We start from the raw sequence: 263,977 nt of genomic DNA, 5'->3' as shown, positions 1-263,977 counted from the left end.
AGTGCTTGAAATTTCTATCATAATGGAAAAAGGATTATACAAATATTTTAATTTCATTTTTCTTAGGGTATCCCATACCCATATTGTATACCACCCATAGCTGCAACGAGATAGTGTAGCTTAGTGTCTATGTAGAGCATAAAATTTTAATTAATATACCCTGTGCCTTGCATTAAGATGAAGTGATTTAAGCAACTTGTCATCCTTTACAACTCATCTCTTGATGGGGTAGGTAAAGCAGTTGAACTGTTTCAAACCACTTCCAACTCATTTGAAACATTTAAGAAACAAAAACTGGGCATTTCTGTTAAAGTCTGAGTCTGGATGTGGATAGGACACAATTTACAGTAAGAATCTTGATGTATAATGCAAGAAATGTTAACAGAAAAAGTATCAAAATAAATTTGCTCTAATTCAGATTCAAAGTAATGGTGTGATCTCTAGCAGGAATCTGGTAGGACTTTTGTTTCTCACGGAGGTGGATATGGCAGTCTGCTGAGAGTCAGGAGTCCTTGGATTTTCTATCAGCTTCATCATATAGAATGCAAAATTTCTCTGTGTTATTTCCATCTCTATCCCTGGCTAAATATTTTTATTATAAATGTCTCAAGAAGAAACTAACAAATTCTACATTTCTATCCTAATCTGACAGAAAATCAATGCTGGTTGCTCCTTGAGTAAAAAACCTAATTATTGAAAATGGATAATTTTAAATGCAAACCCTTTCCCCCATATTCTGGTGTGCTGAGGGTAGGAATGGGCTCTTCTGCCTGCAGTGACTTCGTTATACCTTGACACTAGGAGCAAATTAAAGTAGCTTTGATGTTGTCCTAATCTGAGCAAGGTAACTAATGCTCTCTTGCTCACTCATAGAAGAGAAGTGTTTCACCTCTTGGGACTCTTGTATGTAACAGAACATAATGCTGGATTAAAATAAACCCACCTTAATTGCAAGGGGTAAGGTGGTCTCAGCCACAGACCTTGCTGTACACACACCTGGACAATCCAGTGGGTTTTTGCATTTAGTGCTACTTATTTCCTAACAAAATCCTGTACATATTAAGATCAAAGACAAGTAAGACTTTGGGAAAGAATTTCCAGTTTGACCAGTCATGAAAGAACTGAATGAGCTCATTCTGTACATAAGAGACATTAGCTGTACCCAAAAAGACATCTGGCTCTAGAATTATTTACTAGGGTATTTGTGGATCAAATCCACATGAAAGTTCTGAATGGAGCAAAACCTTTGGCATGTTATATTTTGAAACCAAGGAGAATTGAATAGAATGTCAAGAAACTCTCATGGTTGTTCTTTTGGGTGTACCTGCTAATTAGTCACTATTATAGCTAATATTTGCTCATAAAGTGAAAGGAACATTACTATATTTATGCATGTGAATTAGTCAGTTCTACATCAAAATTTATTTTAAAAATAATTTTCCTCAGACTATTTTTTATTCAAAGGCCCTTGAAAGTTAATGTGGGAAAGTTATTCCCATGGGCTTACAGGCAGGAAGATTATCTGAATTGATTTAATGAAGAATGCCTTGGGAGAAGAAGTGTCTTTGGGTATTTTTTTCTGCAGTCCAGAAATCCAGACAATGAAAGCCATTACAAAGTTCTATGCAAATTTATATTTTTCTTAAATTATGCTAATTTGCTAAAACATAAAAATTTGCAGTTATATTTTAGTGATTAACCTCCTAGCTCTCTTCTATCCTCTATTTTTCAGACCTGGATAAGAATTTAATTTTCATAGAACATTATTCACCTCCCACTGAAATCAATGATGAGACTTCTATGGGAGCTCATATAAATTTTATTAATCCTTTAATAATGCATACTTTGATAATGATTGTATCCTTTCCCATGCTGCCTTACTAAGTGAGCAAAGTGCTTCCTATCCCAAGGCAGTGCACAATGCAGTGTATAATCACTGACTGCATATCTACTGCTATGAGCTAATATCTTGAACAAGCAGTTATACATTGGCTTGAACACAACTGACTCAATTTTTTAATTGCTCCTGAGTGTTTCTTATATCTTTACTTCATAGCACTGCCAGATGAGATTACACATTTTCCATGCAAAGACCCTCTTTCCAAATGGTATGACTTTTTCAAAATTTTAATTCCTTGAAATTTCTTTTCTAAAAATGTAATTTCTTACGTTGACCCTTTATAGACTTTTGATCCACTTCTGTCAAGGCTTTTATGAAGAAGGAGGTGGAAATACTTCAGTGAGAATGTAGAAAGAGTATAAATTGCTGGATATATCATTTAACAAATCAATATTTAAAAAATCAACAAAACATCACCATGGAATTTGGTGGGGACCTGCTTATGTGTGAAAATCATGCCTTGTCAACTGCACTTGAAAAGCCAAACATTTTTCCACTAGAACTGACCAGATATCAAGTTGTTAACATTACTGCTGATGCCATCCTAGGGTGTTACACTTAGCTCAGAGAGATCCTGGTATTTCTATTGTGCAGTAAAGCATTTAATGGATGCCAAATCAAACTCTTGACCTTTCTGTAATTCAGCAGGAAAGTAAACTAGACACTGGGAAACAGAATCAAACCTTTCTGATAAACATGTTTGCTTTGCTAATAAGTTTGAAGGTTTTTTTTTTTTTACCCCAACACTAGTGTAACACAAGAACAGCAAGTAAGTTGATGTTGGTTTTAGCCAGATGAGACTCCTTCTACCCTGACTATTTACCATAAGCATGTCCACAAGTACATGAGAGAAAATGTCCATCCAAACCAATACCCCATCTGTGGCTATGGCCACAGAATATGAAGGAAAGAGCTGAGCAGGCGCAAAGTAATAATTATGATGAACACCCTTGAATACTGCACAAACCTGTGCTCAGGGGAGCTTGATGTGATTCCTTTGAGACCACTGTCTCCATGGATTGATTTCTTGTTGTTGGTTTTATTGTTGTTGTTGTTATTGTTTTGTTTGTTAAGAGGGGCATATGGATCATGGCTGCAGTCAGTAGAGAAAAAGCAAACAGAATGGAACTTGGAAGACCTTCAACTTGCTTTAAAAGCTCCTTCAGACTGGCCAATTTCATGCTCCTTGTGACTTCCTCTTGCAGCTCAGCTGTTGCTAGCACATGAGTTTTCACTGCACCTTTTTGTTTTGGCCCTTGCTGTTGCTGTTACGGAATTATGAGTGTGTCAGCTTCTTCTCAGAGAAGCAAAGGAGAGGTGAAAAGTGCAGCACTGCCTGGGAGAGAGGGGAGAAGAAGAATGTAGGCCTTGTGGATCATACAGGGAGAATAGCTGGAATGAATGAGGAGGCAGAAGGTAGAAAGGTGTCAGAGGGAAGTGTGCACATGTGGATGAGTAAGGAAGCTGAGATAGCAAATGAAAGGTAGCAAATGAAAAGGTAGCAAATGAAAAAATGAATGGGATATGTCACTATTTGGACCTCCAGATCCTGGAGACAATGTAAATCAAACACAATTAAAGATACTGACTGGCCTATGCGACTAAAAGTGTTAAACAACTTGGTATAAAGAATTCCTTTCTGTGCTGTTCTGGGCGAGCCACGAAAAGGACGTCATGCTTCTGAATTTTATTTGTCTTGGAGGTGGTGCACGGACATCCTTGTCTCAGAGTCTCCTTTACATGACATTGCTTGCTGGAGGTTAAGAAAAATTTCTGTCACTAGTCAACTTTGATCCCTCCCTCTGTTTGGTGACTACTGTTCATTCCATGAAAACTGTGACTACTGAAAACTGAAAACTAGCAGAGCAGCGAACACACTACAGAAATAACTAGCAAAATCCTGATTTCAAGAAGTTGTCTGTTTCCTTTAAGCTTCATAAACAGCACAGGTAACATTAGATGCTTATTACTGTTCCCTCTCCTCTCTTCCGTGTCTTTATGTTACCTTTTATCTCTAAGAATTCTCACGTTTCTTGTTTGTACAGTACAGCAGAGAGTAATTCTATGCTCTTCTTCTGCAAGCACCACCATGGCTTAATAAATATCTGAATAAATAAAAAATAGGACAATGCAGAGAGACGTAAACAAAATTAAACTCTAGTTTGGCAAAGCATGCAGGTGCATATTTCAAAGAATTGATTCAGAGCATAGGACATTACAGTGCCTAGCACAGGAAAATCCTGGTCCATGTGAGCGGAGGTCTTAGCTGTCAGGGTAAAGCTAATGCCAAAGCATGCAGTTAGTTTGTTCTGAAAAGCCTATGCCCTTAAATTACCTTTCTGAAAAAGTATGTGGAATGGAATTGGGTTTTAAATAGAATCTGACTTTACAGACATCAGTAATCCCAGTTGTTTCAACACAGATATTCATGAGTTTAGAATTTTATAAATTCTCAAGAATGTTGCTGAGTCGACACCTAAGAACCAGTACCCAACAGCCATGAAATGGAAGTGTTCTTAATGAAATGCAATCAGAAAACTACAAAAAAATACACCAGATAAGGGAGGGAGAAAAAAAGAAAAACAAAGAGGCAGAGAGAGTAAACAGACTAGGATTGCCATTTCCTTTTTACTCATTCCTTCCTCTAAAGAAACGTTACTTATGCTGCTGCATTATTTTTGCAGAAATACTTCAGCTAAAACTCCCAAGCCTTGTTCTGTTTCTACAGCTTTCACATGGCTCCCAAACAGATTACTTGATTACTTCTATTGATCTTTTCATCAGAGAGTACATTTTTGACGAGGATTTACTTTATCTACCAACAATTATTTTACAAGGCTCTGATCTGTCAGCATGTGCATTGTGTTGGGGCAGAGTCAAGACCATGCTTCAAGGACATTTTTAGGCACCAGGCTGAAGGTAATACAACTTATCCACAATGGCAGTCTCTGTCTGACTGTTTGCTCTGTATAGATTCAGTTTGTGTGACGCTGTTAAACACCCAAGTCTTTGTCAAAATGAATAGGAGATTTATTATCTGAGATAAAATGACAACTACTCTCAACCTTTGCAGAACTCATGGGCAAAGCAGTTTTTCCAGTTAGAAGAACTTTGTCCACCATCAGCAGCTAATGACATTACATGCTTGGATAGAAGTGGAGGACCCTGAAAACTCCTGCCAACAAGCAACCATCACAGCCCCAAACACACCCATGTAAACAGCAGAGGGACCAATCTTTTCTGCTGGGAACAATCCCTGGAGACCCAGGCCCCTTGCTGCTTACAGGTGCTTGTTTAGAGTTTAACATGGTTGTTGGCATATCAGCCACACATGCAGTGTAGTGAAAAGTACATGCAAAACTACAGGAAGCAAAAAAATAGCAACATATATGTCTCAAAGTAGTAATACTGATTGTCTAGAGTGTTTATGGTGGAACAGAAGTCCTGGGAGAAAGCCAGACTTCAAACATATTGCTAAAATAATGCAGGATTTTTCTTCAAGTATCAATGATGCTAATGGGTTTTGTTTTTGGAGCTGATTGTGATCCAAATTTTGTCCTGGCTGTGCAAATCTAGTCTTCTGGCTTCAGCTGAAGGGTCTGGGAGAGTAGGATTTGGCTGGATTGCACCACTTCCTGAGGTAAGAAATAACTCTCTAAGCTGACTGGAGGTCTGCTGTGCCAAAAAGCTCGCCTAATTTTTCTAATTATGCCAGCTGAGCCAATAAAACATTTCCACTGCCTATAAACCTTGTATTACATCTGACTTTGATTTGAAGAGAGAGGGCTGGACAGACTTCAGAGCAGTAAGGGTACAAGTAGCTCCACTGATAATAAGAGGAAAAAACCTCTTTGAAATAAAAACAACAGTAGACAACAAATCTGCCCTTTCCCTGTAGATCCTTTCCCTTTGGGGACCCTTGGCCACAAACTGCAGAAAGTACTCTGTGTGAGAGCTTATATACATACCAATGCAGATTGCCTAACACAGCTGAAGTATCTGAGTCACATCCTAGATGACACAGAACCTTTTGGGAAAAAGGAACAAAATAACTTCTTGCCTTAAGCAAAACACTGTGTTTGCTATTGTGTTTTATAGAAGCTTATGGTTGACAAGATAGACTGATGATCTTCTATGCTACTGCTCAATGAATCAAATGTACAGCTATGAAATTTCCTATGTAATTCTGAAAGCAGCTCTTTGTATTTCCTGTAGACTAATAACAAAATTTCTTGAGAAAAGTGAAAGCTTATGAATTTAATTTAAAACAAAAACATACACTGATTTAAAAAAAAGTTTAAAATATGTATTTCACAACTTTAAAAAGGTGTATGTCAATAATCAGAATTAAAGTCAGTAGCCTGTATCATTTAACAGAAGCAAGGCAATATAATCACAAGTACAAATATGCATTAAGATACATGATACAATGGATATTAAGAATGAAACAAAGAATAAATAACAAGACAGACGTAGCCTCAAGGAATGCAAGCAGGGATAGAATTGTTCTTTCAGTAAGGTGGAAAACAGGCTGTCCTTGTATGTTTTGTTGTTTCCTTGTAAGTGACATGTTTGATCTTGACAGTCATTACTTTTGCAGTCAGGATGCCTGAGTTCAGTGGTATGACACATCAGATTCTCAGCAGTGCCAGAACAGTTTGGCACCATGGGGAGGAATACGTACAGCTTTGAGCCTTCCCTGTATGGTCCTGACTCAGCCCATCATCTAAACTAACAGAATCCTCAGGTTTGCCTGAAGATCCTGTGAGCAGAGCAGGGATGTGCTCCCAGCAGAGACCAAGAGAGCATCTGCCAGGACACAAGGGGCTGTAAAATGCAGTACCCATGCAGCCAGGCAACCAGGGTATATCAGCAAAACCTGCTGATAAAAATAAAAGGGCTGGAAAAAGGACACACTTTCAAAAATGAGCCAGATACATTTTTCTCTTTCTTCTCTTTTAACCTTGTAAGATAAATCCATACCAAATCCCAGTGACGTTAGAGACTTGACTGTATGGAGAACAGTGGAGCAGCTTGCTTTGTTCACTGTGTATAAATACTGTGTGTATCCCAGCTGTATAAATACTGTGTGGAGTGTGCTTTGCCACAGGGGGAATGGGATGGAGCAAGGGCATTGCTGTGCCCTGTCTGCAGAGGCTGACCCCAGGGCTGCAGCAGGGCCAGGGCACCCCTCCTGGGGCCTCAGGGGTGTTGGGGACCAGTTTGCCCAGCAGCACTTTTCAACCCTTTACATATAATCTTGGGCAAGAGTCAACAGGTTACCTCAGTGAGGCGGATTCACCTGTGCTCCACTAAATTATTTTGAGGTGGAAAACTTGTGATTTCACTTGCAGTGCCTGTTTGCAGTAGGGGATGGGCTTGTTGTAATCCAAATTCCCGTCTGGAAAAAAGAAGGAAGGGTCTATTAAAAGAAAGGTAAAACCAAAGTCCCAGCCCTTTCAGACACAATCTTGGTTGCTGTCCCAGTAGCAGAAATGCAGCAGAGCTGCCAAGTCCTCTCAGAAGGGGTTTCCCAAAGAGGCAGGAGCACCATGCTACAGGTCTAGCTACAAGGATGTAGCTGTCCTTGCTGTCCTTCCCCTGGAGGAGTGGGGATGCTGGTGAGTTGCCATCCAATGGAATTGCATCCATTGGTGCCCTGTGTGTGTGGCACAGGGTGGTGACAGTCCCCCTCTGCATGAGGGTGCACTGACAGAAATCACACTTGGCAACTCCTTTCTCTGGGAGTCAGACAACACCTCCTATTGGGGTGGACACCATCCTTAGGGGCTTTGCCAGGAGCAAGGCTTCTCCTGCTATTGGTGCCCACATCCAGCAGGGCCCTGAAGGGTTAATAGGCTGCACCTCAAAGTCCCGTGGTGAAAGGGGTCCTCCTCCTTATGTATAGTTATTATTATTATAATTATTATCATTATAATTTTCATTATCATTATTATTATTTTGTATTCCCATGGTGAAAGGGGTCTCCTCCTTATGTCCTCCTCAGCATTTCTCAGGAGGACACTCCTGGAGCTTGGGGAGTTTTGGGTCAGGCCCTGGGAAGGACATGACCTCCTTCTTCCTGGCCTCTCACAGCTCTTGTACTGCCAATGTTTTGCAGCATCTACAACAGTTTGTCATAGCCATGGAAAAGCTCTCAGAAGAGTGGTTGTTCTCTTTCTTCCCTCCCAAAAACTCTTACACCATGGATGAACTGGTTGTGGCACATTCAGATAAATTTGTTTTATCCCATATTGATTACACTGAGTCCTTGTAAAAGGAGCTTTCAAAGACCTGCAAGGGGCACAATGTAGTTAGATTATTTATTATTTAATGGTATTTGTGACTGAATTGTGTATGAGAGATAATTAGTAAAGTATTACATTAATTATATCTTTGATATAAGGTTTTAAAACCCATAGTTGCCAGAATTTAAGCAATTTACCGGTGGATGACTTATTATGGGCATATTATTTCTGAATCCTTAGCTTGGCCACATCAACAGGTCAGATTATTCTCACTTAGCCTAAAATGAATTGACAACTAAGAGAAATAAATAAACCTGCCTTTAGAAAAATGGCTGCCTCTTTATCTTCACTATCACAAATGCAAAAGGATTGTGATTCTCATGCTTTGTGTGTCATTTCCAGCAGATGAAGCCCTGGTGATCTCATCACATGTACTGGAGAAATCATGTAATAACACCAGCATGATCATACCAGAATGAATGAACCAAGCTAGGATAGATTCTCTGTGTCTCTGGTAATTTTTAACCATTGTATTTTCCTCAGGTGTGCTTCCTGAGGAAGAGAAAGTGAGCTGTCCTTATTGAGGGATCTGGGATGCACAGGGATCTTTTCAGTTGGGTGGATGAAGTGTAAAATAGGGTGTCTAAGCCATTTTTGTGGTTTCCTGAAAGTCTCAGAGATTAGTCACTGTGCATATTTATATTCTCCTGTGAGGTAAATTGAGATCCTGCTAGAATCATGTCCAGTGTAGTTACCTCAGTGTAATGCTGACAAGTTTTTCCGTGTGTCTTGGAGTGCAGACTGCCTTTGATGGGCTTGTGGCTGTTCCATGTGAAATTCTGCTTCAAGAGTGCTTCTTTGGTTCTGGAAAGTGCTTCTTTGGTACTGAGGCCAAAGAGCTCATGAGCTTTGTGAAGTTTGCAGGAGCTGAGTGGACTCAAAGTGTTCTTTGCCCTTTCTCTGCAGTTTACTCTGAGCCTGGAGAGATAAGAAGTGGCAGAGAAGAGAAGATCACACAATCTTTTAATCAGCTGAAGCCGTCCTTGTGCCAAATAAGCAACTGATGATTAAAATCTATTTTATAGTGCAGTTGTGTCACAGGAGAACACAGCCCATACTGGTTACTATGAAAAAAATCAATTCTACTCCAGCCAAAACCAGCACACAGTGACTAACAAACTTTATTTCATTTTGTAAAAACCCAAATAATATTGGAAATCTAAAATAATTTAGGTTAAAAATTTACTTACAATGGAATCTCAGCTGGGATTGAAATACTGTTTATTGGAATACTGTTCAGTAAAATCCTGTACAGTACTACTGAGGGATGGAAAACATTGTTCCCATAGCTTCCTTGCTAAATGTAAAAATTAGATCAAGTGTACTGTGACAACTTCTTTATTATGAATGCTGTAAAACTACTCTCCATGAAGTATGTGAGGTAATATTTTGCATTATCTTCAGCTGACCAAATTTAGTGCAATTGCAATACTAATTTCCTGTAAAATAGCAGGTATCTGAATAATGGACCTTAATTACCATTAGAATGAGGTCATAAAGCACAAAATCATTGATAGAGCAAATGATAAAACTACATCTGGTATAATAATCTCATTCTCCAGAATACAGAGCAACCAGCAATTAATGTGAATAAGAAATTCAGTTCTGTTGTGGCAGGAGGTCATTTCATGAAGGTGTTTATCATGACTTTTCTGCAGATTTTCCTGTTATGGCTGTGTTGCAGTTGGCAGCCATGTGCTTCAGTAGCTGTGGCATTGACTGATACAGAAAGCTCAGTTTTGGCCTCCCACCTCTCCAGAGGTCAGTTAAAGTGGAATGAGAGTTTTTGACTGACTTCTCACTGAGTGAGGGAACAGCTGCAGAGTTCACATCTGACATTGTCTGAAACAAAAGCCAGTTTCAAATTTGCCTTGGAATCATGCTCCTCTCAAGTATTTCTGGCTCTTAGTTTTTCTGCTTTTTTTTTTTCAGTGAATCCCAGTGAATCCTTGTAGCTAGACTGGAATACAGAAACAATGGTTTAGTTTCAGGACTGACTACTAAGACTTTACACATTTTCATTTTGTGAGACTAAGTGTATGACATATCCACAATTACTCTATTTAAGAGTTCCATTTTTGACTGCCTGGACAGCCTTTGCTTTCTTAAATCAGAAGGAGGCAAAAGTGGGATTTTATTTTTCTATGCATGGTCATAACAGGAGGAGGGCAGTTAGAGGCAGGCAGAATAAGTTTCTGTCTATTTAAGAAAACCCAAACCCAATTGTTTTAATAGTGGAAACATTTGCTGGTTACTCATAATCAAATTTTAGTTATAAATAGGAGTTATAATGAATGCTAAAAGAAATCAGAGGATCAAGAAGGAAGATAATTTTTTAAGCTGTAAGGAGCAAAGGAAAATTGGACAGTCATGACACTGCATCCTCTGCAAAAATGTACTTCCTGTGCATTTATAATTGTTTTATTATTACATTAGTAATGTTTGAATAGAACTAGTCTCCTTTTCTATTATAAAACTCTGTCTTAATCTGGCTAGTTGCCAGAGAGTGGCTTGCTTTTTGTGTGGCTTCCATTCTTCAGTTCTCTGTTATCAACCCAGCTCCTGAGCTATGCCACAAACAACCTGAAGTCTTTCAATGATGTTTTCAGAAAATGATGTGGTTTAAACACTGTCTTGCTTTAAGAGGCAAATGAATTACTGGAAGTGGATTCAAAGCTGGAATCTGAATAGACATATAATTTCAGGTTATAGTTTATATGTTGCTGATAATTACAATGTATAATTGAAAAGTGATTACTAGTAATTTATTATTTACACTCCAGAGTTTTAATAGTGGGAAGAAGGAATAACAGTAAGCTGGTCATGAAAAACTTGAGCCACATAACAAGAGACCTGAGTTGAGAGTGAAGGTATGAATGCCCATTAATTCAATATTGAGTTTAGACACTAAAACTTTGAATACTGGTGGGGTTTCTCAGCTGGAATAACCTCTAAGTGAATGATTTGTCTGCTGCAACTTATTTGTGTTCCATCGATGACCAGATAAGAAAAAAAAATTAAGTGATGTATGAACAAATCTTGTTACATTATGTGGAATGGATGCTTGTAGGTTCAGGAGTATGTTAAGGGCAAAGCTCATCCTCAGGATCTGAAAGCAAGGAATAGTTATGTGGCTCACTTTGAAGTGCCTGGAAAGAAACTCTTCTGACAGCAAACCTGCTCATCCACGTCTGTAAGCTGTGAGCCCAGAGCCCTCTGGTGTTGCCAGAGGTGTAACAAACATCAACCATCGACACCAGCACGGCTCAGGGTGACCTGCAGGTATTCTGACCTGTCAGAAAAGACCTGCCAAGCCAATCACTTTCTCCCACCCAATCATTTATTGACTCTATTATTTATCTATGGTTTTAAAAAGTGGTATTTTTTTTTTTTTTGACAAAGATAAGTGGCATAGTTTATCTTAGCTTTTAGGAAGGTTTACTTTGAAGCTATTACCCAATCTGTGCCAGTGACAACTCAGAGCAAAGATAGGTCCTGTGTAAAGGAAATTTAGGAAGAATGTAAGTCTGCTCTACTACATCCATTGCAGTGCTGTGGTTTATATGTACTGCATGTCTTCTTTCAAGATCTTTCATTTTGTCTTTAATGCCCAAAACATGTTGTTCCCTGTCCTCCTTTTGAACTGAGGGTTCCCATTTGCTCTTTCCCAGCACTGGGACTGCATCTGTGATAGAAATCCTTCCTTCTCCAAGGCAGGGTCTCCAGTACTTCCTCAGCCACAGCCTTGGTGTGCCTCCGTGATTTATCTTGGCTTATGTTCCCTTGCTTCCTGTCTCCCCATGCCAGGACTGGTCTGTCAGTGCTCTTGCTTCTGTTTTTTCTTTCCTTCTTATGCCACCAAACTCTGCTGTCCCTGCCATTATCACCTGTCTTTCCATGTGCCACATGTCTCCCCTTCTCTTCTTCCTCATTGTATTATTTTTTTCTCTTTCAGTGTGTGAAATGGCTGGTGGTACAGACTTATTACACACAGGGATCTCCATGAAACAGGATACCTTCTGGGATGCTGAAATACAGGCTTTGTATGGGAAAACAACTAAGGATCTTGAAGCAACACGCAGGAAATTCTGCCATTTCAGTAGCTCAGTGGTGAGCAAGGAGCTGTTGTAGACCAACAAAGTGCATAATAATTGATTTTCTATAATAGACTTTATTTCCCTTCTGTACAACGAACAGGAGAAGAATCATTTCCTAGCCTGTAAGTCCAGAAACTCTGTGACACACGGAACTAGTCGTGAATTCGGCAGCAGTGCTGCATTGGGAAGCCTGGCGGGCTAGCTGGGAAGGGAGGAGCAGAGCAGTGTGCCACCTGGGGGCCTGGCTGGGCAGCAAAAAGAGCCCAAGGCATGGAAAAACTGTCAACAGGAAGCTGGGACGGAGCTCGGGATTTCTGCCAGCAGGAAGACTGGTGGTGTTAGTGTTTCTCACGGAAAACTCAGTGCCCGCCTCTGAAGGGGGAACTACAGGGGTGCTTACTGTCCCGTAAAAGAAAAACAGGTGTGAGAGCAGCCGAACTGCTGCAGGGCACCCTGTTGCACCCTCTGCTGAGCCATCCAAACTGTAGGGTAGGAGAAAAGTTTAGTAAAACAACTTCAGCTTTTTACTGTTCCCCTTACAAATCCTAGAGCAGTTATTCCTAGGATGTTGCTTGGCACTATACAATGTACAGTCAGAGTTGTGGTGGCTGGTTCAAAGTACCCTGTTACTAAAGCTAAGTAGTGTAAGAAAAATTCCACAAATTCCAGAAGTTTATGCCCAAAAAGGAGACCAAGGAGTCCTGCAATTTCATTTGAATAAAGGGAGAGAGTCTACCACAACACACACCTGTGGCGTTTTCTCCCTGGAGGATTCAGAGGGGTCACCCTCCTTTATCCTCAGCTCCCAGCTGCATGTTCCCCTCTCCCTTTCCCCACTGGCTGAGGCACGAGGAAGGTTCAGCCTTCCAGAACCACTACCACATATCCCACCTTGAACCTCCCATTTTACCCTAGAATTCAGGAACTCGGGCTGTGCAGACCCTTGTCTGTTCCAGGAGCAGAACTGCCTGGGCTCTGCCACAAACCCACTGCCCAAAGGCAGGAGAGACACTGGGACCCATTTCAAAGACCTGAACACCCAACCTTCACCCAGCAAATTGTTTGTAAATACGAGAGCTTTCCTCTCACAACAGCCACATAGATTTACAACAGTGCAATGTCAGACACTTACTTATGTTGCAGTGGTCTCTGAACCATGAGACAGACTGGTTTGAAACACTCTGGCTAGTTTATGGCAGCCAGGTGAAGAACTTTCAGGGCTACAAAACATGCGCAGACTCAGAGAGGTGCTTGATTTCTGAGAGTTCACTAAGTGATAGCAGCTGAGGTGATGTGTTTGGAACACTTCCAAATGTTTGGGTTTGAGTGTTTTTCATTGAAAGCAGTGTCAAAGCTCTATAGGGTGTTAGGTACCACATTGACTTTTGACCTGGAACTATGTTTTATGGACCCAGCAACTCTCCTGCAAGGGATTCACTGAAAAGTCAAAGCAGACATGCTGTAAAATGCTCAAAATTTATTAATCATAATTGCTTTTTTCGTGTCTTAAGGAACAAAAATAAAATAATATTCAAAAACAAAAGAAAATATACCATACCCAGACAACATGACTGAGAATAAGAAACGGGATAACATTAATTCTGAAAGAAAATTACCTAATAAATCAGTTTTCAAAAAAAAAAAAAAGTAATAAATAGTAGTGTTCCAACTTTTTAAAGCTTCCTAGGAAAGAATTTACAATTATTATTATTATTATTATTATACTTTTGTTTAAAAAAATTCCTTCATATGCCTCTGTTGGCAAATATATATATATTTCTTCTGTAAACAGTTAACCACAAAACAAAATTAAAAATCCATATTTTCATACAGCTACTATGCTGATGGTGTTATGTAAACAAAAAGTAGTGTGCAGCAGCTTCTTGCAATAGGATTTTTCCTTTTCCTTACAAAAACCTGTAGGGAAATATGTCCGTTATAAATTGTTCAAAATATTGAAGTTTATAATTTTGAAAATATATGGCTTTCTGCCCTCTAAGTTTTCCTCAACAAAAAACAAGAAACATGTAGAAGCAGAGGGGTACAGTTTTCCTTGGGTTTGATTTGTTTTCTGGATTTGCCTTCAGATTTTTCCCAGTGAACTGGAATGAAAATGTTATTAAAAGTCCAGCATGTCACAGAAGACAAATGAACAGAAAATGTCAAGATGAATTTACACCTCTCAAGGTGTAAAAGAAAAGATGTAAGAACCAATGGGAGATACATTGATAACAAAAGCTGAAATTCTGTAGACAGACAGACTGAGGGTTTATGCAGAAAACATCATCTGTTCATCCAAAATTTTAGCTGCTCTTGACACTTTTGTATTTTTTGAAGTTTCTTTATTTAGTCTTATGCTCAGCCCTTGTTTGAGGACTTCTCTCTAGTTCTAATTTTTGACATTTGCTTGCTCCTGAGAGGTTTTTGTCTGCTGTGTCTCCTGTTGGGTGTTGCCTTGGGTAATGCACTCAGCACCCACACAGCTGCATTTCTCCACGTAGGTGTAGGAGTGATCAAGGGAGGTTCCATCACTGCACATCAGTGTCACCTTCCTCTTGCTGGTCTGGATTTCCTGACAACATGAGCATTTGTGCACCATTGTGTTTGTCGTTTGAGAATATCTGATGGAAAAACCAATGAGAAAGATTCAGAATTTATGCGAGAAATAACGCTGCCCCTCCCACGCATTACAAAACCAGAAATCATGCACTTGCACGTGGGACTATTGCTCAATATTAGCATTCTTACAGTATTGTGGTGAAAAACAGATAAATTGCTCCTCATTGTAAAATTTTATGACTAAGTCTTCATTAAGGCACAGAAAAAGTAAACATTTATTCCAGATCACACAGCAAGCCAGTCCAGTGAGATAATAATGAGAAACAAATAACCTCAGTTTTAAATGGGCAAAATTAAAATTTGGGTCTATTCACTATGATGCTGAACAGGCTGTTGAACACTGAATCTCAAGGAAATCAAGCTCACACAATGTCATGTTAATTAGCACAATGGAAACAGTTGATGATGGAGTGGATGTTGGACACATCAGAAAAACACTTGTGATTTGCTTGATTTAACTGGTGTAAAGAGTAGAAGACAAGAGGCCACAATTATCTTTTATGCCACTTACCGTGAGTAAGCATCACAGCTGCCTTCACAGTATGTGATCTCAACAGGTGCAGGAGATACACAGCCATTGTAGTTGATGACAGTAGTCATATTGTACTTCATGCAAACTGAGGTCATCACAAAGCAAAGGAAAAGAGGTTAAAATACATGTGCATGTGAATGATGGCTGTATATGATAAACAGTTTGTAACTGAAAACTAAGGTGGACGGGGCTGAAATAGAAAACTAAGGCACAATGCATTTTTCTTTTAATTGCTGAGGGCCAAATGAAGACTTGCTGTTTGTGTATCATTTCCCTTTTTCTTAGGCAACTTAATTCAGAATGCAGAAATTAAGAGCAATACTGTGGCAACTGCTCAATGTGCACCCATCTCTCAGAATTGGTTTCAACTTCTTCCTTAAAGAGAATGTATCTATGGAAATTGGAGAGTAGTCATAGTCCTCATCGTCCCACAAAAAAAGCCAGCATTTAACAGAAGGGGATGGGAAAGTTCACCATCTGTTTCACTAGGACCTAAAATGCATAGTGGAAATGTCCTGTTCCTTTCTTTTCCACCTGTTTCCTTTCTCACCCCAGTGAAGCAGTGAACCCAAACATGGTAAGTTCACCTCTTCTGTCTATGCACCCATTGTGCAAAATGGGCTAATATACCTAGCCAGGCACATATAATCAATACTTTTAACAAAATTGTTATTACTTACGTTTTGGTACTCTTCGGCACACTAAACAGCAGCCATCGTCAGATAACCTGATATCATCCTGAAGTTGGAAAACACAAAAAGATAACTCAGGTTTCATATCTGCATGCTAAAGCAGACTTTCCCTGCTTCCTGATTTTCTCTGGCACCAGAGACTGTGTATATTTTTGTATTGCCACGGAATCTAATTTCAAGCAAGGCTAAATATTAAGGGCACATAACTCTTATTAATATTAAAATAGTGATTTGAAAGTTGAAATGGAGGAAAACCCTCAGTTTAGTAGTATAATTTCAGCAAGCAATAAAGCTCCTAGCACACGTAAGTCAAAATATTGTGACCAAAGTCAGTAAAGGTAAGGGATTATAACAGACAGGGTAACACAATGAATGAAATAAGTGACTTGCCAGAGGCTGATTTTTGCTTCTAGGTCACTTGACACTTTAATGAATCCAAAATATCATGCTGTATCCTTTTCGCTAATGTCTGATACTCAGTCAGGATTTTTGTAATACTCATTTTTATTTTGAGTTGCTTTTCTGAGATAAAATTTGACTGGGACCAGGTTCAGTGAGGATAAAAGGAGAGCTACTTCCTGCATGGTGCTTCTGCTAGTTATTTTCATTGGACACTATGATCCTTCTATCACTGGTGTTAGGCACTGCAACCTTTCCAAAAATGAGAATGGGTAGAACAGTACTTACTGGATCACACTCATCATAGTTAAAGGCAGGACAGCTTGCCTCTTTGATGACTTGAATGAACTGGTCAGCATGTTTTTCACATGTGTAAACAGTGCAGTTATCGTCAGGTGGATTCCAGTGTTCTCCTTCCTGAAAGTAGTCAAAGTGAATTCAAATTAAAATCTTCCTATATCAAAATGAAACAAAAGCCCCCCAATGTCTTATTTTTGCTGTGTATAGTAGTTTGATTATTCTGAACAACTTCCTTGAATTCCAGCTGATAATTATTTGCCATATTATCATACCGCTATTAAGTGTTTTTCATTAACCAGTTGAAGAGACTATTTTTATATGGATGTAGAGGTGCTTTTTGTGTGAATAGGGTAAGTACATGCACTCATTTGGAAAGAAGGATTTGCATTTCAATAGTTTTGTCATTAGAATTTATGGATGTCAAAATGCCTCCACAGATAAAATTATCCTTTGAGCAAAATGGGTGCTACAATTTCAGAACTGGAGGCAAACAAAAGCCCTTTGCTTTCACCTATGTATATTCCTATGTTGATTTCTGAAAGCTGTTGTTCAGTATCATAGCACAGTTGCTTCCAGAAGCCTTAGAGCTGGTGTTTTATGGTGTAAGGTATTGTTTAGGCTGAGTGGAGATTGTCCAGCCCCTGCCTGAGTAAGCATTTGTGTAATATGAGAAAAGATGGAGGAAATAACTGTGGCAAATACAAGGAGAGGAAAGAATGGAAAGACTAGCAGAGTTTCCCAAAAGTGAGGTAAACCAGAGGTAATTACATGGAGCACATGTGTAATGTTGTCTCCCACAGTCACTACACAAGCTGCTGCCTTGCACGTGCCACAGCACTGTCCGGGTTCCACGGTGTATTTGTAGCCCTGTTTTGAAAGAAATAGAGAGACAATGGCGTTAAGTCGGGTCACTGACCTGAACTGGTGGTTATTTGAGCTGAGGGGGGTAGGAGTTTCTAGCAGCACTCACCAGTGGGCAGTATGTGTCACAGATAACAGGCTGGCATGTGACCCTAAGGTGGTCAGGCCTTGAGGGAGAGGATGCAGAACAGGTACATTCTTCACAGGGGCCTGATGGAATGGCAGCTCCAGGCTAGAGCAAGTTGGAAAAACCCATTATTAGTCAGTTAAAACAAGTTGTTCTGTGCATACACATATACACGAACTATGTATAGGCTAAGCTATCCATAAATACAATTTTGGTTGTTTTATTTAAGCAGAGTTTCTGGTTTGGTAATATCAATTTTGGAATCAAATTCTGCTAATGTAGAAAGGAGAGCAGAACATGATTTTGTTTGTACAGAGGGTGTTAACCTCAGTGGAATAACTAATAATGTTTTATCTCAGGCCTTCCTACAAAATATGGACTATGATGTGTGTCTCAAAAACACTGCACTGCGAACTATGTGAGGGTATGTTTTTATAGTGAGTAACTCTGTGTACTTACTGCATAATAGGTTTCGTTGACTACACAGCCCTGTCCTGTAAAGAAGGAAGAAGGAGGTGTAAGTTTTAGGAGCCAGAAATGCATGAAAAAACTTCTGTTTCATAGCTTTGTAGGCCCATTTCTTAAGCCTGTGGCAGTGGCCTTAAAATACTCATTCATGACAAGGCCCAATATGATACCACAGATAACTTACATCTCTCTTATAAGGTTTTTGTTATTCAGAAAAAATAGCACATGAGGAGGGTGCACAATACTTACTGCATTCAAAGATAGGACAGCAGTTTCCAGGTGGCATTATAGTGATTATTTCCTGTCCCTCTAAGCACTGGGGTGTGATGTCAGTGCAGAGGCTTGTGTTGCAGTCTGTTTCATGTAAGAGAATATAGAAAATAATTTGCTCAAAATTTCTGAATTAAAGCAATTTTGTTTTACATGAACTTCTGAAGTCTTCCCATGGGGTAGATATGGTGTTTACACAAGATAGTTTAATGAATAATCCATTCTATGTGCCAAGGTATTTTCAATGTGATCAGGCTTTCCTGTAATCTTTGTGAAACAAAACATTGAGAACAACAGAGTAGTAATTGCTGGAAAGAGATAATTTCAAAGAGAAATTTGTATCAGTGGGGAAATCTGATGACTCTCTGGTCTGATAACTGGTTCTGGAACTTTCCTGAACAATTTTTAAATAGCCAGGACTATTTTTTAAAGTTAATTTTCCTAATACTTGTCTTTGAAATTGAAATTTTTTAAAATAGTTTTTGAATATTGTTTCAGATAGTGGCAGTATTAAATACTTTCAATGTTAAATTATAGAAGATTTTCAGTTACTTTTCTATGCCTAACTATATAAAATCCTTTAATCTTTACATTTGTTATCTTCAGGCATTTACTGTATGCTCTGCAAGAAGGCTCTAAAAAGCAGGGTGAGGCATCAATGCAAAGTATTTATTATGGCATCAATGCAAAATATTAAAAAATGTGAAATGATTGCTGTAGTTTCCTAAAATTAATATAGCATATTGCCCATGATAAAGAACAAAGACAGTACTCACAGCACTCAGTCCTAGTACAGCATGGATCTTCTGGTATTGGTATCTGAACAGGCATGTAACCTGGTTCTTCACAAAATACTTGCTGTGTCAGAGAACATTCGTGCTTTGTACACTTCACCTTAAGAGTATTTTTGTCACAGACACATTCCCGGCAGTCTTTTGTCCATTTTTCTCCTGGCTAAATAAAAAAGAAAAACACAAAGGAAAGGAAAAAATTATTTTTGTTTAATTTTATATTTAATTTTATTTGCTTCTAGCTGACATATTCGTGTATACAGTGATAACTGATTATATAATTTTTTCATATTTTAGATTTTATAGGAGACCCTCAAACTGCTTATTTGGGGAAGACATTGTAGGCCACTAAAGGTTCTGAGTTTACAAAGCTATTACTTTCTATTTGTTAATAGTGTTAGTATGAGGGTTACAGGAGTTCTAAAGGAGAAGTGATTGAGCCTCACATCCATTTTTGAATAAGAAATGATCATATGACATGTTCATTTTCTCATTAGGTTGCTGATTTCTGTGCAGCTGAGGAACTAAGAATGCAAGATGTGAACATGATAAGCAACAGGTAAACTCTCCCTTAATTTTTAGTAATTTTAGCAAGCCAAATTTGTGGAAATAAGATAAGCATAATGCCTAACTTCCACTACTACCATCTCTCTTTCTCACTCTTTTTTTTAAGTTTTTTTTTGCCCTATATGTGAGGTTATTGAAAGAATATTTTATCACTTATTGTTAAATTACTTAGGGGTGCTCTAGTACTCATTATTTTTAAGACTGAACGTGAACAAGCATTTGTGACAAAGGTTTGGTTTAGTGGAACACTAAATATTATCTTGTTTCACTTGTCTGTGCTCATTAAGCCACACTCATTGCAATACTCACCCATCTGGACATTCCATTTGGTTCTCTACAGACTAGAAAGAAAAAGAAAAAAAGAGACAAACGAATGGGTATTTACACCACTGAAAACTGACAAAGGAGTACATACATGCAGTTTCAAATAAATTATTGTGAAGATAAAGCTAACAAGAAAATGAACATGCAGACTAATTTTGCTGAACTGTAGAATTCTATCATCTAGTGGGTCTCACATAAGGAATGATGATGGGGAAAAAGGGAAATATTGACTGTTACTCAATTTGTAACTGGGGACACTCAGGGAAGCTGATGTGCAATGATCTGGCCACGTAGAAGATGACCATAGAACTCAGGCCTCCTGACTAACAATCCCTATCTCTATTTATTCCCCAAATTAGCTACAGATGACTTACAGCATTCAGAGACACAGATGTTGCTCTCTGCATGCAGGAGTGTCATTCCTTCAGGACAGAAACAGCCTTCAGTTACTCCATAGCCAGGACGATCATAGCTGGAATGGGAAGAGTATATGTGCTTGAACACAAAACTTCTGTGGTGAGGCAGAGGGCAGAGCAGTGTGTCGTGTCAGATACAAGAGAGACAAAAAATGTACACTTTCTGAAGGGCAACAGGAAGCACCTGTTCCTAGAGCTGATTGGTATTTATAAATAATATTTATTTATATTATCAATATCTTAAATAAGTTAGTGAAACTCACAACATATTTCATTGTGAAATAAATTTCTGAGGAAAGTAGATAGATAAGAAAAATATAAGCAGGTGCTTCGGGGTGTGCTGTTTTTGTTTTTCCATACCTTTGGTCACAGGTAACTGGATTAATGGGCCCACATGGCTTGTACACCATGCTTGATGGACAGCTGAATGCTGTATGAAAAAAGACCAAAAAAAAAAAGATTAAAAATTGATAGCAGATGCATTTTTTTTCAGAAAAAAATTACTACAGCTTTGCCTTCTTAATCTGCAGCTTCTGTGAGAAAGAACCCCACTGGGTTTTTGTAGACAGTAACCAAGTTTCAGATATAAGACGAGTTTAGTGAATAAAACACTAATTTCTACCACTTATCACACACATTTTGAGTCCTGCAATACTTACAACATGTATTATTGGTCATTCCTCTCCAGTCAATGCAGACACCTCTAGCAGCACACTCTGTAGCATATATCTCCAAACTGGAACACTGCATGAATTCATCATCTATGCGACATCCATCAAAAACACAGCCTTTGAAAAATGGTTCTGGTGGTATCACAGTATGACATTCTGCAAAAACCCTGCAGACAGTAAAGAAAGCAACCCCTTCTATATTAATGAGCCATTATGCAAAGTCTGTTCCTGTCAGACAACACTTTCCAGTTAATAGCATGTGACTCTGCTTCAGAAAGGAAGGTATTATGAGAAACAAGACCCTAGGAATGGCCAGTAAGATGGGAGATAGATTCAGGAAAGATTAAGAAATCTGGAGTGCCTTTTTTTTCTCAAGATGCTAATGGTCATACTATTTCTGTATGTGTACACAACTTTATAGTGGCTTGACTCCAGAAATATAGTGTAAAAGGCAACTGCACTAGATTGAGAAAAAAGGAATGAAAAAATTAGCAATAGAAAATTGACAGATAAAATAGCTCCAAACTTACTAGATGCTACAGAAAGCATGTATAAGAGGGCTTTTATAAGTAATCTTGTCAGCCTACAGAGGTATAGGACATAGTTCAGGAAACAAGCCTTTGTGCTTTTGGAACGGCATATTTTAGGTAAAATGTACAAAGACAGAAGGACATTTCTCAGCTGTTTGCATCTTCTCCCTTCACCTGTTTGGTAACTGGCTTCTCTATGATTTGTACAGAAGACCCACTTCAAATTTAGAGTTCAGTCTTTGCTTAATACTTAATGAACAAACTCTGGAAGTATTGCATCCATGGAGTGTTAATTTTAATGCTTGCTGCATCCCTGATTTTCTGACTTTACCTCTCCTTGCTGTTATCTTTGGCATGCCAATCATTAAGGCAGACCTGTTTCTTTTGCAAAGGCCTTTTACTATATATATATTCTGTCATTAAGCTGACATTTTCAGTTATTATCACATGCTGAAGCTATAGCTGTTATTCTTCTTGTAAGATACTGAGACAGTTGTGTCTAGAAAAAAATGAATTTGTTTTCTTACTCGCTCAAGATAAGTTTGCAGAGCGGAGGTGTTTGACATTGCGGCTTTGGTGGAGGTGTGGTTATAGCTGGTGGTATTGGTACTCCATGGCATGACTTGTTGTTGTCAACAATCCAGTGATGAGCCATTTGGGGACAGGAGGAAATGATCTTACCACTTGGTAAGCGGCATTCATCTGCTTTATTGTTTGTACATGTTCCTGTAAGAGACAAGCTGGGTAAGTCTCCTGAGCCACATCAGAGATGCACAATACATTCCTGGGCTGATATGTTTAGGTCTGATGTGTTCATGAAATGCATATTTTGCCTTTCTTCATAGGGAGCACTTTCTCTAGTTATATGAACTTCAGGTTATGGGAAAACAAACAGATGTAAAACCCCAGCCCCAAAGAAATATTGAGCTTTTGACATCCTACAGAAGTTGAAGAGCAAAACTGTACTCATTTCCATTTACTGCTGTTTAAAAATCTCTGTCAATTGTAAGACTGCATAGCCGGAGTGGGTGAGCATAACCAAGGTAGGGGTGGGGAAAGAGGACCCCCTCCAATCTGTGTAGCCTTCTTACCACATTGTCCTTCAGTGTTGTTGCCAAATTTGCTGTATGGGAGCTTGACAGAGAAAATCAGACCACTAAAGGTGATGACAGCACCAATTTCTTCTATTTCAACAATCATATTGATGCCAAGAGTGGAGAAAGAAATGCCATCTTTTTTGAAGCCTGGTTCAACAATCTTTTTGTTGAAGTACATCTGAATGGGTTAAAAAAAACCAAAACAAAACAAAACACCACATCAGAATAAGCAGTGCTTCTGCCTGATTGTTTTAAATAATATATTTTCTAATCTTCATAATTATGGATAACTCCATATTGTTGTTCATCACATCCAGTGCCCATTGGCATCCTAATGACAGCATATATTTGCATTGATATCTTGGCTTGTATTTCTACGTTGCTAAAATGTGATAATAATCTAAGTGGCCTCTACATACTGTGTTTGTGATGATTGTATGATAACACACAGTATTCTATGATATAAATCCAAGTATTTCATTGTATCCCTCATGATTATGTGCCTAAGAAATATTTTTCATAAGAAAATGTGTGGTACTTTTCTTTAGCTACAGAAACATCCTTGCCATTTTTATGTAATAACTTTGCCAGATAATCACACCATCTCTATATTTCATATTAATTGACATTGGAAGAGTTGTCTGAATTCAAAATGAAGTCAGATGCCCTGAGTGCCAGTTTTATGTAGTAGTGATCATATTTATTTGTTAAACTTTTCAATTTGTAGCCCAGTATTTTATATGAGTTAATAAAGGTAAACTTTTTTGCCTAATAGTTTTTTGTCAGAAGTTATTCTGCAACTCTCTTCTCACTGAATCAGGCTAAAGCATGAGTTAAAATTGTCAGTTACTGTCTTCTTTCACAGGAAACCAACGTGTGTTACTGACTGAGAATTTGCCATGGCACTGTAAGGCGAGAGTGCCTATTCAGACAAAATTTTCTCTCTTTCTTTAGATTCTCTGATCAACTAATAGATTCTCCAGTGTAAGAGTGGGACTATCTTTTCATTTTCATTGGTTTACCAACACTGCTTTGGATCATGAAGGTGAGGTGACAGTCTAAGTTACACCCCTTTTCTTCAGCTTTACCTCTCTTCACTGTAGGAAATCGAAGGGGGAATTGTGTCAGGGCTGTTTGGTGCTGAAGTTCCATATGGAGAGAAAGCAGACATCTAGAGGATACAGGATACATTTCCATTTTCCCCCCAGGAGAAGACACCTGCTTGCAATTTGCACTTGTGTTTCTTCAAAGTGTGCTTGTTTACATAACTGTATGGCACAATGTACCAGTTTTCATGAAATATGAATTTTGTTCTTAGCATCCAGTGCAATCCTTTTTTTTCCCCCCTAGTGATACCCTCTGCCCTGATCACCTCCATGATGTGATATTCTAATAGACTGTATCTCCAAATAGCATCCATAAGGCTCATGGACACTATTTCTTTCTTGCAAAAATAGAAAAAAAATATTTACCACATTGGTCATCACACCATTCATGAGTTGACGAGTCAGCACCACTTCTGCAGATTTGTAGAAAATAATAATGGATTTAGGGCAGGAGAGTCCATCTTTTGCATCACAGTAATAATTGTCGATGTAAACACGGAAGTTGTCATATCTGGGGACAATCTGCTTCACCAGGACATAAGTGCAGTTTTCAAGGAAGGTATAATAGGTTCCATCAAAAGTAATGTAATGAGGATCACCCCATCCACTACACACACCTGTACAGAGAAAATATTTGGAAGATGAGAATTTAGGTAGAAGAAAATTTAAAAAACTGAAGATCCTGCAACCCTAAGAGCAACCCTAAGAAAGGAAAATGCCCATACAATCTGTGTAAAACTTAGCTTTTTTTTTTTTTAATGTTATTCCTGAATGTGTTGATGCTTACATTGACACTCATATCGGTAACAGCATCCATTTTCATCAGGTACCAGCATTGGTGGATATTTGTTTGCACAGGTAATTTCCTTTACTGGTGGGCAGTACGTTGGTACTACATCTATACTGTTGTCTCCATTGCAGACGACTTCTGTACAGTTGGATAATTTGAATCTTTCTCCAGGCTGCAAAATGAAGAAAAAGCTTTTTTCACGAAACTCTGTAAACAGATATAAATTTTGCTCCTCTTTTTAGATTTATGCTATGACGTTTCTAGTAATGGTAGTGTTGGAAAAGAAAGTATGTGTAACTTCTCTTCATCTTGTGGTATTTATGATTTTTAATGGCAACTAGAGGTATTAAAAATTCTGACCATGTTATGGGGAATACACCACGCTTACTTTTCTGAAACTAAAACAAAGATTAAAATGAAAATTTTCACTGAGAGAAAAAAAGTTATCGATATTGTACAGGATTAGCATTTTTAATGCTAAAAGGAGATGGAAAGCTTAACTACACTTGTTTCCTCTGCACGAGGAACTCTTCTGGATCTTGGGACATGTATTGGGTTACAGGAACTGCTTTCCTCTATTCTGTGTATAGATTTCTTCAAGGTCACCAGAGAACATAAGAATAAAAAAAGATGAAAGGAATATACAAAGAAGGGGAGCAGAATAGAAACAGGTAGAAGCCTTTACTGGATCTTAAATATTTCCCTTTAGTGAAAAAATAAGATACCTGAGAAAACACCTTCTATTATGTCAGTGAGAAGATACCTTACATATGCAATGCACCAAAGAGTTTTACTAAAAATAAAGTAAGAAGAAAATAATTTTGTCACTTTCTTTAGCAGTATAAAAAACCAGAAATTCAGAAAAAGGAAAAATCAAATATTTACATTGCCCATCATCAGCAAAATAATTAAGACAATCAGCATATATAAGGTTTAAAGACTCCAAACTTTGCCAATCAGGAACCACCCAATAAACTATATTATTTTAACAGTCAAAAAATAACACCGAAATTACATACTTGTAAAGGAGGGTAAATAGTGGAAACACAACCATGAAAAGGAGGACGTGTAGAGGTGGAAGGCAGAGGAACTGGTGTTGTTACTGTAGACCACTCGGAGGATGTGGTAGCTGGCAAAGTAGTGACAGGACAATGCACACTGTGTCGTTCAATATTACATGTCGGGCTACAGATGGCATAAAAACGACATCCTTCACTATCAACTCTGTTGTAAATCAAGTCACCTGCAAAACAAAGAAACGCAAACAATGAAAAGAAAGGATAATAAAAAAAAAGAAATGAGCAAAAAATCCCATAGAAGAAAAAAAGGAAAACAAATAAAAAAGGCCCAAAATACGGCACACTAACCAGGTGAAAAAATAGAATCACCAATCTTGCAGAAACATGGCGTAGTTGAAGTAACAGGAGCAGTTGTAGTACTGGTGGAAGTGCTGGTGGTAGTTGAGAGAGTGGAGACGGGGCAGTTGAGGTTGGGAGTGCAGCAGAGCACGCGGATCTTGTAGTTGAGGCACATCTTGAATTTGCCCGTCTGGTCCTCGTTCTTGCACACCAGTCCAAAGTGGACGTCGCACTGCACGACCTGTCCCACGTGTTGGATGGCCACGTCGGGGTAGTCCTCTGCCTGGCACTCGATCTGCTTTGGCTGCCGGCAGATTCGCTTGCCGGCGGCGCGGATGTGCTGGTAGGTTTCAAAGTCTCCCTGGTTGGGCCCCGAGGAGGGGAAGTCGACGTCGAACCATTCGCTCCAGGTGCAGACTTCGGGTTCACAGGGGGTGGTGGAGGACGTTGTTGTAGACGTCGTCGGCGTGGGGATGGTGGTGCTGGTGGAAGTGCTGATTTCTGTGGAGGTGGGACTGGTGGTGGTGGAGGTGTAGGGCGTGGAGGTAGAGGTGGTGACTGTGGTCGTGGTGGTGGAGGACGGGATCGATGTGGTCGGGGTGCTGGTGGTGGGGCTGGTTGTTATCACGGGGATTGAGCAGTTGAGGTTGGGGGTGCAGCAGAGCACGCGGATCTTGTAGTTGAGGCACATCTTGAATTTGCCCGTCTGGTCCTCGTTCTTGCACACCAGTCCAAAGTGGACGTCGCACTGCACGACCTGTCCCACGTGTTGGATGGCCACGTCGGGGTAGTCCTCTGCCTGGCACTCGATCTGCTTTGGCTGCCGGCAGATTCGCTTGCCGGCGGCGCGGATGTGCTGGTAGGTTTCAAAGTCTCCCTGGTTGGGCCCCGAGGAGGGGAAGTCGACGTCGAACCATTCGCTCCAGGTGCAGACTTCGGGTTCACAGGGGGTGGTGGAGGACGTTGTTGTAGACGTCGTCGGCGTGGGGATGGTGGTGCTGGTGGAAGTGCTGATTTCTGTGGAGGTGGGACTGGTGGTGGTGGAGGTGTAGGGCGTGGAGGTAGAGGTGGTGACTGTGGTGGTGGAGGACGGGATCGATGTGGTCGGGGTGCTGGTGGTGGAGCTGGTTGTTATCACGGGGATTGAGCAGTTGAGGTTGGGAGTGCAGCAGAGCACGCGGATCTTGTAGTTGAGGCACATCTTGAATTTGCCCGTCTGGTCCTCGTTCTTGCACACCAGTCCAAAGTGGACGTCGCACTGCACGACCTGTCCCACGTGTTGGATTGCCACGTCGGGGTAGTCCTCTGCCTGGCACTCGATCTGCTTTGGCTGCCGGCAGATTCGCTTGCCGGCGGCGCGGATGTGCTGGTAGGTTTCAAAGTCTCCCTGGTTGGGCCCCGAGGAGGGGAAGTCGACGTCGAACCATTCGCTCCAGGTGCAGACTTCGGGTTCACAGGGGGTGGTGGAGGACGTTGTTGTAGACGTCGTCGGCGTGGGGATGGTGGTGCTGGTGGAAGTGCTGATTTCTGTGGAGGTGGGACTGGTGGTGGTGGAGGTGTAGGGCGTGGAGGTAGAGGTGGTGACTGTGGTGGTGGTGGGGGACGGGATCAATGTGGTCGGGGTGCTGGTGGTGGGGCTGGTTGTTATCACGGGGATTGAGCAGTTGAGGTTGGGGGTGCAGCAGAGCACGCGGATCTTGTAGTTGAGGCACATCTTGAATTTGCCCGTCTGGTCCTCGTTCTTGCACACCAGTCCAAAGTGGACGTCGCACTGCACGACCTGTCCCACGTGTTGGATGGCCACGTCGGGGTAGTCCTCTGCCTGGCACTCGATCTGCTTTGGCTGCCGGCAGATTCGCTTGCCGGCGGCGCGGATGTGCTGGTAGGTTTCAAAGTCTCCCTGGTTGGGCCCCGAGGAGGGGAAGTCGACGTCGAACCATTCGCTCCAGGTGCAGACTTCGGGTTCACAGGGGGTGGTGGAGGACGTTGTTGTAGACGTCGTCGGCGTGGGGATGGTGGTGCTGGTGGAAGTGCTGATTTCTGTGGAGGTGGGACTGGTGGTGGTGGAGGTGTAGGGCGTGGAGGTAGAGGTGGTGACTGTGGTGGTGGTGGTGGAGGACGGGATCGATGTGGTCGGGGTGCTGGTGGTGGGGCTGGTTGTTATCACGGGGATTGAGCAGTTGAGGTTGGGGGTGCAGCAGAGCACGCGGATCTTGTAGTTGAGGCACATCTTGAATTTGCCCGTCTGGTCCTCGTTCTTGCACACCAGTCCAAAGTGGACGTCGCACTGCACGACCTGTCCCACGTGTTGGATGGCTACGTCGGGGTAGTCCTCTGCCTGGCACTCGATCTGCTTTGGCTGCCGGCAGATTCGCTTGCCGGCGGCGCGGATGTGCTGGTAGGTTTCAAAGTCTCCCTGGTTGGGCCCCGAGGAGGGGAAGTCGACGTCGAACCATTCGCTCCAGGTGCAGACTTCGGGTTCACAGGGGGTGGTGGAGGACGTTGTTGTAGACGTCGTCGGCGTGGGGATGGTGGTGCTGGTGGAAGTGCTGATTTCTGTGGAGGTGGGACTGGTGGTAGTGGAGGTGTAGGGCGTGGAGGTAGAGGTGGTGACTGTGGTGGTGGTGGGGGACGGGATCAATGTGGTCGGGGTGCTGGTGGTGGGGCTGGTTGTTATCACGGGGATTGAGCAGTTGAGGTTGGGGGTGCAGCAGAGCACGCGGATCTTGTAGTTGAGGCACATCTTGAATTTGCCCGTCTGGTCCTCGTTCTTGCACACCAGTCCAAAGTGGACGTCGCACTGCACGACCTGTCCCACGTGTTGGATGGCCACGTCGGGGTAGTCCTCTGCCTGGCACTCGATCTGCTTTGGCTGCCGGCAGATTCGCTTGCCGGCGGCGCGGATGTGCTGGTAGGTTTCAAAGTCTCCCTGGTTGGGCCCCGAGGAGGGGAAGTCGACGTCGAACCATTCGCTCCAGGTGCAGACTTCGGGTTCACAGGGGGTGGTGGAGGACGTTGTTGTAGACGTCGTCGGCGTGGGGATGGTGGTGCTGGTGGAAGTGCTGATTTCTGTGGAGGTGGGACTGGTGGTGGTGGAGGTGTAGGGCGTGGAGGTAGAGGTGGTGACTGTGGTGGTGGAGGACGGGATCGATGTGGTCGGGGTGCTGGTGGTGGGGCTGGTTGTTATCACGGGGATTGAGCAGTTGAGGTTGGGAGTGCAGCAGAGCACGCGGATCTTGTAGTTGAGGCACATCTTGAATTTGCCCGTCTGGTCCTCGTTCTTGCACACCAGTCCAAAGTGGACGTCGCACTGCACGACCTGTCCCACGTGTTGGATTGCCACGTCGGGGTAGTCCTCTGCCTGGCACTCGATCTGCTTTGGCTGCCGGCAGATTCGCTTGCCGGCGGCGCGGATGTGCTGGTAGGTTTCAAAGTCTCCCTGGTTGGGCCCCGAGGAGGGGAAGTCGACGTCGAACCATTCGCTCCAGGTGCAGACTTCGGGTTCACAGGGGGTGGTGGAGGACGTTGTTGTAGACGTCGTCGGCATGGGGATGGTGGTGCTGGTGGAAGTGCTGATTTCTGTGGAGGTGGGACTGGTGGTGGTGGAGGTGTAGGGCGTGGAGGTAGAGGTGGTGACTGTGGTGGTGGTGGGGGACGGGATCAATGTGGTCGGGGTGCTGGTGGTGGGGCTGGTTGTTATCACGGGGATTGAGCAGTTGAGGTTGGGGGTGCAGCAGAGCACGCGGATCTTGTAGTTGAGGCACATCTTGAATTTGCCCGTCTGGTCCTCGTTCTTGCACACCAGTCCAAAGTGGACGTCGCACTGCACGACCTGTCCCACGTGTTGGATGGCCACGTCGGGGTAGTCCTCTGCCTGGCACTCGATCTGCTTTGGCTGCCGGCAGATTCGCTTGCCGGCAGCGCGGATGTGCTGGTAGGTTTCAAAGTCTCCCTGGTTGGGCCCCGAGGAGGGGAAGTCGACGTCGAACCATTCACTCCAGGTGCAGACTTCGGGTTCACAGGGGGTGGTGGAGGACGTTGTTGTAGACGTCGTCGGCGTGGGGATGGTGGTGCTGGTGGAAGTGCTGATTTCTGTGGAGGTGGGACTGGTGGTGGTGGAGGTGTAGGGCGTGGAGGTAGAGGTGGTGACTGTGGTGGTGGTGGTGGAGGACGGGATCGATGTGGTCGGGGTGCTGGTGGTGGGGCTGGTTGTTATCACGGGGATTGAGCAGTTGAGGTTGGGAGTGCAGCAGAGCACGCGGATCTTGTAGTTGAGGCACATCTTGAATTTGCCCGTCTGGTCCTCGTTCTTGCACACCAGTCCAAAGTGGACGTCGCACTGCACGACCTGTCCCACGTGTTGGATGGCCACGTCGGGGTAGTCCTCTGCCTGGCACTCGATCTGCTTTGGCTGCCGGCAGATTCGCTTGCCGGCGGCGCGGATGTGCTGGTAGGTTTCAAAGTCTCCCTGGTTGGGCCCCGAGGAGGGGAAGTCGACGTCAAACCATTCGCTCCAGGTGCAGACTTCGGGTTCACAGGGGGTGGTGGAGGACGTTGTTGTAGACGTCGTCGGCGTGGGGATGGTGGTGCTGGTGGAAGTGCTGATTTCTGTGGAGGTGGGACTGGTGGTAGTGGAGGTGTAGGGCGTGGAGGTAGAGGTGGTGACTGTGGTGGTGGTGGGGGACGGGATCAATGTGGTCGGGGTGCTGGTGGTGGGGCTGGTTGTTATCACGGGGATTGAGCAGTTGAGGTTGGGGGTGCAGCAGAGCACGCGGATCTTGTAGTTGAGGCACATCTTGAATTTGCCCGTCTGGTCCTCGTTCTTGCACACCAGTCCAAAGTGGACGTCGCACTGCACGACCTGTCCCACGTGTTGGATGGCCACGTCGGGGTAGTCCTCTGCCTGGCACTCGATCTGCTTTGGCTGCCGGCAGATTCGCTTGCCGGCGGCGCGGATGTGCTGGTAGGTTTCAAAGTCTCCCTGGTTGGGCCCCGAGGAGGGGAAGTCGACGTCGAACCATTCGCTCCAGGTGCAGACTTCGGGTTCACAGGGGGTGGTGGAGGACGTTGTTGTAGACGTCGTCGGCGTGGGGATGGTGGTGCTGGTGGAAGTGCTGATTTCTGTGGAGGTGGGACTGGTGGTGGTGGAGGTGTAGGGCGTGGAGGTAGAGGTGGTGACTGTGGTGGTGGTGGGGGACGGGATCAATGTGGTCGGGGTGCTGGTGGTGGGGCTGGTTGTTATCACGGGGATTGAGCAGTTGAGGTTGGGGGTGCAGCAGAGCACGCGGATCTTGTAGTTGAGGCACATCTTGAATTTGCCCGTCTGGTCCTCGTTCTTGCACACCAGTCCAAAGTGGACGTCGCACTGCACGACCTGTCCCACGTGTTGGATGGCCACGTCGGGGTAGTCCTCTGCCTGGCACTCGATCTGCTTTGGCTGCCGGCAGATTCGCTTGCCGGCGGCGCGGATGTGCTGGTAGGTTTCAAAGTCTCCCTGGTTGGGCCCCGAGGAGGGGAAGTCGACGTCGAACCATTCGCTCCAGGTGCAGACTTCGGGTTCACAGGGGGTGGTGGAGGACGTTGTTGTAGACGTCGTCGGCGTGGGGATGGTGGTGCTGGTGGAAGTGCTGATTTCTGTGGAGGTGGGACTGGTGGTGGTGGAGGTGTAGGGCGTGGAGGTAGAGGTGGTGACTGTGGTGGTGGTGGTGGAGGACGGGATCGATGTGGTCGGGGTGCTGGTGGTGGGGCTGGTTGTTATCACGGGGATTGAGCAGTTGAGGTTGGGAGTGCAGCAGAGCACGCGGATCTTGTAGTTGAGGCACATCTTGAATTTGCCCGTCTGGTCCTCGTTCTTGCACACCAGTCCAAAGTGGACGTCGCACTGCACGACCTGTCCCACGTGTTGGATGGCCACGTCGGGGTAGTCCTCTGCCTGGCACTCGATCTGCTTTGGCTGCCGGCAGATTCGCTTGCCGGCGGCGCGGATGTGCTGGTAGGTTTCAAAGTCTCCCTGGTTGGGCCCCGAGGAGGGGAAGTCGACGTCGAACCATTCGCTCCAGGTGCAGACTTCGGGTTCACAGGGGGTGGTGGAGGACGTTGTTGTAGACGTCGTCGGCGTGGGGATGGTGGTGCTGGTGGAAGTGCTGATTTCTGTGGAGGTGGGACTGGTGGTGGTGGAGGTGTAGGGCGTGGAGGTAGAGGTGGTGACTGTGGTGGTGGTGGGGGACGGGATCAATGTGGTCGGGGTGCTGGTGGTGGGGCTGGTTGTTATCACGGGGATTGAGCAGTTGAGGTTGGGGGTGCAGCAGAGCACGCGGATCTTGTAGTTGAGGCACATCTTGAATTTGCCCGTCTGGTCCTCGTTCTTGCACACCAGTCCAAAGTGGACGTCGCACTGCACGACCTGTCCCACGTGTTGGATGGCCACGTCGGGGTAGTCCTCTGCCTGGCACTCGATCTGCTTTGGCTGCCGGCAGATTCGCTTGCCGGCGGCGCGGATGTGCTGGTAGGTTTCAAAGTCTCCCTGGTTGGGCCCCGAGGAGGGGAAGTCGACGTCGAACCATTCGCTCCAGGTGCAGACTTCGGGTTCACAGGGGGTGGTGGAGGACGTTGTTGTAGACGTCGTCGGCGTGGGGATGGTGGTGCTGGTGGAAGTGCTGATTTCTGTGGAGGTGGGACTGGTGGTAGTGGAGGTGTAGGGCGTGGAGGTAGAGGTGGTGACTGTGGTGGTGGTGGGGGACGGGATCAATGTGGTCGGGGTGCTGGTGGTGGGGCTGGTTGTTATCACGGGGATTGAGCAGTTGAGGTTGGGGGTGCAGCAGAGCACGCGGATCTTGTAGTTGAGGCACATCTTGAATTTGCCCGTCTGGTCCTCGTTCTTGCACACCAGTCCAAAGTGGACGTCGCACTGCACGACCTGTCCCACGTGTTGGATGGCCACGTCGGGGTAGTCCTCTGCCTGGCACTCGATCTGCTTTGGCTGCCGGCAGATTCGCTTGCCGGCGGCGCGGATGTGCTGGTAGGTTTCAAAGTCTCCCTGGTTGGGCCCCGAGGAGGGGAAGTCGACGTCGAACCATTCGCTCCAGGTGCAGACTTCGGGTTCACAGGGGGTGGTGGAGGACGTTGTTGTAGACGTCGTCGGCGTGGGGATGGTGGTGCTGGTGGAAGTGCTGATTTCTGTGGAGGTGGGACTGGTGGTGGTGGAGGTGTAGGGCGTGGAGGTAGAGGTGGTGACTGTGGTGGTGGTGGTGGAGGACGGGATCGATGTGGTCGGGGTGCTGGTGGTGGGGCTGGTTGTTATCACGGGGATTGAGCAGTTGAGGTTGGGGGTGCAGCAGAGCACGCGGATCTTGTAGTTGAGGCACATCTTGAATTTGCCCGTCTGGTCCTCGTTCTTGCACACCAGTCCAAAGTGGACGTCGCACTGCACGACCTGTCCCACGTGTTGGATGGCCACGTCGGGGTAGTCCTCTGCCTGGCACTCGATCTGCTTTGGCTGCCGGCAGATTCGCTTGCCGGCGGCGCGGATGTGCTGGTAGGTTTCAAAGTCTCCCTGGTTGGGCCCCGAGGAGGGGAAGTCGACATCGAACCATTCGCTCCAGGTGCAGACTTCGGGTTCACAGGGGGTGGTGGAGGACGTTGTTGTAGACGTCGTCGGCGTGGGGATGGTGGTGCTGGTGGAAGTGCTGATTTCTGTGGAGGTGGGACTGGTGGTGGTGGAGGTGTAGGGCGTGGAGGTAGAGGTGGTGACTGTGGTGGTGGTGGGGGACGGGATCAATGTGGTCGGGGTGCTGGTGGTGGGGCTGGTTGTTATCACGGGGATTGAGCAGTTGAGGTTGGGGGTGCAGCAGAGCACGCGGATCTTGTAGTTGAGGCACATCTTGAATTTGCCCGTCTGGTCCTCGTTCTTGCACACCAGTCCAAAGTGGACGTCGCACTGCACGACCTGTCCCACGTGTTGGATGGCCACGTCGGGGTAGTCCTCTGCCTGGCACTCGATCTGCTTTGGCTGCCGGCAGATTCGCTTGCCGGCGGCGCGGATGTGCTGGTAGGTTTCAAAGTCTCCCTGGTTGGGCCCCGAGGAGGGGAAGTCGACGTCGAACCATTCGCTCCAGGTGCAGACTTCGGGTTCACAGGGGGTGGTGGAGGACGTTGTTGTAGACGTCGTCGGCGTGGGGATGGTGGTGCTGGTGGAAGTGCTGATTTCTGTGGAGGTGGGACTGGTGGTGGTGGAGGTGTAGGGCGTGGAGGTAGAGGTGGTGACTGTGGTGGTGGTGGGGGACGGGATCAATGTGGTCGGGGTGCTGGTGGTGGGGCTGGTTGTTATCACGGGGATTGAGCAGTTGAGGTTGGGGGTGCAGCAGAGCACGCGGATCTTGTAGTTGAGGCACATCTTGAATTTGCCCGTCTGGTCCTCGTTCTTGCACACCAGTCCAAAGTGGACGTCGCACTGCACGACCTGTCCCACGTGTTGGATGGCCACGTCGGGGTAGTCCTCTGCCTGGCACTCGATCTGCTTTGGCTGCCGGCAGATTCGCTTGCCGGCGGCGCGGATGTGCTGGTAGGTTTCAAAGTCTCCCTGGTTGGGCCCCGAGGAGGGGAAGTCGACGTCGAACCATTCGCTCCAGGTGCAGACTTCGGGTTCACAGGGGGTGGTGGAGGACGTTGTTGTAGACGTCGTCGGCGTGGGGATGGTGGTGCTGGTGGAAGTGCTGATTTCTGTGGAGGTGGGACTGGTGGTGGTGGAGGTGTAGGGCGTGGAGGTAGAGGTGGTGACTGTGGTGGTGGTGGTGGAGGACGGGATCGATGTGGTCGGGGTGCTGGTGGTGGGGCTGGTTGTTATCACGGGGATTGAGCAGTTGAGGTTGGGGGTGCAGCAGAGCACGCGGATCTTGTAGTTGAGGCACATCTTGAATTTGCCCGTCTGGTCCTCGTTCTTGCACACCAGTCCAAAGTGGACGTCGCACTGCACGACCTGTCCCACGTGTTGGATGGCCACGTCGGGGTAGTCCTCTGCCTGGCACTCGATCTGCTTTGGCTGCCGGCAGATTCGCTTGCCGGCGGCGCGGATGTGCTGGTAGGTTTCAAAGTCTCCCTGGTTGGGCCCCGAGGAGGGGAAGTCGACATCGAACCATTCGCTCCAGGTGCAGACTTCGGGTTCACAGGGGGTGGTGGAGGACGTTGTTGTAGACGTCGTCGGCGTGGGGATGGTGGTGCTGGTGGAAGTGCTGATTTCTGTGGAGGTGGGACTGGTGGTGGTGGAGGTGTAGGGCGTGGAGGTAGAGGTGGTGACTGTGGTGGTGGTGGGGGACGGGATCAATGTGGTCGGGGTGCTGGTGGTGGGGCTGGTTGTTATCACGGGGATTGAGCAGTTGAGGTTGGGGGTGCAGCAGAGCACGCGGATCTTGTAGTTGAGGCACATCTTGAATTTGCCCGTCTGGTCCTCGTTCTTGCACACCAGTCCAAAGTGGACGTCGCACTGCACGACCTGTCCCACGTGTTGGATGGCCACGTCGGGGTAGTCCTCTGCTTGGCACTCGATCTGCTTTGGCTGCCAGCAGATTCGCTTGCCGGCGGCGCGGATGTGCTGGTAGGTTTCAAAGTCTCCCTGGTTGGGCCCCGAGGAGGGGAAGTCGACGTCGAACCATTCGCTCCAGGTGCAGACTTCGGGTTCACAGGGGGTGGTGGAGGACGTTGTTGTAGACGTCGTCGGCGTGGGGATGGTGGTGCTGGTGGAAGTGCTGATTTCTGTGGAGGTGGGACTGGTGGTGGTGGAGGTGTAGGGCGTGGAGGTAGAGGTGGTGACTGTGGTGGTGGTGGGGGACGGGATCAATGTGGTCGGGGTGCTGGTGGTGGGGCTGGTTGTTATCACGGGGATTGAGCAGTTGAGGTTGGGGGTGCAGCAGAGCACGCGGATCTTGTAGTTGAGGCACATCTTGAATTTGCCCGTCTGGTCCTCGTTCTTGCACACCAGTCCAAAGTGGACGTCGCACTGCACGACCTGTCCCACGTGTTGGATGGCCACGTCGGGGTAGTCCTCTGCCTGGCACTCGATCTGCTTTGGCTGCCGGCAGATTCGCTTGCCGGTGGCGCGGATGTGCTGGTAGGTTTCAAAGTCTCCCTGGTTGGGCCCCGAGGAGGGGAAGTCGACGTCGAACCATTCGCTCCAGGTGCAGACTTCGGGTTCACAGGGGGTGGTGGAGGACGTTGTTGTAGACGTCGTCGGCGTGGGGATGGTGGTGCTGGTGGAAGTGCTGATTTCTGTGGAGGTGGGACTGGTGGTGGTGGAGGTGTAGGGCGTGGAGGTAGAGGTGGTGACTGTGGTGGTGGTGGGGGACGGGATCAATGTGGTCGGGGTGCTGGTGTTGGGGCTGGTTGTTATCACGGGGATTGAGCAGTTGAGGTTGGGGGTGCAGCAGAGCACGCGGATCTTGTAGTTGAGGCACATCTTGAATTTGCCCGTCTGGTCCTCGTTCTTGCACACCAGTCCAAAGTGGACGTCGCACTGCACGACCTGTCCCACGTGTTGGATGGCCACGTCGGGGTAGTCCTCTGCCTGGCACTCGATCTGCTTTGGCTGCCGGCAGATTCGCTTGCCGGCGGCGCGGATGTGCTGGTAGGTTTCAAAGTCTCCCTGGTTGGGCCCCGAGGAGGGGAAGTCGACGTCGAACCATTCGCTCCAGGTGCAGACTTCGGGTTCACAGGGGGTGGTGGAGGACGTTGTTGTAGACGTCGTCGGCGTGGGGATGGTGGTGCTGGTGGAAGTGCTGATTTCTGTGGAGGTGGGACTGGTGGTGGTGGAGGTGTAGGGCGTGGAGGTAGAGGTGGTGACTGTGGTGGTGGTGGTGGAGGACGGGATCGATGTGGTCGGGGTGCTGGTGGTGGGGCTGGTTGTTATCACGGGGATTGAGCAGTTGAGGTTGGGGGTGCAGCAGAGCACGCGGATCTTGTAGTTGAGGCACATCTTGAATTTGCCCGTCTGGTCCTCGTTCTTGCACACCAGTCCAAAGTGGACGTCGCACTGCACGACCTGTCCCACGTGTTGGATGGCCACGTCGGGGTAGTCCTCTGCCTGGCACTCGATCTGCTTTGGCTGCCGGCAGATTCGCTTGCCGGCGGCGCGGATGTGCTGGTAGGTTTCAAAGTCTCCCTGGTTGGGCCCCGAGGAGGGGAAGTCGACATCGAACCATTCGCTCCAGGTGCAGACTTCGGGTTCACAGGGGGTGGTGGAGGACGTTGTTGTAGACGTCGTCGGCGTGGGGATGGTGGTGCTGGTGGAAGTGCTGATTTCTGTGGAGGTGGGACTGGTGGTGGTGGAGGTGTAGGGCGTGGAGGTAGAGGTGGTGACTGTGGTGGTGGTGGGGGACGGGATCAATGTGGTCGGGGTGCTGGTGGTGGGGCTGGTTGTTATCACGGGGATTGAGCAGTTGAGGTTGGGGGTGCAGCAGAGCACGCGGATCTTGTAGTTGAGGCACATCTTGAATTTGCCCGTCTGGTCCTCGTTCTTGCACACCAGTCCAAAGTGGACGTCGCACTGCACGACCTGTCCCACGTGTTGGATGGCCACGTCGGGGTAGTCCTCTGCCTGGCACTCGATCTGCTTTGGCTGCCGGCAGATTCGCTTGCCGGCGGCGCGGATGTGCTGGTAGGTTTCAAAGTCTCCCTGGTTGGGCCCCGAGGAGGGGAAGTCGACGTCGAACCATTCGCTCCAGGTGCAGACTTCGGGTTCACAGGGGGTGGTGGAGGACGTTGTTGTAGACGTCGTCGGCGTGGGGATGGTGGTGCTGGTGGAAGTGCTGATTTCTGTGGAGGTGGGACTGGTGGTGGTGGAGGTGTAGGGCGTGGAGGTAGAGGTGGTGACTGTGGTGGTGGTGGGGGACGGGATCAATGTGGTCGGGGTGCTGGTGGTGGGGCTGGTTGTTATCACGGGGATTGAGCAGTTGAGGTTGGGGGTGCAGCAGAGCACGCGGATCTTGTAGTTGAGGCACATCTTGAATTTGCCCGTCTGGTCCTCGTTCTTGCACACCAGTCCAAAGTGGACGTCGCACTGCACGACCTGTCCCACGTGTTGGATGGCCACGTCGGGGTAGTCCTCTGCCTGGCACTCGATCTGCTTTGGCTGCCGGCAGATTCGCTTGCCGGCGGCGCGGATGTGCTGGTAGGTTTCAAAGTCTCCCTGGTTGGGCCCCGAGGAGGGGAAGTCGACATCGAACCATTCGCTCCAGGTGCAGACTTCAGGTTCACAGGGGGTGGTGGAGGACGTTGTTGTAGATTTTGCTGTTGTGCTTGTTTTCACTTCGGTAGTAGTAGTAGTTTCTTTTTGGGTTTGTGTCGTTGGTTTTGATGTTATTCTGGTGTGTATGTAATCTGTTTTCGGTTCAACTGTGTATTCAGTTGTCGTCTTGTGTTTTGTTTGCAAACTTAATGTCGTTGGTTCTTGTGTGGACGTTGTAATTGATGGAATTATAATTGGTTGTGTTGTTGTGGTCTGAATTTCAGGTGTTGTTTCACATGGCACTGTTATATTCATACAGCATTTAAATCTTAACTCATAATTATAGCAGATAGGTGGCAGTTGATCTTTATTGTAGCATTTTAACCCTTCTTCTGTGTTGCATGTTATGTGTTGCTCTAGTAGAGGATATGGTGTATTAGGGAACCGAACTGCTCTACATTCCACTTCCTTTCTATAGTTGCAGACTTTGTATCCATTATTTTCAATGTTTTCTATCGTATCAAAATCTCCATCATTATAACCTGACCCTGGATAACTGACATCATACCATCTTGACCAGTAACATTTTTCTTTGAAACAAAGATGAATTGTTGAAGGAGGTGTGCTGACAGGTGTTGTTGTTCTAGTTGTTTCTTCAGTAGGTGAAGGTATCAATGTTGTACTTTCAGTAGTAACTGAATATGTTGTTTCTGTAGATGTTTCTGTCAGAGTTGGAGTTGTGACTGGGGTTGATGTGCTGAAAGGCGATGTGGTAGAGCATGGGACAAAAACACAGCAGAGGATTCTGATTTCATAGTTGTTGCACATTGTTGAAATTTGATCCTTGTTGTAACATAGAAGCCCTTTTGTTGTACTGCATTCTACTTTTTGGCCAAGGTCTTTCAGTGGTATATCAGGGAATTTTTCTGCTCTGCATTCAACAGCCTTTGGAGCTTGACAAACTTCATAACCTTTTGCTCGTAAATCATCAAAAGTTTCAAAATCTCCCCCATCATAGCCAGGGGTTTGTAGACTCCCATCATACCATTCAGACCACTTACAGATTTCATGAACACATACTGATGTAGTTGGTGATACTGTGAAGGAGAAAAGGGAAAGGAAGAGATCATGAAATTAAGAATGAATTCCTGCAGATACTATTTTTTTTGTTAAATATAAAATTTTGTAAAGTTTTTTTTTTTTGTTTTAAATGGGCTAACAATTTTCCTAATGTCATTTGTCTTGCATTATGCTCCTGCAGTGCATCACTTTATTTTAGTATATTGTAGAACAGAAAATCAATCACACAGCAATTTAATGGAGTGACATGCTTGGAACTGTCACTTCCCAAGAGAATACAAATTATGTGTTACAAGGTGCTGAAATAAGGCTCAGGTCTAATTTATATACTCTGGAAAAACCCCAAGTCTCACTTGCTTTGCATTTGGTTCAGTGTATTTGCCTTGGTTCTATCTTGTTTTCAGGATATACTAGTCTCTCTGGAATGTATTGAAATCAGTGGAAAGAGTAACTTTCATAGTATGCATCAAGATTCATTTCTACTTTTTTCTTCCAAATCTTGGCTCCTCACTCAGTGCAGAGCAGTCCTTATTCCTCTATTTCAAACATTCCTACACTTAGTATCTTAACTCTGACCTGAAGAAACCATTTATTGGTTTGAGAGTTTTTGCTGGTCAACTCTCATTATGAAATAGATGGAAAATAGTACTGAATTCTAGCAATGGTGATATTTTCTGTAATTTCAGAACTTAGGTATTTTATACTGAATACTGATTTCATATAGCAATGTATGCCCAGAGTAACTTGAGATGCCCAACCTGAAAAATACAAGAATTATTAAAATTTTGGTTTTTAGATCTCAATGCCAATATCTGAGCAATCCACTTAGTACTGTAAAATATATTTTTCTCACTAAACAAGAGAATATAATCTTAGTGGCTACAAAGGAAGTACCTGTGGAAGTAGTGGTAGGTGGTGTAGAGCTGAAATGAAATGTCGTTGCTGTTGTGGGTGATGTTGAGGTTAGACATTCATGCATAAACCTTTCAAGTGTTCCATTGGGACCGCAGGTTGCAACAATACACCATCCTGTGCCATCTGTAGTGTTGTAGACCACATCCTTGTAGTTGTACTTCTGCCCCTCATAAATGCAGACACATTCTGTAGATTAAAACAGGATGTTATTCCTTACTACCTGATACAAAGAGTACCCTAAATGCATCTTATTCACATCAAAATTACTTCATCAACATACCATGTTCATCATATCTGCATTTTTTGCCATGAATTGTACATTCGCTGAAAAAGAGAAAAACAGATTAATGTGGACACACTGGTTCATGACATTTTTTTTGTTATAATTTTTCTTCCATCAATTCTTTGCTATTCATTGTGTGTTTAAATGTAAAATGACCCTATCTTTTGTGAGTTAGATAGTCAGTTCTGCTATACAAATTCAGGCTAGGTATTTATATTGAGCCTACAAGTTCTCTGGCAAGAAAGGTAGCTCTTCTTTGTGCCAACATATAGAACATGCAGCATTCTCTACCAGTGCTTTTGGGAACAGAACAAAAGACATGAGATGGATGATTTGAAACATTCTTATCTCCCCAATAAGTCTATTTTTTTGGAGGGGAAAACCACAGTAAATGTATAATTTGCATTTAAAAGGATATATACAAAGGATTACTACCATGGATGTTGAGGCAATCTACACAGTGCATTTCCACAAGGCTTCCAAAATATGCAAGAAGAATTCTGGTTTTAAGGGCAATTTATCTGTGAAGAACTGAATCTTGATGTATTTATGTACAGGGCCTAAGAACATCAATACACTGAATAAACTGAAATTTAGATATGTATTTAATGGATTAGGTTTAGTGCTGTTAATGACCTAGATGATATAGTCCAAGGCATCTATGAAGTGCAAAACCTGCCAGGGATGTTGCTTGAGCTCCAGTGGGCTTTGGTTAGGATTTTTGCTATTCAGATTGCACTGCTTACCACATTTGAATGTAGCTACTTGAAAGGTATCTTAAGACAACTGCTTCACAATTGGATTTGCTAACTCTGTATTTAAGCCTTACAGAAGGCTTAGCAGCACTTGTCACCAGTAATGCGAGAGAATACGCGCTGACTGTTACCACTATGCAAGTACCAGTGCAGTAACAGAAACAAGCTCAAAAAATGTAGATGAGTTGGCTGCTCACTTCTAACAAATATCACATGATGAGTTTAGGCATATCTTTTTAAAAATTCTCAGACTATTCCCTAACTACAATTATTTTAGCTTGTTTTCACTTCATTTAATAGTGATAATAACTTTGAAGAACTTTAATAGATATATAAAATAAGTAGTAAATTCATCTCTTGATGACAAAATGTTTCACTATGGTATCATTTAATTTCCTGGGAAGGGAAGAAAATTAGACATTGTTCATCAGCCTCTGACTGGCCTAGTTGCTGTTGGTAATTAACAAATTTAATGTGTGATGAATTTTGTTCCACAATTTTAAACTCTATTTTAAAAATTCTTTTCTAATCCTACCATGATTCACAGTTCTGCTTTGAAGGCATCTCCATTCCTGGTTTGTAATTTTTTCCATCTTCATAACAACCACAATAAGAAACACAGGTCATGGTTTCCTCATCAAAATAGGGCTTATTCTTTGGACATTGTGGATAGCAACCTGCAATAAAAAGAGAGTCAAGTTGACAGTAGGCCTTTCACAAGTCTAAATAAGTCTACACTCATATCTGCTTTTCCCAAAATGTCCCACATGGTAAGTGGAATGTCAGATCCTCTTACTGCTATTCTTTTGATTGCATATTATGCTTTGAAGTATTTTGTCCTCGTCTTCATTCCAAACAAGTAGATAATCCATTAAGGAATACAATACTAATTAGAAAATCTCTTCTTATAATTTCTAGGGCAAACACATCATCCACTGAGTAATACAAATTTTGTTCACCATACTGCATTTTAACCTTTCAAGTAGAATGAGATACGCATAATTATGTTTACCTTCCAAACCCCTCATCTCATGAAGGCATTTCCCACTTGGATTATTGCAGGTCTTCATACAAGGTGCTCCACATGGTTTGTAGTGCCATTCACATTCCCCTTGTGGGTTATAGTAATCACAGAAGAGAGCTAGAAGAAGAAATGCCAGAAAAAATATCTGTGATGTTTTAGCTCTATACTGTTGCCATTTTTCTAGGTAAAAATCCAATGGGATCAGCATAATCTCATAGGTGGTGAACAACATGTCATCTTATTGCTAATGCAACACAATTGTTATATTTCTAAAATCTTTTAACACCATTAAATATATTCATCATAGAACAGTTACACATTAAATATGAAAAATCAGTTGACTGAATCACTGAACTTAGCTAGCATGCACTAATTTTTATTGACAAGGAAGTGTAATAAAATATCATATTTCACCAGTAGTATATCATGATTGTCAAGTTAATTAGACACTAATCACACTGCTTGTAAAATTATTACCTGTGGTTTCATTTTACTAAGATAGATTGTCTTCTAGTGATCCACCTAACTGCTTCATTGGGGTTTTTTAGTTTTTTGGGGATTTTTTTTTGTTTTGTTGTTTTTTTAAGCATACAGCTGCACCTCTTAGAAATACAATTTTATCCTTCCTTTCTTGTTCTACTTTGTTTCCTTTTTTTCCCCCCCCCTTCTGTTTTCTTTCCCTCTGAACCCCTTAACAAAGTAGTGGGTTGAAACTCACGACAAATGGATGGGGTTCTCCATGATATGCAGATGTCTAGCTCATTACATGCTTGAGCGTAGGCAGCTACTGCTGTGCAGAAACATTCACAGTCTCCTCCAGTGTCACAGGCACAAGCATCATCCACACATGCTTGGTAATATTCATTTGGTTCAACCTGATTAAAAAAAAAAAAAAAAAAATCAAGTTTTCATGCCCTTGTTCTCTTTGCAATGTCGTAAAACAGCTGAATAAAATATCTGAAACTCATAGGTCTGTATGAGAGAAAGCTAAGAAAGGAAGAAATAATGAGAATGCTTTGAAAAATCAAGAGGAAAATGTAGAATAAAGCTATTGCTAGTAAGCTGCAATATTAAGAACTGTTTGGTGTCGAAGACATTTGCAAAATACTGATAATTACTATAAGCTGGTAGAGAGTCATACATATCAGGTGGCTGATATTTATATTAGTAGAAAATTATGCCCTTAGCAAATAAACAAATCTTGAGATTTATCTACTGTTGCTCCTTCAGTTAAAACAAACAAGATAACCAACCAAAACAATAAATTTCTTTAGTGTACTTGCTGAAGAGAAAAGCTGAGAAAATGAAAGTATTTCTGTGCTGTCTTTCTATACAGGAACTTGGTCTAACTTCACTTTGTCAAGCATGACAAAATGTATTTTAGAGTATTTTTTAATCTATTCCACATAAAAATGGATGCAATAATTTTGTCAAGAATTTAATTTTTGTCATACCTGTGAGTGACACTTTGCAAACACTTCACTGGTGATGATGCTGCATTGCTTCTGTGCCCAGGCTTTCCTGTATGGGTTTGCAGTGCATGGATCCTGCGTACGATTGGCATTTGGGCAACTAGAAGATACTTTCCAGCTATTGGCAAACTCCAGCACATTTCCTACCACAGACTGACTGCGAGTCGTGAAGTCATTATTTCCATTGCCATCATAGTTTCCACAAAGTCCGCAGATATGGCCCTGCATCAGGGTAAACAAACAAAATGACAGATCAATAAGGAACAATTTCTTAGTATCTGTGAGTAACAGACCTCAGGATGACTCTCATATAACCATCTTATATAAGATTATTAATGCCTATTTAGTAACCGTGTTGGACATTTTCATAAAATACTTTTCAGGAAGAGATGTCTCTAGCTAGTTGTTAGAAAGAAGTAGACTGATGGGTTTTGTTCTAAGTACTGAGCTATTTAGTTTTACCTGATGCTAAATATGCCTCTTCAGTGAGGGTTTTTCATGAAGAAAGCTACTGATAAAGTTACTGTTATGCCATTGCTGAATAATGTAATTTAAGGATAATGAATAGTACACAATTTAAATCAACACAACAAGGATAATATGTGATTTCTGCTCTTCTGGTTTACAGCCTAAATTTCCACCCTCTTTCTTTGAGAGATAATATGACTATGTTATAGAATTCATTTTATTCATGTTTTCACTTTTAAAGTATACCTGAAAGCTGGGACTAAGTTTGATGAATATACTGGTTTTCTTATCCCACATGAGTATCAGACCAACAGTAGTATCAACCACTAGGTAGATGCCCATGGAACGGATTTGGAATGGCATTTTCCCTCCAGGTGTCCTCTGGATGACATCAGAGTGTCCATCACTGAGTACCAGCTCATAGTTCTAAGAAAGGAGAAGAAAAAGTTAGAGGCCAATTTAAAAAGTCACTATTTTGTAGTTGTATATTGACAGTAACTTCTTGAAATAATAATATTATCATCAAGAGGATCCTATTCAACAACCTCAGCTTAAGAAGTTTCTTTGTAGATTTCCCTCCTTTGCTTTCTAGAGCAGAGAGCAAAAAAAGAGTCCAGTGCCATTTTCATTATGTTGGATGACACTTCTTATATGCAGTCTATCTGGGACAGCTTGTTCCATCCTTTTGGCACAACTTAAAGAAAATACTTACACCCAGGAAAACTTTAATGGACTTAGAGCAGGTAGTTCCTGTAGTGCCACATGGAATGTTCTCAGTGATGACTCTGAAGGTTCCCTGGTTCATAGCTTGTTGACCACAGTAGTTCTGAAACAGGAGAATGATATTCACTGTTTACTATATATTACATATTCATCATTAAAATGCAAGAGAGCATTTTAGAGCATTTAGAGAAAAAATCTAGGCAGGACTCTGTTACCTGGACCAGAACATATTCACAGTCTCCTTCAAAATCAAAGCGTTTGCCATCAAAGGTGGTATAATGCCCATCTCCATAAACAGAACATGTTTCCAGGCAGGGATCCTCAGAGCATTGCCATTTTCTATTTCTACATGTGCTAAACAAGACAAAAAGCACTCCAAATGTAAAAACTAGACAAATACACAATATAAATATAGGTACATTTCTGTATTTTAATGTGTGTTAAGAGTCTAATGAAAAAATAAGGCTTGCTTATTCTGAAAAAATGCAATATAGCTCGAGAACTATTGGAATTTATTCAAAGACTGTGTTACTTAGTGTAATGAATCAACTGCATCAGAAGACATTCACATTTCCAGATCCTCTTGGATCTATTAAAGTGGAAGGATTTCCTTGGAAGAAAGATTTTTTGACTTGAATGAACATGACAACATCAAAACCACGGTGTTTTTCTGACAACTTGCAGTTTCTGGGCTGTGCCATTGAGAAAAATAGACAGAGCTTGCTTTTTTGGTACTAAGTGGATTGTTTTATGCAGGATTCCTTCCTAGAAATTTTGATACTGCTAGAGTGAAATGATGTTATTTGCTTAGATCTTAAGCTGTTCTATTTTTTTATTTCCAAACTATTATTTTTCAATATGCTCTTACCAGTTGTTACAGCCAACTCTGATTGATTCTCCTGGACTGTAGGAATTCCCATTGTGGATACATGGACAGTCTTCTGGAGCAATACAGCCACCTTTGCCATCCAACACTTGATCATGAGGACATACGCAGCCAGAGACACAGTGAGTTTTGTACTGTAAGGACCATAAAGAAAACATGTCTTGAAACATTCCCCTGGTGGAAGAGTCCAGCTGCAGCTGGTGATTGTAAGAGATAGCTTGATTAATATGCTTTCAGCTCGGTATAAAGAGTCTGTACTTACACATTCCATATCTAGAGTCTGACAGCTCTTCTGGCATCCTGCTCCTACCACATTTGCAGTGACATTGCTACAGTCAACATAAACCATGGGAGGAACACAGACTGAAAGAGAGTAAAAGCCATGAGAAACATGAGACCAACCATGCATTTATATCTTTGTGTTTCCAAGAAAAAAATGAAATACTCCTTTTGAATTGTGTGTACCTTAATGCGATGCATGTAGCAAGAGAGAGAAACCAAATATTGTTTTGACATAGTGTTTTTTTGTTATTATGCTTGGACTACTCTATAAAATTAATTTTTATTTAGCTTCATGAAGCACTTCCTTTCAGAAAAGCAGAACAAAGCAGGATAACAAATATCCTTGTATACTTGCTCGGGCTTTTTTTTTTTTTTTGGTTGCTTCGGGGGTTTTTTGCTTTTATATTTTAATAAAATGTGAATAGTTTTCCTCTCACATTGAGTGAGGTGACCAAGTATCCTTTTACCCTGGGTAACCCAGGGGGTTCTAAATTGTTTCAGCCACCTGAAAGGTAAGACAGTGTTTCTTTATATTTTGAGAATGTCCTCTATGTTACAGAAGACCTCAATTCATTTTCTTGGTTGATTTCAGACTTGTACAATTTGCATCATTATGACAACAGAAGAAAGAAATAAAGAGTGAAGATGGAAAGGAAGAATTAAAGAAAACCTTAAGTGATATGTTACCTGGTTCAGGCTTCTCTCCAATGCAGCTCAGCTTTCCATAGGCACAAGTGCTATAAAAAGAAGGGAATGGATATTTTTAAACATCTTGTTAAGTTTCATCCTATTTACCAATGAACTTGAAATAATGAAAAATTACTGTGTGATAAAATAAAATGCATCCTTCATCAAATAGTGTGCACATTTCAAAAATATTAATATTCTATATTAGAGTAGAACAAAACACAAGTTGATTCTATATAATGTTTTCTCTGTCTATATGCCCGGTTTAAAGCTGTCCTTCAGAATAATTCAGATTCTCATCATAATGGGAATAATCTTTAACAGGATTATCAGGCATCTTTCACCATGGAACAAGCCTTTTACAGTCATGGATTAGAAAAATATGTGTGGAGGCAAGGGAGGAAGGGAGGCAGAGAGTAAAGGACAGGGTGGGAGTTTGGCTGTTAGCAAAGACTGACCCACAACAGGACTGTTTGTTGAATTTCTGTAGTAGTTTATGTACAATCTTCCAAACGTGGGTAGCCCTAAGAATTTAAGAGGCTGTGATTTTTTAATTGAAATTTTCTGCTATAGAAATTAGTTTGGTTATAGGCAGTTATGAAACTATATAAATGTTAGGAAATCAAATCAATCTCTTTCCTTTTTTTTTTTTACCAATCTCTTACCAGACAACACCATTATCATGAACAACTTCTCCAGAAGACAGAGGTGTTCCTTTGTAGTAACAAGGACAGCTAGAAGCAGGCACACATTTGCCACTGTCATCCATGTAGGTTCCATTTATGCAGGTACAGCCATCAACTGGGACAAACTTGATGCTGCATGTGACATCAGGCTCACTCAGAGAGCGGCAGGTGGGTTGGCAGGAATCAACATTGTAGGTGTACTTCAAGGACTTCGGACACAAGGTGGTGTATTTCGCTTGAGAGTAAGAAGGTCAGTTACATTTGTTGTTCATTCAAGAATCAATATAGGTATAAAGTATTTGAGATAAAGTATGTATGACAAACGTGGCATTGTATGTACATATGCTTTATGCCCATTAGTGTAATTTTTTGTAGTAACAGAGCAAAATTTTCTCTTATAAATGTGTCAAATGTTTTTAAAAAAAGAACAAAGTTCAATTATATTAGGACACAGTAGGTTTCTTCCTCTATGCTGTTTTTATACTTATTGTCAAAGTTGAGAAACACCCTACTTATTTTATTCCTGTTTTAAGGGTATTACTCTTCAGGTTTTTTTCTGATGGTTCTGAGCAAGTAATCTAACAAGGCCTATTTTTAATATTTCTCCTTGTTTGCTGTTTGTCTTTTATGGCATTCCTTTCCTACTCAGCTTCTTGAAAGTCAATGCTATACTTAAACACAGTTTGACACAATTTACTGTGGAATCCCTGAGAGTTGCTGTGTGGGGCCTTCTGGCTGATCATTTTCAAAAGGCAAAGGGATGTAAAACTTACTGCAGGCTTTGCTCCTCCATCCAGTGAGAACAACTCCTTTAGCAGCACAGGCTCTGACATAGCTGGAAAGGGCAGCACACATGCAATCCTCACTCTTCTCACAGTTACACGTGTCAAACATACAGGTCTAGGAACAGAAGATGTGATCACCAGAATGTCATGTCAAAACCACGGAACTCTGCAGTTGTTTAAGTGTGTTATGTTCATTAGAAGTTAAAGTGAGTGTAATCCACATGTATAAGTGGACTATACATGAATAAGTGTATATGCCTGATTTTCACTGAGCTCTTTCAAAGAGATTATTTATGGAAAAAAAAGAGTAATTAAAGGTTCACTATTTTTTCTTTTTATTTTTTCACATTGGCAGTTTTATAACTACTCCAAATTTGTTGCCACTGTGCCATATATATTTAGAATAAATGGAGATTATTTGATGACACCCAGCTTTTGGAGCTTTTTCTTAAGAGCCTGGGCTCTCTGCAGCAGAGGAACAAAGAATACAAGTTATTTGATGTGTTGCTATGCTGGGCAGGGATCATACAGTATTGTTAATTCCAGATGATATTTATTGAGCATAATCTTACAAATTTCCAATAACAGGAAGGTTAATTAAATTACCCAGGGACTCTGGTACAGGGTTTCATCACCTAAAATTCCTGGAACATTTTCGTTCACATCTTGTCTAATTCTCAATGTTGGTTTTTTATGCACATTGCTTGCCTTATCCTTGCTTGTATGCAAAAGCCTTCTGAGAGCAGTTCAGAGGAGTTAAAGTGTCAGCTAAGATTCTGGCTAAAGCTTTCATTAGATCTCTCAGAAGGGACAATTTTTATCCTTTGACAGCAAATCCAAACTCCTAACTTAGTCTTTAAGTTTGTGCCTAAAAATAGATGCAGGAGGAAAACACATGTTTATCCTCCAGGGAATAGAAAGAAAGATAGTTTCACAAAGGAGCAAATTTCATATTGTGTAGATAAGAATGAACCCTTGGCTTGTAAAGAACTATCATGAATGCATCTTCTCACAACTGGCAAGTTATTCTCTCAGGTTAGTATCAGAAATCTGAAGATTTTTTTCCTATATTGGATGGATAGAGTTAGAGCCAAATACCTTTTGGTAAATTTCTGGATTCACTGTTGAGTGACATTCAGCAAAAGGTCCTGTGGTATCAGAGAGCTGTCCACACCAGTGCTGAGCATACTGGTCTGTGAATTGAAAACATGGTAAGGATTTCTATGGCAGTGCATTTGCAAAACTCTTGTCTCAACATAACTATACCACCTCCAGGGAAATTACAGAAGCTTAACATTACAATATAATTAAGCTCTGCATTTGCTGAGGTACACAGGCTTTCACTTCCTCTAGGCAGAAGTACGAACTCTTCATAAATTGAATGTTCTCTAATTCATGATAATTGTCATGGAATAGACTAAAGATACCCCTAGCTGAATTTTAAAAAGAAAGGTTCACACTGTAAATTAAAACTATGCTAGTTCATCTCAGAAAATAGAAGAGTAGCTTGTGAATACTCAAGAATGATATATTTTGTTGGCGGAAATGCAGCTTGAATTATTTCAGTCTCTGAACTGTAAGTTTGGTTCTCAGCTTGAGAGTGGAAGGGCTACAACCTTCAGAGGGGCTAGGCATAGCTGAGACAATCAGTCCTTTCCAGGAATGAATCCCTAATATGCTGTATGGTTCCAGTTTCCCTTAATTAAGTTGACTTGTTGTCTTCATCCAAAGGAATATATCTGAAGATAATAAATAATAACTAGTAAAATATTTTGTAGTTGAAGATTTATAGTGTCAACCAAGGAAAGTTGTCTGCATGTGCAAATAGTTCTGTTATTTTGGCTAAATGCTTGGTGGTTGATCAGCTTATTCCGTCTTTGCATCTTAAAGGAGAATAGAAAAGATTGCTGAGCTTACCATTTTGTATGCTGACAGTACAGGGGTCCTCAAAGGTATTTTTGGCATCAGGACAATCAGCCCGAGTTTTCCAAGTATTGCCAAAGGCAGCTGAAGTGCCCTCTATCACGCCACTGGTGGTTTTGAAATCATCTGTCTGTACATCATTGAAGTTTCCACAGAGACCTAGAAGGAAGCAGATGGTCTGTGCAAGTCTCCTAGAGGATGACAGGTGCTGGTGAAGGCAGTTGTTAGGACAAGGTCACTCACCACAGGTCTGCCCTTTATGTGATGGGTCCAAGTCTATAAAAACTTGCATTAAAGGCACAAGTTGAACCTGTAGCTGCAGACCAAAAGTTGTTTGCAGAATTATGAAGAAAGATGAAGGCCTGAAGATGGTGACATTTGCTAGGGATATAAGAACAAAATAGTTATAATTTCATTCGAGATGAGTAGTTGAAAATAATTGTTCGTTATAGGAACGATATTGTAGAGGAATTCTACAGCTGTGTTTGATATGATCCTAGCTTCTGAAGAACTGGGGGGAAAATGATCCTTACAGGATTTCCAATCCTGCACCAAAACAGTCCAACCTAAACATCTAAGCAACAAATATATACAAAACCTCCACTTTCTGTCAGGTGTTTTAAAATGAGGGAAGAACACATGCTTTTGGTAGTCCAGATGCATGTCAGAATTTTTCTTTCCTCTCTATGACAATGTTTGGATCTGAAAGTGTTCAATAACACAATTTGCTTGAACTAATTACATATTGCTAAATATAAACCATGATCTTGCTGAAGTTATTAATGTTGAATAGGCAAATCCTATTACATAAAAATGGGAGCACTATGGCAGTGCTCTGGGTTTTCTGCAGTGTAACCAGAGGTAGAATTTATCTTTAGTTTAACTCGTGTAATAACATTTTAAGATAAAAATGAGAAATACAAGTTTTTCAAAGGAACTTACCTGCTGAGAATGGTAACTGTGTGTAGATCATATTCACAAATACACTCCCAGAAGGCTGGATCACAATGTTCTGTCCACAAGAAAAGATAATTATTATCAAGCAGATAAATTAAATACTTTCCAAATGTTTCCTGTCCAATACTACTCAAGATAAAGGGAAAAATAATGGAGGGAGACTATGATGAGGTTGTGATGCCTGTACTATTTCCTTAATCTTTATTACTGTGTTCCACTGACTGTCAAAGAAAGCAAAAACCAGAAGTTATCTAAGTAACAGAAAGCTACTAAGATCTTCTCTTCTAATGTACTTTATTCTTAATTTTTCTTTTAATAATGTTCAAATTTGATAAAACAAAAAGGCAGTGCAAATTTCTTGTTTGTGCTGTTAGGTGTCATTTGCCTTGTCTGTTAACCTTAGAGAACATCCCTGCAGGATGTCAGTGTGTGCATTTGCTGCTCACCGTTTGTCCCCTGTTTAGGCTGATGGCAACACCCTTGAGGCATGTCTCAGTGTCAGTCAGGCCACACTTGTGGATATCCCCCAACACTGTGAATTCATTGCTGTCACAGAGCTTGAAGAAGAAAACCAAAGGTATTGTTAAAAGGATTTGCTATATTGAAATAGTTACCTCCAAAAAATTCAAATGGAACTCTTAGTAAATTTAGTCTTTTAAAAATATTGTTTATTTCATTTTTTCTTCCTCTTATGGTCTAACATGTATGTCTGGAATCACTAAGTAAGTCGGCATTCATGCAGTCGGCACACCGCATTGCTGCTGGCTTTCAGGGGTGAGTTAGACATATTAATCTGAAAATTAAAACTTCCTCATGCATTAGTAAGACAAGTTCCTAACGTGTAGGTAATATCTGTTTAGTATGCTAAAGCAGAAGGAGGTGTGCCTTTCTTGCCCACTGGTTATGAAGTTTACCAGGGAGAGAAAAGATTGCTTCCAATGTCATCTGCACTGAATAGATTATTCAAGACTCTGATGATTTGGACATTCTTTTAAAAGGTAGCAAATATGGATTTAAATATTCTCTCATGGAAAATGAAATTATTATTCAGGAAGTTACTACATAAAGGTTCAGATTTTGACTCAGTTCTGATTTTCATAGAACTGTGTTCTGTGAGCAATCTTCAAAGTGTTCCTAATGGCCAAAACACAACAGAGAAAGACTCAGAAGGCTTTAATTCTGAATGTGCCGTATCACTTTTTTGGCATATTAAAGACTAAATTGAGGACAGCTGAGATGCAGAATTATAGCCATCTAGAAATTCAGTAGTAAATTCTGGGGCTTTTTGAACTTTTGTGTACAAATTTAGGGGTTTTCCTCCACCTCCAGAGACCCTGAGAATCTAATTTTATGTGTTGGTGCCAAAAGGAGGAGTTTAATGTGTAAGTCTGACCTATCCTGCCATTGTGTATTAAGGCAGTGCTTGTGAATCTTATCCAAAAGTTTCAGTGATTTAAGTTAATCTATTTCTAAATCATCTCATTCTAGCTAATTTAAGATTTTATGATTCTTTTTCTTAGTAACATTCAGATTGATCATGTCAAGAAGATTTTATTTAATATGAAGTCCTTATGAAAATAGTTTACCTTAGTCATTCAATAAAAATAAACAATGAATACACCTAGGCTTATGAAATCTAACATAAAACTCAGTGCAAATCCTAAAACATTACCAAAGAACACAAAAACACTACAATATTATTTAGTATAACGTTAACAGAAAAGCCCCTGAAATCCATTTAGGAGTGTTAACCCTATAACCACATTAACCCTCAATGACTCAGAAAACTGATGTGATTGCCAGAAGTTTTCATCAAAAAACGTTATATACAATAAAACCATTTTCCCTTAGCAAGGATTGTGACTCATTTTTACCTTGGTTAGGACATAACTACAGTCTCCAAAGAAGGAGTAGTATTTCTCATCAAATGTTGAAATGTGGGAACCTCCTTCAATACTGCAAGTCCCAGGGCACGACTGAGTGATACAAGACCATTCACCTCCAACACAGGTACTGAAATGAAGGAGGCATTCAGTGACATTGGGTAATGCAAGTGTAAACAAAATAAAAAGGCAGTAAGGGCAGATGATGCCCTAATTTTCCTCTTGAAACACTGATCATAGTGCCAAAGAAACCGGTATTGTTTTGAAGTCTCAGACAAATATGGGGCAGGCACATTTATATTAAAGTGATAATTTTCTATATATATTGTTGTTGATTTCCAATCTTTGGACAGAATTCAGTCCAGGTGAACTTGTAATCCATGTCAACTATTTTAAGTATTTCTTGGAAAAGAAATAAATAGGTAGGTACAGTTGTATACACGTATGAAGAAATACTTCAGTAATTATAGGGATAATAAAAAAATATATACTTGTTAAACATGCCTCTCAAATGTGATCTCCCACTCTAAATGTAACATGCCCCCAAATGTCATGGTCTCCATAATCTTTATATGAGCACCTTAGCATTACACTGTATGCTGCAAAGGTATAACACTAATTCACATTTTTAAACACCTCTGGTATTTGATTATCTTCTTTCATTGGTATTTCTTGAAATTGAAGCAACTGTTCAAAAACTCAAATTTTTGTTCCAAGTTTGAAGGGAAAACAGACATGAAAGCAACCTTTAAAGCAATGTAATTATGGAACTTCAATTGGTAAGTAGTTGCTAATTTGTTTTTTAAGGGGACATCAGTAAATATTCAGCTCACGCACAAAAAAGCCCAACCCAAAACCCAAACAACCAAAAAGTGAGAAAATATGTTACCATGATCTGCATTTAGATGAGAAGGAGGCACCAGGGGCATAAGTTTCACCTTCGTAGGTACAGTGGCATTCTCTGCGGGGAATGCAGCCAGCACCATTAACATCATCAAATACCATTCCTAGGAAAAGAAAGGGTGTGTTATTTATCCTGTGCACTGCAGAACCTGCCTTTGAACACATATCTAGCAGATGCCTGAGACTACGTCCCATTTCTGCTGTACTTTAAAATAATAGGATGCAAGCTATGTAGACATTGAAGGGCTATATTCCACTGAAGTCTATTTAAAAGCTTAGCATGATCAAAAGGGACCTCTAGGAAAGTACCCTTCTGTTATGGATTTCATTAGAATGGAATTAGGATAAAAACTATTAGGTAATGAGCTGAAATATATGAACCATTTGTAAGACTGCCCAGTGACATATCTGTAGAGTAAATATTTCTATGCCCAGAGACAGAGGATTGCCTTAGATAAGTCAGTGCTATGACACAAGTGATGGTTAATTCTGTGAGACATCATGGGAATGGGCAGAACAGCTGCAAGGGGTGAAGCTCCTGTGATATACAGTCACAACAGCAACAAAAATTTAGACCCAGAAGTATGCACAAAGAACACATCTGTCTTGTACTGATACACAGTTCTTGTGTGTAATTCTCTGAAGCATCAGATCTAACACACTGCCTAGCACTCTGTCAGCTCCTTGTTGTTTAGACACCTAACACTTGACAAGAAGGATTTGGTCATTTGTGGAACCAGATGCAGCTTTGCTAACAGCAAAGGAGTTATGATTGCATGCAAAATCTGCTTAAACATTTTATACTTTCTGTGAACTGAATTTGAATGCTGAGAATAGAAGACTCTGCTGTTGTTAGGAGCAAATTATCTTATTCTTAGTTCAGTCATTTTATATACATACATTTAAAAATAAATATATAAAGCACATTTGTTGTTTAAAAGGCCATATTTAGTAATTTGAATAGAAATAGTGCATCCAGGGGAGAAATGTAGCTATTACTTCCACGATAATAACACTGATGATGTGATAGGAATGATCCAGAGTACAAAAGTTGTTAAATGTGTACAGGTGAGTATTCCAGAGGGGTTGGTGTGAGAAAAGGGCAGGAAATGAACTTGCCTGGAGGACAGACGCAGCCATCTGTACAGTGATCTTCACAAAGTGCAGACCGTTCTGGGTTGCTGCACGTGTCAGAGCAGGGAGAGCCACACTCATGGTATTGCATGTTGAATGGACATGATTTGGCTAAAAGTAGAAAGAGTATTGTAAAGCTGACTTTTCATTTAAAGGTTTGAGAAAGCTTTTTTTTTCAATTTAGGTTGTCTTCTGTCAAGATATGATAGGGTATCCTGATCCAAGCAGAGGCTGAAACATTTTAGATTTTCTGATTCATATTGAAAACTCCCTAGGCAAAATCCCCATACGTCCATATTCCCAAAGTCTAGTGTATGACCAGGTAAAAACTGGTTTCATTATAATTGCATGCACTTTTAAACTATCTTCTTCAGGAAAAAACCTCACACATGTGAAGTTTACTAGATGTGTAAGCACAGGTGGAGGTCCCTTCCCGAGATACTCACGGCACAGGTCTGAGGTTCTCCAGTTCTGGGGCTGTCCACCTGCATGAGCACACTGCCGGGAGTACTCAGCAAAGGTGTTGCACATGCAGAAGTCAGCCATAGAGCTGTCACAGTGGCACAGATCTTGTATGCAAGTTTCAATGTAGTCCTGGACATTCACAAGCACGTTACAACTTGTAAATGCTTTGCTGGTTAATACTGTCTCACAGATGGAGGCCTAGGAAGGAAAAGAGAGAAGATAAAGTGTTGAGAACATATGAAAATAATTAAGGCATGAACAAGAACAAATCAAAGATTGATCTGGTCCAGAAACCCTTCCAACAGTATCCATAAGTTGATATTTAAGGACAAATAAATCATTAGGCCAAAACCACATAGAATAACTCTTGTAGCTTTCATAGCCTTAGTTACTGTCACCTCAGGTCACTTCCCAAGAATTATATAATTTCTTTATATTAAGACCTCCTCAGTAATTTTCTCTTTATGGAGAATATGCAGTCTTCTTGTAATAGGGGAATGAAAATTTTTGGCATTCATTCTAGCATGGAGTACAACATGAAATTAAGAATATTTTTCTTTTGAGACCTATAGCTGAGTCATATTCATGCTCCATTTTTTCCCCCTTCTAAAAAGTTTTTTTCCAAAGACAGAGAATGTATTCATAGTGAGGAAACAAATTTTGAGAGAGAGGTTCTTACAAATTCTCTTGAGCAGTTCATCGGAGAAGTAGGAGGAATAGGATCATCACACTGCTCTGTGGGTCCATCCATCTTCTGCCTATTACCAAACTGTATGGGGGACAGTCTTGTCTCTGTAAAAAAACAGTTCAAATATTAGAATAATGCTTACTAAATTTTGCATGGAGTTATTTTCTTTTGTGACACTACCTGCTATGACATGAACAGTGATTACCAAATAATATCACTATAATATGAAAGGGAAAATATGAACAGTATATATAAAAACTGGATCCTAACTATTGAAAACAACCAGAAATTTTAATGTGGCAGGTCTTAAAATATCTAACAGTGATATAGAAGCAGTCTAATTACATCTCAAAATCCTGGCATTGCAAAACTGACATCACAGGTATACATGAAGTATCCCCAGTTTTCCACCCGCAACCTATATTAAAGTATATTCTAAGAATTTTAAAAAAAAAGCACCAGTACTTAATAATGCTTTTTATTACTTACTCCCTGAAATAAATTCATTGCTGACTGGAATTCCATTGAAGTCCCCACAAAGTCCACAAGTTTGATTTGCATATTTCTTATCTAGTTCCACCTAAAAAAAAAAAAAAGGAGGAAGAAGCTTTATAGAAAAGGCAGTCTTGATGGTTATGCCAATACTTCTTGTGTACTCAAAATTTGAGATATGTTTGTCTTAGAGACTATGCTGTGTGATAACAACGTAGGCACCATTGGAATGATCAGTGATGACCAAGAAAAGCTCGCTATTATCCTAGCCCTGGGTTGTGAACATCAATACTTTGCCAGGTCTGGAATCTCAGGAATATTTTATGGTGAGGCAGGAACATTATAATTTGGCATCTATTGATTCTGAGCTGAGCTTGATGGGGAAAAAAACCCAGGAAATTGAGAAAAGACTAAAAATGGACACAAATCCAGCAGTAACTAATGTTTGTCTGGCTATAATACTGCAAAGGTGTAAGCAGACTATTTTCAAAATACAGACTTTCTGCTGTGTTTTGGAGGTTTTCTTACCAGGAGGGCATCTTGTCCATTCCAAAGGAAGGTCAGTCCCAATTTGGCAGAAACTTTCAAATAGTTGTTACTTCTCTCTATAAAGACTCCCATATGGCTGTAGGGCATCTGGACCCTGGGGAAAGATCATCATAAATCAGCAGAGGTAGGGACAGAATATCCATTGAATGTCCACAATGATATCCTTTCTCATTCTCTTTGAGAATTTTCAGCATGTTATTGGTGAAGAAATTAGAGAAAGAACTACTACAGACAACACAGGTTTTTAATATTTTGTCTATTTCCTATGCAATTGCCTCTCATCATGCAAAAGGATCAGCCTTCTGGTGTTCCTTTTGGCTTTCTCCATTAAGAGTATTTTGCTGGGTAAAGTGTTAGCTTATGTCTGTGGTTGTATTGTTCAAAAAAGTGCTGGGAGGCTCTGTTTTGCAGTCAGTATCCTTCAGGATATTGCTATTTACTCCTTGAAGCATTTGCTAATAAAGGGAGAGACTCCAGGCTTTCTGTGACATGAGTGCCATTCAGGAAGCTGTACCTGAGATAACCTTTAGACTAGCTCACTGTACATAGCTGCCATAGCAGACAGCTCACTGTGGAATAGCTGCCCAAATATTTACCTGAACTTTTGGGTAGGTTTCACACCCTATGCAAAAGTCAGTGCTACAATTGCCACATAGATAGCAAACAGATAATTTTAAATTAATTCAGGTACAAGCTGAAGAGCAGTCACTGCTTTACTGCACACTGCTCAGTGCAAGAAAAAAAGCTGTCAAATATTCCTCACAGAGATTCTGCCATGCTAAGATTAATAGAAACTACTAACTTCAAGGGTGTAAAGAATACAGCTTATAGACTTAATTGCTTACATACATAGACTATGGTAGCAGTGGAACAGCATATTGGATACAGCTCATCTGAACAAAATAGCCACAGGGATAATCTGCACAAGTGACACTTAGCTTGCTGTCAAGCCCTCCTTCGTTTCTGTTACTACTTCAGGAAGGACCTGAGCCCTCCCACTGCTTGGGAGCAATGAGCAATGAGGGAAAGGGATATTTGCTCAAAGAGCCCAGAACAAGGTAGGAACATACAGTTTGTTGTCGAGCAGGACAGAGCTGGGGGTCAGTTCGATCACAACTCCTTCCAGCTTCATGATGACATGAGTGATCACAGTAGCATTTTCCACCATTGCACGCCTAATCTGGATGTTGAAGTCCTCATAGGAAGACTTGCAGTTGGATGCAAAGATGTAATTGCAGACCCCAGGGAAGTAAAAGATGTCCCCATCAAAGGTCTTGAAGTGGAAGTTACCCCATGTGCTGCACACACGGCCATTGTGAGAGGGGTTGCCAGCTGTGGATTCAAAACAAGCAATAAGAATTTTCTGTAGTTTTTTGTAATACGCTCCCTGCAGATGTTTTATCCCTCCTGCTTCTTTCACCATCCTCTTTCCAAACAGCTCATCTTTTTTCTGTTTTGTCAAGCTATTTATTTGTCATTATTTATTTATTTCTGTTGCTTTTTGTGCTTAATCAGTTTTACATAGGGATATAGGGCTTAGGATCAAAAGAGACCTCTGGGGTCACTAGATCCAATGCTCCAGTTCTGATGACTTCCCTATCCCATGAATCCTTTCCTAAATGTATGTATGTAAAATTTCACCATAAAACCATTTTAAAGCTAGTTTAAAACTAGCTGATACTCCTAGTTGGGAATGCCACTCATACCCACAGCCACTAAATGGCTGGAGGACTTTGGTGAACATCTTCCAAAATATATTCCTGTCCCATGTATGCCTGGGTGTTCTTGTGCCAAAATTACACTTCACCTTGAAGGGGTTCCACCTCCCTACTCCTCCCCCAGCCCATTATAGAAATCTCTTCTTTCTTTTCAGTCTTCCTTTTCTTGCAAGCATACTCTCCAAAATGCCTGATTATCCTCCCAATCCCTTTCCACATTTACACTCAGCCTGCTTGAATTGTACCCTATTCCCTGGATAAGGTGCCTCAACAGTTTTCAGCACACTAGTATTTTCCTCTCTTCACTGGAAATATATATAATACCATGGAAAAACATGTACAATATGTACTCATGTTTAAATATATATATTAAAAATTTTCTTACAGCTCCATCATAGAACAATGAGTCAGAAGATGTAGATTCACATTTAGATTATCTGTATTACCTGATAAATTAATCCTCTGTTAATTTTTTGGTTTATGATGCTAAAGGTTCTTACACAATTTATTGATTTTTTTTTCAGTCACTCCATGCTCTTTGTCATTAACAAGGGCACAGATATCTGAGCCATGACATTTGTTTAACTTACCCTTTACTTTCAGTGCGTTTTGAAAAGGTGGAATGATTGTCACTCCTTGGGATTTGAAAGCTGGTAGAAAATAGAAAGAAGAAAAAATGGCCAGGTTTAATCTTTTCTGAAGTCCTAAAACATGGGTAGAGATTGCCTAATCTTTTTAGTGAATAATATTTCCTACTACGAGTTACACTCTAGTGGAAACTTTCCACAAGGTCTTATTAGTGGTTTTTACATAATGATTTGTATTCTTTCTATAAATTTCACTAACAGCTAAATTGCACAGACTGTAGTACTTTCTTCCATCAGTTGTTCAAGACTCCCATCTGATGCTGACCCTGATACTCTGAACGCAAAAGCAGCAATATGATGCTCAGAGCACTGTATTGTAATATGGATTACAACAGGTATTTTTAAATAACCTTGGACACATTTTGCAGGGTAGACTTAATGATCAATTATTTCAGTGACTGTCATCACTAATACACCAGTCAGCTTTGGATCCTTCCATCCTTATTTTGCACTGTTCAGTTACGTGTCATGCACGATCTTGTAGTACATAATTATTCTAATGTTTAAGGTAGTTACAGCTTTCTTATTCTCTTGGGAGTGATGCAGTCATCTTGACACAGTGTAAAAAAAAATGTGCCTTTTATTACCTACTATCAAGTACCTTGGTGATATGTATGTAAACACACACCTCTTCTGAAAATACACTTTTAGATATAAGTTATGTACCTTTCGTGAAGTCAAAGATTAGATAACTGTATCGTATCAGTAGAGCAGATCCAATGGGCCAGATCTCAGAGGAAATTCCCAAGCTTAGAGCAGTCAGAGATTGTCTGAGAACTGGATATATCGTACAGAGGGCTTCTCTTTTATTGTATGTGTGTAGCTAGGAATCCAAATATTCTCATAATCTTACTATTTAGCATCTTTATTTGGAACAAAACCTTAGAAACAGATCAGCATAAAAGTACCTACATTTTTGTCGCTGCAGGAGAGATGGAGAAACATACTCTGACTTTGTTGGTTGTTCACCACCCTGGGCTTGAACTGCATCAAGAAGAATAGTAAAGGAAATGTGAATGTCTAATTTTCTTGAATCCCCTCATAATGTCTCAATTATATCTGTTTAAATGTGCAAGACTCAGTATATGAAAAATCAAAGATATGTTTTTGTACAGGAGGCCAGAAATGCATCAGGACCCATGCTACATGCAATGATGGCCAAACATCACTCCTTCAGCCTTTGCCTTTTTTAACTTTTTGGGTAATAAATTACTGCAGGGAAGCCATCAAAAACATACCTGTGGTGATTTGAGCAGGTCCTTATTCTGTCACAGTACACTCCTGGATTCTCTTAGAAGCTTTTCAGATAAAGGACCTACATGTCTTAGTTTTTATGATCACTCTGTGCTTTAAGCATCACTAAAACCTTTCTTTCTAGCTAGATGGCTTTCAAATAAGTCCCTTTTGTACACAAAGAATTCACTTTAGAGTTAGAGGACTGATCTTTGCTTGAAACTAGAAAATACAGAGTAACTTTGGCTTTGAGATTCTTTGTAATAAGCCACAGAAGGAAAATAAATGCAAAAGCCACATTGCACAGAAGGCAAGGTCTTTTCAATAGATACATTTATGCCTGTTGATTTCACCCCAAAGCAAAGAAACCATTTTTTATTCCATTCCAGTGCAGCATCAGAACTAGAATACATGCATTATCCAGCAGGGCTTTTAATGTACTGTTTAGTGAGAGCTCATCAGAGGGCAGGTTGAGGTGAAGTCTATTCTGGCCAGAGAAAAGTGCAAGGGGAGGTTCACCCCCTGCTGCCCCTCACAAGGGCAGTCTGTGGTTAGGACCACTAGAGGGGCTAAGGCTCAAAGCAGAGCTGAGGGGAGCTCTGCAAGTGCCCTCCTGGGCAAAGAGCTGGGGTTAGAGGATGTGTCCCTTTCTCAGGTAGGAACCATTCAGTGCTTCTGGGCTCCTTCAGTGCCCAGCCTCAGAGAGTTTTTTGCCTCTCTCTCCATGTACTGTGTGGCTCTGCTCTGTCCCATGCCACATGCACTGCAGATCCCTGCTGCCATTGCATGTTTTGCTAATGCTACAGCTAGTCCTGTCATAGGCTATTCTTTGACACTACAACTACTTCACATAAGTTACTTACGGAGCTACCTAGGAGCGGGAAAAATATTAAATCGTACAATAGAATCTGCACTAGAGATCAAAACATTTAAAACTAACATTGTTGTTACCTTAAACTTAAAGGGAAATTATCAGGTGAAAAAAGAAAAAAAATTAAAGGGGTTTCCATCCATCTGTGACTATTAAGTGCCCTCAGAATATTTATAGCAGTTCCATTTATTTTCAGCCCATTGTAAACCAACCCTGTGTGCTAAGCTTTTATGGAACTTCATAAGCAAAAGCAAATAATTTTGAAAACCTATTGCATGATGATTTTCAAGCAAAATTCTCCCTTTCTTCAATACTCTCATATCAGCTGATAAACAGAGTCTTTAATAATTCATGCAGACATACTCCTTAGCTGATTTATTCCTTTCCAGAGGTACCTTTGCACCTTTTGGTTTGTACATTTAGAAATGCTATACCACCTTAAAGTGGATATTAAAAGCTAAATGCAAATCTTGAGGTATTTTTGTAGATATATAAGTTCAGAGAAAGTTCCACTCAATGCAGTGCAGCTGTTCCAGATTTCAACTGGAGAAAAATAGGATGACAGTTTCAAAAGAGTTAATTTTCTCTTCTTAGGAAAGAAAGTATTTTTAAGCAGAAAATAAAATCTTGCATGAAGGTAATAGGTTCATTAACTTCACAAAGCCAAGGGAAAAAAAAATGCTTCAAACTCCAAAGCAAGTTATAAATTCTTTAAAACAGTAAAAATGCCAAGCAAGTGAATCTTCCTACCTTTGATCTGTATGAAGACCAGGGCTAGTATTGATATCCACAGTGGTATTCGTGTCCCACCACCTTTACCCATCTTCTGAAGGTCCGGTAGAACCTACCGAACAACCTGCCTCTGAGGAAATACCTGTCTGTTCCCAACTCTTATATAGTGAGAGAGCAGAATTTGGCTCAGTTCCCAGATTGTTTCACAAGGCTCTTAAAAGGTGGGGCTTCAGACATTTTCGTTTTCTTTTACAGGTGCAGAGGTAAATAGAGGATGCTCTGACTTTCCCTCAGCTATTTACACTCTAGGAGGAGTCTTCTCTCCATATTCTTGATGAAATGTCATGAAGTGAGCAAGAAGAATTTTTGCTTAGGCTAGTCTTCCCAAATTTTTGTTTCTTGTGGGATAAACACAATTTAAGAGATTTCTGGGTGACTTTTGAGCAGGAAGTTTGGGTGAATTACTTAACTTTTTTCTTTTTTTTTTTTCTTTTTTTTTTTTTTTTTCTTCGTAGTGCAAGTGATGATAATTAGCTTCTCAAAAGCTCCCATAAAGTTCCACCTGATACAAGTTTTTTTAAATGAGTTCACACCTGCCTATGTAGCTACTTTGCTTGTGAAAATGACAACATCAAATGCCACTTAAGGTCAGCTGTTATCCCACTGACCAAGTACAACACAGGTGTACACAATGAGAATCCTTCTGTGTTGGCAAGTCAGTAATATGGCCCTTTCCTTGAGGGACTCCCCTTCTCATATGGGCAATTTTAGGGTTATTCAGCTGTTTTCCTTCTAACATGATTTCACCATCAAAAATTAGTTGGATTCCACCTATGATTTAAAAAAATCCATGTGATATCTACAGATATTAAAGGACAGGTATGCAATAATATTTTCTGGAATATTCCTTATCTTAGGAGCAATGAGGCAGTGAAGAATGCTTTTTGGGTATGTTAAAATAGTTGTTTACATCTTTATCACTTTGGGATATTAACCTTTTATAGTGTTTTACCCTGAGGTGTAGAGAAACATAGTCTTTCACTAAGAGAGCAGATCCCATAATCCCACATGGGTTCAAACAGTTCCTGCAAAGAAGGTGCTGGTGTAGTCTCCGTATTCTTTGGAGTCATAACAATGTTCAAAATGGAATAATTTTAGCTATTATGGAGGGATGTTAGAGGTGCATTGAAAAGGTGGTGAAATACTTATTTAGGTTGCCTAGTAATACTGTCCAATTTCCATCACTAGGTTAGCAAAATACCTACATGAGAATGGTCTAAGTGCTGTTGATAGTGCTCTGGGGCAAGGGAATAGACTAAATGTCCATTTGAAATTCTCTCAAATATGATTTTCTATTATGTTTTATGAAAAATTATCATGGAACATAGAATCATAGAATGGTTTGTGTTGGAAGGGACCTTCAGATCACCCAGTTCCAACCCCCTGCCATGGACAGGGACACTAGACCTTCTTGCTCAGAGCCCCGTCAAACCTGGACACTTTCAGGGATTGGAGCATCCACAACTTCTCTGGGCAACTGTTCCAGCATCTCACTCACCTCACAGAAAGGAATTTCTTCCTAATATCTAATAAAAATCTACTCTCTGTTAGATTTGAAGAAGTAACTTCAACACTAAGAAGGAAATAAAAGGCACAATTTTTACGTAAGCAGTGAACAAAAGCAAGAAATATGCTTGTTGTCCTGAACATTGTAAGAGTACAACTACTTAAATAAAGGTGACATAAGAAAATTGAGTTGGAAGTTTTGAGGAAAAGAATTGTTCCATTTCAGCCATGAGTTATATCTTTGGAACCTCATTGATGTGTAAGTCTGTAAAATTTACTTAGCATTATTTAACATTAAACAGAAGATGCCTACAAGATACTTGTACATACAGAAATACATGCAGTGAAAATTTAAGGAAGTATCATTGTCTCTAATGGTTATTATCAAAGTTCCAGGATGAAGATCTAAAAAAAAATTTAAAAAATAATGGATTTAAACGGTATGTAATTATAGTAATGATAAAATAGTATGGTAAACTCATATGGGTAACGCACATAAGCTTATTAAGAGATTATATTAGTAAGAAGAAATATATACTTTATGAATCATTGTATTACTTACCACTAAAAATCAATTCATATCAACAGTTGCTATGCTGTGGTTTCATATACATTTCCTGCATGTTCAGGGAAGCACTGTGATCTCTGAGACATCCCAGTCTGGTCATCACAATTAGGCTGAAACTGGTTTACAGTTCAGTTTAACCCCTTTAATTGAGCTTGAAGGCACCATCAGAAGTGATTTCCGATATCTTTATTTTTGACTGAAATTTTCAAATCTCATATATGCAATGAATCAACTCTCCTGACACTACTAAGTGGTTAATTCATTGACAATGACATACGACTCTTGACATATTAAACTGCTTATCTTGTGCTATTTTTTTCTCAGAAATTGTTATAAAATGTTTTAAAATGTATGAGACTTGCAAAAATAATCTCAAATATTTATGATACATTGATTTAGTAGTATTATTCAAAGAAATAATTCCTCTTTAAATTGTATTTCCCTTTCATTCACTCAATAGACATACACAGGTGATACATGAGAGTATATTTTAAAAATTAGTTGGGAGTAACATGTCTGATTTTTGTATCTACTTATGATCAAATCCATACAATTGACTGCATAAATGGAAATATTAATACATTAGAAGAATTTATTGATGTACCTACTTTTATTTTTTTTAACTGAAAAGATAGAAGATTTTCCATTGCATTTGATCTGAAAACCCTGAAATTTATTTCTTTAGTTTCTCTTCCTTTTTCACGGGATTGTATTCCTACTCTCAGCATCTGCAATATTATATTGAGTGAACAGTAAAAGAGTTGCTAGCATTTTCAGATCTATTCTTTTTAACCCTACATGATCAAATGCTACATGGTGGTGATGTTATTTACACATCTTACTCATGATTTCTGAGTCTCCTTCTTCATAACATAAAATGAGACCGTCATATCTTATCTTCATAGATACCCACTGTAGAATGCAAATTAGATGTGATAGCAAAGTTGGTTAACTTTTGGGTGCAGTAATGACTGAAATCAGTGTCTCCATTTATAGTTAAAAAAGACAGAATGATGAACTCATAGGGGAATGCAAAACGTTGTCTAATCCACCTGGTGCCGTACTGGAGTAGGGAGCATTCATTTCAAGGGAAGGAGGAAACCATGTGTAATAGACAAGAATTACAGCACTTCCTCTGTGTGAGGGCTAAAATGCAAGTTAACAAGGCACTGCCTGCTTGGCTTTTCTCTGGCTTGTCATTTGGTCAATTCTGAAGCTATGTTTAAGCTCCAGAGTGATGCTGGGACTTGGCATGGAATTGAGCTGAAGTACCATTCTCATTGTCCCTGAATTTTGACCTGTTCAAATTCAAATGCATTATTTTTATCTTAAAGTTGCTATGGAAAAGTGAGGTAACTGATCAATTTCAGCTTAAAAGTTGTTCATTGACACTATAGGTGTTCTCTTACTTATGTGAAGATGAACTACATTTCAATCAGCTGCAGTAAGTATTTCATAGTATGACACAATATAGTCTATCTAAAGCAAAGCTGTTGCTAAAGAATAAAACAGGGATCCAACTCCTTGTGTGTTCTTTTGTAGTCAAACACAGAGCCATTGATTAATTCCTTTACTTCCAAATGCTTAGATAAAACTCATTAATTGAAAATCAAATCCCATTATAACTGAGCTTTTAAGCCATTTCATTAACATGAGTAGTTCTAATTCTGTCTTTTATTGTGTGCATTGTAGAGGAGCAATACATAATGCTCTAACCTCCATTGCAATCTCCATGTTTTACTTCGAAACAAGTCATACATAATTTGATTAAGGTCTGTTACTGATCTGTTAATTTCAAAGTTTGAAGTGCCATTTAGAAGAACCCAAGCAAAGCATAACATTTTAAATCAGGCACTGGAGACTGACTAGCTGCCACATAAGAGGCTGGTTAATACTGATATGATTAGGAAGTAAAAGATACTGAGTATAATATCTTTCATTTTATTTAGCTGTTATCCTCTGGGAAGCAAATCTGTCAGAGAACAACTTAGAGTACTGTATTAAGATATTCCCCCTATAGAAAGCTAGTAAAGATCCTGGCAGAGTTAGTAAAGGAAAAGCAATGTGCACCCTGTTCCATGAGAAGTACGAACATGGGGGCCAGAGCAGGGTTTCCATGTTGTCTGAACATGTCCAGGATATCTCTGTGTATAAAGGGGATAAACACTTAAGCCTCTTTACAGTTTGTAAACACAGACACCACAACCATGCATGCCAATATTTGCAATTGGTATTATAAACTAAAAACTGATGTACACACACATACTGGAGGGCATATTGACATTGTGCAGTGGTGCGTGTTGCAGAGATCCCTCTGCTAGCAGCTGCCAAGATAAATTCATAATAGGAAATAGTGTCACTGCATCAATATGAAGTTGCACCTAAGAGAATTTGCATTTCTCTGAGGCACTGACACCACAGCATTGTGTTTGGGATCAGAGCTCTACCTAGACCTATGCAATGCCATAGGGCCATTGCAGCACTGTGTAAAGCCAGCTGAAATCTGGGGTCTGTTATGCAGTGCCTTAGTGACCCAAATCAAAAATCAATCTTTAAAAGCAATTGGTGTTTGCAGGTTCAGAAAAATAAATGGTACAACTACTCAAAAAGTGGGTGAAATGGAGGGCTATGCTGAGCAGCATCTATAAACTCAAAAAAAACCTGTTGGTGATGCACAAGCTCGAAAAATCTGCATTAATATACTCTGGTGGACACAATTCTGCTGAATGACTATTTTTTTTGTTTGTAATAATGTAAACTACAGACCATGTATAATTGGAGATATAGATATAGATATATACTATTACCACTAGCAAGTTTTGTCAGAAGTTCTATTATAAGACTCTTGAGTATATTCCCTTATCTTAAATCAGTAGCAGAAATTCTTATTTAAAAAAAAAAAAAAAGAAGCATGGAGGATATAATTAAATGCATACAAGCAAGGACAAATATGGAAAAAAAAACAAAATCCTTTCGTCCATGTATTATTCAAGACTCAGAGAATTAACTAAATTTATAGAAGTGATATAAAAGTTAGCAGAGACCTCTTTAGTGTTTCAGTTCAAATATTGCCATTCACATTAATAATTTAAGCTTCTGTTATGTCATCCTTCTTGAAGGGAGAGCACATTGCATGGGGATATCTGTGTATGTGTGTTCAATCTCTATTGTGAAGTAACTTTTAAAAGTTACTTTTAAAAGTCCTTTTCTGTATTCAGCATTTCAGTTCACTTGGATAATGGTACAGCATAAAGACTCAAACTAATGGAAAATGCTGAACAAAATGCAGGGAGGTACAAATTTGCCATAAATTAATTTCATTTGGAAATTTGGCTAAGGTTTATAAACATTAAAGGACTGCTATAATTTCTTTAAGATTTTTTTTTGCAGTAGCTGGGATAAGGATCATAATCACTTTGGAGACAAACCTGATGCTCACTTATGCAGTTATTAATATGAGGGTTGATTGGATTCATAGTTTTTTATCTATTTTTTTTTTATTTTAGTAAATTATAAGGAGAATTTACTTTATTTTTATAAAGTATTATTAAGTTTGCAATGTCAAAACACTAGGAGGTATTGATGTTAAGACCATCAGTGCAGTTCCATGAAATAGTTTTAAATTACATGGGTGAAATGTTATGTTTCTTAGAGGGTTCCTGCTTTTTTTAGACAGAGCTTAGATAATGAATGTTTTTCCTCTTCAATTATTTTTACCTCTGTGTCCTAACATTTTTTTACTGTGTGTTATTCAATCCTCACTGGATACAGTCAGCAATTTCCTCAGTTACTTCTCTGTGGTGCCCATCACTGGAGTCCCTGAGAAGTTCATCAGTAGTAGTATGTTGCTTTTGAAAATACATTTTTAAGTACTTGGGATGTATTATCTTTATTTTACATACTGCTAAATAAGGCATAGTAATTTGGGGCGCAAATGGTCTAACCCCCCTAGGATTAATTTTCAAAATACTGAACCGTATTTTGATAGTCGCATATCTCCAGATAGAACTGTGCAGGTCCTACAGTTCTGCAGCTGAGATGTTGAAGTGTCCAGCACTAGAAGAAAAAAATCATCAAGTGTGAAAATTCCAGTTTTAATAAATATGCCCAGCATCAAAACTATTCAAAATAAGGGAAAATTTAAATCCATTTCAACACGGTGACATCTGTGTGCCATTTTCACTCTGCAGTGGCCAAATTCCCCAGGCAGTGAGAGAGGACAGAGGACAACCATCACGCTCAGAGTGTGCTCTCATTGAACCTCGAATCCGGGTTCAGCTCCCTGCAGCAGGTGCCTGATGTGCACACAGTCCAGTGGAGAGCAGCAGGATCCAATCAGAGCCTCAGGGTTGTGCAATCCTGCGTACGCACAAAGATGGCACGCTGTGACTTCTGATAGCCTGCACTCCCTGCTCACGTAAGTAACCCTTCCTTGGTGAGTCTGAGCAGGGACAGAACTACTCATGAGAAATTCTCATGGGTTCTGTGTTGTAAGTTATCACAGACCGTGGGTTTTAGATATATTCTCTAAATATGCATCATGGAGGTGACTAATTGGTCTTGCAGGGTTTGCTAAACTGAGCTGTCAGACTCCTTATCATTTTGCAGTGCTGAAGTATGATATAAAACAAGAATGCTGTCAGACTTGAGCAGCTGGACTTGTACTGTATTGAACATTCAACACGTCAGTGGATGAATTGCCTGTTGACCTTTTTATAGTCAGTTTTCGGCTTTATTGATCTGAAATTTCTGAAAATCCTTATCTGCTTTGGTTGGTTGCTGAAAATGGCTGAAAACTGGTGTTGTGTGTGCATGTTTTCAAAATAAGAATTGTATGAACTGAACTTTCTTACCATGACCTGAAATGACTTGCAGAGCTAGAGATGAAGAGAAAATTATTCTTCTCTTTTCTGTTGCCATAATCAAACAAATACTATCCATGTCAGTTCGACTGCCAGTCTTCAGTAGGAGATTGATGTTGTAAGCTGGTAGTGATTGTTGCAGATGGTGTCTAATTTTTAGAGTACATCTTCTAACTCTTCACCTCATTTGAGTGCTAACAATATTTCTGATTAAATGAAGGTAGAGTCTGAACTATTAACAATAAATTGAACAGAGAGAATCACATGTAAATTTCAGATCTGAAACTGATTTTTGTAAACTGCTGATTAGAAAAGTAAGAAGTGACTGTCTAGAGTCATGCTAGATGTGACATTCTGTGTGTGGTTAGTTCTAATACATGCTTATGGGCTGATGGCTTTATACAAATGTGGAGTAGAAGAGCTATGATTCCTTTTATACAACACAATAAAGCACAGGTGTCTCTTCTTTATATTGCTCTTAATAAATTAGGAATCTTGTTAAAGTTTCTGGAAGGAATTTTGGACACTATAGATAGAATACTGCACTAGATTAATTAAAATAGGCAGTAATGAATACATCAAATGCAGATCTGAACTGAGAAGCTTACAATCTCTATGCAGTGTATACTGGAAAGATTTGAAGAAAGCTTGTTCATTGTTAACTAATTACATGATCATGGAAATGAATACAAAAATTATTTCTGTAAAAAGCTGACTCTTTTGGAAATTGAAGGTGAAGTAGGGTTTCTTATTGAAATTTATCTCAGATTAATATTGACACAAAGGGCTGTTGTCCATTTTGTTGTCCATAGCCTTATCAATGCAATAACATTTTTGATAGAGAAAATATTGTCACGAAATGAGGAGACTTTTTTCATGTCTTCACAAGAATAAACAAATAAATTACTCTCCACAATCTAAAGTTTGACATATGTTTCATAGCAGGTAGTGGGCTCTCAAGCCTTCTGAAACAAACACGATCCAGAAGGCTGTTCATCTCCATGTTGTGTTTCTGTCCAACAAGAACAGAAACAGGAAAAGTAAGTTTGCTTTTATGGTGTGGATCCTGCAGTTTTGGAACTCCTTTGTATGCTCATTTGTTCTCTCTGAATCATTCTTGCAAACAGGTGGGGAGCGCTTTCTTTTCTTGCAGTTTTGGATTGAATTCAAGGCTCCAGGAAACCCAAGTCTCTTACGCTGGTGAATTTCAAAGCGGTTCAGCATAACTCAGCTGGGCTGCAGAAGGAAACCTGCAAGTCCCATGCTTTGTCAATGGTATTCTAAACACTACATTTCTTGACTCAAAGACTTAAAACTATCAGGTAATCACTTTTGTTGAATCAGATTCCTCTACATCCCAGACCATGCTCTCATACATATTTTATTCTGTACTTTTTTCATGTAACTTACCAATTTAAATTTGGGGCAAATCATTTAGGCAAACATCCCTTCTTGGCTCAGAGATTCCCGATGACAGAGAATTGCCTGCATCCGTTGAAAATCTGTTTTCCTTGTTATATACTCAACAAAGCTGTTTTCCTTGTTATATACTCAACATTGACAGAGTCTTCCTTTTCTAAGGGAAGAATCAAGGGGAAAAACCTACACAAGGGGAAAAACCTACACATCAGCAGCTGAAGCATTTCCCAGCTGAACACTAAGTCAGTTCGCTGAAAGATTTATGTCAAAATTTGGTTAAAATCAGTTTGGCAGCCTTGTTTTTCATACAGAGCTTCAGTTCCCAGGAAATCAGTCCAGTTTTGTCCCACACAAGGGAAGGTGGATCAGATCAAGAAAGGATATTGTCTGCAGATTAAAAAAGCGAGAGAAGCCTTTCACTGTGTTAGGAATGGTTTGGGTTGCGTGTAGCCGGAGCTATACAAGAGTCACTTCAGCCTGTTCTCTAGGCTCTGTGGTGTACTTCAACTTTGCTGTAACTGCTGCAGATTGAAAGGTTTAAATGATTTTTTCTTTTATGATTTGTATAACACTTAGTAAGTACTGAGCGGTTTGTGCACGTTGTGGCTTGAAGCTCCATCAAGCTAGACCCTTGTTTGAACAAGCTTACCGTGGGTCACATGAATTCATTACATTTACACTGATTAGGGTGGCTGAGGAAATAAAACATGCAATGTTGTAATCAATAAGGTGAAATCACTTTGCCTTCTAGCAGTTCCAAGCTGAATTGATAAGTATCACTAAGAGTTCTTCATAAAATTTTGTACATTTTCTCTTATGTAGCATTATAATAAGCTAGATTCTTAAGTAGTAAAAAGAGGTTCCAGTGTATCTGACCTATAAAATCTTGACATTCAATTAAACTTCTTCCACTGAAGGATTCCTTTGCAGATAATGTCAAAACTTACTATGCTGTTCTCAAAGCAAAGGCTTTTCTCTCAACTCTTATGAAGTAATGATTATCTCTGTGTTGTGCAATCCACTAAATTCAGTTGTCCTGGGAGATGATCCTCCTTGATAAGCAATGTACTTTGACAATGTATTTTACAGAAGCTAGGGGACAATTCCTTGGGTTTAGAATTTGCATTGTTTTAACTTCTAAACTGAGATAAGCAGGCTTGGGGTTTAGTTTCTTTCCCCCCCTCCTCACTTTGTTTTTTTTGTATGTGTGTGTTTTATGTAAAAATAGGTATCGTAGCTTAGAAGTTTAAAAATCGGTGAAATTGAAGGGATGATGGTTTGTGCTGGTTCCCACATTGGTAAATAAAGGGATGGGATAGAAATGCCTGAAAAAGCAGGTCAGAGCCACTATACATGAATAAGTAAATAAATGGATCTAAGAACACTCTCCCTGTATAAAGAGCAATGAGTTTTACACTATGGAGTTACAACATGTAAGATTAGCCAGGACAAATCCTATTAAAATCTTAAATACACAACAAGCCTAACCACTGTCTAGGGCAGTGTATAACAAAGCTCGGTATTTAATAACAATGTCAGGTTAAATGCTAAGAAAGGGTGGAGGCCAAAGCTATGGCACTGATGAGGATTTTAAGTGCCTACAGTCGGTGCACAAGTTCAATCACTCCTGCCCTTGCCATTCCCTGAATACAAGGTATTTAAAACTCAGAGCCACATTTCATAGTGTCAAAACAGTATTTGTTGAAACACTGAAAGTCAGAAACAATGCTTTTGTTGGCAGCCTTCTTGACATGTGCTTGTTCAAAGCAGGGAAGAAACGGTGTGACACAGTGTATTGGAGAAACAGCTCCAGACAGATCTCCCTTGCATTACTACTTCTCTTCATTCCAATAACTACAAAAAATAAAACTACTCATTATGGAAGTGCCACCACACAAGAGAATCTTCTTGTCCCCTTCTCCTGGGAATATTGGGAGATTAAGGAGGAAAAGTAGAAGGAATGGTAATTGTAGGTAGCATGCTGTACAATGGTAATGCTGCATCTTAAACTGGCCACAATCCCAAACCAGATTTGCTTACAGATCACTGCTTCTTGAAGACTTTGCAGCTCTGGTTAAGGTGAGCTGAAAGAGCTGGAAATGGCATTGAGGGGGGCTGGGCTGAGCAGGAGGTGTTATGGGCAGACTGCTTCCTTCATGTGTCACTACTATCATCTGCAGGATCACTGAGCCTAAAGAGAAGGTTTACCCTCTACAGTGAAAAATGTATTTAGAAAATTTTGCAGCTATCCTGGATATTGGCAATTGGTTTTTACATCCTCAGCACTTGGAGTCTGACTAGCATATCCTTGACTGCATTATTTGAGGATAGCTATAGGTCTTTTCCTATTGCTAGCAGGAAATGTAATCATCATAAGAACCACTGGTAGTTACAAACTGAAGTCTGACTTGAAAAATCTCTCTAATCAGGATGAAACTGCAGTAAAAATTCCTGGCAGCAGACATGACATGCATAAGGATGTGCAGCAATGCTCTGGAAGCATAAGACTTGTAAGCCTACCTCATGTGAAACAGGAAGTGAAAGGATGCTATTTTACAGACCTGCTAACTGGGTATTATAACAAACTGTATGCACCTGCCTGGCTGGCTTCTGGCATCTATTTCCCTCTGCAATTTCTGAGTACTTGTTGCCCATCCAAGGTTGATATTGTCAAGGAACGGTGTTACCAAGTCATTGAATGGCTTTATGTCCAGAACAGATACTTATTTATATGTTCGTACAAAGAACTAGAATGATTTGTGATATCAGTATAATATATAATAATAACTTACTATATTAATTTAATAAACTCTTAATGTATAGAATTCCCATTTTAGCATTTTCCCATTCTCTCAGCAAAATCTGTGCTGTTTGAATATGTATTTTCTATTAGAGTGAAGAGCAGATTTTATCATGACAGTATTTTTAAACAAAGTATTGAGCAAGTACACAGTCACAGAGATTGCCAAAAGGTTGTTCTGTTTAGTGCCAAAACACTAAATATACAACTTCAAGTCAAGCATCATCAAAAACAAAGACTAGCTTGTTCAACCATTATCTAAGCGAACAAGAACTACAGCAAAGAATACAATTTTGTAGTTGGTTTCCACCCGAAGGTGCATGTTTAATACTAAGCTGTGCTCTGCAGATAGGTGTCTGAAAGAAAATTTCTTATATTAAGAAGAAGAAAGTAGAGACCTCTCACTTTATTTTATCTGAGATTAATTCAAAGCTTTCTTTTAATAGTAACCATACCACCTGTAACCACACAGGTCCCAAATTTGGGATTCTTGTTCAGCCAAAATATCTCCTATGAAGACCTAGAGGTTAAACACATTTGTTTCTGCAATGACTGCAAAAAACAAAATTGCACTTTCACCTGGAGAGTTCTCCTGGTTCATCTAATGTGGATAGAAGAGTAATTTATTCTTGGTGGGTGTTGCTGTGTACTAAGGAGTTTAAATATACTGAGCTGAGTACCAGCCTGCACGTATGAGGAGCATGCCAGTTTACACAGGGCTTCCACAGGTGTCAGACAGCACATTTTCCATGATGGAAGAGACAAATATTACTGTATCTGTCACAGGTTCTTGGAAACAATCCTGAATCCCAAGAGCTTCCCTCTTGGCTGACTAAACAGAGAGCAATACACCTGAAAGGGCATGCTCTTATTGAGAGTTATGGTGCAGCAACAGCAGGAAATAAGCAGAGTCCTCAGAAATCCGTGTTGCCAATGTGCATGTCACGGGTTTTTTCCATAATTATATTCTTTAAGATAACATATTTCAGCCAGAAAATGTAACTCTATTTTGAACAAAAACACTCTGGTCAGGTTAAAACCCAGATTCTGAAGTATATTCTGTCTTTATCTGTAGTAGAACCTTCAGTTGAACTAATAATATATATTGACCCTATAGTCTCTGTAATTAATTCTGTCAAACTTCTGTGCAATTATCCTGTGGCTTGTGATTGTTTGCTTGGCTGTTTGAGACCACGGATACCTGCAAGCGCAACAACCTGTTGACCAGATCACACATTTTCACATCTCAGAAATATAGTACTTTAAATTCTGAAAATTCTCAGATGCTGTCCCAGTGAAATTCAGTACCAATCAAGGCTTGGTTCCAAGTCCAATTTCCCACTTGTTAGGCAGGGATTTGGCTGATGACTCCTGACTATTCCTCCTAGCAGGGCTACAGAGGGGCAACAAGACTCTGCAGCTGAGGAAAGGCAGAGTCTCCCTTTAGCTCTTTTTCTATGCTGGCAAGTAGTGAAGTAGGGATTCAAGGAGCAAAGCTAATGTGAGAATGGACTGAGGATGCTGAGGCAGTTTGGATGAAAGGCTCCTTTGGTGCACAGAGGGGGAAAGGGCCATTTTTCAAGTTAAGTTGAGTCAGAAAATAAGGAAGGAAGATTTTGACCCTTCTCATTATTAATAATAATTAATTATTGTTATATAAGTTAATACATGCAAATACAAGTTAAAGTTGAATTCTGCATTTGCATGAACTTAATGACTGATGGTTGTGGTTAGAGGTACTTATTCTGACGATTATTTGTTTCAACAAACAGCTTCTAGATCACTTGTCTGCCATTTTTGGGAGTTATAGAATGTTTGTCTACTTTTATTTCACAGAATCACAGAATCAATTAGGTTGGAAAATACCTCTGAGATCATCGAATCCAACCTACTTGTTTGTTTTTCCATATTTGTTCAAGGAGCCAGCTGGGAAGTTGCTTCTGCTAAGTTTAGAAAGTAACACCTACCCTGCTGTAGGAAAAAAAATATGTTGCATTTCCATCATGATTGTTACACTGGGGAAATATCTGAACATGATGGTTTTCACACTGTGATGCCATTTTGGGATTATGTAGGATAGTCAGGTTTTGCATTTAAGAGGAAAACAGGATTAGCCAATTCAAGATAAAAGAAAGAGGAGGAGCAGAGCAGAGATTTCCAAGTCAAAAGGCAAATTTCCTGAAAGTACTACACATCTCCACTCAATTAAGGACAGGGATGCTGAAGTGCTTAGTATTTCACCTGTGTCTCTTGCTTGTGTAGCAACAAATAGTGCAAAGGATTGGAGACATAGCTCTAATCACCTAAAGAAAGGTGATTAGAGCCTCAAGGTACATCATCCCTGCAGATCTGTTGCTGAAAAAGAAAAAAAAAACAACATCTGGGTCTCAATACAAAGTGAATATGTAAACATTAGACACATTATGTTTTCATATGAAAACATAGAAAAGTATTGCATAGAAATGCAATTTTTTATATGAATGGTGGGATGAAAGTAGTTTTCAGAACTCTTAATATTTCTGATTTCTTCTGCTGTTTGATTATCTAGATGAACTAAAGAAGGCAGTGTCCTGGACCAGCTAATACTGGCTTTTTCTGCCAGGTCAGACGCTCTGGCTGCCCTGTGAAATTGTTTCCTGAGACATTTGCTGATCTCATTTAATATATCTTTTGATAACCAGACTTCCAGAGGTATCTGACCACTGCAGCAGTTCTTCAGCCACCCAGGCAACAGACAGTAACCTTTGCAAAGCTGCTGCTGCCTCTGAAGCCATTACTGAATTTTTACAGAGAGCAACTTAGATGAAATTCTGTTGCCAGTATTTAATTTGTTTTTAAATTATGCAATAATTTAAGACTTAAAAATAAGATAAAGATATTTATAATGTGCATGAGCCCTTTGGAAAGACTTGAAAAGTCTTAGATCTGAGGTAAAGTTCAGTTAAACTTGTGAGGTATATTTGGTGGTGTAATTATTAGCCAGCTCAATTTTTAATAAATGACCATAAACCCACTGTCTTTGATATATGAGCACTTAGCATTAGATTTGCATTCAGCTTGTTCTGCAGGGAGGAATGCTCCTTATATCAGTGTATAGACCATTTTTAAACCAGATATAATGCTTTAGGTGGGATAGGAATCCTTTATCCCAAAATCAGTGCACGTGAACATCTAGCTATAAAAGATTGTAATCATTACTTGTAAATTATGTCCCCAAGTGGGACCACATTGATCCTTTAAATGAGGTTTCAGAACAGAGCTTGTGCTGCACTTCAGTCTTACATTTAAACTCTCTAAATAATTAAGTTAAAGCAAGAATTCTAGCTGGGTATTTATTCTTTGTTATCTATCCATGATAATTTAATTTAAGTGAATGAGAAAAAGCATCTGTTATTTGAACACCCTCAACAGTCTATTCCAGAACTATTACTGTTCTGGAACAAATTCTCCCTAAACCTCTGGAACCCCTGAAAATTTGACATAAATTTAGATACATATCTGCATCAAATGTCTCATAGAAAGCCACTGTTTGGATACACCTAACTGGAAAATTTCTATTCTGTTACCAAAAATTAGTAGAGGTAAATACTTGGGTACTGTGAGTCAGCCCTCTTCTACTGACTTCAGTGTAACTCTCTTGTTTAATGATGAGTTGGGTTCATGATGCCCTGTAAGAGAGGAGCACACAGCCACTGGTGTTCCCGGGAAAAGAGATGTTAAACTAGGATTCTCTGCCCTCCACTGAGGCCACTCAGATGTATACTGAACATTAACATCAAAACCATAACTTAATCTTCCAAAAGCCTGAAAAAGTTTGGATCTGGATCACACTCTTTTCTCTTACCTCTGATTACATACTGGGCTTTGCCTGTTCCACATTTGTAGCAGGCAAAATCTGTTATTTTACAATACATGGGTCAGACCTCATGCCTAGTAAAAATGAAATGTTGGGAATTCAGGGCATATGGGGCAGTATAGAGCCTAATGACCTAAGAAAAATAAATATGTTGGATTACCTGAAGCCAGTCTTGAGAAGGTGACTGTGGAAGGTGGTATGAAGTCATGAACATATAAAGAGAAGCTGAACTGCTGTCCTTATATGTATTTATAAGTGCAAATATCTTCATCTCAGACCAAACCTCTGCTCTACTAGGTGTGTAATTATGGGGCAAAATATTTCCAGAGTGGACTGCAACAAAAGAACAAAAAGACAGACAGCAAAACAGGCACAGGTAATAATGTATAGGAAAAAAGTAGAAAGCATGGAAGCAGGATATAGTACAACATACACAGAGTGCAACTCTTTGGGTAAATATTAGCAAAGAATTACTGCAGATATTCATCCAGGTTCAGGAAAGTGGATACGTGTGTGAAATCAGCTGATCTGCTCAGCCACTACTCACCTGTCGTCTTGGAGGCATTCCATGGACTGGAAGGACCAAGTGCAAGACTGAAATGCCAAAACACCCTGCCACAGCCCGTTCTGCTGGGCTCACAGCATTGCACAAGGTGATCATAAAAGGAGAACTTCATGAAACCGTGTGCAAGATGGAAATACCCTGCAGGAAAAATGTCTTCCTGCTCTAACATTTACCTTCAAGATGTTACAGTTAAGGGCTGGGACTAGGTCAAGGAGGGAAATGAGCTGCATTTTAAACCTCTGTACCCTATAGTTATTTGTGTCCAGTCAGTCACCCATAGCTAATGTTTCTCCTTATTTTATCTTTGTTATGACAGACCCCAGCTACCCAAGACGTGCCATTTGTAGAAATAGCTCTTTAGGGCATGAGGGGGTCCATGAGAACCTCCTTCAAGATGCATCCACTGTGTGGTGCACATGGCAGAGGCTTTCAGCCACTGCTTACCCTGACAGGAAACACACTATGAAAACACTAAAACACAGTATATATTGCTACTTCAGCAGTCATGGCAACAGAAAGCAGTGTTCAGAGCAAAGAATGGTCTTGGCAATGACCCTTTTACATTTTTTTCAACAATGCTCTTTAGAGCAGTGCCACACAGATTACCAGGAAGGAAGAAGTGACTTGGTTGGAAGGAGCAAGAATAAAGAGAAGAACGTAGTAGCATTGAAAAAGGCTGGAAACTAGCTGGTTTTATATTGGGGTGGGAAAGGAGATGTACACCAGTGACCAGCCAGCTCTGATAATACCTTTTGATGGTAAAGACTAATGATGAGAGTGGCTCATGAAGAAATTACTCATCTCCCCCTGTATACAGATATACAGTCCAAGGTCTTTTAGTGTATGGAAACCTTGTTCTTCTCAGTGGCTTTCTGAAATATTGTATCAGTTCTAGGATTAAATAAGGATCCCTGTTGCATGTCAGCATGGATCTTTATTTTGCTGTTAGTCCTGTGACTATTCAGATGGGTGATGGGTTGTATGTAGATCTCTGGGAAGAAGTTCAGATGGTTTGTTCCTTTGGAATGTGGCGCAATCCCCAAGTAATGCTCCCAGGAACAAAAAGGTGCTAGACATTGACAGATGTAACTCTCCAGTTTAATTATGTCCAAAATCGCTCTGATTTCATAGTTGCACTTCTTAGAGTTAGAGTCGCATAGCCAGCAGCTCCTCCTAAAATCCAGATGCAAAGCCCAAAGCTATTGGATAAAGCAGTTTTACCTTCCCAAGGATGCTGGACTATGTTGTATTTCTGTGTTTGATGTGCAGAGGAGCAGAAGAAACATGTCAGCCTGAACCTGACACAGCATCCAGTGACAGGTTCCTGCTGTCCTGGAGGTTGTGGAGCTCACCCATAACAGCTCCCATCTGGGCAAACTTTGGATTTTATGTATGCACCCAGTGAAGAGGGAAAGCTGCATCACTAGTAATGGAAAGGAAGAAAACAGAAAAAAAATCTTGAAGCATGTAAGCCCTTTACTGAGTAATTTGTTTTGTTAATGTGTTAAAATGTCTCTAAAAAGATAGTAGTTTTGCTGCCACAGACATTGTTGGTTCAACTGATTTTGGGGGATAAATTGATTGTTTGGCCATTTACATGTTAGAATTGCAGCCAAAACCAGAAGAGATATGAAACCAGAGCAGCATGGACACCTCATAGATAATTATAATGGGATGAGGTATAGAGAAAAAAGTGTCAACTGATTCTCAGAAACTGGTAAACCATTTTTTAACATCTAATAAAACAAAAGCAAACTCATTACTCTTCCCTCTGACATAGTAATGTGTGAGCTTATATTCTCTATCTGGCCAATAAAAATATTGCCAGTGTGTGGAAAATTAAAGAGTAGTACTTCCCTTGAAAGAAAACATAGGAACAATATTAAAAAAGCAGAATACACATATATGAAACCCATAAATGTTACAATAAAGGTCTTGAGATAGGTGTATGTATATCAGAAGAAATCAAACAAGAAGCTCTTAAAAAAGGGGACTTACAAGAAGGAGGAGGAAGAAATTGTCTGGCATTAGCTGAGAAAATATCAAGCAGAAAATTTCTGGGTTAAAATAAATTAGAAAGATAAATTCATATTTTTTTTAAAGAAAATGCACACTGAGGAAGAAAAAATGGTAAAAAGAGCAGTAATATAATTTGACTGGAAATAAATACCTTTGGGAACAAGCCTAATGGAGGTAGCTTGTGAAAGACATTATTTTCATGCAAACAGGAAGTGAAGAAATACTAAAAGCAAATATATAAAATAATGTTCAGGGGTAAAGATTATAGTTACAGTTATGATTCTTTTTCCTTTACAGACTTTCAAAATCCCTCATTCTTCCAACCCTTTGACCTGGTTAATTTTGAAGTACATAGCTGTTTGAGGTTTGGTTGGGTTTTTTAATATTCAATGCTATTATAATTTAGTGCAAGTACTGCTGGTAGCTCTGACTGTAGTACTGTGTAACATTAAAAATGGACTTTATTGGCCATTTGGAACTCAAATTCTCAACCTGCTGCTCATTTCATGTGCCTTGTAAGAGCCAGATTCCTTGGCTTTACTTTTAAATACGAACACATGTTGCTCAAGGAAGCTTTTAGTTCGAGAGCATCTCTGAAAGTCCATTTTATAGGTTCAAAAGAATGAGTATTTTTAGCCAAGTCCAAGAAGAGTTTCCCTCCCTATCAGTGGAACATACTATTCCTGCACTAGTATATGAATATAAATAATTACTTCCTTTCAGTCAGGAAACTTCACAATTCTCTGTCTGAACCCTGAACCACAAACCTCAAAGAAAGCTGAACTCTCCCAGTGACTGGAACATCCTGATGTAATGATTCAACACAGTCTTGGCTTCCATGACAGCTTAATAAGGTAGGTGCTATAGGTAATTTTTCAGGTATGATAGAAAATTCTACACTCTTTTGTTCACCTCTGTGGCACCTTCCTCTTTATCCACTTTAAAGTAGGAACCACTGCAACAAGAAAATTCACACAGTGAGTGAAAAAACACTTTTCCACCAGATATGTAGCAAAGACATGTAAGGGGTGTCAAATTAATTTTCAGTACATTCTCCTCCCTGACCTTTTAGACATTTATGAAAATGAGAATGGAAAAAAAAAAGAAAAAAATAATTACTCTTGGGTTTTTTTCTTTCCATTTCCTTTGGAGTTGTGTTTTTTGAAAGTGTGTTCACATTGGCTCACAAAGCCATTTCTATCTTTAAAACTGTTTCAGATGAGAATTATTTTAATTGTGGAATTTCATACTAAACATAAAAAAGTAAGAGAAGCAAAATTTTTGCTTGCTCTGCATTTATTTTATGTATTTTGATCTTGTCTCTATTACTCTGAAACCTGTGGTAAAATGCCAGGGTGAGAAAGAAGCTTAGCTCTTTGAAATGATTGTGGTCAAATTTGTGTTACACCCTCTGCGATCTGATAACGACAAATCTAACATGTAAATCTTTGCAGAGACATATACATTCAGGTAATCCATTTATTTGCAGACTTGAGCAAATATTGACAGAAGCAACTTCATACCTGTGGGTAATGACCCACCACAGTGATGACAGATCACAGCCCTAACTAGGGCCTGTGCATGGAAACACTGCATGTACAGAGTTTGGCTGCATTTCTCATGCAGTATAATGTGTTTCCTTCTTTTGCATTAAAATTGATCAAGACAAAGGAATGACACTGATCTTCTTGGGTCGGGTGTCAGAAGCTACTTCTGAAAGCTGCTTTTTAATGGTGTTTGCTACAGAATGGTGTAACCTCAGGTGGAGCTATGCTACATGTTCCAGTCAGGTTCTAGGTGGGCTGAATGATGCTCTGGGGGTGGTTCTCTCCACTCTCAATGGAGGAGGACCATGAAACTTACTGCTGGATTTAAGACACCCAGTGAGTGCATTTCACTCTATGAGTTTTTCACCTCCTTGGATTCCATTTTAGCTAGGATGATACAGGCTAGGTGTGAGAGGTTTTGCTACATCCGTAAACCAGCATGCATGTGAATACCCACCTGAAAACTGCTTTTTGGAGAATAGTCCATCCAGTTTTGTAGATGTAGATATGATGTGATGCAATAATATTTTTGTAATAGCAATGGTCTGAATATATTAGTAATGTAAATCTTTTGGGTAATGACTTTAAGAACAGACCTAAGTAAAAAAACTCTTAGGTTTAATAGGTTACTCTTCTGCTGGTGGCAGTTTGGATAATTGTAGGTTCCTAAATTGCTTATAATATCATCCTACTTTCAATGTGACTTTTTATTCTAGAGTTCTATCCCCAAAAAAGGTGTTGAGTCTGAGATAGACCATATCATTATAGTTCAACAGAAGAAAAGAAAGGGAAACGGTTTTGTTATTTTTAGAAGAGAAACTGCCCTCCTACAAGTTCACCAAGTACTCCTCCCTCAGTATATCTTGCGTGCCTGCTTGATGAGGAACCGCAGGCTTCAGTGTATCTGACTCTCCAAAGAGTGTATTTTGTAGGTGTGATGCCAACGTGCAGCTGTGCACACCTCAAAACAAGGCCCTTCTTGATTTACTCCAGTCTATACAAGGGTTGCTACTGGAAGAACTAGTCAGGAATATTATGCCAGGGTGAATTTGCTAAAATTATCTTTCTAGTGACCAGTCAGCTTCCAAAAAAGAAGCATCTCTCCATCTCTATCTCTTCACCCCAAGAAGAAGCTTTCCGTCTACCCGCTTGGATGGCTCACTGTTGGCCTACAAAGGACCTTAATGTCAAAACCAGGAAGCAAAGACACTGCAGGTTGATTTTCTCCCCCCACCCCCTTTCCCCCACCCCCCCCTTTTTTTTTTTAATCCAGATTTTGGGTGAACTTTTCTTCCAGGTGCATAATTCCTTTTCCTTTTCCTTTTAAAATAGGGAAGGTATGTGTGGTTTTAGTACATCTCTAATTATATTCCATAGCTTGCTGAAGCAAAGTTGAAATTATAACTTTCATGATGACAGTGAATCAATTTTTCTACCCTGTGTAGGGTGGATATGAAGGCTAATGTCCTCCCAATGCCATTAACTCAGGGTTGCTAAAGGAAGTCTTGTGAAGGAAAGTCTTCTCTTATCACTTGGCATTTCTGACTTGCTAATCTGATTTCAAAGAAAAATTGTTTATAGGAGTTCCTGGTTCAAATCCTCCTCCTTGCTAAAGTTGATGTCAAAGCATGTGCAACAGTAACTGGATGAGCAAGTCAAGCTTGTTGAGTTCAGATACAGAAATGCTAACAATTTACTGATTTAGCAGCTCTCAGAAGCCAGTTAATAACCAGAGAAATGGGAACCCATTCAAACTTATTGGGTCAGATAATCAGACTTTTCCTGTACTGGTGCTGAAATCCAACTCCGGGTGATGTCCCAAATCCACAAATCTCTGGGTCAGTTAATGTATTTGTTTGATGTCCCTGGCTACATGAACAAATAAACAAACAGCCTGCATTTTCTACCCCTTCAAACCCTCCCTTTACTTCCCATTGCTACTTACATGATTTTACTACCCACCCTGTGTCTCTTGTAGCATAGTCTGACCAAGCAGGTGCTATGGTGAACAAAGAATGCAGCTCAGGCTACTTTTTGTGTGGCCATTCAGCTCCTTCCTGAAAGCAAATAGGGGAGTATCAGCAGTGATAGTCTGCACTCAAACACATCATACTTGCTTGGGGAAATCATGGCAGTGGGTACAAGCTACCTGGTACCCTTCACATGATCACATGAGAGAGAAGGTGATGAATCCACCACACGCTGAACAGAATTGTTAGCATTTTCCAGATATTTTCCTGGTGCCCCAAATCAAGCTTCCAGTTCAGGTTTTAAAAGTCTGTATTTCAGACAGCATATAAAATGTATTACATTATATAAAATGTGTTACAGGTCACAGAAGACAAAAGTTTTCTTGAGTTTTCCATTTTATATATGTATTCTTTAATGAGCTGTATTAAGTCAATACAGCTTATTAAAAAATAAGCTATGAAGTATTGACTCATCTTGTTCAAGTATTAACTAAGTCAGTAGTAAGGGTTGATTCTTATTTAGTCCTAAGTAGCAAAGGCTTCTCTCTCATTTTACCTTTAGGGACTCTATTGCTGATCCATCTGGGCATGCCCACTAACAGAAGGCTCCCATCACTCCAGGTTCACAGGAAGGTCCACAGGAAAGACATGTTTTGGGAGATCACAAGATTCAATTCTGCATGGCTGGTGTCAGCACTCAGAGCCCATGGGGCCAGTTGGTCAGCTTGTCTGCACACATGGCCAGTGGAAGACCAACATTCCTCAACGGAAACATGGACTGTACATCAGCTCTCTGGAAACAGAAGAAAAAAAGATGTCCATGGAGGTGGGCCACTTGCATCCTGTTGGCACAGTCCACATTCAAGGTTGTTCCTATTTGGCTCCATTCCCTTGAAGACACAAGGAGCAGCTGTGCAGGAAGTAAGTGATAGCCACACCACCTAATGCTTTATGTACAAACAGGGGGTGAGCTGCATAGCCTTGATAAAGGCAGGTGTGATAGTGGTGGAGTCGAATCACATCAACTGCATGACCCCACAACCCAAATAAGGGCTGCCATAACTGGTGGGCAAGCTGGAGATGTCCCATAGCTGGAATCTGATCTGCACAGCAGCCAATATTACAGTTTTGTGAACGAAAACTCAAAACATTTTTCTCTTAGGCAGCAGCCCTGCAGATTAAAAAAATAAAAGGGGGCTGTTGTTGTTTGAAGACAGAGGTAACCCAGTTTTTTACCAAATATGAAAATATTTCAGTTACCTTAATTTCATTATAAAAAGATTTTAAGCCCTTTTCCACTGATTATTCTATAACAATTACATATGGGGTTAATTGTTCATTGTTCATTGATTTTTCCATTTGCCACTTATCAAAGACTGTAACACTGACTTTTATTGTTTTATTGGTATAAGAGAAGAGAAGGTATTGCTTGTTAGCTTGCTTTTTGGGAATACTTATAATTTCATTTTACAAGCTTTATTGATGTAGATGCAATTTATTTATATTTTCATGAGATAAATATAAAAGACCATAGATAGTATTGCAGTTCTGTCAGGGGCTACAGAAAGACTTTTCCAGACTGTACAAGAAGTGGGCTTGTACTTGTGATAAGAATTAAAGCTCAGCAAGTGTGAACCACTGATGTGCCTGCCCATGTCAAAGGGGATTTCAAAGCCCATAGGAATCCACAGTTTCATGAACAGAGCATGAATGTTTCATGAACAGAGCATGAATGTTTCATGAACATAAGACATGAATGACTCCCTGTCATGAACTCACAGTCTCACTGAACTGATGTTCCTTAGCATTTTATTATCTTCTTGCCTCTGGAAGCAACAGGGTCTCCCAGGCACAGCCTTACTTTGGACATCATTCTTTAGACCCCAGATGCAGGATTTAGTTGCCTAGACACAGTGCAAATGAAAAAGACTTGTGCCCCTTTAAGTATCCTAGGATTCCTGAGCGTCATGAACAGAGAATTTGTGTCCCTCTACCTCTGCCTCTATAGAAAATGCCAGATGCTTGCAAAGGACACCATGTGCTTGTGTTCTTATAGCTATATCCCTAGGGGAGAATAGCAGGATGTCAAGTTTGATGCTGTAAATATTCCCCAGGAGGAGCTTGATTCCTTGCTTGATTCCCCTTAACTTCAGAGGGAATATGGTCCCCAGCCCAGGTGTCTGCTCTGAACTCTGAACCAGAATTTTGTGACTATTCACTGCTGCAGAAGACGCCAGCTGGGAGAAGGCAGCAAGCCTAGAACATGGTTGTGGCTACATCTGTGCAACTGAGCCAGCCACAAAACTGCTGAGGCCTTCAACAATGGCTTTACCACTGCAAGCGTTATTAAAACAGCCTTCTGGTCAGGCAATGAGCTTGGAATTTACCTACAATTCTCCAAAAACACACCCATTACTTTCCTACTGGCATAAAAATGCTACATAAAAATCTGTGGATTGAGTACATCTCCAATGTGATCTTCTGCATACAGCTTGGAGAACTTAGCTGCATTCACCTCCATGGAAATCTGAAAATTAGGCTGTTCTACGTGTCTATAAACAGCTGCCTTTCTGGAAGACAATATTGTGGTTTGATGGCAGTTGTCTAATAGGAAGCCACCGAACTTCAGCACAGGTTGAACAGTGCTCTATAGCAGTTAGGTGATGGTGAGTTGCAGGCAGTGGAGTTAAGGCTCTAAGTTGCCTCAGTGTTGGTAGAAATAAGACTTTACATTCACATATTAATTGTCTAAGCTATTCACTATCTGTCCTTCATTACCAGGATAAACCCATGTAATCAGAGATTATCCAGTTGTCATTTGGAAAACACGCTCCGTATTTATTATCTCATATACGCCAACTAAGTAAACTAATCTTCTTTAAAATTTATTACTACACTGGTATTAGTATGACACAGTTACTCTGGTACACTGAATTCCTGTGCATATGGATATGTCATGAAACAGAATCAATTTCCAGTTTTGCTGAAATGCCTTTGTAAGGACATTAGTGGAGCTTTCAAATCTAAGAAGCAACATTCAAATTAAACTTTCAGCCTCTTAGCTGAATAAGCTTTTTTTTATTGCACACAATCTTTATAATCAACAATGTCAATGCTCATTTTAGCAGTGCTCTACTACCTGATCTCTTGAGGGCAGTCTGGACAGAATGGCTCTAACAGCAGTAAGGTGATAGTTGGGATTTTCTTCTGTCTAGGAGGCTAGAAATATGTTCAGTATTAACTTAAGGGGCTCAAACCCAATGGCAGGAAGATCTTTGCCTAGAGTTTCTCATTCCCCTTAGAGTATTTAGATTCTCTGATAATACAGTTATGGATCTGTGGCTCCTATATAAAGTGTGAATACTTTCTTTGCAGCCTGTTGGATTTAGCAGGATATGGGATGGTCTTTAGCAGTTTTTCACCTTATTTGAAGCTAAAACTTCACACCATTTTGTAGGATATACTGGAAGGATTTTTTTCCTAGCAAAATTTTAATAGACATAATTTGTTTAATCTTTAAGACTTATTAATTTCCTGTGTGGGATGTTGCTTCCTGTTCTTCTGGTCATTCTTTTTGCAATACTGCTTGGAAGCATTTTCCATCTACAGTTGCTCTTTTGTTGCTCTCAGAATGAAGTAATTTTTCCATCTGACATAATGTTTAATACCATTTCTGGAATAGGAAAAAACATTTCACTTGATGCAGTTGACCAGAGTATTGTGTTAAGTACCTAAGAGAGAAGAAAGGGGGGAGAAGCCACAGTCTCAGTGTGCCTGGTAAACCAACTACTGATGGTTTGTAATGGGACAGTGAAGCTGAGTCTGTGTGCCAGGGCTGCTGTACAGTGAAACCCAGCACACCTTAACAACAAATTGGGCACTTCTGCCCTGCAGGCCGAAATTCTGAAGGATTCTGAAGCCTTAAAGGAGGAGTGTCTAACTACCATCACCAGTGCATTAAGTCCAACTGATAAGTTGGACTTGGTGATCCCTATGGGTCTCTTCCATCTTTAGATCTTCTATAAAAAAAAAAGGTCTTTCTTTCTGCCGTCTACATTTGAGTAATTCTATGTTTGAAAGCATTATTAGTGACTTGAAAATGAAACAAAATATTTCTAATATGTGCACAAGATGCTTTGATCAGCTTAAAAGTTTTTTGTTTGGTTTAAAAATTAATTTCAGAAACAAAATCTTTTCCATGCTGATCTCATGATCAGCTCTTTTAACACAGAACATTGTTTTCTGGAGCTTAAAGCATTAGCAACAGGATGATGGTAGTAGTATGGAAGGGTTTTTTAGGAATGGACTTTGCTGGGAGTCTCCTAAATGGTAGCCAAATTCCTTGGGTTTGTTTATGGAGTAATTTTCTCTTAATGTATAGGAAAAGAAGAGGAAAAAAAAAGAAAGCTGAGAAGGCACTGGTTCTCAGGCAAGAGTACAACACTGAAGAGTTACGTACCTAAGAGCAGAAGAAAATCAAAGCCAAAGGCTTGCCAAAAGTCACACAAGAATTCATGTGTGAATCATGTAATTATCACAGAGATCTCCAAGATGAGAAATCCAGTTCTGACTGGCAGCTGTTCTTAAGGTAAATATTTGGTAAAAGTGCAAAATAATTAAAAGTGTTCATTTTTGTTTTCTTAATATGAGTACATTGCCAGTTGAACTACACAGAGCTCAGTGCTCAAATAATGCATTCCACTTAGCTTAATTAAAATCTCGGCTGGGGTGATTGAAAATGAGAAATTAGGCCCTGGGTTCAGAATGTCCCACAGCATTGCCAAGGCAACAATATCAAAACATGATAAGCAGAGTTATTCTGAACAGTAGGCACAGCTTCAAATGAGTTTACAACAGCTTTTTCTGAAGGTTGAAGGGAGACACAACACTTAGTAGTTGCCTGTAAGTAAACGGCACCTACAGTACCTGCAGTAGCTTTAGCCTCTATAATGCATACCATCGCCTTTGTGCTGGATACCCTATTGACTCTGTGTGACTCACTTTTTATGACCTCACCAATGAGATAACACCCTCATTCGATAAAAGACTTTATCAATTAAGAAAAGCCCTACTGCCTGATAACCTGATTAAGAGCTGAGTACTCAGGGTGGTGGTGTGAGACCTTTCATTTCTAATCACTTATGGCTTCTTGTTCAGCAGCTTTATGGAATTATCCAGCCTTTGGCAAACTTTTGTATGATGCTTACTGCACCTAAAGATAAATTACTCTTTATTTGTTCAATTTGCTGCAAGGTGGGGCCCATCTGCTCATACGGATCCTTTCTCTTAAGACTTGGTGTCAGAGAGTTCATTTTTTCATTTGAGTGTCCTTAGAGCTTTCATATATTTACTGTTTTTTAGAAGCCAAAAAAAAAAAAGAAAAAAGGAAAAAAATAGTAATGTAGAAACTTCAGTTTCAAGATCACAGATGTGTGTGCTGGTTTGTAAGTTCTCTGACCAGCAACATCAGTTGTATCAAATTTGAGAAAAATCCCCAAATCCAGAGCTGTAGGTGAAGCTTTCCTTGTCTACATAATCCTATAATTGTAGATTACAAAATACATACATTCAATATTACCACAACATAGTAAAACCCTTCCTTCCCTCTGTAACTGTTGTCACACATCACTATCACCAAAGTAATGGAAAATTTGATACATATTGTGGGACATACTGTTAGGGCTAATGTTCCCTTTTCCAAGGGTGGAAACACCTATGGGAGAATGCCATGTAGTTTACTTCATGGTTTGGTTCTCCTTTTGTTGCTCCCCTTTGGGTTCTAATCTTTCACTAACAGGGCTGTTAACAAAGTGCTGGGTAAGAAGGAGATGTGTCCCTTTCTTCTCTTTCAATTTGAACAGCAAAAACGTCTGATAGTATTGGTGTAGATAGCAGTGAGGTCCTGCTCCTTGGTAACCAGCAGTGTTTTGTGGTGGCAGCAGGAGCTCCAGGCAGTGCTGGGAGCCCTTGGTGGAGCACTGGGGCTCAGGATAAGTCTGCCTCCACCCTGTCTAGCATGCAGACAAACCAGAAAGCACAGTGCTATTCTTTTTTCATTTGTTTGTTTTGGCAGTTTGGGGTTTTCTTACAGATTTAAGCCCATCAGTTTAAAACCTGTTCCTCAGGTGTTACTGAGCTGACTTTTGCCATTAGGATGACTACAAGAGCTGAGATCCAGTTTCCTCTGGTAGCAACTCCTTTAGGTCTAGGTGATTCTCCCCCTCTATTCTGCCCTCATGAGACCTCACATGGAGTGCTGTGTCCAGGATTGAGACCCTCAGCTCAAGAAAGACGTGGACCTGTTGGAATGGGTCCAGAGCAGAACCACTGATAACAGGACTGGAACACCTCTCCTAGGAAGACAGGCTGAGAGAGATGGGGCTCTTCAGCCTGGAGAAGAGAAGGCTTTGGGAAGAGCTTAGAGCACCTTCCAGCACTTAAATGGGGCCTACAAGAAAGCTGGAGAGGGACTTCTTATACAAGCAGATAGTGTCAAGACAAGGGACAATGGTTTTAAACTAAAAGAAGGCAGGTTTAGGTTAGGTATTAGGGGGAAATTCTTTACTCAGTGGGTGGTAAAGCACAGGAAAAATTTGACCAGAGAGGATGGGTTGCCCACCCCTGGAAATGTTCAAGAAGACCAGCTTGGATGGAACTTTGAGCAACCTGATGTAGTGAGTGATATCTCTGCCCATGGCTGTGACTAGATGGTCTTTAGGGTCCCTTCCAATCAAACCCATTCTATGATTCTATAATATTTTATTCCTCTGGGATAGCTCAGTTATGCCTGACAGTTAGCGGTTTAGGAACTTTCTGGAACATGAAAGACAGTGAGAAAACAAATCATTAGTTATTTATGCACCAGTCTATGCATAGGACCTAGGGGACAAATACCATAATGATGTGCCCTGCCCAGAATTGTACCAGGATGCAAGGACATATGGCAAGGAGACATTCTCATGCAATTAGGACCAGGCACCTAGGAGATTATACTAATCTCGCATCATACCAGATCATATGTAATAGACACATGTAATTTTATTTATATATATGTACACGGAAAGGCATGGAGGAATGTACTGGCAAGTATTGTAAAGAGGAAGACTTCCCCAATTTAACATGGTTACACTGATAAACTTGTAGTCTGGTAGTGGTGGGAAATCCTTCAGGTGTATAATGGTTCTGCATGAATCACAAGCTGCTTAATAGTGCATTGAAATGCAGTCTTGAGCCATGACTGGTAGAAGATGTACGGTCTGATTTATCCTGGGCAAAATGTCCAGAGGGGGTGGTAAGCACATTAAGTTAGATGAGCCATCCAGGGCATACCTTTCACATGTTATCAGCTGTGCATGATAAACTGACCCCAGAGACATTCCAGTGTAAACTGAGCTAGAGTTATTTCAGACATAAAGACTTTCTATTTGCAAGAAGTAAATATCAGAGAAGAGTTGGCATAGGACCTTGTTAGCAAGCAATGAGGGTCAATGTACATTTATAGGGAAAGCAGCAAATTATAAAGAACTGAGATCATTTTATTGGCTCTGGAATTAAGCAGTAGGGAAATGCTAATCAAAATTAGAGGGCTGGAGTCCAGAAGCTGTGGAGATCACTACAAAATCATACACACTCTGTTCTTATCCTGCAGTTTTTTTCTCCTACAAATGCTTTCACTTTGTTTTCTTTTTTCTTTTTTTTTCTTCTCCCATAATAATATGCCAGCTGTGCAAATGTTTGACCCTGTGAACATTCAAAAATTGATTATGCTTTCTGGCCTTGCTGAACACAAGCCAACCCCTGTCTGCAGAAACAGTATTTCCAGAAGCAGCAGTGAGTATACACATACATGCTCTTTGCTAAGAGCACTTGCCAAAGCCTTGTGAACGTGTCCAGGAAAGAAATATTCCTGGTCAGTCAAAACATTCAAACCTTTACTATAGGGAGTTAGTAGGAAAGATCCATTCTTCAAATTATTACCACAACACTTATTTATACTCAATATATATATGTGTTGTACAATAATAATGTGTTCCCTAGAGTAAACGTCTGTCCCCCAGAATATTTTCTGGATCTTTGGCCAAATTCAATCAAATCTGGCAGATGAATAGATGTCTCAAGTTTATGTAAGTTTCTGTAAAGCTGAATTAGTTCTGTAAAGAGAAATTAGTTAGCCAGGTAAAAGAAAGCAACTTTATTAGGACATCTCTGTTAAAGTTCTTCCACTTTGGGAAAAGATTCATCAATTTACCCCTTAATGCACAGGGAATCAGCATGAGAGCTGAACATCAAAATGTTTATATGCTGGAAACAAGGCTTCACTGCCCCACACAATCTAAAACATCTGACCTGACGGGTGGATTCTGTGATGTCCAATAAGATCAATATACTGACTGAAAGCTGGCACATTAATAATCTCTTAGCTTGAAGGAATAACGTTAGCATAGTTCCATTAAAATTCCATTTAGCGTAATTCAGTTAAAGTTTTGGTGACACAAGACACAGAGCCCTCTGGGAAATGAGTTAGGTTCAATGGTTGTGGAACTACTGTTCAAAAATTTTTTTGCCCTGGAACTGAATGTCTCCATTCATAGCTCATGGTCATCCCTCATAGCACATTACTGATCTGAGAGGGATGAATGACTCCCCTTTTAGCTCTAAAATTACAGGTACTTTCTTTAGAGCAACATAGACCTATTAAGGTTGGAAAAAAATCTCTAACATCATCAAGTCAACTGTCAATCCACCACCACCACCATGTGCACCACTAAATTATGTCCTCAAGTGACATATTCACAAGTTTTGAACACCTTCCAGAGATGGTGACTCCACCACTTCCCTGGGCAGCCTGTTCCTATGCTTGACAACCCTTGCTGTGAAGAAACTTCTCCTAATATTTAATCTAAACATCCCCTGGCGCAACTTGAGGCCATTTTCTCCCCTCCTCTTATGTAATCATGTACTTTCCAATCACTGTGAGTCATGAAGGCATTTTCAGCTCTACTGCCCTTTCTTCCCCATTCTTTGTTACCTCTGAGCCTGAGAGCATCCTGGTTGTCTGAAGTGGTTCTTTTTCTGTTTTGGCAGCTGCGCACACCAGAAAATGTTTTTTCTTGTCTGACCTAGAGAGCTTTGCTCACCTTCCTACTTTCTTTGTTCCTGGTACTTTGTTGAACTATTATTCCTTCTTTCAATCTGAGCTTCATGTTTTTCTCTTTCTTTGGATAACTGTTGTTAATTTTTAATTTCAAAGTTATTTCTTCAGTGTTCAGTAAGTTCTTCAGTTTTCTTTTTGGGTCATGAGGCTGGGACCTTTGCACAGATGATTGGTCTTTCTTTGGTGAAGTCTTGACACTCATGGTAGAGGGGGAACAGCATAGAGGTTCTTGCAGCCTCTGCTAATCTGCCAGGCAGCTTTTCTCAGGTAAATCCATGAACACAACTACCATGACATTCATCCAAGCAAAAACCTGCACAACACAGTGCATCAGCCCTCCTTGCTGGAGCTGTCCACAGCTGTCCAGACAGCATTTCGTCTTTGTCACACACTCACAGCCCAATCAGGTCTGGTGATCTCCAGTCAGTCTTTAGCCTTGTACAAGAAACATTCCCCTTTAACATCTTACTTACTAACTGAAAGTTAAGTCACGTTGACCAACACTTTCAGGAAAATGGGACTTCTCTGTCTTCTTCATGGTGCACAGGAAATGATATTACTCTCTGTCTGGAGTTTAGGCTTGAATGCCTGTAGGCAAAGAGGATCTATTTCCTCAGTCATATTTTTGACAGAGTGTGGGCAGGATGCAAGCATTTCTGTCTGCACATGCCACACAGAAAAGGCATCAAAGACACACCACTTCAAATGCACATATTTCCCTGGAGAAATTGGGAAAGTGGGACGGGGAATTTTAGATTTTCATGAGACACTCTTTTCATTTCTGTTGTTCCTGATATGACATCTACATTTTCCCCTTCACTCCCCTCTCCTTAATCCACATGCAAAGGTGAAAGAAAATCTGTTAATGAGTGATTTATCAAAGTGCTATGCAAGACTCAGTTCTTCTGGTGGATTTGTCAAGTAATGTGACACGTTGTATTACACCACATGAGCTATTGGTCTTTGTCCAGTGCTCCTGAGGGTGGTAGGGAGGTGGGTTTGGGTTGGTCTACCAGCAATGTAAGTTTTAGTGTACACTGACATGCGGATTCAAGAGTCTCTTCCTGGTTCTGCAAAGCTGCACATTTGTAAAGGACACCTTCACTTTCAGAAACCAAGAAGAATGCCTCTAGTTGTGTTTCATTCACACCAAAGGGGGAAATAATACAGTTTATTTGTTTTCATTTACCTCAGGGACTATTTCAACTCTACTTCAACATGGGTGATGTTCATCTCTATCTCCTTCAGTTCTCTTCTCAGTCTCCAGTAAACTTATTAGTGTTCCAGGAAATAATTTCAGATCCGGTGTCCTGACTTTCTTGTAAAAGCAGAGCTCCCTTGTCATTAGCACAGTAGTGAAGCACACAGTCTGACAGCCTGTAGTGTTCAGAGGTGAGAAATGGTAAATGGTAGGAATGGCCAATGGTCATTGGTCTTCCTGCTTTAGGAGAATAGGCAAGGAGCAAAGCATGAGGGGAGCAGCTAACTGAGGGCAAATGTGCAAATTGAGAGGCAGCTCAAAAAATTAAGAAAGCTGTTTCAAAACTGATTTGAATAGAATGAAAAAACCAAAACCTGTAGTACACAGATTGTATATTTCTCTTCCCAGAGCAGCTTCAAAATTCTGAAGTTTACAGTTTCAAAGAATGAGTCACACACACTTGGCTTCTTAAAACTCATCATATTTCCTTCCATTTTCCCTATTTTGGATTTTTCAAAAGCTATGGCCTTTGTGAGAAATGTTTATTTTCTAAAAAAAAGGATTGAGGAAGGTAAGCAAAAGAGTTAGTCTAGTTTTCCAAAAAAAAAAGACTGTCTACTTATCAAAAAATTAGGTAAGCTAATAGTGAAATGAGTTTTACTTTAAGTAAATGAGTTTCTGGTAAGAGGTGACTAATGCCATTTATCTTCTTAATGTAGTGAAGCCCAAGATTGTATTTGCCTTACTGACTTATACATAGCTGATGCCTCCCTCCTTCTGTATTTCAGGTAACTGTGACTCACTTATTAAATAGTAATAACCTTATTTATATTATTCTTTTCAACCTTTTATTTATCCGGAAGTTCATTTGAGTGAGCAACACACGCAAGTTACTAAGCAGAAAATAAGTTCGACAATTGCAAACTGCAAAAATTACATGACAGAAGTAAAAAGAAAGAAAGATATATAAAACAGGAGTTACTATCCAGCATGCCTACATGGATGCAATTCTATAGCCTTTACCCAGTTGTCCTCTGACTTTATTTTTTTAATCATAGTGAAATAGCTATTTGTTACACAGGAATCCTTGAGGTCTTTACAAGCCTACATGGCCTCACTACCTTATTCCTGTCTAAAAGGTAGACAAAATGGGCGTGTATTGAAGGAGGCACCTGAACAGGATACGTCTGCAATCTTTATCAGCCACCCTCATTTTCACTAGGCTTACCATGATTTTTAGCTAATGGGGGGGAACTGGTCCATTAACTCCCTAACTCTAAATGTTTGATGGAGATACACTCCACGTCAAAGTTTAACTCCCCACTAAGAGGTTTTGTGAGGGTTTGCGCTGATGGAGAAACTATGTAACAGGAAAGTACAACCTCTTTCCTGGTTTTAATTTTGTGCTTGTGTGACTATTAAGGTAAGTTTTAACCATGGCTATAAGAGGAAGAGATGTACAGGATATCGCAAATATATCTTTCATGGAAAAAGATAAAGTCTGTAACACTGAGACAAGTAGAGAATAACTGCCATCTACCTCTGCCATCAAATGTGCTCACAAGGCTGTGCAGATAAACTAGAAAAAGTTAAAGTACTACTGGACTATGTCTGGATGTGCAAAAGAAACCAGCTATTTATGTTGGAACTTGGAAGTATAAGCATCACTGAAGAAACTGTAGGAAGGTGGAATTCTAGGTGAATATAGGGTGAAAAGGAGAAATACAAATAAGATTTCCTACTCAAATCCAAAAAGATATGAAGATTTCAATGGACTGGAATTTTTTGTTAGATTAATTTTTCAAGATGGATTTTAATTTTCTCATTATTTTTTTCTTTTTAATCTCAGTGTCTTGACAGACTTGTGTTTGTAATAAACTCTATGCATAAAAATCCCATGTGTCAGTTTGCATACTACATTAATTTCAGTCTCTATGACTTTGATCTGCTTATTTGTAAGGCAATAGATATAAAAGGGAATAATTTCTATCCTTTAGCTTTCTAAATTAGACATTCTTCAGAATTAAAGGAAACTGCTACTGTCTCAAGGAGAAAGGAACCCTAAACTGAATCTAAAGTCAACTTCAGAACTCATAAGAGCTCTGAACTTCAGAGAGACATGCGCTTCTTCAAAGGCTTCTGCAGACTGGAATGGCCTGTGTCTCCTTCCTAGGACTTTGACCTCCCAGGATCTTCTTCCCTCTATGCACAGTTCATTTCTCTAGGGAATGAAATAATCTTTCCTCTTGGAATAAGAGGAATTGGTGTTGGCAGACTCATTGTACAGTTTTCTCAAGTGCTGGAGTCCAGGAAACCCTTTTGTGCCTTTTTGGGAATTGCTGTGAAGCAGTTATGGTAGGAGAACATTAAGAACATAATTACAAAGAGGTGCGTCATACTAATTCCAGCAGCCAAGCCTGCAAATCCAGTAAGTTGTCATTGGCACCAACAGGACAAGCAGTGCCTTCCAAGGAAAGTGCAAGAAATCTCACAAGAAACAGCAAAAAGGAGTATCTCACCATACTGTGGATACAGCTGGCACACAGCTGACCTATGTCATGGAGATTCAGTGGTTTTTCAAATAGAGGAAAATACATGGATTTTAAGAAAATCCAAAAGAGCAGTAGAGACTTAGGGGTGAGAGCTTGCAGCAGGGGTTGGTAATTCTGGAGAAGGTCAGGATGAGGACTGAGGAGGGTTGGTGGTGCAGCATGTTCTGTATAAAGCTCTGTTTGTACCTCTAATGAACCAAGGGGATCCCTGGTATTTCACCCAGGGGTTAGACTGAGCTAGCTTTGTCAATCTCAGAAATAATTTTGTACTGTAGTGAACTAATGCTCTATACTGGGACTAATACCTCATCTGTAAGTAAACATGTTGGGTCAAAAGCATAGATGTGCTACTGTTCATGTAAGTGACGTTTTATCAGTTTGCTAAAGTGCTGACTCTTAGCTTATAAAACACTTGAATTTACTGTATAATACAGTCAACTTTGAGAAACAGCTTGTAAATAAATGTTTCTGATGAAGACTGATAAGTCACTGAGCCACAAAACCATTTCTGTTTGCCAGTTAAGATTCAGTGGCCTGAAGAAAAAGTAGATAAGGAAAGATATTTGTTCTCTACAAATAACTTCTTTTTACTTTTGGTAGTTCACACATGTTTGAGATAAATGCCAGATAAACAAGCATAGTTTCTAATTCTTTCTACATAGTGCCCAAGGAAGGGAAACAATGACTTTGAGATTTTATGCTGCCTTTTTAACTGTATCACTTATACAAGAAAATATTACTGATGTGCAGAAACCAAAGGCTTTTTTTTTAATGCAAGATCTGAGAATTTCAGAAAGAGCCTTGAAGATGATGATTTTCATTACGTACTGCCTAGTTTGTTCATGGTTTTATTTTCAGTTGTTCTTATTACTTAGAGCATTATAAATGAGAAAATAAGTAGTATATTGAAGAAGAACTCAACAGTGCACACCCAGTGGTACCCAGCCTACAATCAGCACATTCATTGTCGAGACATTAGGGCTCTCAATGCCTTGCATGAATCACGCGATGAAGTGACATCCATTTCCCTAAAGGCATTTCTACCCTGCTGTCACTCCTGCAGCAGCAAAGGGGAGACATACCACAAAACCTGCGTCAAATGCATCTCAAAGAGCCCATGCTGCTGCAGCTGGTATATGAAAGTATCTCTTTCATTTTTTACATAAGATAAAATCTCTAAGGATACGTGCTGCCATGTTTACGAAAACTCACTTAAGCTGAGCTTTCTGAAGACAGCTCTCTGGCCTTATGGTTTCATGTAGATCTCCATTAGTTCAGAGAGGAAGATGGGCAGCTCTAGAAAATGATATGCCTCCCTCGGCATGGGTTGGACAGAGTAAGTGAGGCATTTGTGAAGTCTTATGTGCTCAAATTTCAGATCCCCAAAGTTAGGTAAAAAGAGCCTTCACAGTGTGGCTGCTCTGCATTTCTATCCATTTACTGTGCATTCACACATTCTTCCAAATCGGGGCTAAATCAGTTTTTCATATGACATGAGCTCAATAAGGCCCCCTTTGGTGTCCTCACTGAAGATCCTAGCACAGTTCTGAGAAGAATAAATTGAGATGCAATGTTGAAGACATACACATCCAAAATAAGAATTGTATCAGGCTCTAATACATCAGTACTAGAATGTGGAAGGCAGTCAGCAGGTCATGGCAAGGTATTTATTCACTGTATTAAACTTCTAACTCTAATGACCATAGAGCTGTACAAACAGAAACCAGTAAGTATTTGAGAGGCCTTGCTAAAAGCTGTACAATTGCTTGAACAGACAAAAGAAGGTGTGAGCCTTGAACGTGAGAATAAAATAAGTATATTGTGATTTACCTTAACATCAGAACAGTCACATGGCTGCCTTTCAAGGAATAATACAATAAATTAATCTTGCAGTACATTCATGTGGTAAGATTGAAATCTTTAGAAATTGCACAGCAAAGATATTTTAGGATCAAATATCCTTTTAAGTCCAGCAGTATTTTTCAAGACACTCACAAAGTTAATATTTAACATTATGTTTCTAGTGATATTGGTACTATAAGTGGTGTAATTATAATGTTAACCAATAAAAGACAGAACCAACACAAACCCCTGCAAAACAACTAATCAAATAAGTCTTCCTTTCCAATACCTGCTATTCTTGCTTCTCTTGAGAAAAAACTTTGAATATGAGGAGGCGTTTTGATATGATGTTACTACTGAGATTCTAGAGTATTAGAAATGCTTTCAATAGTTCCTATTATACTATAATAAATATTGTGAATGTATTGAAACGTGATACTGATATTAAAAATTGCTCTTTAACTCACCTTTTATTAACATTCCATGCATCACATGGGAATAGGCTGCTATTTTAAAAACATCATGAGCTAGCTTGAGAACTAAAGTTTTCTCTGCGTTTCCATTTTTTTAAAAAATCAGTTGGGTCATAAACTTTCCTTTTGTTGTTCATCAGCATTAACAGTTAACCTGCAATCACTGGACCAACAGAATTACATATTTTCAGTATCTGGAGGTCTTATATCTGTAATTAGGTATATACAGTATATACCAAATTGAAATATTTGGGTTATGGTGACAGCTGTAGGCAAATATTCCTAGTTTAGTTATATTTGTTGATAATCAAACAGAAAGCAGCAAAGCTGTTAGTAATATTATTTAAAGTTATTTCACAGTCTCCCTACCTGAAAGAAAATACAGACCTGCTACTGTTACCTTCAGTCTATATGCTGATCCTTTCCCTGCAGTCCTCCTTTCTGATATAATTTTTGGACTTGGATGACCTAAGAAATAGCCATGCTGTCCATGTGGTCATTTTCTTCCTTTTGTTAGACACTGGATAGAAGTCCAAGGAAAACTTCTATTGCTGTGTTAGCAGTGACCACCTGTTCCCAGTGATATGCATTCCTAATGTTAGCAAGTGACCACTTGTAATGATCAAAATGTTCACACAGACATAGGGAAAAAAGCCACTTGGCAATCACAAAAGATCTCTTTTTATCTTACTAGAAAGGCTGTTATGTATTGACCTGAAAAACTCATTCCTCCCTTTCTATTAATTGTAATCTAACACCCCAGCAATACATGACCTTAGGCAATAGGTTCAGCACCTCTGCACAGCTTCATCCGTGAGACCTGCTACAATTCTTCTAAGTCAAAATCCCCAATCAAGGGAATGATAACAGACTTTTAAAATAATGTTAAGAATCATTGGCAGGGTAAAGTTGCAACTTTTATTTAAACAACCTAAATACTTCCAATTTGTTTTCAGTTGAAACAGTCCCACATGGCAGAACGTGAAGTAACATCAGCCTGCAATTTCCACATGGAAGGTGCTTTGTCTTCTACATGTCTGAAACAAATGAGGAATGGAAGGTATTTGTTGAAAAAGGGATCAAAAGAGTGTGTTTCATTGGTGGGATGTGTTTGGTCCTGTGTCACATGAGGCTGAAGTGGATGCTGGGAGGGAGATGTCATATTACAGACAAGATACAGCAGTTAATCATTGTCACTGTGAGTCAAGATACTGTCTGGAAACAAAGAAGGTTTGGAACAGATGCATCCACCAGGTATACAAAGTACATGGCACAGAGCTGACTGCAGGCATCTTTTGGTGGGGAGTTTCATTCCTTTTTTCTTCAGGAAGGGTTTTTGCACCATTCTCTTTGTACTACAAGGCAATTGATCCTACAGGGATGAGGAAGCTCACTGGGTGCTTTTCCAGGTAAAAGGACTCTTTGTATAGGTCAATGAAATTCACTGCCCAGAAGTGTACAAAGAGCTGGTGTGGGAGGAAAACTTGCATCTTTCACAGGCAAAGCAAAAACCTTTCACTGCTGTCTTGCTTCCCTGCTGCTTTGTATGAGAGCCTTACGGTTGCTGGGAAAACTGGGCATCAACACTGCAACTCACTGCTCTGCAGCTGCCACCCCTGCCTCACTGCAGAACCTCCTGAAAATGGAGATAGCTGAAAGCCACAGGGCTTTTCTGGAGATTCAGCTGCACTATGGGCATTTTATCTTCTCTACCTCCAAGGTCTTTTCCTACCAGAGGTTGTGGTGCTCCATTTCACTTAGGTACCGTACTTGGGAACAGAAAGAAGAACAGAAAAGCAGAATACTGGACAAACGTAGATTTAACTGAGTATAAAACTCCACTGCTTCCAACAGTCTATTGTATTGAATAAACTCTTTTTTTCTTTTTTCTTATTGCTTCAGGTTTTTACATTGCAGTTAAGGTCATGCAGTGATGTACTATGGATCTGTCTGCCTATTCATCTGCTGTTCCCAGACAACACATGCAGCTGGTGGATGATTTCTGTGGAATCTGGCAGGTATGTGATCTCAGAGGCCCTGGATTCTTGCAAACCCCATGAAGTAAAAGAAAAACTGTTGCTGTTAAAAGAAAGGCTAATATTTTTCTATAAGCTCAACCCATGCTATTCAGCATAGAAGCCAGGTCTGCTTATTCCACAGCTTGTGCAAAATGTTGTTTGTTTTTTTCCTCATAACAATGCATATTTTACTGAATTTTACATATATGTATTTTACATGTTTGATTGGTTTATTTTGCTTCATGTTTGCTTTGTCTGTACATAGAAGTCATATGCTTTTACCTGAACTGAAAATGTAGCATGGCTACAATGTGAGTGTTATACATGTGGTGTGTTCATGGTGTTTATAAAGGTGTTTATAAGGGGGCCACTCACAACAGAATGTAGTACCTCTATCCTGCTGTAATCACGATCACACTGAGGACTGTACTAGTGCAGGAAGGACCAACCATGCCACAGGAGAATATGGCTCACTAGTTTTCTTAACTGAAGTGATGGGTATTTCTCCACATGAAAAGGCCCACAAGCCAGATAAATGGATTATTTATAAAAAGGGAAAATTATTTTACATACTTATGAATAATCAATTTCCACTTATATAGGTATTGCAGTAAAGTTCACTTGGGTAGTCACCATCTGTGTATCTTTACTCCTTACTGTACAACCCCTGAGCTGGGCACTGGATTTTTATCTGTATTTTATCTTTACTATTTACTTTACATGGGGTGAACAAATTTTGCATAATCCAAGAAAATCCTGAACCTACCACCATCAATGAATTCATCCTGAATCCCTGTGCCATCAGTGTATTCTGCGTTTCAGATTCCGTGTGATGAAGCCATATATGCATTATAGACTTCTGGATATTTGTCAAAAATTCTTTGTACTACAGTATTTAATATGGAGCTTTACAAATTACTCTGTGCTGTTGGAACCCAGATAAGCCATATTCAGACCCGGTGGTCATTGAGGTCCAAGTGCAGATGGGAAACACAGTTTCTTCCTTGCTCCTCTGGCCATGCATGACATTTAAAGATTGTCATGCATAGTGATTATTTTCCCTTTGGCACAGTGTTTACCCCCTCAGCTCCCTAGTACCAAGAGACACTGTACCCATGCATGGAGGAACAAAACAATGAGGCCAAAGGTGCCTTAAAAAAGGCAGGGGGTGAATGTGTAGATCTTTATCTTTAGTAACCATAACAAAGCTCACTACATTGTGTTGCGTATTTTTACGTTAACAATATTGAATGAAAAGGGTATGACGTAAAGGAGCGCCTCCCAAAAGATCTGCAACAATGCTCACAGTTTATGAATATGGCTAATATTTCTAGAATGTAATTAATTAGACAAAGGGAAAGAGCTCGACTTTGTTTTATGCCCTGTTTGATATCTGCAGGGTTTGTATCAGATGCCTGTGCTTCCTTTCGAAATGCCTGGTCAGAAACAGGCTTTCTCAGAGTATTATTCACACAAATGATTCATAGCACTGTACTGCAGGAAAGTTAGATGAACTTTATATAAGTTGTGGTCTCAGTCCTCACAGAAAAGAGGTTCTGTACAGAGTGTAGTACTGCCAGATCCTCTCAAAGATTTTACAAAGATCATACTATACATTAGATTTTTGTCCTGTTTCTATATAATCCAAGAAATTGGAATGAGCTGAAACAGAGATAATTTATATGGAATTACCTACTTTTTCTGATTATTTCTATTTCTTTTTTGATGATTAACCATATACAGTAAAATATTAATTTCACAGTAGGTATCAAGCTTCCTCAGTGTTTGTGGACATAGTCTCTTAATATTTTGACTAACTGAATAAAATCTTTATCATACTTTTGAGATTATCTCCAAAGGGGCTTAAACTGCTGCTTCATCAAGCAGCAATTTCTCCAGGGCAGCCCCTTCTCTGAACATGGTTCAAACTCCTGGATTTCATTTAGGATTTGAGAAACATTGATTAAAATTTACTGACAGAAAAGAGAAACTCCTCTAACACAGATAATACTGCAGCGTTCATGAACTTTTAAAAAACCCTTGTGTTTGAATCTCTTTCCATCTTCCTGATGCACAGCTAGCAGGTCAATCTGTGTGTAAATGTAGACAGAGCAGCTCTTGGCTCCTTCTGGTTTGGTAAACATATTAAAGGTACTGATCAATAAGTAGCTGTGTGGCCAACAAATGAGCCAGGTACAAACTGCTCACTGAAATCAATGCACAGTAACTGGTTTTGAAGAAGGTGCCATTCAAGGAACTAAAGGTGTGACAAACTGGAATATACAAATGTATCAGCCTTGGGCCAAACACAAGCAGCCACCTGAAAATTCATTATGGAAACAGATCAACACAGTTTCTGACAAGGTTGCATCCAGCTACTTTTATCTGAGAAATAAAAACAAACAAACAAAAACCCCCAAACAATAAAGGGTTTTCCAAGTTGAGCAGATACAGAGATAGATAGATAGATAGATAGATAGATAGATAGATAGATAGATAGATAGACAGACACAGAGGTAGATAGATACAGAGATAGATAGAATCATTATAAGAGCAATTTACTGAGGTGAAGTAGGAACTGGTTGTTGTAAGAAGTTCTCAAACCAATAAAGATTGCCCTTGTGGATGTAAATCTAATGGGATGTACCCATAAAGCACTCAGAAGTGTACCACACACGTATCAAAACCTGTTGAGCCACCCCAGTACAGTCACGTAAAGCTCGTTTACAGTATCTCATCTGTGATTAGATTATGATTTGTCAATGTTTCCATGAATCTTGTTGTCTAGGTAAAAATAGTGAACCAGCAGCAAGGCCTCAGTAAATATTCACAGAGATTATATGGCAGTGTGTGTTGGTCAAAATGAATGCCAGTAACAGAGATTAGGAAAAGGTCTTTAGAAGGTAGTTTTGACTATATAGCTCTTTTTTTTTCCAGGGTCTCTAAGGTTTAATTACTTAATATAGTGGGGTAATACCTCTTATCTTCAAGATTATCTCTACATTCCTAGGTATACTTTTACTATGTCAGTGGTACTTAAAAAATTTGGAACATTACTGCAAACTCTTAGAGAAATTTGCCATGTAGCTGGTTGGTTTTTTCTAGTAAAGCAGGAGCTAAAAATACAAGAGTTTTGACTTTTCAACTATCAAAAATCAGACAAGTAAGACAGAAATGATCACTGACTCACATCCACTGGAAAGTCAGCAATATGTGTACAAAATCACATACTTTCTCATTTGTTCCAATGGAAAATATAGCAAAATCTTAGTTGTGGTGGTCATCTCAATAAAAATGTCAATAAAATCAGTGGAAACACTGCACCTCACTGCATTTTAAACCTAAGCCACTATGATAACTTTAAACCCACAAGGTTTTTGAAGGGATTCTGCTGGTACAGGGACTTGAGAGCAAGACTTCAATTTAGCAAAGATTTCTGATGTTTTTCTTCTTTAGTTTCCAATGCCAGTGAGTATAGCACCTGTGCTTCCTGTACTTCCTTTTGCTGGATACAGACTTGTAGCACAACCTTGGCCATTTTGCATTTGAATGGCACCTTTCAGAGACCCTTAATGTCTGATATAAACAATTCAGTAAGTGATTCATTCACCTTTTTCCCAGCATCAGGCCATTGTTTCCCATCCGTCATACATAAAACTAGATGATGGCCTTTTTCTGAAAGAACAATTGTATGGATAAAAATTGACCATCAGAGGTAAATTCAGTAAAGGAGAAGATCCACTAATCCTATGATGGTCTCATTACAGCTTGGAGAAATTTTCATGGCTAGAAATCTTGCTTTAAATTTTCAGCTAAATAGAGTGCAACAGTTATCCTCTCTTTTGCAGTGTTTCGCAGTGCTCTGCCTTGTCTATAAATGGAAATCAGCTCTCCATGCTGGATTCCTAAAACAGCTTGTGAAGTCACTGCACATGAAAGCCTTGAATGAATGTGAGATAGTGTTATTACTGAGGAGCTCTGTGCTGGAAATGCAGAGAATCATGCAGGTTAGATAGCAGATACTTTTATTTCTGTACTTTTCATTCTCTTTCTGGTTCATTTTTACCCCAGCTGTCTAACATCACAAATTAGCAAGATTAAGGGAAGTGAAAAAACAGCATTTTTTTCCTGTCTGTGACAACAGTATGGTAATTACCTGAGAAACTTTTCTGGAGGAAGACAACACCTTCCTGCTTTGCCTAAAGATAAATCACTGCAAATAGGGGGGTGACTCACTGAAAGCATTCAGTGAAGAATCTGTGTACGTGTGCCCTTACAGTTTTGAATAGTTCTGCTATGTCAGTAAAGCTGCAGATGTAGTCAAAGTTACACTGTCCTTAATGTTGGCCTTGGGCCTCTATCTGTCTTTCATCTCAACCCTGAGGTTTCTCACTTGACCCCATGCAGCAGTGCAGCCTGACCATGGTGGGAGATCTGGTCACCTCTGGGTCCCAGACTGACCCATCTGCTGCTGACCTTCCAGCCAGCGTCTGTGTCATTGGACTCAGCACACGTGCACGACTTAACACAGAAAGCTGGTGGACAGGATTTGCACAATTCCTTGTTCCTGGCTCCTGACCTTTCAGCAGACCATATCTCTCATTCTGCATGGAGTAGAGAGATGTCTGGAGGAGAACCAAGTGTTTGCCAAGATGTTCCTCACAGGATTCCTTTCTCAGGAATCTTTTGTGCTGACTTAAAAATTGCAGGGATGTATCCTGCATTTCAGTGCAGGATACAGTATAGATGCAGGATACAGGACCATATGTAAAGGTGAGAGGGTGGCTGGTGAAAAGCAAAACAAACCAGCTCTGAACATCAGCAGAGACAACTTCTAAGATATCTTCATTCTTTGACAATTGCAAAAAGGCTAGACATTGAAGTCAGGTTCTAATGTACTTCTAAAGTGGACTGAACAGTTCTAGCACCCACATTGTTTGGAGTCCTGTGTTCATAAATCCATGTATGCATCCTTAAAGAATACAATAAAAAGACCCAGCTCTAGATCAAATCAGGTCTTTTCAAACATGTGGCAGAGGAAGCAGTATTCTGTTGTCAGTGATGCAAAATGAGTGAGTATTGAGCAGCAGCTCCTGGAGTTGATGGAAATGTGGCCTGCTGGAAGCCATGTTGCCAAGAAAGCTGTGGAGGTGTATAGAGAATTTTTTAAAAAAAAAAAAATTTAAAACCATAAATAAAACTGATGAAGGTAGTGGAAAGACTCCTTGGGAATGTGATAGGCTTTGAAAGAAGACAACAAACAGTTTCTATTATGATGACCCCTCTCTTTTTTTTTTTTTCCAAAACAGATAAGTGAGCAGGCAGGGACACTTACAGACCTTGCCTGTCTTTTGAAGTATTCCTTGCTCTTAACTACTGGCCTCCCTGAATTTTGATTGGTCTGGTCTCAAACCAGGCCTGCACAGTGTTACCTTATGACCTGTATTTCAAAGAGAATTAGCCAGCCTATTCAACATTTACTCATGTAATTTCTAATCCAAAGTTACAAGTGATACTGCTAAAAGTTAAAATTTACATTTGGGTAATGCCTTTCATCGAAAAGGATTCCTAAGAGAATTTGCCAGTACATGTGTGCCAGTAACATTATCATTCCAACAGCAAAATGAGGCCAGAGCAGTACATTAGATAATTTCTCATTCCTTTGGCAGAAATATGCAGAGATCCAAACTGCATGCCTCAAAAACCTCTCAGGAATTTCTATCTATCTAAAATTTCATAGCAGGGGAGACATCACAGCCAAAATGATATTTAGAGGGAAGTAAAAGCTTAAAGGATGTATTGATGGCTGATGTCCTCATCAAGATTAACCATCTGTATTTAGTCAGTGTAACTGCTGCAAATAAGTTTTGTGCTTTATCAGCTTGACCGCAAAGGTTAATTAACCTTCTTTCTGGATTTGATACCTTTCCAAGAACCTGTAGGAAATGATTTGTAGAGGCTAGCCAGTTTGCTACAGGTAAAGCTACTATGCATTAAAAAATAAAAGACAAACAAATCAGAGCACAGTGAACCTATCTGATATCTGTCTAGAAAACAGGGAAATAGGTTCCACTTGCATAAAATTTCCTCATGTTAGAGACTAGATGCTTAAAGTCAGGCTTGGCATCACTATTTCATGACAAGCCTCAGAGTTGTCTGGTGCCAGTCTTAAAGCAAACATAGCTGATATTGAAAGATCACACAAAAATCCGAATTTTCCATTCATTGCAGTGGTAGGAGGATAAAGCTCAAAAGTCAGTCTGGAGTTGTCAATAAAATAAAGTGTGCAATGTAGGCAGAAGACCTCGTGGAAATGTTGGAGCAGATGTCTGCTTGTCACTACTGCTGCATAAGGGAGATGGCATAAATTCCAAAAGTCACTGTGCCCTACTGTATTTTATTTCCTGAAAACATTTACCTTGCCTCTTCAATGGATGTCCCATTAAAGGCACAAATGTGAAATGCTGCTTTCCTAGAGAAAACTCACCTGGAGATTATAAATCAAGAAGACATAAAAAACTCAGCCTAGACAGAGTCTATTTGTTTAACTATGTCTTGTAATGAGGAACAGAGCAAAGGGTACAGAAAAGAATGGGATGTAGGCTTTTCTGCATATGTCAGTTTTGCTGAATCACACTCATATCACCCCAATTCCAATTCAAATCTTTTCTTTGTATACAAAGACATGTTGTATCACCCTCTGAATCTTTGGCTATATAAGCTATCCTCTTTTAACTTATTCTAATTAACTACTTCATAGTCCCTTGCTCCTTTTGAGTAACAGAGACTCAAGAAAAAAAAAGTCATAAGCTAAAATACATGTATTTTATAGGAAAATAAGGATGACTGAGCAGAGCAGACAAGTCAAAGACCAGTGAAAAAAACATTAAGCCATCTGTATTTATATTCACTTGTATGTGTACAAGTGCATTTATGAAAAAATTTGGTTTTCTCTTCATACAGATATTTTGCACAAGGCACTGTCTCAATCTCTTACTATACAGAAAAACTATGAACATGATGTTTTAGTACGAGAAGGGATTATGTACATTTATGGTGTTCGAAGTTACTCAAAATCACTGTCTAAATTATCGCTTCCCTTCAGTAATTTTTGTCCATAGAGGAGCAGCAAGACAAGGCATTTGTGATTTCATGTACAGTGAGAAAACATCTACATGAGGTAAACCAATCTTTTCTTCTTTCTGGACAATGACTGAAAATCAGGAATTTTGCTGGGTGTCTTCCAGCAAATGAATAGCATTGAGAGCACTTGAGAGCACTTGGGGATTTGTTTCAGGTGTTTTTTTTGTTGCTGTTTGTTTGTTTGTTTCTGTCTTAACCTACACCACAGCCTTGAGTATTTATTCCTGACTTTTGACTCTGGGTAGTTTTTGTCTGTTTATTTTGTTCATGGACCTGTCAGTGCAATAAGCCAAATGAAACGAAAAGCTTCCAATTCCAAAGTGATTGAAACGCAGATCTGATTTATTTTATGGCTTGAGCTCTTCCTTGTCTTGTTGCAGCCAGCAGCTGGAGAGTTAGCTCTGATGAGACACTGCAGGAAAACATCCAGTGTTTTTTATATATCCTCTCTGACTTATCCTCTGGTTTCCATGGAAATCCATATGATCCCCATAGCTACCAAGTCTAGTTCTCTTCAGTGTGAGTAGGATAGACCTACAGGTTAACCCACACAAGCTCTATACATTCAATTGTATGCATGCTAGGAAGATTTAAACAAATCAAGGCTCAACACAAATATTAAATTAAAGCATTTGTACTTTTTGGATGATATGTTCAAAGATGATGTCCGCACGTTTTGTGGGACATACCACTCTAAGCTGGTATTTTTACCTTACTGAAGCATTTTTGTTATAATTAATGTAAACAATATAATGCAATTATAACTAATGCAAGTTAGAGCCTCTTTGAGTAGCTCTAACACATATTAATTTTTGGCTATGTTTTATGTTATGTGGAAATATTTCTATAAAATACAAGAACTATATTTAATACTAAAAGTGAGATACATGTATGTTTGTATGCTTGCATTTCAGGGCCTTTAAATAAATTGAAAATAAAATACTATTATAGTATGACACACAAATTGAAAACTAAGAAAACAAATTACTTTTTGCCCTTTTACCACATCAAAGAACTAATTTTAAATCTACATGGATGTTGGATATCTGGTTTAGTTTTTCTGTTGAAGTCCCAGCAGCAAACTTGTCAGCTGTGTGGCTTATAAAGTTTCATCGTTCAGAAGGTGTTGACAAAAGCCAAATTGCTGAAGAGGGACTCTCTCCATTTGTCAAGGAAAACTGAAGGATGAAGATACAAGTCTTCTTTATCTGAAACCATGTGGATAATATTCTGCATGGACAGCTGTGTTAGTGATTTGATTTTATGGCAAGCAAACAGTGCTTACTTTAATGGGATTTATTAAGATTTATTTAACACAGCTTACCTTCTGCTTCCCTGCAAATGTCAATATTGCTAAAGCCTAATATTGTAGATACTTTATTGCTCTCTTAACTGGCACTTGTGTGATCTTTGGTATTCATATAACCTGATAAGGCACTATTGAGGCACATAACTTGTCGTAAATGCTTTATCTTTTTTCTCTTGTAGTCTTGCTATGTTTGAGGTAGATTCTGAAAGTTTTTTTATTAGTTTCATATAAATTTGCTATTTGCTGTTTGCTGTAATAAAAAACATCTGTGTTTTAATGTTGGAAACTCAAGGGAAAACCTTCTTGTGCGGTTACCATGTTTCTGACAGCCCAAATGGGAATGTACAGGAATTTGGTAATTTCCTAAATGTGCTATTTTTCGTACATGATCAAGGTCATCATATTTTTTGCCAGATCTTTAAAATCAATGTATTGCTTAGATTTTGTTTGTCCATTTTCCATCAGTGCAAAGAACACACACACATACACAGAGGCAGAGTGGCCTTACCTTTCAGACAAACTACATTGCCCTTGAGCCAAATCAACATCCCCTCCATGTCTTTGAATTAAATCTGCAAATTACAATATCATCCTGAAATTTAACTTTTTCAGACTTTGTTCAATTCTGTGCACTCCCTAACATCTCTAAGATTCATTTCAATGCATTTATTAATCCATTCACACATTTATTTCACCCATTCTTTCAGCCCATTCATAACCCATTCACTTCACATAGCCTTAGGATAACACCTGTTACAGCAAATCTTAGGGTACCTTTCTTTAGTACTGCTACCTTCCATGAACTTCAATAGAAAATAGGATCGTGCTTGTTAGATAAAGAGAGATACTTTGGGTACAGTTTTCAGCTGCTCTCTAATCAGGATTTTTCTGGTTTACCTTCCCTTTGTGGACTTGCTAGTTCTACTCCATAGTGGTGCTGTGACAGCTCCATCACAAATTGAGACTGATTTGAAGTAAGAGGCACCTTAGCCTTTAGGTTAATGGTTTTATACAAATATTTGGGAAAATAATTTGAAATTAAATGGGCATTATTACCATGAGGAATGAGTATCTCAGTTTTCCTTAGCTAGCTCATCTGTCCCTGTTAAGCCATTGATTTAAGTGGCTTTCAAAGTTTGAAATTGCTTTCATGACAACTCTTATTTGGCTGTAAACTGGATTGTTTTGAATCTGGGGAAGAGAACCTGTAAACATAAAATCAATGACTCCTGGCCATTCCAGTGGTGTCACGTTTTTGTCAGGAGCCTGTTTATATCAGATTTTTAAGCATCCTGACAAAATAAAAATATGATTTATGGTGCTTTAACCCTAAGACCTGTCACGTAAGTAGCCACTGTGAAGCAAACAAAATGTTGTGCATTTTAACTGCTTAGGCTTTGGAGAAGAGTTCCCTCAGGGAAAATGCAGGATCCTCAAGCTACAATAGATCACGTTTCCTTCACTCCTGTTTTTCTGGAACACGTGTCTGATGGATTTTGATACAACAGTTGACCATTGTCCCTATTCTTACTCTAATCTCTCAGAATCTGCTTCATCCAGTCAAAGCAGACAGTTTAGCACAGACTTGAGCAAATTTGTCTTACATAGGTGGCAGTGTCTCAGCAAGGGAAATTTTCTTGTCTGAGTACAACTGTGCAAACATAGATCCATTGTTCATTACTGTGGAAATATTATCTCACTATTCCCTTTTATTTATTTACCAGTGTGCATTTAATTTTGCATATCAAACTATAGAAGCACTTCCTTAATTTCTACTTAATCAGGATGTTTTTAAGCTAAGAAGCAAAGTCAAGGAAAGAAGTCCTCTTCTGAAACACTGGCTGAAAAAAATCAACAAAATCCTAACATGTAAAGATGGTGGGTTATAATACATTTTTAGAAGTCCAACAACTTAGTAGTACCCTATACTATTATTTCCCAAGGCAGGAAAATCTGATCCATAAAGAATGGTCTCATTTTCCTGGATCTCATAATATTTAAAGAGGATATTTAGAGGATAAAAAAAAAGTAGGATAAAAATCCAGTAGCTGAATTTAGAGGGTGGATCATATTTTAAAATAGGAGTAGCCTTCATTAAGGGACACTTCATAGAGTAGCAAGAAATAAAATATGAACATACTTAATATCCTGACAACACCAAGAAAGTGACCTAGGAAGTATAAGCTTAAAGTGATGGAGAGGATGGAAAGAGAGTTGGAAATGAAATTCACAATTCAAAGTTCTTCATGGGATAAAGAACAAGGAGGCTGGATGAACTGATGATAACCCCTGACATTTTGTAGAAATAAATATTCTTTATAAGTAATTTTAGTCATGCTACAGGAAGCTTCTACGTGTTTACAAGCACTTCCACTGTTCCCCAGTTATGGATATTAAGTGTAGACATGGAGGAATTTGGCCTTTATCATACTGAGTAATGTGTGGCTCTCTGTTGCTGAGTTATTCTTACAGTTCTGCTGAAGAAGGTCCTTTGATTTCCTATAGCCCTTGAACAGGGCTTATGTCCTTGCACCCTGCATCACATGTAACTACAACATTATTCTGCAGTCAGCTGATACACAAAATCACTAGAGGCAGTGAAGATGACAGATGTGATCTTAGTCCAGCTGCAGTCACTGACAATCTTCCCCTTGATTTCTCTGCCCTTGATATTTGAAGCTTTGTATTGAATGAGCTGCTTCCCTCAGGATGCTGAAAACCACCCCCATATACTGAAATATGGGTCCTCCTGAAAGCTCACGTGTGCTGGTTCAAGCCATCTTCCATGAAATGCCACTGATCACAAGAGCACACATGACAAGGGTGATGCTAGGACTAGACAGCTTTGCAGGGCTAGGAGTTGGAACCAATCACTGCCTTTAGAAATCAAAGTAATATTTAACATGACATTTGATAGTAGCGCAACTGAACTGTACTTCCCCAAATTTATGGGAAGTTTCCTTGATCATGAAGTTACTACCAGTTTTATTTTGTTGTTCCAATCATCCCTGAGAATCTGTAATTTTCAAGCAGACCAGTCACAGGATGTGTTGTGTACGATGGAATGAAATTGCAGGTTAGACTGTGATGGTTTACAAAGCATTCAGGTCCTCCAAGGAGCACATTGAAGGACTTGCAGAGTATCTGGACAATAAATTGCAGGATAAAGACTGGGGCATATTCCTGATATGAGGCATATTCCTCTCTCCATATCAGACCACCAACAGATATTTGATGGGTAACAGGTAGGGAGGCAGAGAAACAATTTGTGCTCAAAGGCTGAAGTCCTGATAAGTATCTTTAAATGAGTATTCACAACAAATTCTAATTTTAATGGATGTCAGGAGATTACCTGCCAATAAAATATGAAGACCCTAAATACCTTGAATTTGATGTGGTTACCTAAGTGAAATACTTAATTCAGGACCTGAGTCAGTGGAGAATGATGCAAGGAGATTTGTGTCTCTAGTTGGTTGAACTGTCTTGGTGGGGTATTGACTTGCTGGGCAACTAACGACTTTAACTCACTAATGCACTAAAATAGATAGTATAAACCCAAAGTGACATTTGGGGCATTCAGGGTGTGACTTCACCTGTATAGAATAAAACTTAAAGAGGATCCTGGGAACCAAAATCTAATTTGATAACCCCTTGCCTCTCCATCACACAGTATGTGACACACCAAGCAGACCTCTGCCCTAGCTCTTCCTCTTAGGCACCCGCCTCATGTAAAATCAGGAGCAAATGGAACAAGAATCTATCTGGTTTTGTACATCTGGCTCCACAAAACTTGTGGCCAACGTTGGTATTATGCCAACCTATGATAACACGAGGTAGGCCAAGCAGCAGGTTGTATTTGCTCAATAAATGAAGTTAAAACAGTGTTTTTATGGAACTGAACTACCAAGTACCTTCATGAAGAATGCAAGCACTTAGAAATAATCTTAGGTACATTTGGGAAGAAGCAGCCATCCAGGGAAAGACAAGGCAGGGTGCGGTAGAAAAAAGAGACTGAGATCTACTGATCCACAGGTATATGAAGACAATGTCATTTATTGTTTCCTACTGGGAAATCTGCATAACACTTTTACTGGTGATACTCTGTCTGGACCCATCTCTTCTTCTAGAGGTTGAGTTCTTCTCCCAGACAGCATAGCAGCTAACATGGTACTGACCAGCTGGATAACTTTGTCAGAAGAAGGATAATACAGTGAATAACCACTCTTAGTGACTCACTGTTAAGATTGCTTTTTCTAAGTGTAACTCTAGGTGCCCTTCCTAACACACATCCCATTCAGCTTTGGTCAGTCACAGCCTACTGTCCTCCAGAGTCTGCAGAGCAGGAGGATTCAGGCTTACAGGTATTCATCCATCCATCCAGCACACTTCTCTCTTCCCATTGCTACAACTCCAGTATCAGTGTTAAACACTACAGCTCCAATCACAAGTATTAAGTCTTTCCTGAATGGTACATCAGGAGGAATACTAAGTAACCTGGAAAGTTTCAGTTTACTTGGAATTGTTTGGAGTAAATTGTTAAGAATTTTTTTTGTTAAAGGTGTGACCAGGTTCTACCAATCCCAACAGCCTATAGCAGGAAAGGTTTTGACTTTCTTTTCTGTGTACGAACCATTAATCCAGAAAACAATGCCTCAATTCTTAATATCTCTCCCTCCTCTCAAGTTGCCTGTTGCCATTTACTCTTCATTAACTCTTCCTGCTCTACAAATCTGTAATCTTGGGGCTATAACATTTCTGCATGGGCTCTGAGCCCACGTGTTGTTCCTGCAGTTGCATCACAAGCACATGATATAGGAAAGAATGAGTAGAGGAATGAAGATAAGTAGTGGGAGAGGCAATTCAAAAGGCGTTTAGGTTCTGCAATGCAAAGCCACATCCTCCTGTTTTCTCTTTTAGAGAAGTTGTGAAATAGGGAAATGTCCCATATGGAAAATCAGAATGCAGAATTTGAATATCTTAAAGCTTGGTTAGGTTTAGTTCCAGCATCTGGCTTGAAAAACACCTGAAGTCCTTCTGGTTTGCTTGAGAGAACAGTTTCTGGCCTTAGGCATAAGGAACACTTTGTGTGCACATAGGGCCTCTGTTTGTTTAGTAACTGATGAAGGTGTGCAGTGAAAGCTATTCTAATTATTCTCCTTTGAACTTCATGAGTTCTCCTTCACTTTCCTAGAGATAAATCCCAGATAGTATGAAAAAACAGTATCCATCTCATTCCAGCATCCTTATTTTTTTGCAAAGATGGAAGTAACCCAAATAGGAATAGCCATTAGAGAACCATAATCTGGGGGGGTGGGGGGGGGGGTGGATGTGTCTTACATCATGTGAGGGTAACAAACATGCATGAAGTTTGTAAGAAAGGCACTGGACCCTGATGAGCCTTTCACTTACAGTGTAGTTCTGAACTACACTGTATGGCTGTATGGCTTTTATTACACCAAAGATGAGCAGATCCCAACCAGGGCAGGGTCTTAATTCAAGAAGCAAATTTTAGCATCTGTTTCAATTTAGGCCTAAATTCCACTAATATCACATAAAGTCTCATTCAACAGAGAACTACAAAAGCGATGTTTTAAGCTTTTTGTTTTCTTCATTTATATTTCAGTGACTGCTGGTTTTGCTCTTGGTTTTCCTTTGAAAGGAATGTTACAGAAAATGGCAGTTCTGTTTATCAGCAGTGCTGATGCTGTTCTTGGCAATGAACGCAGGGAGACTGGAAAATGATTTTGTTGATGGAATTTCCTCAATACCTTTGGCATTAGACACAATGGAGTGAACATGACTTTGACGTAAAAAAATTCATTGGGATATTTGTTTAAGACCAACCCTCCATGACTCGAACAAACCTCAATCAAGAGGGGATGGGCTAGGAGCTCAGTAGTTATCTTTTTAAAGGAAAAATGTTGGGTTTTTTTCCTGAAATTTACTTGGCTTTAGGATCTATAAAGGCAATACATTGACAAAGGATTTTTTAATTATTAGGTCAGCCACAGTCCATCAAGCACTTAATATTTTTGATATGGTAATAGCAAAAATGTAATCAACTTCTTGGTACTCTGTGTTTTGAAGTCACAGAACTGTGTGCTGTGAGCCTTTAAGAAATAGAGAAATTCCTCTGTAAATGCATCATGAGGTTTTTCTTTTTTTTTTTTAATTTTAAATCTCTCTCTACCTTCTCTTACCTCCTGCTGCTTGCACTAAGCAGGAAAGGAGTGGCAGCTACAGCTCTCATTTCAAAAGGGACCAGCATAAAAACTATCAGTTACCAGCTGGTCTAAGATCTGACTAAACAATGACTAAAATTTAATTATAACCAATTTTCACTTACTTTCCTTTTAATGGACATAGCTGGAGTTTGTAACAGTGGAATTTTCTAAAAGCAGAACAAAAATCCCCAGATATGTGTGAGAGGTCTTATAATACTGCATGTCTGAGGATAGCAAGAGGAGTGAGAGCAAGTAAATTCTGTCCATTCAGAAGCCTCAACCAAGGTCAAATAAAATTTATTTGCAGGGCAGTGTGTCAATGATTAAAAGATCAGCTGCAGTGAAGATCCTGTACTTGCTGCAGTGAAGAGGCACAGCCTTTAGTTCCCCAGGAATCTGAGCTTTGATGAAATGCCAGGATTGGCCAGATCACACAAGGCCCAAGGCATCCCACCACTGACTCTCCATTCTTCCTACTCTGGCCTCCTCACATTTCCTGGTCCATATCTCTCTAAGGAAGAAGACACCTGTTTAGACAGGAGAAATTCCTCAAGTTTCTGGTGGCCACAAGTACCACAAGATGCAAGCCAGTGTACAGCCAGCAGGTCCCTGCCTTAGCTGCAGCTGTCCCACAGCAATTTTTACCCACTGGCACCTGGGCTGGAGAACATACAAAGTACCAAGTACAAAAAAGTTGTGGGATGAGTCTCTATGCATGCTGTGAAGTTGGTAGCCAGATGTAATTTGGTGAGGGAAGAGATGGCCTACAGGACTCCCAGAAGGTCAGCACCCCGGGTAGTGCTTGTATTGCTTTCACCTGGAGATGCCAGAAATTAATCCATAGCCTGCAAGAAGGTCCTTAGAAAATATTCAAGAGTTTGTAGCTGCCCCTTCCTTCCTTTCCTCTCCACTAAACACTCCAGTCTCATGCAAACAAGGCTGCTGGGATGCAGGAATCATTCTCAGAGTGCTCCCAACTGGTCAGGGAAAGGAGATCAGGCTTTTGCAAAATCATTCAGGGTGCACTCTCCTCCCCTTCTTCCCACCATGTAGATTTTTGTGCTATTTAAAGATTAAATGTGTTGACAAGTCTAAGCAAAAACTGACTGGGATAGCTGTAAATCCAGAGCACCCATTGGGCTGGAGACCATGTAGAGCAGATGGTGATGCTGGGGGTGTTGATGAAAAAGCAGTTGTGGAGTTCTTTCACTCCTTCTGGAAGAGAGGACATGCCAAGAACATGTAATTGAGGGACAAAGAATAAAGCTAGCAATAATGTCTCCATCTACCTGGGAAGTTTTGAAGTAAATGGGCTCAGTGTATGGCCCAAATGGATCAGGCTGGGCACTACCTAGTTCTCTGCTAGGCGCACTCATTGCAAACACTGGACTGCCTTTTTTTTTTTTTTTTTCCTTACTTGCAGCAAGTTAAAAAAAATTAACCACATGCAGTAGAAGGGAAAAAATGCCAACACTTGCTTTAAAAGGCTGTAGGACATGGAATAAAGGGGGTTTCCTCTTGGCACACATGTGTTAGGAGCATTATGTAACCTTGTTTTGTAAGAAGCACACTGATCTCCTGGCACTGAAAAAGACCCGCATATGTTGACTGCAAAAATGAGAGAGTCGGGAAAGTATTATACAGGAATGAGTCTTGCCAAAGTAAGCAAAGTGCAAACATCCCACACTTCCCAAATTATCTTTCTTTCCTGCTTAATGCACTGTAAATGAAATTCAGTTGGACTTTGACATTATGGACTGGATTCAATCCCATTTATATTGTGCATAGATAGGAACTGATGATAAAATTATATTGTTTGAATAAATAGCTTACTTCCTTTGCAATAATTCTTACAATTGTTAACATATTAATAATTATAATAATGTGTTGCATTTATAATAGAGCCTTTCTTCACCAAGAATCCTAATGCTCTTATGAAATAAAAGGATTGTACTGTGTGTACACTATCTTAACTGAAAATATATCCGACATCACAGCTCGGCCTGTAAATCATGCTTTAAAACATAAGGAGATTAACTTTCCTACCAATCTATTGCATTTTCAGTGCCTTTTTATTGTTAAATATGGCTCTGCTTATTCGTCCAGATGCTTTCTACCAAAATGAATATGTGAGAAATCTGCTGTATTAGGCAACCTTCCTAGGGGAACCCTACATTTGTTTTCACTGCTACAGGCAGTCAGGGTAATTTTGATTTCCCTTGACTTTCAAGATAATTTAAAAAACAGTGGTGAAAAAGAGACTCCTCACTAAACAAAACTAGTATTCCAGTAGTTCTATTCAGCTATTACTGCTGACAATCTGGGTATGCAGAAAATATGAAGTAAGGCCTCATTGCCCAGTCTTGAGTGAAGCAGAAAGGTGCATGCTCTTTTTCAGCATGTCAAGAAACATACGTGAGGTCAACTCTGAGAAAAACACTCTTAAAAGCACATGCTGCTGCCAAATATTATTAGACTATACATCCTGGATATCTCAATTTTAAAAAAAAGAAAAAAAATAAACAAAAATTCCCTACATCCTCATGTAGATGAACTAATGAAAGTCCTTTTAATTCTTGATTCAATAAACAAGACAGCCTTGCAAGGCTCATATCAATACAAACTTAATGTGAATGACTCCTCTCTTCTGAAGCATCAAACACAGGTGCTGTGGAGCAATTTGTTGGATACTGGGCAGTGAAATGCTTTCCACCATGTATGTCCTAAAGTCATTGTAAATAGAATGTGTCCCTTCACTGCCTCAGCTTTTCTGAGTGATGGGAATAAGAACACATGATCAGTATTACCCTGAGAATGCCGAGAAATTATTAATCTTTTTCTCTCTTAGGATATTTCAGTTTATTACTATCATCATCATCATCATCATCATCATCATCATCATCATCATCATCATCATTATTATTATTATTATTATTATCGTTATTATTATTGTATTTAGCCAATGTAGATAATAGAAGTAGTCAATATTGGCACTGCTCACAGGGCCAGTGTCAAGATTTAATCAATTTCTACTCTTATTGGTATAGATTTTTTTTCTGATCTAAGAGTTAATTTGTTAGTTGTACCTATTGGCCCTTTTAATCATATGCAAAAAAAAACAGAAAATGGGAAAAAGAGGAAGAATGTCAACCACTCATGCTGACAAAAAGTCAGAGGAAGAAGTCAAACTGCATTTCTAAAAAAACCCCGAAGTCTGGAAACTGTTTTTCCAGTAAAAATAAAACAAACAAAACCAAACCCAAACTTCATGTTGACCAAGAATGGAAAATGACCATTCCTTAGGTAAATGTTTGAGCAGTTAAAAGAATGAGGGAAAGATGGTGACAGCTAAAATGTTTTGTGCATGTGTGATATAACAAGCTTTCTTTACAAGACAGGTGTAATAACAGTGCAAGCTGCAGGAATGCCCTGCCCTGTGAGTCAACAGGCTGACAACATGGCATTTATTTTCCAGTTTAGAACAAGAAGCAGCAAATGGTTTGGCTACAGGACATGGAACTACAGGGCTAGCAAGGGTAAACAAACTGGAAGTATGTGTGCTGGAATAGATCCAGGATGCCAGGGTGTTAGCACTTTGAGCTCTCTGAAAAACACCATAAATACAGTATTGGCCACAAATGAGGCAGAATTTTAAATGTTGTCCAAGATTGCAAATTACTCACAGGCCTATAGAGACCCAACAGCAGCAAACACTTTCAAATATTATCAGCTCCTGTGGGTTATCAGAAAGGATGTGGGTTTGTGATTGATGCTCTGTAGGGCCAATAGCACAGCCCTAGTCTTCCAACCCTTCCTGCCTCTTTTGAACATCTTATTCCAAGACTCACACCCTGTCTGACCCAGTACTTTGCAGATGAAGGCAAATGTGAAAATAATGTTTTCTGAAGCTGTAAAAGTGTCTTATTCTGAACTGGTTTTGTATACAGACCTCTCACTTCCCAGATAAGAACAATATCCTAAGCCAATCAACGAGAAGCAGCACAGTTTAAATTCATACACACACCCTTAATACAAATTCACTTCCATGAGGAGATAAGCTTTCTCTAAGTTCACTAATCAACCAGTATAAGTGGAGGAAGCAGAATGGGAGGTGTGGTTTCACAACCCAATTTTCCAGGATTTACGTTTAATTTAAGTCAAAAGTAGAATTAAATAATTGCTCCCATGCTAATTTACATTTTTTAATAGGCCAATATTTGCTCATAAGCTCAGTAAAAAAATAAATTCAGAAGCAAGGCATAAAATAGTTGCAAAACTATCATACACTTGAACCTCTCAGGACACTGGGTGATTTATTTACTATGCTCAGAGCTAAACACTGCAGTGACTGCTGTAACTCTTGCTCTGCAGAAACTCACTCTTGGTGAGTTATCAAAAAGCTAAACTCTATAAAGATTCTACAGAATCTTTAGTAACATCAGGAGGAAAAAACATGACTGCAGCTATTTTTAGCCTATTCCTTAGAAATTGTGTTGCACAGGAGCATTTCTGGTTTGTGAACCGGAGTTACAATTTAAGAAGGAGGAGATGGGTCCATTGTCTTTGCAACTAAGTTGCTTATTTAATTCTGGATCATTTTTGCAGGAAAACAGTCCTTGTCTAGTAGAGCTGGGTTTGTCTCATTACTGCTTTGTTATCACCTCCAGCGAACACACTGAAAGCCTTTGGCATCCCTACCTTTTTGCAGTGCTGGCCCCTGTGATCTCCCACTGTGCATGTTCTGAGCAACAGGCTGCAGGACTTCTCCAGACCCCTTGTAGATTTGCTGCTCCCCTGGTAGCTCCTGTCACTTACACTGACATTGCAAATTTACCAAACCCATACATTTGTTCACCTTTGTTGTGGAATTCAGTGGTATGTGACGAAAAAGACTCAGGGCTGGACATGTATAGGAAGGATGAAGATTCCAGTCATTTAAAGCTGCTCAAAAGCACTTGCTCAGTCACAAAACATCTAAGTTTTGTCCGGTAGTGTTTTGTCCTGCTTTCAGAAGTGTAGGGACTTTAAATTGTAGCTGCTTCCTTGTAATTAACTAGGCACAAAAGCTGAACCCATGGAAATTGTACAGTAAACACTACTGCTTACTGGCATATGGGAAAGAACAATGAAGGCTCAGACTCCCATGCTACAACCTAAGAGCAGCACAATATGCTGTATTGGGGTGATTGTATTGTACTGGCATGTGATTTAGGGAGAAATAGTTGCTTTTGCCAACACAGAAACAAATTTTCTCCTACCATTATGTTAGGGCCCCTTTTCACCTCTCCTGTGCAGTGTTTGCTGAAGTCTGTCTGGCCAGTTAAGCAGGAGGTTGGCTGTGCTGCAGTAGACTTGTGGAAAGCAATTAAATGATTTATTACTTCTATTGAAAATGGGTTTTGGAAAGTAAACATTGTTCAGTGCAATATCACCACTAGTGACACACAGCAGCTTGCTTCTCTAATGTTTTCCTTTAGGACCTCACGAAACATAGCAGAATACCACTGGAGTAACACTTGGTCCCACAGGGTATGTAGTCCTGAGAAGAAAATGTAACTGAGCTAGGATAAAGGAGGTGCAGTCAACTTTTCTGCAGTATGAACACCAAAGAGAGCCTGAATTTGTGACAGTGAATTTCAAACGTGATTCATAAAATAGAGACAGTCTTAAAAGCCTCCACAAATCCCTGCCAGGCACAGCAAAAACATCCAGGTACTCGATTTAACTTCAGGCTTTGAGATTGTCACCTTCATGGTGAAGAAAGAGTCACAGATTCAATAAGGGGACATTCAGCAACATTACTGTAATTATTATAGAGATTATAAAGCTAATGCTAAAAATCCAGTGTGGGAGCTGAGTAAGGAACACCAGTTCAGGACATGAGCTATGTTAAGTGCTCAGTCTGGCAAAGGTCCTGGACATGTCACTACCATCATGATTTATGTCAAATCATGTACTGAAAGCAAGAGGACGAAGTTTAATTTGGCTCTTTGGACAGAAATACACCAACGGTCAGGAACATGTTGTTCAAACAGGCAATATGAACTTCAGTGTGCACTGAAAGTATCAAGGTGGCCTCTTGACTCATGCCACTAAAACTCATGCATCTGTTTATGCATGAAATTTAGTATGACTCCCCAAGTGGAAGAGAGTTCTGAGATCACCAGATTCCCTTCTGGTATCTAGAAAGAATCATATCAGGTAATCCCTCATTAATTTATTGATCTCTACCTTAAACCAAATAGGTTTTTTGCCTTTGCCATTTCCTAAAAAAAAAAAATTGTTGCAGGGTCTTACACAATTGATGGCTTTAAAATATGTCTTATTTCAGATTAAGGAATATAAAGCAAATAGCTCTGTAAAACCTGTTGATTGTTCCACCCTTCTTGTATTGACTTTCTGGATACAGATGATAGGTGCATAAAAATATGCAAATGGACTCTTTACCTTGCATCTGAGAAAGCTGTCAGCATCAGATCTATTTGGTTCTCTACAAACATTCATTTCTACAAGCACATAATAGAAGGACTATTGTTGTAAGTAGGAATTAGGAGCACTGTAATGCAAAACACATAAAATAACAGGATTGGTATACAATCAAACGGATGTTGTACTTACAAATCTAACACTTTACTATAAACAAAAGAATAACTCACTTCCCACCATTTCTTTATTGTCTCACTAGAGTTCTGCTGACTTCAGTAAATTTTGATCTGCCTTATACTGGCCTAAGTAAAAGCAGTACCACCTACAACAACAACACAGGATTGTTTCAAATAGACTGAAAGGGTAACACAATCAGCAGTGCTTGATGGGTGATACTTTCTCACTATATGTATATGTTATGCTAAAACTGAAGTTATTATGCTCAATAACTGATAATGTAAATGTATTGACAGAATATCATAGCAACGGGAGGGCAATAGACTGATGCAAGCAAAAAAGGGGAAAATGGTTATTAAAATACATTTAGGAAATCATAAATTCTATCTACAGAAACAAAAGACAATTAAGAAGAGTAAGCATACCCATAACTATTATAAACAAAATTCTCATAATGCTAAATATTCTGATACTTAATGAAATTTAAGAGCATCATGTTATCTTCAGAACTAGCTTAAAAATAATTTTTTCCTAAATCCAAAAAAATTTCCAGTAAATCAAGAAAATATTAACCTAGGATTGACATGAGGTCAAACTCTGGTGCTTTTTTTTTTTTTGGAATGCATTTTTTGTGGATGCAGTTTAGTCTAATACTCTATCAAAATATGAGAAAGCATTTCAGTGCTTTTACGTGCAACATAGACTTTTGACTTTTAATTTGTTCTGTTAATAGCTTCATTGTTTTAATTCTGATATTTAGATATTGTAAAGGAAAGATTAAGACCTACCAGAGCAAATGAACTGGCACTGTATAAATTTTCATTTCTGGAATGCCTACTACTGTATTCTTCAAAAGCCAGAGCCCAAAAAATATTTTGAATACAGGAGCATAGCAATCTAAGTTAAAGAGCTTTTAAAAAAATCACTTTATGAGTTTTTACACCTTGCCGATTTGTCATATTTAAAAATACTGCAAAAATTTCAGACCAAGGTTATTTTCTGACATAAACCTATGCTCAAAGAAAACCAGGATGTATGGGGGTTTTTTTTATGTAAAAAAAGATGCCATGTTCAGTGTTTGTGCAAGCCCTGTAGGAACAACATCACTGAAGGGGAAACACAGACTCGCAAAAGGGTTTCTGTTCCAGTGATGTAATTATGCACAAAAATTTATAACAGCAGAAATTACTATAACTTGCAGTTATTTTGTTAATATTTTGTGGCACAAAAGCCAGGGGTATGGCAAAAAGGTTGAGACCAGCTGCAAGTTAAACTAGAAAGTGAGTCAGTGTGCCCTGGCAGGTTAGAACCACAAACCCAGAGAAAAGCAGGAGGGTTTTTTGGCAGTGGCAGAAGGTACTGGAGTAGCTTTCTCTGCCAAAAAGGAGTGCAGAACACTGCCATATTTTTCACTGGTCTTTGCATTCATTAAAAAAACCCAAAAAACCAAAAACAAAACCAAAACCAACCAACCAACCAAACAAAACCCAAAAACAAAGCAAAACAAAACAAAACAAAAAAAAAACCAAAACCCAAATAAACAAAAAAAGCCCAACCAAACAAAAAAAAAAAAAAAGGCAAACCACAAAAAACCCAAAGAAACTACTACAGATTTTCAGTTTGGTGCAAGTAACTGCTGTTGCATGTTCTGATAAAGAGTGTGTCTCTGGAGAGGAGAGCCATATAGAATCACACATGCTGGAAGGGGCCTTCAAAGATCATCTAGTCCAATACCTCTGTAAGGGCATCTTTCACTACACCAGGTTCCTCAAAGTGCTGTCTCACCTGACTTTGAACACTGCCAGTGATGGGGCATCCACAACTTCCTCAGGTAACTTGTTTCAATGTCTCACCACCGCTATTAAAACAAAAAAATCTTCTTTATCTACAGTTTAAACCTAACCTCTTTCAATTTATAACTGTTGTCCCTTGTCATGTCACTATAGTCCCTGGTAAAAAGTCTTCCTATACCTTTCATATCAGCCTCCTTTATATATAGAAAGGTTGCTGTAAGGTCTCCATGGTGCCTTCTCCAGGCTGAACAAACTCACCTTCAGCCTCTTTTCACAGGAGAGGTACTCCAGCCCTATGGAACTAACACGTCTGTGTCTTTCTTGTGCTGGGGACTCCAGAGCAGGACACAGCACTCCAGGTGGGCTCTCACCAGAGGGGATGGAGTAGTGGAGAGAATCACCACCCTCAGCCTGCAGGTCACAGCTCTTGTGATGCAGCCCAGGATGCAGTTGGCTGTCTGGGCTGCAAGGGCTCATTGCCAGCTCATTTCCAAGTTTACATCCCCCAGTATCCTTCAGTCCATCTCTGCAGGGATAACTCACCATTAATTAACCACACAGATTGCACAGAGACCAGGAACTGCCCAGTACTGGTTGCAGCCTGAAGTAATCCCTCTTCAGGGAGTTGGCTCCTTTCCTGAGAGTAACTGTACAGGTTTATCTGGGGGGAGGTTTGGGAGGGCAAATGAATACAGAGAGGGTATGAAATACAGGAGCTGAGCCTGCAGCAGGAGTGTAGACTGGGAGAGGAGGCGCAGGGGCTCCCTGCAGCTGAGGACAGACCCAAAGCCAAATTTGAGAGGTGAAGGACAGAAGAGGGTTTCCCAGGGACCCTGAAGACAGCTGGCAAATCAGAGGTGCTGGCAGGGGCTGGACTGGGGGAAAGCTCCTACTCTTCATAAACAGAGCTAACAGGAGAGCTTTTAATGATATATTTTCAAACATATTCATTTCAGAGCTCTGCACTCCCTCTCAGGGTCATTCCAAATGCAGATTATTATTCTGCACTCTAGTAAATCCAGTTGCAAAATTTCGGGGGGGGGGGGGGAATTTTTTTGCCTTTTTTTTTTTTTTTTTTTTTGATAAGGGAGAGCCCTTTTTACTTCAAAAGCATTCCACTTCAGTGAACTGGCTGCCTAGGGATCCTGTCAGACGTTTCTGTCACATTCTAATACCACTTTCCATGTCTTCTTGTATCAAATGACAGGTTGAGATTTTCAGAGAAAGCAAAGGCTTTTCTTACTTTTAGATTCTGCTGGTGTAAGCATATATTCCACTCTAAAGGACAGTGCTGACCCATCTCAGGGCATGAGCTGTACTGCAGACTGGATACATAACTAATTTCGTTTTCTTTCAAAGAAAGCTGCGTAGATGAAGCAGGATCTGCTAGTTCACACAGCATTCATTAGCAACAGATAACATGTTTCAATGTTTGCTCCCTTGTTTTGACTGCAGGAACAAGGAGAAACAGTTCTTAATTACTAATAATCCCTTGCATGCATTATTAACAGACTGTTTTGTTCAAATAGCTGAGCCTGCAGCATTTTACAAGCTCCATGTACAGAGTAATTCATCTTTGCTGATGATAATGAAAAACTTTGTTATTATTTTGTTAGAAGACTTTCTCAGGCAAGGCAGCCCACCTTATGAGGAAAATAAAAGCAAAGAATGTAGCTCAGTTTTAAAGCTGCAATAAAAAACTGTGCTTAGAAAAATAAATCCTGAATTATCACATATTAATAAAATAGAAAGTAGAAGAGAATCAGGCCCAAAGCTATTATAAAATAAGGAATTCAAAGTGATACAGAAGCATTGAAATGGAACTGCATTATGGAATACCACAGTATCTACAAGCAACGATATTACACAATGTTGTAGAACTGTTCATCAGATAAAATAACAACTCATTTTTATAGAACAGACAATTTTGTTATCAGAAGTGCTAAGCCATCCCACAATATGCCCAGGGTGCAAAGAAGCTCCTTTCACTGAGTCATATTCTGCAGTGAAAAATCAACATCAAAAGCAAGTAGCTTAATTAATTAGCTATTAATAAAAACATGTCAGGAAAGTCAAGCACATTTGAGAGCATTGCACTGAAAGCAAAATATGAGACTGCTGGGAAACATTTGTTTGCTTTTTTCAACTTGATTGGGGTTTATTTTTCAGATGTTTTTCAAGTCATTGAGCTTGAGGGAAAGGTGAATTAATAGACATAGCTTCTCCATCTGGCAGAAACCTTTGCATTGAATAATTATTCCATTAAGAAAGTGTAGATGTAGGATGACAATGTCTTTGAAACCGCTTTTCCTTTTATAATGGCTGTAAGGGTCATTATTATGATTAACTGTGAACAGCAAAACATAGACACAAAAATGTCACCCAATCAACTACTTGCTCCTGGAAAGGCACAGGCATCTCTTGGAGGATGTCCAGTCCAATTTATTTGGTGATGGAGAAGATCAAAAATCCACAGGAGCTATGGGAGCTATTCTGGTTCTCAGTAAACAGACACCTACAAGAACTTCCCCATACAGATCAGCATTGCAGGCTGTAAAAATTCAAAGGATTTTCCAAACTACTTATTTAGGAACAGTGTGATGAATTATAGCACTTCCTAAAAATTTTCCTGGAGCAACAGTGAAGAAAGATGGATTTATAGCATATATCTCATACCCAGGAAATTTATTCAATGCCTAACCTGAAGTCTGAAAAAACAGAAAACATCATAAAGAGCAAACGGAAAGTTCAAGTAGCCATGCTAGAACTAAATTGAGGTACTTGGGGATGTTAAATTTTGTGCATTGGTCCTTAAGAGAAATAGCCCTTGGTGAAAGGGTAATTCCAGGCCATAAAGTAGCAGCTGGTATGGCTACAGTGCACTTTAGTAACATTTTGTTTATAGAACAATGTGCACTGCAGGTCAGATTAAACTCTGGTTTTAAGCCAGGTTTTTATGGCATTACAGGAAATACATCAGTCAATATAGAATAATGTTGAGATACGTAAAGAACTGAAGTCAAGATGCTGTAAAGGAGTGGCAATGGACTTGCCTCAAGATTCTCTTTGAGCAGCAGCTTAGGGAGAGATGGTGACATGAAAAACCATTTCAGAGCTGGAACATGAAAGAGTTTATGCACTTCTTCAGAGACCTTCATACATTGAAGCTGAATACAACTTATAAATAAAACACATAGGCATGGCACTACCTTCACTGCTAATGTAGCCCAATTTTAAGCTTCCTTTGATTTGCTGGAGTCATGCTAAGGGACATTAATGTAGGTCAAAATATGACTTATTCAGTGTCAGGGTTGAGAATGAGATCTGTTTCTAAGGACTACATTTAAAACTCAAAAAAAAAACAGTGAAGGGAAAACTCAGAAGATGACTATAAATGTTAAAAGCAAGTGAGATTAAGCCCTTTACAAAGAAGCTATTACAAGCTATGAAACTGTTCTCAGCATTAGTCTTAGTAAAAATCAGGGTGAAAGTGTTTTTCACTGAAAGTGCTGCTGGCTCAGATGTTCAAAGCAGGATATAGGGTTGGCAGAATTTGTGGCGAATATCTGGTGCTTCCTGTCACAAATATATAATATTAGCATTTGGATCAAATCCTTACATTGCTTAAAGGATTTATATGAGGTAGGGCTGTACTTACCTCATACTAGGAAGTCAAATGAAGGAGAGGTAGGAACATTTCCAGAGAAGGGCTGGGCTGAGGTAAGATGCATAGCAATTTTCAGTAACTAAACCAAAAGAGTACAGTGCTTCAAGTCCTGATTCATACAGACTTTCTTTAGCTAAATGGGATGAACCACTGCCTACCTATTAGTCTTTCTTGGTTTCTGGACTGGATGCTCTGGAGAATCTGTAGTTAAATAATTTTATTTCCAACAAGAAGAAAGATGGTTTAAAAATAGGCCTTTGGAGAAATCAAGCTCGAGTGAGATAGGGATATGTGTGACCCAAAGTGTCAATCCACAGTCACAGGAAGCCACGGGATAGATTGTATATGAATAAAAAAAAATAAAGCAAGGGAGCACCAATTAACTGCTTTACAGACTACTGATGGAAATTGAGCTTTTACCTTTTTTAGAGAAAAGTAAAGGGCTTTAAGAACTTACAACGTGTCTGTGGCTTCATGATCAAACTGTGGCCTACTCCTGACAGAAGGCCGATTAGCCAGGCAGGCCTCCAATGAGGCTGCTTTCCTGAGAGAGGCATTTCGATTGTCAGGGGTTTAAATGGCTGTGAGAATGGCCTTCTACAAGGTAAACTGAGCCTCTATTGTTGCCCTAAAGATACTGAATAACCAGATCCTTTGAAGTGTAAAAACAAGAAAGATTTTCACAACTGATACCTTTGTCTTGGTGTCTCTGGAAAATTGTCACAGTTTTTCTCCTAAAGGATGTTTTGGATGCCAGGTAAGTAGCAAATACCATGTTGTAGATCACTGCATGAAGGCTTTATGAACTTAAATGTTACAATCATAGAAAAGAAACAATCCCATAAAAGAAACAAAGGCCTACCTTTGTCCTTATCTTAGATCAGGAGGGAAATATAAACATGGCCAAGAACCTGCCTTTGAACACACGAATCTATAGAAGCATCAGGCACAGCTCTCAGACCACTCAATCTTTATTCTCCCCCTTACCTAAACGATGATCCATCGAATTTGCCAGATTTTTTTTTTCTGGTTAATTTCTAATCAGATAACTTTCCTTAGTGATATTTAGACAAATTTTTTCATGTTTACCTTGTAACTTTCCAATTGTTAAGCTGGTACACTGAAACAAAGTAAGTGCAGCATTCTTTTAAACAATCCCTTCTGTATCAGAGGGCATTTACAGTTCACAGTCTTTGTTCCTGGCTCGAGATTCTAGATATCAGAATAGATTGATATCGATAAAGCACATCACAGGTAACACTACAGGTCGGATTCCACAGCCAGGGGACCACTCATTAGAGAACTAGGTCAAAGAATAGCGGCTCTCCCCAAATAAAAATTCAGAGTACAACCCGAATTTTCTCCTCCTCCTTGCAAATGCCAATAACTGGTAACAAAAGAAAAGAAAAACACCTAAACTACATGAAAGTAGTGTTGTGAACTGACCTTTCCAAGCCTCAAACCAATAGGCAAGTCAGAGTTCATCTTATAAGAGCAATCCAGACTCAGAGCACACTAGTAAAATGATAAAGTGTCTTAGGAATTGTTCACCTGACATGAGGCAGTATCTCTGACAAATATTTATTTTAGCAATATGTGACAGTACTTCCTGGTGTGTTGGCTCAGAACTGTTCAGTGAGTTGGGAGTACCATCCTCGCATGATAAGGAAAGAATGGCTACAGGCTGAAACCAGCTGAGCCCTGGTCCAGCTGGCTCAGCTGAGCTCTGGTTCTCCTGGGGTTACCCTATTGAAGTTTTGCTGGTGTAAAGAATTCACGCAAAAGGAAGAAACAGTACTTGGAGTCATGCCACTGATTTTTCTTGAGTTACACCAGGGAAATGTTTGACTTGCAGAGACCAGTCAGTAACCGGAAGAGATGGCCTTGGGCTACAGATGAAGGCTTGACCCTGCACACCTGAGAAGCAGCCACACAGCAACAGCAGCAGGATCATGGTCAAATGAAGCTCTTTCAGGCAAAGTCACCTGTGTTTAACTGTGCCTGTTCTGGTGGGGAGCTTGTGGCAACAGCCTAAAGAAAGACTTTTGCTGCAGTCCAGCAGCAGTGCTGCTGCTGCTGCATGCAGAGGCACAGGCTCTAACCAAGAAGGGCCACCATGTCAGCATCTTGATCAGTCTCCAGGCCAATTTTTGGTTTTGTGGTGGGTAGGGAGATGTTTGACCCATTGACTTGAGTATTGTGTGTAGTTTCAGTCACCACAATATATGATATTAAACTATTAGAGAGGGTCCAAAGGAGAGCAACAAAGATGGTAAAAGGCCTTGAGGGGAAGCTGTATGAGAAGGGGCTGAGGTCACTTGGTCTGTTTAGCCTGGAAAAGAGGAGACTGGGTGGAGACCTCATTGCATTAACAACCTCCTCGTGAGGGGAAGAGGAAGGGTAGGCACTGAATTTTTCTCTGACCAGTGACAGAACCCAAGGGAATGGCCTGAAGTTGTGTCAGGGAGGTTTAGGTTGGATATTAGCAAAAGGTTCTTCACCCAGAGGGTGGCTGAGCAATGGAACAGGATCCCCAAAGAAGTGGCTACAGCACAAGCCTGACAGAGCTCAAGAAACACTTCGACAATGCTCTCAGGCTCATGGTGTGACTCCATGGAATGTCCTGGACAGGGCCAGGAGCTGGATTCAATGATCCTTGTGGGTCTCTTCCAACTCAGCATATTCTGTGATTCTGTAATATTTACTGACTGTCTTTATTTACTGTCTTTTAGCTGAAGAAGATGAAATTCTCATTAAGAAGGCTTTACCTTGCTGCCAGCTAAGTAAGAGCCTGCACCGTCAAACAGAGAACCAGAGGGCTCTCTTTAAAACCTGGCCATCAGGCCTCTAAGTAGCATCACATAATCCAGTTAGATCCTGGACTGAGTGAGTAAATGGAGTGCCAGGTGCAACTGGGAATGAAGAAGGAGCATGTGAGATTTAGCATGATCAAAAGCATCCTGGAGATGGAAATATGCCTTTGGTTTGAGCGTTTCACTTGCCTGAAAAGCAAAATGCATGCCAAAAATGAGTAAGAAAGCATGCCTTTAAATCAATGCCATTCTCAGATTCTGTGTAAAATCTCATCATCACTGAAACAGACAAGAGAATAGAAATCTAAAGACAGCTGGTATGATTAGATTGTGGCTTATTCCCTTCTCCCACCTGAAGATAATGCAGAAATGTGAAAGGTTTCTGATCCTGATCCTGCTAAGTCATCTTGCTGACAATTATTGATTTGCAGGGTTGGTTGGCTGGTTGATTTGCATGAGTGTGTATATGGCTACTTACAGAGTCTACTTAATATTCTGATGACAAAAGCACTCAAGAATGACCTCCTCCCCCTCGGGAAAGGCAAGGAGGAAAGAAAGGGATGTCTTTTTTTTTTTTTTTTTTTTTTTTGGTGCTGTTCTTCACATTGCAAAAGCATTTGTGCGCTTGATTTGTATCACTAAAAACAGTTTTCTAGGCTAATGTGAAATTTGTACATAAGCCTCAGTCAAGCAATTGTGCCTTCCAAGGGAGGTGCATTGCACAGAGAGTTAAGTGAATTATTTGGATGTTCCTATAACTTATAATCAAGCAATGTCAAGGATCCCCATAATTATAAGATCAGTAACATGATGATGAAACGGTACACATCAAAGAAACCTGGCATCTGCTGAAAGGAATTATTATGAAAAATAAGAAAATTAAAGATTCCTTGGGGCATCAAGAGCTGCAACACTTTAAAAATGGAAAGCTAAAGTATAATGAATATCATATCTACTTGGTCAGTTCAAAAGCATTCCCTGCAAAACAATTCTCAAAAAGCCTCCACAGCAGGCTGCAGGACACTAAGAAAGCCACAGTCTTCAGTTCTCTTTTGGGTCACAAAAGACAAATTGCTCAAATAACAGAATCATCTGCCTTCCTTGTGCACTCTCAAGGTATTGTTGGACCATCTTGATCCTTGTCCACATGAAATACTGTCACCAGTACCACTGGGCATGCTAGCTGGGAATCAATTATTTGTAATACAAATCATAGTCATGTAACCAGCAGTGAGACCGCACCAACAAACAGATCAGAGCTTGATGCTGACAAACAATAAAAACCTCCAGTGAGATAAGGACTCCCAATAAGGGTGGAAATATATTCGTTTTGCAGTGTATATGTAAGATCCATGTTTTTACACTCCTGATATAGGAGGAAGGCTCACTGTGAGGAAGGAAAAAAAAACCACCTTGACTTCCTCCAGTGACCCAGAGTCACAGCCAAAGTAGATTTGGGACCACTGGAGAGAAGAACAGAAATGTGGCCCTGAGCCAAGTCCTGCCTCTGCCTGAACTGCAGCTGTGGAAGTGATTGTTGTTTCACTTCTAAGGGAAATTAAATGCATGTGGTTGTGTTTAAAAATGAGCACTTTCTTCAGGCAGGACTTTTGAAAGGCATCAGTTGTCTCTAGAGTGTCTTGTAATAACCTTGGTTTATACATCAGGGTGAGATTAAAGACATCAGCCACTTTTCCCCATTAGCAGCATCACTGAAACAGGAGAACAAGTCCTCTTTGAAATGCAGTTTATTCTACAAACATTTAGAGTAAAATCTTAGCTAATTTCCATAACTGCATATAATATCAGAAAGAAGAAGCACTACTATGGTCATTTGAAGGTTACTCACAGCTGTTTTCTAAACTACTCACTTGCTAGGGAAGGATTAAATGGGATATGAAATGTTTCCTTTAGTTCATACTCATGTTATCCTCTTTGGGCATTTTGTTTCCACACATCCACATTCATCTATGTACACATATGTGAACCGGACTGTTTTATGGTCCGAGCAAACCAGTTCCACCTTCACTTTGTGGCTTCTTTTTTCATGGCAGCAAGTGCATTTGTGTTCCATTTCACTGGCTTCCAAAGAATACCTATAGAAATGAGATTTTTCATATCAGTCTGCTGCCTGTTATCTTCCTAAACTCATCTGTATTTGCTACTCCAAATATGCGTACTACTAAGGAGCAAAATTTCCTATCTATTTTTCTGCTTATTCATAACAGCCTTTCCTCAGGATGCTATTGGCCATGCAGGGCCAGATCTTTTGACACCAGTGGGGAAAATCCCAGTAACTACAGTGGATTTTGGATTAGACCCATTCTAGCAAGACAGAAAGGAGCAATTCATGCAGAGAACAAAAGGCAGGAAAGTCTCCTAGAGCTGTTCAAAAACCATACAAGGACATGTTTAAGAGCATGTTTAATAAATGTAGCTGATGTCTTTCCCAGGGGATCTATTTTCCTGACTAAGATAAGGCACTCTATCACACTGAAGCCATTGCTAATGACTTCTCTTCTGCACAACCAGTTTCCCAACTGGGTCCTTTCAAACAGCAGGAAGGGGACAAACAGCAGCAGCCCAAGAACCCAGGATGACAAGCCACAGAGGAGGACAGAGAAAGATTCCCACTTACACAGAGTAGGTACTGCACATCCCTTCACAAAAGGGCACTGGGACAGGAGCAGCTGACTTGCAGTTGCCATGGACAATGTACTGCTCCTTCACATTACGTTTGCATTTGTGTGGTAGGTCAATACCTGGGCAGAAGAATACTTCTGTTAAGCTTCTTCAAACTGGGGAACAAATGTTTTGAAAGGTATCTGCTAGTAAACCAAGGACAATTCATCCTAGTAAAATTTCTCACAGTTCAAATGCACAACCAAAACCACAAATGAGAGTGCAAAGAGGCATAAATTCAGCAAAATGACTCCACATGGGTCAATGTCCTTTTCCATTTGTGGACTAGCTTTAGCATGTAAAGATACTGTTGAATCAAGACCTAAAAGAGACATGAAGGGTTTTGGTTTTTCTAATATGGCTATAAATTACACTTGTGGCTCTATAACAACATAGGATTTCTGAGTGGATGCTACAGAAAAAAACCCCAAAACTTTGTGTCTATGCAATTTGCAGATGCAAGAACACAGAGAATTTTTTCTGCAGGTTTTCCTATCAGGAGTATAGTTCAAGCTAACAGTATTTCAGTTACTTAAAAACACAAAAAAGGAGATAAAAAAATTTAGTGTTCCCATTGGCAGAATAAGGCAGATTTTTAGTCTTGTTTGTGAAGTATAAGACAGTTCTGCTGCTAGAAAACTGTCTTTCAGTTTGTGTAATGTGCAGGCTCTCAGTCCATGCAGAAACAGGGCGACAAGCAGGGAAGGACCAAACAGTATTGGAATAGAGAAGCAGTGATTTAATGCACTCACATGTCTTACAACAGCCATCTGAAGACACCTCAACTGTTCCCTGTATTGAAAGTAACCAGAACAGTCAGTTCAGATGCATGCAGTGCTAAGCAGACAGTAGCAATTACAAGAGTTCAGTTACAGTCCCTCATCTCTAATCCATACAAATTCCTCATCAGAACTATTTGTGTACTAATTATATATAAAGCTGCTTAAAAAACCCAAACCAAAACAAATTATCCAGCAAGGAAGTGAGATAATTTTCTTAGAACTTATATATCCCTCTCACAAGCCAGGTAAGATGCCCTGTAATACATGCTGATCTTATTTAGGTCCTATTGAAACCAGCATAAAAACCCCAGCCAGAGACAGAGATTGACAGCTTCCCTGGAATTGAACAGCCTGGCCTGGGCAGAGCCTACCACAGAGTTAATTCAAGTACTTGGCTGTCCTAGTCCCTGCTTTGATCTGCTGTGAAGTCCCAAAATGCTACTGAAAGTTACTGGAAATCACCAATAGCTGAAAGCCTGGGTATGAATATTATTCCTTGCTCATTCATGTTCCATTTCCTCACATAACGGGACACCACATATCAGAAGACCCTTTGTTCATCAGTCCCCCAAGGATCCATGGTGAGTTACCACCTGTTCAATTGCGTTTTATAACACTGATATTTCTCAAGTGATGAAAAATCCTTCCTTGCTACTGCTCCAATACCATTTTCTTTCAAGTTCTAATGCTTATCCCACAACAATGTAAATGGTGTGGGCTTGTTTGCAAATATTTTTGGCTTATTTCCATGGGACTCGGGACTGGAAATGGACATTTCCTTCAAACAAGGAAAGATCAGGAAATACTCATTCAAAACAGCAAATATAACTCCCAGGCCAGGATCAGGGATCATTACAAAAGTCTTTTTCTGGCTACAAAATACTTACTGGCACACAGTTTGCTTCTTCAAATGGTAGGCAGACCTTTATTGTACTAGTCAAGGAAAACTGGCCTGCTGATTCAGTGCAAGTGTACTGAGTACAGTTGTCATATGGATCTTTATAACTCTTTCCAACCTGATAAAAACAGAAAAAAAAAATTAAATATAACAATATTATAAAATGTAAATTAAATAGAAATAGAAAATATTTAAAAATTAAATATAAAAAACAAGCAAGCAAACAAAACCAAACAAACAAAAAACCAAGCCAATGGAGTATAGCAATAAATTAGAAAACTGAAACAGTATAAAGTCAACGAACTGGTAGAGACTGGGTTGCTCATTTTACTTTGAAAGGGCTGACATGTCTGCAACTCACATCTACAAATTATGTACCAAGCTCGCCCAATACCAGTCTATGCAAAATCACTTCTGTGGCCTCCCAGGGGGAAAGAATGAAAAAATGCCAGAGCATAAAGGTATTAACAGAAATGCCAGAAGGTAGGTGTGCTAATGTTTGTGGGCTAAAATATACATAAAAGAAAAATAACTCTTTCAAATTATTTCAACAGTTTTCTTTTTTAATAGATGGAAGAAAATGAAAATAAGTGAAACAGAAAAAAATGTCCTTGCAATAGAGATTAATGGATAACTGCAAAGCCTCCTCATGCAGAGATAAAAACTATATATTGGAACAGAAAAAACTAGCTTGTAAGATAAATTATCAAGGAATAAAAGGATTAAATAGAAAATATGCAGAACACAAGAGCTGTCAGAGAAGCAACTCCATGTAAGACAAGCCACTGGCTGAAACAGCATCATTAACCATACACAGGAGCAGCAGGCTGTAATAAAACCAACAAAAGCTAGAATCATGGAATCACAGCATCATTAAGGGTGGAAAAGACCAAGCCATAGGGTGGGATCATCAAGCCCATCCTTTAAAAGCACAGCTCCTGCCTTCACAACTCATTCACAATACATGATGTATTAGCGGGGAGTGTTACCAAGTCACACAACACTACAGCAGCTGTGTCACTTGATTTCTGCCTCACCAAATTCAGAACCAGTGGCAGCACAGCTATATCAGCTTGCTCACACTGCATCCCTGTATCTTCAGGGCAAGGAAATGAAACTGCTTCAGATGGGAGCAGTGTGATGTGAAGCCAGCACATGTATCTCTGCAAGAGCAGTATTACACCATGTCACCATCCCTTCTAAATTCTTTCTTGCTATTTCATGTCAAGAGAACTGGAGGTAACATGATTTCCATTCCTGCCAGAGAATATAATTGTCAACATGGCAGTGCCTATGAGATGCGCACAGCAGGGAACAGCTGTATAAACATCTACATTCACTTTGTAAACACAGACATTTGTACATCTCCTTGAGGTCCTCCCAGACTTGAAATGCATGACACTGGTTGCAAAAATGCTGAGGTCTTTTTGATAGTTCAGCCTTGTGTGCAGAGCAAGGGAGTGCTCACCTCAATGGTCACATTGCCAAATGGAAAATTTGCCACACATGCCACTTGCTGGCACTGGCTGCAGCACTGACCCTTCTCTTCCACATAGCGAAAACCCTGTGGGAATAAAGTTTCCATTTATCCATGTTAACCTGTGTCTTGTTGCTGAAGCATCTTTGGATCAAAGCTACACTGAAGATGGCAGAGGAAATGAGCCAGCCTTCTGGTTTCAATTTTGTTGTCTTTTGAAATCTGCTGGAACCACATTAAGCCTGACAATCAAAGCTGGTAATTTTTCTGCCTTACTGAATAATGGCTTCTGGGTACTTCAGTTGCCATGAGGACTCTGTCATTGACTATTCTTCTTTTCAGACTAACACACAAAATAGATCAAATAAATTAATTTAGCACATGATTACTTGCACAATCTGCCACCACTGCTTGGTCTGGTATCATTATGTACAAGAACTATTGCTGTCAGACATGTGAAGATTTTCTCCTCTTGTTTTAGGTAGGCATTGGTCTTCTGGTGGTTGTGGGTGTGGCTGGCTTCAGGAAAAAGCATTATGAAAGGTTTCATCCATTTTTAACATTGGTGGTGTATCTGTCCTTATCTGGGCATGAATGCAAAAGCAACCACCTTACTTATATTCAGTAACAGACTGAACAACTTGAGTGCTAATTCTCACAAGTACTGAGAAGGAATTGGGTATTCCCCATCCACAAGTGAAAGTGTCTGGAAACATAAACCACTGTGGAGTTTCCTCACAATCTTCATTTATGAGCTGACAATGGACAACATGAACAGAATGACACAAACATCTTTCAGCAGTCAGACTTTAACAGGTTTGCAATCATTTCCCCTCAGGGCACTTTTTCAAGGGTGACCTCTTAAATTTGTAGGAGTGAAAATAACAGCACCCTAAAAGGGACTTTTACAAAACAATAAATAGAAGATTCTATCCTGCAGCGTTGCACAGATAAAGCAGTTACACTGCCCTGTTTCAACTGAACAGCCATTGTGGTCAAGGAGGTGCTGACCTGCTGACAGGTGGTTTGGCATTGCACTGGAAGGCACTGGATGCGGTTGGTCTGTGTCACAGGATCCTGCTCATCCATGCACACACAGTTCTCACAAGAGCTTTTAGGCACCATTGCCCCTGGCTGGAAATATAGGGGAGAGAGAAAACCATGACAAGAATTCAGAGTGTTCTGGAATAAACATCCCCCTGGCCTATAGAAAAAACGAATGCTTATGAGGTTTATTTTTGCAAGTATTTCCCGAAATGAATACACATCCAGATCTCTAAAATTTCACCACTGGTATCACAAAATGAACACAAGGCTGACACTCCCAAGTGTATCAATTATGTTAAATGAGTTCTCATAAATTCCAAGCATCTATTTTTGGTCAGTTTGACCAGGCAATAATCTTACAACATTCAATGAGATTTAACATGTGTGTTCAATCACAATTCTGACCCATTGACTCTAAAGCACAGGCAAGATCTCTTTTAGTAAGCAAGTTACTGGTCTCTAGTATTACCTATTGAATAACCTATCCCAGAATCACAGATTGCTTAGTGTTGGGAGGGAAACTACTGGCAGGGAAGAATTACAAGCCATTCTAATCCTGCTTTCTGTATGAGTGTTGAAAACAAGAACTTCAGATAATTCTGACTCGGGCAACATTAACTTGTAGGAAGAAGTGTCTGGAAGAAGACCTACCTTAAATTCAACTCCTTCAGAAACACATACACCTTTTGGTACTGTAATGAAAAAAAAATGAAAAGGTTGTGCTAAGAATGATGCAGTTTCTGTACTCATCTCTGAATTGTGAGTGATTTAGAGAAGTCAAAAAGTAGAGCTGAACACAAGAGTGGGGGAAAAAAGCAACTATGGTTGCTATTTGGTATTCAGAAGCCCACATGTAGCATCTGCTTAGATGTTATGCATCAAGTGGGGATAATTCTATAGCCTGGTATTCTCCATAAGGTAAAATCTATTTGCCTTGTGTTTTGTTTACCCATACTTGTAATTACTTGACCTTTTCTTTATTGTTAACCACTGTACCGGTAACAAAGCTAATGGGCTTATGTGTGTGAAGCTGGAAATATAATTTGGCAGCAGAGCTTCTGGACAGGTTCAGTTTAGCCATCAGTCAGTATGTGGTCAATTGCTTACACTGCCTGAATACTCAATACAGCGAATCTGAACCAGTTACCAACTCAAAAAAAAAAAAAAAAAGAAGGAAAAAAAAAAGGGGGGAAATAAAAAGAAAAAAAAAATAGCCCAATTGTAAAGGCTGAGGGGGAAGGGAAGAGGCTTCTGCCACGATGTTAACTAATTTAGAAAAATCAAATACTTCAAAGAATAAATAAAACATCTTAAGGAAACAAGGTACTTACTACAGGAGAAGATAGGGCAACAACCACCCTCAGATATAGCAACCACTGGCTGGAAACCTAAGTCACATCCTGTTTTGTTGATAATGCAGGTTTTTATATCACATTCTGCAATAGACAGCAGAGACAAAGTAAGCCAAAGCATCCCATCCAGCAGTGTTACGTGTGGACAGAGCTTGAAAAAACCATCCTATTACCATTGCCAGGATTCTCTGTCCTGCATCTTGGTATAGATACTGGGAATAGCCACATTTAAGAGCAGGCTGCTCCTGTGCTGTGGTGGACATTTGGGACTGGGAGGGTGCAAATGCAAAGCTGAGGGCAAATGTATGCCAGGAACCTCCACAGGAAGCCTTAGGGAAGCCTGGAAGATGAATACATTCTCTCTTACTGGATGAATCTCTGTGGAAGGATCGTGTTCTCATCTCGGAAGGACAACAGCCAAAGGATCCTGTGGAGCACCTGCTAGTCCCAGTGATCCACAGGAGATTTTCCAGTGTAAATATCTGTCAGCTCATGGCACTAATTTAGAGTATAAGCTGGACTGGAGGAGTTTTTTCTGCTAGCAAGAGCACCTGGCATGTAGATGGAAGAAATGGCCACTCCAGTGTGCTTATTTGAACCTGCTACCTGTAGGGCACCACATCTCACTTTAGGACTACTGATGAAGGCAAATGTTGTCATATGATGGCAAGTGAAGGATCTACCCACCGCAGACTGTCTCTGTGCAGCAGGGGTCTTCCAGACGCGGTTTTATTTTGCGTACAAAGCCTTCTTTTGTGCAGTTGATAGGTGGCGATTTAGCACAAGGGCGGGGGAAGCAAGAGATGTTCAAGGTCGTTTCATCACAAGTACAGTATTGGCAGTCATGCTCCCAAGCCTCTCTAGGCTGTAAAAAGAAGAGGAATAGCAATTCAGAGAGCAAAACCTGGAAGCATTATATCAATGAATGCCTGCTGTAAGCCAGTGTAGGACTGAGTTGGCCTAATTTATTGTGTAGGAAAATTGCAATTCAAATCTCAGAGGGAGAAGAAGGGAAGAGTAAGAAAAAATGCCATTATTTGCCACCATTCTTTGCAGGTTTATGTGTTTCCAGGAAGAAAGCCTGATAGTTCTACCAGGAAACTGATTTCCACAAACTGCTCTTTCTGTTTCTGTACCTCAAGTGATTAAACAAGTTCTGGAGTTAATAAAATCTTCTGATTTTCTCCCAACATCATTGCAGTTCACTGGTTTTTAAGCTTAGACTTAAAAGAAACTACTTATGCAGTCATTTTTGCAGAAGGTCACAGAACACAGATAAACTATAAAGACAGTATTTTCCTTTCTCTTACCTGTTTCACTGACCCATCTTGTGCAGTGCAACCTATAAAATGAATTAGATGTTACTTTAAAGGTAAGTAACTCCATCAGGGAAAACAACCGAAGCAGAAAAACAGGAACAGAAGGAAGGTATTGAAATCTGAGAAACAGCCACCAAGAGAAAGGAAAATTCAGAGTGCAAAGTCACAGGTTGTAAACACAAAAACATCTTAACCATGCTATTCTTTGCTCTTTTGAAAGTTGCATCTTTTGCATATAAGAGCAGGCAGAAACTCTTAATCTGGAATGCTTCCAGCTCCACCACAACAGGTCAGTAAGAAGGTCTCCCCCATTTCCTCTGTACCCAAAACAACCCTCTTAATATGCATTTCTAGTCAGGCTCTTACCCCTCCTTCCCATGGTACCATTTATACCATTTCTTACCACAAACAGACACACAAATGCCATCATGATCATTCAGCAGAATTTTTCCATCAGGACAGTAGCATCCTTCAACAAACACTGATGTGCTATTTTGGGAAGGAAGGGTGTCCATAACAACTCCTCTGCACAATCAGAATATAAATGAGAATGAATGAGAGGTAAAAACGCAGCCCAGGGCCATCAAGACACCTAAATCCCAAGGGCATGTGAATTTCAATTTTCCCCAGCAATCTTCACATTATGGACTTGAAAAAACGCCTTATGGGAAATTACCCACCTGCTGAAGCAAGTGTTTCTTTTTGCTTCCCCGCATGGCTTGTACACCTGATCCCCAGGACAGCTGGCCTCTGTGGAGCATTGCAACACACGAGTTAAAAACCCCAGACCCAGGTGTACCCTCCGATGCAGGGACACGAGGGGACAAAGCGCCCAGCTAGCGCAGCCACCTCCCGGGCAAGGGGCCCTGCAGCTCCAGCAGGAGGGGCGGATGGGGCTGGCGAGGTGCAAGCGAGGGGAGCAGCAGCGCTCGCCCTGATTCAGCGAGGCCCGAGCGCGCAAAGCCGCAGAGAGAAGCGGTGCGTTGCCACCTAGTGCCCGAGCTGCGGGAACACGCACAACTGCTGGGCTGAGCTACGCGGGAGGCACCGTGGGCCTGGTTCCCCCTTGCTTTGCTCCAGGTCTGGGTTGGAACAGCCTCTTTGGTTTGTTCCCGCTTTTTCTCGGGTGCAGAGCGGCAGGGGAGGACAGAGCGGAGCAGCCTTGCTTCCCGGCAGGGGGTGTTTTCCGCCCGAGCTGCCGGCCCGTTCCCAGGCTCACCGCAGCGCCCGCCCGCCAGCCTCCTCCAGTCCGCGCAGAGCCCGTGCAGCCCGCACAGCGCCGCGTACGTCTGCATGCTCTGGCACTCGCTGCTGGGCTGCTCCTCCGAGCACCCGCTGGCCACACACGCCTCGTAGTAGGGCTGGGGGGGCACCACGGCGTGGCACTCCGTCAGGGTCCTTCACAAAGCAAGGAGAAAAACCTTGGGCTGCTTCCAAGGAAGAATTCAACTCGGAGCCAAACCATCCCCCCTGCTCCAGGCAAAGCCTCGAGGTACAACTACAAATTGTTCTCATAGGCAATACACCCCCACAGCTTAATAAAGAATGAGATTTACCTGCCATTCTTTACAATGCTTTGAAAGGAAACAATATTATGTTGGACTGCTACCTGCAAAGGCTCCTGCACAGCTCATAGCTATAAGTCTATACTGACGTTTTTATGCTAGCATGTTTGAAAAGCCTGCTTTAAACCACAAAATTATTTTAAAAACAGACACATATATTTGCTTACTATATTCTGACTGTGTTTCATATCATTCAGAGCTTTCAGATACTGAATTATAGCTAGTTCCCTCTTGGCCTCTTCAGAAGTGACAGGCAGAGGGAGTGCCAAGCAGCAGACTATTAAGAGAGGACTGATTTTGCTGATGCAGCTGAAAAATATCTGCCAAGCTCAAGAACACACACATCAGTTCACTGCTCAGTTTCACAAGGTATGCAAGACTTTGTACTTTCTTCATATCCTAGAATCAGTTCACCCAAGCCATTTAGTGAACAGCAAAATTACCCTGTGGACTTATTATTCTGATACTTTTGGGAGTTGTCTTACCAGATGATTTTACACAGATTGGAAGGCACACAATGCTGATGATACTCAGCCTTTGATGGTTGTGAGACACCAGGGTTACAGTATCTGTTGGTAGGATATGGAACTTTCCAATCTAATGCCATCTCTTTGAAGGACTTGACAACCTTACCATTCCTCTTCATAGCATCATCAGACTTCTGGTTGGTGCAGGTACCTGGCAGCAATATAAAAATGACAGTTCAAGGACAGTTGATGCTGATGAAGCTGCTTTTAGATAAAATCTGGGGGGAAGTTGCCCTCCTTGTGTGAAGAGAGCAGCATGTGGGGTCCTGGATATTTCTCACATTTGTGAGAAATAGTGAAGTTGCAAGCATTTAGAGATTTTACAAGAGAATGAAAGATAGAAGGAGGAAAATTCAGAGCACTCATTTTTTATCAGCTGATGAGGATACTCACCACAAAGTCCCATGGTATTGTTATGAAACTTGCTGAAAGGGAGTTTTATGTAAAATGCAAGTCGACTATAGGAGATGTACACCTCTAATTCGGGTATTTCAATTATGGCATAAAGACCAGAACTGGTTATCCTGATACCATTCTTAAAAATGTCTGGAACAACTTTCTTATCATCAAACAAAATCTAAAAGAAAAGAAAAAAAAGGTTTTTATGAACAGTCCTTCAGTGAGTAAGGAACATGATTAGTGCAGCTGGGAAGCAGAGCAGCACAAATTCAGACCTTAGGTGCACCAAATGATGTCTGTCAAAGGCAGTCATTTAAGCAGTTGTCTAATATTCCTTTTAAATATGTTGCAATTTATATTTGAATACTCGTATCAGGATGAAAACCATAATTTTCAATTATGTGATAATTTCCCAGATTTTTAGAATATAAAGATTCTATTGATACAAAGCAAAAAAGAGAGAGAAGCAAAGCAATTGCATTTCTTACCTATTCCATATTTTACAAGCTTAATCCTTTGTCATCACAGGACATTTGGCAGTACAGTAATATAACTACAGCAAAATATTTTTGAGAATTCATTTAAACACAATACTTTACCAAGTTTGTTTCTTTTCCATGTTCCATTGCTTGGGTCAGAATAACAACAGAGTTGGAGTAAAAAATGATGAGGGACATTGAACAAATTGCTCCACCAGTGGCAGCACAGTAGTAGTTGTCTATGTGAATCCAGAAGTTGTGAGAGTCAGGGTGAATTGATTTCACAAGGACATAGGTGCAGTTTTCTTTAAAATGGTAATATGCTCCATCAAAAGTCACATAATGCTCATTTCCCCATCCACTGCAAATACCTAGAAGACAGAATGACAGGCTTCAAGTTTGACTTCTGAGCTACCTGTAAGTACAAGCTGGTTTTAACCTTTTTACTCACTTCCAGTCAGAGACAAAATATCCAGTTTAATAAAGAAAAATTACTCTAGCAAGGACATCTGCTTTTAACAGCCAAGATTTCAGATGGGATTTCTGTTCCATTGTATCTTGCTGAATTGATATGAACATAATAAAGATGTTGACCAGACAGACTTTTCTTTTTTGAGGCCTTGCTGAACATAACATGAATTTCAGGAATTCTCCAGGCACTTACACTGGCACTCAGAGACTTCACAGCAACCAGTTTCATCTGAGTGTTTTGTGATCGGGAAACCATTGACACAGAGCTTCTGTTGCTGAGGTGGGCAAGTCATGACAGACAATTTGATATTGTTTCCTTCTCCTAGACAAGTGGCAGTATAGCAATTTCCAAAATTCCATGTTTCATTAAACTATTGATTAATTGGAAAAAAAAAAAAAAAAGAAGCAAATAACAAAGTAATGTCACAAAATCTTTAAAATCACACACAGCAACTATATTCCATTCAGTTAATTGTCTAGCATGGCAAAATTTGGTGTCTACTCTGGCTCTGGAAACCAGGCAATATGAACCATATAGGAACAAGGAGAGCCTTGATATCTACTTTTTTGGTATATATGTTAGGGTCCTGATAACTTCTGGTAGTAGGACACTGCCAGATGTGTCTTCCTAGTCTTTGTTCAGCTTAGGTAGCTCTGCTCACGTACAATAATTTAGGTGTTTCAGGTTAACAGAAGACTCTTCAAGTTATTCTTTCAGTGAGGGGTTTCTGGCCTGCTTCTAAATCATCTCATTCAGCCACACCTACAGTCCAGCTGTAGTGCTGGATACCAGCATCAGAGGAGAACACCAAACCTTGGCTGCAGGCAATGCATGAATGGTGGAGTGATGAAACACATCTTCTTCAGAGTCTCTCACCTTTCTGGGAGGAGTGAGTGCAAGACAATCACTCACAGAAGTCCTTGTGGGAGCAGGAACTTGCTTTGTCACACCAGGAGCAGGTGTTGGTGGACAGTTTTCAGAACGTGGATCACAGACCTTGAGGCTCTCAGCATGACCAGTTTTACACTCTGCCCAAATGAATTCCATCTGACATGATTTATTGCAGACAGAGTAAGCACAACGACCTGAGACATTCACTGGCAGAGAAACATTTTCTCCTGCAAGGGCAAAACCCAGATGTTAGCCTGAGGCTGCATTCTCAGCCCTGCCTTTTACTATCTGTACCCAACAGCCATGCTCAGGGGACTGTCAGTCTGCAGCTCCTGGGATTTAGTGGCTGAACTGGACAGCAATTCATCCAAATGGCAAAGACTGAGGGAGGGCCACAAGGCCTAATCTGAAATTCTTCTCTTAGGTTCCTCTTGGAAGGAATTGAAAATGAGTACAAGAAGAGCCAATACTGAGTGCATCACCAAGTGCAACTGCTCTTCACAAGCACCAGGACTTGTGAAGCAGGAGCTACTAACAGATGAAGAGTCTTTCCTCCCCTGCTTTTGGAATATTATTGTCAGTTACAAGCTCATGCTCAGCAGTTTGGGATTCAGGGCTCTGCTGACATCAGCAACTGCTATAAGTTTCCTTACACCAGGGGTATTCAAACCAGAACAGAGTTATTGGATATGGGAGAGTTGTACTTCTGAAGGTGTTAGCTTCAGTTCAAAGATGTAACAACTTCTAACTGCGACAGGCAGAATGAGCACTTGCTGAAGTACTTTTATCTGTCAGTACATCTTTCCATGTCAGTGGTGCAAAAAAAAAATTGCATGGTTTCTCACCCATTTTTATCAATTGTCCATTGTCATTGCAGAAGCAGGGAGTGGCTACCTCTGGTGAGGGAGGTGCAGATGTTACATATTGCATATGTGGTTCTGCAGGAAATCAAATAAATTAGTATTTAAATCCTCTACTACTCTACTTTCAAGTCATATGACACCTCTTACATTCTTTACAACTACAAAAAAAAATTTAAAAAATCTCTTTTTACCACTACATTCTGTACACATCCACACAGAAACCATCCTCTGTATTTATAAACACTCCCTCTATTACACAGTATGGTGCTGTAATACTACACACACACCGTCCCACATGTAGTTATTTTTTTCCTGTACAGAATACACTAAACACCCCTTTTTCTGTCATTTATTCATTTCAATTTAATGTTTCTAGTCCTGCAGTACTTCACCTGACTTTGGAGTGGTGACTTCCAGTGGCACTCCATTTGGATTTGCAATGCTTTCATTCAAAGAAACTGTTGGTTTAAATAGAGACAGATCATGTAGACATTTTACTATGCTACCTACAGTCTGCTTTCAATAATCCTGCCTTTACTAGGTATTACTCCACTGTACTTATTCCATTTTTTAACATTTTCAATAAATACCAAACACATGGGTTCACCATCAAGTATTTAGCTCTTCCACTCACATGAGTAGAGAATCTAACATTTCATTTTCTTTGTTGCCCTTGTATAACTTGCTATAAGGATTATATATATATATTGATTTTTATGAATAAAAATAAGTGGCTAAAAAAATGTGGCAAATTCCCCAATTTTCTTTATATCTTTTAAGAAAAAGAGGTAAAGAAATTTTCTGATTTTTCACATTCCATTCATGCTGGAAAATGTCTTTTGAACAGGAGTTAACTGCCAGGAAGCTTTATTTTCATATTCCAGTGACCCATATAAGACTCACTTATTCCAATGCAGAACACAGTACAATAAAAACCAGAATGTGTTATGGGTGATAAGAAGGAGAAAATAAAGATTTAGAAGTATGATATATTGAGACTAATATATTGATATATTGACACCAGAGTGTCAACTGTGATATGCTCAAGCTTATTATAAAGATTGTATGAAAAATTGCTGAATCTTTCTATTCTCTCTTAATCTCACTGACAGTAAGGTCAGCAAGAATCTCTAAGATTGCACTTTTGGTCCTCACCACAAGCTCTGGTCCCTCAGTTTTGAAACTTCAACAGTCTTAAATTATGCTGTTATCCTAGACATGCTGCAGGAATCTTTTTCCAGGATGGATAAATCTTATTACTGTTGTGGATTTCCACAGAATCACCACCAAGCCCCTTATCAATCTAGTACCTTGTGCTGATGTAGGTGGAGTTCTGCAGGGGGTAAGGGTTTTAATGATCTGTCCATTAGGGCCACAGACAGCTTCACCACATGTGGTCCCATACACGTGGCTGTACACAGTTTCGTTTAAGGTGTAGGTCTTGCCATTGTAGCAGCACAGGCAAACTGAGGCACCAAAAGAGAAAATGTCATGGCAACAGAGTACACTTGCAATATAAATACAAGTGAAAAGCAAACCAAACTCTGCATTTACCCTTCTGAAGTTCACAACATCAAACATGAATTACCTGGCTAAGAAACTTTCTTAGTTTCTATTTAAGAAGCTGCACTGCAACTCTATCTCATTTATTTAAAGTGTGTTGGATTTTTCTGGTTGCTGGTGTTTCTTGGAGTCAGCTGGCATGGAGGAATTACTGGTTGGTAAAAGCATGAGAACTGGTACTGGCCTAACTCAGCATGGAGCACAGGAGAACTCCCTCTGGGCAGGGAATGTGACTGGGGTTATTGCCTTTCTGAGTGACAAAACACTGGCTCAGGAGGTCTTGCACAGCCATTTCCATCCACAAATGAGGAGCATGCAGTGATACAAAATTTCATTTAAATATATGAGAAGCTCTCCAGATTTTGGAGACTGTACGTGTGAGAACCAAAGGAACTGTATCTATTACTGTAACAAAATCAGCTAAACTGCAAATGTGTTATTTACTGGGTCACCCTCTGGTTTGGGTTGTGCTTTCTCCCAGATATGGGAATGAACTGATACAGTACCTTAACCAAATTCATCCTTTAGGCACACAAGCATTTATCTGATAAAATAGCTATCTTAGATTATTTTATTAATTGAATGGTCAGGAAACAGCACTTCTACAAGATTTGCCCTGTTCTAAAAGTACTTATTAAAAGTACTGAATGGCCTGCTACAGACTACAATCTGTCTTCACTGGCTACCAAGGAAGTGTAAAAGTGGTATTAACCTGTATAAGATGAATCCTGCATATCACACCAGTCTCCTTCCTCCTCATGATTGTCCTTTACACAGTTCTTGAGGTCAAAGGCTGCATTTTGCTTATCAAAGTATATCTGTGCTGCTTTGCACCCACATATTAAACTACCTGTCTGGCCTTCTATTACCAGTATGTTTGCAGTAATGTGTAATGTTGGGTTGCTGCAGTCCTGCCATCACTCAGTGCATGGTGAGAGAGGTGAAAAGTTACCTTTGGAGTCTTCAGCACATAGTTTCTCTTCAGGATCGCTGAGAGTAAAAAAGAGTAAAAAAGTATCATTTTATTGAAATTAATTTGTATATGGAATAACAGTGTCTGTAACTGTACCTACATTTACAAAATCCTATCCTGGATTTAATGGTAATTTCCACTACCTATAAACATTAACAAAACATCTCCTAGTTTGTCCTTTCCAGTCCTATTCTACCTTTCTCACCATCAACTGACCTACCATGAAGTGCAGTTGGGAAGGGAGACACACTCCCTGCTCTCCTCATCAAAATATGGCTTGTCAGGACTACACTCTGGGTAACAGCCTGGAAAATTAAAGTATTCTTAGTCTGAGTTACATAGGCATAGGAAAGCACATAAATACCTCTACCAAATATAGATTTGATCCCCAATTGTATGTGATTCCAGTATGAATGTTCTTTTTACTACCAATTATTTTTCCAAGTCCTCTTTTTACCTCTCTCCCCAAAGTTTTAATTTACTACATTTGTCAACAGATAATTATTGCACACAATTTTATATTGAATGGTGTTTTATCACTTCATATATTTAAAGGCAGCAGGCAAATGATGCTATGAATGGCACCATCACACAGGGAATTAGCAAGGCATGGTCAATGAGCTTTTGTGACAGATGGGATAACCTTTCAGTCACCTTGATGCTTCAGACATTTGAAACCACACTAATAGCTGTGAATCCCATAAACTGCATTAAAGTCAAGGAAGAATTACCTTCTAAACTGTACAGCAAGTTCCCACATTTCCCTTGTGGGTTCCTGCAGGTCCTTAGACAAGGGGCTCCACAGGGTTTATAGAACCACTCATGTTTGTCAGGTGGATTGTAATAATCACAGAATACAGCTGGAACAGAAGAATAAAAACATTTAGGTCTCAGAAACTGGGCAGGGACTATTTTTAAATCTTGTTTTAAAAGATTTTGATAAGATAAACATGATGAAAAGGGCTTGTTCAGTCACACATGCATAGCAATGTAGGTGTTCTGCTCTTCTGTATCCCGTGTGCCTGAGCACAAGGGGCACTGCTTGCTGTGTCATTTCCCTGCAGTACTTACGGCAAATGGCAGGGGTTCTCCAGTTGATGCAGACACCAGCTCTGCTGCAGCTCCTCGAGTAAGCAGCCACTGAGGTACAAAAGCACTCACAGTCTCCCACACTGTCGCAGCCACAGAAGTCAGACACACAAGATTCATAATATGGAATTGGGTTCACCTGTCAAAACACCAACAGAGCTGTCACCACAGCTGTGTCTGCTGCACTGTCTTTTAATGAGGGAAAGGGCTCTGAATTTCTGTCATGCACATGGTTTGTGACAGTCTGGGATTGTCATGAAGGAGCCATGATATTTTACAACATGTAGTTTTCTATTTTCACCTGCCTGATAGAATTGGACTCTAAATCTTCCTATTCTCATATGTGTAATGCTGCCACTTACACTTAAAATGCCTTTCCAAAGTGATTTCTGCAGGACTGAACTATCCTGTTCTGTCTTAGCACAACTACACAGTGTGTGCACTCTTCAACTGAGAGACAGTGATTGAGTATGGAAGGAAATCCTATTTCCACTAAACTTCATGTCTTTTGTTTTTTAACCATTGCCAACATAAACTAAGAAAGGAAATTAAGCCAAGTTTGTTTTTAAAATTTTTTATTAAAGTGCACTGAAGCTTTGTATAGGCATTCTAATAACGAAGAGTAGCCTTGTTTCTGTTTAGATTAATCCAATTTGTGACTGAACTAAACTAAATAATTAGTCTCTTTAGATAACTTAAATGAAATTCCCAAGGATCACCATACAAACAGTCCTAGACTAACTTATATCTACATTCTACAGATACCTAACTTTCTACTTCTGGTGGCCAACTATTATTCTCTTTATCTTTAGTTGTTCAAAACAGGCCCTGCTTCTTCCTCAACACTGTGCAACAGATTTTAATTGCATAGCTGTGAAATGAGATTTTGAGAGAGGTAGCCGAGTACTACTGTGTAGTAGCTTCAATACTAAAAATATACCGCAAAAGTGCTGCAAACCAGCAACAAATATCTAGTGTGAAACTACTGAGGATGAGAGAACAGGATTACCTTGCTGTGACAGGCTTCAAAGATGTTACTCTTAATGATGCTGCAATGCTTCTGTCCCAGGGCAGACTTGAAAGGCTGATCTGCACACAGGTCTGTCATGTTTATATTTGAGCAGGTGCTTGTTATTTTCCAGCTGTTTCCAAACTCCTGGATGCTCATCTCCATGGACTGCCCTCTGGTTGTGAAGTCATTCCTTGAGCGGCCATCAAAGTCCCCACAAAGACCACAGACTTTTCCCTGTGTAATGTATGTAGGCACAGTTAATGCTTTCGTTATTTTGAGTGCAGCCCACTCTTTGACAGAAATAAACTACAGAACCTGTAAAGGCAAAATAGGTGCAAGTTTCTAAACAGAAAGCAAAAAATGGCTTAGAAAAAGTTGGACTTCAAGTGACCTAAGCACTCCCAATGTGTTACCAGTACTTCTAGCCCCAAATATATACTGACTGAACAGTGTAATAAAACACAAGATATGGCCTGCTTGCTGTTTCTTCTTGTCCACTAAACCAAACTTTTTCCAAGCCTTTTTTTCCAAGGCCTGGAGAAACTGGGGCTCCAGTTCTGGATGCATAATTCTGACTTTGAAATCATAACTCCCAGTCCACCCCCTACTTACCTGGAAAGATGGTGCCACGTGAACAACAACAGTAGTCTTTTGGTCCCACATGAAGTTCATCCCTTGATTTGTTTCAATTACAATATAACCTCCTCTGAGGTCCACTTTGTAATTTTTCTCAGCTCCTGGATCAGTGGCTATCTCCTGAATTCTTCCTTCCAAGAGCCTTATTTCACTGTTCTACAAAGGAACAGATACATTTCATGGAAGGAAAACAAATAGAAAACATAGTGCAACAGCACTCGCACTCTGCCTCTCATTCTTTGTCTTATTTTTCTGCCATCTTCACACTCTATCTTGATAGATAGAGTGAGCCACAGTCACAAATGCACAGAGCCTACTGTCACAAATGAAAACACACACAAATGCACATTCATAGAGTGTTGTTGACTCCTTGCATCTTTCCCCTTGTCCACAGAAGTGTTCAGTGCCTGTTAACATCAAATACCTAAGCCTTTCCCAACTTCCTTGCCTTAGCTTGCTGGCTGTTTGACTTCCATAGGTACTTTTAGCAGCAACTGAGATGGCATATAAGAGAATGATACAGTAATTACTACAAAATCAAGACTACAGCTCCTTGGTTATAACTAGTTCTAGACAAACCTCAAAAATCAATGTGATCTTTAGAGAGCAGATGGAGCGTGACTTCCCACAGGCGTTGTTCTGAATCACAATCCGGAAGGTGCCAGCATCCATGTTATTAGGGCAAAAATCCTTAGAAAAACAGATAACATTCTGTTAGATCTTGTCAGGGAACTGGACCAGTGATAAGCATTTTCAGGAGCTCTAAATGAATGACACTCTGATCTGACTTCTTTATGCACTAAAACTATAGAATTTTGGAAGAATCTGGTGGAAGATGACCTGGTGGCAGATGCATCTTTGACCAGGATTTTCAAAAATAAAAACTAAGGAGGGAAATGAACTTGTCATAGCAACAGTCCAAAAAGGTAAAAATGTATTTTTCTTAAAATTAACAAAACCAACTGTAATTTGGGGATGACAAAATGTCTCACTGAGTGCTGTCTCATTACCTGCAATTATTCTATATGAGGCTCACACGTTAATCTCTGCGTGCTTCCATCACAACAAAAATAATATCAGTCTTGGATGGCTGGGGGAAATGCTTTTCAACACCGTATTTTCCTTCCTTTTGAAAATGCTGGAATGCCTTCAGGAAAGGGCAGTCCAACCAAGGAGTTAATCATTTGGGATCACACAGTGCCCTCTCGTGTCACGTCTGAGAGTCAACTTGCTTTGTTTTGTTTGGAAAATCTCGGTCTATCAGCTCTAGGTGCAAGAGGAGGGGAGTAGGCTCTGCTCATTAGTTTGGCTATTTTGTGTGGGAATGCCTTTTAATTACCCAGACTGAAGCCTACACTGTGGGTTAAGAAAAGCGTATGGATGGGAAATTGAAAATAAATTGATACCTGAGCTAGGATATAGTCACAGTCTCCCAGGAAATCAAACTTCTCCCCATCAAAGCTCATATAATGCCCATTTCCATACACAGTGCAGGTTCCCTTGCAGGGATTGTCTGTGCAGTTCCACTGTCTTTTGTTGCAGGTGCTAGGAGGCAAAATGCAAAGAATAAAAACGTTTGCATGAAACATGGGCTTTCCTTTAACCCCAAACAGGGGCAGAATAATTAAAAGGTTTGTTGTTTGCAGTTCCCTCTCAACTGTTCTATCATGCCATGAGATGCCATATCAATCAGAAATGGCAATCATGTTTACTACCCTGAAACATTTATTCTATTATTTCCTTCATATATATTTTAAATAATTGAGTCCTGGCAGCAGACTGTGGAAGTTTTAAAGACAAATTCAAGGAATTTGAACTGAATATTTCTACCATTTCTGAATTTTAATCTGTGAGGGATCATGCTGCAGTTCTGTTACAGTAGTGTGAACAAATATTATCTCTGGCTTTCCTTGGGTCTGGCTGAGATGAAGAGATTTTTTTTCCCTCAGCAGTCCTCACAGGGCTGTGCTTTGCATTGGCAGCTGCAAAGGTGTTGGTAACACCTCAGTGTATTGGCTACTGCTGAGCAACATTCCCATAGCATCAGTGCTGTCTCCTCAGCATTCTCCCCCTCACCAGTAAGCTGGGGTTTTGGGAGGGGACAGAGACAGGACAGCTGTCCCAAGCTGGCCAAATGGATATTCCAAACCATGTGATGTCTGCTCAGCAATAAAAGCTAAGAGAATGGGAGATTGGGGTGGGAACAGAGTGCTATATGTTATGATGTTTGTTTTCTGAAGCCCTACACCTTTGAAAGTGAGCTGGATATTACCTGCTGGTGGGAACTAGGGGATAAATATTTTGTTTGCCTTTTCTTCTGCGCACAGCCTTTGCTTTTGCTTTATTTTGACCCATGACCATCTTATTTTGTCCCCAGCCCTGTCCTCTGAGGAGGGTAGTCATAGAGCAGCTAGGTGGCACCTAATGTCCAGCCAAAGCCAACCCACCACACCTTGAAAAACCTCACTTCTAGTTCAGGAGGACTGTAGACAGAAAATTTAGTTGTTATAGCCATGACTGCATTTTCTTTCTCATGTGTGTCCTCTTCTCATAAGAAAACTAAGCCCTCACTGCAATAAAACTTCTTAATGAATCTGTGATAGCAACAACAGCTTATCAGGTTTTGACTTCACAGGTTAAACTTGACTGTCTGTACCAATGGTGATTAGACCAAAGGGTTTATAGCTCTTATTTTCTGTACATCTATTTGGCAGAACTATACAGTCTCATCCTTGCTAAATAATGGATAAGGATTGAAAGCATTTTTCCCACCATGATCAGTAATAACAGTGAAATCTATGGCACTAGAAATTTGAGCAGCTAGAGTACTAATTTCTCTTGAGAACTATGCATCTGGAAGCACTGCACGTCTCAAGGGAGGACCATTGCAATTCCTCTTTGACTAAATTCAGTCATTTTCCAGGGTTCAGATGTGCCCAACACACACAGACTCAATTCCCCCTTATTGAATGAGCAACCACACACCAGCCAGGGTAAGGCTGATGTTTCTGAAGCTGGTAGGGAAACAGAAAAGGATGAAAATTGTTTAACAGAAGATATTGGTGCTTGTTCTCCCCAAGTGCAGGCTCATGCAGCATGATGCCGAGCAATACTTCCCCTTTTAATTTTACTAGCAGCCCAATGGCTCTCATGATGAAGAGAAAGGCTTGAAAGCACATCCTGTCCCATGGGTGCACTATGGACTGACAGTTCTAACAAACTCTGCTATAAAAAAAGGCTCTCTGGGATAACGTACCATGTGTTGCAGTCCACTTTGATGGTTTCCCCAGGTTTATAGAAATGTCCTCCATGAACACATGGACATTGATCTTTGGGAATACATCCTCCACTGCCATCCAATACCAGTCCATCGGGACACATGCAGCCAGAAACACATTCTGTGACATACTGCACATTAGAAGATATAGAAGAAGACAACTTGTTAGTGTACAGAAAGAACAGGGAACCAGCAGAAGTGTGCTAGCTCTGGATGCCAAAGTTTTGAATATTGAAAAAAACTCCTTAATTGCAAGCTAGTGGAAGTCATGCCACAAACATCACAGGTTGTTAGCTACAGCTGCTCTGTTATCTATCAGTGGAGCAGTTGGTGTGTGCCCAGCATGGCATGTTCCCATCAGTGCTTGATAAGGACAATGCTCCATGCAGAGCCCTGCTGTGCTGAGCCCCTGCTGGGAGGTGAACTCCTTACACAGTGCATGTCCTGCGTCTTGCAGCTTTTCTGGCACTCTGATCCAGTTGCTCCAGGACCTGCAGAGCTGCAGTTGAAGTAATACATAGGAGCTGGGCAATCTGCAGTAGGAGAAAACATTTCAGGAAGGTAATTTGGAGAGAGCAATAAGGATGCCATCAGCAATTGGAAAACCAGCCAGAGGATTTCAGAGGGCTGCAGGTGTCTATCATTTAAAGTTTCTAATAGTTTTGCTTCTGCCCAATAACAGTGAAGTGAGAAGAAGGCAGATAACTTCTAAGCTTTGGGAAATATCCTCATCATCTAAAGAGTCTAGTAAGTCTGGTGACATTTTACAAAGACAAATGTTATCAATAACTAACACATTTCAGAGAGAATGGAAAATGTGCAGAATACTAAAATGTTACAGAAAGTGAGAGATAACACATAAAAACATTATAAATACAGCTGACACTATAATGCCATTATTTAACAAAATCTCACCTTTCACCAAGACAGTTTCTCCAATGCAGTCTAATCTTCCTTGAATGCATTTGCTAAAGAGATTGCATAAAACAAAACACATCAGCTCTTTGCACTTTTCTCCCTCACCAGGGAGAAAGGCACTGCAAAGCTTCACTTGTCACATGAATAACAAATTCCTATCAAAATGAATATTTGTTACAGCTATCAGTTTCACAGACATGCATTACCATCCCCAGAAGGAAGATTAAAAGACCCAGCTCTTAAAATACTCTTCCTTCATCTGGCACTGGTTTATTGTGTGTTTTCAATAAATCAAGTTTTTCCTAAGCATCCATTTTCCACCCCATGAGATAAGACTAATACTTTCTTAAATAAGAGATCTCTTAAATTACTAAATGAATATGTGATTACAAAATAGTCTAGAAACCTCAACTGGAAGACAGCTAGAGAGAGAACATGTAAATATCTAAAGATGATAAAGAAGCCTTCCCCTGGTGGTTGTTTCCATTGATGCCCTAAGGTAATTGAAAATGAGAATAATGACAACTGTTTTTCAATGCAGATGCAAGTTAATTACACTATTTTTATTATTCCCCCCCTCCCCCCCAGTTTCTCTCTCTCTTTTCTAAAAAAAAAAAACAGTTTAAAAACTGAGAATTGGGTGGCTTTTTTCATGGACCATTTTTATTTTTTAAATAGTCTGCAGGATGGTGTGACGGTTTTCACTTTGCTTTTTCATTTCAAAGCCTGAAACTCCTCCAAGCCTTCTGTCTTCTAGAAAACTTTCTCCCACTGTTTGTGGACATTTTTTACACAACAATGAACTCTGCAAGAGATAGATTACAAATATTGTTCTACTTAACATATTTTCAGGTTCTTGTTTGCTAGCAGGAATATGGGATCTTAACATTTGCTGTGGCTGCACTTCCTGCCAGGGGAAGATACAAACTAGGAAAAATTTGCCATTATTCCTAACTGTAAAATGGTGCTATTCATGGATTGGAGCAGAGACTTCCCCCATAAGCCCTGATGTCCCCAGGCACAGAGCAGCCTTTGCGTCATCAGAGCAACTCACCACATGAGTTTATCCTCTTGGAAGGAGTTGCCAGGCTGAACAATTTTGCCTTTGTAGTAGCAGGGGCAGTCATCTGGAGGCACACATTCCTCCTCATCGTTAAGGTAGGTGCCTTCAGGGCAAGCACAGCCCTCCATGGGCGCGATCTGGACCTTGCACAGCGGGTCAGGTTCATCCAGCGAGCGGCAAGACTGGTTACAGTACTTCACACTATAGTTATAAACCATAGTCTCAGGACACTCCTCTGAGGGATCTTTGCAAGAGAAATAAAAGGGATGTATGGCCTTCATTGCGCAATCATCTCTCATTACTTTAGCATGCTTTTCTGCACACTGGTAGCCATAAAAATGCTTTTATCCAACTACCAGATCTTGTCTCCCAGGACTCTGGGAGAATTTACTTGCATAGCCTAAACTGTATGACACTGAACACTGAAATACTAATCAGGGTGTATATTTTTGTAATTTCCACAATTTACATTTCTACCTTATGCTAAGAACTGAAACCATTAACTTCTGACTTGTTAAAATTTTATTTTCTGACTTTTACTAATGATTTCTTTGGCTGGAGTTCTTTGGATAACTTAAGAAATTACCATATTTTGTAAGAGAGGAATTTTGACATTAAATGGCAGTGACAAGGAACTCTGCCAATCGACTGATGCTAACAAGAAAAGGGTGTTTCAGTTCTCACAGATATCTTGGGAAAACTCTTGTTGTCATCCCCTGGGGAAATGAGAAACAACAATTTCTAAGATTTCTGGGTGAACCAAACAGGTAAATACCAAAATCTGAAGGGCTCAACTAACCCTGTATGACAGTAAAAAGCTGGTCAATTTTCACAGGCTGACAGTATACACCGCCATCAAAGGTCTGCCATAGAATCTGCAGTACTGACCCGTAGGGATGACATTAAATTTTGGCAGGAGACATTACCCACATTAAGGCTGCAAGAAAGTCTAGCAGATTTCTTTGAAATTAAGTGAGAACTGGAGAGCTACTCGTCTTGGGCCTCTTTCTAATTCTGCAGGTTAACCCTCCAGCAGTTTTTCAGATACACACGGATGCACTAGGTACAGGGGTGTTGATCATGGGCACCTGTGCTAATCAGCTTTGCAGCAATGCTAAGAACTTATCAGCAATAGGTTCCATGCTTAAATAAAGCTCTGTATGTTTTTCCAGTCCATGACCATGACACACTTTTTTTAGATTAGTTAGTGTGCTAGGCTTGTGTACACATTCGAAACCAGCACCTCTACCATCATACACTATTTGGTTTTCTAGTCCTAGCTGGAGCAAACACAATATCCCCTGTGTAAGTCAGACAAAGCATATTCTCCTACTTTTTATTCTTTGAAGATACAGCAAGTGGTATTTGAAAGTCAAAATAAGTCAAATAAAAAAGATATTAATAAAGATGTTGAATATGAATTTATATCTGTCTCAATTGTTAGCTATTAATACAATAACGTGCTTACTTTCTTAAAATTTTCATAGAGGAATAAGATGACTTTTGATAGAGTGAGACTGGTAAGAGAAAGGTTATTTGATTGTAGCGCTCATGGTCACAGGAGTGACACACATCTAAGATGACAAATCACAACTGGAGGCATGACTGCAGAGAGCATGAACATCCCAAAGATACCTTCAAGCTAGCTTGCACAGGGAGCACTCCAGTAATGGCTCATGCTTCTGCTAAAGAGTGTGCAACAGGCATGCACAGGGTTTAACTAGCAGGATTTGCTTGTTTCACACACTCTGCTGACTGCAGTGCAGACATTTGCTCGGGATACCACTTGCCTTGGATGCGGCCTGCAGCTTGACAGAGTGGATGCAGCTTCAGGAGCTGGAAGAGTTTTTCCAACCCCCACAACGGGACAGAACACAGAGTGAAGGTTGTGGCCCATTTAGTCTTTCACTCATGAACAGTGAGTCATAAACAACCATACTCTTATCACAGCCATGTTCCCAAAAGATTATTTCTTCTTAAATAAGGCCTGAAATTATTGTTCTGATTAAAACATTAGCATTTTTTCGCAAGGTTACTGCACTGTTTGAGGCACTATTACCTACTATGCCTTAAGAACACAGATTTCAGCCAAACCCATGCTGCGAACCAGTCTTGATTTGCCATTAAAAATGTCAGTAATTCTATGTTGGGAACAAAGCTTTCAATAAACAGTGTCTGAGTCTAGTGCATAACTCTGCAGGATTCTAGGACAATTTACTGTGGACTACACTGTGTTCCTTTGAATTATTTCAGCACAGGTTTGTGAAATTTTTCTTATCACAGTCTTAAATGCCTCTGGCAATGCGTCACACCAGTCACACCGTTTGCCTCTGTTAAGTATCCCAGCTGGCCCCTAAGTCAGGCAATTAAATAGATCATAGCTGAATCAAGCTCCAAAAACATAATCATTGCTATGTTGTCTATTCAGATGTGCAATTAGTCAAAAAACCCATACATCTATTTTCATGGCAACAGAGGCAAATTTCACTTGAACTATCTGACCATCAGTGACAACCTGGGAATGTTGAAGCAAAACTCAGAATCCAAGATAGTGAGTTTTATTCTCAGATTTTGTGCCATCTTGTAATAAATTCTGGCAATGCCAAAGGAAAATACATACATATGTGGACTCTAAACCTAGGATTTGATGACAATGTGTACGTCCAAGAAACTTTTGTTCATTTCTAGGTGAGCTGAAAATGCCCTTAAAGATTTTCACATTCTCAAATATGACCAATATATATTTATTTAAAAAACATTACTATTTTACTGTAACATGGAAAAATGTGGTTAATGAGTGATGTCATTTGTATTGTCTGGGACAAGAGGACTGAATGTAATACAAAAAAAGTATTGGAATTAAAATACATGGGGAAGCCCATGTGTTCAAAAGTAACCTAATTGCTAACTAAACCTAAAGTAAAACTAATTCTGTTTCTGTTTTGATTTGAGTAATATGCCTTGTACTATTTTGTTTCTCTGAGTACTGAATTCACCTAAGATTTTACACAAGGAACATGCATTGTAAGATCATGAAGTAGTCAGAAACTGAATTTTATAGAATAAATGCTTATTCTGTTTTTCAAAGGCTTTCTAACTTGATCACTAAAGATGAAAGATACTAACTGCCACAAATGGGGCTGTCCTGAAGCTGTTCCCCCATATCCCTGCCAAGGAATTTCAGTTCACATACCACAGACACCCTGCCTCCAGCCCTGCAGGGACACGCCTGCTGAAGCACAGTCTCTGGAGTAAGTAGAGAGCACGCTGCACAGTGCAACTTCACTCTTCTCAGCGTTACAGGTGTCATACATGCATTTCTAAAGGACAGAAAAGGACATGGGCATTATTATGTCTAGCTCATAGAAAAAACAGCAAAACATGTAGCAGTTAAAAAAGCAGTCAACCAATATATTTTTAAAAGTATTATTACCAATGAAACTTATCTCTAAGAGAAAATGTATGCTAATGAAATTGCTATGCAAACCTGAGAAATCAGTTACAGAAACTGCAATGACATTATGCCTAACTCTCATTAACAGATGAATATTAAAAAAGATAGAGGCACCTATAGTTCATTAAAGCACTAAGAAATGTCTTTACCAGCCTCCTATGAGGATGTACAATCTAGGACCTGTCAAAATATATAATCTGAAAATATTGCACGTGATGACTGGCACATTGTGTACCTATCTGATAAGCAGATGAGATGCACCCAATGACATGATAGGTGCACGACAAAAGATGGTTTATAGAGAGTCAGTCATGTGTAATGACATTTTAAGAACTATTTATGTACGTACAGCTGGAATTTAAAGCTTGGGCTCTTTTAATTGTGTAGGCTATACAAGAGAACACAAATACAGCTAGTCACTCTAGAACAGTAGGATCATACTGGATAGACAGTGACTTAGCCTGCCATTACTGATGTTGTGGAAAAGGCTTTCATGAATCATGGTTTAAAATCTGATGAGATCAGCAGGAGTAACAGACATATCTGTAAGAAACCAGTTATTGCTTCTTCTTAACTGAAAAATGCAAAATCCTATTTTATTTATAGCTTACATTAATTCTGAAATATATATATTTTCTTCTGGGAGAGGTAAAACATAAGCCATATTTGTAAAGCTACTTGAAGACATATTACATTCTAGGCAAAATTTCAGGCTCAGATATTTTCTCAGGAAGTTGTATCACACACACACCCTGCACAAACTTTCTGTGTGTTTGCAAGAACTTCTTTGGCATCCACATAAATGTGACAAATCTCTAGCTCAGACAAATTTCTCAGCAACATTATAGAGCTTTACAACAAGAGAACATATGGGCAGCTTCATGCATTCAAAACACAAGGAGACTAACAAGATTCAGGTAGTAAAAGAGATTTAAACAATGTAAATTCATATTCTCTCCCTCAACATGAATTTTGAACCAAGTCAGAGGTAATCCATGGGGCTGGTAAAACTGTCAATTCAATTCCACACAGAAACACTGATTCTGCTAGTCAAAGAGTGAACAGTTTTCACTCTTTGAAACTTTGAAATCTTGAACTGATTTTTTTCATTTTGCTTTTGGTCATGCAACAGAAGCCAGTGATGCCAATCAAGTATTTATGGGGTATAGCCAAAAAGGCCCATCTTGCACGAACTCTTATTTTATAATTTTTCTAATCAGCATCAGTGAACTTTGTGACCAGTCATTACTGTAACTTATTTCACTCCCTTAGGCCAGACAACCTTCATGTGGGATCAGTCTCTGGACTAGATTAAACCACCCATTTGGAGCAGTACCTTACCTTGATGTACACAGAAGGGTCTACAACAGAATGGCAGGCAGCAAACACGCTGCTTGTATTGGACAGAAGAGCACACCAGTGCTGGGCAAATTTTTCTGAAGTGGGAAAAATATTGTCCATAGTCACTTAAACCACATTACTGTCTGAATCAATATTCTTATCAAATATCACATTGAACTAGAGTGTCCTGAAGTGTTTAGATAACGCTGGATGGAAATACAGGTCATTAACTTATCAAAGGAATAAGCACAGTTGGATGGATGACCAGCCATTTTCCTAAAAGAAAGGTTTCACCTTCTAAGTATTAACATTATTACTGCAGCCAGATTTGCATAACATATACAGAACCTCCCCATTTTCACTGTTTTTCATCAAATTTTCTTAATTATTTACAGCCAGATAATTCCTTATAGTCAAGCAATAATATCAAGCATGTAATAATCAGTGAGCTGTGTGGCTATGAGCTGCAGCTTTAATTATATGTGGCAGTACCTAGGAGAGTTCAGCCCAAATAATATATATATATATCCAAATCCAGTCAGAGTGAAAAATCAGACAGGACACCTAGTACAGTGCAATGCTTGCTTAACTCAGCACTGTTGATGGCTTCCTCCTCTGAACTTCAGCACCGCTGTAACAACCTAGACTGGATGAAGAACTTGCCCAAATATTGGCAACCAATGGTGCTCTGCCTTAAGCCTAAATTGCTGTCATTGATGCTGTGTGTGCTTTTCAAGTCAACAGTGAATGTGTTGGCTCTTTCACCAGTAGTGCTGTCTTTTTGTTTTGAAAGCAAAGCTATCCTCTTGAAGACCTTCAAAACACAATATTTTTTCTCTAGTTATAGCCTCAAAGGCAGAGGGTTTTGATGTTTATGAGATTTCTAAAGCTTTTTTGATTATCCATCATGTGAAAATTATTTCACACTGATAAGCCAGGGATGAAAAGCCTGGTACCTTTATCCACGCTGTTTGAACAAGGATCTTCAAAGCTGTCCTCAACATCAAAACAGCTGGCTCTAGTTTTCCATGAGTTACCAAAAGCAGAAGCTGAATCTTCTACAGCTCCAGTGACTGTTCTGAAGTCATCAGTCTGGATGTTATTGAAATTGCCACAAAGACCTTGTGTGGGAGGCAAAAAAAAAAAAAAAAGGCAAAAGAAAATAAGAAATTGCTAGATGCAGGAAAAAAGGAATGGCTTCTAGATGAACACTCTTAGCTCTGTAATGGATGTCGCCTGAGATAAATCCATTTTCCTTGAGAGACTTCCTGATTTTCCCACAAATCTGATAGGGCCCTGTGTTTAGAGTGTATTTATTATTTTTCTGCATTACAGTAGCACTTAGTGATAGCACAAGGATTGGAACTGCCTAAATGTGCTTCAGTAAACACTGCCAGACAGCAAGTATCTTCCCCAAAGGCTTATAAATAAAGGAAATGGCAAAAGAAAAACAAAATGGGTCAGAGAGAGAGGGTGTAATCCCATTGCAGAGACAGGAAACAGAAGCACAAACATCTTAAATGGTGTAAAACAGGAGATTAGTGCAAAATCAAGAATATAGTCTGCACTTCACAAGTCTATGATGAAGGACTGTTTAAACGGAAGGAGTCTAAAAGATTTGCACACTCTAAACATCACAGAGATTTTCTTCAGCACATTGAAGGGTTTAGCCTTATGTGTCCTACCAGATGTGCGATTCTGAAAAGAATGATCGACAGTTATGGAGAGCTGCATTACAGGTTTCATTTGCACTCGGATCTGCACTCCAGCTGAGCTCAAGATTTTGATGAAAAATGTAGATTGTCTGAAGATGGTGATGCCATCTAAAAAAGAAAGAGAAAAAGAAAAAATGTTGTATGCACTTGCAAATCTTTACAAAACTGAGTAAACAAGAACTTCCATTTGCCAGCGCATGCAGTAACACAAAGATTCCCAGGGAATCCCAGACATAGTATCCACCTAACAGTGAGTAAGATCGTGTTCTTTTCAGAGAAAGGAGCAGGAATCCCTCTGCAAAAGATATAGGCTATTCTGTGGAGGACATGAAGAAGGGGATTTACCTTTTCTTACAGGCAGCTTCACAATGAAATTGTTCATGTAGATATTTCCACAGGAACATATTTTTATAGTCTGCAGGAAAAGGAAAAAAGCCCACAGTAATGAAAGCTTATGAGGTGAGACAGACAAGAGCAACCGACAAGTTTCACTAAGCACTGTGTCTTGAAAACCTCATCACCTTTGGGGTCAGTGTAACTCAGTGTCCAAACACCATACAAAGAATGTAAGGAAAATAGAAGTGACCTCCTATGTATTGCTAATTAAAGACAGTTACTCACAGTTCTTCCTAGTGTTACCAATACATTCTTTAGGCAAGTCATTGTCCTTGAAGTCCCACACTGAATGATCTCCCCAATCACCACAACTGTGTCATCAGTGTTCTGAGAAGACACGAGAAAGGTATGGGCAGACATTGTTAGCATGTTACAGGCTGGGAGCTTGAAGAGAAGAATGTGTCACTGAAAGGCTAAGAAGGAGTGATGAAAGAACTGGGGTATTTGATATCTAATGCAAACTGTTTATTTCATTGCCAAAATCAATAATTTCACTAACTCTCCTTTGCACTCTTTTTCCGTGCTATCAGCTTGTGTGGATCTCATTTAGAGGCATTCACAGATAATTCAATCTTTTTGCAGAAGTTTTGGTTCATCCACTTCCTTCTGACAGTCACACATGAAGAAAGCTTCAAAAGAAATGCTTGAATCAACACTAATGCATCCATTAAGAAAATTATTTAATTTTTTTGAAAGTACAAGTATGTTGAAGCTGCAAAACTTTGAAGTTGAGCATCAGCAATTGATTTGCAATCCATTGCAAATTCAAAAATTTATGGGGTTTAAGACTGAGCATGTGTTGAAGTGGTTTGCTGGATTCGTGCCATTTAATTAAATTAAGTCATATAAAGCTCCAGTACAGTTTAAAGCCTCATGCTACTTGGGAGATTTAGGAGTGAAAAGAGAAATTGATCATACCTTAGCTAAGACATAATGACAGTTGCCATGAAAATTGAACCTCTTATTATCGAATGTTGTTATATGGAATCCTCCATCTATGTGACAACTTCCAGAGCAGGGCAGAGAGATACAGCTCCAGTGGCCTCCTTTGCAAGTACTGTGCAAAACCCAAAAATCAGCCGTTAGAATAAACACAGCTTCAAGGGAGCTAAGGTGATACACCATTTCAATCTGAACAGATGTGGCCTCTTTGTATTTTTAGCTCATTATCTTGGCTTCTTATTCAAACCTTGAGGGTGAAAGCCTTTATATTAGGCCATTAAAGTGTGAGGACTCAATTCCTATCAGTGAGAGAGTTAACTGCACTGGGCTTTGAGCTGGCTCCCTCAGAGACACACTGAGATGGGAAAGCAAGAGATAGCTTTCTGGGCCTAATTGTTTACTTGACTTTTTAAAGGATGAAAGAACCCCTTCAAGCAGGATTTTGCAATATCTTGTGCTACTGGTGCAACTGTTCAGCAAGTCACTGATGGGATATTTCAGCAGCTAATTGTGGAGGGCCAGAGATAATGAGAAATTCTCACACAGGAAGAAAACAGTCCAGCCACACAGGCTTGGGCTTTGAGGGGAGTAAGTGAGGATATGGCAAGATGGGAGCCACACAAAGTCCATTAAGTTCAATTACTCAAAAGTTCTGGGATTTGAGGAGCATTTTCTCAAAATGCAGGATAATCCAAAGGGGCTTGTAGAATGTTTGCCCACATTTCATTCCTCCCTATAGCAAAGCTATAACTCATGATCAAAAAATGACATTGTGTTACAGAAGCACAGATAACACACACAGAGTAAGAAATAAAACTGTTTTGAGGCTAATATACCTGAGATGTTATCACCTTTCACCAGTGGAGAATGGAGATGGGTTCAAGCGGACAGGTTTTTTAATCAAATAATTCTCAAGGATCAGGACTTCTGAGATCTGGCCTTTTAATAGCCTTATGGAGATCCAGATGTTGTTGGAATGCCACTTATTAACGAGGTATGACTTCTCACCTCACTCTAGGAAGTGAGAAGTCTCTGAATTAATCAGTAAAGAGTCTCATTTTTCTACATTCTGAAATCTTGAGCTCAGTTTTCACAAGCAGATTCAAGTGAAGGTGGGTAATAACTATGTGTGGTTGAGGAATACCTCTAAGTTTTCCTACACTGTTGAAAGTCAGAGCAAAGTTTTGAATTGTTATTTAAGACAAATGACAGGAAAAGATTAAAAAAAAAAAAAAGGAAACTACAGAATGAAACTCATCAATGTTTTGAAATAAGTACTTCTGCCTTGTTAGTGCAATCAAGACCGCAACAGTACCAGTTCTGGCAGGGAGTGGAGTAAGTTCCTCCAGATGAGTAGACTTTGCCTTGAAATGTACAGGGGCAGCTGTCTCTGGGGATGCACTTCTTGCTGCTGAGGTCATCAAGGATAGTTCCTGTTCAGACACAGTGGCTAGTTATTCCTTTGGTGAGTCTGGGAAACACCATTAAGGAAGATTAAATATGGAAAAATCTCTGGAGTATTCAGCATTTCTTAAAATGAATGGAATACTTGTAAAGGAAAACACCACACCAGGCCCTTTCAGATGTTAATGGATGGGTAATATTTCTAACTAGAACTCAAATGAAAGCACTGCAAAACTCAAAGAACATTTCCTGTTGCAAAATCTTTCACTGTGAGCAGGATTATCAAGCGCCAGATTGCAAGGGTGTGAGCCAATTTCCATCCTTTTCTCACAGTGAATCTAACAGAAGTCAGAGCCTCGTCTTAGACTATTTCATGTGCAAATTTACACATAGACATACCTGGAAATGCATGTATGTTTCGTGTCACTTAAGCTACAGCTAGATTTAGTGTCATAGCAGGGAGGCATCTCATAGACATCTTCACCTGCATTCTTACTGTCTAGAGAGCACCTCTTGTCTTTCCATATCTGCACCATTTTTTCCCTGTCTAGTCCCTAGAAGTATTTGCCTCCCTTCTCCAGTGTCAGGATCTCATACCTTTCGAAATCTGGCTCTTCCAAGAAGAAAGTTGGTAAATTATTCTAGAAGAAACAGTGTATTTGTTGTGTGAAATGGTAAAGAAAGGGAGCAACCTCCCTTTTTGTCCATTGATGTGTGTGATCGTTGGCAGAAGTGAGCTGCCTTACCAGGAGGACAGAAACAGCCATCCGTACATGGGGCTTTACAAATCTTGCTCCTTTCTGGATCTGCACATGTGTCAGCACAGGAATTTCCACATTCCATGTACTCCATGTTGTTTGGGCATTCCTGATCTGCAAGACCAAACCAAAATGGAGTATCATAATGTTGTATTTACAATATCTCTCAAATTGTTGCGTCACTACCCAACCCCTTCTTCCTCCTTTTCTCCATATTTTGTTTGCAAGACCTTCTATGCAGATATCTTGTGTTTGTTTAATGTCTTAAAGGAATGTTTTATGGCCACTTTTACTTTATCTTTTGGACAAAACTGTGCTGCTGGGAAATGTGAGCTATTTCATATTACTTTACTAGCTCAAGGCTGGCTGAAGTCACAATACAAGCAAAGAACACCAGAATCATTTAGGTAGTGATAACAGTTCATTTTTGCCTGAAGCATCAGTACTTCTGGCATTAATTTGCTATCCCAATCCACACCAGCAATTTAGGTGAACTACCTGTAGCCTTCCCCCTGGATTTAAAGAGACTTCCTGCTCAGTAACTAAGATAAGTAGGAACATATTGCTCTTCTCAGTAACTACTTCTGTCTAGTTGTCACCATGTTGAAATAAGGCTCTTTATGAGTTAACTGCACAGAGTAAAATTTAAAAAACAACAACAACAAAACCCAAACAAACCAAAAAAAAACCAAAAAAAAAAAGAGAAAACTTAGTTGTAAGAAGGAGGTGGGCAACATAGAACAACAAGGTATAGTTCTACAAAATCAAGTTAAATTTGTAGAAGTTTTTCCATTAACAATGTTTGTGTCAAAGTATTTTCACAGATTGATTCAAGGCAGTTACCAGAGCTCCTAGCTTTGCTCTACTGGGATCAGAATACTTGTGTCAATGTCTAACCTGAAATAAATCTCCAGAGCAGTAGCTACTTACAGCAGAGTTCTTTGGTCCTCCATTCCCCAGGGTCTCCCTTCCTCAGGACACAATCTCGAGAGTACTGGTTTAAAGTGCTGCATATGCAGCTGGGAACCAAGTCAGAGTGAGAAGAATTAACTGCACAGTGGCACATATCCTGAGCACAGGTTTCTATGTAGTTGTCAAAGGCAACCACTCTGGGGCAGTTTCCAAAACGGGACATAAGTTTCTTGCATCCTTTTTTCTATTAAAAAAAAAAGGGGGGGGCAGAGGGAAAGAAAAACAGTACTTGATATTTTACCACCTTTTAGGTTTTCAAATATACACCCCAAGTTTTGATGATTCCAGGATCACAGAATAATTCAAGTTGGAAGTGATCTCAGAAGATTATCCAGTCTAACTTTCTGCCACAATGTCCTTTGCCTTGGACTGGAAGCTGTCATTCAACTGGGCGTTTTCCCAATAGCTATTTCTTTAATACCATAATAGGATATTCTTTGAGCTATAAGATCATAATTTTTTTTCAAATTCATGTGTAGAGTTCTGAAATATTCAGTTTAGTGCATGCTCTAAATTAAGATTTGTTTCAACAGTCTCTTCAACACTGTAGGTTGGGAGGGTTTGTACTTCTTGGTCCCACACACTTACATATGTACTGCATCTATTGTCCTTCCTCCTGGGATATCTTCCAGTGTGGTCATCTGGGCTCACATCAGCACACTTTTGTGATGGATCCTCTACTTTGTGGAAGTTCCCAAACTGTCTTGGATGCATTTTATACCCTGCAAAAAAACCCAGATGCGTTTCAGTAACTTCCCACAATTCCTTAGGTCAATTAATGGGCTATAAAAATGCACTTACTCTTTGGGCTCAAAGGCAGTATGCATTTTATGAGATGCCCAAATTAACCAGCATCCATGTCTTATGGAAGATGACAGCCTGATATAACCTTCTGTTGGGACAGACTCAGGAATCTGGCACACTCATATCAAGGCCTGCTGTCAGCCTGGGCATTTGAAATAATGTAAGGCTCTTGAAATTTCTGTTACTTCTGATCATTTCCAAAGACTTCTCTTTGTTTGGGTTGTGTTTGATCTTACAGAGTTTTCTGTTCACACATATAACAGTCATACAGGTATTACATAAAGGGATGTTGCTATAACTTTGGATTCAGTCCTGCAGCTGATATCCCAGGATCAAGATTTCTTTCCATCTATACAACCTGCTGCAGGATTAGAGGCTAAGCTGTTTGCAATATCTAAAGGTGTCAGTGGATGGCACCACAGTTTCTTCAAAGATATTTTGTATTTTCCCTGATGCTTTCATTTCATTATAGAGGTAAAAATAATCACAAATAGAATGATTAAAATAGAAGACCAGAAAATGCACTCTTGCATTTCCTCATGTTATTGTGCCTGTTGTATATATATTGATGTTATATCCTGACAATGTATGTTATTGTCAGTGGGGAATCTGGCAATGTTGCTGCATGATAGCCAAGTCATTAATTTTGGTCAAAGAGGTTGGAGACTCTTACAAATATGAAAAGAGAAAGAAATCCCAAATATCTCAGAACCTCTTAAAATACATTTCCTGTATATGCAAATTTTCATGTGTCTGTCAGGAAATCTGAAAGCCTGCTCAGAGGAAACAGATATCATGTTTCATGTCATGTATAAGGAGGTCTGTTCTGGGTAGAATATGCTGTATTTATGACCTACCATCCAAAATCAAATCATTCTTCTCATTGCCATCATAGTTCCCACATAGACCACATATTTTCTCTTTATATGTTTCTTCCAGGTCCAGCTACAAAAAAGGAAACACAGAGTTGAAAGGCTTTTCCCCATATCAGCAGCACTTGTTGCAAAATGATTCACAGCAGAAAAGTGCAGTGGCAGAAATGCTAATTCCTAGTTTGTAGCAATCTCCTTTTCTGGTACAAATCTCTCATAAAACTTATCTGCAGACAGACTGAATTCAAATGGGAAGAGAATGCTCCAGCAATTGTCATTTCTACCCACTAAAGATGTAACTGAAGCATGTTGAATACTGGATTAATCCCTGGACAAGTGTCTCCCACTATAGAGACACTGATATACAGACATTTGGTACATCTTTCAGGCAGCTCCTCTCTGGGCAAGTCAGAGAACTGTGCTCTAATGCTGGATGCTGTAAAGAAGCAGCCTCTGGTTAACTTTTAGCCATGTATAGTGGGTTTTCTAGTCCATAGGGTGATGGAAAATTTTATAGCACTTCTAGGTGTGGGTCTGCCAAGCATTACTTTTTTTCCCCATACTTTGTGGAGATAAACAGTCAGGTTAGCACACCTTATCCAGCACATTGCCTTGCTGGATAAAACTATTGCACCTTATCACTCCTACATGCTTGGGGAACAGTACTGGTTCCACTCAGGTCCACTCAAAAAAGGCAATGCTTTTCCTACTGTTGTGTCCACTCTACAGTGATGTACAAATACTGCTTTTAACACTTTAGGTATTAATTAGTACACGGGAAGGGGAAAAGTAAATACTTCACTAAATCAGAATTTCAATTATCACTTGGTTATTTCCTGATATTTTTTCTCTCTATTCCCCTTTTACCCTCTCTCTGTCTCTCTGAATGGCAAAACATGACACACAACTTCTCTTTCAGTTAATCTCAGTCCTGATTGTAAAGGATAAGTGTTCACACACAAAAGTGTAAATGCACTGGTACAGAAGAGAATGTTCTAAGGCAGATTTTTAGAGGAGAATTCCCACACAACATCGCTTTGGAATGAAAGAGGCCAAGGTCTGAACTGGTCACACATATCAGTTTCCCACACAACGTGGGCATGAGACAGAGTAGCAGGCAGGGCTGGAGGGCTGTTGCTGCAGTGCCCCATGGAGCAAGGAACTAACTGCAGATGTGCTATATCCAGCATTAACTCTTTTGTCACATAAGATTAGCTGGAAATACCATGGGGTTGTGCCCCCATGCCCCTGCCCAGTAGTGAAATAGTGAAACTATTGCCCAGTTTGGTATTTTTGTATCATTTTATGGACAGAGTGATACCTCCCACCCGTAATTTCATATCAGCACAGTGCCTGCATCCAGCCCTGCTTTTCATTACTGACGAGGTTCACCAGGAGGAAAACAACTAACTGACTGTTCATACTAGGAGAGTGTCAGCCCAGTTCCACTTGAGTGTCAGGCCCAGCTTGGAAGTGACTTGGAAGTAAGTACAGGTGTCCTCAATCAGAATGCTCTTCAAGCTGAAAGGCATGGCAATCCTGGAAATTTGAGGGGACAAAACAGATTGCAGTGAAAAAAAGACTGATTAAATGCTTACAGATATATAGGAAGGAAAACTAGAGTTAAAGGAACTAAATAAGACATGAGAATACTCTTTGCAAGGTCAGACTTTGTCCACATAATGCATTACATTGTCCACTGTGTCATTTTACCAACCTTAATCCATAACACAATGCATTTTGGTATTGTGTCAGTAGTACTTGAGTCACTCAACTGAGAGAAAGCAGCCAAACCCAAGGACCTAGCCCAAAAGTTTATAAAGAGCAAGATGACAATATTGGGAGAATGGCCCTCAACATGAGAACACTGCAGGTTATCATCATCCTTTCAGGACCTCCTTGATATTTGGGGTTCGTAAACAACTCTGTTCTGTTACACATGCACTCATGCAACTCAGACCTACATTACTTTTCCATCTCACCAACACAATAATAATTCAGTTTGCAACAGTCTAAAAACTTAGAAATTCAGAAAATAGCTAGAAGATAGGAGATTTCTTGCCCCTTTGATTTAGGAGACACATATGGCTTCGGTGCTATAATTACAACAGAGTGGTGCTATTCTATATTTGGTTGTTTCTAGAAGGCTGTCAAGACAGCCCATATGCTTGCAATTTTCTCTTCAACAAAATGTGAGGGGTTTTCCCAGAGTCAAAGGTTGCCCAGGCCCTTCATTATTCTTTGCTAGGAGCAGGACTCTGCATTTCTCATGAGGACTGTCCTTAATATTGTGCCCAACTTTCAGCTATTGTTGCATATGATTTTTACTTAGGGAATATTTTTACCCTTCTCTTTGCAGTTTTCTTTGTGGTTCACTTTGAATTGGAATTAAAAGTGTGAGTTTTGACTTCTAAAAATTCTGCCTTTTCTTATAAGAAGATCCCTGGGCAAGTTGTGATCTGCAAAGCAGAGCAATTTTCTAGACTAATCTATCTGGAAATGGAAAACTATCCCTAAAAGAACCACCTGTTCCTGAACAGCAACATGAAACAGTAGGGTTAATACCACAGAAATAATGTTTTGAGAAAAAAGAAAAACCACCAAGCTTCTACAGATCTAACCTTATATAAATAAAGTGTTGGGGTTTATGTACTTTCCTCTATCCTCCCTCTCAAATCAAAGCAACATTAAGAAAACCTTAAAACACCTTCTGTTTTTATAATATACACATTGGTCTCTACTTAACTTGACAGTGTTGGTCCCTGGGACGTGTAGTTTAGTTTAAATGCCTCTTGCCTTCTCAAGCACTATGGGGGGGACTCTTCACAATACCCTGTTCAACAAGCTGTGAACATCTCATACACAGCCACTGCTTTCCAGTCAGACCACCTAATATGTAGCAATAAAAATGAAGCTCAAAACAAGAATTCAGTCTTTACTCACTTCTTCCCATTCACCGTGATTCCCGTCTCCTTCACCTCCAGGACCACTCCATCAATGGTGACAGTGAAGTAGATCAGGAAGCTGTTCTTGGCACTGCGCCTGATCTGAATGTTAAAGTCCTGGTAGCTGTCATTGCAGTGCGAAGCGAAGACATATGTGCAGGTTCCAGGAAAAGTAAACTTTACATGGTCAAATGTATGGAAGTGGAAGTTGCCCCAGGTGACACATTCACTCCTACTGACAGTAGAGACCTGGACTAAAGAAAAATCATAGTAGGGGAGCTTAGAAATTCACCCATATGAGGTGCTTGTCTTTTTTTTTTTTTTTTTTTTTCTGAAAAACATTAAAGGGGCAGATTTTCAAAGGCAAAAAATAATAAATCCTGCAAGATACTAGCATTTGGGAAGCAGTTTCATCTCACTGAACTTTTGAAGTCCATGACTTTTGAAGAACAGAGACACCTGCAATGTGAGCAGATTAGCCCAGTCTCCTTTGAAGTTAACAGTGAAAAGCAGAAGTTAACAATGAAAAGCAGAAGAGGTTCAGCTTTCTCATCTTACATATGTGACTAGCAAGAAGATGCTGTAAACCACATTCATCTCTCCATTGTCTAGAAAGGCTGTGTCTATATTCATGCTGTAGACATATGTGCACTGTAGATAAAGTGCACTAAAGTGAAGCGATGAGAATTCCATTCTGGATGTCTAAATCTCATTTAACTCAAGCAAGACTTTGTGTTGAGTGCTTTCCAGGAGATATCACAGGTGGCATGAATTTACAGCAATGTGGCAGATGCTGATCTCAGTGGTTGAAGCTGCTACCAGCTTCAGCTGTTGGCTAAGAGATATTTGGTTTTCCTTCTCAACCAAAACTCATGTTTTGGACCTCTTGAATTAAATTATATATGCCCACTACAAAATACTTTCAACACTTCTGAAAAAATGACAAATGAAACAGGCAAATTTCTTTGTGCTGTTCAGGTAGCATGTTTAGGACTATCAACACAGCAACATCCACCACAGATCAAATCAAAAACAGTTACTCATTTACTCAATGAAAGCTAAAATCTTATTAAATATTCCTGCCTAAGAATCAGCAGAGAAGAACTGAGAAATTCAGATCCTTATGTTATAAATGTTATGCAGCCCAAACTCAAGTGCCCCATAAGTCCTTGCAGAAACAGCTTTTTAAAGGGACTGCTACTGTCATAGGTGATTGCAGCACTGAAGTGGAGTAGGGAAATTTAGCACTTTTCTACCCAGTAGTGAGGGCAAGTGAGAAAGTTTGGCTATCCTGGAAGTGAAACTGCTGTAATTACTAAGGCAGCAATAACTGGTACATCAATTGTATTAAGCTGCTGGGGAAAGTGTAAGACATTAAAAATCAGACCGTGAGGTAGCAGTGCACCAGACCACAAAAAATGTGATTCCTGCTAATGCACATTTCATACTGGTCAATCAAGCCTAGCTGGTGATATGGTAAGTACTTCTTTTAGGAAGAATATGTGTGAAATGTGTTAAAAAGGGTGTCATCATTTTGTTTTGTTTGTTTGTTTGTTTGTTTATTTTTTTGTGCAAACTGCATTCAGAGGGTCTCCTCTTTAAGATTAGTCACTTAAAGCATAAAACACTACCTAGTGATGAAAGAAAAAAAGACATACTTAAATGGTTGACAATCAGGATAAAAATGTACCATGTTTAACAGTATCTGGCATGTCTATATCTCTTATATGCATATATTACAAATTTTCATTTGTCAACTCTATTTCTCACCTATGGAGAGCCATATGAGAGCAAGTAATGCAAGAATTAGATTCTTTTCTTACCTATCTGAACGGGTTCTTTGCCCTTGCAAAAACTCCAAATTAGGCAGAAGATCCAAAATGATCTCCCGTTTTTTAATTCCATCTTGCCATGAAGTCGTAACTTGAAAATCCTTTCAGGGAAGTGTTTTTTCTTGGCTTATAGGCAGATTTTTTATAGTCCAGGAGTTTGGCATGAGAACAAAACACTGATGGCAGGGTCTCTGAAAGGTGGAGCTTCATTAAATTTTCTTTCAGTCATTCATTATTCACACCCAGAAACCTCCTCTCTTTCAGACAGGACAGGTATCCAGTTCTTTATTGCTTTATGGGAACAGAGAGCTGTCTGTTTCAAATTTCCCCCTTTGAATATAGGTTCCCTCACCCTCCTCCTACAGCTGTTATTTCTTTGGCAGCAATAGTTTTTATTTTTTATAACATCTGATTAATTACAAGCAATCACTGACCTCTTTCAGAGTTTTTCTCTGTCTTGAACATCAGCAGAATCCTCCAGCCCAAGCAAATGTGTTTGTTGCATTTACCAGCTTTAATGGCAACTTCTAAACAGACCAAAAATATTATCAGGTCAAGCATAATGTATAGTTTATTTAGAGCAAAATCTTTTGGCAGGAGGGCATTGTCCCTTAAGAAGTGTACTCAAAATATTAAAAAAAAAAAGGCCAGATTTACTGCTTCAATAGACCAGAAACAAAACCAAAAGTGTAAAAGTTCTCACCTCAACTGCACAAATGGGATTTAATTTATTCTTTATGCACACAGAAGTGGTGGATTCTCCAAACACCATAAGGGAGCAGTGCCCAAGTCCTGTCCTAATGTAGAGCACAGTTCATTCCTTCACCACCTAAATTGCGCTGCTGTAAAAGAGTCCCTTGGTGCTCTCAAAGTACTTTAATATCCTACCACATACCCATAAAAAGTCCAGTGAGGTCAGTCATGAGCTCTACAGCCCCTTGTAGGACACCCTACAAGGATATTTTGATATCAGTAATTTTAGAGTCCCTTCTGGAGATTTACTTGCTTTGTTGACACAAACTGACCTTGCATTTCTTTTCCTCATCTGTGCCATGAAGGAACTGCTCCTGACAAGAGAGGAAGCCTCTCACTTATTCCCAGAAAATCAAACACAGATAACAGACATTCCCATGCTTCCAGCTGCTCCATCCACTTTGGGAAAACAGCAAAGTCAGAGCGATTGCCAGTAGTTAAGTGGGCACAGATACAGTGTAAGGTCGACATCATTTTGCAAGGCCTCAAGCCAAATCTGCCCATGCACCCATTGGAGAATATGAACATGAATGACTTTTATTTGGTTGGCAGGAAGCAAGCTGGGCCTTGGGAACAGGGTCTTGCTCACTGCTTTCCAGAGTTTGTGCTATTGCCAAAGTGGAGTGTCCCAAAGCTGACCCATTGCTGCTGCCCTATACAGGCACAAGGTGCTTTGCAGAATTGCAGGTGACAGCGTCTGCCAGATGAAGATTTGCTGCTGCCCTTGCTCTAAAGAAAAGTCTGCACCAGCATGCCTGTGCATTGTGCAGGACATGAAACATGAGTTCATGTTACCCCTTTGCCACTGCCCGTGTCCCATTAATTCCATTGTCAGTCGTACTTGAGGCAGGGCACTACTGGAAGGTAGTTCTTGAAGCCCTGCCATTTTGGCTGGAATACAGAACCAACAGAATTTATGGCACTGCTGATGGAAGTCATGGACTACTGCTACTTTTCCTTTTAATCACAACACATCTTCCCTCCTGATCACTGTCAAAATAGGTACAAAGTAAGTTAGGAGAATATCTAGTAGATAAACTTAACCATGAGAATATGACATTGGAGATACGAGGATGATCTGAAATTGAATACAGTGAAATATCAACACTCAAATAGAACAGATTCTCCTGGTAATGTTTATACTGAGTTCCTGTTCAGGCCACAGAACAGGGCTAATGGCAAGTGTGGGGAAGGGCTGGGATGCCCAGGAGGAAAAGCATATAGTTCAGTAGACCACAGATACAGACTAAGACAGCTTAGTTGAGGGTAAAGGTGGATAGCTGAAATACACTAATTTTCCAAAACCAATGCTAGTGCCAAAATCCAAATGCAGAACTCTGCTGAGATAAAGTCCATGTTTCTTTAGTCACTGTCCTCTTCCTTTCCCATTCCCATCCAAGAAATCAAAGTACCTATTTAGTTCGTTTTGGTATGAGAGTAGAAGGAAGAATCAGACTCTAGGAGTTCCTGACTCTGAAAAAAAAGCCCTTTATTCCCACTGAGCTGCACAAAAGCAGCAGGAGCCATATAATGACTACTTGCCAAAGATACCCTTCAGGTTGGAGTAGTTCTCTGATGACAAAGACATAGTGAGGTTGACCTCTGCAATTTCCAGCCCTTTGTGTTCTACATGTGGGCTGATTCAAAGTAATGCAAGGATGGGCAGGAGGAATGAGCTAAGGCATGATTTCCCCCTGTAAGCCCCACTTAGCACTTAGGGGCCTGGGAAGAACATGAACAGCACATGTTAAAACTTTTCAAGGAAAAGACAGACTAAAACAAATGATTCATTGAACCAACATTCACTTATGCTCTACTCAGCAGAGATAGTAGTATCAGTAATTTGGGATCCTCCCCTGAGAAAAGCAAGAGCAAAACTCTACTCAGAGAAATGGGAAACCCAGTCCTCTTGCTCTGTACCTAGCCATTTTCTTACCTCTGCTTGTCTGCTCTGTCATTTGTGCCATTCCTTTGCCATTTCTTGGGGAGCAGAGTTTCTGTCAATAACCAGAGCTGCTGCTTCTGGCTTCTCCACAGATACTGCGGGCTACACTCCTTAGAAATCACTGGTTGCTTCAATCCTCTGCAATGATTTCAGGGCTACTGACAGGGGAAGAATATTGAATTCAAATGAAGTTTTTATATATTCAAGCGTGGAAACACTGAGGTTTTCAGGAGAAATACATGGAAGCTTTTCAGAAGGAAATGCAGACTGACAGGGAGCTTACAGGCCGTGTTGATCACTTACCACTGAATCATTGCTATTGGCACACAAGTTATAACTATTCCCCCCGCAGTGACAAACTGGAATTAATAACTCTTCCCTTTATTGGACCCTGCAGGATAAGAGGCCTTCCCTCTTCTGCAGCTGTATTAGCAAAAAGAACAATTCCTCTTGGCCCCTTTACAGCCCATTTCATGGATCATTTGCCATTAAAGGGTATGTGATTTTAGTAAATACAACAGGTAAATATTAACTCAGTTTCTTTATCACCACTGACTCACTGAAGATAAGCCATCATGAAGCTAATGTAATAGACTGGTGACTCACAAAAATATATTTTTGCTACAAACTTGGTAAAAGACACACTCAAGTAGGAGGTATCTGGTGGATCAGTGTCCTTCATAGCCAGCTACTCTACTAAAGTTTGGCAGCTGTGTTTGTATCATATCCTTCTGTCAAAAGGGTATGATGATCCCATATGTGCTGTAAAGAGTTATGGCCATCCTGAGTCAGTTCAACACTGGGAGGCTGAGCTTGGAAATCCTCTAACTACCCAGTTCATTTCAGGCAAAACTGGTACTGCTTCTTGAAATGAGTATCCACTATAAGGTGTTTTTTTACAAGCACTGCCTAGAAAATAACCCTAGAGAAATTATATGTACTCCATTAACAAAGTCATATTAGCTAGGAAAACATTTCATTTGTCAGGCCGTTTGTGCCAATAATCCGCATGATAAAAAATATCCAAAGTGATTTTGGCAAAATATATTACATAACTGGTAGTTATAACAATCAGTATTTGCAAGTAGAATTCAAGCACAACATGAATTATCCTTTTTAATCCTTTGCACAGTATCACAGAATTTAGGAAAGATACATTAAAGACTTATTGATCTATCAGATTTGTGTCTACCACACAGTTTGAAACAGCTGCCATTAATATAAGGTAATCTGTAGCAGGCAGTGGGAAAGGAGGGAATGGATATCTGCCATTAATTGTCCATTAAAATACATGACGAATGCCTTCAGTATTTCAATTTTGGTAGGAGGTGGTTAAATGTTTTCTTACATTTTGCCTTAGAATGGACACAAATCTCCTTAACCTCTCATCTTGCCATAGGGCTCCTTGACTTTTTGTGAACAAATCAAGGGCATTAGTTATTCCTGTTTGCAAGGAATGAGTCCAGCTGCTCTTTTCTGTTTTTCTTTAAGAAGATGTAGATCTTTCAAAATCCATGTACAAGGAGTAATAACACGGCTGATTGGTGTTCATGCACACAGGTCTCTTTGACCTATTGGCACTTCCTCACGTAAGAGAGACTCCCTGCATAGAAAGTCATCTCATCAGGAGGTTGGGCCCTAGAGATTTTCTACTTGAAGGGTTTTACTTTAAACAATCTTCCTGGTGGAAAAATATGGGGTAACAGAAACAAAGGGAAGCATATGAATTTTCTGCTTTAATATTTAGAACTTTTATGGGGTTTAGGCTAGAGCAGATTCTACCTGGGTGAATCTACCCACTTCCTGGGTGCCAAGATAATTCAGAAGAGGCCATTGCATGCTTAATACTGAAGCCTCTATAACCTTGAAATTACATGAAATACATACCCAGTAACCATGTCCACCATGACTAAAAATTACTGCAAGCCAAAGGAAAGGCTAAGAGATGGGGCAGAAAACAAGTTAAGGAGGGAATCTAGGCAACCTTAGCCTAGGGTTTTTTGTGTGCAAGGTAGAGTTAGCCACCCAAGAACTATCTGCCCTTATGTTTTGCTCAGAGTCCCTGTACTTTTAAGGAGAAGAATGATCATATAGATCCCATAGATTCTGCAAAAAAAAAAAAAAAAAAGGCAAGAAATGCTCGGCTACACCAGTCCAAATGGACAGGCTATTGAAATTTAACTACTGTGTCAGGTCACCGACACTGTGTAAAGCCACATTCCTTGACCACTGTTCCTGTTGCCTTTTGTTACTGCTTAAAGGAAAGCTGCATGGAGCACAGGTGCTCCTTCTCAAGTGCCAGCTCTGCCACACTTTCTCTCTGCTTGAGTTTTTTCAAAGTCTTAAGGTAATGAAAACATCATAGTGGTGACTTTTACTGTTCTAGAGACTAGTTTGTGAAAAGAATTCAAGCCTTTTATGTAAGGGTGCTGAAAAACTGGAACATTAAAGGGAATAAAGTTTGTACAGACTAGATTTTAGAAGCATGATGCTGAAAAATAACATGGGATTTTCCATATTAGGGACGGAAATGTAGCTTAGGTAACCTGCCTGGACGTGTTTGGACTTTAGTCTGGGATGTTGCCAGTTAAGAACACGGGTGTTTGTGGTAGCCTGAAAAAAGTGAGTTAATTTTGTAAATTTGGTCCTGGAAGAGGGCTGCTCAACTTTAAGAACTTGTTCTGCCTTAAACTACCGCCCTACCCCTCAAAGCTTCCACTGGGAGGTGAAATTCCAGAAATTGTGTATCAATGTTGCAGTTATTTAAATGTACTTCATTTTTTGTCAGACTTAAAACTACAAAAATGTACTTTCTTATGATCTCAGAGTTTGTAAATCTATTCCATCTTTTCCCGGTATCTGAGCTTGCTTTTCCAGACAAGTGCAACAATATATAACAAGCATAGTAACTACAGGATTATTTACTTAGGGCTTTGCCTTTGCTAAAGTCCTCTCACTGAGGCTTATGTGCAGAGTTGCATGTGCTTAGTTCAGTGAAGTGCAGTTTAAGTACACTTAAATGGTAAACACACTGAAAATTTTATCTAACCCTTCCCACAGAACAAAATAATGCTATTAAAGAACATAGTTATATCAGAAGACAAGGTAGTTGTTAGATCAGAAACCCCTACCTTGTATTATTTTGGGAAGAATTCTTCTTGGTTTGCATGAGGTTTTTCCTCTCTTTCTGAATCCCATCTGCCTCACCTCAGATAGCAGCAGTGATTCTTCCATATTGCTAACAAGTATTTTCCTTTCTGTCTCTGGTGTTCTCAAAACACATACCCAGTAATGCTTCATAAAACAACTGTGCTCTCTTTATGAGGAAATCTTCTTGTGAACTCCTTTTTAACTGCAGATGGACCTTCTCACTGTGTTGCTGAAGAGTCCTATGAGCAACATTGAGTTTCCAATGCATCTCTAGGTAGCTACAACAAAATTGAGATTCCAACCATCTCGGATGAGAAGACTACAAGTGGGAATGAAACCCATGTGATCTTGGACAGCAGGAGCTGGGACACTGGGTTTTGGTGCCTTCAAAGGTTATGTGACTGGAAGTCCTACTTGCCTCCCAAGAAGGCTTCCCCATTTTCCAAGACAAAACTGAAACTGTTAAGTACTGGGAGAGGAAGAAAAAGAAACAACAAAGAGAAACCCCTCACCACCAATGAAAGTGGGAGGCTAGATAGAAAGTCTGGAGGAGATGAACACAGAACTCAGGCAAAGAGACAAGACATGGGCTCTTGCTACTGCTTTCTTTTTGCTAGACTCCAGAAGACAAGGCAGTTCCTGGAGAATGGTGTCATTCTTTGCGGACAGAGAGAGTCAAGCCCACTCCCTTCCAGTACTAATGCTTTGTATGAAGCTGCCAGGGTCCTTTGTCGTAGGTCCTGCCTGGAACACAATGGGATCAGAAGACTCCACAATCTCCTGAGTCTCTAATGTGGTGATATCACCCTTTCAGAGAGGGTGATGAGAGACATTTCCTCAGGTTTCTTTCTGGGTTTTCCAGAAGAATCTCTTCTTGTGGCCTGCAGAGCAAACAGCTCTTGCTTAAGAAACAAAATGTTTCCTGGGATCAGATAATACAGATCTCAATTTACTTCCACGAGGGGTGTGGAAGGAAGCAAAAGTGCTGCTCACTGTCACTACTACTCTTTGTAGGGATACACAGTTAAAAGTTTCTTTCCTTCCTTTCTCTCCCAGGTACTATCAGTGGATTTCTCCACTGGAGAAAGTTTAATCTGTTCAACTCTGTCATCCAGTTCCACTGGATCTGCACTGCAGGTGCAAACTGAACCACAAAGGTCTAAGGTGACTAAGAGTGCAGAAGGGGGTGGAAGTTTGACATGTGCAGTGTGACCTGGAACTGCCAAGAACTTGTAAGTAAGAATTCTCTGACAGTGTGTGCTTGGGAGCCTGCTTATGGGCAGCACTGACCCAGCACCAAAACTGAGAGGGCTGCCATAATCAGAGCACTGTGACAAACAACAGCTTGCATGTAAATTCCTGTCAGAATAATTGTCTTTCCAGTGCTTACTAAGAGCATATAAATATCTGTGGGGAGAGATCAGCATTCATTCTTCTCAGAAATAAAACCCTCTATGTGATGAAATAAAAACTCCCTTTCGAGGCAGCTTGCTTTTTTGGTATTAAGTGACTTTACATTCTCAGCCATAGACTGCCCTGCAGTGGTGAAGCCGAAATCTGCAGCCTTACTGACTTATCCAGGATCTTTAGAATTCCTCATTAAGAAGTAGTTTGCCCATCACTAGAAGGGACAGAAAGACCCTGTGCAAACTACAGACCAAATGAAAAATAAATGAAACAAGGAAGATTTTATATTTCAATGTAAATACAGTGTGCAGCGAAACGCCACTACTGACTAGTAACATTTTATCTCTTTTTCACAGGAAACAAGGCAGATTTGATCACACCTTGTACCTGTCTCCAGAAGTTATTTGCTGACTTCAGCCAAATTTAACTGCAAAAATAAAGACAGCTAAATGTCAACAGATTTTGAGAAAAGCAGTTTGTGCAAAAAACTCAAGGAAATGTATAGTTTTAGTGTTAGCATGGAAATTGTTGGATAACAAAGAATCTACAGAGGAGAATGGCTTTGTATGTGCCCTGGGAAAAAATCCTCAGTCACATCTTACAACGAACGGAGAGATAGAAATCCTTAGAAATCTGTACTAAAGCAGAAACTGGGCTTCATTTAATCTGCAGCTTGCTCTGTAAACTGACAAAACTTCCTTCTTGATAGATCAGTTACCTCCCCAACTCCAGAGAAGTCTGCTTTCCAATCAGAGTTTTGTAATGCTGAAAAAAATATGGGCTTTCATTTTCTTCACATCCTTATCAGTCTTATAAAAACTCAGTAATCTTATCTGCCTTTTAAGCTGCAGTACATTTGATAGTAGCAAAAAATAGTGCCACCAATCCTTTAGGTAGCAAAGATGCCAGTATTGAGGTTGGCTATTGCCAATAAAGATTTCATTAATGGAGATAAAATAAACCAAAGCTTTTTTTTCACTACAACAGGTACGGTTTATCCTCATTGTACTCTAAGATGATTCAAGATATATTAATATCTTCCAGTTATCTGTTTCAGCTCCCCTTACAATAAGATAAACAGGCACTCCTTTAGATTTGTCCTTTGTTGAGAGACAAATTAATATAAAAATGGCTATTGCTTTCCATTTTCTGCAGAGGAAACCTAGGATTTCTAGCTTAGTGATGGGCATCTGTTCTGCAAATGTTGGAATTTGGAGAGCTGTTACTATGGTAGTAACTATGCATCCTGAAAGCACTGTGAGTGATCTTCATATAGCTGGGGGACTACTTTTTTAGTGAAAATACATAATTGCATAGAACTGAGACAGTTCTAACATACAGAACCCTGCTAAAGTAAGTTCTGATGCTGAACTAGAAGTTTCTCCAAGTCATCTGAATAATTTCATGATCATTATTCATCTTTGCCTTTGTTCTGGCAGACAGCATCATCTTTCTTCCCGCCTTAGAGATTGGGTCTTCTGAACAGCATAATCAGATCAGATTTTAAGGAGCCAGGAGTAGATACTCCAAATATTTAGGAAACCACATGACTTCCTATAACTTGAAAAATAACTTTTCTTCTCTCTTCAAACTCAAACTCATCAAGACTGTATAAGAAAAAGTACAAAAGCCATGCTTTTTGAGATGTGCTTTTAATCATTCAGAGAAAAATAAGAAAGTACTCAAGAGGTTGTGCACTTGTAAGAATACAAATTTGTGTTCTTATTTTGTGCACAAATAAATAGGACATAGTTAATTAATTAGAGAACAAACAGGATGCAGTTACTGGGAAAAGTAAACTGCAAAAGTAGTCAAGGAAGCTAAGAATGGTTCACAGTCCTTTTAGTTAATAATGGCAGGGGGGGTTTTGCCTTCATTTTGATGTTAAGCTGATGGCTCTCTTGAGCGGGTTCAGAGTGGTCGTCGCGTCATTTTCTTCATTGTTCTGCAGCTCCTCGGACTTGGGCCTCTTGCATTCAGTATCTTGACAGCTGCAGCTCTCCACGTAGATGTACTTGTGTGACACTGCATGCCCACCAGGGCATTTCAGAACCACTTGCTTCTCAGTGGTGCTTGTTTCTCTGCAGCAGGAGCAGCTGTGGTCCATAGAATTGGCCTCAGCAGAGTATCTGTGAACACGCGAAATGGCAACGTTACTCGGTGCCAGGAGAGGGTGAAATCAGGCACAGAACTCCTGTAAGAAGAGCCACAGTTGTGGCTAATGGAAGTGCTAAGCTCATCTGGCAGAGCAGTGATTATAAAATGCCTAACTCAATCAGGGCAGTGTTAACACGAAGGGGAAGCAGCAGGTTTCTATTCCCATCTCACTTCAAAGTATTTTTTGCAGTCTTGTGTTAATCAGCTTCCTAAGTACCATTCCTAACCTGAAGAATCTGTCAATATCAGGCTATAAAGTGTAACAAGATCCATCTTTTTCTTGTATTTGGTAGAAGCAACCACAGCAAGACCTTAAGATGATCAGGAATTTCAAAATACTAATAAACTCCATGGCTTCTCAGAGTTCCATGTGATACTAAAGATCAGTTTTCATCCATGTAAGGTGCACTGTGACAGACCCAGTGGTAGGCAGTAAGTGACAGTTTCTTTGGAGAGTTAGAGTTGTTTTCCCAGTGTTTTAGTAGCTCACTACCAGGTGTCCTACTAACCACTTCCTTATATCCAATTTTTAGTATAGTCTCTCATTTCAGAGAAAAATGTACAGTCAAGTTACTCTACTAACACCACACCTAAAGCATTCATTTTTTTTCATTTCTTCACTGTATGAAAATTGTGCATATTTGAATCTTCCTTTGAAAGATGTATGTGTATTTCATTTTAGCTGTTAACTATTGAGAAGCAGCTTTTCCGCTTCTAGTTGTCAAGTCTGGCTGCTCTCTGGGCTCATTCTCATTACAGGAAATAATCCATGTTCTTTTGTGACAATTTCTAGCCTAGGTGGTCTGACACAAAGCCAGCTCTTAATGGATGAATAGGCCTTATCAGAGCTGTCTGAATCCCAAGACAATTTAATACACTTTTCTGATTAGTATTATGACAAATCAGCTCATCAGTCACAGATTCCATGATTTTATGTCCATGATTCATGAAGCAGATAGTTCCAGGTCTTCTACCATTGTGTAGTCTACTATTTATTGTTCCTTTTATATAAACAAGCTCAATGCCACCAGGACTTTAATCTCATTGTCTGGTGAGTTTACTTACAGTGAGAAGGTTCCACATGTTCCTTCACATTCAGTCATGTCAACTCTGTCCACGGAGCGGCAACCTTTGTAGACGATAAAGTCTTTTCTGTGGCGCACAGTGCACGGTGTGTTGCTGTCCAGAGGGGCACCTACAGGGAAAGAGCAGAAAATACTTTTGGTGAAGTAGCTCCAGAAGTCCCTTGCACCTCAGCATTCCCTGGGCTTCACTAGTGCACTCAAAGAATTGCCTCAAGTGATCTTTCTGCTTCTGCTTAAACTTTTCCAGAGAGATGGGACAATGAAGGCTTGGAAGGACAAATATAAACATAGAAGTATCTATTTAAATACAAATTTATCTGGAAAATGGGCTGATTTAAGAAGACCATTCTCTATATTGTTGATTCAGATACACTGGCATACTTACATGTTTTGCAACAACCATTGGGCAAGAACGAAATAGTTCCCTAAAATAAAAAAAAAACAAAAAATTTATATTATATTATTTTTCTATATTAAAAAGCCATTAAGGCCAAAAACTGAGGAGAGCAATTCTTCAGTTGGCTAGAAATAACCAGTGAAAACTGGTTATTGTACTGTAACATTGATCTAAATAAGCAAAGATAACAGCCTCTTCCCAACCTGAAATTAATCAACTTACAAAGGATTGTGAAAATACAAACAATTATTTGAAGGAAGTCTGCAGTTACCATCATGAATTTTTTGCTCAGAAGCAATTCCAGCAAGTGGTTTCTCAGAGTCCTCTGTATTTGAATGGGGACTGTGCACAGTGTTACTTGCAGCCTACTTATTGACTGAACAGCTTGTGGTTTAACATTCAAGGAAACCTGGTTCATGTTGAGACAGAACCCCAAACAAAACAGTCAGCTAAGATTCAGTATATTGGTGCTGACCAGTATTTTGGCTACTGAGAGACAGCTACCAATTATAAACCTTGAATTCTCACCCAGGTATCTTATTTTATATACTCTATAGGACTCTGCATGGATGCATCTAGAACTTCTGCCCTTAGGACTGAGAAATTATGATGAAAGGCCATCAGAGCTAAATTTTACTTTTGTTGTTAGTTAGATGGCCAAAATAAAATTAAGTAATCTATGTAAGGAGTAGAGGGTAAATTTTCCATTTTTACTTACAGGTTTGCAGCTGTCCTCATTGAATGCTGGACAGGTAATCTCAGATGTGGAAGCAATAAGCTGGTCGTGGATATCTACACAGCTATAAATGGTGCAGTTGTTGTGAGGATCATTTTTAAAGTCTCCAGGCTGCAAGTGAAATGCAAAATGTAATAAGGAAAGCTGAAGGGAGCACAGACAGAAATTTTCTTGCCCTCTGATAATAACTTTCATCGTTTCCCAGTCAAATTTTTTTTTTTAGGTTAACAGCCATTTGGGATACAGATCATTGCAATATGTATTGCAATATGCCATACATGGAGAGAATTTCAGTTTTATATGGTATTTTCCTTGAGAAAGAAAGAAAAATGTCTCTAAAGTACACGGAGTACTTTAACAAAATCATCCATGCCAATGGATTTTGCCTTCAAAAGCTACACTGTTTTACGTTAATTAAGAAACACTCTAAACCTTCATCCTACTAGGGAAATAGAATTGTTTCAGATGCAGGCTTTAATAGCGTTTTTCAGCACACAGAAATCAAATAACATAGAAAAGCCCAAGCTTCCAGACACTGGCAGAAAAATCTCTTCCAATGGTATTGGATTTCTCATTCCAGGAAGGGCCTTACAGATAATTTTATTTCATGAGACCTACCTTCAGGTCAAAATATGTAGCTAGGTTTTGCATTAAATGAGATTTTGATCTTTCAGATGCAAACTTATACTAAAGCCTTGTCTCTGGCAAGCAGATGTTTTCTTTCTGGAACGGGGAACTTTACAGATTTGGTGGAGAACTAAGACAAAGAGCATACTTACACTCAAGATGAGTTCAGAATTGTCTGCTGTGTGTATAATACACTTGGTCTGCACACATTTTCCACAGCATTCACCTTTCACTGGTTTAAGTTCATATCCCTAGAAATTAAAAGTAATTAAAAAAAACAGCACTATAATTTTTGAGAAATAAATGAAAATATATGAATCCATTAATTGATTAGGCTTTGAAGTACACTCAAGATTTGTGCCTTTTGTGTTCCAAACCAACAGGAGACAAGTAATAGAAGCAGGTTATAAATGGAATAAATTAAAGGACTAGAATAAATATGCATAATAATTAAATATTACTCCACAATGTGGTCTACAGAAATTTCCCAGCTAATTCTGCCAGTGTGAACTGAATGCTAACAGTTACACAGACAATCTCAGGCAGCAGATTGCTGAAAGAAAAGTTGATATCCATGCTGGAGTTGGTCTCTGGGTTTCAATTCCCTGTCCTTTGCTTAATACCACTCATTGACCAAACTGAAGTTCACATATATGGGTATTTTGGGGTCTTTGTTTTCTTTAAGTTTGTCACTTACTGGTTGACAGTATGTGTTGCAGGGGACATGTTCACAGGAGATGATATTCAGCTGAGTGCTGACGTTAACATCATTTGTGCAGACGCAATTCTGACACTTGTCAACAAAGACTGAGGAGTTGGGCTACACATTTTAAGGAAAAAAATCACATATTAACGAGTTATTACATGTTTAAACAGGCATTTATTAATTTTTTAAAAATCTGTAAATGAAGCAATGGAAAAGGAAAAAAAATCATAAAGACAACTGGATAGCTATTTGGCTAGCCATTTAAGAAGACAACATTTTAAATACTGAATATAATTTAAAGTGTCTTTATTGAAGACCTCTATAGCAATAACAAATTCTGACATTAAAAGGTACAATTACTAGACCCAAGACAATTAGAAATCTAAATTTGGTTAGAATAATACTTATTTATATGTCTTTTAATATTTGAAAACAGAGTCTTAAAACTGCAATAATGTGCTGACAGTAAATGTGGACTGACTTTTTAAAATGCCAGTCCACTTAACCCAAGTTCCTCTATGATACTGACATACATGCAGCTCTTCAATTTCTTTCCTACACAGGAAACTTTTCAGAAAATATTTAGGCTTTGTGAAACTGATAAACTTCTGGTAGAAATCTGAAAATTTCTAAAATACTTGTTGTACTGGATAAACTATACTAAATGGTCTTTTAAGCATTTTTAAAGGCTGTTGAAACAGGAACTTACCAAGAACTCAGCATTCTCGTGTACGCAAACCCCCTTGGGAACTGTTAATAAGCAAAGAGTCAGAAGTTTAGATAGGAAAAATTAATAAAAAAATGTCTTCAACCCACTCTTATCCAACTCATTTCTTCCACAATGAATCACAATTCATATGGTTATTCCCCAGTTCTGAAGATAGGAGATGTATAGAGTATAAAAACTAATACTGCATGTGCAAGAAGGGAAAAATATTTGTCCCAAAATACACAGTCCAGTTCATACCAAGAATATCCACTTAACAGATACAAATGCTTCCTTGTTTCAGTAAGCAAGAGCTATAAATTTGCTAGATTAAGCTGAGACTATCATCCCAGTTAGTTCTGTAGCTGTCCTTACATGTATTTATAAGCAGGAAATTGAACTTGAGTCACCAGAGCTGTATCTGATTTCCTAGTTTCATAATTACAGCACAAATAACCAATTTTAATAATAGTGAATTAGTAGAATCTGGCTGTGTTTAACACCTCTTTCAAAAGGCTACTGCATACAGTCATATTAAGTGTAATGCTAAATTATGTAATAAATAAAACTATAAGGCTAATCATTGTAATATATTTCCAAGGAACTTACCACATTGGTATACAGGACAGCACTGACCACTGGGAATATAAGAATGAACTTCAAATCCCAGTGAGCACTTGGGGGCTTTAGCTGTGCACAAGCTTGTATTGCATTCTGAGGGGAAAAAAAAAAAAAAGAAAGAATAAGCCAGAAAATACACTAAATCACAGCTACTAGAAATAAGCACCTATCAAAGCACTTAGGATGAACTTTCCATTGCTAGAAAACAGTCCAGATCCTCTTCAAAAAAACCCAAATTGTAGATAGGGAACACATTTTTCCTCATAAATCTAGGCACTGGATATGGGATACTGTATTAGTTTATAAATTTTTTCTACTATGCAATTATGCTGTGATAATAAAGTATCACCATTCCATGCAAAGAAGTAGGGAACTGCTCTCTCCATGATTTTAGGCAGTTACTGGAAAATGAAAATCCACAGAGAATTCCATAATCTCTCTGCATTTGGCTTAAATAAAATGTAGCCCTGAACACAATAACTATAGCATTAGTTATGTTGAGTCCCATAACTGTAAATTCAGTTACACTGAAACATTGCAATATTAAAATGTATTTTCCCTAGCACTGGGCAAGTTGATTTTAAAAAGCATGAGAGAAGATGCTATTTTGTGACTCCCTGCTGTAGATCTCTGGTACTGAGGTAGTTCAGTCCCTTTTCCTTCTATTTCCAAGAGGTATAGAAAGACTAGAAACAAGAGTATAAACTCACTGCAAGTGAAAAGAGGGCAGCAGGAGTCTTTAGGATTGACTTCAGTGACCTCATAGAAGCCTTCTCCATCACAAGTGACCTTCTTTTGATCACATACATGAGGCTCACATACAATGCCATGTTCACCTTCCAGGCAAATACAGTCCTGACAGTCCACTGTAAACTTTTCTCCAAACTGCCATTGAAAAACAATAAAATGAGTGATTGCATTATAACCAGTTAAAAGGAAAAGACATAAAACCAGGAATACAAAGTACAGAGATGACAAAATAAGATTGTACCAGTGGAAACCACTCTCCTCTCCCCACCCAAACTTCTATTTGAAATCCAAAAGCAACAGCAACATACCTCTCTTGGTATCATATCCACTCCAACACAGCCTGGAAAATACCAAAATAAATTTCCATTACCAGTCATATAACAGGAGGCAACTCTATTATACATTGTATGAGCACTGCATACAGTCAAATCTTTGTTGTATACCTGGAAGGAAACAAAGAGGAAACAAACATGCATCCAAGTGAAGCAGTAAAACTCACCGCAGGTTTTCACGCAGACGTCCACACCAGAGTCATACAGCATGGTTCCATTAGGACAGAAACAGCCTTCCACTTGTTTAGTTGATGTCTCATTCTGTCCTCTGTGAGAGAAAATGTTCAGAAGAAGACCATTAATGTCATTGGTACATACAGGAGGATTATGCCAAATAACCTTTCACTGAAAATACAGTGGCAAATGATCTGCATATTTGTGATTGGGGTTTGCAGTGTCTGTGTTTGATACAGCCAAACAACAGAAACAAACAGTTCAGGCACCCAGATTTAGGGTCAACAGAATAGTGCCAATAAATTAGACAGTCAGTTTGAGACATGAGAGGAGGTTGATTTTGCTCATTCACCTGTGCATTAGGTACGACTGAATAGTTGTACAAGCTATAACTAACTGTGAAGGATTTTTTTACCTTGATTTGCAGGTCATCTCTTTAATAGGACCACATGCTCTGTATTCTTTACCTGAAGGACATTCATGAGCTGGAATGGAAGAACAAAAAGGAGGAACAGCTCAGTAACAATATTGTATAAAAGCCCCATGAACTTATGCCAAAAACTTAAACACTGTTTGCTCATTTTCCTATGTACCTATGACAATCTTGAGAAGCAAAGAGGAAAAATCCCAGATAGACTTATGTCTCTTGTGTAATTTAGCCATATAATATTGTACTTTACACTAAGTTGATAAAGCCAAGAGTCTACACCTTGACTACAATTTTTTTTCATAATTTTAGTCTCTTTTGCAGAAGTTCTCAAAGTCATCCTTCTCTTTGTGCTCTTACTACAGATGAAAACTAATATACATGTCACCAAATAGAGAGTGATCTGCTGATGCCTGCAAAGCTTATAACTTATACAGTAGCATACAAAAAAGTATGTACTGATACAGATGTTTCTGGCACAGTCAATACATGTATATTTTTGCACGCTGATTTATCATTTCCATTGTTAAAAATGTTACCAGCAAAATTACTTAGAGAGAGCAGCTGCTGTGATTTATTGGTGTCTTCATTACTCTGAAAGCAGTATGACATTACTGCTGAAACAGTTCCACATAATCTTCCTTAATAATTCAAGATGAATTATTATGGCCAGATACTTACAGCATACTCCATTGGTGTGTTTTCTCCAGTCAATGCATGCGCCTTGATCAGCACACGTGGCAGCATAGATCTGCAGACTTGAGCATTCCAGGTCTAGGTTGGGTAGTACACAGCTATCAAAAACACAGGCTGCATAGTACTTCTCAGGCTGGACAAATGCATGGCATGGCTTGAACACACTAGAAACAGAAATTTTTATCATTATTTGTTACTGATGATTCATATCTTTTTCAACATGCTTAACATGTTATGATGTGGCAACAGTGGGCACAGGAGATTAAGGAGATGTGGATGTGGACTATTGATGAGATTTGTGCTAAGAGCACTTATCCAGATAGCAACCTTCCAACATACCTTAAAATATTCTTCCCTCACCTACAAAACACTTTGACACCAACATTTTGAGTCCAGGAGTTGTATATTATTGGGTGCAACCATGTGCTATCTCTTTAAAGTGATTCTGATTTTTTTTCTTTTTCAGTTCTGACATAGTGCTCTAAAAATTAAGATCTCTGTTTTCACTTGGACTCTGTTTTCTGCTAAGTAAATGTGGGAAAAGGCAAGAACATGGGACAGGGGAGGGCAGAGAGTGTAGAAGAACGTGGGAACATTAGCAATGGTTAATGTGGCAGCCAGAGGGTTGAAAGAAACTGTCAGCAAAAAATAACCGAGAAAGAGAAAGGAGTAGTAGCAAATCATAAAGATACAAGAAATGGAGAAATAGTTAGAAACACTTTCCACTGATAAATTAATCCTAAAATTTCCATTTAAATGAAAGACCAAAGGCTTCTAAAACCAAGAAGATTGTTACCTTCCCAAAAGAAGCTCGCAGATGGAAGATTCTTTGCAAGGCTGTGTTGGTGTTGTGCTAGGTGAACTTGTAGGAACTAGGCCTGGAGAGCACTGTGGTTTGGAAGGATCAACAACTTGCCAATGATCTGCCATGGTTTCACAGTTTTCTGCAATGTTTCCATTTGGCAGCATGCAGTCATCTGCTGTGTTGTTATTGCAAGTACCTAAGGGTGGTACAGGGAGAAATAATTCACTCACAGATTTGTTAGGAAATACCATTCATCTTTGCAGCAGGGCTGTCACTGTGGTTTTCTGAGAGTGTAAAAATTGGAAGAGTAAGCCTTACCACACTGTCCCTGGGTATTGTTGCCAAACAGGCTGTAGGGCATTCTGATAGAAAAGGACAAGCCATTGTAAGTCACATTCATTTTCAGCTCAGGAATTTCCACAACACGATTTATGCCTGACTCGTAGATGCTCACACCAAACTTCTTGTAAGGCAAAGCCACAAGCTGGTTGTTTACTGTCACCTAATAAATAAAGGAAAACAGAAAAGAGGCATAAATTTAGTTTGACTTTTCAAAACATTCAACTGTTCCTTTGTTTTGCAGAGAGAATGTAAAGGTAAATAATATCCTTTTAATTTGTAACAAATGTTCCTGTGTTTCCTTTGTTATTGAAAAGTCAAACTTTTCTTCTCTGAGCCACAAAAAGCCCATTAACCTCTGACAAATGAGGTTATTCAAAGTTTAAACCAGATAAATCGTAACACTCAACAGACCTATTAGAGTGACTATGGCATCAAGGACTCCTCATGAAAGTGGAATATAAAATTCTCCTAAATTCATATGATATCAAGTTTTAGGTTTCTTGGCATAAAGGGAATGCACTTATAGGAAAATTAAATAATATAAGTGCCCTATTCTGAAAAATTAAAAAGGTGACGCAAGTCAAAGCTACTAATGGTACTTTTAAAAATGCTTCAGGCCAGCACTTTATTGCTATGTCTACCTTACATTATGTCCTCCTATTCCATGTTGTTTTCCTTTTTTACATTATTGTTAATTATAAATGAACTTATTTTATATCCTAAACTCTTAGCAATTTGTCCACATTTGTGTATTTAGGAGAGATCTGCAAAGATTTGAAATTAAAAAGACAAGAAGTTGTAGAATTTTTTCTCCCCCACATTCAGAGTAAAAAAATGCTTTGAAGTAGTCCTTTGAAGCCCTTTGAAGCAGTCAAATTTTATAAACTAAACTGTTACTGAATCTAAAGCACAGATAAACCTTGTAAATATAATTATCCTGTTAATGTAGTATTAACATCTGAATCAAGAAATCAATGGTAGCATTCTTCAGTACCTCTACTTGTAGAGTATTTGGCTGTGCTGTTCTTAGCCTCACTTCCTGAGTCTCATGTCTCACAACGAGCGTTCGAGGACAGGACACTACATCCCGTGCATCACAGTGGTAGTTATCAATGTAGACACCAAAGTTGTCAACTTTCTTATTGATCTCTTCCACAAGGACATATGTACAATTCCCTTGATAGCTGTAGTACAGTCCATCAAAAGTCATGTAATGTGGATCTCCCCAGCCAGTGCAGTAGCCTAAAAAAACATACAGTTAAGTTAGGCTCTTATGGCAACATACAAAATCCTATCATACTACAAGCAATATCTATAGATGTGGGAGACACCTCAGTGAACTTTGGGCATTTTACTTTTAATGAAGTGTATATGTCAATGCATGAGCTCATTAGCTAGAAGTCATCAATAAAAAACAGGCACTTTCAATGCACAGTTCATCTGACATTAATGACAGACAACTGAGAATAGGATTAACTGTACCATAGATTTATCTTTACCAATAGTCTGAACAAGTAACAAGATATATATATGCTTCTAGCCTATAAATGTCTGCATCTGGACATTTAAATCCTTCTTTGGGAGACCAATTTACTCTACTAACACAACAGTTATATAGGGATAATGGCAACTTAAGCCAATAATTCAATTAGCTAAAAAGAATCAACAGAGCATTCTAACCAACACTAGAAGACTGAGTCACAGCTTTGCACAATACTTGCTCCCTGATAAATATTGTTGGTCTTGACAATAGTATTGTTTCCTCAGGAGATTAAATATTCAATAAAATATATACTTACAATCACACTCCCAGTGCCAACAGCATCCATCCTCATCCATGACTGGCACAGGAGACAGTCCATTGGCACAGGTGGGTTTTGGAGGTGGATTGCAGATTATTGGAATCACCTGGACAATGTTGTCTTCTATACATATAACCTTAGTGCAGTTACACAGCATCCATGAGTCACCTTGCTGTTTTTGAAGAGAGGGGGAGGGGGGAGACAGAAACAAACCTTTAGGAAGCAGTGAGACTGACAAGTTATGCCTGAATATCTTCTGCAGGTTTCTAAAAAAAACGTATGTTTATTGACAAGTTTTCCCCTATCAGAAATCTGAAAATAGGATGGAATTGCATCAGTCAGCACTATCTATGTCTGCAATATGAGCTAGAACAACTGAGAGCTGCTAAATGGAAAGCATTACTCACAAAGATCAAGACAGTAAACTGAAATGAGAATCACCTTTTCTAGTTTCAGCTATCTCAAAGTGAGATGTCTCACCTAATCTTATCAACTTAACACTCTCTAAAGAACAGTGAAAGACACTGATCAATATGAATGACCAATATATGATCAATTCCCTTCCATGAATGCCTAGAACAGATGAATAGCTAAAGCTACAGTGAACACCAACAGTTCAGGGAAAAATGTCCAAGGTGATTATGCTCATGCATTGTAATTGTATGAGTTTTCTTCTATCTTCTACCAGTTTTGCAGACATGTATAATTTTTATTCCTGCAGATCTACTGAGCAAGTTGGTAGGCATCTAAACTATGATGAGGCTTTAGAAATGTACAAGACACAAAATTGTCGGTGTCAAAGGCGGAGCGTTCAAAAGAAAAACAAAACCAAAAAACTCGGAGTCAAATTTCACAAGCAGTGAATGCAGTGATCTGTTTCACAGTCCTCCCTGAAACCACTCTGTGAACAAGTATGACTCATTCCAAATTCAGCCCTGTGGATTTTTGTTGGGCTGCAATGTAAACACACAAACAACTTTTACCCACTCTGGACTTATTCAAAAGCAGAAATAGAAAAGATAGCTTAGGACCACTTAGCTCTTGGTTTCCTCTTCATCAGAGCTATCTTACAACAAAGACAAACACTGAACTGAGATCTAGCACCTTGCAGAAAGCTTTTTAAAAATTACCCTTGCTAATTGCAATATGTAAGCTACCAATCCAAGTATTGCTGGAAGTCCTGCTGATGCCCAAGAAAACTAAAGAAATAGAACAGACTGATACTCCCTTTCCTATCCAGATTAATGCCTACTCTTTATGTTACTGATATTGAAGTTATATGTCTAGTCTCTATCCAAAACACAATGAAAGCATGAAATCTACTCACCTCATAAGATTCATTAGGGAAAATAGTACAAGTTTTTTTGGGAGTGGTCGGTGTTAGACCTGTAGTTGAACTTGAACCATTAACTGGAGGAGTTGTGCTGTGTGTAGAACTTCCTGTAATGGTGACTGCAGTTGATGTTGCAGTAGGCCCAGATGTAGTAGTTGAGACAGGGGGAAGAGTTTTTAAGGTCGTGGAGATGCTGGTTGTTGCATTGATTGTGATAAAACTACTAGAGGTGGTTCCTGAAGTGGTTGTAAAGCTTTCTGTTGGAGTAGTACCAGAGGTGGTGGTTGACACAGGGCTGGTTGATGTAGGTGATGTTGTTGGAGTAGTAACAGTTGCAGAGGTTGTCATTGGGGTACTTGTTTCTGTTCCTACTGTGGTGGTGGGGGGAGTGGACACTGAGGGTGTGGGGCCTGAAGTGGTGGTCTTGGGGGTTGATGTTCCAGTGAATGGGGTTGTTGATACTGGTGGTTGTGTTCCTGTACTGCTGCTTGGTCCCGATGTTGTGGTGGTGCTAGGGGTGGAAGTGGGGGTAGGGAATCCTATTGGAGGGGTTGGGATCCTGGTGGTGGTGGTCTCATGGATAGTTGTTTCTGTTACTGGTGTGGTGCTGGTGGATCTTGAGGGTGTGGGGCCTGAAGTGGTGGTCTTGGGGGTTGATGTTCCAGTGAATGGGGTTGTTGATACTGGTGGTTGTGTTCCTGTACTGCTGCTTGGTCCCGACGTTGTGGTGGTGCTAGGGGTGGAAGTGGGGGTAGGGAATCCTATTGGAGGGGTTGGGATCCTGGTGGTGGTGGTCTCATGGATAGTTGTTTCTGTTACTGGTGTGGTGCTGGTGGATCTTGAGGGTGTGGGGCCTGAAGTGGTGGTCTTGGGGGTTGATGTTGTTCCAGTGAATGGGGTTGTTGATACTGGTGGTTGTGTTCCTGTACTGCTGCTTGTTCCCGACGTTGTGGTGGTGCCAGGGGTGGAAGTGGGGGTAGGGAATCCTATTGGAGGGGTTGGGATCCTGGTGGTCTCATGGATAGTTGTTTCTGTTACTGGTGTGGTGCTGGTGGATCTTGAGGGTGTGGGGCCTGAAGTGGTGGTCTTGGGGGTTGATGTTGTTTCAGTGACTTCAGATGTGGTAGTTGTCACTGGGCTTGTTGACACTGGTGATGTTGACTTTTGACTAGTGGTGCTTGCAGTAGACACTGTACTTATTTCTGTCGTTCTTGTTGTTGGCAGTGGGGTAACTGAAGGAGTAACTGGAGTGCTTGCTGTTGTCGGCACCTCTGGTTCAGGTGTCTCTTTAAGATAGGAAGAAAACAGAATATTTTAAGCAGGGAAATTGCATGTTGTTCCTAATGTCATCTCATTTTCCACTAAGCATACATAGTTCAACAAGCCTAAGCATAGGATCTTTAGATAGAAATAAAGCAGAAATTGTTTTATTAATGGTTTTGCTAATCACTGAGGGATTATTAACAAAATATCCTGCCTCTTGCATAGTAGACATTGATATAAACACTTTATGAACAATCAGTGTCAGAGGGGGACATCTTCCACACTATTAAAACTTTATATTGCATGGAAGAGTCCAGCAGTCCAAGATCCATGCGGAATACATTGAGTAGTTCAATGAACTCTGGTTAATACTGTATTGCTATCATACTATATTCTATGGAAAGGTCATTATTCCCTGTGCTGCTTCATGTGGCACGTTCATACCACCACTGGCATGATTATGGTCAGCGTCATTTGACTCTACAGAAACTGAGCTGTTTGTGGAGCAGTCTGTGTTCCATTTCTAATGCCAAGGCCTTTAAGACTACTCACACACAAGCTATTTTGGAATGCTACGGACCCAAAATACTCTTTTCTACTTTTTCACATGGCCAGTTTTCATTATGATTGTTAATGGAGACTCCTTTAAAATAGTTTTTGATTAGGATGTTAAAAAATGTTCATGACTCTCACAGGCCAGCATCAGAGCTATCTATTTGTGCTTTTATAGCATAATATAAGTGACGCATGGTAGAGAGAGAAGCACTGTGTACATAATAAGAGTGCAGTAATAATGCTAGAAGAATTAAGATGCACTGCTTTTGCCCAGGCAACCCACAAGGACAGTTCTTCAATGAAAACTAATTTACATTTGGGTGGAAACAGGCAAACTCTTTCATGTACTTCATGCCCTTTAACAGACGCAGATGAACTGGGACAGTAGGGGATATAACATTGCTGCTGAAAGGTCAGATGGGATGTTTTTGAAATACAATCAACTACATTAGTGCACAGTTTAGAAACTAAAACGCATGTTAAGCTGCCAATAAATCCTGCTTTCTAAAATCAGCAAAGAACATGAAACCCTGAGAATTACTTTGTGCTTCAGTGGGTGGACCCGACGGGGTTATGGTGTTAATATTTTCAGGAGTTGTGGGGGTAATTGGAACAGTGGTTGTGGTGCTCGGAGGGCTGGTGGTGGTGGTGAGAGTCTCCGGTGACGTGGAAGTGGTTGTCGATTTTGGCGTGCTCAGTGTGGATGAAGTCGGGCCTGTTAGAAACAGCAGGGACAGAGAAAAGAAAGGCACAAAGGCATCAGTGGGACTCAATGCAAACTCAACAGAAGCTGCACATGAGGCAGCAGCCACAGAGCTAGAGAGGCCAGACTAGCCTACCACCAGCCCTTCCTTTCTAGTCCCAAAAAGCACAATATTTGAAACCCATGCACACACAGGGTCAGGTCCCTTCCCTCTTAGCAAAGAGATGGTGCTGGAAAGTACTTCTTACAAAATCAGAAAGACCTACCAATAGGTAAGAGATAAGAAGGAGCAATGCTTTTGATCTTGCTGGGGCTTTCTGTCTCCATGTCATTATCTAGAACACCACACTAAATCCTCAGGAAAGAGCTGAGATGGGAAGCTGTGATCAGGCAAGGAAGCATGCCCAGCAGTATCTTCCTGCCTGACTGGCATGTGGTTTTCTCAATGTCATCCTGGTAAGTGGATTCTCAGAGTACTAGTGGATCTGATCAGCTAAAGACCACAGTTCCCAGAAAGTCACAGTCTGCAGAATGAAACTCTTTCCAAAAGCATATCCTATCCTACATCTATAACAGCTGTCAAGCATTAGCACTGACAGGGCAAAGGAACAGGAGAGTGGGAAGAAGACCTACACAGTTATGTCCAATCAGTGCCTAAAATGCCAGTACTGAAAAACTAAAGCCATGCCACAATTGCACATATGTACAGTGAATATGTTCTGGCCAGCTGAGGGATGAGGTCCAGCAGCAAAAAAAGGCAAGATTTCCCATCAGTTCAAGATCTGTGTAAGCTGAGCATCAGTATGAAACACCTCCTCTGAGCTTTTTGAATGAGGGATGACCAGATCTTTTGCCCGGAACCACAAAACATTTTTCCTTCTTAAATAGCCAGATGAAAGGCAAGTTTTAAGCAATGGCTCTTCCAGGGATGCTCTGCAGTTACACCCATCCCAGATCCATCGGAGACACAAAATTTGAGGTGCTCATGTTCCTTCAGGGCAACTGCAGGAAGGGAGCAAGCAACAGCACAGGACAGAGAAGTACCTGGAGTTGGTGTGGTGGTGGTGTATGTTGGTGTTGGTGAGGATGCACTTGAAGTAGTTGAGGTGGGCGTTGGTGGTCCAGTAACAGTGGTTGTTGTGCTTGGAGGGCTGGTGGTGGAGGTGGGAGTCTCCGTCAGTGGAGTCGTTGATTTTGGTGTGCTTGGTGTGGATGAAGTTGGGACTGTTAGAAACAGCAGGGACAGAGAAAACAAAGGCACAAAGGCATTAGTAGGACTCAATGTGAAATGAAAAGTAGCTGCACGTGAGGCAGCTGGCAGAGAGCTAGAGAGCTCAGCTTAGCACAGCAATGGTCCCTAGCACCAGCCCTGGCTTTCTGTCTGTAGAAAGCAGAATATTTGTAATCAAAGCACAGAAAGTATCATGGCTCTCCTCTCCTAGCAGAGACTGGGCATAGTGGTGGAAGGTAATTCTCACAAAATCAGAGAGACCTACGAATAGGTAAGAGATGAGGAGTAGTAATGCTGTGGGTCTGGCCAGGGCTTTCTATCTCTGCCTCATTACCTGACTACTAACTCAGGGAGTAAGAGCTGAGATGGGAATCTGTGATCAGGGAAGGAAGTATGTACAGCATATGTTTCTGCCTGATTGGCATGTGGTTTTCTCAATGTTGCCTTGAGTAGTGGATTCTCAGAGTACTAGTGGATCTGATCAGCCAAAGAAGCAGGTCAAAGAATGTCAGTCTGCAGAATGAAACTGTTCTGAAAGGATGGCAGAGGAATCCTTCTTCCTACATCTATAACCACTAAAACATTTTTGCACTAACAGGGCAAAGGAACAGGAGAGAGGGAAGAATGTCTACACAGTTATGCACAAATAGTGCCTAAAATGCCAGTGCCAAAAAACCCAAAGCAGTGACTAAATTCTGGCCAGCTGAAGGACAAGGTCCAGCAGCAAAAAAGGCAAGATTTCCCATCAGTTCAGCATCTGTGCAACCAAGGTCCAGCAGCAGCACAAAATTTTTCATAGCAGGCTCTCTGTCAGGGAAGCCAAGACCTTTTCCCCAGAACGACAAAACATTTTTCCTTCTTAAATAGCCAGATGAAAGGCAAGTTTTAAACAAAGACTGTTGCAGTGTTGCCCTGAAGTTATACCCATCCTGGATCCATCTGAGATGCACAATTTGAGGTGCTCATGTACCTTCAGGGCAACAGGACGGGAGCAAGCAACAGCACAGGACAGAGAAGTACCTGGAGTTGGTGTGGTGGTGGTGTATGTTGGTGTTGGTGAGGATGCACTTGAAGTAGTTGAGGTGGGTGTTGGTGGTCCAGTAACAGTGGTTGTTGTGCTTGGAGGGCTGGTGGTGGTCGTGGGAGTCTCTGGTGACGTAGAAGTGGTTGTCGATTTTGGTGTGCTTGGTGTGGGTGGAGTTGGGGCTGTTAGAAAAAGTAGGGACAGAGAAAACAGACAAAGGCACAAAGGCATCAGTGGGACTCAATGCAAACTCAACAGAAGCTGTGCATCAGGAAGTGGCCACAGAACTAAACAGGTCAGCCCACCATTAGCACAACAACAGTCCCCAGAACCAGCCCTTCCTTTCTGGTCATAGAATGCACAGAGAGGGTCATGGCCTTCCTCTCCTAGTGAAAAGATTAAAGATGGTGCCAGAAGGTGCTTCTCACAAAATCAGACAGACCAACCAATAGGTAAGAGATGAGGAGGAGCAATGCTTCGCATCCAGCTAGGCCTTTCTGTCCCTGCCTCATTATCTGAACACTTTGCTAAATCCTGGTGTAAGAGCTGAAATGGGAAGCTGCAATCAAGGACGGAAGCACGCACATGATTGGCATGTGATTCCTTCTGTGTTCCAACGTCAGTCTGATGCTGGGCTTCCCTGGGCACTAGTGGATCTCATCAGAGATAGCATCACCCAAAAATTACAGTTCACAACAAAAGGCAGTCTGCAAAGTTCCCAAAAAGGCTGGCAGGATAATCATTCCTTCTTACATGTTTAACAACTGACAACACAACTAGCACACACAGTGGGCACAGGAGAAAAGGAGGAAAGTCTACAAAACTGAACCCAAACAAAGCCTGAAATGCACTTCCACAAGACCAAGTCCCACTGCAATTGCACTCCATGGGTCCAGTGACTACATTCTGGACAGCTGAAGGACACAGTCCAACAGCTGCAAAAGCAATGTTGCCCATTTGTTCAGTATCTGTCTAAGCTGGGCACCAACATAAAATACCTCCTTGAAGCACTGTTGAGTCAGGAAAGACAAGACCTTCCCCCAAGAATCCCTAAATCCTTGTTCCTTATGAAACAGCCAGCCCAAGGGCCAGATTTGGCCATAGAACTTTTCCTGGGACTCCCAGAAGTTACACCCATCACTGATCCCACCTAGAGACACATATGGAGGTGTTTCATGGACCTTCACTACTCCCAAAGCAAGGCCAGACATGACAACAGAACCAGAAATTATTTGTTGATTCTGTTCCTGGGGGCAGAGGGGTTTTGGTGAGAATTATTGTTTTTGGGAACATACTTTGAGGAGTTGACATGGTGGTTGTTGATCCAGTAACAGTGGTTGTTGTTGTTGTTGTGCTTGGAGGGCTGGTGGTGGTGGTGGGAGTCTCTGGTGACGTGGAAGTGGTTGTCGATTTTGGCGTGCTCGGTGTGGATGGAGTTGTGCCTGTTAGAAACAGCAGGGACAGAGAAATCAGACAAAGGTACAAAGGCATCAGTGGGACTCAGCTGGATCTGAACAGAAGCTGCACATGAGGCAGCTGCCACAGAGCTAGAGAGGTCAACCCCTCCTTAGCAGAGCAACAGACCCCAGAACCAGCCCTTCCTTTCTTAGCCCAGAAAGAAAACTCATTGACATCCATCTAAAGAGATGGTCATGGCTCTTCTTTTGTAGTGAAGAGACTGGGGATGGTGCTGGAAGGTGCTTCTCACAAAATTAGGGAGACCTAGCAGTAGTTAAGAGATGAGAAGGAGTAATGCTTTGGATCTGTCTGGGGCTTTCTATCTCTGGCTCATTACCTAAACAACTTGCTAACTCATAGAGTAAGAACTTAGGGGAATCTGTGCTCCAGAAATGGATCATGTAGCAGAACACATTTCTACCTCATAATCATGTGATTTTCCCAATGTCACCCTGATGAAGGACATCACAGACTACTAGTGGATCTGATCAGCCAAAGACCACAGTTCACCACAAGCGGTAGCAGGTAGCCAAAAGCATGGGAGAGGAATCCTTTCTTTCTACATCTATAACCAAAGATTAGCACAGACACAGCCAAGAAGGAGAAGAGAGGGGAAAAAAGGCTATACAGCTGAGCCTAAAACAGTCCCTAAATGCCAGTGTCAAGAACCAAAATAATTGTCCAACTGCACATCATGGGCTCTGTGACTATATTCTGCCCAGCAGAAGCACATGGTCCAACAGCTGCAAAAGTAGCTCAATATGTGACTTAGCTGGGCAGGAAGATGAAATACCTTCTCAGAGCACTGTTGCATCAAGAAAGACAAGAACTTCTTCCTGGGACCCCTGCATCTTCATCACTTTTAAAACAGCCCAAATGAACTTTGGGCACAACTGATTACCTGGAATGCCCAGAAGTTACATCTTTGATCCCACACAGAGCCACAAATGGAGATACTCACAGACATTCATTACTGCCACAGCCATGCCAGACATGACAACAGAACCAGAGAATTATTTTTTGATTCTGTTCCTGGGGCCAGAGGGGTTTTTATGGGAATTACTAGCATTGGGAACATACTTTGAGGAGTTGAGATGGTGGTTGTTGATCCAGGAACAGTGGTCGTTGTGCTCAGAGGGCTGGTGGTGGTCGTGGGAGTCTCTGGTGACGTAGAAGTGGTTGTCGATTTTGGCGTGCTCAGTGTGGATGGAGTCGGGCCTGTTAGAAACAGCAGGGACAGAGAAATCAGACAAAGACACAAATACATGAGTGGGACTCAATAGGAGCTGAACAGAAGGTGTGCAGGAGGCAGTTGCCACAGAACTAGAGAGGCCAGCCCACCCTTAGTACAGCAAAGATCCCTAGGATGAGCCCTTCCTTTCTGGCCCCAGAAAGCAAACTCCTTGAAATTTGTGCACACACTCATAGCCCTCCTCTCCTAATAAGAGACTAAGGGGGGAAGAGAATAAGGGGATGGTGCTGGAAGGTGCTTTGCAAAAAATCAGAAAGACCTACCAACAGGTAATAGATGAGAAGGAGCAATGCTTTTGATCATGCTGGAATTTTATATCTCTGCCTCATTATCTAGAACACCACACTAAATCCTCAGGAAAGAGCTGAGATGGGAAGCTGTGATCAGGCAAGGAAGCATGCACAGGAATATGTTCCTGGCTGATTGGCATGTGGTTTTCTGATGTCAGGAGTTCTCAGATTAATAGTGAATTTTGTCAGGCAAAGACCATAGTTCACAGAAAGTCACAGTCTGCTGAGTGAAACTGTTTCCAAAAGCGTGGCAGAGGAATGCCTTCTTCCTGCATCTATAATAGTTGAGAAGCATTGGCATTGACATGGGAAAGGAGCAAGAGAGAAGGAAGAAAGACCATACATCTGCGCCTAAAGAGAGTTTGAAATGCAAATGTTACAATATCAAGCCCCACTTCATTACACGCCAGGGACACCACTCTGGTCAGCTGGAAGACAAAGTCTAACAGCAGCAAAAGCTACTAAGTCCTGGTTCCTTCTGAAACAGAGATGAAGGGCCAGCTATGGGCAAAGGCTGTTTCAGGGGCTGTCCCGAAGTTAATTCATTCTGGATACAATACAGAGGCAAAAAAATAGGTGTTCACAGACACCCAGCACTCCCAAAGGCAAAGAACATATGAGACTACAAAATTTAAAAGTACCTGGAGTTGATAAGGTGGTGGTGTACGTTGGCGTGGGAGAGGACGTGCTTGAAGTAGTCGAGGTGGGTGTTGGTGGACCAGTAACAGTGGTTGTTGTGCTCGGAGGGCTGGTGGTGGTGGTGGGAGTCTCTGGTGATGTGGAAGTAGTTGTCGATTTTGGTGTGCTTGGTGTGGGTGGAGTTGGGGCTGTTAGAAACAGCAGGGACAGAGAAAACAGACAAAGGCACAAAGGCATCAGTGGGACTCCATGTGAACTCAACGGAAGCTGCCCATCAGGCAGTGGCCACAGACCTAGACAGGTCAGCCCACCCTTAGAACAACAAAGGTCCCCAGAACCACTCCTCCCTTTCCAGCCATAGAAAGCAGAACCCTTGACATGCATGCGCACACAGAATGGGTCACAGCCCTTCTTGCCCAGTGAAGACACTGGGGATAGCACTGTAAGGTACTTCTCACTAAATCAGAGAGATCTACCTATAAGGAAGATCTATAAGATTCTACAAGGAAGAGAGGAGGAGGGGTCATGCTTTTCATCTGCTGGGGGCATTCTATCTCTGCCTCATTACCTGAACACCTCACTAACTCATGGAGTAAGAGCTGAGACAGCAATCTGTGGTCAAGGATGGATGTATGCACAAGAGGCTCAAGATCCTCACAGGAGAGGAGGACATAGAGCCCTGTATTCTTGCTCCTTCTGAAACAACCAGCCCAAGGGCCACCTTTGGGCAAAGGCCCTTTCAGGGGATACACAACAATTATCCCAATCTCAGATCCCAGAGAGAGGCACAAATGGAGGTGCTCACAGACCTTCAGTTCCCCACAGCAAGGAAACACATGAGAGCACAGATCAGAGAAGTACCTTGAGTTGATGTGGTGGTGGTGTATGTTGGTGTGGGCGTGGATGTGCTTGAAGTAGTTGAAACGGGTGTTGTTGAGACAGGAGCAGTTGTGGTTGTCTGTGAGGTGCTGCCACTAGTGGTGGTGCTGCTGGGGGGCAGCGTGGTGGTGGTGGTGGTGGTGCTGGTGCTGGTAGGGCTGGTAGGGCTGGTAGGGCTGGTAGGGCTGGTAGTCTCCACTGTTGTTGACGTTGGAGTGGTGGTTGATATTGGAGAGGTCACACTGCTTGTTGTGGGGGAAGATGTCGAAGTTGTGGTGCTCGTGGTGCTTGGAGTTGGAAGACACTCTGGTTTGTTGGGGGTGCAGCAGACACTGATCTCGTAGTTGAGGCAGACTGGCATTGGTATTATACCTCCTATCTGCTGATCCTTATTGTTACAGATGAGCCCTACGTTCACGTTGCATTCCACTTTCTGCCCTAAATCTGCAATGGAATGGCTAGGGAATTTCTCTGCTCGGCATGAAATATTCTCAACTTTCGCACACTCCCAGGAGGGGTATTTCTTCCAAATGTTCTCAAAGGTTTCGTAGTCACCACCATTCCTGTCAGAACCATCTGGGTAACTCACATCGATCCAGTCTGTCCAGATGCACTCACATGCTGAGAGGAGACAACGAGATGGATAGTTAGAAACAGACAGGAGAGAGACAGCAATGCAGGGCACCAGCAGCACACACAGGTGGTGCTCTGGGCACTCCCAGGCAGTGCCCCTCAGGTTGTTACTGCACTAGCCAACGTGGGCCATAAGAAAGCTCAGTGGTGGGGCCAGGCCTCTCCTTCTTGACCCTGAAAACCACTCCTGGCCCACGTCAGGACACAGGCACTCGTGAGTTATGTGTGTGTGCCCCACAGCTGGGGCACACTGCTTTGTATGGACGCTCCTTTGCAAAAAAACACGCACATAAGACCCATAAAGGAGGCAGAGTGGGACTAAGCAGAGACTCCTGCCACTCTCTCAGCTTCTTGGGCCATGCACATCACCTCAGTATCTCATGCAGAAACCAACCACTGGGAAGGCACCTGACGACAGGGAAAGCAGGCACAGGACACACGCTGCTGACAAAAACGCAGCTGCTTCCCAGCAGTGCTTCCCAGCAGTGCTTTCCAGCAGCACACAGATTGCTGGAGACAAGCACCAATGGGAACGCTGGTAGAATCCAGCTGGCCAGAGCTTGTGTCTGTCAGAAGTGGCAATCTGAGCTCTAAAACCAATTCCCAAACTCTGCCAGCAAAAGCTGTGGAAGCATCCTACAGCCCAAACAACTGGTAAATTGTTGCAATGGCCACAGAAGCAAAACAGGAGAGAAAGGAAATTAGGTCTGCACAGCTGTGCCCAAAAAAAGCCTGAAATGCCACTGCCACAAACTTTAGCCCCACTTCCACTGCACACCTTGGGTCCAATGACTACATTCTGGACTGCTGAAGGACAATGTCCAATAGCAGCAAAAGCAACATTCCCATCACATCAGTATCTGTCTAATCCAGGCACGGGTATGAAATACCTCCATGGAGCATTGTTGAGTCAGGGAAGACAAGACCTTCTCCCAAGGTCCCCTAAATCCTTGTTTCTTTTAAATAGCCAGAACAAGGGCCAGGTTTAGCCACAGGTTGCCCAGAAATTACACCCATCCCTGATCCCTTCCAGAGCCACATATGGAGGTGCTCATGGATCTTCACTACTCCCACAGCAAGGCCAGAAATGACAACAGAGCCAGAGAATTATTTGTTGCCACTGTAGCTGGAGGCACAGGGCTTTGGGCAGGAATTATTTGGTTTTGGAACATACGTGCAGGAGTCCGGATGGTTGTTGTAGTAGTTGTTGTTGTTGTCGGTGATCTGGAGGTGGTGGTGCTGGTGCTGGTGCTGGTAGTGGTGGTGGGCGTGGTGCTGCTGAGAGTCTCTGCTGATGTGGAAGTGCTTGTCAATTCCGATGTAGGGGATGCTGTGCTCGGTGTGACTGTTGGAAACAGCAGGGACAGAGAAAACAGACAAAGGCACAAAGGCATCAGTGGGACTCAGCGTGAACTGAACAGAAGTTGTGCATGAAGCAGCTGCCCCAGACCTAGGGGGGTCAGCCCACCCTTAGAACAACAAAGGTATCTAGCACCACCCCCTCTATTTCTTGCCCAAGAAAGCAGAATCCTTGACATTCATGCACAGAGTTCTTCCTTTCTTTCTCAAGAGACTGGGGATGGTTCTGGAAGGTGCTTCTCACAAAATCAGAGAGACCAAGCAAGAGACAAGGAGAAGTAATGCATTGGATCTGGCTGCGGCCTTCTATCTCTGCCTCATTACCTGAACACCTCAACAAATCCTAGGGCACGAGCTGAGAGGGGATTGTGTGGTTTAAGAACAAAGCACACACAGGAATATGTTCCTGCCTCGTTGTCATAAGATTACCACTGATTGGATGTCAGCCCTCTCAAGGGCTTCCCAGAGGATTAGTGAATCTCATCAGCCAAAGACCACACTTCAGAGGAAGTGACAGTCTGCAGAGTGAAACTGTTCCCAAAAGCCTGTCACAGAAATCCTTGCTTTCTACATCTATAAACACTGGCATCCACTAGTGCTGACATTGCAATGGCAGAGAAGATAGTGAATAAAGTCTACAAAATTTTTCCCAGAAAGCACCTGAAATTGCAGTACCACAAGAGTAATCCCCACTGCAATTTCACACCTTAAGTCCACTGACTACATTCTTGACAGATGAAGGACAAGGTCTAACAAGAACTCAAGATTCCCCATCAAGTTAACATCTAAGCCCAGCAGGAGTGCCAGCATGAAATACCTTCTTAGATACTTGTTGAGTAATGGAAGCCAAGAGCTTCTCACAAGGAACCCTGAATTCTCATCACTTCTGAAACAGCCAACACAAGTTCCAGCTTCAACCAAGGACATTTCATGGCATGCACAGAAGTTACAGCCATCCCCAGTTCCATACTGAGGCACAAATGGAGGTGCTAACAGATCTTCATTACTCCCAAAGCAAGAGGATACAAGATCAGGCAAGGCAGAAGTACCTGGAGTTGATACGGTGGTTGTATGTTCCCATATGGGTGGGGATGTGCTTGAAGTAGTTGAGAATGTTGTTGATGAGCCAGTAACAGTTGTTGTTGTTGTCTTGGGGGTGCTGATGCTGGTGGTGCTGCTGGGGGGCATCGTGGTGCTGGAAGTGATGATGGGAGTTTCTGGTGTGCTCGGTGTCTTCGTAGGTGGGGCTGTTAGAAACAGCAGGGACAGAGAAAACAGAAAAAGGCACAAAGGCATCAGTGGGACTCAACAGAAACTCAACAGAAGCTGCACATGAGGCAGCTGCCACAGAACTAAACAGGTCAGCCCACCATTAGCACAACAATCGTCCCCAAAACCAGCCCTTCCTTTCTGGCCATAGAAAGTAGAATCCTTGAAATCCATCCACAGAGAGGGTCATGGCCTTCCTCTTCTAGTGAAAAGATTAAAGATGGTGCTGGAAGGTGCTTCTCACAAAATCAGACAGACAAACCAATAGGTAAGAGATGAGGAGGAGCAATGCTTTGGATCTGGCTGGAGCTTCCTATCTCTGCCTCATTACTGGAACACCTCACTAATTCATGAAATTGGAGATAAGAGTGGAAGCTGGGAAGGAAAGCATGCCCAGGAGTATGTTCATGTCAGATTGGCATGTGATTCCCCCTGTATTTCAATGTCAGCCTCATGCAGGGCTTCCCTGGGCACTAGTGGATCTCACCAGGTGAGGTGTCAGCCAAAGACCAAAAGTTCACAGCAGTAGGCAGTCTGCAGAGGGAAACTATTCCCTCAAGGGCTGGCAGGAGAATCATCCCTTCTTTCATGTCTGTCAGCTGACAAGCACTAACACTGAGAGGGCATAGGAGGAGGAGAAAGGGCTGAGCCCAAACAAAGCCTGAAATGCACTTCCACAAGACCAAGTCCCACTGCAATTGCACTCCATGGGTCCAGTGACTACATTCTGGACAGCTGAAGGACACAGTCCAACAGCTGCAAAAGCAATGTTGCCCATTTGTTCAGCATCTGTCTAAGCTGGGCACCAACATGAAATACCTCCTTGAAGCATTGAGTCAGGAAAGACAAGACCTTCCCCCAAGAACCCCTAAATCCTTGTTCCTTATGAAACAGCCAGCCCAAGGGCCAGATTTGGCCACAGAACTTTTCCTGGGACTCCCAGAAGTTACACCCATCACTGATCCCACCTAGAGACACATATGGAGGTGTTTCATGGACCTTCACTACTCCCAAAGCAAGGCCAGACATGACAACAGAACCAGAAATTATTTGTTGATTCTGTTCCTGGGGGCAGAGGGGTTTTGGTGAGAATTATTGCTTTTGGGAACATACTTTGAGGAGTTGACATGGTTGTTGTTGATCCAGTAACAGTGGTTGTTGTTGTCGTTGTGCTTGGAGGGCTGGTGGTGGTGGTGGGAGTCTCCGGTGACGTGGAAGTGGTTGTCGATTTTGGTGTGCTCAGTGTGGATGAAGTTGGGCCTGTTAGAAACAGCAGGGACAGAGAAATCAGACAAAGGCACAAAGGCATCAGTGGGACTCAGTGTGAACTCAACAGAAGCTGTGCATAAGGCAGTTATGCTGCGGGAGGTTTAAGTTGGATGTTAGGAGGAATATCTCCAGAGAACAAATGATTAGACACTGCAATTGACTGCCCAAGGAGGTGGCAGAGCCACAGTGTCCGGCGGCTTTTAAGACAAAAGTGGATGTGGCACTTAGCACATCATCTAGGTGACATTGTGGTGTTCAGGCAAAGGCTGGACATGATGATCTCAGAGATTTTTTTCTGACCTAACTTATTCTGTGAATATATGCCTGTCTGACCGTCATGTGATATCCCTGCAGTGCAATGAAGGCATGATGAATGACTTCCCTGGGCACTAGTAAATCTCATGAAAGGCTACAGTTCACAGCAACGGGCAGTCTGCAGAGAGAAATTGTTCCCAAAAGTCTGGCAGGGGAATCCTTCATTACTACAGCTATTACAACTGACAACTGTTATCACTGAGAAGGCGGAGGGGAAAAAACTTAGCACAGCTGTGCCCAAACAGAACCTGATATGCCACTGCCAGTAGACCAAGCCCTACTCACATTGAACTCCATGGATCCAGTGGTTCCATTCTGACCAGCAGAAAGATGGCCCAAAACCAGCAAAAGCAACATTTCTCATCAGTTTAACATCTCTCTAGGCTGGGCACCAGCATGCTCTACCTCCTTAGAGCCCTATTGAGTAAGGGAAGCCAAGACCTTCTCCCATGACCCCTGAATTCTTGTTCCTTATGAAGCAGCCAGCCCAAAACACCAGGGAAGGACCAGCCCATTTCCTGGAATACCTGAAAATTATACCCATCCTGATTCCATACAGGGGCAGAAAGAGGTGCTGACGGACCTTCAATACTCCAGCAGCAGGGGAACATGTGAGAGCACAAAATGTAGACGCACCTGGAGTTGGTGTGGTGGTGGTGTATGTTGGTGTGGGCGTCGATGTGCTTGGAGCAGTTGAGGTGGGTGTTGGCAGACTAGTAACAGTTGTTGTGCTCGGGGTGCTGATGCTGGTGGTGCTGCTGGGGGGCATCGTGGTGCTGGCAGTGGTGGTGGGACGGGTTGGCGGCCCTGTTGTAGAGGACACTGTGCTTGGTGTGGATGGAGTTGTGCCTGTTAGAAACAGCAGGGACAGAGAAAACAGACAAAGGCACACAGGCATCAGTGGGACTCAATGTGAATCCAACAGAAGCTGTCCATCAGGCAGTGGCCACAGACCTAGACAGGTCAGCCCACCCTTAGAACAACAAAGGCCCCCAGAATCAATCATCCTGTTCTGTCCCCAGAAAGCAGAATCCTTGACATTCATGCACAGAGAGCGTCATGGCCCTCCTCTCCTAGGTAGGACACTGGGAATGGTGCTGGAAGGTGCTTCTTACAAAGTCAGAATGACGTACCAATAGGTAAGAAATGAGGAGCAGTAATGCTTCTGAACTTGCTGGAGCTTTCTAGCTCTGCCTCATTACCTGAGCACCTCACTAAACACTGGAGTAAGACCTGAGATGGGAATGTGTGGTAAGGGAAGGAAGCATGCACAGGGATATCTTGCTGCCTGTTTGTCATGTGATTTTCCAGTGTCAGCCTGATAAAGGGCTCCCCAGTGCACTAGTGGATCTGATCAGCCAAAGACCACAATTCACAGCAAAGGGTAGTATGCAGACTGAAACTGTTCCCAAAATCCTGCCAAAAAATCCTTCCTTCTTACACCTAGAGTAGCTGAACACCATCAAAGGTACAAGGTTAAAGGAGGAGTAGAAAGGTGGGAAACTATACAGAGCTGTCCCCAAACAGAGCCTGAAATGCAAGTGTCACAAGACCAAGTCCCACTCTAATTGCACTCTATGGGTTACGAAGGATTACGAACAACAGGGGTAAAAGCAAGGATTCCATTGCTTCAGAATCTCTACAAGATGAGGCACCTGGATGAAATGCCTTCCGGAAGCACTGCTGAGTCAGGGAAGTTAAAACATTCTCGCCAAGACCCCTAAATAATTGTTCCCTCTGAAACAGCCAGATCAAAATGATGGCTTTGGGCACATGACATTTCCTAAGACGTCCAGAAGTTACATGCATTCCCAATCCCATCCAGAGCCACAAATGGAGGTAATGTCAGACCTTCAATACTCCCAGTGCAAGGTGAGAAATGATAGAAGAATCAGATAATTATTTGCTGGTTGTGTAGTTAGATACAGAGGAATTTGGTGGGAATTACTTCTGCTGGGAACATACTTTCAGGAGTTGAGATGGTGGTGGTTGATCCAATAACCGTTGTTGTTGTTGTTGTTGTTGTGCTTGGAGGGCTGGTGGTGGTGATGGGAGTCTCCGGTGACGTGGAAGTGGTTGTCGATTTTGGTGTGCTTGGTGTGGGTGGAGTTGGGGCTGTTAGAAACAGCAGGGACAGAGAAAACAGACAAAGGCACAAAGGCATCAGTGGGACTCCATGTGAACTCAATGGAAGCTGCCCATCAGGCAGTGGCCACAGACCTAGACAGGTCAGTCCCCCTTAGGAAAACTAAGGTCCCCAGAACCACTCCTCCCTTTCCAGCCATAGAAAGCAGAATCCTTGACATTCATGCACAGAGAGCGTCATGGCCCTCCTCTCCTAAGTAGGACACTGGGAATGGTGCTGGAAGGTTCTTCCTACAAAGTCAGAATGACGTACCAATAGGTAAGAAATGAGGAGCAGTAATGCTTCTGAACTTGCTGGAGCTTTCTAGCTCTGCCTCATTACCTGAGCACCTCACTAAACACTGGAGTAAGACCTGAGATGGGAATGTGTGGTAAGGGAAGCAAGCATGCACAGGGATATCTTGCTGCCTGTTTGTCATGTGATTTTCCAGTGTCAGCCTGGTAAAGGGCTCCCCAGTGCACTAGTGGATCTGATCAGCCAAAGACCACAATTCACAGCAAAGGGTAGTATGCAGACTGAAACTGTTCCCAAAATCCTGCCAAAAAAATCCTTCCTCCTTACACCTAGAGTAGCTGAATACCATCAAAGGTACAAGGTTAAAGGAGGAGTAGAAAGGTGGGAAACTATACAGAGCTGTCCCCAAACAGAGCCTGAAATGCAAGTGTCACAAGACCAAGTCCCACTCCAACTGCACTCCATGGGTCTGTGACTACATTCTGGCCAGCTGAAGGATTACGAACAACAGGGGTAAAAGCAAGGATTCCATTGCACCATCCAGGTGCCTCATCTTGCTCTACAAGATGAGGCACCTGGATGGAATGCCTTCCGGAAGCACTGCTGAGTCAGGGAAGTCAAAACATTCTCGCCAAGACCCCTAAATAATTGTTCCCTCTGAAACAGCCAGACCAAAATGATGGCTTTGGGCACATGACATTTCCTAAGACGTCCAGAAGTTACATGCATTCCCAATCCCATCCAGAGCCACAAATGGAGGTAATGTCAGACCTTCAATACTCCCAGTGCAAGGTGAGAAATGATAGAAGAATCAGATAATTATTTGCTGGTTGTGTAGTTAGATACAGAGGAATTTGGTGGGAATTACTTCTGCTGGGAACATACTTTCAGGAGTTGAGATGGTGGTGGTTGATCCAATAACCGTTGTTGTTGTTGTTGTTGTTGTTGTGCTTGGAGGGCTGGTGGTGGTGATGGGAGTCTCCGGTGATGTGGAAGTGGTTGTCGATTTTGGTGTGCTTGGTGTGGGTGGAGTTGGGGCTGTTAGAAACAGCAGGGACAGAGAAAACAGACAAAGGCACAAAGGCATCAGTGGGACTCCATGTGAACTCAACGGAAGCTGCCCATCAGGCAGTGGCCACAGACCTAGACAGGTCAGTCCCCCTTAGGAAAACTAAGGTCCCCAGAACCACTCCTCCCTTTCCAGCCATAGAAAGCAGAATCCTTGACATGCATGCGCACACAGGATGGGTCACAGCCCTTCTTGCCCAGTGAAGACACTGGGGATAGCACTGTAAGGTACTTCTCACTAAATCAGAGAGATCTACCTATAAGGAAGATCTATAAGATTCTACAAGGAAGAGAGGAGGAGGGGTCATGCTTTTCATCTGCTGGGGGCATTCTATCTCTGCCTCATTACCTGAACACCTCACTAACTCATGGAGTAAGAGCTGAGACAGCAATCTGTGGTCAAGGATGGATGTATGCACAAGAGGCTCAAGATCCTCACAGGAGAGGAGGACACAGAGCCCTGTATTCTTGCTCCTTCTGAAACAACCAGCCCAAGGGCCACCTTTGGGCAAAGGCCCTTTCAGGGGATACACAACAATTATCCCAATCTCAGATCCCAGAGAGAGGCACAAATGGAGGTGCTCACAGACCTTCAGTTCCCCACAGCAAGGAAACACATGAGAGCACAGATCAGAGAAGTACCTTGAGTTGATGTGGTGGTGGTGTATGTTGGTGTGGGCGTGGATGTGCTTGAAGTAGTTGAAATGGGTGTTGTTGAGACAGGAGCAGTTGTGGTTGTCTGTGAGGTGCTGCCACTAGTGGTGGTGCTGCTGGGGGGCAGCGTGGTGGTGGTGGTGGTGGTGCTGGTGCTGGTAGGGCTGGTAGGGCTGGTAGGGCTGGTAGGGCTGGTAGTCTCCACTGTTGTTGACGTTGGAGTGGTGGTTGATATTGGAGAGGTCACACTGCTTGTTGTGGGGGAAGATGTCGAAGTTGTGGTGCTCGTGGTGCTTGGAGTTGGAAGACACTCTGGTTTGTTGGGGGTGCAGCAGACACTGATCTCGTAGTTGAGGCAGACTGGCATTGGTATTATACCTCCTATCTGCTGATCCTTATTGTTACAGATGAGCCCTACGTTCACGTTGCATTCCACTTTCTGCCCTAAATCTGCAATGGAATGGCTAGGGAATTTCTCTGCTCGGCATGAAATATTCTCAACTTTCGCACACTCCCAGGAGGGGTATTTCTTCCAAATGTTCTCAAAGGTTTCGTAGTCACCACCATTCCTGTCAGAACCATCTGGGTAACTCACATCGATCCAGTCCGTCCAGATGCACTCACAAGCTGAGAGCAGACAACGAGACAGACAGTTAGAAACAGACAGGAGAGAGACAGCAATGCAGGGCACCAGCAGCACACACAGGTGGTGCTCTGGGCACTCCCAGGCAGTGCCCCTCAGGTTGTTACTGCACTAGCCAACGTGGGCCATAAGAAAGCTCAGTGGTGGGGCCAGGCCTCTCCTTCTTGACCCTGAAAACCACTCCTGGCCCACGTCAGGACACAGGCACTCGTGAGTTATGTGTGTGTGCCCCACAGCTGGGGCACACTGCTTTGTATGGACGCTCCTTTGCAAAAAAACACGCACATAAGACCCATAAAGGAGGCAGAGTGGGACTAAGCAGAGACTCCTGCCACTCTCTCAGCTTCTTGGGCCATGCACATCACCTCAGTATCTCATGCAGAAACCAACCACTGGGAAGGCACCTGACGACAGGGAAAGCAGGCACAGGACACACGCTGCTGACAAAACTGCAGCTGCTTCCCAGCAGTGCTTCCCAGCAGTGCTTCCCAGCAGCACACAGATTGCTGGAGACAAGCACCAACGGGAACGCTGGTAGAATCCAGCTGGCCAGAGCTTGTGTCTGTCAGAAGTGGCAATCTGAGCTCTAAAACCAATTCCCAAACTCTGCCAGCAAAAGCCGTGGAAGCATCCTACAGCCCAAACAACTGGTAAATTGTTGCAATGGCCACAGAAGCAAAACAGGAGAGAAAGGAAATTAGGTCTGCACAGCTGTGCCCAAAAAAAGCCTGAAATGCCACTGCCACAAACTTTAGCCCCACTTCCACTGCACACCTTGGGTCCAATGACTACATTCTGGACTGCTGAAGGACAATGTCCAATAGCAGCAAAAGCAACATTCCCATCACATCAGTATCTGTCTAATCCAGGCACGGGTATGAAATACCTCCATGGAGCATTGTTGAGTCAGGGAAGACAAGACCTTCTCCCAAGGTCCCCTAAATCCTTGTTTCTTTTAAATAGCCAGAACAAGGGCCAGGTTTAGCCACAGGTTGCCCAGAAATTACACCCATCCCTGATCCCTTCCAGAGCCACATATGGAGGTGCTCATGGATCTTCACTACTCCCACAGCAAGGCCAGAAATGACAACAGAGCCAGAGAATTATTTGTTGCCACTGTAGCTGGAGGCACAGGACTTTGGCCGGGAATTATTTGGTTTTGGAACATACGTGCAGGAGTCCGGATGGTTGTTGTAGTAGTTGTTGTTGTTGTCGGTGATCTGGAGGTGGTGGTGGTGCTGGTGCTGGTGGTGGTAGTGGTGGTGGGCGTGGTGCTGCTGAGAGTCTCTGCTGATGTGGAAGTGCTTGTCAATTCCGATGTAGGGGATGCTGTGCTCGGTGTGACTGTTGGAAACAGCAGGGACAGAGAAAACAGACAAAGGCACAAAGGCATCAGTGGGACTCAGTGTGAACTGAACAGAAGTTGTGCATGAAGCAGCTGCCCCAGACCTAGGGGGTCAGCCCACCGTTAGCTGAGCAGAGATCCCTAGCACCAACCCTTCCATTCTGGCCCCAGAGAGAAAAATCCTTGAAATCCATGCACATAAAGGATGATGGTCCTCCTTTCCTAGCTAGGATACTGGGGATGGTTCTGGAAGGTGCTTCTCACCAAATAAGAGAGACCTACCAATAGCTAAGTGATGAGGACGTGTAATGCTTTTTAAGCCGCTGGCACTTTCTATCTCTGCCTCACTACCTGAACAATTCATAAATCCTTTCAGTAAGAGCTGTGTGGTGAATTCATTGTCAGAGATGAAAGTGGGAAGAGGAGTAAGTTCATGCCTGACTCTCATGAAATTTCCCTCTGGTGGTATTTCAGCCTGATGAAGGGCTTCCCAGAGTTCTAGAGACATCAGTCATCTGCAACTTCCCAGAGCTGCAGATCTCATCAGCAAAAGGGTATAGTTCACAAGAAGTGGCATTTTTTTATTATAAAACTCTTTCCAAAAGTCTCCCAGTGTAATCCCTGCTTCTAAGATCTAGAACCATTTTTATGCACTTGTACTGACATGCCAAACGAGGAGAAAAAAGGGAAGAAATTCTGCCCAGCTGTTCCTAGAATGAGAGTATCGCAGAATAAAGCCTCACTCCAATACCCCTCCATCTGTGGGTCCAGTGACTACATTCTGGCCAGGACAAGGTCCAACAGCAGGAAAATCAAGAATTTCCATCAGTTCAGCACCTGTCTAAGCTGGGCACCAGCATGAAATTTTACCTGGGAGTCTTTTGAATCAGGGAAGCCAAGACCTTCACCCTAGGATCCCTAAATCCCTGTTCTTTTTAACCAGCTGGCCAAAAGGCCAACTTTGCCACAGGGCACTTGAGGGGATGAACAGTAATTCCTCCAATCTGCAATCCCATGGAGACACACTAAAGGAGGGGCCAAGGCAGCTTAATTTCTCCCACAGCAAAGGAACTCATCAGAGAACAGTCCAGAGAAGTACCTGGAGTTGGTGTGGTGGTGGTGTATGTTGGTGTTGGTGAGGATGTGCTTGAAGTAGTTGAGGTGGGCGTTGGTGGTCCAGTGGTGGTTGTTGTCGGGGTGCTGGTGGTGGTGGGAGTCTCCGGCGTGGAGGGAGTGGTTGTCGATTTTGGTGTGCTTGGTGTGGGTGGAGTTGGGGCTGTTAGAAACAGCAGGGACAGAGAAAACAGACAAAGGCACAGAGGCATGAGTGGGACTAAAGAGGAACTGAACAGAAGCTGTGCATGAGGCAGTGGCCACAGAGCTAGAGAGCACTGCAAAGGTCCCTAGCACCATCCCTGGCTTTCTGTCTGTAGAAAGCAGAATCCTTGACATCCATGCACAGAGAGGGTCATGAACCTCTTTTCCTAGTGAAGAGATTAGGCATAATGCTGGAAAGTGCTTCTCATAAAATCAGCAAGACAATGTCAGCCTGAAGAAGGAAGCCTGTGCAGTCCCACCCAGACAATGCCTCTAGCAACAGCAGTTTGAAGCATGGCTAACTGTTTTCTCACACAGCAGGTCCTTTTGGGAATACTCCAGCAGAAACTTAAAAGTCAAAACTCTCCTAAGTAAGGCTTCCTTGCAGACCAACATTTTCTATGATTGTGACCTGCCTTCAGTAGCCATGAGCCCTATATTTCTCCAAAGGCAAAGATCATGGACTATTTTTCAGTTAAATACCTGGAGATGTTGAAGTTAACAGGGTGAGGACTGATGGTGTATACTCACATGTTGTGGAATGGATGTGTATGGGCATGGTGGTAATTTCTGTTGTAGTCCTGGTTGTAGTGGTGCTGCTTATTGTTGTCTGGGTGGTGGTTGCAGTTGAAGGTATAGTAGGTGTAACTGTAGGCCCACAAGGAACTTCCTGCCACTCACAACAGTTTACTCTGATTTCATAATTATAGCAGAGTGGCCACATAGTTATATCTTGCTCATCATTTTTACAGATTAGCCCATATTTAACGTTACACTCTACTTTCTGACCAAGTTCTTCTAAGCTCACATCAGGTTTATCCTTAGCCCTGCATTCAATTTTTTCAGGAGCTGTACATATTTTGTTTCCATGTTTTCTTATTTCATCATATGTTTCATAGTCACCACCACCTTCTTCAGGTTTACTAACATCAAACCACTCAGTCCAATCACAGATTAGTTCTGTGAGTATGCATGGAGCTGCAAGAAAAGACAGAGGTTTCAGTCTTTACAGAGAACATCCTGAAAAGATGCATTTTTTATTTTCTTCCATTAAGGACTAGGGGACTGCATTGCAATTTGTAATCTTTCCAAAGAAAAGAGTTCTAAAATCAGTTCTCTATTACTAGGTTTTTAAACTGGAAGTTGTGCATCAAAATAAAATCACCAAGCTGAAGCCTTTAAAGGTCATTTTTCTCTCTATACTAATGACACTTTTGAAATTATTTTTAAAAAATTATTCATTTTTGTTTAAAATATATTTTTTCTGTGTTGATTGTCTTTAATTTACTCTTCCTTTAAATATCCCTTTGACATTTTTAACAACATTGTTTTGTATTTATAACTTACTTGTAGTGACTGGGTGGCTTGTAGTGGAAACTGAAATACAAGAAAAAGAGATTATCATTTCAAAAGAAATATAATAGTATTTTTTTTTTTGCTGACACTCCTAACATTATTTCTACTATCCCATTAGGATATTGAAAAGCTAACTTTTTTTTCAAAAATAGGAAGGCACCCTATACATTTATACTTACAATTTTTTTCCTGAGAAATAAATCAACTCAAAATGCTAAAAGTCTTTCTTAGTGTGGTGTGATAAAACAATCCATAAATATTGCTCTATCTGTATCTGCTATAATCCCATATAATTGTACATTCTATATTTAAAGTATTTTCCTTAAAGAAAACAATTTTTTAGATCTCATCTGTATTGATGATTTACCTGTGGTGGTGGTGGTAAGAGTACTGTGAGGGGAGGAGGTTGAGATGGTTGTAGGTGAAGATGTTGGACAAGGATAGACTTCACCAGGAACTACAGAGCCATTTGCTGCACAAATGTATGTTATACATATCTCGCCGTCCTGTACGTGTCCCACAGTAGCACCCTCTTCATAACTTGTTCCATTGATGATACAAGGACACCCTGCAAGAAAGAGCTTTACTGTGCAATTTTCCTACTACCATGTAAGAGGCAGAGGCAAAATACTTATGGACAAGAGAGCATTTACATGAATCATGCATGTTTTTCAGACCTGTACCTGGAGCTTAGATCTACTATATTGTGCTAATTTATCTTTACCTTTAAAGCAATGTAAGAACATATTTAATCAAGTCCTGAATAAAATGCCTGGTAGTACAACTTAGAAAGTAAGTTTTTAAATGTTCTAAGAGAAATAATAATTGCAATTTACTACCTGAACACTTTTATACTAATAACTACATGTTCAGGAAGTGCAAATTCATAATGAAATCCATTAGTTTGGATATGGGACATGGGAAGAAAGACTGAAAGGGCATGAGAAAAAGGTTTAACCAGGAGTACTAACAGCAAGGTTCAACAAAAGTGCTGCCAAATTTTCTTCAGTCACAACTTTAACTAGCACTGGAAAGAATTATTCTAAATCAATACTAAGCCTCTGTAAAGTCAGACAGAGCAGTTCTGTGCATTTTCTTTTCTTTTTGTTTCCAGAAAAAAAACAAACATTATTTACCTGGGAGTGGTTTGCACTGTATGGATCCTGATGGATCACAGACACTAAAATAAAAATTTTCAAAAATTAAAATGTTGATATGTTTTATGACATCTGTTAGCAGATTCAAGAGCATAGAAACATAGATATTTGTAACTTGATCTTCATTCACACTACTAGATATTTTTCTGGGTATATTTTCTAGTATTGCCTACCATTTTTCTTTCAAACTAAGTCACCACTTTCAGTTTAATTGCAAGTTGCAATACTGTAATAACAACTGTTTTGCAGAGTGAACTTTCAGCTAGATCAGATTATTCTCTTGTCACCATGTAGAGCCAGAGGTGTAAGTGCTGTCATTGCTAACACTCTAAGCATGAACAGTTAGGACTCCACTATCTCTTTCAAGAGAGTGTTTCAGACTAGAGTGATTTTGAAGTCCAGTTTTAAGTAAGAATGCAAGGCAGAGCAGCACCTCTCTTCCCAAAGAGCAGTGAGAATTGAAAGGTTGTTTTAGAAGTTCATTGAGGTTTCATTATATAATTGATGACAGTTGACAAGTATAATTAATTAATTTGCTGATACACTTATTATAATAACACTACCAACCTGAAATCTGGATTATTATGGGTTTGGAAAATTAAGAAATGCAAGAATATACCAGCTCTTCAGCTGAAGCTGCATCTCTGTTTGAGGCCCAGTAAAGTAAATTAAGGACTCTGTATACACTAATTACTTCCTGAATTACTGCAAATAATTTTTATATACCATATTGTACAGTTTTCTTTTGTGGGTACTTCTTGATCAGGGAGTATATGGGTTCCATCCTCCAGGTAACATCCACATTGATCTTCGGTTACACATTGCTTTGTCTCTTCATTATAAATAGGCTTGTCCTTAGGGCATCTGGGGTAGCAACCTATTGATGACAGGTAGAACAGAATAAAGATGGAGAAAAAGTACAAAAAGTTAACTCGGTGATATGTTACCTTCTGAAGGTAAACTATTCTCACTGAATCAAGCATAGTGAAAAAAAAAATCTTAAAATTCCCATTCAAATCAAACTGCGGACAATTAGCCCTTCCAAAAGGCTTCAACAGTTCTCATTGATAATACTGGTGTGAGGAAGATTAAATAAGTTTTTTTATGAACACTAGTGAAGTTTCTTTTTTTTAGTTCAATACCTTGGGAAAACCCCTGATTCATACTCATTTCAATGGGCAACTAGTAATTTTAAGACAAAGAAACACCCCAATTTTTGTATAGATCACTATATCAATAATACTTTTGTGCGGAATATGGAAGTGGATTCACTAACAAACAGGTTTTTCATAGAAGATATAGGAATATCTCATCAAGTTGACTGACTGACATAATTATTAAAAGATATCTGAAAAAAGTTATACAAAACACAATGTCAAATGGTAAGGAATTTATTACCTTCCAGTAGTGGTACTGTAAAGTTGGTGCTGACATTATTGATCATCCTGCAGGTTGTGATATTACTGCCACAAGGCTCGTAGTGCCAGTCACACTCATTGCGAGGGTTGTAGTAGTCACAGAATATTGCTGATGAGAAAAGAGAGAAGCTGATTAAAAACTCAGGATGCGCTTCTGAGCAGGCATTTAAAGATACAAGCTACATCAATTTTCAAGTTAAGCTGGCCAAATTTCTCTTGAGGTACAAGATTTTCTGCCACTCTTCTTAAATTTAAGATACATCAAAATACTAGTGCTCAAGGCTGAAATTTTAAATATTCAGGCCACTGGGTAACAACGCTTCAAATCATAAAGTAGAACTATTTAAAATAAATTATTTTAGTTTAAAATTAAAGGTATATTTCTGAGAGTATTTTTCTTCAGTAGCTACAAGCAAACTCCTAAATATTTTTCAGTTTCATACAAAATAGTTCCATCTTGCTGTATCACACAGGCTGAAAGTCCAAGAGGAAGCATATGAGCCATTATGAATACAACTTAAATTCAGCTTAGATGACTACAGACAGAGGAAGGAGCTTCTATTAACTTATATATTAGAGCTGAATTAAACTTACAATTTTTTGTTTCAGTGGCTTCTTACACTTAAAAGCTCCAATTAGTCCAAATTCTGAATCTGAATGAATTTTTAAATTAAAAAAAATATCTATTTCTGCTACTTAGAATCTCAAAATTTTGATTTCAGCGCTTTTTGGGTAATATTAATTTAAATACTATTTTACATTAATTTATGATGTACTGGTATGAGTACTAGCACCACTAATGGACACTGCTTAATATATATAACACTGATTAGGTTCAGTGCTAAAGCATGGGAGTGCTATATATTTTTTGCTAAAATCAAATTCTGAGTAATTTTAACAACTGAAAGAGAGAGAAGAGAAGAGAAGAGAAGAGAAGAGAAGAGAAGAGAAGAGAAGAGAAGAGAAGAGAAGAGAAGAGAAGAGAAGAGAAGAGAAGAGAAGAGGAGCCAGGCTGAACAGAAGACAGTTGAAATACACAAATTTACTAGCCTGTTTGTTCCCTGATATGCTGAGAAAAGGTTTCACCAAGTAGCCAGCATGACCTTGCAGTGACAGTACTAATGATTTATTTGACTGGCTTTCTGACAGCAGCTAGAAAGATACAGCTGTGTTTATCTGTTACTCACGGCAGATATCAGGAGTTCTCCAGAAAACACAGGCCTCAGCCTTGATGCACTCCTGGGCATACGCTGCAACTGCAGAGCAGAAGCACTCGCAGTCCCCACCACTGTCACAGGAACAGGCATCATGAACACAAGCCTCATAGTAAGGAAGGGGGTCCACCTGTCAGGGGAAAAAATGATGCTCCAGTTCATCTCCAAATTAGTCTTCAAACAAATATGTTTCAGAGCTGTTGATATATGGGAATTGAACTAGGAAGGAATGAGACTGTGTCAAGAGTTAGTTACCAAATCACAAACACTTACAGGCATGAAGCTGCTCTATATGTTTTGGGGAATAATAGACTTAAAAGAATATAGTTCCTTCATGAGTTGCTATGACTGAAAAAAACAAAGTAAGAGTCCCTGGCAGTGCTCATATTTTCTAAAAGAGTTCCATTTTAGAGCTCCCAAAACCAAGCTGAATTGATGCCAGTGAAGTCTTATCTTCCAGCAAGCTTTGCCAATCAAATGGTGAACAATGTCAGAAAGGCTGCATTCACAGCAAATATGAAGCATGCAATTTTGTGCCTATCAGTTTTTGGAGTTAATCCAATGACACATTAACAAAAAGCTTTTTTAATTTTTTTTTTTTTTTTTTTTTTTTTTTTTTTTTTTTTTTTTATTTGAGACTGCAAGAGGAGAAATTTAGACTGGATTTTTGCTGCTGAAGTAAACCACATGGAAATATATAACAAATTAATTAAATTAATAATTGTTTGTGACTTTTCCACTGTGACTTAAGAACAAATTGTTGTTCATGTTACCATGCATCAGGACAGAGATGAGAAATAAAGAGGAGTGCTCTCTGTGCATTGTACTCTGGAAGCTGTGGGCTGTCAGTGTTTGCTGTGACAATTTGGAGGCACAGTACTAGCAGCTGTCTGTCTAAACTATGTGATGTCAGTGGTGTCTAAAAAGATCCTTTTGTGGATTAAATACTACAAGAAGTAGTAGCCTCTTCAACAGCCACCTTTCATGTTTAATATGAATTTCCATCAGGAGATGGATCTGATGATTGTAAGGTCCTTCAGTACTTGTAATACTGACTGTCTCTCAACAAGAGATGGTGCAACTGCAGCAAACATAGACCTGTTCAGGACACATTTCTGAAGCTAACTTGCAGAGTAGTAGCAGTGAAACTGTGGTGATGAATATAGGGTTGTACAGCTGGGGCTGCCACCACCACTGACACAGTCCCATTGCCACAGAGACTCAGACTACTTTGACTAAGGCCACATGAAAGTTCTGACATCTGTAGCTGTACTCAAGACTTAATTGAAGATCAATCTATTTAACCATCTCTTCATTCATTTCTGATGATCTTTTTGGTTCTGCATTATCAGAAATGCACTGTGCTGTCCCATCACCCACTGTCTTCTACAAACCTTGGAGTGACAAATTTTGAAGACTTCACTCTGGATGATGCTGCATTCTTTCTCTGCCCAAGACTTCCGGTGTGGTTTCAGATCACAGGGCTTAATCTCTTCTGTGACATCCGGGCACATGGGAGATTGCTTCCAGGAATTTCCAAAATTCAGAGGATTATTGTCCTGCAGTCCACTCCTTGTTGTAAAGTCATTGTTTGCTTTGTCATCAAAGTTGCCACACAGACCACACACTTTGCCCTGGAAAAGAAAATTGAGTTTTTAAATACACCATGGAAATGAGAAACAGGCTCTGGCAAAGTAAGAGCAAAACATTGACATGAAAAATGACAAATGACTGTCTGTGTAAATGATGACTTTCTTCTTTACTGTGAAATCATTTGTACAGAAAATAAATTTTTATTTGTCTGTCCTCAGCAAATTATTCAGCTGCCATGTCTTCCCTCCTTGAAATCATTTATTTCTAATGTATTTTCATATCTCTGTCTCCATATCCAACTTAAAACATTAAAGGGTGCCCCAGCTTCTTACACCTGAGAAGAATGATTTATTCTCTATTCTAAATTTATCATAACTAACCTGTTAATATAAGCCAGAGATAATTAATTTCTGCTCATGACGTTTTTATTAAAAGTTTTTAACATAATGATCACCATTTCTTCATTCATGGAAAAGAAATGACAAGGACCCATTTTTCTTGAAAGAAAATGTATCAATCTGCCTTCAGTGGTGAATTTTTGGTAGTGTTATTTAAGGCCCACCAATCCCCTCAAGTAACAGTATGTCACTGTTTGTACAATGCCTCAGTATTCTTCAATTCAGCATGCTGAATTTCAGGAACCAGAACCATCACCATACATTGCACAGGGAGTTTGGTTTTAACACAGGGCTGAGTTTGCATGTAGGTTTCCAAGCACATGTGCAGTCAGTCCACATCCCCTAAATTATTTTGGATGATTGGCTATCAATACTCACAAACTCAAGAGTATTGCCTGAGGTGTTTATCTCTATTGGAATAACATCCTCTGCATTCTGTGCAATGCATTGTGATATACTGTAAGAAACCCCAGAAGAATTTCTGCAAGCTGTGACTGCAATAACGCAAGCTGACCATTAGTGCACAGAGGATATAGGAATTAGACATGGAGTCAGAATAAAAGAACATTTTTGTTCTTTTATGTTTCCTTGTCTATTCACAATACTACTTCAGAAGACAGACAGGCACTAACCTTGTAATCAGGGCTCAGCTTGATGAAAACAGTAGTCTTCTTGTCCCAGATCAGCATCACACCATTACTAGCCTCAATAACCAGGTACAGGCCGACTGTCCTGTTCCAATACTGCACATCATCACCAACATCTCGCTGAATTTCTTTGTACTCTTTGTTCTCCAATTTCAGTTCTGTTTTCTGAAAGACAAAAGAGAAGTATTGTAACGCTAACTTCTATGATGGGAAAAAATATTAGACACTTGTAACAATGCAATTCATTCTGAAACCAGTAGCTCAGACTCTGGGATGACTTCCAAGATAGCAGGGAGTGGTGCAGCACTTCTGTTTGAGAGAGTTTTCATCACCTGAGAACCTACATCTTTACAGAATAACTTGATAGGGCCTCTAATGCTTGTTACAGCTGCTTTTAGGGGCATGACTTTAGAGCATCACATTTTTTGGTAATACTGATATGTACTGACTGTCATCACTCACCCCTAGGAACATTTTAATAGCCTTTGAGCAGGTGACTCCTGTAGTTCCACAAGGGACATTCTCTGTGATGATACTGAATGAGCCGCTGGAATTTTTGTCACCACAGAAGTCCTATTGAAAAAGAAAAAAAAAGAGCATAAGAAAATTAGGTAGAATATTTCATTGTAGTTCAATCTCATAAGAATTGCAATCACTTAAGTCTTCACAATGTATAAATAGCTACTGCTCCATCAAATGTGAGATTCTACACACACATATTTTTACAGATGCATAGCCATATATGCATACTTCCATGCATGCATCTAAACAGTTAACACAGCCTGGGAAAAAGAATGGGACAATAAAACAAAGAGAGGAATATATCTTTAAATAAAAGTTTTAAGTTTCTGAGTTTGAAATGTGGATTTATTTCACAAATTATAATTAGCTCTCACTGTAACATAGTTCTGTTATATGTAATTTATGATATATATATATCAGAAAAAAAAAAAAAAGAGCCACATTCACACAGTTTGCCTGCACTGAAAATACACAATTTATCCTGGCAGAATGTGTGAACCCCTTGGAAACAATGATGACAGGCAATAAGGAATGACAAAACCAAAGAGGAAAGTAGATTTTCAAGGCAATCAAATTCCTTTTCAGCCCTCCTGATGAGCATTACCTGAGTAGCCACATATTCACAGCTCCCATCAAAGTCATAGAATTTCCCATCAAAAGTGTTATAATGGCCACTTCCATATATCATACAAGTCCCATAGCACACGTCATCAGTGCATTTCCAAACCCCTTTCTGGCAGGTGCTAGAAGAGAGCAGAGAAGCTGAATTTTCAGATCTCACCAAGAGTGTGTGGTTTGAAAAACTGCAGAACAAACCAAGCAACTGCCTGATATAATGTGATAATATGCAAAATTTCCAAGCCTCAACTTCAATTGATAAGCTCATTTTTAAGCCTATAACATGATTTTTACTTTGTTGAGTTATAATCTTTAGATCTGATAGCAGTTATTTTTAAAAAATGAGTAAGTTTTCCTAATAAGACATGCCTACTGAAAACAGAGGTAACTACCACCCCCATACTTCCAGCAGAATCTGTATTTTCTGAGATAGCAATAAGTATTCCTGAAAATTAAGGATGATACTTCCAGCTTTTGCAGCTACTAGTACATAAACCTAGATATGACTATGAATATACTGCATAGAATATATCCTAGAAGAGAGTATTCACTTATAACCCACCAGGTGTTGCAGTCCACTTTTATCTTGTCTCCAGAAGAATACCACTCATTGTTGTGAATGCACGGGCAATCTTTTTGCTCAACACAGCCCCCTCTGCCATCATCATATAGACCTTCAGGGCACACACAGCCTGAGACACACTCTGTCTGGAACTAGGGAATATAAGGAGAAATGGTTACCTTATGACAAAGTGCCGCATCTTAATTCCACTTCTTCACACTTTAAAATCTGCATCTAAAACCACAGAGTCTAATATTGATTAGTTTTATAAGGTTCTTTTTTCTAGGTTTCTAATGTTTTTCTTTTCTTTTTGGATTGTCTAAGAACTCAAATTCTTTTTTGCTTGGAAATTATGACTCTACTGAAGACACAGGAAAGAGGAGAGGGAAACCTTTGTGAAAATGGCAACAGATTCTTATCATGGGGAGCAAAAAGGGCGTAGATTAAACCAAAGAGAAATAAACTGCTAGTTACAACTGTATTTGCTGTGTAGCACCATGTCATGTAAAGAATACAGAATAAAGAAAGCAAGACACAAAGAAAAGGTGAATACATACATGATCAGTTTGAGGAGTATGGCAGCTAAGTTGCAGAGGTGTTTGTGAAGTCCACTTTGAGAATGCATTGCAGTCAAAGTATGTCTTGCTAGAAGAACATTCATTTTCACCTGGAAGGTACATTGTTGGTTTAGATCAATCAAGGCAAAAGAAATGTTAGTGATAGGTGGTAGCTTCTCAGACAGAAATCTCAGTCTATCCTTATGAAAAAAATAGGCTTAGTAAAGAGAGAACAAAGTGAAAATCTGTTACTGTATTACATAAGGAGAAAAAAACATGCAAAACAAGTAAATGGAGAATTCAAGAGGGAAGTAGGTTTGGGATGGGAGGTTGGCTATGGATTTTATTCCAGTTTAGTTTATAGAATGTCACTTACTTTTCATTCTTATTTTCACTGAAGTGCACTGGATCTTTGCATTTCGGCAAACACTAGAAAAGTGAAGTAAGTAGAAATTAAAAAAAAAAGAAAAGCAAGCTCAATATCTTCAATTTATGTCTAAGGACTTGTTTATATAAATTTGAGAATATTTATTAAAGATATCCTGCATAATTTGTACTGAAATTTCAAGGCAAATTCTATTAAATTACACTCATTTTTTCAAATTGAATTACTCAAATTTTTTCATTGGAGAAAATGTATAGCAAGATTTTAGGCATAATACACAGAAAGGTTGTGTTTTAAGGAATGACAGCTATTTTATTAATCTTTAATACTATATTTTATGACAACTCAGGAATTAGATAGTAATGACATAGATAATAATTATAATTTAATTCAAAGCCTCCATATGGATACACAGTGTATTTTCACAAGTATTGAATTTACATGCTGCAAATTTGTTGACCTATATGCTTCTGCTGGATGAGAGAAGGCATTTCCCAGTTTGTACTGATGACTCAGGCAGCAAACTGTTGCCAGAGACCATGGGAAAATAAAAAAGAATCATAAATGTTGTTTTCAAAAGCCTGTGTTACAGTGAATACATATCAAACGGACCTTCCTCCAGCAAAAAACACAACCAATCTGTGTCTGCTAGAAAGTAAACATAACACATAGTTGGTCTTTTATCTCTCTTTTACCATTCTGCTTAACAAAGCCTTATTAACACTGCAGCTTCAGAATAACATTTATCTGTGAAGGCCAATACTCACACCTCCAAAGCAAGCTTCACCTCTCAATTATTGATAAATTGCATTGCAACAGAATAATGCTTTGCTCAGCACAAAGATGTTGTGAAATGCATTACAAATACTCACTAAAGTACCAAAAAACCTAAGCACCTTACACCTAACAAGCAATTTTTAAAGAGCTTTTTCCCCCCGATCAAGAAGCCAAAATAAAACATACCAGCGTTCTCCATCTTTTGTGAAATACTGCCCAGGTTCCAGGTATGATCCCTTGTAATAACATGGGCACTGGGAGATGGCAACACAGTTATCCTGGTTATCCAAGTATGTATTGGATGGGCAGCCACAGCCATCCACAGGAGCAAAGTCTTGCAAGCAATACTTTTCACCATCAGCAAGGGAGCGACAGGTTTGCTGGCACATTGTAAGGTTGTAAAGGAAGACTTGATTTCCTGGGCAAGAAGACGCTTCACTGCCTGGAGGGAAAAAAACCAAATTGATAAATAAGGGATGCAGGATGGACAATTTGGCCTTGACATTTCTATTTTGGTTTCTTTGGCTGTGCCGAATGTAGTGATAAAAACATTCCCTTAGATCTTATTAAAGTACAAAAATATCAGAAGTAACAAGTAACACTAACCTATCGTCACCAGTTGAAGACTTATTTTAACTGCTACTAATAGTTTCTACTTTCACAGCCCTATTTGTTTCACATACTGATAATCAGATAGTGAGCACAATACAATAAATTGCTCAAACATATTGAACTGTTGATGTAGAGTAAGCAAGATCAGAAACAATGACATTGATAAACAAATGCACAGGAAAAGCCCTGATGGCTGGGATTCCATTAGTAAGTGCAATTATATTAGCTAGACTGGAGAAAGATGAAAGTTAGAAATATTGCTTTCTACTTTTAAGTATAAAAATTTCAAATTACATCTGAAGAATATAATATGAATTAGTAAACATTATCAGCATTGCCTCTTTTTGGTCCATTACACATTTCTAACATACTTCAAATCCCTTAACAGCAGGATAGATTACTGACATCCAAATTCAGAGAGAGCCTGCTTATTTCTCATGGTTAATCATTTCCACAGGGATTACTGGTCCATTACTTACTGCAGACACTGTTTCTCCAGTCTCCCAGTATGATCCCTTTGAAAGCACAGGCTCTTGAGTAAGAGGACAGGGCAGCACACAAACATTCTTCGTTGTCTTCACAGAGGCAGGTGTCATATTTACATTTCTGAAAAAAAAAGGAACAAAAGGGTCAATAAGTCCACAAGGAATCAATCGGCAATTGCAACTTGATTGCTACAAAATGTCCTGTCTGCTTTTCCTGATGTTGTTTGTATTAATTCCCATGACAATGAAAGAGAACAATGAAAGGAACGGACAAAGATCAGAGAGTTAAAGTGCTGCTTCATTTAATCCACAATGAAAATATTTGGATGCTTATTCTAACCTAAGCCAAGCCTCTTGAACCTTTAAAAAGTAGTCAGCCTCCTAAGAACACATTTTTCAAAGGATATTGATACCATTCATTCTCAGTTACTAATTAGAAATGCAGAGATCCACAAAAACTAGGATAATAAAGGCAAAATATTAACCAGGTCTACAAAGACATTTACAACATTTGAGCTCACTCTGACTTCCAAGTAAAAGCAATGATTTTAGAATTCCTTTTCCTCAGGTGAGCCTCCGCTGCTGCTCAATAGAGATGAGCATGGGGGAAAAGAATTCATGGAGACTCCGGCATGAAAATTATTTGGTGTTACATTCCAACCAATATACTGTTGGAATTTCCCCCCCCCACTTTATAGAAACTAATGTTTCTAAATTTAAGATGTGCACATCTGCAACTCTTGAGTCTCCTTTTCAGTCCAAATACACAAGCCAATAAAGATGCCACAAAAAGTAAAAAAGCAAAATAAAAAATGTACATTTTTACTCAGCAGCAGCCCATAAGGATCTCATCATATGAGATACTTTGGATGGTATGTTGCCAGAATCAGTCAATGCAGAAACTTCACCATCTCTTATGGACAAGTTATTCACTGATGTCTCAAATGTTCAAACAATGATAAATGTCTAAAGTTAACCATCTGAAATAATGCAGTACTAAAAGAGTGCAAAATTACAATACCTTGTAGTATTCTGAAGGATCAATGGCTATGTGACATCTTGCAAAAGGACCCTTTGGGTTTCTCAGCAAAGAGCACCAATGCTCAGCATAATTTGCTGCAAAAAAAAGAGAGAAATTCATCACATTTCTTTATCTTCCTTGTGCCATGCCTAGTTATGCTGATGCATAAATGCAGTGCAGAAATACAAATGAGAGAACTTGTGCATTTTGGGAAGTGGAGAAACTACATGCAATCACCACACATGTATTTCTAATCCTTGATTCAGAGACATGCAATCATAAAATCAAAAACTGCACCATACTTTTGCAGTTTGTACACATGGAATTGTGACAGCTCTTTCCATTTGGGGACCATAAAGTTAAGTTAAACATAAGGATAGATAATGCTAGGAGATACAAGCTGTCTTTTCAGATAGTAGAAATTAATGACTGTTTTTCCCATTCTACCACTTTAGGATTCTTTTACAATCACTGTTTAAATTTTCACTTCAGTTTGATGAAGTGCTTGTATGCATACATACGTGCAAATATTAATTATAATGTTACAGTCCTGTTAAAAATCTTCAATGCCCCACTACAACTCTTACAGGCCTGTTGCAGTAATGCACAGCAGACACTGCTCATCCTGGCAGAAGCCAACCCTCTGACTTATTAATATGCTTACCACTTTCAATGCTGAGACTGCAGGGGTCTTCCAGCTTTTCTGCCTGGTCTGTGCAGGTGGACTGAGCTTTCCACGTGTTAGCAAAGGCAGATCCTGTAGCCTCAATGAGCCCGCTGGTTGTTCTAAAGTCATCACCTTCCATTCCATTGAAGTTTCCACAAAGACCTATTTGAGAACAAGGTAAGAGTTTCACATAAGCATTACTTATTCCCATACTGAAAGGTCTGATCACAAACTGACAACTGATCACAAACATTATAAACAGCTGATTATTCCACATCAATTTAATGCATACTGTAAGTGCTGAAGTTTTAGAAGCCCTGGTTTAAATCTTCAACATCTTCAAGAACAGTAATCATGAAGATATCTGTGTTTCAAGAGATTAGTACTCTAACTCATATTTTTATGCTTTCTGATGATATTGAAACCACAAAATACACTGAAAACCTGGTTTTGTAGATAGTTTAAAATTAAACTAAATACAAAAGTAAGGAATATTCTAACACCTGTGTACTGGCAACAGACTGATAGGCAATTTCAATATCACAAAATAAAAACACACTTCTAGTTTGCTTGAGTCGATTTTCTTTCCATTTTCTTCCCTTGAATCAACAAGTAGCATGAGTTATCACTCATATAAAGAATACATGATTATTCAGCTGTGAAACAGCATGACTTTGCTTCCCATTTGCATAGACACTTGCCTTGAAGTTTTCCTTTAACTGATTCATCCACAGTCACAAACAGCTGCATGACTCTAAACAGCTGGATCTGCATCTGAAGCCCAAAAGGAGTTTGTACAACAAAGTAGTTGGAAGATGGCTTGAATACTGAGAAGCTGGCTGAAAAACAAAACATGAACTGTTGTAATGAACCAATACACACAGGCTGCCAAAAGAAGCACTTCTTATTAGATTCTCATGTATCACCCAGCATGAAATGTCGGAGACCAGGATTGAATTAATATCTTTTTTCCTTCAAAAATCACTGGCCAACTAAATACGATGCTGGTGCTTACAGACTTAACAAGGTGATTACTTATAAAGGTGGGTCTCTGGGATCAGAACCAAATGGGCATGCACACACCATTTAGCCAGATTTGGAAAATGCTAAATACCCCTCCTCCAGTTTTGCCTCTATAAAAATACACCCCTACATGAGAAGCCAGGTGTGTGACACTTGACATAAAAGGCTGTGTCCCTTACTTGACACATGAGGCACATTCACTGTCATCTCATTCAGGAGCACGCTGCCATCTGATCTGAAAACCACCACCTGTGTAATGGCAAATGGAATCAATGAGGTTCCAGGAACTGAGGACAATGAACTAATACAAAGAAGATTAACAGCAAGGACACTTTACACATTTAGGCTCTGTCTAGAACTCCAAATTTTTGAAAGGAAAAATCTGTCTGAAAGCTGAACATGGCAGCAGCCCTATAGGTTGCGCCTACGTTTTTGTCTTGCTATTCAGTGTTTCTCTTACATCTGCCTACAATAATTCATACCAATAAAGAAAGGCAAAATTCATTTATATTAGGCATTTTGGTTTCAGCAAGTAGAAGAAAATAGTAGGTCTTCAGGATCTGTAGGAAGTTCTCATTCCTTATTAAAGCATGTGCTATAGCTTCTGTGTGATGGTTAATATGATTCTGACATTGTTTATTAAACTTCCTCAAAAAATGCTACTCTACATACACAAACATAGAACTATTGGATTTTGATTTGGTTTTCTTACATTCTAGTAATGGTGGCAAGGACATGGAAGCCCATGAATAAATATGTGAGGAATATCATGTGTATATGTATGTAAATTATGTATAAAGATAGTCCATACATTCTCATAAACAAAGAGAATACTAAAGTGAATATTTGAGAAGGTTGGATTGTATCATCATGCAAATACAGGATTTATTCTGAAAAAGACTCAATTAGAACTATAAAATTATATCTGAATGAAGAAAAAAACTATGAGGTGGAGAATAGGTATCCTTCCTTCCAGACACCTGGAATCCTGTGAGAAAATCATATCACACAGAGCAGAGGAAAGAAGAGGGGGAAATGTCAGTTGTTTTGAATTTCATATTTTCTTAAGTTTAGGTTTACTTTGAATCCTCGAGGCAGACACCTGAGCTGTTTGTCAGCCTGTCTGAGGTTCCTTATCTATCCACAATAATGACTCCAGAAGAAAAAAGTATTCACCCACATTAAGGGAAATATGTTAATTTTCAACATATCTAGCAGAATCCACAGAACAGCGCTTACATTCTTTTTGTTATCCACTAACAGCACAACAGTCTTCAAGCAGGTCTGCTTGTCTGTGGAGCCACAGGGAGCCAGCTCTGCCAGGAGAGCATAACTCTCATTTGCAGTACCCTACAATCACAAGGAAAGAAATGTCCATTAGTCATATTAAAACTCTCATGAGAGTATTTCCATAACAAAGACTAAATTCATCAGTTACAATAACTTTCCTAGCTCAACAAGATTTTCCTCATTCTCTAGAAGAATGGACACCAGATATTTTAGGTTAGCACAGCTGCCTACCTCTTTTCCCTACCTGACTTTGACACTCAGAAATAGCTATTACAGAAGTGGCCAAGAACTTATAATCCTGAGACCTTTCAATTTCTTACATACAGAGGTCTCCACTGGATATTGACAGCATAGGCAGTCTTCTATCTTACTGAGTTAATCATCGATTGCAATAAGTCCTCAGCTTCCCCTTAGGGCTATTACAGTTAAATTCTAAATTTTCTAGTACAACTTCCAGCATTTCAGCTACCCTCACCCTATGGAAGTGGAATAGAACAATAACTCCCAGCTGATACACATCAGCCCACAGACTCTGTTTTACTCTACAAGAGAAACAGCCCCACTGTGCACAGTACCTTGGCCAAGACATAGTAGCAGTCTCCATGGAAGGTGTATTTCTTCCCATCAAAGGTGGTAAAATGGGAACCTCCTTCCACTGAGCATGTGCCTGGACAGGGTAGATCTTTGCAGGTCCATCTGCCTGAATTACAGGTGCTATAAACAGACAAATAATACAGAAAATGCATGTAGTTATTACAGGAGCTGAGAGCACTGAAAGTATCTGTATAACTGGCAACCAGCAAGCTATCCCCAGGTGTTTTAAACTGCATCCTTGACCATTTCCTTGAGATTTTCCCTCTGACATATGCCATAGAATCTGACATATGCCATAGAAACTTACTTTATTGTTTAATTCAATAAACAATAAATTCAGAGAGTTTTCAGAACATCTCCTGTGACCAAGTGGAAATTTGAAAAATGCAGGCCCACTAAAAATAATTCAAAGAAAGGTGTACAACCACCAGGATCCTTACCATTCTTCACATTCTTTGGAAATGCTTTCTCCAGGTGCATATGCCTTTCCACCAAGTTTGCAGTGGCACTGGCTAACAGGGATGCAGCCTTTTTCACTGATATCATCATACACAGTTCCTGTAAAACACAACATTAACTATTACAGCTCTTTTTCAAATAAGAAATTTCCACAGAGGAAAAACTCTAATTTTCCACACAGGCTGAGATTATCTAAACTTTGAAGAATACTGGCTCTAATTTTTTTGTAATATAAGACAGATGGAAAGCACTTTTATTCAGCTTTGAAAATCCAAGTCTGTTCATTTATATAACTATACACAGATAAAAAGGTTATTGCAAGCATATAAGAACAATCTGAGAATGTCACATGTTTAGATTCTTAGTCTTTTTGGCTGTGAAGACTATCACTGTAATCTTCTTTCCTAAGATTGACATCAAGCCTGAGAATTTCACTCACTGTCCCTCACTGCCACTGTCTGGGCAAGTGATGTCCATTGTCTCAGAACAATTCATTCACTAAAAAGCGTGATTTACTATAGAGTATCAAAACCCCACTTGTTGAGAATTAAGAAGCAGGTCTATTACCTGTCACTGTGTTAGTATGTTTGAACTATAAAATAACTTATTAATTAATTAATTACTACCTCCTTAGAAAATTTTACAGTTATTTTCCTCTAGGGGGGAAAATAATGAGTAGCACTACTCTTTCATAAGAAATAACTTGACTAGATGTAGTATTTTCATATGACCTCCTTAGCCAGGGCTCTTGCTTTTGTCCCAGATGCAATACCTAGAAAAACACTTGCCTTCAGGGCAGAAACAGCCATCCATGTAGTGCTCTTCACAAAGGCTGCTGATCTGCAAGTGTGAGCAGGTATCCACACAGGGGGAGCTGCTTTCTCTATAAACCATGGTAGCAGGACAGGTCTTGGCTGAAAGAATAAGAAAGACAGCAGGAGTTATTTGAGTGTTAAGTCCATCATTCCTGAGAAACCACAGATCATACACCCTACTCCCTTCAAGTCAGTGGTGTCTCAAGCCAGGCTCCACGTGGCAAAGCATGTTTATCTAAATCTGAAGTGCTTTCCTGGTTTTTATATTTACTTCTTTTGGTTTCAAATAGATGAAATTATTCCCATCTCCTGCAGCATCAAATTTCAGGTTTTTTAATGGGAACAGAATTTGCTGAAAAATATTTCTTAATAGTAAAAGTAACAGAAGAAGAAAGCAGAGAGACCATAATATTTTTAGCACTACCAGTATGAAATTTGTAATACATGCCAACACCTTTGAAAAGAAGTAATAAATTTAAATTTCATGGTGCTACATGCATGAAACCTTTGGATATTTGTAAAATGCGTGTAGCTGCTTACGGCAGAAGCTCTGTGTCCTCCATTCTCCCGGGCGGCCGCCTGCGTGTGAGCACTGGCGGGAATACTCGGAGATGGTGCTGCAGAGGCAGAAGGAGTCGTCCTTCCCATTGCAGGCACACTTGTCCTGCATGCAGGCTTGGATGTACATTTCCAGATTAAGACGCAGCCGACAATCAGCAAATGCGGCGGAAGTCAGCAGCCTCTGGCACTCATCACGCTGAGGAGGAAGGGGAATAAAGTTTAAGAGATTTACAGGTATCTGAGCTTCTGGACATTTCTTATCTTACAATAAAAACTGTTGTCTTTTGAACAGCTAGGAAAAAGTAACCACATATCCTGGAAGGGACAGTCCTCCCAGCTCCTTGCAACCTACTCCCTGTTGCACAAGGATGTCTCCATGTGTCCATGTCAAGGAAGTTTGCCACAAGAAGTACTTACATGCTCATTACAGCTTGCAAGAGCCTGAGTTTCATCTGGATCTTCACATTTGGAATTGGGTTTGCTGATCTTCTGCATATTCCCATATGTAATTGAGTTGTAGCTTGCATCTATGAGAAAAAAATAGAACAAGAACTTGCTGAGTCCCAAAAATTTACAACAAGGAGCATCTGATTCCTGGAACTCTACTGATCAAGGGAAACAGTTACTATGGTATCAAACATGCCTGTTAGACACAGGTACCTGCTCTGAATGATGTCTAACTGTGCTTTAAAATGTAAAGGGGAAACAGGAAAAGAAGGCTAGTAAAGAACAAAAAGAATAATCTAGAACAGAATAAATTTAGAATGCAGGAATTCCAGGAATACAGCACTGGAACTTAATGTTTAGTCTGTGGCAATCACAGAAACCTCTCAAGTAAAATTTGCTCTCCTGTGAAGTTTCTGTGCACAGGGCTTGTCAGTCTATCTCTGGGGACAACTGTCAGTATGGTGGGATGACGCACCTCCCTTGATGAACTCATTGTAGATTTGAATGCCATTGTAATCCCCACAGAGACCACAGGTATGGTTATTAAATTTGCTGTCCAGTTCCACCTAAATAACGAAAAGAAGAAGGAAAAACATAAAGGAATTATATTTTTCTTCTTCCTTTTTCCCCCCTCCCTTTTTTCCCCTACTGACATAGAGAAATATCCCAGGAAAGCCAGTAAATACCAATTAAAAATACTTTGATCATACATACCATCAGGGCATCCTGCTGGTTCCACATCAGAACCATGCCTAATTTGGCATAAATCTTGGTGTAAATGTCATTGCTCTCAATGAGGACACCAGAGGTGTAGTAAGGTGTCTTCACACTAGGAAGAAAATCACAGACTTTGCATTAGTTAGGAAACATAAGGGCTGACATGAATGTCTGTAATAAGCCAAATACCCCAAGGAATAGAGAAACTAGTCTGACTACTTCATTCTAACTGCACAGGATGCCTTGTTTTAATGAGGCATAAAGTCTTCTCTATCTGACACTCAGGACAATAACTCATCGCAAAAATTTATTTAAAAGGCAATGTAATTTCAGGGGAAAAGCCTACCCAACACTTTGGGCTCTTTAATTTCAAAAATACCAAAATGTCAGATGTCTTCAAATTAATCAAAGCAAAACCATCATCATTGTGGTATTAACAGAGGATATTTAAACACTTACTAATAATTTATGTCAATGAAAGGAGCTACAACATAATTTACAGTGTTTCTTTACCAAAATATCTCATAACCATTTCAGAGAGAATTTATGTTCCATTGCAAGGAACTGCCTCCTTAAGAGAGAGTTCAGAATGCACAGGCAGTTATAGGGACTGCCAACAAAATTTGTAAAAGAAAGGAGCATGTTATGAGGAATTCAGTAGCTCTTACTGCAGTTATTTACTTAGTTTTCAGTGGACAGGACTGAGCTTGTTAATGGTGACAGAAGACACTTTGCAGAGGGCTGGGCATAGATATTTTTGTGTGATAACAATTGGTGTCTGTCTTACAAATAAACTGAAATGCTGAATTTCATTCAACAATAAAAGAATTGTGGCAGGCGCTCTTATCCTATAAAATCCAGAGAACTAAAGTCTTCTCAAATAGGAGTAATGTAAACTGGGGCCCAGTCAAAATAACTGGTTCATTTTCTACAGATTTAGCAATGTAATTGTTATCCATCAAGATTCATGCATGTGTATGTACATCTGTTAACTAGTCTCTTGACTGGGAGAACTTTATCTCCTGATTTTCTGTCACTGGGATTTTTACAACTATTTACCTCAGGCATTTTTTAACATGCACAAATGACTTACACATCTAGGTGCAAACTCAAGAGATCATTTTTTCTGCTTTTGACTGCATTGCTCATCAATAAACAATGAAATCTTGAGGGATTATGTTTCTTGAGGGGAAGCATAAAATGGACATCTTCTCAGCTTTTAGCTTTCACTGCATGGAATATTTATCTTTTTTTTCTAATAGTAGGACATTCAATCAAGCAGTGAATCAGGTACCTGAAGGCTAATCCACAAACTTTTCTACTTTACAGTTTTCACTTCAGCACTGTGAAATGCTATTTTACATGACAATAGATAATTTATCATTTCAGGAGCAATACGGAAAATTAAGTTCTACCAAAAAAAAATTCTACAAGCTGCAAAAACTAGTTTTGCAGGGATTTGTTGTTTTATGACAATAAAGTCTACCTAAGAAAAATGGCTCCATTTAAGAGAAACAGTTTTAAAAGTACTTCTAACTTGTTTTTCATGGAGTTCTTTTTAAGACTTGAGTACATAATAAAGAGCTTTTTCAATTTGAGGCAATAATGCATTTTTTGTAAATTTCTGTCATTTTCTTATGCATTCTAGTATGATCTTTGGAAAACTGAATGTTACTTTCAATCCTTGAACATATTTTCATTGCAGTGGCTTCCAAACTTTAGAGCAAAAGCAGAATTCTGGGCAAAACCAAGTTCTCCAATGACAATTAAAAAGCTTTCTCAATTATGCTAAAACATACTAATTAACTCATTAGTTACTTCACTTGCTTCAGAGTGTAAAGGCACACACTACAAGGATAAGCTAATGATAGGAAAGATGAGGTTAAGACACTACTTAGCATCACTAATGGTGTCAGACGAGTTTCTTGTGTAATCATGTTATAAGAAGAAAAAAATAACACTGCTTAGTATGCAAAAGTACATAGTGCCACAGATAAATTAGTGTGAATTTTGACCTGTGTTATATCTGTTAAACTCCCTTGAGGAACGGCCATCAGATCTTTAAGAATTATTTATGAAGAGCAGAAAAAACTACCTCTCTTATGTCAGAAAATAAGAGGAGAAGACCCCAGAGAAATGTATTCCCCTTTCAAGGATTTGCTAGACCATCTGCTAAGGTAAACTCAAGATGATGCCATCAAACAAATGAAGCTACATCACTTTAAACCAGTGAAAAATCTGGCTCATGAGCTGCACTATTTTCTGCACAACTGGAAAAACAATTCACTCAAACCTATTCCTGACTTGTATTTAAATAATCCCTTATGCCAGTGTAGAAATGACAATTAGTACTAAAACCCCTCCCCAAAGCAATTTTAATGCTGAATTTCAAAAGACTTTTTTGTTTGTTTATTTGTTTGTTTGTCCTGTGGAAATGCTTTGCAGCAGTTTCTGTAATGGTACATGGACAGTTGTGTAAAGAATCAATCCTGCTTTTATCTTCCCAGCACATTTCTCTGAATACCATTATAACAAAGGAACTTACATCCGCCCATCCACCACAACCAGGTTGGGTTTGAGGTAGACCATTATATCCTTGACTTTCAGCAGAATATACTGGATCTCAGGATGGCCATTGCTGTCGAGACCACGCTGGATGTGGACAGAGAATTCCTTGTAAGCCTCTCGGCAGTCAGAAACAAAATTATACTCGCAAGTGCCAGGGAACTGGTAGACGTCTCCATCAAAAGTCTTGAAATGGTTGTTTCCCCAAGTGCTGCAGACATAGTGGCCATGGCTTCTTGTCCTTCCTGTTAAGTGATGAAAAAGAAAGAGAGTTGAAAAGAAGTGCAAGAAATGATCTAGTGTGAAAAATGGTAAATGTTCAATTTTACAGCAGAAACCACCTGCAATTTTGTTCACACTGATTCCATGGATTTAAAGCTGGATCAAGTATCTGCCAGGTCAGCAGAAAACATGGAAAGTCTCAAAAGCAGACTGAGATGTTAATAAATAATTCTGAGACCAGGGTATATCCTATAATCTTCACTGAGGTGAATGAACTTACCTGCATGAGGTGGGGAAACTTAATACTGACCACTAACTTGGCTTCTGTGCCAAGAATATGATTTTATTCTGAATCACAGTATGATTTTTGTAAATATTAAATTTTTCCAAGAACTATCTTCTTTCCTGGTGCAACATGTACTAGAAACAAAACAGGTAGGAAATCAAGAAAGTACTACGTACTCTGGAAGGCCAACAGTTTAAAGGTTATGAAAGGACTTATTCATAACAGGAGATTTCAATGAAATATTTATTTTCCTAAAAGCAGTAGTAGTGATTTCTATTACTGCAAGACAGAAATTTTTCAGAGGATAGGTCAGAAAATAGTCATAGTAGGAGGGAAAAAAAGGTTTTTGCAATAGCAAAATATGAAGATGATTTGTTCCTTCCTCTGCATTCTATACCAACAAAAAATATAAATTAACAACAATATCTGATCAATCTCCAGATACTGTAGATTAGGGGAGAATCATAAAAGCTGAGTATCCTTGGGAATCTTAAAATTTCACAAGATTTTCTTGCAGCATTTAACATGAGAAAGCAAAACTGCTACGAAAATCCCTAGGTCACTGTATTTTGATGGTATCAGTCATACCAGATACATCCAGCCAAGCTGGAACACATCCCTCCCCAGAAAGAAGGCTGCACAGAGGTCCTCCCAGAGCTCACAGATGGAAGACCAAATGCAAGGTAAAGCTTTCCTCCCACTGCTGAATTCAAGACACAACAGACCAATCTCAATAGCCCAAACCTGATCACTGGATATAATTAATCACCTATTCCTCCAAAAAGCAGTTTTCAGTAAGAGTGCTCCATTCCATCACTTCAAATTTGATAGCAAATACAGTAAGTCAGAGCTTTTGCAAAAGGGATAAAAATGTCCTAAATGACAAAATAAGTTTGGGGGTTTTTTTAATGTTATTACATTCATTTTTGAGGAACAATTTATGTTGTTCCAAAGCAACAGAAGACACAATCATCCACTTCCTTCATTACTTTAACAATGAACCTCTCAAAGTCCTACAGTTCCTTTCTTGCCTTACAGTTCTTTTCTTGCCATGTCTAGTAAAGACTCAACACATGGAAAGAAAAGCAACACTGGAAATGTTTTCCAAGCACATCAAACTAGAAATCAATGCAGTAGAGATAGGCGCTAATCTCTCCAAAGAAAGTAGGTTCTATCAATTTTGTCCAAGCAATGCAGCCTCATTTGAAAGCTCAAGTGATTTAAGCATCCTGAAACTCCAGAGCATTATTTAAATGCACAGCCTCCTTCTAGCTCTGCAGCCATATTTTAACTCTCTCCCTCTTTTCCAGGAAGCAATCTGCTACCATTTCATCTCTAGATCTTACCTTTTTTTATTTCATTAGCAGAGGAGAGAGCCAGCCAGAGGAGGAAGAGGCTGGCCGCTCTTAGCCCCATGGTGGCTAAGGTGGGTGAATGGAAGATCCACTGGAAACTCAGCTTTTTATAATACCCACTGAGGCAATTGATTCTGTCACAGGGGAGGAGATTCAAAGGGAGGAGGCAAGAGGAGGGGTGAAAAAACAGGTGTGATATTTGCAGAAGATAAGAAGTAAACAGACAATCATTTTTCACCGTAAATGAAGGAATTCAGCATACAGGAAACTATAATATTGATTCAGTAATAATGTAATTTTTTATTGCTCTATTTCATCTACAGGATGCTGTGCTTTTAAATCCTTCAAATGCTCACACTAAGTTTAATCTTCAGCAACTCCCATAACAAATAATGGATTTTGGGGTGGCTGAACAAAGAAATCCCTGGAAGAAATTTTAAGGTGAGACTCTAAATAAAGACTTCAAAACCAAAGATATTTTCATTTTTCATCATCACATAGAATGATTTCTGTAAAAATTAAGTGATGTTTATGAAGTACTTTGTAATTAACATTAACCCTTACAAATAAAATGGCACATCATGTGTTGTAAAATTATTTTGCAGGTAATTATTGGATTTCTTTAATTTTTACAGCTCTTGGGAACATCTAAACCAAGTACTTCCCATACTGCATATTTTGCCAAAAATATATTTGAGACTGGCTGACACAGTAGGTTCAAGGATTTTACCACAAAAGAGGTGCTCTTTTGAAGCTCATCATGGTGTAAGAGAATGTCCATCAAAGTTGTAGAGATTCTCACATAATATTAAGCTTTAGAGAAAAAGTAAAAAGAAGAAGGGTAAATGGAAAAACATTACTGTTTTTAATCCCCCTAAACATTCTTGCCCATTCTGGCTTACTTTCTACATAAATGATAAAATTACAGTCCACTGTCCCACATCAGATCCTACAAAAGCTATAGGGTCAGCTTTGCTTTGTGCAGAGAAAGAGGTTTCTTGGGAGAAGAAGAAAGAAAGCAGAAAACAGAATCAGGAACCACTTCAGAATGCTGCTTCAGAAATACAGGATTTCCACAGGCACATTATATTGTGCTGAAAAGCTCCTTTTAGAAGGTCTTTCTGCAACTCTCTGCAGAAGACAAAACACACTTCCTTCAAGACATCTTGTAACACATCTGCTTCCAATCTCTACATTTCCTCATCAAAAAATTTTCATTGCAGTGACCAGAAATCTGTAATCCTCTTAATCGTTTAAAGTATTTCTTACTTTCATTGATCATATTACAAGTAGGACCTTTATGTTTTTCAAAACATCAAGGAAACTTTTCACTTAGCCCTTTTGACTGCTCTAGTCAACTAGAAACATCCTCTTATCATAAAGGCATATTCTTTAGCTGATATTTTTTATTTAATAATTTTATCTCAACTATAGCCTAGACTCTATCTGAACATCTTCCTCTTTTTCCTCAATACATCTGAAGAGGTTTTAGATTTTTCTCTTTTCTCTAGTTGAGAATACAAATTTGCACTTCTCTTACCTGTACATAGTATATCACTCAACAATCCTGACTGAAATTAAGTGGGATGCCTTTTCTCCCTCCTGAAGCTATCACTGGAAGAATATAACTTTATTTTCCTTCTTGGAAAATAAAAATAAACCCAGTAATAACTAGTTAGAACCATTCAAAGAAAACAAAGCAAAAACACAGTCTACAGAGTTTTGGCTCAGTGGTTACTTTACCATCTTACTTTACTTAACTTCTTATGATACCTCAGAGACACCTCCCCACTTGGCATTTTATGTCTTTTATGCCACCAAAACTCTTAGTTGGGAAGCGTTTTCTAAAATTACTTGGGAGATGCCCAAAGGACTGATTTTTGAGGTTTTCTTTTCCCCGCTGTGTTTTTCTAGGTAGTCTCCTGGCTAGAACTATCACCTCGGAAGGAAAAGGGTTTCCATGACTTAAATCCTATAACAGTCTTTGCAAACTCCAACAGCAACTTCGTGTACACAGCAAACCTGACCCCTTTTTAAATTAAACTGGATTTGTATGCTGACAGGTGTAAGTTGGAAACTTGCATATTTTCCATTCACCTTTCTTTGCCATAAAACTTCCAGATCTCAATGGAATCAGTCTTATTCATTTCTTGTGACTGGGAAAGATAATCATCCCTCAATTACAGTTGCACCATGTAGAAGAGCTATTTCTATCTAAGATGCTTAGAATTTTAGAGACTGATTTACTGTGCTCCAACTTTGTGCTGATTGCACAAGGAGCATGATTCCTTCTTGAGCTATGAAGTTACACAGGACAATTTTCCTTTTGCAGTCTTTGCTTGCCAGAGTGACCAACAACTTTCCATTGTCCCTTCTGACATATATGGGGCTTGCTGTGACATCCCTATCTAGAGAATAAGGGACATCAGCATGTCTTTAAGCACTGAGACCACTTTTACAGAATTCACAATTGAATGGCTGTGACGATCTGAAGAGAAATAAATACAGATCCTTATCTCCAAAAGCTTTAGGCATTTGTACTTTTGCTAGCATTAGAAGGTGTCCTAAACAATACTGTCTCTGTTTCCTTATTGACAGAAGGGTAATGATCCTGTCTACCATCTGTTTTATATGTTTTTCAGAAATAATCAATCTTTGAGTTAGACATCAGAGCCTGGTTTATTTCTTGCTCAGCTACCTTAAAGATTTTTTGACTATATATTTTAACCCAAAAGAACCTTATTGGTAATGTGCAGATAACATCTGTACGTATGTATTAATTTATTTACCATAAATTGTTTGACAACCTGAACTAACCAATCACTTTGTAACAAAGTTAACTCCACTTTATCATTACCATCTTTCCCCTAAGCTTACATAAGTTATCTATACCTGAGTTGACCTTTCTGTGGAACTTTGTGCCATTCCTGCTTCTAGTCACCTTAATCAGAAGTCACCCTCCTCTTTCCAATATTGGTCAGGTGTTCAGGTGCTTTTACTACCAAAGATATTACTTATAATTCTGGATGCTGTCACTATGCAAGCGTCAGCAGAACTAGTGACAAGAAGAATTTTAATGTTTAGGTTCCACAGTTGAGTACTAACAGAGATTTTTAAACAGAACTTTTTTAAAGTTTCTGAAGCTGTACTGAGTAGCAGTACAGCTTCCCATAAGCTTTCACTATATGCCTGACCTAGGAGCCCCAACACCAGTGCTACAAAAATCACTGCTAAAATCCAAAGCATAAAAAAGAAAAGTTGGTTACATGGCAAGTGTGTTTGTTGTAGCAGCAGATGCAGAAGCAGAGATAAAAGATGTGTTTTGAGTCATGGTTATGTCATTGCATTGTTTCCCTACCCTTAAACTTTTATGAGACTATTTCCAATCGTTCCATCAGCATAGCTAACTTTTAATGTTCATTTAGTTACAGGGTAAATTTATTTTGCAATATACTTGTTGTTAAAAAGAGAATCTACATGGAAGATTATCTTCATTCTGAATCACACTGCAGAATAAAAGAGCCTATAGGTATAATTTACGTAACTTTTAGATAAAATTCAGCTGAGACCTGACTGGGTTTATTGTTTTAGGAAGAATAAACAATTTTTCAAGAATGTGGGGTCTGTTTCTATCAGTTAACATAACAAGAAGAAATCCAACTGCACTCTTGCCACAGGATGACCACTGTACAAATACCTCAAAAAGTACAATTACACTTGGTGACTGAGGTCTTTTCCTTATCTGCTTTTGTAGTCCTCACTTGCTGATCACAGGCTGCCAAACCAAGCAGCAATGTTCTATCACTAATGTTGTTCTGCAGAAGTGGCCATAGGATTTTGTTCTACTCTTCCACCTGCCAGAATTTCACCACAGCACACACAGCCTTACACATGACCATACAAGTGCACATCACCCCTTTTATTTCAAGCACAAAGATCATCTGAATTGGGTTTCTGGAACTCCCTTGGCAGCCATTCTAAAATAGCTCTGGTAAAATCTAGTCAAATTATTAATTCAGAGATGTAGCATACACAATCACTGTATTTCCTTGACTGAGGCACTTAAGCCCCCTGCAGCACATCTTGACAAAAACTTAACAAGCAAGAGAAGGCTGAACAGTACAAGTTGAATGAAAAGTGTTAAAAGCAATGATATAGAAGTAATTAAAGTGTTAAAGCAATGACATAGAACTAATGGGGCTATATTTCAATTTGACATGCATGCTGCCAACAGCTTCATCCAAAATTATGAACACAAAAGGAGCCAGCATTTAGATGGATGTAAAACTGATATAGAGTCAATTTCATCACCGTAACCTTGAGCAGCCTTTGGGTTATGTGCATTACTTTTCATTCCAACAAATACAATATTGTAAGGTATCTGCTGATGCTGGCTGCAGTATAATATTCATACATGCCCTTCCTTAACTGGTTTGGCACAGAAATTTCAATAGCATCCATTTTCCATTCATAGTACTTCCTTTTTTGGAAGTCAGCAACTCATCCTCTGAGACTAAAGTTGCAAAACATTTCCTTCTCTTCCAGTTAGGTACAAGTGGGGATAAACATGTGACACACAATTACTGAAGATTAGGAAGGGATGTAGGAAATAACTTCAATTAGTAAGTTTTCCTATTAACATTCAGCTTCTGGAAAATTTTTGTCTGCAAAAAGCCTCTGCACACCAGCTTCTACATCAATACACAAGGAAAAAATACTTGACAATTTAAAATAATATTAGAGCAGTTCTCCTTTGCTCAAACATCTGTGGGATTTACTACAGGGAAATGGACTGAGTCAAGAAGGGATAGCATGGAAAAGGCAGCAAGGAAATGACACTTAACATACCTTACTCTGGTAATACACATACCATACACTGGCAATTTTACGCCAGGAGAGTGGGATTTTCCAAAACTTTTATTTTTTGTGTAGGAAAAGGTGGGAAAAAATATTGGCAAAATGTGCTTTTTTCCCTCTCTCCTCTGGAGAGGATTTTTTCTGAAAATACAGTTCACTTAGATGCTAGAAAATATTCCAGACAAAAGCTGGGTACGTAAACCTGTGCTCTCTCAATGGAGCTCACATATCAAGAATTTGAACAAGAAATGAAGTGAGCATATTTGTTTTAACTGCAGATTTCTTCTACTAATATTTTCTACCACCTCCTTGTCCCAAAATTCCTATTGACACTGAAGGTGGAATGGAAGTAAATTTGCATTTACTTAATATTTTTATATGAGAAATCAGACTCACTGTCACAAAAAATTGGAGAGCAAACCCTTCGTTCTCTCTTTCCTTTTTTCAGCAGCGTATCAACATTGCCTCCAAGTCAACATTTGCTATGAGTTATTTTTTAGCTTTCAATCAAGAATTTATGAAAGACACTTCAAATATTATGGTTCAACACAGTATATTCTTGTATTTTTCAACACGGCCAGCCTAGTCACTTGGCTGATAGATTAAACTTTATCAATTTTTCCCCAACTCTTAATGGATTGGCTTAGTTTATGGCCTGTTGTTAACAGCTCTACTGAAGGAACAGATTTTCATAAGTTTAAGACTTAATATCAAGTAGCTGAGAAAAAAAATATTCTGAGTCATTGTAAAGGTAGGGTGATGGCTCCACAGGACATTATGAAAAGTTGAGTTCTTTTGAAGTAAGAATTGCTAAGAGTCTTCAGTCTTCCTCTTCTTACCACCTGGTATAATTTGCTGTGCTTGCAAAACTTGCCAGAGTTATGGTAAAGTTTAACTTTTTTCTGTTATACAAGTCAGCAGTTACGTAGTTAATAGTGCCTTCTGTCTTGTAGGATGGGGAATAACTGCGTCAAATTTGAGAATACGTCTGACCTGTATCCAAGTCTTCCAGCTGCCATGCACAGTTCCTAACAACATTACTTTATAACTAACACTTGAGTCATCAAAAAGACAATATTGTCAATACAGCACATTATCAGAGCAACATTGTGAATATAACAGTGTATATAGAAGAACACTTTGTGAGCTGATGAATTAGACACAACCTGAGAAAACTTTTCCTTTATACACTTCCATGATATTTTGCACTGTATGTTTATTTTCCATGCACTTTCAAAATTTGAATCAGAATACTGTCAAGGTGTCTTCTGAAAGGGGACAAAAGGAAAGCAAAACTAAAAAATACTTCCTTCTTCCTTCTCCTTTTCAGTTGCTGCTTTTTCAAATGTCAATTCTCAGAAGTAAATTATCTGCACTATAAAATGCCAGTAGTAAGACTGACAGTCCATGCCATTCAGCCCATTACATCTATCAGGTCTACCTACATTCAAATTTTCTAAGGGCTGGATAAAAAATGTTTGGAATAAAAAAGTCTGATTATAACTTCAAACTGTGGATAATTAATGTTCAAAAGAACTGTTACCCAGAGTATCAGAATACCTCAGAGTTTTGATATAGGCATCTCCACAAAACTCCTGTCCCAATATGTATTACACATCCAGCATTCTAAACAAGGAGATGCTGGCACCAGGTAAGAAAACTCTGGAGAGACCTTAAAGCACCTTCTTGAAAAGGGACCTACAAGAAAGCTGGAGAGTGACTTTTTACAAGAGCATGTAGTGATAGGATAAAAGGGAATGAGTTAAAGCTGAAAGAGGGCAGATTTAGATTAGATATTAGAAAGAAATTAATTACTTTAAGGGGTATGAAAAACTAGGTGAGAAACTGGGGCAGGTTGCCCAGATAATTTGTGGATGCCCCATCTCTGCATGTATTCAAAGCCAGGTTAAATGGCAACCTTTGAGCAACCTGGTCTAGTGGGAGTTGTCCCTGCCCATGGTAAGTGGGTTGTAAGCAAATATCTCCAAGGTTCCTTCCTACCCAAACCATTCTATGATTCTATAATTTCCTGTAAGAATACATTTGGACCAGATGTTTTGGGTCCCTTATAACTGATCAATTCTATTTTAATACCTGAATCTCTGGGCTATAAGGCCCTCACCTAATTTTGAAACACTTCAGTTTTGCACATAATACTTTCTTTTTTCACTTTTCCAAAGACCAGGTAAGCAGGAATGATCATGATTCTACAATGCAGAAATTAGAGGGAATCTAATTTCACTGATGAGAAAAGGGAGAAGAAATGTGACCGCATTTCAACATTTGATATGGGAATAAAAACTTCAGTATGGATAAGCCCAAATTTTTTAAGGCTATCTACATTTAAAGAGCTTTCTCAGTTTATGGAAAGGAAAATATTATAAAAAATGAAGCTGAATTCTTAACTTGACATGGAAAGTAAGACTTAGGAGAACATAATACAACAGAATATTGCAGATGTGAACTAGCATGAAGAACAGGGACAACGGAGTACAATCCCCTTTCTCTGCCCAGTCTGAAGAACAGTTATTTTTCTGGCAATGCTTACGTAGGTTAGAAACATTATAGAGGAAAAGTATTTCATAAAACTCTGTAAGAGATGTTTGCTGAAGGCAAATAGCTTAATAAAAATGTTAAATCAAAAGCAAGTCCGTGAGATAAGTGATAATATCTTATCTGTACTTTCCCAAGACAGAGACAGGAGAAAAGTTTCCAGTTCAGAACAGTGCTTCACCAATGTTGCATTAAGTGTTGCTGTAGTCTGGCAAATCTGTAATTAGACACAAAGAATCTTCATTTTTTCAGCTGTGATGGGTTCAGCTTGGCTGACTGCAAACCCTCAGCCAGCAGTTCTCTCACTCCCTCTCCTCAACAGAACATTTCTCCCTCCTCTCTCTAGTTGCTACACAGCATTTCAGCCTTTCTTAAATATATTTACAACCTTTCTTAAATGTATTTCCCAACAGATAAATGTATTCCCAAGTCTCCAGTGTGGCTGATGGGCTCAGCTGCATGCTGTGCTAGGTCTGGAGCCAGCTGTCCAGTCTCTGTGTCTGGCACAGACTGTCCAAGTCTCTTCCTACAGAGACCCCCCTGCAGCTCCCCTGATACCAAAATCTTACTATCTACCACACACCTGTACATAAAATATTACAGAAACATCTCTTCACCATCTCAGAGGGCCATATGATTAATAAAAGATCTTTTCCTGGTATTTTAGGCCAGACTGAACATGCAGACTGAACATAACAATGCAATTAGGCATTTACTCTGAAGGGATTGAGTCCAAGCACTCTCTGACAGAAGGGGAACATTCTTCTGTAAATCATCCATCATTCAGAAAAGGTGTTTAAAACAAAAAAGTCATTAAGCAATGGTCAGATTTTATTGTAGATTTATCAAAAAAGCACTCAACATATCTTAGGATATTACAGACATCGAAAGACTGAGACAGGCACATGAGTTCCTGAAGAAGTGTATTATAATAAAATAAAATGTAAACCGTACTTCTAGGCTTCACCTGAAAAGTTAATGTTTTCTGTTAATGTTACATGTATTTGGGAGTGGATTTTACCCTTTCTTTGCAAGAAATTTATGGTGATACAGATATGACAAAGAAAAGCCTGGTTTTCAACTCTTTTGTTTAATTTCCTGTATTTGGGATTTTTTTGTTTTGTTTTGTTGTCACAGGAATGTTTCATATAGAGTCATACAAAACAAAGCAAAAAATACTTCTGAATTGATTGATGTTGTACTAGATTTTATTTTGCTACTACTTATACAAATGACAGTATTTATTATAAACAGACCTATGTCAAACACACAGAATATGAATGGAAATACAGATTACAAAACATGGATTATCTGAGTTTTAACAGGAGCTACTTTGTAGCTGTCCAAGAAAAAACTCTCTCTTTGGTTGGAAATGCCATTTTCATGTCGTGACCCTGGACTTGTTAGGTCTCTCTCATGTAAGCTAGTTTGTGGAACCGAGCCAAAATAAACTGCAGGCACAAAAAGAATAATTTTTAACTGAACGACTGTACTTGAAAAGAGCAATTCACCTAATCTTATATTGGGGTGACTAGATGACATTTTCATGAAAGGTGCAGGCAATAATTCAGTAATTTTGAACTAAAAGAATTTGATTTTATGAAGCTAAACAGTATTTATATAATCCTGTATGTTATCTTGACTCCGATTATATAAATAATATTAAAGTAGGCCAGCAAACAAAGCACACCTGGATGAACCTGGAAGAGATTGATGCTTAACTTACAGCATTTACCTTCATAATAAATTCTCTAATTGACGAAGGAGGTGTATCCTCTTTGTGTGACTCCTGAGAAACTCCCATACAATCTGGCAACTCCCATTTCACAAAGTAAATGTAAAAAATATAAAAGGAGTCTGATGTGAACAGCAGATTAGTGTATACTACTGAGTCATGAGCATGAGTTAGGTAAGACTACATGCACACAGTCTACATGAGACTTAAGAAAAAGATTTCTAATCTGATTAGCTGAAAGAGCAAAATAGAGACAAGGATACATAGTTAAAAGAAGAGAAGACTGCAGTTTCTGACTGTCTACAAAATCCATGTCAGATATTTGCATTCAATCCAGGACTTGTATGTCAGAAAAAGAATTGCCTCAACACTGTCATTTGGATTTAAAAAAAGAAAAAATAAGCGCACTTCATATCTGTCATTGCCACCATTCATATTCTCATTTTTTATTATTATGCCATGCAGTAATCAAATGCATCTCACAAAAAACTGCTTCCTGTCTAGAAGCGTCAACACAAAAATCACTGAATACCATGAGTAAAATTTGCAAAAGGACAGTAAAAAACCAAAAGCTATTTAAAAAAAAAAGGAAGAAAAGGAAAGTTCAGTACAATAATAAAATGCCGTGAACCAACAGGAAAGCAGGACAACATTACAGGCAATGGTCACTTGGCAAGAATAAATGCCTGCACTTTAAATATGTCCCTCCATTTCTTCTTCTTCCTCCAACTTCACATTGCTGAGCATGAAGCCGTATAGTCTGGAATATCCCTTTGGTCACCTGGGTTAAGCTGTCCTGGCTGTTGCCCTCACAACTCCTTGTGCACCCCAGCCTCCACACTGATGGGGCAAGGAGCAGAGAAGACCTGGACTCTGCATAACCCCTGCTCAGGGGTAACTAAAACATCCCTGTGCTATCAACTGTTTTCAGCACAGATCATAAACACAGCCCCAGACCAGATACTACAAAGAAAATTCAGCCTATCCCAGCCAAAACCAGCAGAGTTTCCTGGGAATCTTGATTCTGTGAAAAACCTAATAAAAAGATTCACAAGATCATGAGCATTGCTAGTCACAAACATGTTTCTGTGAGACAGAGCCTGATCTCTCTCTGCCTCCCCAGTTCCATGACTGAGTTTGTAATACCTCTGAAATAGCTCACAGAGACACAGTGTTAGAAAGGACAATTAGACCTAGAGCACCTACAGGCCCAACACCTCTTTCCATATGTTACACACCAACTTCAGGAAGTTGACACAGCTTTCTCTTACTAGAAAGGCTTATCCTTGTGGGGTGTAAATTGTTCAGCTACTGAAACAGCAGGGTCAAGGAGGCATTTTTAGCTACATTATCAACATTTTTTAGAAATTACTTTTCTTGATGGGTAGATTCTCAAATTCTACAGCAATACATTTATAGCCACGACAATTTATTTTTCTTTAATTGCTAGGGTTTGGGGTTGTTTGGGGAGATGTCTTTTATTTTGTTTTATTTGCCCATGGACATTAGGTAAGAATAAAATTTTCAATAAGGCAGAGACTACCAGAACTACAGTGTTGGAAATCTGAGTATCAAGCACAGAGAACTGGGTCTGCAATGTGTTTTTGTGGAGACTTGCCTGCTATATGTAGGAATGGAGATATGAGATGCTTTATTAATGCTTTAATGTACATAATTCCACATCTGTGGGAGTAATAAAGCCATTAATAGCAGATTAATATTTAACTTTAAAAATGGGAAATGCCCATGAATGAATCAATCAGAATAAGGAGTGATCCTGTAGCTGTTTACAGGCACCATAATAAAGGCTCAAGTAGGTGAGTAGTACAAACCAAAACAAAGGTTTGGTTTGTACTACTCACCTACTTGAGCCTTTATTATGAGTCCCTAAAAGGACTAGGAATGAAAACAAAAACCAGCATGGTATGAGCAGTAATAGAGACAAAATAACATATTAGTCCAAAATAAACAAAAACAAGATTTTAGAATAAACTGATAAACTGAACAGTAAGCAAACTTCCAAGACTGGATGTCATTCCTTAAATGTTCTAAAGAAGCTCAAGTAGGAAAATGCTAGACTTCAACAGTAGTTGGAGGGCAAGCTCCCATGGGTAGTCACCTCCTGGATCATCAAGTTTTCTAGATATTTAAACAAACTGTAGGAAAGTCAGTTGTCACAACAGACAGAAGTAACTGATGGGGTCTCTCAAGGTTTAAGAGTGGTGAACTGCGAAGCCACACCATTTGTTAAGATCCAAGATTATCCAGGAGAGCCAAAACAAAATTGAAAGACAACTGCAGAACTAGCCTAGAATGCTGAGAGGGTTAAAAACAGTAGATAAAATTCATTAACTACCTATATGAAGTGTGAATTCTAAGAAGAATTCCACTGTGTCCAATCCTTCTTTCTTATAGACTGCCTTCTTTCCTACAGACACATAAAGGGCACAATGATATTTACCAGCCATCAGGAAAAATATCTTGAAACCAACATGACAAATACCAAATAATACCATCTAAGCGACCAGTGACATTCAAAATGTTCATATAGTGGTATTAAAGGTATACAGAACAAAGCACAAAATAACATTGTAATATTTTATATTGCATTCATGGGATTGCATTTTAAAATAATGGGACCACATTTTAAAATAAACCCCAGAGTTCTTATTCTGGTCATTCCATTCCAAGAAGCATATTTTCTTACTATAAAGGTCAGAATGCTCATCTATAAAGTTCTAGTTCTGTTAACCACTTATAAGGACCTTGGATGCCTTCAAATGCCTCTCACTGAATATGAAGAGCTATGGACACTATGGATGACTGTATTTTCCTACACCACTTTGTCCATTGCTAAGTGCATAACTTCTATATGAAGTGCCACTGAGTGTGGGTTACACCATTAAAAATCAGTGATTTTCACAACTAGATCCAGAAGTACATGATGGTGGTAGGAATGTGTATGTATATGAAAAAGAATGTGTATGTGTGTAAGCATTGGAAGAAGTGGCAGAACCAGGATTGAAAGAGCAGCCCAAAATTATGATTAAGATCACTGTTTCCAAGATGCTGCTACCAGGGATAAAGTGGAATTGTGTTGTTTGCATCCAGAAAAAAAAAGGCCTGCACTCTGCTAAGACCACAGCACAGATGACTTCTCAGTGGAAGACCTGCATCCCAAGATCAGGATGGAAATAAGTAGCACCATGTCACATATTATATTCATGGTCATGTCTTAACAGCCAGAGACTACAAAAGGATATACAGATCTGTCACCACCAGCCAAGGAAAAATAATAAATGCAATGGGCATTGACAGCAATGTCTCTTGTCCTCTACTTTGCACACCAACAATCCTGGCTAAATCTGGTAAAACCCGGCAACTCAAGCTTGCAAAATGTGGCTGTGAAAGGGCAACTGAGTGAAATTCAGGAGAGAAGGAATGAAGACGATAAAATAAACTCATTTAGAAGTTTTGTAAATAAGAATCTCTCTCCTTTTCCAGAATATTCCACACATAGTTTTATTACAAATAGTTTCTTGCAGGGGATATGACACTAAATTACTAAATGACTAGGCAGGGTGGGGAAGGACATGAGTTATGAAGATCATTTTTATATTTGATACAGAGGCAGAAAGAGAAGCACAATTGTGCACATCCTTAATATTATTTATTCACTACCTAAAGCTAAACTACACCTTCAGATTCAGTTTTGAGTTTCTTGTGCTTCCTGTGTTTTTTCTCATACTTGGAATATGTTTCCTAGAATAAACATTTAAACCCCTACCTGAAGTACTAAAGAGGAAGCTAAGTAAGGCACTACCGAAGGGGATATGGCCATAGTTCCTTTCAGACATTATTATCTTTCACTTCTGATTAGGAGTTTATAAATATGGTGCAATTTACCTTAATGACTGTCATCTCTGACTTACAGGAGAAACAAACATACAGTTAGTGACTGACTATCAACAGAAGGAGGAAATCAAGCAGTTTTATGCCTGGTAAATATCCCTAATCACATGCTACTGATCCTCTACATACATCTGAATATACAACCAGCAACATGTACACAGAAAGGTTCCTTGTTATTACAAGTATTTATACATTCCCCTTGTCCTTGCTATACCCCTAACCTTTGCCCTGGCCGTGGTGCTGAACACAAACACGTGCTTGGGCAAATCATGGACTCATAGAATGGGTGGGCTGGAAGGGACTTCAAAGACCACGTACTTCTACCCCCCTGCCATGGATAAGAATACCTGTCAATAAACAAGGTTATTTAGAGCCCCATCCAGCCTGGCCTTCAGCACCTCCAGGGATGGGAAGTTCACAATGTATCTGGGGAACCTGTTCTAGTGCCTCACTATTCTCACAGTAAAAAATTATTTCCTATTATCTAATTTAAACCTACCGTCCTTCAGCTTAAGGCCATTCCACCTTGCTCTATCTAGGTGGATACATGCCCTTATGCAAAGTCCCACTCCAGTCTTCTTCTAAGGCCCCTTTACCTACTGGAAGGCTGCTATCACGTGAGTGCAGCCCAGCTCCACAGCTGTCTGACTGGCTTGAGAACTCACAGACAAGGTGAATATGTTCCAGAAAGAATGTCTTGTCAGCAAATCATTTTTTCAAAAGGCCTTAAAAAGTTTTTGCATTTTGGGGATGGGGGTGGTTTTTCTTCCCAGGTTTGTGCTTTCAAGAGTCCATTTCAGCATCTTTGAAAAAAAAATTGTGAGAAAATAAAGAACCAGTTCTTTTGAAAATTGAACTGCTGTGCATCGATGCTGCTAAGCAGACACATACTCTGTTCTCACAGCCGTGTCTTCTTGCTCTCCTTTTCTTGACTACTTCCTCCACTTCCTACTTTTCCTATGAATAATCAAAAGTGCACTGAGACCTCCTCTTAACATGCAAACAACATTTCCCCTAAAGTAGGATGGAATTTTGAGTCTATAGTTAATATAGTGATTTCTGTTAGCATAGTGATTTCTGCTCAGTTGTAAACACTGCTCAGCGCAGAGAAAAATACAATCTGAATATTCTTTTGGATTTAAAGAAAAACAATGTATTTGTAGGAAAGGAAAAACACATCAATATTCAGCACTTTCTCCCAGGATCTGACTTGTGAAATAAAGGTCCCAGTTAGCTTCACAATTTAAACACTAACTAATCCTCTCAGTCTGAAAGTTTGACAGCTTATTCCTATCTCTTCCACCTTTGCAGAGAGATGTTATGTAAGACATAGGTACTTGGTAGCCTTCTTTTACAGGGTTCATGTCTTAGACTAGTCTTGTCCTCTCACCTCTATTTACCTACTTTATTTAAATGCGTCCTTTTTACAAACTAGACTGCTTATGTACACAATCATTTTATAGACACTGCTGCTAGATCCTTCTTACATAAGAGTTGCTTCAAACGGTTAGAAAAAAAGACTCTCTGACAAATAAAAGCCACATAAAGACTGACTATAAAACTGTATTTGACCAATTAAGCACATATTGGTGATTCCTGTCCAAGAATACAGACAAATGTGATTGAAAGCTATTCTGTAATTTATCTGAATGTGAAAGCACACAGCTCTTTTTATCATCTCTGCTTTTTGCTAACATGATTACTTTCTGAAATATACTTTTTATTTTCTTAAACCTAGATGTGAGTTACTCAGATGATGGCATTTCCAGAAGCTTCCACTGCATAGTCACCTGCTCTTATTTTTGCACTCTAGAAAAAATTTGTATTCCATTTCATGACATCTATAGGCTTTGGGAAAGTGCTAAATTTCCATTGGTAAAAATCTACAGCTCTAATTTTTCCTTATTCATAAGTTACTCACAGTGATACAATGAATAGTTATGCCTTTCTTAAATGCATGCCATCTTTAGGGTGTAATAAACACACACATTTTGACAGTAGCAAATAACATATATTGTTAATACCTGGAGTGCAACAGATTTTCAGGGACAATCTAATATTCCCTATCAACGGGAAGAGGAAATGTGATAACGAATGAACTACAACAGGCTAGTTATTATCAGAAAAAACCCCAAACATATATGACATAGAGACTGACTCATTTGGTACCATTAATACCAGGTGTCTTGTAGCACTTTGTACTGACCTCAATTTTTAAAGCAATAATTGAGTGGGAGGCAGAGTTTAAAAGGTAATAAATAAGAGCTTGTCATTACAGCTTAGTCTTTTCCTCTTTCATGCCATCCTAAAGTCACAGTTAATTCATCACACACAGAGTTTGAAAAGAAACCTTCACAAAGAACTGCAGCTTTCCTAGTGATCATACAAAGTAAGAATGATTGGTAAAAGGATAAAACTCTAATACTGAGAAGGGAAAAAGGGTAAAATATAAATACATAAGAAGCAAAAGCATGAAGACTGAAAGAGGTGTCATGATTTGCATAGTACCATACACTTCAGATCATTAATTTTCTTAATTGTTAATGGTACTTGTATCTTTTTTTTTATATCTTGGCCAGAAATTGAAAAAAACAACCAAGATACTGGTACTGAGGTTAAATCACTACAGCTTTAGTAGAATGTATATTCTGTTGTAGAAATTAAATAGAAATTACTGTGTTCTTTCTAGTGTCTATAGGCAGGCATTCATCTGACACAAATCATCATCAAATACATCAATAATTCATATATTTTTTCATTAGTGCCAGTGGTCATTCTGCAACAGCAAAGCTGAGATGAGACGGAGTGTTGAAGCACAAACAGGCACTGACTGCCTTGTATCAGCTATGTGGTTATATCAAATGCTTTATACCCCTAAGCATCAACATTGATCCCACTCTTTAAGTACTGAAGTAATTTTTCAAATAAAAAATGCATACGTCACACCATGTTTCAGTGCATACACTTATTTTCAGAACAGTGAAAACTAGAAAATAATTACCAACTCTGTTCACTGAGTGTTCTTTTAATCTCACAAATACAGCCTGTTGCTTTTGAAACTATCTCACCAAACACTGTAACTCTATCCTAAACAAAGGATTTCTGCCTTTTAGAACTGCATTGTAACTAGCTGCTTGAGCATGCAGCTCAAGGGAATGATATTTTATTCATCACAGCATAGATACGTACTTTCAGTTTATTAGACATGCTTATTTTTCATTTACTGGATCTGTGGAGTAAAGCATCTCTAAATTGGATCACTTTGTACAGAAAACTCAGACTAGCTTTTGGGAACAACAGTGAGGAGAAGCTGAATGTTCTGAAATAGTTTTAAATTCTACAGATGCTGCAGATGCTGTAATCCTGAGATTCTGAAAATGAAAACTCTTTTTACAACACAGAAAAAGCAGCAGTCATTAAAGAGCTGCCTGGCCCAAGATAAACAGCCAGTAAAGACACCCATTATTTAATCTCCGCCCAGTTTCCAAAAGGAACAAACAATACAAGTTCCAGGAGGAGCTGAAGAATTAACAACAGCTGCATGCCACAGCTGATAAAATAATAACAATTATGAGAGTGCCTATATGTGGAGTTTGCACCCATCTTTACGTTTGTGACTTGACTTATGGCAAGTTCCTGGTTCAAGGAAAGGAAGTTCCGGTTTTCTAAAGAAATGCTCTTCTTAAAACTCTGACTCTATGACTCTATTAAGAATTCCCTAAGAAAAGCAGCCTCTTCCTGTAACTTAAATAAAGACAGTCCTCATACATGCTAATATGTCATGTTTGTATGCAGTAGAGCAGGCCAATGAATTTTGACTGTGAGTGTAGGTAAAATGCCACTTACTCTGTTGCACAGGGTATTTTGTTATGACTATCACACTGAAATGAAGTGTCTGTTAAAGCATCTGGATTGAATGCAGGGCTACAAACAGAATTTTAAAATGTGTAGGGAAAAAAAAAAGCCCAAACAGTATTGTTTAGCTTCTGTTCAATAATATAATGCATTATATTATAATGTATCTCACTTTAATGCCTAAGTATATTTATTTTCCTTCAAAGAACATTCGAAGATTCAGTTCTCCCATTCTGTAGCAGTAGCATAGAAGAGTTCACCCACACATGAACCTGTTGTGCTAAGCAATGAAGAACCTCTCCTTCAATTATGTTCTTCAACTCAAATATTTTTTAACTCAATGTTAAAGTCAATGACATTCATGCAGGGGTTATAAATGTGAATTTTTTAACCTTAAGGCAACTATCACCACTGTTAAAAAATTATTTCATACATTCCAAATAATGGAGCAAAAATTTTATCTTTTTAGAATAAACTAACTTACCCAAATTGGAGTGAATTCTGTATTTTGGTTAGATCTAGCTAGTGCAGTTCAGCTGTTGCGGCCAAGACTGACAGCTGAGAAATTCCACAGAAGATTAAAGATGAATACAGCAAGAGAAGAAAACTGGAAATTTAAGGCCGTGTAAGATGCTGTGGTAGAAATTTCCATAACAAAAATATAATGTGTTTTGAAACTTCTCACATTTTATACAAAAAGAGGATTTGGCATTTGGGGTAGCAACATTTTTGGCAACAACAGATTTTTTTGACAAGCCTTACACTGATTCCATTCCACTGATGCCATTTTGTTTCATCACATTCAAAAAAATCAAAACTGTTTGTGTCCATTTCAAATCATTATTCAGTAGAACTTGGCTTGAGATAGCATAATAGAGAATTCAAATCCTGAGTGTTTGCATGCAATATAATTAAATACCCATCAAAAAGAGCCAGAGTAAAATAAAATTTACTGTTCCACAGCTATGGTTCTGTTGAAGTTCCACTCAGGTGGAACACAATTGTTTTTAATAATCTGAAAATCTAATGGTAAACACAGAGATTTAATATGATTAAGAAATACATTCAAAGTTATTTGCATAGGAACTAAGTTTGCCTAGAAACTCGGAGAGTTATTTTAGATTAGTTTTCATCAATCACAATGTTGATGGGTTTACAGAAGGCATTTGATACAATAAACAATATAAGCCTTGTGGTCAGGGTTTCTCACTTCCAAGCTAACTGGGATCCCTCTTTCCTATCAGAGCTCCCTCTGGGGTTAACTTGCTGACTTTCTCACAGTTATTTAGCCTCAGCAGGAGCAGAAGGATTTACACCACCACATTCCCACAATTTTGGTGGTGAGGACACTCTCAGGTTTATGTTTAAATCTTCTTGGGCTGCTGCAGAAAATAGGAGTATTGGCTATGTAAGGATTTTATTTTCAGTGTCAGTTCACAGAACTACAGGGTATTGTCTGCTGACCTACTGAAAACCTAAATCACAGAACATTCATGGATAGAGTCTTTAGTATCTCTTTTGATCTATCTTTAATGTGCCCAAGTTGCAAGTACTCAAACATGACATGACAGAACAAAAGGCTCTCCAAAATACAGAGAAATAAGGGGATTTGTAATTTAATAAAAGAGCAAATAAAATTAAGTGAAAGGAAGTACCCTAGATTACAGAGAAGTCTGCCCTAGAATTCAGGGCAGCCAAGCTCCCATTAGTCTCCTACTCTGTCACCTCCCAGTTCCCTCCCTCTCAAATTCCAGTTCTTTACTTTTCTGTTCACTTTACCCCACTCCTTCATCCCCCCCAAATTAATTATATATGCTGTAGCTTCCTGCTGCAACTCCAATGCATGCTCCTGTTATGGTTCTCAAAGTTCAAAGACCATCCTGCAGGGCCTATGGATGAAATGGTGGGAGACAGCTTTGTCCCTCAACTACATCCAAGGAACTTCCTCTTCCTCTTTCCCTTCCTGATATTACAAAACTGAGCATATGAAGAAGCAATGGAAATTCTGATTCAGTTTCAACCATGTGGGGCAGGAGGATTATCTTTCATTTTCTGCATTAATCCTCTTTTCTTCCGCAGGAGGTTTGACAAATACTTTCTCTGCAGCATACACCTGCCTAAAGACCAGCCTGTTCATTAGAAGCATGTCAGATATGCTCTGCCACGTGCAGCCCCAACCAGGTGCTTCTCTCGGGAGACAAGGAAGGAGGAAAGCTTTCAATACAAACAATGTCATGCAGCAGCTGCAGTCTGAGATCTCTCAAGATCTGTCCACACTGCCCTTAGCATAGGCCTAAACTAGGGAGGGTTCTTTGCAAATTACTGACATCTTTCATTTCTCATCCTTTTATCAACTTAAGTAGAATTTACTACAACTTGACCTGTAATTGCCAAAACCCCAGGAAGTCAGAATGATTTCTCTCTAGACACCGGAGCTATTTACATTCACCACCTTATCATATGGATGAGATTTGTACGTTAATGAAAAGCTACAGCTTCCTCTAATCCACAGCATTTGAGATCCAACACTTAACCAATGTCTAGGCATCAGACATAGCATTTTTTTGAGCAGAGAAGCAATTTATAATATTCCATTTCCAACCAAAACACACCATTTTTCATCCAGCAGTTAGTGAAGGTGATCAACATCAGAAATACTGTTCTCTTTTTCTGAGTGAATGGTGTAGGATCACACACCCTTCAGAGCCCCTCTGTGGTTACTCATGAAAAAGCATTCCCATCGCCTTCAAAAGGCCTGGGCTTTTAACCATCAGCCCCCTGCAACATACAGAAGTTTGCAAAATTAAGCAAGGTCAAACCAGGAAATTTTCTCCATCTGTCTCCTCAGCATCAGCAGTTTTATGAAAAGAGGAAGAAGAGTATCATTATTTTGTGTTCAGAAGACAAAAACAACAAAGCCAAATGGTGCTATATTAAAGCAAAATATATTTCAAATAAGGAAAAAAGGCTGTTTGGTCAAATTTATCCCTTTCTTTTGAATACAGATATTATACATTTTCCTTTCAATGTTCCTCAACATCTGCTAGTCATCTGTGAACAGAATTTCAGATGTTCTCAGGTGAAATAGTTCTCTGCTGCATTCACAGTTGGTCATGGAAGTTTGGGGACTAGTTGGGTTTTCTGTTTTGTTTTTGTTGGGTGGTTTTTTTTGTTTGGAGTTTTGAGGGGTTTTTTGGGTTTGGGGTTTTTTTTTGGGTTTTTTTTTGTTTGTTTGCTTGTTTTTGTTTGTGTTTGTTTGCTTGCTTGTTTTGTTTGTGTTTTTTTGTTTGTTTGTTTGTTTGTTTGTTTGTTTGGGGTTTTTTGGTTTTTTTTTTTTACTTTTCCTACATTTCCAGGACTTGCACTGAGTTAACACTTAATATTTGGGGAAATAAGCAAAATGGGGTTATAAAATTTATCCCAGAAAGGAGTTAAAATTATTTTACATAGGGGCAGTGGCTTGAGAGGAAAGATTTAAAAACTGAGTATTGTGACTAAAGTGAAGCCAGTCTCAAGAAGTTTCTGTCAAACTAAGAAGAGGAATATTAATTGCTCTTCCAAGCTAAACAAAGAGAAGTGCTGGGAATAACCTGCCAGATATGGCATCAGAGCATTAAAAGTGGCAGAGAGACATTAGTGTTTTTTCTATATCTTTCTAGACAATGGCCCAGGTCAGGGGTATCTAAGGAGTTCACATTTCAAGAGCAAAGAAGAATGTGTCAACTGGCACTGAATCAGGATCTTGTTCTGGTATCCCCACCCTTGTGAAGCAGAAACATAGTCCTAACATTCCTAGACAATATTTTAAGGCATTCATTCATGAACTAAGCATTAAAAGACAGACGAGCTGGGTCTGAGGTAACTACTGTCTCTTCCTTTTGGTTCTATTGTTTAGACCTCTGACTGAGATTAGAGGATGTGAACTTTTTTTTTTTTTTGTGAAGGTGACAATGAAAAAGACCTCCTGGTTTGCAGAAAAGGCATAAATTAGTTTCCTGCTTCATAGGAAAAAGCTGTTTACTGATTTATTAAATTACAATGATGATCACATCATTAATGTTTATTAAACTCCTTTATTAAGACAAGGTAAATGGATACTTGAAAAGAAAACTTTCTGTGTAGATGGTTTTCTGATTCAAGCCTTCATAAATAACTCATGGACCTCACACAGAAATAATTGCCTCGATGTCTTAAAGATATGGCCAAGATCAATGAATCAAGAACGGCAGGGAAGAAAGGATTTGTAACTCATCAAGGGAACACATCAGCTTCATGAAGAAAGCACCAGAAGCAGCCTGTCCTCGTCCTCTGCCAGCAGATGGCAATATTACTTCTTATTAGGGAAAGGGATCAAGGGACAAGATCTGTGTCATCAACAAAAGCTGTGGCCACTGTGTAGATTTTTTTGCTCTTTTATTTTCGCATAAAAATAGAATGCTTTGCCTAAGGTGCCATGTTGCTGTTCCAGTGGACAGCGGCGGATAAAAGTAACCCTCTGACCACACCAGGAGGCTGAGAGAAAGAGACAGAAAATACTGAAACTCACTGTAATAGCACACTGCAGATCTGGTAGCTTATGCCTGGGAAAAAGGTTCATAGACAGACTCTACAGAAAGAGATCTGCATCTAATTCAGACCCTATATAAATTGATAGATACTAAATAATTATTAATAACGCTTTTGCATACAGAAACTACCTTGATTACTGTTTTCTTTAAATTCCCCTGTGCAGATGGACTCAGGCCCTGAATCACAATACTTGTAAAGAATTCTTCTATTTCTGCAAATAGATGGCAAGTGATTAAAAAATTAATGAATAATCCTATTAGACATAACTACAACCCCTGATAATAAACAATGGTATGAAGCTGTGTCAAGGGACATTCAGATTGGATGGAAAAGGTTTTTCACCCAGAGGATAGTGGGGCACTGGAACAGATTCCCCTTAATGATAGGGAAAGATTAAGAAATATACCATTATCTTTGTAACCAATGGTTAGGGAAAAACAAATTATCTGTGAGTTAGCATCCATTGAAAAAAAATTAAGGCCCCTTTTCTTTTCTGCTCATATCTCCACAGATTTTGCATCCAGATTTTAAAATCCAGTCCCTCAGCTGCTTTATTTATTTTCAGCAACTCCCACATTTGCAGAGCATCAGCTGACATTTATTCCTTAGATCCTTAAGAGTTTCAATGCTTTATCCTATATCCCAGTAATGACAACATAACTTTACCAACCCAAACACTGGGAATAACTGATGCCTTACTAGGGATGTAGCCTCACAATATTGCAGCAATACCCAGGAGTTGTTCCACAGCATTGCTTAAATACCAAACATATATTTCTGCTTCTTAGTCCCCTCTATTTCCAAGAACAGAACCCAGTGGAGATTAACACCCCTTTTACTACCTTATGTTTAATTTCTCTCTATCATAGACTGAAGAGAGAAATTACTGCAACCGAGCCTGCGAAAATACCCAAACCCATCCTGAAATGACTGATTACCAACACTGTTCTGAATTTTTTCAAATGCTTGGTGAAGAGGTGCTAAGGTCTCAGCCTTAAAAATTCTCTGCAAGACAGAATAAAAGCAAACTAGTAAGCCAACAAAAAGGATGTGGGAGAACTATGATTTTATGTTACACTCTTCAGAAAAGCATTTTATAATAATGCTTGTATCAGATCAAATTAGGTCTGATACAAACTAACAGAGAGCTCTGTTTTTCAGCACTGAAATAACTTTCCAACTGTACAACACAGAAAAAGTCACATTCATGCACTGCAGCTGAAGTACTGTGCTTCCACAGCTGGATGCACACAGCTGCAATGGAGCTTTTTGTTTACTATGTCTCAACATCGGGTGGGGCCAATAAATTAGGCTAATACCAGGGAAATCATACTTTTTTTAAGGTTAGCTTCTTAATTACCTTTTTTTTTCCTTTGAAAATGTGTATGTATATGTATATGCACACATATTCCTGCAGAGCTGTTCAACAAAACCCATTTACATACTTTAATGCAAAGTATGATTTTGTCCAATACGACATCCACTACTTTCACTTTGGCATATCAGGTAACTATCAGGAATAATTCCTGCACTCTAAAGTTATTATTTACCCTCCACTGAAGCACAGTTAGACCTGGTATGAAGTGTAGAAGCTACTTAAGCAACAATACAAAACATTTCTGGCAATAACATGAAAATGTATAGCATATGTAGAAAATTATGATTGAAGAACATAATGTCCCAGAAGATGGAATCCTATCAGGCTTTTTTTTTTTTTTCTTCACTACACTGGGACATGAATTTACTACTCAGAGAGAAAATATGTTATTTGTGAAGTTTAACGATCATGGCAGGCCAAAGGTGCTTGAGCAATCAGTTCCGTCTGTCTCCGCATACCAGATGGGGAGATCTGCGGTTCCTCAGGCTCCCGGCTGCCGAGACCCTCCCACACTCCCAGCCCGAGCCCTCCCGCACCCAACCCCGATTTCTCTCGGCAAACGGAGAGGACCCGCTGTGCAGGTGGCGACGGGAGCCGGGGCTTCCAGTTGTGCTGGACAGGAACCCGAGACCGCTGAGCGGCGGCGCCGGGCGCAGCGCTCTGCAGGCGCAGCCCAGCGCCGCGGTGATTCAGCGGGCCGGGCTGCGCTCGGCTCCCTGGCTCACTGCGGCACCGCTCTGCTGCGGCAGCCGCTTCCAGCTCCCTCTGCCACAGGCAGCGCTCCACGCGCAGCTCTTCAGTCACGACTTCTCCATCGCGCTCTCGCACTTGTCCCCCCCACGCCATTGGCAAAGTACAGATGCTAGATGGCAGGATAAATTGAATTGGTGAAGCTGTGGTAGCTGAATGATGGAAAGGGCAGGTAAAACACAGTAAT

At 40.1% G+C, this 263,977-nt stretch overlaps 3 protein-coding genes and 2 long non-coding RNA genes across 16 annotated transcripts; 1 reads left to right on the top strand and 4 right to left on the bottom strand.

Moving 5' to 3' along the window:
• Positions 1 to 13,765: 13,765 nt before the first annotated feature.
• Positions 13,766 to 63,071, bottom strand: LOC135302318 (mucin-5AC-like). Its single transcript, XM_064422688.1, has 49 exons — positions 62,697 to 63,071; positions 60,755 to 60,826; positions 59,786 to 59,845; positions 58,548 to 58,809; positions 57,457 to 57,571; positions 56,926 to 57,016; positions 56,428 to 56,540; positions 55,730 to 55,946; positions 55,269 to 55,394; positions 54,136 to 54,253; positions 53,238 to 53,376; positions 51,810 to 51,920; positions 51,349 to 51,418; positions 50,650 to 50,787; positions 50,401 to 50,565; positions 49,582 to 49,676; positions 48,472 to 48,598; positions 47,678 to 47,933; positions 47,013 to 47,062; positions 46,306 to 46,406; positions 46,026 to 46,177; positions 45,373 to 45,511; positions 45,147 to 45,260; positions 44,681 to 44,860; positions 43,949 to 44,188; positions 43,213 to 43,369; positions 42,483 to 42,611; positions 42,006 to 42,147; positions 40,713 to 40,756; positions 40,412 to 40,618; positions 26,233 to 39,534; positions 25,885 to 26,108; positions 24,863 to 25,037; positions 24,442 to 24,692; positions 22,964 to 23,147; positions 22,400 to 22,598; positions 21,331 to 21,509; positions 21,032 to 21,101; positions 20,630 to 20,727; positions 20,241 to 20,272; positions 19,350 to 19,527; positions 18,553 to 18,657; positions 18,295 to 18,329; positions 17,818 to 17,940; positions 17,616 to 17,714; positions 16,836 to 16,964; positions 16,137 to 16,194; positions 15,436 to 15,541; positions 13,766 to 14,926 (listed from the first exon to the last, which is right to left on the bottom strand). Exons 1-49 carry the CDS (start codon positions 62,767 to 62,769, stop codon positions 14,695 to 14,697), a joined length of 19,782 nt encoding a protein of 6,593 aa, XP_064278758.1. The 5' UTR covers positions 62,770 to 63,071; the 3' UTR covers positions 13,766 to 14,694.
• A 10,632-nt stretch (positions 63,072 to 73,703) lies between these two features.
• On the bottom strand, positions 73,704 to 128,350 carry LOC135303405 (uncharacterized). Of its 2 annotated transcripts, XR_010364896.1 has the most exons (8): positions 128,287 to 128,350; positions 124,155 to 124,227; positions 122,214 to 122,322; positions 94,194 to 94,381; positions 84,407 to 84,643; positions 83,843 to 83,937; positions 77,910 to 81,288; positions 73,704 to 76,248 (listed from the first exon to the last, which is right to left on the bottom strand). It is a non-coding gene; the product is annotated as an uncharacterized LOC135303405 (long non-coding RNA). The 2 variants fall into 2 exon arrangements; XR_010364897.1 differs by lacking the exon at positions 94,194 to 94,381.
• On the top strand, positions 127,567 to 137,498 carry LOC135303404 (uncharacterized). Its single transcript, XR_010364895.1, has 6 exons — positions 127,567 to 128,586; positions 129,685 to 129,990; positions 130,562 to 131,758; positions 133,175 to 133,285; positions 134,388 to 134,687; positions 135,575 to 137,498. It is a non-coding gene; the product is annotated as an uncharacterized LOC135303404 (long non-coding RNA).
• Positions 132,376 to 180,048, bottom strand: LOC135303402 (mucin-5B). Of its 3 annotated transcripts, none has more exons than XM_064425185.1 (51): positions 179,191 to 180,048; positions 176,051 to 176,217; positions 173,796 to 173,888; positions 173,353 to 173,552; positions 171,528 to 171,783; positions 170,009 to 170,123; positions 168,570 to 168,657; positions 167,497 to 167,630; positions 166,867 to 167,092; positions 165,925 to 166,050; positions 165,090 to 165,207; positions 163,751 to 163,889; positions 163,058 to 163,159; positions 162,782 to 162,851; positions 162,407 to 162,544; positions 161,678 to 161,842; positions 160,722 to 160,816; positions 159,120 to 159,246; positions 155,918 to 156,170; positions 154,861 to 154,913; positions 154,378 to 154,478; positions 153,925 to 154,076; positions 152,075 to 152,213; positions 151,248 to 151,358; positions 150,645 to 150,824; positions 150,030 to 150,266; positions 149,003 to 149,159; positions 148,663 to 148,791; positions 148,152 to 148,236; positions 147,911 to 147,948; positions 146,706 to 146,861; positions 145,788 to 145,853; positions 145,378 to 145,470; positions 144,518 to 144,759; positions 143,834 to 144,011; positions 143,290 to 143,540; positions 142,685 to 142,868; positions 142,250 to 142,442; positions 141,419 to 141,597; positions 140,880 to 140,949; positions 140,603 to 140,724; positions 140,191 to 140,222; positions 139,568 to 139,745; positions 138,860 to 138,964; positions 138,180 to 138,220; positions 137,493 to 137,615; positions 136,473 to 136,568; positions 134,994 to 135,122; positions 134,077 to 134,116; positions 133,281 to 133,404; positions 132,376 to 132,738 (listed from the first exon to the last, which is right to left on the bottom strand). In XM_064425185.1, exons 4-51 carry the CDS (start codon positions 173,432 to 173,434, stop codon positions 132,564 to 132,566), a joined length of 6,393 nt encoding a protein of 2,130 aa, XP_064281255.1. In that variant the 5' UTR covers positions 173,435 to 173,552; positions 173,796 to 173,888; positions 176,051 to 176,217; positions 179,191 to 180,048; the 3' UTR covers positions 132,376 to 132,563. The 3 variants fall into 3 exon arrangements, with proteins under 3 accessions (XP_064281255.1, XP_064281254.1, XP_064281253.1); XM_064425184.1 differs by lacking the exon at positions 179,191 to 180,048 and adding an exon at positions 176,363 to 176,484; XM_064425183.1 differs by lacking the exon at positions 179,191 to 180,048 and having other exon boundaries at positions 176,051 to 176,350.
• A 2,201-nt stretch (positions 180,049 to 182,249) lies between these two features.
• Positions 182,250 to 240,315, bottom strand: MUC2 (mucin 2, oligomeric mucus/gel-forming). Of its 9 annotated transcripts, XM_064425178.1 has the most exons (64): positions 240,173 to 240,302; positions 238,299 to 238,563; positions 235,751 to 235,865; positions 235,512 to 235,602; positions 235,007 to 235,116; positions 234,569 to 234,785; positions 234,002 to 234,127; positions 233,195 to 233,312; positions 232,736 to 232,874; positions 232,110 to 232,220; positions 231,050 to 231,119; positions 230,549 to 230,686; positions 229,845 to 230,009; positions 229,181 to 229,275; positions 228,154 to 228,280; positions 227,249 to 227,504; positions 226,277 to 226,329; positions 225,901 to 226,010; positions 225,344 to 225,495; positions 224,768 to 224,906; positions 224,104 to 224,214; positions 223,627 to 223,806; positions 222,398 to 222,637; positions 220,977 to 221,133; positions 219,770 to 219,898; positions 219,098 to 219,248; positions 218,351 to 218,394; positions 217,582 to 217,782; positions 217,206 to 217,235; positions 216,390 to 216,836; positions 215,641 to 215,817; positions 214,367 to 214,540; positions 212,542 to 213,180; positions 211,717 to 211,869; positions 210,417 to 210,566; positions 209,088 to 209,300; positions 207,981 to 208,127; positions 206,648 to 206,845; positions 205,414 to 205,584; positions 203,589 to 204,227; positions 202,730 to 202,915; positions 201,627 to 201,764; positions 200,384 to 200,530; positions 199,085 to 199,270; positions 197,878 to 198,057; positions 196,672 to 196,845; positions 194,307 to 195,598; positions 192,977 to 193,151; positions 192,172 to 192,419; positions 191,154 to 191,337; positions 190,827 to 191,031; positions 190,016 to 190,194; positions 189,323 to 189,392; positions 188,901 to 189,001; positions 188,710 to 188,741; positions 188,362 to 188,536; positions 187,640 to 187,744; positions 187,034 to 187,074; positions 186,316 to 186,438; positions 185,771 to 185,869; positions 184,974 to 185,102; positions 184,244 to 184,283; positions 183,839 to 183,968; positions 182,250 to 182,745 (listed from the first exon to the last, which is right to left on the bottom strand). In XM_064425178.1, exons 1-64 carry the CDS (start codon positions 240,240 to 240,242, stop codon positions 182,490 to 182,492), a joined length of 11,613 nt encoding a protein of 3,870 aa, XP_064281248.1. In that variant the 5' UTR covers positions 240,243 to 240,302; the 3' UTR covers positions 182,250 to 182,489. The 9 variants fall into 9 exon arrangements, with proteins under 9 accessions (XP_064281248.1, XP_064281245.1, XP_064281243.1 ...); XM_064425175.1 differs by lacking the exon at positions 196,672 to 196,845 and having other exon boundaries at positions 240,173 to 240,315; XM_064425173.1 differs by lacking the exon at positions 210,417 to 210,566 and having other exon boundaries at positions 240,173 to 240,315.
• Between the last annotated feature and the right edge of the window lie 23,662 nt (positions 240,316 to 263,977).

The sequence above is a fragment of the Passer domesticus genome, chromosome 6, assembly GCF_036417665.1.
Source record: "Passer domesticus isolate bPasDom1 chromosome 6, bPasDom1.hap1, whole genome shotgun sequence".
Taxonomy (NCBI): domain Eukaryota; kingdom Metazoa; phylum Chordata; class Aves; order Passeriformes; family Passeridae; genus Passer; species Passer domesticus.
Note: the sequence above shows the minus strand (reverse complement) of the source record. Positions and strands in the feature narration are given on the sequence as shown.

Bases quoted from the DNA above. Each gene is read 5' to 3' on its own strand.
- LOC135303402 (XM_064425185.1), bottom strand. From the start codon at position 173,434: ATGGAATTAAAAAACGGGAGATCATTTTGGATCTTCTGCCTAATTTGG. The intron at 167,093-167,496 runs GTAAGTGTGTGG...TTTTTTTAATAG, and splicing joins ACAATAGATGCAGTACATAT to AAAAAAGGATGCAAGAAACT. The intron at 140,950-141,418 runs GTGAGCCTGGGA...AATGCTCCACAG, and splicing joins GCTGGCGGGCGGGCGCTGCG to AGGCCAGCTGTCCTGGGGAT.
- LOC135302318 (XM_064422688.1), bottom strand. From the start codon at position 62,769: ATGGGTAAAGGTGGTGGGACACGAATACCACTGTGGATATCAATACTA. The intron at 42,612-43,212 runs GTGAGTTTCAAC...TTCTTCTTCTAG, and splicing joins GAGAACCCCATCCATTTGTC to CTCTCTTCTGTGATTACTAT. The intron at 21,510-22,399 runs GTAAGAAAACAA...TACTGTCTGCAG, and splicing joins TGCAAACTTATCTTGAGCGA to GGTTTTTGCAGAATGTCATA.
- MUC2 (XM_064425178.1), bottom strand. From the start codon at position 240,242: ATGGGGCTAAGAGCGGCCAGCCTCTTCCTCCTCTGGCTGGCTCTCTCC. The intron at 219,899-220,976 runs GTGAGTAACAGA...TTTTCTCATCAG, and splicing joins GAGAACTCCTGATATCTGCC to CAATATTCTGTGACTACTAC. The intron at 190,195-190,826 runs GTAACAATCTTC...TTCTGTTTCTAG, and splicing joins TGCGAGCTTCTTTTGGGAAG to TGTGTTCAAGCCATGCCATG.